This window comes from Vombatus ursinus, unplaced genomic scaffold (assembly GCF_900497805.2).
Source record: "Vombatus ursinus unplaced genomic scaffold, bare-nosed wombat genome assembly UNPS02014813.1, whole genome shotgun sequence".
Lineage (NCBI taxonomy): Eukaryota > Metazoa > Chordata > Mammalia > Diprotodontia > Vombatidae > Vombatus > Vombatus ursinus.
Window position 1 is genome coordinate 13,621,425 of NW_020954591.1, and position 206,535 is coordinate 13,827,959.

Sequence of the window (206,535 nt, forward strand, 5' to 3'; positions counted from 1 at the left end):
TTTTTTAAAAACTTGACTTACCTGGCAAGTATAAAAGATATGACAGCTGAGGGTAACACTAGCTTTTATCATAAGCTTGTTTGCAAAATCTTATGGAGGATGATGGAAAATTATGAGCAGTATTGCCTCATAAAATGCAGAGAAACAGTTGAGGGTAAAAACAAGTTTAAAGAAAGCTTGATAAGAAATCCAACTAAGCAAAGACCTCCCAAGGGCATTTAAAGATAAAAATGGAAATTAGAAAACAAATGGAAGAATGAAAAAGATCTGCAAAGATTTTTGCAATAGCCACTTTGACAATCAAAGAAAATACGGCCACCTTGCTTGGACTCACAGACATCATAGATCTGGATGTGGTTGTAGGGATGTTAGAAATGCCACTAAAAAAGAGCAGAGATGGTAAAAGCTGCTAGATTAGACCATAAATAAATAGAATGGAGCTATGCTGGAAGTAACACAATTGTCAGAGTTTTGAGGGATAGAATCACGAGATAGCCAAGGAAAGGAAGATAGCAAAGGTGTGGAAGCCAAGAGGAGAGAACAGGATGAACTGCTTATGAGAAATTGCAGGCTCCTGCAAAAAACCTCAAACTACCCCCTGAAATGAAGGCCCATCTTTTCAATACTAACATCTAGCAGAGTCATTGTTGGATAATGAGTCATGGAACACTATAGTCTCTAAAGAATTAAAATTGAGTGTTGCCCAGCAGACAATGGAAAGGTTCATGGTGGGTGTTAGCAGGCAGCAACATATAATAAATAAAAAATTATGATGAACCATAATAAAGAATATTATCAAATAAATGCATGATTGAAAAAGATGTCTCCAATCAGGTCACTTTTTCAAGTCCATCTTTTTCAATCATGCATTTCTTTGATAATATTCTTTATTATGGTTCATCATAATTTTTTGAAAAGATTTGATCAAGTCTCACAGCCATAGAAGTGACTGTCCTAAGACACAGGTCTGATCATGTCACCCCTCTACTCAATAAACTCTAGTGGCTTCCTATTGCCTTCAGGAATAAAAACAATGTGTTTTGTTTGGCATTCTTAGCCCCTTCCTTACTTTCCAGTCTTCCTATGCCTTACTTCCAAACACATACTCTTCGATCCCGTGACATTGTCCTCCTAGCTGTTCCATAAACAAGACACTCTATCTCTTGGCTCTGGGCATTTTTTCTGGCTATCTCCCATGCCCGGAATGCTCTTCCTACTCTGCTCTCACTACTGACCTCCCTGGCTTCCTTTAATGTCTCAACTAAAATTCCACCTTCTACAAGAAGCCTTCCCTAACCCGTCTTAATTCCAGTATTTTCTCTCTTTTAATTATTTCCTATTTCCTATCCTGTGTATAACTTGCTTTGTATATATTTTTATGTGCATGTTTTCTCCTCCATTAGACTGTAAGCTCCTTGAGGGCAGGGGTAGTCTTTTGCCTTTTTTTTTTTTTTGGTAACCCTAGTGCTTAGCACAGTCCTGACACATCATAGGTGCTTAATAAATGTTTCTTATTGAGATACGGATGGGTTATAAGCTTTATCATTGGAAGGAACATCTGCACTGATGAGGTATTTGGACAATAGTAGAAGTGTTGTGAAAAGAATCTCAGATAGTTGACAGAATAATAACCTGAGAATTTTCTTCTTATGTTTGATCCCTATAGATTCCAAGTTCTCTCTACTGGGGCCAATTAACTACCATTTGAAGTTTAGCTCTACCCAGGTTCTGGAACCAATATAAGTTCTAAACAACGGAAATTAAAGAACCAGTGGATCCACAACTCAAGATAAATAACTCTGTGTGTCTGTCTTTTTATTTCAAGTGTGCCTCTAGTAAACAACACATTGTTGGATTCTGGTTTCTAATCCATTTTGCTACCTGCTTCCATTTTTTGGGTGAGCTCTTCCCAATCACATTCACAGTTATGATTACTGTGTATTTCCCTCCATCCTATTTTTTTCTGTTTATCCTTCTCTCTCTCTTTTTACCCTGTCCCTCCTCAAAAGTCTGTTTTGGTTCTGACCACTGCCTCCCTTAATCTGTCCTCTCATTCATTACACCCCTCTCCCATATCTTTTAGCCCCTTTCCCCTCCTATTTCCCTATTGGGTAAGATAGATTCCTATACCCATCTGTGTATATATATTCTTTCTGTTTTGAACCAAGTCCAATGACAGTGGGGCTATAGCATTGCCTGCCACCTCCCCCCTCATTTTCCCCTCCACCATGAAAGCTCTTCTTTGCATGCCTCTTTTATGTGAGGAAATTTTCCCATCCTACTTCTCCCTTCCCCCTCCTGCCAGCATATCCCTCTTCCTCACTCTTTCATCTTTTTATTTTTTTAGATCATCCCAACATAATCAACTCATACTCATGCCCTCTATCTATGTAGGTTCTTTCTAACTGTCCTAATAGGAGTTACATGTATCACCTTCCCATATAGAAAAGTAAACAGTTTAGCCTTATTGAGTCCCTTGTGATTTTGTTTTCTTGTTTACCATTTTGTTTCTCTTGAGTCTTGTGTTTGAATGTCCAATTTTTCTATTCAGCTCTGGTCTTTTCATCAGGAATACATGAAAGTCCTCTGTTTCATTGAATGTCCATTCCTCTTCTCCCCCCCCCACCCCCCGAGGATTATATTTAGTTTTGCTGGGTAGATTATTCTTATCCCAGCGCCTTTGCTTTCTGGAATATCATATTCCAAGCCTTCTGATCCTTTAACATAGAAGCTGCTAAATCTTGTGTGATTCTTACTATGGTTCCACAATATTTGAATGGTTCCTTTCTGGCTGCTTGCATTATTTTTTCTTGACCTGGGAGCTCTGGAATTTGGCTACAATACTCCTGGGAGTTTTCATTTTGGGATTTCTTTCAGGACATTATTGGTGGATTCTTTCAATGTCTATTTTACTCTCTGGATCTAAAATAGTAAGGCAGTTTTCCTTGATAATTTCTTAAAAGATGATGTCTAGGCTTTTTTTTTTTAATCATGGCTTTCAGGTAATCCAATAATTCTTAAATTATCTCTCCTGGATCTATTTTTCAGATGAGCTGTTTTTCCCATGAGATAGCTCACATTTTCTTCTACATTTTCATTCTTTTTACTTTGTTTTATTGTTTCTTGATGTCTCACGGAGTCATTAACTTCCATTTGCCCAATTCTAATTTTTAAGGCATTATTTTCTTCAGTGAACTTTTGTACCTCTTTTTCCATTTGGCTAATTTTCCTTTTAAGGAGTTCTTTTCTTCAGAGAATTTTTGTGCCTCTTTTACCAGTAGGCCAATTCTGTTTTTTAAGCTTTTTATTTATTTCAGTATTTTGTTGTGCTTCTTTTACCAAACTGTTAATTCTTTTTTCTTAATTTTTTTTTTTTAGGCAATTGGGGTTAAGTGACTTGCCCAGGGTCACGCAGCTAGTAAGTGTCAAGTGTTTGGTCTAAGGCTGGATTTGAATTCAGGTACTCCTGACTTCAGGGCCTGTGCTCTATCTACTGCACCACCTAGCTGACCCTTTTTTCTTAATTTTCTCGCATCACTCTCATTTCTTTTTGCCAATTTCTCCTCTACCACTCTTAGTGCTTTGTTTAACTCTTCCAGGAATTCTTATTGGGCTCAGGTCCAATTAGCACTTTTCTTTGAGGCTTTGCTAGTAATTGGTTTCACATTGCTATTATTTTCTGCATTTATGTCTTGGTCTTCCCTGCCACTGCAGTTGTTTTTTATGGCCAAGTTCTGTTGTTGTGGTTGTTTGCTTGTTTTCCAGCCAATTTCTTGACTTTGAATTTTATGTTAAAGTTGGGCTCTGCTCACCTTGCGGTGGGGATGCACTTCCAAAGCTTCAGAATTTTTCATGCTGCTGTTTTCAGCAGGGTCTACAAGGTGCTTCCAAGGTGGTGTGATCCAGGAAGAGGTGTGGTCACTGCTCTCTTGGTCTGCCCTCTGGTCCTTGGCCAGCCTTGCTCCCCTCTTTTCACAAATGCTAGTACTCCTCTGTATCTTGGAACTGTGACCAGGGCCTCTGCTCCCTTGTGACCAACCAAAAGCACTCCTCTCTGCCCTCAGGCTGTGACCCAGAACTGTGTATGGCCAATAAAGTTGCTAATCAGCACCAGCTACACCCAGTGCTAGTATAAGGTCCCCGGTAATTTCTGATCAGCTGTTTGACCCTCTTACCCTTTCTGGGCTGAGAGTTCCTGAAGCTATTGCTGCTGCTGTTGCAGTTGCCTCCAAGGTCCACCACTAGTAATGCTGCTGTTGCTGCTGCCCTGCTTTGGGCTGGCCCTCACCCTGGTATCACACACATACTCTTGCTGACCTTCTAAGTAGTCTTAGGCTGGAGGCTGGGGAAATGTTTTATTCTGACCTTTTATTGGTTCTGCCACTCCAAAATTTGTTTTGAGAAATACTTTTAAAGTTGTTTGGAGGGGAATGTTGGGAGAATTTGGCTGGGTTGCTGCCTCTAACCCTCCATGTTGGCTCTACAACCCTAATATATGCTTTTTTGTCATAATAATGAAAGATATCTCTAAAAGATTTTAAAAGATAAATAATACACATAGAAAGCATTTAGTAAATGACACTCTGTGCAAGATCCAGTGCTAAGCACTGGGAATAAAAATTCTAGCAAAAAGAAATACAGTCCCTACCTTCATGGAGCTCCCTACTCTAATTGTGGAAGACAACACATAGAATGGAGGTGAAAAGTTTAGAGAGGACATTGGGGAAGGAGGGTGAAGGTACCCATGTGGGGACAGGTGGAAGTGAAGTCAGGAGAGAAATCAGCCAGGACTGGCTCAAGGACTGCTTAAAATGGAGGTCCAAGGCAGGAACTTTTCCATGAGAGGAGGAGGACAAACACAGGGGTGCAGGCATCTGCAAGGTGAAAAGGCACTGAGGAAAGAGGTGAAAAATTCCCAAGAGTCAGGAGAGAACCTGGGAGAAAAGTAAAGTGTGGCTAGTCTGGGCACTTCCTCCTCAATGGATAAATAAACGTTATATTACACCAAATGTTTTCATTGCATATAGTGACATCAAAGTCTAATTTTATTTTGTTGAAATGTTTTATTATATTATTTTCATAATATTAAATTTCCCTTGCATTTTAGTTATCAATATTACTTGTGATGAATCTTATTTTTACTGCTGCTGTATTCTACTTGTATTTCATTTCCTTTTTATATCAACATTCATTAATCATATTGCCCATAGTTTTCTTTCTCAGTTTTAGCAGATACAGCACCGGACTTGAAGTCAGGAAAACCTGGGTTCAAGTACAGCTTCAGACAGTAGCTGAGACCTAGGACAAGGCACTTAACCTTTTTGTCCCTTGGTTTCTTCATCTGTAAAATACGATAGTTGGAAAGTCCATCCTTGCTCCAAATCTATAATCCAATGACTATATTTGCCTCACAGGAGTAACTAAGTAGCATACCATCTTATACTATATAGGAGTTATTTGTTCTTTAAAAGGTTGGTAGAACTTGCTTCTGAATCCATCTGGATATTCCTGGTCTCCTTCTACAAAGCAACTCTCTAAATATGTTGACAGATTTCTCCTTTTTGAGATTGGTCTAAAGTTTAAGTTATTTACTTCTTGTTTTGTTAATTCTTTGTATTTTATACTCCTATAATTAGCAACATACTTTAGATTTAAAATTTCTATAACTGTTCAATCCCTGATAATTTTTTTGATCTATTTTTGCCTTCTTTGCTCTTTTCTTTCTCTTTTCTAAGTTTCATGGCTTGGTTTTTCTCATATTTTAAAAATTTGCTGATGAAGGACTATTTCTTAAACAACACCAAGATAGTGCATCCACAGACAGAGGGCAAACCCACCTTGGTTTTGCCTAGATCAGTGGTCCTCAACTTTTTTTTGGACATGCACACCGTAAGTAAAAATGTTTGAGTGGAGGTTGTTTGGAGGGGAATTTTAGGGGAGTTTGGCTGGGTTGCTGCCTCTAATCTACCATCTTGGCTCCACTCCAACCCCAACATATACTTTTTGTCCTATTAATGAAAGATACTTCTAATTTTATTTTTTAAATGTTTTAAAAGATAAATAAATGTATATGAAGAATAAATGTATATTTATTCTTTATAATACATATTATTAAGAATGTACATTCTTCAAATACATTCATATATTCTTCAGAATGTATATTCTTCATATATAGTTATATTCCCACATGTGTATTTATTTATAAGTCAAACACATGTATGGTATTACTAATTACTAATATTATATACAATAAAAGCATACACAAATATATATATAGAAAGATGAAATAAACTATTTTTGAAATAACTCATTTTATCTTATGTATTAATGGTATAAAAACCCTTTTTGCCTAGGTTAGGGGATTTATGAGGTATATCCAACTATATAGCAAAGTCTGTAGTGTTCTGGGGCTTGATTACAGAACAATGTCATCTACTAACAGGAACATCTGAAAGACCTTCCAAGCTATGGGGAATCCCTCTTTCACTGATCAGCCTCTGCAAGAGTAGCAAACACATTTGGCAAGCATGTGTCTGTCTATTTTATGCCTCACTTGGTATTGATAATCATAAAATTGTTGAACAAAGTTATCTCTGTTGCTACATCTACCAAGGAACTGTATGTATGTGATCTTAATGTACAGGGTGTGTTTCCCACACCATTAGCGCCTAATATCTCTCACAGAGGCATAAAGACATTTACTCCCTGGGTTGGCTTGCTTATGCCAACCTTCCCTCACACTAGCGGGTTCAGGTTTTCAGAGAAGGACCACCACCACCGGGTTACACACAAATTATCTTAGTGTCCTAGTGGGTGACATTATTGAGGAGAAAAACTCTTCCCCTACTGACTACTTCAGTTCCTAAGCTCTCTCCAGTGCTCTTCCTTTCATATAAATCCAGTCAATTACAATAATGATACACATCTTAAACATAACTATTTACTTATCAATAAAGCAGAATAAATAATAATGATGCCATAGGTATTCATATATCAAAGAAAACGCAGAAACAATACATCTATCATAATCCACACGCAAACCTGGATCACACTTGCCCACTAATTCAATCAATTGTGTGAGTGTGCACACAATTAGAGAACCCTGCCAAAGTAATACATGAGTAAAGAAAGTCCATGTGCTCAAGGTAATAACTCTGGAACCATAACTTTCAGCGTCCTCTTTCTATCGTGAGAAATAACAAATCCTTGATGAATGTACCTTCTGTGTTGAACAGAAACTTCTACTGCTGAGCTAAATTGAGCCACATAATGCTTGTCTAACACCTCACTAAACACAACATCTCACTGAAACTAGTTGATCCACTGAGTGACTTCTGTTTTTCTGTTTCTATTCTGTTCTTCTGCTCAGACAGATTGACTCCTCAGCAACAACTGTAGACTCCCCCACTTCCAGTTTCAAACTTACTGATACAAGTCTAAAATCTGTACTTTCACCTCTCTTATCTTTCTGGGTTCAGACTCTTGATCCTTTCTGTCAATACTTCACTTTAGTTTATGATTAGTAATCAAACTCTCATTTTCTGTCCATAAACCAATAAATTGCATTTGTCCTATAGAACAATTCTGGGGTCAATATGTCATCAGTACACTACATAGTCTGCCACGTTAAAAAGTGAGCAACTGCACGTTTCTGAGACCTTCGAGTCAAACTCAACCTTCTGCAACTGTTTCTCAGAGTAATTGTTTTTCTTAGAACTCTGAGATTTAACTCAGCAACAACATTAAAGGAATAGGACGTTACATCAACGTGAATGAGTGAGAGACACATTGTTGGTGGAGAGCCTTTACAGTTGAATTTAATTCAATAAGCACTTATTACATGTTTATTATGATTATTATTATTATTCTGCTAAATACTGGAGATACAAAGATAAAAAGCAAAACATTCCCTGCCCTTAAGGAACTTTTTCAGAAGATAAAACACATATATAGATAATTATAAAATAAGGGTATGAGGTAGTGAGTGAAAGTGGGGAATGGAGAGATCATACAAAGTGATCTAGGAAGATTTAAGGGGGAGTGAGCACACATACCATAGGGGGATTAGGGAAGGCTCCACAAAGGTTGAACCTTAAAAGAAGACAGAATTCTGAAAGGCTGAGTGATTTAAAAGGGAATATAATTTAGGAATGGAAGATAGTTTGTGTGAATTGTTATTTGTCAGATACACAGGGAGGGAAGGAGGGACATGTTGAAATTGTTGAATAAATTTGGCTGTAATGGAGTCCTCTTTCACTGTAATGGAGTCCTCTTTGACTATTCTGTCTACCTCACCCCCTCCATCTACTAGGTTGGTAGGTCTAATTGATTCTATCCAGTTTGGCTATAACAGAGTTCTCTTTGACTCTTCTGTCTACTCTCTCCATCCAATCAGCTGGTAGGTCTAATTGATTCTATCTACACTATAGCTTACATCTCTCCCTCTTGTCTCACTCTTATTACTAGAATTTTCATTAACTTTCACCTGGGCAATTTTGATATCCTTATAATTGGTTTCCTTGACTCTAATCTCTACCCTTTCCAAATACTGGACACTGTTAGCAAAATAATATTCCTAGTGAACAAGTTTGATTATGTTATTCCCTCCTTACAAAACTTTTAGTGAGTCTTTTTTTCTTACAGGATAAAATACAAATTCCTTAGCTTCAAGGCTCTCCATAATCTGCCTTCAATCAATTTTTTTCTTTTTCTCTAAAATTTTAGAAGTTGGTATCTTTTATTTTTCTGTCACCTTCATTTCCCCATATCCTTTTCTCCTTGGCCAATCAAGTCAATAAACATTCACAAAGTGCCTACTATGTCCCAGGCCCTGTGCTAAGCAACGCGTTTACAAAGAAAGGTAAAAAATAGTCCCTGCTCTCTAGGAGCTCACAGTCTAATGGTGGAAACAACTATACAAGATAAAATAAAAAACACATAAATCAAACTTGACATTATATGCAGTTATGTTCTATGTTCATACCCACTCTAAAAAACGAGAAGGTGCATTCTCATCTCTTCTTTGGGGTCAAGTTCAACCATTATAATTTCACAGCATTGATTTTCAATTGTTTTGGTGCTGTTCTTTTGATCAGTCAGTCAACAAACATTTATTAAGCATCTACCATGTGCCAATGCTGTGATAATTGCTGGGGATACAAAGAGAGGTAAAAAAACACCAACAAATAATCCCTGCTCTCTACGAGCTCATAATCTAGCAGGAAACAGCATAAAATTGAACAGGTACAAATAAGATATACACAAGACTAATTGGGGATAGTCTGGGGTGGGAGGAAAGACATTAAGGATAATGAGGATTGGGAAAAATTTATTGCAGGAGGTGAGACTTTACATAGCAGCTAAGTGGCACTACAGTGCACAGAGCCCTGGGTCTGGAGTCAGGAAGACCTGAATTCAAATTTGTCCTCAGACACTTATTAATTGTGTGACCCTGGACAAATCACAACTTTTGGGTGTCTCAGTTTCTTTAACTGTAAAATGGGGTAATGATAGCACCAAATTCACATATGGCATTTAGCACAGAGCTTGGCACATAGTAGGAGCTATATGGAATATATAGGAATATGGAATATATATATAATATATGAATATATATATTCCCCTTCCTAGCTGAGACTTAAAGGAAGTCAGTCAAGTTAGAAGGTCGAGACAAGGAGGGAAAGCATTCCAGGAATGGGGAATAGCCAGGAAAATCAGGTCACCAGTTTTCTAATGTGACTGTAAAATTAATGGGCTGCCAGGGGCAATCAAAGAAGTCTTCGTGGAAGAACTGGCATTTGAGATGGGCCCCAAAATATTCACTACTGTGATAGAGTAGATTCGGTGTAGAGTTCAGTGTTGAAACAGGATTCATTCCTTATAGATGATGAAATCCTTCAGAAGCTCTTATTTGTGGATGTCATGCTGATTACTTCAAGCCATGACCTATTTCAGAGCCTCCCAAGGGGAATTCCCCAAAGTTGGGGATAGGGATATGATGGAGGTCCACAACATATAGGCTTGAAAAAAATCGGGATCTGCATGTCTTCTCTAGTGAAACTAGAAGTTGTTTTCCTGGTTCAGCTTTTCTCACGTTGCATCGATTCGTATAAGACACCCCCCCTCCCCAATGCTTCTCTGCGTGCAGCATATTCAGTGTTTCTTACCGCACGGTCATGTTCTACTATATTCATGTATCGCAATTTATTTAGCCCTTTCCAGTTGTTTGTTACTACCAAAAGTGATGCCATAAATATTTTGACATATATGGGATCTTTATTTTTTTGTCATTGACCTCCTATGGGTATATACCTACTAGTAGAATCTCTGGTTCAGAGGGTATAGATACTTTAATCACTTTCTTCACATAATTTCAAATTGTTTTCCAGAATGCCCACACTAATCTTCTAACCTTATGTGACAATACTATCTCATCATTCACTGAAGTTCCAACCACAATGTATTTCCCAAACTTAGTCCTGCCTTTCCTTTACTCCTGTATTTGTTTACTTCCACTTGGTCTGAAATAAGCTCTTACATATTCCATTCTATTGAAAGCCTTCCTTTCCTTAAGAGTCTAGCTAAGGTGCTACCTGTTTTATGAAAACATCCCCAATTTTCCTAGCTAGAAGTGATTTTTAGCAAAGTCCAATGACCACACGACTGGATTTGGAGTCTAAGGGATAATGATGACAATGAAGAGGAGGAGGATGTATTTATAAAGCAATTTAAGGTTTGCAAAACACTTCACACCTGCTATCTCATTTGGTCCCCACAACCACCTTGTGAGGTAAGTGCTATTATATTATTCCCATTTTATAGATGAGGAAACTGAGGCTGAGAGGGGTCAAGTGACTTGCCTAGGGTTACACAGCTAAGCAACCTTATGGAGCAGAACTTGAATCCAAGTCTTCCAAGACTCCAAGTCCAGCATTCACCCACTGTGCGACTTAGCTGCCTCTCCTGTCTAAGTTCAAATCCTGATTCTACTTCTTATTGTCTGCAACTTTGCATAAAAGTGACTCAATCTCTCTGGGCTTTAGCTTCCTCTAAAATGACTTCTGACATCCATTCCAGCTCTAAGCCTATGATCTTGTTTCTCTCCCTTCAATCTCTGATATCACCCTAACCTTCCCTGCATACTCTCCCTATTTCTAACTCTTATTATAATTATTTCTGTATATATTTTATCCTTCTAATAGATTACAAGCCTTTTGAGAGTGTGCACCATATCGGTTTTCATCTTTGTACTCTCAGTCAAGCACAGGGCCTTGCAACTTGATGATGAATTTAAGTGGGCCTGAAACTGACTGCCAACAACAGGGACACAGACTTCTGTTGTCAAAGAGAGGGCTCCAGGACAGTAAGGATGGACTCAGGCTAAGGATTTCTACTATAGTGTTGGGGGCTTAGTGAGGATGGCTACTACAAGAGCTTCCCTGTGGGGGATCAAGTAAAGTGTCAGCTTCGTGGCAGGTGGCTGTAGACTAGGAAGCCAATTAGAAATGACCTTAATCTCATTAAACACTGACACTGGTAGATCAGAACTAAGTCAGACTTACATGTAAAGTTAGGCCAGGTTATACTCTGTGGCTCCTAGTTATAAAATTCTTTCTGTTTCGAGTTTGCACATTGAATTTCTCATACTGTAATAAAGAGAATTTTGTAGTCTAAATGACTAGACTGACATGAAATTTCTGATGATATACCTTGGACAGGAATAAAACATGATAAAGAAACTAGGAGGAGCTCCTAAGGTCAAGGTCAACTGACCATTGATCACTCACGTAGTTATAGCAGAAATGACTAGCATTCTGGGAGGATTCTTCAGAGGACTTCCTTTCTGATTTTGTCACAGAATCAACATTGGTAAGCAGGGTTTGGACATTTCATAATTTATTTTTTGGTTGTTGCTATCTCTTCTAGAGCAAGAAGACTTTGACAAGCTTTATGTAGCTCCAATTCCTTGACTTGGGCTTGGAAAGAGGCCAATACATTTAAAAATTGTGGAAGCCTCAGGGGGAAAAAATTAAGGAATTAACTTGAATGTGGAGTTGGAAGTATTAAGATAGTTTGGGACTGGTGAAAACCTGTAGCTTCAATGCTTAAGTTATTACTTCTATAATAAGACTAATAGGTAAGCCAATGGATCATATTGCCAGAAGTCAAGGAGTTATAGGATTTTGGACTTGGAAGGGACTTGACACCAACTTATTCATTATCATTTAACTCTTGAGAAAAGTGGAAACATAAGGAGAATGAGTGACTTGTTCAAGGTCAAGCATGCTACCAGCCTAACTTGAACCTGAATCTATGCCATCTTAGTCTCAGTTCGGTACTTTTCAGATACTTTGCTCTTATTTACTACCAACATTTTCTTCTTAATTATTTTACGTATATCGCAACATTATTGATAACATTTTTTTGGGAAGGTAATCAGAATTAAGTGACTTGCCCAGGGTCACACAGCTAATAAAATCTGAGGCCAGATTTGAACTCAGATCTTCTTGACTGTAGGGCTGGTGCTCTATCCACTGTGCCACCAAGTTGCTCCCTCCACTCCCCCATCCATTTTTGTTTTAATTATTTTGAATATATCACAACATTATTGATAACATTTAGGGATAATTTGCGGTTGCTTAAAAAAGGAAAAAAAAAGAATCTCTACTAGGTGCATACCTAGTAGAGGTATGTTTCTTTCTTTGTTTCTTTTTCTTTTCTTTTCTTTTCTTTTTTTTGGGGGGGCTTAGCACAGTTGGATTTCTTTGTTTCATGGGTAGCAATGGGAAGATGTGTGCTGAGTGTAACTGTACCACATAGCCAACAAACGTCTAGTAGGAAGAACAGCAGTAAAGGAAACCCTCAAGGAATTGTAAGGCAGAAGGAGAAAGGGATGAGAGGTAGAGAACCAGCGTGTTCCATTGGTCCCCTTCTGACATCAGAAGGAAGTAAAGACCTCCATGAGGACATGAATGAGAATCACACAGAACGGGCAGGCAGGGATAAATTGTGATATTCATAATTAGAGGAAATATCCACATTGATGAAGTCATAGGTTCATTTGGTTATTTCAGTCAACAAATTCAGTATGGTTAAATGTAAAGTCTTATACTTGGGTATGAAAAATAAATTCCATAAAGACAGGATGGGGGAGCATGGCTAAATAAAAATTGATGTGAACAAGACCTAGCAGTGTTAGTAGGCTTCAATTTTTGAGTCAGTATTGGGACATGATAGCCAAAGAAAAAACTAATACCAGTAAGGGAGGAGGTAACAGTCCTGTAGCAGTCAGGAAACTACTGTGATATTTCAGTTCTGGGTACCATATTGTAGGAAGGATATAAGTTAGGTGGAGCAAGGAGAACAGTGAACAGGATGGCAAAGTAATATGTGACCAAGTGTTTGAGAATTAGTTGAAAGAACTGAGGATACTGATAACTGCTGTCATCTAATCCATATTCATCCATCTTTTCCACAAAGTTACCAAGAAATAATGATTAACGGTTTGCTAAAATCCGGGTAAAACACTTTCCTAATTTATTAATGTGGGAACCTTATACATATCTATCTATCCATTTAGATTATTTTAGAGATCAGAAGACTTGGTCGTATATGTATGAGTGTGTGGGGGTGGGGCTTGATTGTGTACCACATGTATTTGAAAAGTAGTTCTATTGTAGAAGAGTTAGCCTTAGTCTGCTTATCTGTCTATATTACCCTATCCATATCCTAGTTGAAGTCATCTATTGGCAACCAGGTTATCCCCTTCCTTCCTTCCTTCCTTCCTTCTTTTCTTTTTTTTTTTTTTGGTGAGGAAATCGGGGTTAAGTGACTTACCGAAGATCACACAGCTAGTAAGTGACAAGTGTCTGAGGCCAGATTTGAATTCAGGTCCTCCTCCTGACTCCAAGGCTGGAGCTTTACCCACTGTGCCACCTACCTGCACCTATCCCCCTCCTTTCTCAAGGAGTTCAGTACTTAGTTCAAAGTCTCCCTCCCCATCTTAACTCCTATTTGCCCTTACACTTGGGAACTTCAATGTATATAATGATACCTCCTCAAACATCTTACCCTCCAAGTGTATTTATTACTACTATGACCTACCTCTTTATTCCTTCTAAGCCACACATAAAGATGGTCATACATTTGACCTCACCACTTTTGTAGGTAGCCTTCTTTAGCCATCTTGCTCTTGTCTACTTAATTATCTCATGGGTAAAAATCACCCTGATGTATGGAGCATGAAAATAATCCCTGATTAATTTGTTCTATATGGTTAAAAATATTTAAGTCTAGGGAAAGGTTGAGGCCTGTCTTAAAGGTCACAAAGATAGACCCTGAAATAACAAAGAAAAGGCTTCAGAGTTAATATTTTTCTTCTAGTTTCCGGTTATTAGACTTACTTTCCAAATAATCTGCCTCCCATCCTTTTGCATTCCAGATCCACTGGCCTTACCTACTATGATCATCTTCTTTCTTAAAAGCAGCAGTGAAAAATCACATGAAGGGGTTTTTCTTTTTTCTCTTTCATATTAAGTTTTTTTGTGGTTTAAGACAGTAATTAGAGGGAGTGGATGTCAACAGTCTGCCCCTCTATGATAATCATCTGAGAAGTGGTTATTATATGTCCTTTTATCCCTCTAAAATAATTACTTGAGGGAGAGGTCATTTCTTTGAAAGTCTAAAGGTCACTTCTCAATAAAAACCAAGCAAAGATATTTGTTAAAACATCCTGCAATATCTCAACTTTTATGAATCAGTACATTCCTCTATGGGCAGTATGGTTATATATAAATGTCTATAAATACACAAACATACATACTTATACATATACACACAATATATCTCATTTGATCCTCATAACAACCCTGTGAAGTAGGTTTTAATATATAAAATATACGTTTGTAGAATTTATAGAAATATATATGTATATGTGTGTCTGCATGTGTGTATGTATGTATGTATATGTATACATACACACACACATATTATATATATATAATATATATATATATATGGAGAGAGAGAGAGACAGAGAGAGAGAGAGTTTTCTTTTGTGTGTTGTCTTCTCCCATTAGATTTGAGGGCAAGAACTGTCATTCTTTTAAGTGCTTAATAAATGTTTTTGAATTGAATTAAATATACGCGCATGTGTGTGTGTGTGTGTGTGTGTGTCCCATAAAATTTGCCTCACTGGAATGACAGAGTTGTTGTGAGGATCAAATGAGATAATGTATCTAAAGCACTTTGCAAACCTTAAAATGCTAAATAAATTCTAGCTATTATTATGTTAATTTTACTTTGGTGAAGAGTTATTTTCTTTCTTTTTTTCAATCCTGCTGAGGATGCAAGAGCAATCTCATGTTTCTTCCCCTCCCATCCCTGGAAAGAAGCTTTAAATCCCTGTGTTTGCTCATTTTGTTTTGTTGTTAGCAATATTTCTTTGTTTTTATGTTAAACCAGTCTAATCCAAAGCAGGAGGAAAGCAAATATTTAAGATTCTCTTGCTTATAGCTGTAATTAACTAGCACTTACTAAAAGTAGATAAAGATTCTCTGTTAAGTAGTATATCAATTAATTTCTTGTATGCCCCTTATATACATATATACTTTATTATCTGTATGATTTTGATTAGGACAAAAAACATTTGTACTAGAATAAGAGAACACACATATACATCTACATGTATATGTTTCTTTGTACTCTGATTTTGTAAAAAAAAAACCACTTCAGTGATTATTGTTCATCATTGATCTTAAATTAATACAGATGATTCAGTCTCCACTTACTCCCGTTTTTGACAAAAATTAAGAGCTCACAGATAAAGCACACTTCTGAAAAAATTTCCTATCCTAACCTGGGTCTAAAGGAAGATAAGAATATTTCTTCATGGAACCAGGCTCCAGGATTGATAGAAAGTTACATTTTTAGTTTGCACTCCATAAGTCTCATATGACATAGATTTGGAAACAAGGTAGGACAGATAGTAACTTCATAACCCCCAAGTACATAAGGAAAGACTGAAGTCCCACCCTTAGGTCACTGCTTTTTTTTTTTTTTAAGCCCCATGCCAGCAGTTAGGTTCAGCAGTGGGTAAGAACCACAGATACACCGGGTTTGTGGAATATAACCCCAAATGGAAGTGTCCCAGACCTAAATAAGCAACTGAATTCCTCCTACTTCTAACTCTCCTACTTTTCTACTGAAAAAATAGATGACATGCTTCAGAACTTTTCCCCATCTTTCCCCATTCTATCCTCTTTTATTCCAGTCTCTGATGAAAAAGTGGTTCTACTTTTAGCCAAGTGTGACCCCTTCACTTGGGCCCTTCATCCTTTCCCCTACGATTCTCCAGAAACTTGCCGGTGATTGATTTTCAATTAAAAGCAAGCAGGGATTTTTGTTGACATATTGCAACATCTCAACTTTTACATATCACTACATTCCTCTATGGGCAATATGGGCAAACCCTCCCCTCTCCTCCCCATTCAAACTTTTAGAGGGCAAGGACTGGGTCTTGTTACATTGCCCCATCCCCATAACCCAGGATTCTCTGAAGTGGTTGGAAGATTAGGCTCTTCTCTGCCTTGGCTAGAGCTCCCATCAATTGTGTCCCCCAGTTTTAGGGGCAAATGCCTTGCACCCAGTTCCACTGAGCCACTTAGTTTAGCTTTTACAAAGGAATATTTACTTCAAAGGTATAATATGAGAAAACATACAAACTTTTCCCTCAGCACCTGAGAGCCTAATCCCTCCTACACCATCTCAGTCTCTAGGAAGTATCAGCTCTTACCTAGCATTAACCCCAACAAATGCAAGTCTATCCTGAGTCGTTGCTGGGCTTGCTTTAACATATGGCCTGGAGTGCTTTCCTCCAAAGTCCCTGTGGCTCACTTTTCTGGGTCTGGAACCTAGAACTGAAAAAGACAGATGAAACAGACCAAAACACCAAGCCCATTTCTTGGGGCCTCGTGGAGGAGGCCGATGGAGGAAAGGGAGGTATACCTGAGGAGTGCCTCCATTCTCCTACCCCCCCACCTTACTTCATAGTGTCATTTGCTGTGAGTGAATGAATCCACCCCTGGAGCCAAATGCTGGAAAAAGAGAACAACCGTATTTAGTGAGGTCGATTTAAAGATACAGATAATTCTGACTATACAGCCAATATAAAAGGCTGCTCCCAACCATATGGTAGGCCAATTCAGAATGTTTAGGCATGCTGTAGTTCTCCTGTCTTTCAGAAGCAAGTCCCAAGCATTTCCTACCTACATGACACAGTTTTCATTGGTTTGGGCATGTGCCAAACCTCCATTACACTTGTCTTCCCAGCACTTATCATACTACCTGCACACAGTAAGCACAACTTAATAAATGCTTTTTCCTTGATTGATTTGGTGACACCCCTCTATCCTGATTCTTCTTCTATCTACTTGACTGCACGTTTCCACTCTCTCCTCCTGGATCATCATTCATGTCCTATAACCTAACTGTGGTTCATTTAGATGTGATCATCTGGGCCTTCTTCTCTATCTACATTCCTTCCCTTGGTGACATTTTGGGTACAGTTCCAAATTGCTTGTGAATGGTTGGATCATTTCATAGCCCTACCAACACAGTCTGCTTGTCTTTCCATATCTCCTCCAAGATGGCCATTTCCCATTTTTTGTCATCTTTGCTAATCTGACGGTAGAACCTCAGAGTTATTTTAATGTGTATTTCTTCTTTTGAAAACTGTCTATTCATAGCCTTTGATCATTTATCTATTGGGGAATGGTTCTTGTTCCTGTATGTTTGTATCAATTTCCTACATATTTTAGATGTCAGACCTTCAGCAGAGAAATTTGCTTCAAGGATTATTTTGCAGTTAACTGTTTACCTTCTAATTTTAATTGCACTAATTTTGTTTGTGCAAAACCTTTTAAATTTTATGCCCTATTTTTCCAGGTCTTTTCCCCATTAAAATGTTATTAATATCTTTTGATTTTATATCATCTGCATTTTCCAATAAATTCTTCCACCTCCTCTTTGGAGAGAATTATCCATTATAACAAAGAATAAAAAAGAGAAAAAAAACAGTCCAGAAAAACAAATCAGTATATTAACCAAGTCTGATACCATATTCAGGGTTTTACCCATAATTTTCCACTTTTGCAATGAAGGAAGGGAGGCCTAGGCTTATTTCTTCATTCCCTTTCATTCACTCTATGTTACACCAGTACCTGACATTCACTGCACTGGCATTCCATCTTCTGCCCTGCTGCTGTAAAATATATTTCCTCACTTCTACCTCTTACATTTCCTAGATATCTCCAGACTCAACTCATGAGCCACTATAGAAAGCCTTTCCTGTCTTGATTGTTGCTGATTTCTCCTTCCTCAAATATTCTTGTAAATGTGTGATGGGAGTAGGAAATATGAAGTGTGAGTTAAGGTTGGAAAAGGAGGTTGGAGCTAGATAGTGGAGGGCTTTGAAGGTTAAGGCCAAAGAGCTTTTATTTTATTCAATAAGCATTGAAGGAATCACTGAATAGGAGAATAATAGATCCAGGCTGTACCTGGTAATGGTGTATAGATGGTTTAAGGGAAAACATTAGAGAAAAGAAGACAGATTAGGTTAAAAATCAAATCAACAACTATTTATGGATTTCCTACTATGAACAAAGTATTTTGCTGGATGCTATTTGATTGCAGAGGACAATTTTTTTTTTCCTAATGGAATTCATCTACTATGTTATAATGGAAGTCAGTATGGAAACTGACTTCTTAGCAAACTTTAAATATCTTTGGCCCATTATTTTAGGGATAGTTGTTCAGTTAAGTACAATCTCTATATACCAGACACTGAGAACCAGGCAGAACCTTGCTTTGCCCCCTACCCTTACTTACTTTTGTAAGCTAGTATTTAAAAATAAAGCAGACCTTTTTTTTTTAACAGGAATTTACTGGATAATTTTAAGTAATTAAACTAATTTCCTGGAACAAGAAAAATTAAAGCTGGCCTGCCTGAAATGAAGGATAGGCTTTCAAATGATGCACTTTAAAAATAGAAAGAAGGAAACAGTACCACTAGTTTACACGTCGATGTACTTCTCACAGAACTTGTCTATTTTTTTCTCCCACTTCCCAGTCTTATCAACTTCCTTTTGTCTCTTTGTGTAATATTATCCTTGTTGGGTCTCATCTTATTCTTCCCTTTGCAGTTCTTGATGTCTGGAAAAATATATTTAGAGAGTATATTTATAAGCATCATCAAAATTCATACCCAACAGGCAGGCTGTCTTTTTGCAGATTACTTACCCTTCCTCTTACATCACCAAGCTAAATATACACGTATATGTTGAATCTTCACTTTTCTCTCTTTCTTTGGTAAGGTACTTGGGGTAAATCATTTGCCCTTTCTTGGCCTCAGTTTCCCCATCTGTAAAATAAGGGGATTGGGCTTTGAGATCTTGGAAGATTTCATCTAACTTTAATATTGTGTTCCCATGAAGCCTTTGACACAAGTACGCCGTTTTGAAAGAAAGATTAGACTTTACAAAAGACTCGAGCTCCCGGGGAGGGGGGGGGGGTCTTGGCAGCGGAGGCGGGCTTTTTCCCTTCCCAGCCCAGGACGGAATGACAAGGGATGCGGTGGGAGCAGAGTCGCATCATTCCACCTCGGGGTCTGAATTGCCCGAATACATCAGTCAAAGACCCAACTTCCTAGGCCCCTCTTCCGTACCGTCCGGGCCACCTCGGCTGCTCTGGTTTCCCGGCTCAGATCATCCATTTCCCCAGAAGGGAAGGGAGGGAGGAAGCAGGGATGGAGGGCGCTAGGACCCGTAGGGAAGTGCCGGCGGCACCTCCCCGCCCCCTCAGGCCCTACCCCGCTACATGTTGGGGGCGGGGTTCTCACGGCCCGGGGGAAGGAGGGGGAGGAGGAGAGGGCGGCGCCTCGTGCGCGTGCGGCCGCTCGGGCTCGGCGGGCTGGCGGCTGGGGGAGGAGCTTGCTGGCCTCTAGCGGCGGGGTGGAGGCGGAGGAGGAGGCGGAGGGGGTGCCGACCGCTCGGGCTGTCGGTCCCCGGGGTGCGGCGAGTGGGTGGTGCCGGAGTTGCCTGGACAGGCCGGGCATTAGGGCCCCGGCGGAGCTCGCTCCCCAGGCCGCGCTGGGCGGGGTGCGAGGCGGACTGGAGCGGGCCCCGGAGGCAGCGGCTGCGCCCTGAGCCGGGGAGGAGCCGGAGCCGGGGGCGGGGGCCTTGGCCGGGGTGCCGGAGCGCCGGGGTCGGACGGTTGCTGGGGTCGGTCTGTGGGTCTCTCGGCCGGTCCTTCAGTCAGCCGGCCGGGCTGGGGCTGTTGGGCAGCCGGTAGTGAGGGCGGCGGCCCCGCTGCCCTGCTCCTCCTCCCCCGCGCCCGGTGCTCGGAGCCCGGCGCCGCCGCTGCCACTGTGATTGGGTGGAAGATGGCGCTGGGCGGATGGAAATCCTAATGACAGTCTCCAAATTTGCTTCCATCTGTACCATGGTAGGTGGGAGCTGCGTCGGGAGCGGGCGTCCTGGGGGAGCCCCTGACCTTCTCCTGCCCGCGGCCGCCCCGGACACCGCGGGGCCTAGGGCGGCCCCCGGGCTGGAGGAGACGGGCGGCGAGAGGAGGAGGAGGAGGAGGAGGAGGAAGAGGGCGAGGGCGGGGTACGGGCTTCGCGGAGGAGCCGAGGCGAAAGCGGAGGCTGCCGTTAGGGAAGGCACCGGCGGGCGGGGAGAGCTTGGACACTGGGGCGGCGGGAGCCATTAGAGGCCTCCCGGACCGGCCGGTGTGTGCGTGCGTGCGTGGGGGGGGCGCGCGCGTGTAAAAGATAGTGGAGGCTCCCCTCTGCGCGCGTGTGTGTGCGTGTAAGGGATTGGGGGCTTTCCCCTTACCGTGTGGGTTTGAGAAAGATTGGAGGTTTGCCCCCAACCCCTTCTCCCCCAACCGTGTGTGTGTATGTGTGTGTGTGTTTATGTGTCTAAGTTATCGGAGGCCTTCCCTTTTAGCGTGTGTGTGAGTTTGGAGACGTGTGTGTTTGTAAGCTGTTGGAGGCTTTCCCTTCAGCGTGTGTATGTGAGAGAGCGATTGCACTTTGATTCCCTCCGCTAGTGTGAATGAGCGATTGAGGAGGTTCCACTCATCTGCGCGTGTGTAAGTTAATTGGAGGTCTTCATGCGAGTGTGAGAGTTTGAAGGGGCGTGTGTAAGTTATCGGAGGTCTCAGCTTGCGTGTGTGAACGTGTGTGAGTTATTGGAGGTCTGTTCAGCGTGCGTGTATGAGTTTGGAGGCGTGTGTGTTCGTAGGCTTTTGGAGGCATTCCCTTCAGCGTGTGTGAGAGAGAGATTGGACTCTTATATTCCCTCAGCGAGTGTGTGAGAGCAAGTGAGGAGACTCCTCCATCTGTGTGTGTGTGTGTGTATGTGTGATTGTGCGTGCGCGCAGGATATTGGAACCTTTTTCCTTCGCCTATGTGTGCATGTGAGATTGGACGCTCCCCTCCCAGTGTGTGTTATTTAAGGCTTATGCGTATGAGGGTTGAGATAGTGGTGGCTTCCCCTTTTGCTTGTGTGAGTTCCTGGAGGGTCTTCTCTCTAAGTAAGGAGAGACTAGAAGTGTCCCCTTCAGTGGTGTGTGTGTGTGTGTATGTATGTAGGTATTAAAAGTCTACTCAAGGTGAGGGATGGAATTAAGAGGTCTTCTTGGATCTTGAGGGTGATTGGGAAATTGTGGATCATGAGTAATTACTTCTGCGGTGAAACTTTATAATTCGTTCCCCGGAGAAGCTCGAGTTTGATGGGATTAGGCTTCTTTTGGAAGACGAGGAAACATTTGTGAGGTTTGAGAGTTGAGGAGACTGAAGTAGGGGAAATGGGTATGGATAGAGTTAAAGGCAGACAAATTAGAAATTTCCAATTCTGCCTGATTGTGGAGAAGACAGTCTTCTTAAGTAGATTTTGTCACTATGGAAGGGTCTACTAATTGTGTTGATAGGAAATCTCTTGCTCCGTATGGAGATGGATAAGATTGGGTAGACTTTTTTTTTGCTTCATTCCTCTTGAAGGACCCTCCAAACTATTGCTGTTGTGGGTTGAAAAGATATACTGGTTTGTTTTACATATAAAAATCTGGAAATGCATGTTGCTGAAGAATTTTTCCTTATTTTCTATTTTTAATTTGCTGAGGAGTTCTTGTAATGAATTGCCTGCCCCCTTTTCCAAACAAAAGGAGACAATGACTATGTTTAGGTGGTAGCTTGGTCTCAGAATGTAAGTTACTTTTAAAAACTTCACTGATACTCTTTTAACTTATTTACTGGACTATACCAAATCTGTCAGTATTTATTTAGTTTTAAAGTATCTTTCTCAGATTGATGGGGATGGGGTACTTGTGTGATAACCTTAAAAAAATTTGTTCTTAACAACAGAAATGTACCCATGTCTGTTCAAAATCTTGATTTAAACACGTTACACTGAATCAACATTTATTAAATGCCTCCTGTGTGCCAGGACTAGGACAAGGATACAAAGGCAAAAATAAACAAAGTAACCTATGTCCCCAGGGAGCTTATGTTCTATGGGGGAATTAACATCTACACGTATGAGTAAATAGAACTTATTTAAAGAATAATTTGGAGATGGGTGGTTTGGGGCTGAGGGAATCATGAAAGGCCTTACATAGGAAGGAAGCACTTAAGCTGTGCTTTGAAGGACACTTAGGAATTTTAAGCATATGTAAAGGGGTGTGGAGACTTGGAGATGGGATGCTTTTTATGGAGAATTACAAGTAGACCATTTTGGTGAGTACATAAAGGAAACGAATGTATAGTAGATCTGGAAAGGTGGGTTGGAACTCGGTTGTGAAGAACTTCAAAAACTTGAGGAATTCCTGTTTGTTTCTAAATGCAACTACAGCTTCTTAGGCAGGGGGAATGATGGTCAGACCAATGCTTAAGGAATATCAATTTGGTAGTTGCTTGGAGGATAGATAGAAGAGGGGAGGGAATGGATGCAGAGAAACTAATTATGAGGATATTAGTCCTGGGGAAAGGTGATAAAGGCCCGAGCCTGGTGGTGGCCCCACGAGTAGAGAGAAAAAAATTGTTCCACAATACCTTGTGGAGGTAGACAAGATTTTTCAACTGATTGGACATGAGTGGTACTGAAGAATTGTTGAAGGTGACAGATTACAAGCCTGAGTGATTAGAAGAATAGTCGTCTTTTCAACAGAATTTGGAAATTGGAAAGAGGAGTAGGTGGTAGAGAAAGATGAGTTCTGTTTTGGATATATTGATTTTGTGATATCTATGGAAATATAGAGTAGCTGACATATTAGGGCTGGATATATAGATTTGGAAATAATCTGCTTGAGCTTTAAAGACTTTTTTTTTGTGCATACCTAAAAGGATAACAATAGGCAGCATCGTAATGGGAACAGTTATGATTCCAGATTATATTCATAGGAAAAAGTTACTCTTTGAAAAATAGATGCACCCAATTTAGGGTCATAGGTTTTGAAATTTTTATTCCTTTCCCCTCATCAACCCCTTAAAAGATCACAAGTGAGATCCTAAAGGAAGGACTTCTAATTGTCAGAAGAGAAGTTGTGGTGGTTTGTTTTTATTTGTATTGTATCTTTAAGGAATGAAAGATCAGAGCATGAAAAGCAGTTGAATCAAATGGCACTCCAATACTACGCTAAGGAATAACCTTTGAGGAAGAGAATCAGAAGAACTGAAAGAGATCATCAGATGACTGTTTAAAAAAGTACAGGTACTGCTAGGTATCGCAGTGGATAGAACACTGGCCCTGCAGTCAGGAGGACCTGAGTTCAAATTTGGTCCCAGGCTCGGGCCTTTATCACCTTTCCCCAGGACTAATATCCTCGTAATTAGTTTCTCTGCATCCATTTAGCAATATTTTAGCTGTGTGACCCTGAACAAGTCACTTAACCCTGAGTATCTTTTGGGGTGGGGGAGTGGGGGGGGGGCCCAGGAAAAAGTATATATGGGATTAAGGAAAATGTGTAATTCATCCAGTGATTATTGTTTCAAATGTTGCTGTTTTCAGTAGGATTTAGGGAAACCTATGGAGTTGTTTCTCTTTATAGAGAGCCAAATGTGATTTGAACCTAAGTAGACAAGGGTTCTGATCCTACTTCTGGCACTTACTAGCTATCTGACCACAAGTAGGTCACCTACCCTCTGAGTCTCAGTTTCTTCATCTGTAAAATGGGGATAATATCTGTAGTAATTACCTCAGAGTTATTGTGAGGCTCAATTATTATATAAAACATCTTACAAATTTTAAAGTGCTATAGTATTATTATTATTATTATTAATAAATGTTATTCATATTTGCTTTCTATGTCTTCTTTAGTCATTTGTAGATATAGTAGGCTTTTTTAATCAGCTCCATTTCAGGATGAACACATAATTTATAGGTTTTTTTTTTTTAAGTAAGGATTTTGTTAGATTTGCCAACCAGGAAGTTCAAATAGAAGATGATATCAAACAGACTGAGGTTGCAAGAAACATCATGGTATAACACAGGTAACTTTACAGGGCAAGGAATGGGAATATGTGAACTATTTAGCTTTGCCTTTTAAATAGTAGACAACTTCTGAATGAATGAATTAAAAAATTTCAATTTCAAAAGTGTCCCTTGTTTGCTGTCTTGAAAGTGTCTGCAAAACTATGGGCTAGTGAACTTGACTTTGATTTACAGGAAAATTCTAGAATGGATCATTAAAGAGGTAGTTATTGAACATCCAGAAAAGGAAGTAGTGATTAGCTAGCATGGCATCAAGAACAAGTCATGCCAGACTAACTTCATTTCCTTTTCTGACATGGTTCCTAATTGATATATGAGAGAAATGCTGTAGAGATAGTTTACTAATATTTTAGCAAATGTTTTAATAATGTATCTTTTGTAATTCTTGTGGAGATGACAGGCTAGATAATAATACATTTAGATGGATTCAGACTTGTTCCTGGCCAAATTCATTGTCAGCGTGGTGGGAAGTTTCCCATGGAGTGCCTCCGGTATCTGTGCTTGACTCTGTTTTGGGTTTTGTTTTTTTTTTTGTTGTTTTGTTTTGTTTTTAAACATGAACTTGGGTAAAGGCATAGGTGGTATGCCCATCACATCTGCAGATGACAACAAATTAGGAGTGATAGCTACCACACTGGATGAAAGAATCAAGATCTAAAATGATCTTGACAAGTCTGGAATATTGGACTGAATTTAGTAAGATTAAATTCATTAGGCATAAATGTGATCTCATATTTGGATTAAAAAAACTAACTTGAGAAGTATAGGATGGGGGAAGCGTGATGAGACAATAGTTATTTTGAAATGGACAGGGAGGTGATATTAGGGAATTACATGTTCAGTAAGAGGCAGCCAGTGTGATGTGGCAGCCAAAAAAGTTAGTATGATCTTGGGATGTATTAAAAGAGGCAAAACTTCAAGGAATAAGGAGATGATAGTCTCATCACACCCTGCTCTGGTCAGACCTTACTTAAAGTATTGTGCTCAGTTCTGGGCACCACAATTTCAAAAGATATTGATAAACTGGAGGGGGAAGCAAAGCTGCTTAAGGATCTTGAATTCACGTCACACGAAGATCTCTTTGAAACAACTTGGATATGTTTAGCTTGGGGAAAAGAGAGATGAAACAAGATAGCTGCCTTTAAATACTTGAAGGGCTGTCATTTCAAAGAGGGGTTGTACTTGTTTTGTTGGGTCCTAGAGGGTGTTGAACTGTATATGGAAGTTGCAAAAAGGTAAATTTGGTCTTAATATCAAGAAACTTGCTAACAGTTGGAGCTGTTCATAGAAGAATGGGATGCTTTGAGAAGTGCTTTTTTTCTTTCTTTAAGGGATGTGGTCTTCAAGCAGAAGCAGAAGCAGGATGGCTACTTGTCAGGCATGTTATAATGGAGGTTTATTTTGAATAGATTGGAATGGATGGCCGCAGAAGTCCCTTTCAACTTTCAGATTCTGTGATTTTCTGAATAAACGTTTAATTCTGGCCACCCACTTTCAAATTTGTGCTCTTTGTCGCAAGGAGTGCTACACAAGTATTTGTGTAGTATTTGCTCTTTTCCCTGATGGTGATGACCTAGTGCATCATCACCATCAGGGAAAGAGCGCCACCACAATCCATGTCTTGCTAATAGCGGAATAATATTTTCACTTGCATGTAAAAGGCCATTATGTTAAATCAAAGTCTTTAGCCAAGATTTTTGGGTTTTTCTGCAGTCTTGCTGATAACATGCTTTTTCAAATTTATCTTATTCCATTCCCCTAAATGATCCAAATTGGTCTTCTCACTATTACTCAAACTTTTTCTTACCACATATGTTTGCTTATACCTGGAATGCACACCCTTTAATGTCCCCAAATTTTTAACTGCTGAAATTTTAACCATCTTTCAAGGCACACTTCAAGTGCCATTTTCTACATTGAGCCTTCTTTGAGATAGAAGTAGAAAGAGAGTTGAACTTAGAGTTTCAGAGCCTGAGTTCAAATCCCAGCTCTACTTCTTACTACTATTGTCATTATGGGAAAGTCTCTTAACCTCTCCCCAAGTTTTCATTATCCTCATTTCTAAAATGAGGGGACTGAACTAGAATAAGGTCTCTTCCAGCTCTTAAGTCTATGATCACGTAATGCCCATGGACTCTTACTAGAGTACCTTGGTTGGTTATAGTTCTGCTAAACTTGTATGATAGTTATTTGTATACATGTTCAGTGTTCTGTACTAGATTATGAGCTCTTTGATTGTAGGGATGCTTTTTGAATTACAGTAGCCAATTAAGAGTTTATTACACGTCTTCTATATGTCTGTTCTAGGCTTTACAAATGCAGAAGTGCTAGGATACAAATATAAAAATGAGACCTTTGAATTATAGCTCAAGAGCTTATGTTGTGTTAGGGAGATGCAACTTGTTCACACATGAGTGATTACTTCAGAGTTTATACAAAATAATACAGTGATTTCTTGGGGGGGAGGTACCAAAAACTGGAGGAATCAGGGAAGGCCTCTTAAAGGAGGTAGCACTTGAGTGGTAGCACTTGAGTTAGGTTTGAAAGAAGCTAAGGACTCAAGAGTCAGATGTGAGGAGCGAGATCATTTCAGATGTGGACAACCTGTGTAAAGTTTGTGAAGGAATGCCATGTATGGTGAACAGCACGAAATTGTTTGTCTGCAATGTGGAGTAATTGATGGGGAATAATGTATAATCAACTTGGAAAGAGAGTTTCTGAAAGTTTCTGAAAGGCTTTAAATGCTAAATAGAATTTGTATTTTATTCTAAGTGGGAGAGGGGCACACCACTAAAATTTTTTATGCAGAAGAGTGTCAGATCTGATCTGCACTTGAGGAATATCAATTTGGTAATTGTGTGGTGTTTGGATTGAAGAGGGGAGTAAAGGATATAGGGAGACCTATGAGGCTGTGTCATAGGCCTGAGTTGTAGAGTGCTTGGATTAGGGTTGATGTGTGTGAGTAAAAAGAAGTGAAAGATTGTGGGCAGAGGGCTGACCTTGGAGACTTGATAGCTAAAACATTTGGGTACATTAATCATTCCATAGTATCTAGTTTGGGGTTTTCTCACTCTCCTTTGGAAATGTTTCAGCTTGTTAATACGTATCTAAAATGTGATACTCAGAATTGGACACAATAGTCCAGAGTGATTAAAGTAAAGGTCAAAGTACTGTGATACTATCACTTCCTTTGTTTTGGATACTGTACTTCCATTAATGAACTATTACAATAGCCTCTTAATTGCTCTCCTTTCCTGAAGTCTCTTTCCCTCTTCAATGTGCCACATATCTTCCATAGTGATTTTCCTAAAGCATGTATGTCATTCTCGTACTTGAACAATTCTAGTGGCTTCCTATTGCTTTTAGTATCAAATTCAAATTCTTCTGTTTTGACATTTAAAGTTCTTAATAACATGGCTCCTACGTTTCCAACCTCATTGTACATTACTCTTCTTTCTTCATGTTTGCGTTCAGCTAAACTAGCTGTAGTTTTTAATTGGTGCTCCATTTCCCACCTGTGTGCCTTTGTACTGGCTTGTATGTACTTGTACGTACTACTTCTTCACCTTTGTCTCGTAGAACCCCCCTGTATACATATACAAAACCCAGCTCGAGTGCCATACATATATGAAACCTTTCCTGATCTCCACTTGTATTTATTTTGTATGTACATAATGTGTATGCATACACACACACATACATATACATATGTATATGTGTCATTTTCCCTAGTAAAATGTTGGGTACTCAGGATAAAATGCAATTTTACTTTTGTTTTTGTATATCTGGCTTCTAGCACAGTGCGAATTAGTAATTGCTTGTTGATTGATTATGTCATTCTAAAATTACACTAGGTTTTTTTTGGGGGGGGCTTATATTATTGACATTGCACTTGCAGTTTACCAAAATCCCTAGGTCTTTTTCACATGAACTGATTGCTTTTTAATCATATTGTTTTCATTACATACTTGTGTAGTTGGATTTTTGCATCTAAGTGTGGGACTTAAGTTAATCTTGAAGTTTATCCTTTTTGATAGCTTCTGTACACTCATCTGTTCTGTTAAAGTCTTTTTTGCATCCTGATTTTGTTTTCTAGTCTAATAGTTATTCCTTCTAGTTCTTGAATATTGTAAATGTGACAAGCATATAATTATTTGTGTTTTCAAACCATTGATCAAAACGTTGAACAGAACTCAGATAATGACAATGTGTGTGGCATAAAGATCTCCATCTAGGTTTTCAGTGATCATAGCTACTTATTGGGTTAGGTTGGTCAGTTCTGAACTCATTTGGTATGATCATCCAGTTAATATTTTTCGTCTTGTCCTAAGGTTGTCATTAGAAATTGTCAAATACTTTGCAGAAATCCACATATAATTATTTGTAGTATTATTCTGGTTTCCTAGTCTGGTGATCTTGTAAAAAAGAAAAAAAAAGTATGATATTTTTATGATGTTCCAGACAGTGCTAGGCATTGGGGATAAAATGACAAAAATGAAACAGTCCTTATCTGTAAGGAGCTCATAATCTATTATCCTATTTTTAAAGTGTGGCCTTATCCACAGATATGTGCATTTTATTTGTTTTCACGTTTTAGAAGCAATGTGGCATGGTGGATAAAATGCTGAACTTGAAGCCACCAAGACCTGGATTTGAGTAATTCCTCAGAATAGCTATGTGATTCTGGGCAAGTCACTTAACATCTAACTTTTATTTTCTCATTTGTAAAATGGGGATATGATAGTACCTACCCAGTTGTATCAAATGAGATAACTTAGGTAAAGTGCTTTGCACATCTTAAAGCACTATATAAATGTTAGCTATTATTAACTACAACTGTTATTTTTGAAAACAGTAGAACATTTCAGGATAAAAGGGAATTGCACCACAAAAGAAAACAATCCCATATTCCCAGTGATTATAGAGTCATATTCCCCTTCTCCACAGAGTAGTAGAATTCTGAAAGAGAAGGTAATGGCAAAGTTTTTCCGCTGCTGAAGAGAGGGGTGGAAGTCTTCATGAATGCTGTGCCTACATCTTTGCTTGGAGTTTAGCTCATTTCCACAGTTTTGAAGTGCTTCAATATCTCTTTGCACTCTGTAGCTAGCAAGAAAGCTAAAGTACGTCACCTGTTGCTGCATGCAGGCCAAATACAGGTATTGCTGTCTTCTTCCCCCTTGGCTTTTTATCCTGATTTCTAGTCAGACGTTATACCTGGTCAGGATAACCACCTGGAAAGACAATTATTATCTTCCTCTTTTCTAGTCACAAGGCTTCCTTGGGACAAATGTAGCTTTTAAAAATTTTACAAATTTTTTATTGATGACTTTTGAACATCATAGTCATTTGTATATAACTTTTCCTTTTCCAACCCAAACCTTCTCTTGTAAACAAGGGAAGGGGACAAACATTTATTAAGCACCTTACTTCTATGCTGGGCATTGCTAAAGTACTTTACAAATATTATTTCATTTGATGCTAACAACAACTCTAGGAGGTAAGTGTTATTGTTGTCTTCATTTTACAGTTGAGTAAACTGAAGCAGACTGAAGTGAAGTGACTTGCTCAGGGTCACAAAACTAATAAGTGTCTGAGGCCAGATTTGAGCTCATATCTTCCTGATCCCAGGGCCAGGACTGTCTCCACTATACCACTTAGCTGCTTTGTAACGAAAACAATTAAGCAAAACCAACTGACATAGGGCATGTATCTTATAGGGCATGCAACATTCTGTGTGCATAGCCCCTTACCTTTCTAAAGATAGGAGGGGATGTGAATTTTCTCTTCTCTGGGATCAAGGTGTTTTTTTTTGGTGGTAGTTGTTTGTTGTGTATATTGTTTTCTTGTTACTGCTCACTTCATTCTATACTAGTTCATATAAGCTTTACTATATTTCTTCAAAATCTTATTTGTCATTTCTTATAGTGTAGTAACACTTCATAATATTCCTTCCTGTAGTGTATTTTGTTCAACTTTTCTCCAATTGATGGTCATCCACTCTGGTTTGGTTTTTTTTTTTTGTTTTGTTTTGTTTTATTTTTGGTATCACAAAAAGTACTGCTATGAATATTTTGGTGTAGATGGAACCTTTTAGTGTGGCTTTGACTTCCTTTGGGTGTACTATATTTAGTACTGGGAACTGTTTGTCAAAGGGTATGAGCAGTTTTTTTTCATGGTTCCACATTGTTTTCTGAAATGATTTGATTAATTCACAGGTCTACTAACATATTAGTGTGCCTGACCTTTCATGTCTCTTGCAACATTATTTCCATATTTTTTCATTTTTGCCAATTTGCTGTTGTTCAGTTCATTTTTAAAAAAAATTATATATTTATTTATTTTTTTTTTGTGAGGCAGTTGGGGTTAAGTGACTTGCCCCGAGTCACCCAGCTGGTGAGTGTTATGTATTTGAAGCCGGATTTGAATTTAGGTCCTCCTGACTTCAGGGCTGGTACTTTATCCACTGCAGCACCTACCAGCCCCTGGTTGTTCAGTTTGAAGTAGACCTTTAAAGCTGTTTTAATTTGGACTTTTCTTATTAGTGATTTGGAGCAGTTTTTCATATGCCTTTTGACAGTTTGCAGTTTTTCTCTTGAATACTACCCTTTCTTCATGATGTACTTCATATCTCTGTAGAGTTCCCAACCAGTAGCAAATCTTTTTCTGTTCTTCTCCTCCCTACCTCTGGTTTGTTAGTGCTCCTTTTAATCGTATTCTCCCAACAGAAAATTACTTTATATTTTATTTTGAGTAGAATGTAAGCTTTTTGAGGGCAGGGACTGTTTAGTTTTTGTTTTGTAATCTAGTGTTTAACATAGTGTTTGGAATATAGTTGGTACTTAGCAAATAGTTATGGGGTTGGATTCATGGTCTTTGACTATTTATTTATTGGGGAATGGCTTTTAGTCTTCAGTATTTGTGTTAGTTGCTTTTCTTGGCCATCATACGTTATCAGAAGGCTCTTTGTCTTTTAATCAGTTCACTCTGGCTTGTAGTGATGAACATTTTTCCTGTCTAAATGTTCGAGAATCATTGCTTTAATCATTTTATAATTTTACTAGAACATTTATGTCAGGCTTATTGGCTTACAGTTTGAATTGCCTATTTCATTCTCCTTTTTGAAATTCAGGCCATCTTTTGCCTTGCCTATTTGCTGCCGTTCCAGTGGGATTACAATAGTAATGAATGACCTTTTATGACTGATGACTTAGTAATGACCTACTTAGGTGTTTGAGTAAGTTGATTCTAGGCTGATGATAATTTTTTCTTTTATTTAAATTTATTTTGTTTGCAACATTCACTTTTATAAGATTTTTAGTTCCAAATTTTTTGCCCCTCCTCAAGAGAGCATGCAATCTGATATAGGTTATACATGTACAATCATTTTTAACATATTTCCACATTAGTCATGTTGTGAAAGAAAAATCAGAACAAAAGGGAAAGAACTCAACAAAAAGAAAACAAACAAAAAAAGGAGAGAAAATAGTATGCTTCGATCTGCATTCAGATTCCATAGTTCTTTCTCTGAATGTGGATAGCATTTTCCATCATGAGTCTTTTGGAATTGTCTTAGATCATTGCATTGTTGAGAAGAGCTAAGTCTACCAAAGTTGATCCTTGAACAATGTCGCAGTTACCATGTACAATGTTCTCCTGGTTCTACTTACTTCACTCCATGTTGGTTCATGTAAATTTTTCTAGGTTTTTCTGAAATTGGCCTGCTCATCATTTCTTATAGAACAGTACTATTCTATTATATTCATATACCACTTGTTCAGCCATTCCCTAGTTGATGGGCATCCCCTCAATTTCCAATTCTTTGCTACCACAAAAAGAGCTTCTATAAATATTTTTGTATATGTGGGTCCTTTTCCCTTTTTTATGATCTCTTTGAGATACAGACCTAGTAGTGCTATTGTTGGATCAAATGGTATGCATGGTTTTATAGCCTTGGGGTATAGTTTGAAATTGCTCTCCAGAATAGTTGAATCATTTTGCAACTCCACCAACAATGCATTAGTGTTCCAATTTTCCCACACCTTCTCCAACATTTATCATTTTCCTTTTTTTTTTTTGTGATATTAGGCAATCTGATAGGTGTGAGGTGGTACCTCAGAGTTGTTTTGATTTACATTTCTCTAATCAATAGTGATTTAGAGCATTTTTTCACATGACTATAGATAGCTTTAATTTCTTCATCTGAAAACTGTCCGTTTATAGCCTTTGGTCATTTATCAATTGAGAAATGACTTGCATTCTTATAAATATGACTCAGTTTTCTACATATTTTAGAAACGAGCCCTTTATCACAGGCACTGACTGTAAAAATTGTTTCCCAGCTTTCTGCTTTCCTTCTAATCTTGGTTGCATTGGCTTTGTTTGTTATGCTGATGCTTCTTAAATATCTCTCTCCTGCCCCAGTCTCTCTGCTGACCTCTAACCTAGCATCTCCTTTTAGACATTTTGAACTAGATGGCCAGTAAACATCTTAAGCTCAATATGGCCAAAACAGAACTTGTTATCTTTTTCCCTAAACCTTCTCTCCCTCCTACCTTCCCTATTACTGTAGAAGGTAACACCACCCTCCCAGTCCCTCAGGCTTACAATCTAGGAGTTATCTTGGATTCCTTACAATCTCTCACCACCTCCATATCCAATTTGTAGTCAAGGACTGCTAATTTCACCTTTGCAACATCTTTTGAATATGATGCCCCCTTTTCTCCTTTGATATTGCCACCACTGTAGTGCAGGCTGTCATCACTTTATGTCTTGATTACTGCAGTAGCTTGCTGGTGGGTCTGCCTGCCTCAAGTCTCTCCCCACTCCAGTTCATTCTCCATTTAGCTACTAAAGAGATTTTCCTAAAACAAAGGTCTGATCATCTCACACACACTCCATACCCCCCTCCCCAGTAAACTCCAGTGTCTTCCTGTTGCCTTCAGGAACAAGTGCAAAATGTTCAGTTAGACATTCAAAGTCCTTTAATAACTTAGCTGCTAGGTTATTGCCCTAGCCCCTTCCTATCTTTCTAGTCTTTTTACACCTTACTCCCCAACACATATACTCTCTATCTAGTGACCCTGGCAACAAGACACTTCATCTCTTGGTTCTGAGCATTTTCTTTGACTATCCTCCATGCCTGGAATGTTTTCCCATTTTTTCCACTGACCCTTCCTGGCTTCCTTTCTGAACTAAAATCTCACATAGCTTTCCCTTACCCTTCTTAATTCCAGTGTTAAAACTCTTTTAATTAGTTCCTGTTTATCCTCTATATATCTTGCTTTGTATATGTTTGTTTGAATGTTGTCTCCTTCATTAGATTGTAAGCTCTTTGAGAGCAGGGACAGTCTTTTGTCACTTTTTGTATCCCCAGCATTTAGCACATTGTCTGGCTTGTGGTAGGAGCTTAATAAATGTTTATTGATTGATTGCATTAGAAAGCAAACTCTTCTGATATAAAAGACAATTCAGCAAATGTTATAGAAGGTATATCATATAGAATTGCAGAGTTTTAAGTTGAAAGAGATCTTAGTGGCCATGTAACTTATAACCCAAAAGAATGGTATTACAGTACCTCTGACAAGTGGCTATCTATCCACTTGGTGGATTGCTCTAATTTTTAGGAAGCTTTTCCTCACCTCAAGCTGAATTGACCTCTTTGCATCTTCTACCTATTTCTTCTAGGGTCCAGCAGACTAGTTTAATCCCTTTTCCACAAGACAGCCTATCAGATGACTTGAAGGCAGCTATCATGCCTCTTCCTCCTTCCCTTTCTCTCCCAACCACGTCCCCAGTCTTTTCTTTTCCAGGCTAATTACCCCTACTTCCGTCATCTATTTCTCATATTGACTAAAAGCTCTTCCCCATTCTCTTTTCTTCTCTAACTTTTCAATGTAATTTCTAAAATATAGTATCTATAACTGAACATATTTCAGTTTTAATCTGACTAGGGCAATGTATGTCAAGACCATTGTGTTCTTATTCTTGGAAAGGATTCTTCTCTCTTAATGCAGCCTAAGATCATATCAAATCTTTTAGCTGCCATATCACACTACTGACTCATGGAGGTTGTAGTCCAGTAAAACTCCCAGATCTTTCTGAAGACACATTGATGTCTCGCCATGTCTCCATCTTATACTTTTGAATCATACTGATTTCTTGAACACAGTTATAAAGCTTTGCTTTTCTCCCTGCTGAATTTTGTCTTAATGAGATTCTGCCCAGTGTTCATACCTATCAAAATCTTTTAAAGTTCTGACTGTCATTCAGTGTATTGGCAGTAGTAGAGATCAGATAATAATTTATATCTTTATCCAGTAAATATGTTTAACAGAGGAACAAATATATAGATCCTTGGAGCACTCCATTGGAGTCCTTCTTCCAAACTCACATGAAACTGTTAATACCTACTCTTGAATCTGTCTTTCACAATCCATGTAGCCTATCTTGGTCGTCCTGTGCAACTCTTGTCCATGTATCCTCATAAATTTGCCACTAGAAGTCCACCTAGCTTGCTGGGGATCTTCTTTGAGTTTTCCTGACATTGAAAGGATACTATTGCAGTACTTGACTTTTCCATTGGCAGTTCTTGCCCTGTTTAGTAGATCTTTTCCAATCAAACATTGATAACATCTTTTTCACCACTTTTTCTTCATGATTCCTTGTTTGTAATGTGTTACAGCCCACTCAGATCTACCATGCAAATCCTCAGCTTCTGTAACTGTGATTCAGGTCTTTGGAGACTTTTATTCCATGACTCACAGCCATCCAACATTACGCTACAAAAATATTGGTATTGAAAAGATAGAACTATGTTTCAGGGAGATAATTTGGGTCCTTAGGATAACCTTGCAATTTCTCAAAGATAATTTGGTCTGCTCTATTCTTTCTTTTCAATTCTGGGCCTGACTGTCCATTTGCATTATCTGTCCAAGATATATACTGATATATAAGGTCTATGGGTTGTCCATCCAACTGAGCATTTTATTCTCTCAGTAAGTATTCTTCATTTGCTTGTTTTTGTTTTTGGTTTTTTTTTTTCCTTTTGTGGATAGTTAACTCAAACTCTTGAGTGATTATGGATCTCATTTAGGAGGTGCAACATTGTTCCTGGATTTGATTCACAGTGTCCTCTGCAAGGAGGAGTTTCTGGGGGGCCTCACCATCCTGAGAGAAGCCGGAGGGCTTCTCTTTGACTTGGATGCTGCACTGAATCTCCATAATGGCAGTGTTAAATACCTTTGATTTGGGGGGGGACATCTTGTATTATAAAAAATTATAAATTTATAATAAATCATAAAATTAGAGCAAAGCATTTGATTCAGTATAGCCAGCTTAAAGGCTTTCTTCCACTAGTGCATGTCGAAAAGTGCATGACAAAAAATTATATAAACTACCCCAAAACATGCAACAGGGATAGGCTTGTTTGATCCCTTATTAATATCAAGTTAGGGCATAAATCAGGAAGAATTGTTTTATTTTGTTCAGTTTATATAAAATGTTATTATTATTTCCAATCTGGAAATAGAAATGATGGTCTAATGTTTAGTACTTAGAATCATTAGAAAAATATCTTGGCAGTTTGAGTCCAAGAAAACTACTACTGGAAGAAAAATTTCAACTCAGAAATATTATTTTGCAATCCATGCATAATTTTTTTTATCCTTGAGAATTAGGTATGAAAACCAGAATTATCCTTGTTTCTTTCCAATGATAGCCTGAGGGTTTACTCCATAGCATTCAGACTTTTTTAAGAATCCTTTGAGGGTAATATGTTAAATTTACATTCACTGTAAAACACTCAGAACCTTATTAAACTTATCCTTTATCAATTACTGTAATAACACTTTTGTGGGCATGTGACACAGTTATGTAATCTGTCTTTAGATAGTCCGTGTAAATTTTACCACCTTTCTCTCAGACATTGAGAGAAGATGAGTTAGATATCGGTATTGCATTGTAATGAAAATGCTAGAAATGTGTATATTGAAGACTTATTGCAGCAACCCATAATTGATGTATTTATATATAAGAATTAGATTTAAAACATCTGTGATAAGTATCTTAAGAGGTCATATATAGTCTGATTTTCTTTCGAAAGAGAATTATTGAATCTATGAATTCTTTTACTAAAAAGTGACTAAAGTAGGACTTAGTTTTGCATAGTGTTAAATGCTGACAAATGTTTGTGTGAAGTGTAAGATGTGCAAAATAGAGCATCATATGAATTGATATATCAGTGCTTCTCACTTCTATGATTATCCTTTATTTTTAGTCTATGTAATGTCTGAAGTAATGATGTCTGTTCTTTAATGTGTTTAAAAACACTATCTGTAATATTCCAAGTTTGAGGTTAAACATCAGTAAGAATTTGTAATCCATCATAAATATGAAAATCTACCTGTATGATACATAATCATTAACAAGTGTTTGATATATAATGGTTTAAGTTTTATATTTCGGTAGAATAGGTTTTTATCTTTGAAAGTTGATGAATCTTGCTTTTTATTTTGGCTTTTTTTTTTTTTTTAGTTTTTAGGCAATTGGGGTTAAGTGACTTGCCCAGGGTCACACAGCTAGTAAGTATCAAGTGTTTGATCTGAGGCTGGATTTGAACTCAGGTCCTCCTGACTTCAGGGCTGGTGCTCTATCCACTGCGCCACCTAGCTGCCCCTATTTTGGCATTTCAAAGTAAGTTTATATGTGGGACTGATTGAGAGTGTTAATTTTACATAGCAAAAGTTTTAATTAACTTGAGAGAACCAAAGATTATTTGTACAAAGAATTCTTTGCCAAAAATTTGAGCTTAAATTTTTTTTTCTTCTGTGAAATAACCCATAGGGAGGAAAATATTAGTTTGAAACCTCTCAAACAAAATGTGATTGGTGTGGTACACTTTGCTTTCCATGAAATTTACCTGTTTTAAAAAATATGATAATTTCCTCTGCTTCCTCAAAGTAGAGTAGAAAAAACAAAATAAAAGTTTATTTTTCATTCAGGAAATATTTGTCGAACACTTACCCACATACTGTTTATTGTTAGTGCTATGGGAAGCTGACAGATATATATGAAAATATAACAAACAGGGCAGTATTTTACCATATAACAGAAAGGTACTATAGGAATCCATAGGACGAGTTAGTCACTCAGGGAAGGGAAAACTTCATGGAGGAGTTGAAACTAGTTGGGCCTTGAAAGATTGGAATGATTTGGATAAGGTTAGATGGGGGAGCAGATTTACAGGTGGAAAATACTGATTCTACTGGTGAAATTTCTGTGCCATTGGTTAACTTAGTAACTTTTAAGGAACTTCATCTGTGTGAATGATCATTATTGTTTATTTGTTTATTTACATAGTATTTCAGAGGTGAGTTCTTACAAAAATAAAAACTTAAAAGAAATGGAGAATTATCTACAAAACTATAGAATGCTCAGTAAGAGAAATATGCAACAATATAAAAACATAATCCAATCTTTGAAAGTGAAATTGAGCTAGATGTAAAGCAACTAATAAGGAGGGAGAATACTATTCCAGATGAATTACATCAAATATTTAATAATACCTATAGTCCACAAATTATTTTCAAATTTTGTGAATGAAAACATACTATTAACCCTATTTTTATGAGACAAATCTAGTCTTAATACAGGTATTCTTTCTTAACCTTTTTTGTGTCATGGACCCGTACAGCAGTCTCTAGGGAAGTCTTTGAACCTCTTCTTAAAATAATGTTTAATGTTTTTAAATGCACACAACACACAGGATTACAAAGAAAACCAACTATTTTGAAACAGGTTCATGAAAAAAAAACAAACCAAAAAACACAACTGAAACAAGTTCATGGACCTTAGGTTAAAAACCCTTGTCCTAATGCTTAAGCCAAGCAAGGATAAAGAAAAGAAAGAATTATAGACTAATGTCACCAGTGACTATAGATTCAAAAAATTTAATTACAGTCCTAGCAAAAACATATCCTTAAAATTATAAACTGTGACTAAATTCAATTTTATTAAAAAATATAAGGATAGTTCAACATTAGGAAAACAATTAACATAATCATATTATAAACAAAAATGCAATATGATTCTATAAATAGGGGAGAAAAAACCTTCAAAGACTCATTTACCCCAAAAGTCCCATAAAGTATAAACATTTCAACATTATCTATGATAAAATGTATCTAATGTATCTCAAACCAAAAGGTAGCATTGTTTTCAATTAAAAAAAGGGAAGCTTTATCAATAAACGCAGAAAAAAAAAAAGGATGTCTCCTTTCTCCACTGTTATTTGACAATTTTAGAAATGATAGAATTCCTAGAAATTTCCATTTCTAGAGCTTTGTGATAGCAGTAAGGCATGAAAAAGAAATCAAAGGCATAAACATGGACCTTTGCAAAGGCAAAGAGGAGTTGAAGCTAATCTCATTTGCTAATGTTTCCTTAAAAAACTCCAGAAAATCGTCAAGGACACCATTTGATACTATAGTGAATTAGTCGGATACAAAATAAACTCACAAAAATCAACCCCATTTCCACATAGCAATAATAAAACCAGAAGGAAATATAAAAAGAGAAATCTCATTCAAAATAACAGAAACGAATACAGTATCTGAGAGGCAATCCATCAAGGGACACTAAAGGCATATAAATACAATTACAAAACACCCTAAAGGAATAAAAAACACTTTAAACAACTGGAGTGATATTCATTTCTCATGATTGGGCCACTAAAATAAAATAAAGATGATGATATCTATTTTAATTTACAGATTTAGTGCTATACCAGACTATCAGTGAGATTCTTGATAGAGCTAGACAAAATAAGAGCACAACTCCTTTGGAAAAACAACTCTGGAAACTCAAGGGAAATAATGAAACAAACTGGAATGAAGAAAAAAATAGCACTTCCATACCCCAAGTTATACTTTAAAGCAGTAATTTTCAAAAGCATTTGATACTAGTTTAAAAAATAGAAAAGCAAATCAGTGAACAACATTATGAAAAGGATTTGAAACAATTTAACTCAGTCCAGAATTTGCTAAACCTGAGAACATCAATTACTTGGGTAAGAATTCCCTGCTTAATAAGAACTGTTGGTAAACTGGAAGTCTGTCAGAAATAAGGCTTAAACCATATGCCACAATTAACTAAAAATAGATACTGTGACCTGACTAATAAAGGGAAGAATTAGATTAGGTATCTTTTGCAGGTATGGGTAGGGTAGAAAATTCATAACTAAACAAGGGCCAAGGGTTGCCACAAAATATTTTTTTTAAAATAATATTTTATTTTTTCCAAATTACATGTAAAAACAACTTTTAACATTCACTTTTAAAAATTTTGAGTTCCAAATTTTCTCCCTCCCTCCCTCACCTCCCCCTTTCCTGAGACAGTAAGCAATTTGATATAGGTTACACACGTGCAATCATGTAAAACATTTTTCCATGTTAGATATGTGAAAGACAACACAGATCAAAATAAAATGAAATAAAAACTGTGAAAGAAATAAAAGTGAAAAATATTATGCTTTGATCTACATTCAGACTCCATCAGTTCTCTCTCTGGAAGTCACATTTTTCATCATAAGTTCTTTGGAATTGTCTTGGAGCATTGTATTGCTGAGAATGGCTAGGTCATTCATAGTTGATTGTCATATAGTATTGCTTCTACTGTGTACAATATTCTCCTGGTTCTGCACATTTCACTTTACATCAATTTGTCTAAGTCCAGGTTTTTCTGAGATTGTTCTGCTCATCATTTCTTAGGGCGCAATAGTTCAGCCATTCCCCAATTGATGAAATCCCCTTAATTTCCAATTCTTGGCCATCGTAAAAAGAGCTGCTATAAATATTTTTTGTACAAATAGGTTCCCCCCCCTTTTTAAAAAATTTCTTTGGGTTACAGACCTAGTGGTGGTTACTGGGTCATAGCCCTTTTGGCTATAGTTCCAAATTGCTCTCCAGAATGGTTGAATCAGTTCACAACTGTACCAACAGTACATTAGTGTCCCAATTTTCCCATATTCCCTCCAACATTTGTCATTTTCCTTAGCCAATCTGATAGGTGTGAGGTGGTACCTCAGAGTTGTTTTAATTTGCATTTCTCTAATCAGTAGTGATTTAGAGCATTTTTTTCACGTGACTGGCTGTAGTGCAAAAGATTAAAGAGATAATTTTGATTATGTAAAATTGAGAAGCTTTTGCAGGAACAAAATTGTGTCTAGGATAAGAAGGGAGGTGGTTGATTGGGGAAAATCATTGCCTTAAATATTTCTGTTAAGGATCTGATAACATACAAATATGGATACAGAACTAGCATATTATATGTAAGAACCGTTCCCCAGCTGGTCAAGGGATTGGAACACAGAATTCTCAAAAGAAGTACAGACAGCTAACAACTATATTAAATACTGCTCCAACTCACTAGTGATATGATAAAATCAAATTGGAACTACACTGAGATTTCTCCTTAGGTTCAGCAAATTGGAGAAGAGGACAAAAATATGGAAAAAAGTCAAGTAGAAAGGGTTTCAGAAAGACAGGTATACAAACACACTGTTGGAACTGAGAATTGGTCCAACCATTCTGGAATGCCACTTAGAATCTCCTAAAACGTGCTTAACATGTTCAAACCTTTTGACCCAGAGATTCCCATTTATAGGCATAAATCACAGGGAGGTTAAAGATACAGGGATCCCATATAGACTGGAAAAGTCATAGAACACTTTTTGTGGTAATAAAGAATTGAAGACAAAATAGGTGCCTAGTAATGGGGAAAGTCTCAAGAAAATGTATGTGAATGTTATGGAATATATCTATGCTGTAAAAAATTATGAATAATTTAGAGAAACATGGGCAGACAATATGAATGAATGCAGAGTAAACAGAACTAGGTAAACAACATGCATAGCAACTATAGCAGTTTAAATGGAAAGAGCAACCACAAATGGAATGCTGTTTAAACATGATTGAATGGGGATGAAGAGGATATGAAAAATTGCCCCCTCTCCCTTCTTTGCAGATGTTGGGGACGATGGGAGTGGCACATTATATATACTATCCAAATTGGTTGATGTTTTGCTTAGTTTGTTGAATTGCTGTTTGAGGCAGCTAGGTGGCACAGTGGATAGAGCAGTAGGCCTGAAATGTGTTCAAATCCAACTGCAGACACTAGCTATGTGAATCCAGGCAAGTCACTTAACCTCTGTCTGCTTCAGTTTCTTCTACTTTAAAATGGGAATAATAATAGCACCTATTTCCCAGGGTCGTTGTGAGGATGAAGTGAGATAATATTTGTAAAGTGCTTAGCACAGTGCCTGGTACATAGTAGATACTTAACAAATGCTTTTTCTCCCTTCTCCCTCCTTCTTCCCCATCCTATTTATTTATTTTTACCTTTTGGTGAGGCAGTCGCGGTTAAGTGACTTGCCCAGGGTCACACAGCTAGTACGTGTCAAGTGTGTGAGGTCAGATTTGAACCCAGGTCCTCCTGACTCCAAGGCTGGAGCTCTATACACTGCGCCATGTAGCTGCCTCCATCCCCATCTTATTTAATAACTGGTTTGATGTTTAGAGGAGGAGTGAAGGTATGTTTGGAAATGAAGTTAATATAAAAACAAAAGAGAGAAAAAACAATTGAAAATTAAAATGCCAGAATGAAATATGAGAATTAAGGTTGTTACAGAATTTAAGAGTTGGAAGGGACCTCAGTGGCCATGTGGTACAACTCATAAATGAAAGGAATCCTGCTATAGCATACTTGACAAATGTTCATCCCACCTTTGATTAAAGAGTGAGGGAAGTTCGCCATCTCTTTCAGTATTCCCTTCCTCTTTGGAATTGCTTTAGTTATTAGAATGTTTTTCTTGACATCAAGCCTGAAGTTCCCTCTTTGCAACTTCCACCCATTGCTCTTCATTCTCCTTTCTTGACATTACACATGTCTCCATTCCTCTCCTCCTTCTTCAGGTTAAACATCCACTTGTTTGAACTTCACATGACAAAACTCATGATTCTTTCCCATCCAGCTTATCAGTGTGTTTAACTGTGGTGCCCAGAACTTGCAGATGATCAGAGTGCAGCAGGACCATTATTACTTCCCTTTCCTGAAGCTGTGCCTCTGTTAAGAGGCTCAAGAATCACATTAGCTTTTTTGGCTGCTGCATCGTACTGACTCATATTGAACAATAACTCTACTAACACTCCTCTCCCTGACCCCACTCCCTCTGAGCTATTTTGAAATAACTATTATCTCATGCCTACCTTGTCCTGTACTTCCCAAGTTAAGTTTTTGAATCCAAATATGGCTTCACATTCATCCCAAATTTAATTTTAATTGGATTTATCCTAATGTTCTAGGCTTGTTGAGTTCTTTTTTGGATGCTGATTCTGTCACCAGTGTCCTAGCAATCCCTCCCAGATGTCATTGGCATGGTTGAGCATGTCATCTGTGCCCTTATCCAAGTCACTGACAAAATTTTTAAACAGCACAGGACTAAGTGCAGATTCCTGAGGCATTCTACTGGAGAATTCCTACACAGAGTCCAGCCAGCCAAAAATAGTTCTGAATCCATCTAAGTGTATAATAGTCTAGACCACAGTTCTCTATCTTTTTCATAAGAATTGTATGTGATACTTCCTCAAAAGCTGCACTAAAAATATAGGTTGCTAATAACTGTAACATTCTCCTTCTCAATATTACTTTAGTAATCCTGCCCAAAAAGGAAATGAGGTTTGGCTGGAATGACCTGTTCTAGATAAAGCCATTCTTACTCTTGTAACCTGTTTCCCCTTGTAGATCATCACTAACCATTTCTTTAATGATCCATTCCAGATTTTTCTCAGGAACTGTAATGTAGGTCAGCAGGTAGAGATTTAAGAGATGATTTTTGAAATGATAAGAGAGAAGGAAGAAGAATGATGAGGGTGCAGAGGGAGGAGGACCAGAAAAAAAAGGTTTAATGGTATACAAAGTATTACAAAGTTTCATGGAATAGGTAGTTAAGATTCCCAGGAGTAGGAGCAAAGTAAGAGGTTATTAGTATTGTTTAAAGAACAGTATACCATTACTCATATATTGTCTTAATTGTCTTAGCTTTTTCCCATTCTTAGTTTTCTTTTAGTAGTTTTGTTGTGCAAAGAGCAGTATCTTTCCTAACTATTGGTCAGTCAAGTAAACATTTATTAATGAATTACTATGTGCCAGACACTGGAGTAAGCACTGGGGATACAGATAAGAAAAAGAAAGAGTTTCTATCCTCAAGGACCTTACAGTCTAATGCAGAAGACACACAAAAGAAAACTGAAAGGGGAGAAGGGGGAAGATACCTAGCAAAGAAGCGTGATGTAGAAGTCAAAGGAATGTGACTGGCTGGGAAGTAAGAGATGACTGACTTGGACCAGCTCCTTAAATGGAGGTTTGGTTGTGCTTCACTTCGCCTCCCAATCAGAGGAACGGAAGGTACTGAGGTGTGAGTACCAAGACTGAGTCAATCTTGCAGAAGATGGTGTTTCCGAGTGATGAGGTTCTTAGGGGCATGATGGACAAGTTAAAGGAGGGCAGCTGGGTAAAACATGACACATTTTTTCTTCTTGGATTTAATGTTTTCTTTTCTTTACCTCTGTGGTTTATTCTTTAATAATTTTAGTGTATCACAATGGTATTTTCCCTCTCATCTGCTTTGTTGATCTCTCTTGTTTTTCTTCTCTGCTAATAGAACAGCTACAGCAAGTGTCCTGCCAAAGATTTTATTTTTGGAATTAGGTCACCACCTATGAAAGTTGGTAGGGACGCAGAACAAATCTTAAAAGTTGAAAAGATACTAAATAGAGTGATTTAGTATAATTTTTTTTTTCCTCTGGAGGCCCTTATGTTTATCCAGTAAAACTGAGAAGTCTTTCTTTTGTTCTTTTGTACTTCTCCCATCTTCTTGAGTCTTGAGGATGTCTGGTGTTGGGGAACAAAGATATTTTTTCTAGAAAAATTGGAAATGTGTGGGCATTTCTAACTCTCCAAAGGAGAGTAATTGAAAAGGAAAAGATATAACACATAAAAAAGCTACTCATATTTTGTTGGGTAGCTGTTAATCTTTAAAAAGAAAGAAGAGTTTTTAGAAGTTGATAAGAAAACTTGTAAAATTTGCTAAAACACAGTAGAAATATCCTTCAGGAGTTTATTAAGGATATTTTTAAAGAAGCAATAATAGTTGAAGATCTTAAAGTACCAGCATTCAGTGAGTAATATAGTTGATGAAAATATCTTCTGAATTCAGCAATAAACCTTGAAGATTCTAAAGCTACTTTATTGAGCAATTCACTGTATCTGAAGCAGATAATGATCCTTTGTCAAAATTTGCCTTAACGAGTGGCTCAAAATGAGAAACTAAGTGTATTTCTAGTTAGTACAAAAAGAAAAAAAAACAATATGGAAGTTATTAAAAATGGAAAGAATGTTTTGGTTAGGAGTCTTTTTTTTTTTTTTAACTCTTGACTTGATTCAAAGGTAGAAATAAATATACAATATAGTACCACAGTGACTGCATTTGACTGGAGTACAAAACAAATTGCATATTTAGTACTTGATGTTATTCCATCAAATCTGTTGAATATGGGCCACAATGGAAGAGTAAAGGCAGAGACTTGCCTAGCTCTCCCAAATTCCCCTCCATACAACGTTAAAATAATGACTCAAAAGGAATTCTGAAGCGGCAGAACCAACAAGTGGATGAGGTGAAACAGTTTTCTAGCCCAAGACAACTTAGAAAGTTAGCAAAAAAGGTCTGTCTCACAGGGGTCAGAGTGGTGTGCAGTCCAGCACAGGCTGCATCAGCACAGGTGGGCCCTGGGAAGCTAGCAGCAGGCCTTAAGGGTGACTAAATCAGCAGGGGCAGTTTCCTGAACTCTCAGCCCACCAACAGGAAGTCAGACAGCTGGCCAGAAGGTTAGTACGGGGGACCCTTGGCTGGCACTGGGAGCAGAACTCTGTTGTATTGCCTGTGCATAGCTCTGGGTCAGAGTTCCAATGTGAGGAGAAGTACTAGCAGGACTAGGGATCCTGGAGACAGTTCCAGGTTGCTCCTAGACCAGAGCACATGACAGCATAACAGTGACCACACTTTTCTTTAGATCATACCACCTAGGAAGAATCAAAAACTTAAAGATACTACCTTCCTCCCCACCCCCACCCCAAACTAGCTGTGAAAGTAGGAGCACAAGAAACCTGAAGCTTGAGACAGTGCCTCCTTCACCTTGGGAGCAGAGCCCACCTTTAACATGAAGTTAAAAGTCAAGAAATAAGGTGGAAAAATGAGCAAATGAAAAAAAGAACCTAACCATATAAAGTTACTGTGGTGATAAGGAAAATCTCAGAAGAAAAGTGTCAAAACAGTTCCTTAAAGAAAAATGTGAGTTGGACTTGGGCCCAAACAAAGAATTCCTGGAAGAGCTCAAAAAGGATAAAAAAAAATCAAATAAGAGGGGTAAAGGAAAAAATGGGAAAAGAAATGAGAGTGATACAAGAAAATCATGAAAAAAGTTAACAGCTTGGTAAAGGAGGCACAAAAAGTACTGAAGAAAATAGCACCTTAAAAAACAGAATTGGCCAAATGGAAACAGAAGTATAAAAATTCACCAAAGAAAAGAACTCCTTAAAAAGTAGAATTGGCCAAATGAAAAGGAGGTACAAAAGCTCGCTGAAGAAAAATAATTCCTTAAAAATTGGAATTGGGCAAGTGGAAGCTAATGACTCCATGAGACATCAAGAAACAATAAAACAGTCAAAAGAATGAAAATGTAGAAGAAAATGTGAAATATCTTGATGGAAAAATAGCTGACCTGGAAAATAGATCAAGGAAAGATAATTTAAGAATTTTTGTACTACCTGAAAGCCACGATACCAAAAAAAAAAAAAAAAAGCCTAGACATCATATTTCAAGAAATTGTCAAGGAAGACCACCCTGATATCCTGGAGCCAGTGTAAAATAAAGTTGAGAGAACCATTGATCACCTTCAGAAAGAAATCCAAAAATGCAAAGTCCCAAAAATATTATAGCCAGATTCCTACGTGCCCAGGTTAAGGAGAACTTACTGCAAAAAGCCAGAAGGAAACAGTCCAGATATTGGCGAGTCACAGTCAGAATAACATAAGATTTAGCAGCTTCTACATTAAAGGACTGGAGGGCTTGGGGTGTGTTATTCTGGAGAGCAAGGGAGCTAGCATTACCACCAAAATCACCTGCCCAGCAAATCTGAGTATGTTACTTCAGGGGAAAAATGAATATTAAATGAAATTTAGGACTTTCAGGCATTCCTGATGAAAAGACTAGAACTGAATAGAAAATTTGACTTCCGCATACAAGACTCAAGAGAAACATAAAAAGGTAAACAAGAGATTCAATGAGGTTAAACTGTTTACATTCTTACATGAGAAGATGATGCTTTTAACTCCTAAGCACTTTCTCATTATTGAGGCAGAAGGAATATACTAGACAGAGAGCATGGGTATGAGTTGACTATGATAGAATGATAGCCAAAAAAATAAAATTAAAGGGTGAGAAAGAGGGATGCACTGGGAGAAAAGGGAATGGAGAGGTAGGATGGGGTAAATTATCTCACATAAAAGAGGTGTGGAAGAGCTTTTCCAAGAGAGAGGAAAATGAGTGGGGTCGCAGGGTGCACTTGAGCCTTATTCTCTTTGGGATTGGCTCAAAGAGGGAATAACACACACACTTAGTTGGGTATAGAAATCTATCTTACTCTACAGGGAAGTAGGAAGGGATGGGGATAAGAAAAGGGGAAGGGAGCTGATAGAAGGGAGGGCAGATTAGAGGAGAAGTCAAACACTTTTGAGGAGGTACAGGTAAAAGGAGAGAGAGAATGATAAATAGGAGAAAAAAGTAGGATGGGGGAAATACACAGCTAACAATCAACAGCAAATGTGAATGGGATGAAATCTTCCCACAATATGATTTGGATGGGGAACCTGTGTGACCTCAAGGCTGCAGGTTCCCCACCCCTGATTTAGTCATAAAGGATGATACTATCATAAGCAAATTAAGTGGGCATGAAATAATTTACCTGTTGGATGTATGGAAAGATTCTGTGGTCTGACTTTTTTTGACCAGTTTGCACATGTTCCCAACCAATTACTTGAGTTTTTAACTCTTTGTTAAGGTAGGGGTCTGCTTCCAGTGTGGAGAATGTACTGTCCCAAGCTTTGGGGTGTTTTGTTGCAGCTATTTTCAGAGATACTTCTGGGGACCTGTAAATTTTCAGTTCTTCCAAGGTGGTACAATCAAGGGCGAGGTATTTACTCCTTTCCTGACCTGTGCTCTGGTCTACGAGTGACCACAAGCACTCTTTTCTGCCTTGGAACTGTGAGGAGTATTCCCTCTCCATCACCACTACAAGCTCCACCACACCAGCACTCCTCCTCACCCCATGACCGCCACCCAGAACTGTGACTCAGATCCAAGCATGCGCAAAGCAAGAGATTCCTGCGTCAGTACCAGCAAAGAGATGCTTGCAATCCCCCTCTGATCAGCCACTAGATTCCCCCTCAGTCTGTGGGCCAAGAGCTCCAGAAGTAGCCACTGCCCTGAGGCTGCACTGGGACTGAACTTCTCTCTCACCAAGGGCAAAGACCTTTCCTACTGACCTTCTAAGTTGTCTTTGGCATTTGTGGGATGAAAAGTCTGAAAACTGCCACAGCTGCCCGTGATTCAGTCCTTTGGGGCCTGCTCCAGCTTCACTGAGACCTGTCTTTGCCTGTGTGGCCCATGCTGAATTGTTCTCCTCTCCCAGCCTGGCACAATAGACCTTTCCAATCAACCATCCAGGTTGTCTTGGGCTGGAAATTTGTTTCACTGTGTCTTTTTGTGTGTTCTGCTGCTCTAGAATTTGTTTAGAGCCATTTTTTTTTTACAGGTATTTGGGGGAGAGTTCAAGCAAGTCACTGCTTTTACTCTGCCATCTTGACACTGCTCCTCCTCAGCAGCCATTATTCTTGATCCTTCCTTCTATCCTTCCTTCCTTCCTTCCTTTCAACATTTACTTTTATAAGATTTTGAGTTTTAAATTTTTTTCCCCCTCCTTCCCCTTGCCCAGGACAGCATGCAATCTGATGTGGGCCATACATATACGATCATATTAAACACATTTCCACATTAGTCATGTTGATACTTTTTTACTTGATAGGGCAGTCAGGGAATGATTAAAAAAAAAAGAACGATTTAAAAAAAAAAGGAATAATAACATTCTACTTTACAGGCCATCTGTTATTCACACTAAAGTGGCACACTATAGGGTCTTATTTTTCACATAAGGGTAAGAAATTGGGGACAAATTTATAGCATATTCAGAAAGAATTTATTAAATTCGTAATCGTCTTAACTAATGGCAGCCAAAAAACCTCCTAATTTCTAATAAGCTTATAGATTTCAGTTTTAGTTTCTAGTGGATAGAACACTGGACTGGGAGTTAAGAAATATTGATAGGTTCTACTGTTTTTTACAACTCCAGCAGTAATCATTGGGTATCCACTGTATTTGAGATTTCATTTGAATATCTTTAAAGTTGGGTTAATACTGCTTGCTTATTCCTTCCAAATAAGTTACCGAAGATGAATGATAGGTGAAAGTACTTTGAGCTCCCTGAAAGAAATAGCATGCTATAAATTCAAAGTATTATAAAACCTCAAAATTCATTCACAGAGATGATTGAATTTAAAATTATTTTAAGTTCTATGAAACTACAACAACTTTATTATTCAGGCAGTAAGCAAATATATACTTATCACTGTAAAGCACATTAAAAAGTATAATTCTTCATAGTTGGTTTCTTAAATTTTGCCTTAGTCATTTTTACTGCTAACAGTATACAGCCAGGTATTCAATTACAAAATGTGTCTAAAAGTTTGTTTGAAGTTCTTACAGTGTACTGCAAGATTATTCTCCAAAAAGTATCAATTTGTGTTTCTACCAGAAATGTACTGCTTCTTCAGATTCTTGTGAGTTTTGTCATTTTTGTCACAGTGGATATGAAGTGGTACCTAAGAGTTTTAATTTCTATTTCTTTGATTATTGAGGATATTGAACATTTTTAAATGACTTTTTAAAATGAATGCATCTTTGTAAATTCTGTTCTTGTCTTTTAATCCATAGTGGATAATCTTCAGTTTATGTTTCAGCTTAATGATTTTCAGATAAAGAAGTTGCTAATTTAATGTTATCTTTTTATTGATAATGATTAGAGTTATTTACCAATGTGAGAAAAAAATGTGGAAAAAGCTAAAATCTTTTTTTTTTTTTTTTTTTTTTTGGGCAATTGGGGTTAAGTGACTTGCCCAGCTAGTAAGTGTCAAGTGTTTGGTCTGAGGCCGTATTTGAACTCAGGTCCTCCTGACTTCAGGACCGGTGCTCTATCCACTGTACCGCCTAGCTGCCCCCAAAAAACTAAAATCTTAAAGGCTTAAAGCCAACTATTGATAAAACAATTCCCATGTTACTATTGCCATTGAATAATCTGTAAGGTTGTAATCCATCCACAGCAGATCATTTGGGGAAGCCAGAATATGTGGGGTATATCTCTAACCTTTTGAGGTTGATGTTTGCAGTCCCTCAAAATGTTGTTTTAGTTCTACCATCAGAAAATACTGAAATGGGTGGATACTGTGTTGAACACATGGGACAGCTGTGTTCTTATGTTCATTTATTATATATTCTTTGTTTAAAGGTTCTTCTTAAATACTCAAAAGAATCTTTAGTCCCTTTGACTTGGACATTTTCTCTAGAGATGAAGCTGTCCAGCTCATTCATAACTGCTTTTTCTATGTGCTATCTTTGTTCATATCTTTCCACATTTCATTATAGGGCAGGAGGGTTCTTAACCTTTTTTGAGTCATGGACCTCATTAACAGTTTGGTGAAGTCTTTGGTTCTTGTTCAGTTGTTTTGGTCATGTCTAACTCATTGTGGTCCCATTTAGGGTTTTCTTGGCAAAGGCACTGCAGTGGTTTGCCATTTCCTTCTTCAGCTTCTTTTACAGATGAGGAAACTGAGGCAAACAGGGTTAAGTGACTTGCCCAGGGTCACACAGCTGGTAAGGTTCTGAGGCCAGATTTGAACTTGGTAAGATTGAGTCTTCTAACTTCAGGCCTAGCGCTCTTATTTCCTCTATCTAGCTGCCCTGAAGCCTTTGTACTCCTTCTCAAAAATGTCTAAATCCATAAAATCCATAGAATTACAGAGGAAACCAATTGTATTGAAATATTTTTACCAAAATATTAAAAACCCCACACACTTATGATGTAGTTCGCAGACCCCTCCTGAAATCTATCCATGGATCCTAGGTTGACATTTCTTACAATAAGGAATTCATTCAACATACTGGAGGCCTTCTTTTTCTCTTGCTGTCAAAAGGGTATCAGTGGCACACTATGGCTTTCTACTTGCCATCTCTTCCCTTTACCATTTGACTGGCCCATTTTTTCTTCCGTTCGTTTCCTCGATGAAATGTTTATTCTTGTTCTTTGACATTCCTCATTTTTTTTATATGTTGTAGCCTGTTCATATCATACACCTCTCCATTTCTTTTAATGTGATATTTTTAATTCTTTAGGGATGTTATTGTCCATGTTTCACTGCCATATGGCAATACTTGTAGAAAATTGGTATTAAAAAGGACTTTTTTTTTTAAAATAAAAGGAGCTTTGAAACTTCCTGAAGGCAATCCAATTTTCTTCCTATTCTACTCTGTGTCCAACTCATTGTCTATCTAGTGTCTTTTCTAAAGGTACATATGGATGGTGTCTCGTGTGTGTGTGTGTGTGTGTGTGTGTGTGTGTGTACATATATATACATATATCAGTGTAGGTTGTCTGTGGCATAATTAGGTTGGTAGTTAATTTTCATCCTCTTTTCTGAATGGATGATCAGGGCAGGCTCTTTTGAGTAGTTACAAATCTCTTCCAGGAGGTTCTATCATGTTCCAGGATTGATGCTGCCAGCACAATGTCATTTCCAAACAAGAGCATATGGAGGACTTTACTATCCACAGAGAATCTCCTTTCAACTTATATGCTGTGTTGCATATCTTTCGTCACAGTGCCAGACAGACACCTTTGGTGAGCATACATCTCTTTGTTTATGTTTTGCCTGATATTTAGAATCAGAGGGCCTTTGAACCTTTTTAAAAAAAAGTTGTTATGCCTGTCATGGAATCCTGAATAATTTTTATGTGTGAATTTGAGACATCTTGTTGGAAAAAAGCAATTTGAGTGGCATTTTGTTAGATTAAATCAAATGCTTTTTCATTATCACTGAACAACAGTGTGGGACCTTATATTCTTAGTCTTTTAGCCAACTGGGAGATGGTAAAGATGTGGTACGTTGATGATATTGCGTGAAGCCTACTTGCTCCCTATTAAAGGCCTCAATGAATATAGATTTGCTGCATTTGTAGATAACTTGAATAAAGTTTTATATAAGTAGGAGAATAGGCATATTGTTTTCTTGATTGCCCTTTTTTTTTGGTATTTAGAACAGAGTTTGGCTTATTTTATTTATTTATTTTTTTAAGGAGGGAGTTGTTTTTCTACGTCTTTGGTATCTTTAACTCCTTCAGTAACTGTTCTTCAGCTCTCTTACAGATGTCCCCTGTGCATAGATCTCCTCTATTTATACTTGTTTCAGTCTGTTGGTTTTTTACCTTTGTTCTGTTTAGTGCCACTTCTACTTCTATAAGTACATTTGAAGCTTTGACATTATGGTCTGATTGTGGTGAGTCCACTGTACTTGATGTTGATAACACTTTGTTTTATTAATCTCTGTATATCTTAGCCATTTTTCTATTATCTGTTTTCTTCCTTCCATTTTCATTCTCAAAAGTCTTGAGATGACTTTGCTTGTTTGGATCTCTTTACCTTTATTTCTTTCCGTTTTATAAAATGACACTGTTTATAGTCATCCATCATCCTTCTTGTATAATATTTTACAAATGAGTTTGTTTTAAATCAATGTTCCTTTTGGCTACTGTTTCTTTCCATTTAGTATAACTCAAATTTTGCTGAATTGAAGGCATTTCCTGGGCTATTTTGCCTTTCTGTTGTGGCAGTAGATTTGCGGTGTTTAACCTTCTGTATAAAGTGATTGCAACCAGTGTTGACATAATTTCTAGTCTTTTTCATTTCTAACTTCTGATTACATGTTTAAATATCTTAGGATTGAATTTCAATTATGTGCCATATCTTTTTCCTTATTTTTTTATTTTTTTATTTTGTACAAATTCTCATCTTTGCTCTGATAAATTGGTATACGCATATCTGATAACAAGTCTTTACGTGTTATGTCTTTTAAAATATAATCTATTTTTTCCTTGTCTCCTTCCTTCCTTTCTTTCTTTTTCTTTCTTTCTTTCCCTTTCTTCCTTCCTTTCTTTCTTTTTCTCTTTCTTTCTCTTCCTTCCTTCCTTCCTTCCTTCCTTCCTTCCTTCCTTTCTTTCAATACTTCCCACAGTTTAGTGACTTTGGGGATAGATCCAAGTTGATTCTCAGAATGGCTGGGCCATTCTTTCTTTCTTTCTTTCTTTCTTTCTTTCTCTTTCTTTCTTTCTTTCTTTCTTTCTTTCTTTCTTTCTTTCTTTCTTTCTTTCTTTCTTTCTTTCTTTCTTTCTCTTTCTTTCTTTCCTTCCTTCCTTCCTTCCTCCCTCCCTCCTTCCCTTCCTCTTTCCCTTCCTTCCTCCTTTTTCTGTACTCTGTCTTTGGTTTCTTGCATTTCTTCTTCCTGAATCATACTTTCACATGTATTTATCATATTTTATCTCTTCTCACCTTTTGACTCTGCTGAGTATCAGAGTATGTTGATTTAATTTGGAGGATCATCTCCAGTTCTTCATAGATTCTCTACTTCTTCATCCTCTGTGAACAGTGTTGGCATATAAACAACATTTGTTTTCAGGGTGATTTTTGTGAAATATGTATTAGTACTGTAATATGAAATAATCAGATATTCTAGGAAATAATGTTTATTATTGTCCTTATTGTCCTTGGACCTACAGTCACACCAACTCTAATTACTCCATCCTTTGCCTTTCCAAAGAGAATTTGTGATCTGTCCTTCTATTTAGGTATAAGTTCTTTGTTCTGGTTTTATTTATAACAAAAATGTCTACAATGATGTGATTCAGCTTCTTTAGCAGTATGTTCATTTGTTATTGGACAGGGATCTCACAGTTGAATATCAGTAGTAAAATTCAGATTTGTGGATGGTCTAGAAACTGTGTGATTGTTAGCATGTTTTGCTTCCTTGTCACTCTTCTTCTATGACAGAAAATATAGAAACTGGCTCTTCAAGCCTGAGGGCAATTTAAAATTTTCTTTTTGTTTAGTTGCCATGGCTAAAATATTTATCTTCAAGTGGCCAGGCTATTGGTGATGATGAGCCTGCCTGATCTTGGACTGATCTTGGAAAACAGACTTGGTCTGTTACTTTGAAGCATAGCATGGTAGAACCTTTCGGACATTAAGCTCAGGAGACACAGAAACTTGAGTTACTTTCATGCTTACAGATTGATAGATGGAGAATGGGCCTGGAGCAAGGAAGAGCTGAGATCATATCCAACCTCAGATACTTACTACCTATGTAACCTTGGGCAAGTTTCTTAACTTGTCTGTCTCAGTTTCCTCAATTGAAAATACAGTTAATAATAGCATTTACCTTGAAAGGTTGTTGTGAGGATCATAGATAATATTTGTAAAGTGCTTAGCACAATGCCTAGCACATAATAGATCCTTAATAAATACTTAGACCTTCCCTCCCTCCCTGATTCCATGATACATTGGAGTAAGAATTGTGGAGGAAAATTGCACCTATAATTTTATAGTAACATTTTCTGTTTTTGGGAAATGGGCATTAATAGAAATCCCCTTGTGTTTCACAGTTTATTAATTCAGTGAGATTTCACTGAACTGTCAAAACATAGGGGACTAGAAAAAAGTGAACTTCAAGTTAACCAGGTTTGGGTTATCTGACATTCCTATTAATTAGTATGATATCTACCTTAGAACTAGTAGTTGTTTTTTATTTGGCACTATTTTAAATAAACCATTATCAGATGAACAGGATTTAAAAATATACACATTTGCAGTTTTTTCCTCCGAGAACAGAAGCATAGCAAGAACCCATCATCAGCAAATGTTTACCATACCAGTCACCTACTGTACCTAAGGTATTGTGCTAAGTACTAGGATTTAAAATCAAGGACATGCATAAAAGATATATACTATGACGTTGTATATGTTAAATGTAAATATGTGAATTCTACAGAAATTTAGTAGTCACTGAGGCCTGGGACATTAAGGGAAGGCTTCACTGAGAAGTTGGGGTTTGGCATGAAGTAAGGGAGAAGGCTTTCACTTAGTTAAAAAGGAGGAAGGGCATTCTAGCCAGGGGATCATTGTGGATGAATGTTCAGTGATTGTCAGTCACTCCTAGTCATTGACTAGTCAGTATTTATCAAGTGTGTTCTGTGTGCCAGTCACTGTGATTGGAATGAGCAAGGGAACAACTGATATAAACCTTGGTGGTTACTATTTGCATACCTCTTTTCTAGAACCTTTAAAGACTAAGGTATCTTATTACAAGATTGTTTTCTTTCCTTTTCTTCTCCTTGGTATGTTGGGGGAGGGAAAGAGAGAGGAAGAAAAGAATACTTGATTATTGAAAAGCAATTTAATTTCAAATTAAAAAAAAAAGATTAATCATATCTTGTATTTTTTTTTTCAAGGGGGATGAAGTCTCATCATAAAGAAGCCTAAGGGACAATCCAAATTATTTTGTCTCAATGGATTATCCCATTCTCAGTGACATTTCTGGAAATTTTATTTCCATACTCCAGGATTTGGGGGTGAAACAGACCATTCTTCTCTAATGAATTGAGGAATGAACATAAGCTCCTTTTGAACCTAATAAGATAATAGAAGGAGTTATACAGATGATTATTTTTGGTAGATAGCTTGGGAATTTAGAAGTGATCCTGTTTTAGAGAATAGAGGAGGGATGGTTAAGGAAGGGTAATTTATGCTTGGTGGAAGGACAAAAGAATTGTAAAAGATTTAGCCACAACTAAGCTTTCCTCTCTCTTTCTTTATAGGCTACCATAGAAACAGAACCTAAGTATTTTCATAGTACATATGAAGTCAGCCTGTTCATCATTTCTTATACCATAATAGTATTCCATTACATTCATATACCACAACTTGTTCAGCCATTCCCCAATTGATGGGCATCCTCTCAATTTCCAATTCTTTGCCACCACAAAAAGAGCTGCTATAAATATTTTTGTCCATGTGGGTCCTTTTCCCATTTGTATGATCTCTTTGGGATATAGCCCTAGAAGTGCTATTGCTGGGTCAAAGGGGTGGCATTCTTATAGTGAAGATGTGAACATGTCAAACTCCTTGTTACTCTGGGACCTTTTATTTGTACTTTTTAAAGCCCCTTACAATTAATATTACTCAGCAGAGGATAGAGTGCTGGGTCTGGAGTCAGGAAGGAAGACTTGAATTCAAATGCGGCCTCAGATACTTAATAGCTGTGTCATCCTAAGTAAGCCACTTAGACCTGGATTGGCCTCAGTTTACTCATATGTGGGCAGCTAGGTGGTACAGTGGTGAGCACCAGGCCTGGAGTCAGGAAGATTCATTTTCCTGAATTCAAGTCTGGCCTCAGACACTTACTAGCTGTTTGACCCTGGGCAAGTCACTTAACCCTGTTTGCCTCCATTTTCTCATCTGTATAATGAGCTGTAGAAGGAAACGGCAAACCACTCCAGGATCTTTGGCACGAAAACTCCAGATGGAGTCACAGAGAGTTGGGCATGACTGAAAATGATTGAACATTAATCGTATGTAAAAATGGGGATAATAATTGCACCAACATCGCAAGTAGAAAGAAATGAGTTATGTGTATCAAGTGCTTTGTACAACCTTAAGGCGCTAGATAATTGTTAGCTGTTATTATTGGTTCTTATTATTTCATGCACTACATTCTTGCCAAGCTAGTCTTACAGTTCTTCACACATGATACTTTATCACTAATCTCCATTCCTTTTCCGCTATCTCTTATGCTTGGAGTGCCTTCTCTTCAAGAACTTCTAGTTTCCTTCAGGTTTTAGCTAAAGTGCCATGTTCTACATGAATTGTTTTCTGAGTCTTCCAACTACTAGTGCCTTTTCCCTAAAATCACAGTCTAGTTTGTTTCTGTTTTCTACATACCACTGCAAAAACAGGTGTATTGGATTGTAAACTTCTCATGGTCAGGGACTGTTTCATTTTTGTCTTCCTGTTCCCAGTTTCGGCAACAGTGCCTGTAATTACTCAGGGGATAGAATTTATTTTAACCAGACCAGTGAACATTGTTTTTAAAGACCATTAGCTGGAAAGGAGAATAACTTAATTATACAAGAAAACCTTTTGACAGTGATATTTTGCACTGGTATTTTATAGGGATTTAAAGTGCATACACACAGATTTTCATACTTACATATGTGTATATAAGTGTGTGTATACATATATATTTTAATATCCCTTTGAGATCTTGTATTTTATCATTATATTATAACATTATAGATTTAAAAATGTACTAGATCAGGGCTTCTTAAATTTTTTCCACTTGTGACATCCACCCCTACCCCCCTTTTTTCCATTTAAGCAGCATTAGTTGATATGGCTTGGCCTGAGGGCATACACATGGAAAAGTGCACATGCTTTGTATTCAGAACCAAGGCTGCAGTGAAATTGCTAGGTGGGTTCACACCCAGGATTTGTCATGTGTTTGATTTTTAATTTTGCCCATTCAGAAACCTTTTACTGTTGCCAGTGGGATCTCAAATCACAGTTTGAGAAGAGCTTGTGTAGATAACCAGTGACATCCTCTAGTCCAAACCACTCATTTTATAGTTAAGGAAACTGAATCCTACAGAATTGAAGTGACTTGCCCAAGATCGTACAGGTGATTAGGAAGAACCAGGATTTGTCATTTTTTCCAATATGCCATGTGGTCTGTATTAGTATCTTTGTTTCATAGATGACAGAAAAATCGTGATTGCTTTAGAAATTCAGAGTAGGTGGCAAGTTTGGAAGACTCAGATCTTTTGATACTGGGAAGAAAAGAAGGGAGAATTTCTGAAGTGCTGTTTATATGCCTGGTACTGGGCTAAATGTTTTACAGATATCTCATTTGATCCCTACAACAGTCCTGGTAGGTAGGTGCTATTGTTAGCCCCATTTTACAGTTGAGGAAACTGAGGCAGACAGGTTAAATGACTTGTGAGAGACCTCAGAGGATTTGAACTCAGGTCTTCCAGACTCCAGGCCCAGCCGTCTATCTACTATGCTACCTAGCTGGCCTGGATTAGTGCTTCCCTCACATACTCCCCTCCTCTCTTGGTGTGCACCCCTTCCCTCCCCCCCACCCCAACTATGCTGTTACCAATTTCAGAAAAAGACTACAGATTCTAAAGCAGTACCAGATATATCTATATAAAAATTGGAAGAAAATATGCATTCTTTAAACTTATTTTTAAAGTTGTGTGTGTGTGTGTGTGTAGAGTATTTTTTCATTTTAGTTATCCCAAAGCAGCTGATTCATTTTAGGTCAAACGTGGCAATTGGAAAGCTGAACTTAAAAAAACAAAAACAAAACAAAACCCAAAACACTAATTTATCAAATTACAAGTTAATGAAGACTTAGGGTAGGTTGTCTTATGAAGGTTGTAGCATCCAAACTATAATTATAAGACATATAGTGACTGCTGTACATGACACTTGACAAATTACAATTTCTTCTTAAACTTTTACTTCTAATATGTTATTCTAGGCAATTAATGTGCTTTTTTTCTCTTAATAAAAAAACTTTTCAGTTCTTAAACATTTGATTTAGAGCTTTCTGGATAAATAAGCAAGATTAAGTCATTTTAAACTTCATTTTCAAGGTTTAAATAGCATTTTGGTAATTACACTGACTTGTGAAATTTTCTACTTGCATTTCCTTTTAAATTGTATAAATTTGTTTTTTGTACTATTTAATGTCAGTTAAATAAGAATAGTATATTAGATAAGGGGAGAGCATTCTAGGCATGTGGACAGATTGTATAAATTATACCTATGAGAACTGATGAGGTCACTAATCAAAAAGCACTTATTAATTAAGCTACTGCTATGTGTCAGGTACTATGCTGTGTACTAAGGATACTCAGATTTATCTATGTTCTTAATCAGTTTTGGAGTTCTCTCCATGGAAATAGATTGCAACCTATCCATGCCAGCCCACTCTGTAATTCTCATCCATGTTCTCTCAAAACTTCTCTGTAGGGAGTCAGTCCAATGTGGAAAAGGTCTTCCTTTCTTCCAACATTGTGAGGAGCAATACCAGTGGAGCAATTGGGCTGTTCACGCATCATCTCTTTTGCCAGGTTACCATCCCATCTTCTCTTTCTGTCATAAATTCCTTGACATCCTTTACTCTTGTTCATCAGAGTTCATCTTTAGTTTTATGTTGTAGCCTACTCACACTCACCATGTGCCAATTTACTGTTGTCTTCTGTGTGATGTTCATCTTTAGTTGTTTGGAGGTAACAATGTTCTAAATCTCACTGTTATATAGCAATACCAGTAAAATGCTTACATTGAAAAGATAGATCTTTGCTTTCATGGAGAATCTTGGGGTCAATAAGAGTGCTTTGCCATTTCCCCAAAAGTGTTCTAGCCTCTCTTCCTTTTCAACTCTGGGCCCAGCTCATTGTCTATCTTTGCTGTCTGTCTCAGATATACATATTGTTGGTCAAACTCTATAGAATGTCCTTCCAGATGCAGTTTAAAATCTGGGCTTCATCATTTGGTCTTTTCCATATGAATGGACAGGCCAAACACCTTTGAGTGATTACAGATCTCTTCCAGGAGTCTCTTCAGTGATTTGAGACTTGATGCAATCAACACAATGTCATCTACAAAAAGGAGCATTTGGAGGACCTCATCATCCACAGGGAAGTCCCTCTTCAACCTGGATTCCGGGCTGGATCTCTTTCATCACAATGATGAATACTTTTGGTGAGCATACATCTCCCTGTTTTATGCCTTACCTGATGTTTATTATCAGAGAGTCACTGAACAGGATTATTTCTCTTGTTAAATCTTCCAAGGAACTTAGAATGGTCTTGATAATATGGATGAGAGATATTTTCTTATTAAAGAGCCTGCAAGGTGGTGCTTTCTTATACTGAGTCAAATGCTTTTTTGTAATCAACAGATAAAAAGTACATGGAATCTTATATTCTCTACATCTTCCAGTCACTTTTGAGATGGCAAAAGTGTGGTTCATTTTTGAATATCATTTGTGAAAGTTGTCTTGTTCAGTTGTTTCAGTTGTGTCTGACTCTTCATGATCTCATTTGGGTTTTTCTTGGCAAAGATACTGGAATGGTTTGCCATTTCCTTTTCTAGCTCATCTTACAGATGAGGAAACTCATCTGTTCCTTCTCTAGCTTATTTTACAGATGAGGCAAACAGGGTTAAGTGACTTGACTTGCCCAGGATAACACAGTTACTAAGTGTCTGAGGCCAGATTTGAACTTCCCAACTCCAGGTCTGGTACTTTACCACTGGACCACCAAGTCAGTTTTCTAATAGTACCTTCATTAAGGATGCCCTCAATTGTGTGTATGTCTGTATATATATGTGTGTATGTCTGTCTACACACACATGTAGAGAGATACAAGTATATGTATATAAAGCCCTCATAAAGGTGTTCTCTTTACTTTTATTCAGTATTAACAAGGTCTGAGATTTTTTTCCATGCTTTTGGTATCTTCTCTTTTAGATACCTTGCAAGCCAGTCTTTCGTTGCCCTCATCATTTTATCTCCTAGAATATTATCAGTCTTCTCAATGTATACTTGATTAATGCAGCTGCTTTTACTATCTTTGTTCTCTTTAGTGCTATCTGTACTTCTTTTAAAGTACCTGAAGTTGGTGTTTTAGGATCCAAATGTAGTGATGCCATTATTTGATGGAGGAAACATTTTGTTACAGCCATTTTTACATATATTTTCCATTTCTTCTGTTTGTAGTCATGTTTTCATTCGCATCCTTGAATGCCCATGGGGATGACTTTGCTTAGATGGACATATATTGCCAATCTTTCTTTAGTTGGTTTTATTCTCTGCTGCTTCTTTTTGCTTTATGAAATGTTATTGCTCATAATTGTCTCTCATCCTTCTTTGTAAGAATTTACAAATGAGTTTACGTTTTCATCTGGTAATGCCTTTGGCAATCATTGTTCTCTCTTTTTTTTCTGGTGAGGCAATTGGGGTTAAGTGACTTGCTCAGAGTCACACAGCTAGTGAGTATTTATTATATGTCTGAGGCCAGATTTGAACTCAGGCCCTCCTGACTCCAGGTTCTGTGCTCTATCCACTGTGCCACCTAGCGCAAGTAAGTGAGCTATTTGCTGACTGGTGCTTTCTGGGTTCTTACGGTCTCATTGTAGAATTTAACTTAGTGGTTTAGCTTTTGGGTAAAATTATTGTCAATATTGATGTGATTTCTGTTGTTCATTTCCCATTTTAAATTTTCAGTAGCTCATTTAAATAATTCAAGGTTAAATCTTCTTAATTGTAGATCACATCTTTTTCTCTTTACTATTCTTCATTTATTATAAATTCTGATCTTGGCTTTGAAAAATTGATGGTTTGATTTAGTTTGATTCGGGGATAATTTTCATGTTCATAATAAATATTTTCCTATCTGTTGAAATGTAGCTAATTTCATCCTTTTGTGACGTTCTGTGCTCACCATGTCCAGAGGTAACTAATGCTTTTTTTTATGAAAGTGTTCATGATATGGAGGCATGAGGTACATGATGTTCACTTCTTTGGTCTCTGCATTTGTTTCTGTTGAATCACACTTTCTCTACCTTCTCACCTTTTTTTCACCTTTTCATTGAAATCTCCAAGAATCAATTATTGGAGCATATGTTGATTTGATTTGGAGGGTCTTATCAAGTTCTTAAGAATTTATCTACCATTTCATACTAAGGAACTTAGGCTGGTGCATATGCCTTGATTATTTTAAGTGTTAGTACAAGATTGTCTAAGTTAAAGGATACTTGTCTCCTTCCTGTTAACAATTGATAAATCATTTTGAGCAATCAGTTTTGCAAGTGAGGTTGTTTGGGAGGGTATTGGAAAATACTGTGTCAAAACAAATTATCTTTTAAAAAAAAATCTACCCTCAAATTAAACTTTTTCAGCAGAGGAAGTAAGATTGAAGGAATCTTCAATCCTAGATCCTCTGAAAAAGCTAATAAACTGAAGAAGCACATCTTAATAGCTATATATAAATCTTCCAATTATAACCTGTTTATATTCCAGAAATTCACTTTTAAGTTTACTATTTGGAAAACATTTTCTAATAGCAACAATATTATAACTGTTGATAAGATTTCTAGTCTGGATCACAAAGAACTACTTAACTCATAGTATAGAACCTAGCTGTTAGTTCTCATGCTACTATTGTTCAATTACATGTTAAGTTCAATAGAATCTTATGGTCTACATTAGAAGGGACTTCTGAGACCTTTTAATCTAACTCATAACTGACTGAGAATCCTTGATAAAATAGCTGCAACAAATGATCACTTTTTGCTTGAAGACCTCTAATGAGGGGAAACCCACTTTATGAGGCAACCTCCTACATTTTTGGATAATTCTAATTGTTAATAAGTTTTTCTTTATATCAAACTAAAGTCTGCCTTTTTGCAATTTCCCCAGTTATCCCCATTTCTTCCCTCTAGTCCCAAGCAGAATAAATCTAATCCTTCTTTCACATGACTACCCTTCAACCTCTACTGCAGAGAGTGCATCTCCAATGGGTTGGCCATATTGTCCAAATGCCAAACATACGCTTGCCAAAAAGACTTTTATGAAGAACTCATACAGGTCAAGAGCTTTTATGGTGGTTAGAAAAAGCAATACAAGGACACTCTCAAAGTCTCTCTTAAGAACTTTGGAATTAATTGTGTGACATGGAAGACACTGGCACAGGACCACTCAGAATGGTGTACCCTCATCAGTGAAGGTGCTGTCCACTGTGAGCAAAGCAGAATTGAAGTAGCTCAAAAGAAATGCAAGGTGTGCAGATTTAGAGAATCCACCCCAAATCTTCACATGGACTATTTGTGTTCAACCGTGGTAGAGCGTTCCGAGCTCGTATTGGTCTGATCAGCCAGAATTGGACACACTGTAACTTGTCTCTAACATAGTGATGTCATTTTGGTCCTCTTCAAGAAAGAAGAACAACAAGCAGGCAACCCTTCAAAAAGTCAAACACAGCTATTGTGCCTCCCCCCCAATCTTTTCTGTTCAAGGCTAAACATCTCCATTTCTTTTAATTGGTTCTCATATGACATGATCTCAAGCCCTTTAAGCATGCTTATCATGTTCCTCTGGGCATTCTCCAGTTTATCAGTGGTATGACCTAAAATGTCATGTCTAGTAATGAACACAGTATTTTATATGTGGACTGACCAGAGTACAGTAGAACTACCACCTACTTTATATTGAGCACTATGCTGACCTCCATGTAAATTAAGATTGAATTAGCTTTTTTGGCTACTGTGTCTAGCTTTTTATTTATTGCATTTGAATTCCACTTGTGATTGAAATTAAGGTAAACTGAGGCACAAAGTTCCAAGCATGTTTAATTCATTGATAAGGCTAGTAGTTACCAATAAAGGGGCTTCAGCTCTTCATCATGCCAAAAGACCCCAAATGAGGGCAGAAGATCATTTTTACAGAGCATCCAAAACTAGAAGGCAGCATCATAGATGGGGACAACAATATAATTGGTTATAAAGTCAGAAGCATCATCGATATGGGGGACAATATGATTGTTTGGACATTTGGAATGCAGGGCTAGCAGCAAGCCCTCCTTCCATCTTGTCCCTATGGAACATTCATTGGTGGTAGCTACCTGCATGGCTAGTTAGTGTCACAGCAATAGCAGACCAGACTTTCTTAAAGAACAGCCAGTGTTGCAGAGATACCCGGCCAGACTTGTATCCTTCCAGGATACACTGGCATCCACTTGTTTCCTTCAAGGATAACAGATTTCCTGGACATAAGAACAGAACAGTGATTATCAGGAAAACTGAACTTCTAAAACTTAGTTAACTTGGAGAAGAAAACTGAATTTAATTCATCACAAAGAAACATGACTCAGGCAGAATACAAAATGTCGGCTGTGATACAAGTTAGAATCAGTTACAGAAATGGAGACAATTTCAGTTTGATTTTCTCACGCTAAAACTTAAAGATACTCTCAGATAAACTGCTATGTAGTTGTTTTTCCCTATAGGTTCTTTGAACTTAGTTGTAGAACTTTGTATTTTTTCTTGTTAAATTTCAAAATTTCATCTAATTAGATTTGATAGTGTTATGGCTTGTTGATCGTTATGGATCCTTTGTTGTCCCTCCCACTTCTGTGTCACCCGTCATTCTTTTAAGTATACTAGTTATTGCCTTTATTCAAGTCATTGACAAAATATGTGGTTTAACATAGGGACTGGGATAGCTGTCTGGGATACTCCAATAGAGATCTCCCTTTAAGTTGACATTGACTTTGATGGTTATTCTATGGTTCTAGTGAGCAAATCAATTCTGAATCCACTAAACTATTCTTAGGTACCTCAAAACTATCTCATGCCTACAAGGATAGGATGAAAGACTTTGTCAGATGTGGTACCAAGATAGAGACTTTTGGAGGCTAACCCCCAAACCCATCCCTACTTTATTTTGACTTGTCTAGCCAGTTTTTTTGGGGGGGGGGCGTATTTTAAGGCAGCTGGGGTTAAGTGACTTGCCCAGGGTCACACAGCTAGTAAGTGTTAAGTGTTTGGTCTGAGGCCAGATTTGAACTCAGGTCCTCCTGACTTCAGGCCCAGTGCTCTAACCATTGTGCCACCTAGCTGCCCCCCCCCCCCGTTTTTTTTTTTTTTATTACAAATGAGAATTACCAATAAGAAATGGCAGTTGCAGTGTAAAGGGGGAAGTTGGAGAAGGGAGAGAGTAGGAAAACAGTAGGTGTAGTTACGTCCATGATATTCCACGATCAGCATCTAGAAAGTGTGAACAGGTAGCAGTTTCCCCAAGAGAATGAATGGCTTTTATAAACTATAACAACAGCCCCTAATTTTTTTATAACTGTAAGCTTTGCAAAGCTTCCTATCCAGTGAACATGATATAGATAGTACAAGTCTTATCTTCATTTTGGAGACCAGGAAACTGAAACTCCAGAAGTAAAAGGACTTGTGTTATAAAATGACTCACAGATATGAGGTGGAATTTGAACCCTGCTTTCCTATCTCCAAGTTCTTTGCGATTTCTTTTACAACCTACTGCATGTACCAGACCAGCATGCCTCAATTAAATCATTAATTTAGTTTCTAATGAAAGAAAGTTACCTTTTTTGTTAAAAGTTGTAAAAGTATTTTATAAAAGGCTTGAACTCCATAGAACAAATTGGTATTTAATCTTTGGGTTTAACAGATTACTGAATTGCTTGCGTATCTATCCCAAAGTGTAGCTATATATTTGGCTAGATAATTATCATTAATTGAAATGGAAGTTTTGTAAAATGTACTGATTTACTAAAATGTCCCTGTGAGAACAATATTGATTCATATCTAAGGAAATGTTTCTTGACAGATGAAAATCCTGGCTCATTTAATGAGCTTTGGTTTCTTGTCATCTTTAGATTTGTGATAAAGTTACAGCTCTATTTTTATTCAATTGTTTTGTACTTTATTCATTTTATATAGTTTCAATTAAAGAAATTCCTGCTTGTATCACATTTCCATTTTGTTTAGTAATTAAAGACAAAATTAGTATTCCAGTGTAGAATTATGATGTGGCTGAGGGAGATGTGAGGGAGATGGAGATCATATGGGTAGGGTAAACATGGATTCTAGAATGTTTTAGCAAATTGGTTTTAGGTAAATTAACGGATGATTTATAATAAATTTTAAAAACTACTATAAACTTAATTGCCAACAATAGAAACTCATATTGAAGCAAAGAAAATAAAGTGTGTGATCTTACATAAAACTGTAGCATTTAATGCAGTAGAAATAAATTAATAAACAAAAAAAAGCAAAAATATGTTTTTGTTCTATAATCCTTCAAAGTATTTCTGGAGCTCCAATATGTCTTACTTTGTTTTTTTCTTTCTCTGATTGTAGAGTGTATCCTTTTTTTGGGTTCTGCTCACCTTGCTTTGCATCATTTTGCCAAGATCTTTCTGTATTTTTTTATATGAATGAATGAATGAATCGATAGGCTTTTTAAATGCCTGCAGTGTGCCAGGTACATGCTAGGGATACAGATTAGTACTGCCTTCAAGGAGTTTATTTTCTGATCTAAGCATATTATACAGCACTCCCTATACTCAGAAGTCCAACCAACACGCTAGTTTTCTTGCTACCTACAACACTTACTTTCTTGCTTTCTTACAACACTTCACCTCCCATCTCCCTGCCTGAAATACATTCATTCCTTCATTATTTCTGCTTCTATGAATATCTAGTTTGCTTCAAATGTCATCTTCAGCACCACTTTTACTAATATCCCTAAGCTGCTAGAACTTGCCCCACCCCCTATTTAAAAATGTAAGAATTCATGTCAGAGGTATTAAATATAGGTAATATGCTTTGGAACCAGAAGGGACCTTAGAGATCAAATAATCCAGTTCCCCCATTTTAAAGTGAAGAATCTGAGAACCCAGAGAGGTTTAGTTGGCTAAGGTCATACAGGCAGTAAAAAGTAAAGCCAAGATTTAAATCCAAGTCTTTTGATTCCAAATCTAGTGGATAGCTCAACCATGCTGTCTCTTACGTATAGTATAAACTTATCCTGACTGATTGCTTTCACTAAGTCTCAATCTATGCTTCACATCTCACCCAGTAATCCGTCATGAAAGAGAATAGTGACGTCTTGCTCCCTGACTTGTTAATGCATTCTTCTTCCTACTTGGTACAGCAAACTTCTAGTCCTGACCTCTAGAGACCATATCACCCTCCCTCCTGGGAGAGTTAATATACTTAGCTTTGGAATTGAACCCTGGTCCTGAATTGTGTTGATTGTTGGTGAGTGTAAACTTTTTTAGTCCCTCCTTTAGATAGTAGTCCCTAGAAATTCCTCCAGACATCCACCAGCAAACTAAATACTAATTTAGGTTTCCTTTGTCTCTTCTGGGTATCTTGTCAAATGCCTTGTTTTTGTGGCTCATTTCCCTTTCCCCTTTTCACCTGTTGATGTCTTAAGTAGTAACAAGTCAATACTACCATTACTGCTGGAAAATTCATGGCATTCGATAGCCCTATACCTCTGACTTTTCTGGCCTCTATTCCTCTGTATGTGTTGTATCCCCTGTATTAGAATATAAGCTCCTAGAGAGTGAGAACATTCTCACTTTTGTATATGAATCAACACCTTGTACAGTGCCTGATAGCACAGATGTTTAGTAAAAAATTATTTTATTCACTTATTCATCTTGGCATTGCCTGAGTACTTTCTGGTTTTCTTGGAACTTCTTGTTGAATAGGAGAAATATTTTCCCAAGTATCTTATATTCTTGATTTGATCACAAACCAAGGTTATTGAGACTATTTGCTTATTATGTTTAACTAGTAGGTTAAATTAATTTACTTTTCTGTTGTTTTTTTTTAAACTCACCAACTAGTCTTTCTGATTACTGATTTTACAGTCTAGTTTGACATAGAGAAGTACTATTCTTCTTTAGCTCTAATTCCCCCCCCCCCCATTATTTCCATTAAGGTTCTAGACTATTTGCTCCTTCAAATGAATTTTATCATTTTATTTTGCTCTGGTTAGAGGTTATACTTGAATTTGTGATTTGACTCACATAGGGAGTTCCCAGGTAAGGAAACTCGCTCCATCAATACAGGTCTTCACTTTCTCTAAAACTTAGGACTCAGAGAGTGGCCTAGGGCACTGAGAAGTTAAGTGACTTACTCAGGGTCATGCATATAGCTAGTAGGTCAGAGATGGTGTAGCAGTCTGCAAGGTAATTTGGGTATTGTTATTTTTATTATTGATTAAGTTGAACCACAAACAGTAAATATTCCTCTAATTGTATTTCAGTAGTTTTATAATTTTGTTTATATTAAGTCGAATGTCTTGGTAGATTGACTACCATACATTTCAAGCATTTTGTGGTTATTTTGAATGGGATTCCTATTATTTCCTCTTGGTTTTTGTTGCTGTTATGTGGGAAAGCTTACAACTTTTGCCAATTTATATTGTATTCTGATGCTTTACTGAAGCAATATCAATTAGTTTCTTGTCTGATTCTCTGGAATTTTCAAAATAAGCCATCCCACCATCTTGTAGATAGTTTTTGTTTCTCCTTTGCTGATTATGCCTTTGATTGCTTTCTCTTACTGCCATTATTGACTTTCTTGAATGATGCCAAATAACAGTTGGGAGTGGGGGTTATCCTTGTGTACTTTTTTTTTTTTCCCTTACGAGGAAACGTCTAGTTTCTCTTGCAAATAATGCTAAGTTTTGGCTTTAGGTTCCTTGTGAAGCATTTTTCTATTTAGCTGCAACTTAGGTCATCAGTTTTCATTTGTGGTGAAAATGTCAATGCTGACATGGTTCAGTTCCTCCACTATGTTAGCTTGTTGGTTGTTGAATTAAGATTTATAGAAAGTTTAAAAACTGTATGATTTTTAGCACCCTCTGACCCTCTTTTTTGCAACAATTGTGTGTGTGTGTGTATGTGTGTGTGTGTTTAGTGATAGTATGTAGTTACAGTCACTACAGAAGTATCAAGAGGGCTACACAGGACTGAGGACTGTTTTGTATTTTTCCATTTCCTTGTTTTTCTTTGACCATGGCCAAAGAATAAGAGAGATGAGCTTATATATGTTTAGGCTGGTTTTCTGACATCTGATTTGTCTCTTGTCAGGATCCTATTTTTAAAATCTAATGATGATAATTGTTAGGAGGTGGGTTATACTTAAGGAGGCTATTTTTAGCACAGCTCTTTTTACTCAATACTGTTTTCAGTGTTTTTCTGTCAGTTGTAGCACTCTTATAAATCTTACTTTTTTTTTCCTTAAAAACTTTCAAAGGAAAATGCAGTTTTCTGTATAATTTGAAAGTGATCAAATCAGATGGTTCATTAGGAATAGTTGTCGGTTTTCAATTTTTTTTTCAAAAGGACAACAGAAACATTCAAATCAGAAAGGTGCCTCTAGTGGATTAGTTTAGAGAGTGTGTGTGTGTTTGTGTGTGTGTGTGTGTATGTATAGGCTCACTTTATTCTAAAATTTTATGTGATTATATCATTGTAAGTTCAAATGTCTTGATTTCTAGACTTGATGATTACATTATCTTGGTAACATATCTCATCATCTGAAGGTTTAAAATTGTTTTTTTCTCCATTACCAAAACAATTTCCTTCTGATAAGCATTAAACTTTGTCTCTCTGACAAATTCTGACATCCATTTTCATACATATTTGATACTATCTGTTACAGAGCTAGAGGGTCTATGTCCTTCTTTCCTTCCCTTCTAAAACCTCAGGGGTACCTCATGGTCCTCCAGAGGTTCATTTTTCTTTGGGAAATCTAAATGAGCCCTCATTTTAAGTCTTAGGGATCTGCTTGGGAGAGTTATGTGATTGTTCATAAAACAAAACTCAGATTGACAGATTCACAAAATTTGAGAGATATAAGGGACTTCAGCCGCCATCTAGTCTGCATGTATTTAGGAATCTCTATTTTAACAACTGATCATCCAACCTCTGCTTAAAGATTTCCAAGGAGGAGAATCCGCCACCTCTTGAGGCTAGCCACCCCGCAGCTAATTGATAGGACATTTTCCCAAATATTAAGTGTGGCCTCAGTAGTTAGTATCCAAAAAGTCTGACCCTTCAATTCTGTAGAGACTTGAAAACAGCTACCGTGTTCCTGCAGAGTCTAATTTTTTCCATGCTGAATATACTCTGTTCCTTCAACCAGTCCTTATAATGCCATTAATTCAAGTCTTTCACCATTCTTATTGTCTTCTTCTGGACAGTTCAGCTTGTCAATGTCTTTCTTAAACTGTAAAACCCAGAAGTGAACTTGCTACTCCAGTTGATATATGACAAGAGCAGAATATAGTGGGATTATTATCTTCCTGTTCCTGGAATTTGCGCCCCTCCTAACGGAGCCCAAAATTGCATTAGTTTTCTTTCTTCTTTTTTTTTGTTTTTGTTAAAGCAACCTTATCACACTGTTTACTACTTATTGAGATTGTAGTTCATTAACAAGACCTACATCCTTTTGAGAACAATTGTTGATTATGCTTCCCACATTTTTAATTTGTAAAGCTGATTTTTTTGTATCCACAAGACTTTACATTTATGCTTGTTGAATTTCATTTTATTAGATTCAGTCCATGTTCTATCCTGCCAAGACCCTTTGGGATCTTGTCATCTATTATTAGCTATCCCACCCTGCTTTATATCCTCTGCGGATTTGAACCATATCATCTATGCCTTTATGAAAGTCAGTAATAAAAATGTTAGCTCAAAGTCACCTACAGATTTTTGAGGTCTGCTACAGTGACACTGAACCATTAACACTTTTTTGAGTTTGGCTATCTGGTTTTGTATCCATATGTATTGTATAATCAGTATCTTTCCATCTTTTTCTTAAGAATAGTATGAGGAACTTTACCATAATCTTTGCTAAAAATCAAGGTAAATTATGCTTTAGTTTAATTATCCTTTCCAAAAAAAAAGGAAATGAAGTTATTCTGACTTGACTTGTTCTTGATGAAGTCATGTTGGCTCTTTTTAATTACTACTTCCCTTTCAAGATATTTGCTAGCCTTTTCTTTAAAGATCCTTTCAAGAATTGTCATAGAAATGGAATTGGAGCCTACTTGCTTATAGTTTACAGATTCCATTCTGTTCCCTTGTTTGAAAATCAGGGCAACATTTGATTTATAGCCCCCAGGAAGGTGTTAACCTCCAAGGCTAGAATTGTAGTTTGTGGAATAGAAAACCTTAGAAGGTGTCCCCACATGCACACTCTGATTTTCAAGTGTCCTTAGAAAATGGCAATGAGCTAATTTGTAAAAGGAGAATCAAGCTTACCAAATACCACCAGCAATGATAAGAAAGGTTTTTTCCTACTTCCTCTTACACAAGAGGAGAGAGGGGACAAGAAAGAAGATGCTCTTTACCTCTATCCGTTGCAGCAGAGGGAACTGAATTCACTGTCATTCAGATCCTTCCTCCAATTGGCTCCTGGTCTGCTTGGTATGGAAGATGATACTGGCTATTCCAGGGGAAGTCTGGTTGTTTTTCCCTTCCATTAAACAGTCTCTTTTCCATTTCCTGGTCTCTGCTGCTGGCCCATACTGCCTCTCCTTGGTGCTTTTCTTCTCTTCCAGTGCTCCAAACTTCCTGCTCCAGCTAAATCTCATTCTGCCTCTCATGCTACCCCTAACATTTTCGATTAAATGATCACTTTCTCCAGAGAGCTTTTAATTCCTTCCTGCAAGTTATGGATAGGACTATATTTAAATATGATAATGACCAGTTCTTTGTTAGGTTGAACAAACTCAGGTCCTAAAATCTTTTCTAAATTTCTGGTGAGTTGTTTTGAGTTTTTGCAGATAATTCTTTACCTCCATCTTCAGATTCTTTGTATTTTTAATCAAGATATTGGGGATTTATCTGCAAGGTAGGTAAAGACTAATCTGGCAGCATCAGAAACCCAATCCTTTTGGGCAGTATTCTTGTTGGGGAGTTGACTTTTTGTAGAAGACTGTAGCAGATGCAGGAGTTGGAAAGTTCTCTAAATCTAGCCCTGCAATGAAACTTGAAAATGATAGAGTAGAAGAGTGCTAGATACAGTCAAGAAACTTGTACTTGTATACTCTATTTTTGCTGCTCTACAATTTCTGTGACTTTGAGCAAGTCACTTAGCTCTTCTGGATCTTAGTTTCCTGTTCTATAAAATGGAATCAAATCAGAAGATTTCCAAGATCCCTTCTAACTTTGAATTCCAAATCTTTTTATTCTTCTTCAAATTTCCATGGCTACTCCTCTCCCTACCTCTTTCATCTGAGAAACTTGACTCATATTTTACTATAAAAATCGAGGTCATTTGCTGAGAGCTGCCTCTTTTCCCTTGCTTCTCAACTAATATCGCTCAGATGCCTTCTGCCACTATCTTTTCCTTCACTCATTTCACATAATGAGGTGGCCCTTCTTCTTGCCAACGTAAACCCCTCTCCTGCAGATTCCCTCCTCTATCATCCCCTCCCCCCCATTTATCTTATCTATTTATGTCTACTGGCTGTTGGCATACCCTGAGCACAGCATTAGATTTTCTTTGCCTTTATATTGTATTCATTGTGTATATTGTGTAAATCTTGCTATGCTTCCTGTATTCACCATAATCAGTTTATAATTTCCTAATAATGATTGTTACTTTTATGTTTATTCAGGTATTCCCTAATTGATGGACCTCTGTTTTCTGTATAGGGCTTTTCTATCACAGAAGAGGATGGTGTGAATATGTTGTATGTATATGTATATATACAGAGAGAGAGAGAGAGAGAGAGAGAGAGAGAGAAAACCTTTATTTTTGTTTTAATGTCCCTAGGGTAAATATCTACCAGTGGAATCTCCAAGTCAAAGGGTTATAAGTATTTTAATTAGTTTCTTTTTTCTTAAAGTAGAAAGCCAAATTGCTTTCCAGAATATTTGGACTTTGTATTTGGGTGTCTGTCTTTCTGAAGTCTCTCCAGTACTGACCCTATTCATCAAGGCCTTTTGTTTTCATATCATTCATTTCTGAATGTATCTAGTAACAACAACAACAAAAAATATTAGGGAAAGGAGAAAAAAAGCAGTTAATCCAAACCAATCAACACACATGGCAATCTTTTGCAATATTCCATACCTATAGTTCTCCGCCTTTGCAGCTAAGGTTAAGAGATTAATTTTCTCAACTCTTCCCAAGCTTCAGGCTTGGTTATTATAATTACATGGCACCCAATCGCATTATATTGTTCTTTACATTTATATTGTAGTTGTTGAATAGTTTCATGGTTCTGCATACTTCACTTTGTATAATCTCATATGTTTTCACATGCTCTGAATTTATCATATTCATTGTTTATAGCACAGTGATATTCCACTACATTCATAAACCCCAAATCAGTGGACACATAGTTTGTTTCCAGTTTGTTGCTACCACGAAAGTATGCTGTGACTATTTTGGTATATACGACTCTTGTGATATTTTGAAAAAGAATGCAATTTTTTGATGCGTTGGGTTAATGTAAAATTGTGCTTTCATGTGAAGTCTTTGGCAAATTAATCCACATATGCAATTTTAATTATTAGAACTCTGGATAAATAACTTGTATAGAGTTATATCAAGCATTGGTACTATACTGAAGTACTGTACAAATACTGAGCTTAAATATGAAATAAAATTTGTAAAGGTCATTCTCATATTATATAAATTGGTTTGTTATAAATGTTACCTTTTTTTCTCTTGTTTTTTCCCTTTTTTTATTTTAACTTTTTTAAATTTAAAATTCAGTTTTATGTTATGTTCAGTTCTATATTTTCTCCTTCCTTACAATTCCAAAAATAAAAAAAGGATATCATGGGAGGCAGTAGGTTCACAATCTTCAAACAAAAGGGGAATGACCACCAGAACAGTGTGATCGGTAGAAAAAAATAATGTATTTGAAATCAGAGAGCCTAGATTCGAAGCATGGCTTTTCTGTTGTTTAGTTGTTTTCGGTGGTGTCCAACTCTTGGTGACTCCATGTGGGGTTTTCTTGGCAGAAATACTGGAATCAGATTTCCCCATTGAAGAATTTTTGAGCAGTTTTTAAGTTAATAAGACCTATGCATAAGAAAGCTAAAATCTACCAATATGAAGGATGTATAGGGAAGAATTAGGAAGTTTTCACAAAAAAAAGTTTGGAAGGGCTATTGTGGTGGTTCATGCTTGCTGAGGCTCATCTTGGATATATCTTGTGTGGATATCTTGTGTTCAGGAGTCTAGATTTTGCAAGCCCCAGGGAATGGGAGACTGCCAGGTTGCCTAAGAAGGGGGAAACTGGCTCAGATTGGAAATAGAGAAGATCAAAACTTCCATCCTGATGAAAGTGGGCCTGGGTCCATGATTAGCCCCTTTACTTCCAGCCTGAGAGAGATAGGGATTTCCAGTTGTTGTACCCCGCCCCCCCCCACTTAATAATGTTTTATTTTTTTCCAATTACATGTAAAGATAGTTTTCAACATTCACTTTTGTAAGATTTTGAGTTCCAAGTTTTCTTCTCCCTCCGCCCTCCCCAAGATGGCAAGCAATGTGATATTGGCTATACATATACCATCACATTAAATATTTTTCCATGTTAGTCATTTTGTGAAAGAAGAATCAGAACAAAAGGGAAAAACCATTTGAAAGAAAAAGAGGAAATAGTATGCTTCGATTTTCATTCAGACTCCATAGTTCTTTCTCTGGATGTTGATAGCATTTTCCATCATGAGTGTTTTGGGATTGTCTTAGGAGAGCTAGTTTTTTGTTTTTTTTTTTAAGTTTGGAATTCATTGTACATTTCAAAGACATTAAGTGCCTAGAATGTGTGAAATGCTGGGGAAGCAGAGAAAAATGAAACAGCTCAGTACTCTGGGAGTTCTTTTGTAGCATGGTTTGATCTGTACGGTTTTGTTCTGCTGCTCATTTGTGGTACTGTCTAGTCTGCAGAATCTTGACTTACCATGATGTGTCTCTGTGAATTGAAGACTACTAGCTGGCTTGTATTTTTGAGGCTGCAAATGAATATGGGCGGGTAGGTGACACTGTGGATGGAGTGCCAGGCCTAGGGTTGGGAAGACCTGAGTTCACATCTAGCCTAAGACATATTAGCTATGTGGCCTTGAACAAGTCACTTAACCCTGTTTGCCTCAGGTTCCTCCTCTGTAAAATGAGCTGGAGAATGAAATGGCAAACCATTTTAGTATCTTTGCCAAGAAAACCCTGAATGGGGTCATGAAGAGTCAGACATGACTGAAACAACTGAACAACAAATATTAATATGACTTGTTTTGCCTTACCTGTTTTGCCTTATTTTTTATGGCTGATTCTGTTCTTCATTGACTGTGTGTGCTTCTAATCATTGTTTAAAAACATCACCACTGATTTTTGCTGTATACTTTCTTTGTTTTTTCTCTATTCTCCCCTCACCCTCCCATCACCTTTTTCCTATCACTCTCAGGATTCTCAACTTCTGCCAACTGGTTTGAACTTTTACTTGGTACCCTCTCTACCATCTCTCTTTTTGCTCCTTTTTTTCACTCTTTCCCTCCTGTAGAGTGAAATGTATTTCTGCACTCCACTGTGTGTATTCTCCCTTCCTTTGACCAGTTCTGATGAAAATTAGGTCGTTTCTCCTGCTGCCCCCACCACTTTCTCTCTTTTTTTTTTTTATCATTTACTTTTAAACTGGAATAATGTGAGATTATTTCCCATACTGTTTCTCTTTTCTTCCACCTTAGTGTGTTCTTTTCTCCTCTTTAAGATAATAAAAACATAAGCAAAACCACTACCAGGGCATCTGTGTCTGTGACCCCTGATGATAATACCTCTTTCTTATTTTTCTAATTTTTTTCTTCTAACACTTCTCATTTTGTTTAAGAAAATGTTTTAGATAATTTTTTTTTAAACTCTTGCTTCATCTTATGTGGGAATTCTAGCTGAACTTGTACCTATGCTGTGTTTTTCTTTGAGTTTTTGCTTCTAAATGTTTTGAAGTCATTTTCTTCTTTCAGGTTTGTGTCTTGAGCATCCCTGTCATGATAATATTACCATAACAGCTCTTTATGATAGAATTCCTTTTTTGTTTGCTCATTCTTCCAGCCTTACTTTCTGACATCACACTTTTTATCAAGGCCAGGCTCTGTGGACTTCTGGAAAGATTATCTGGGCTAATCTTGATCCTATTTTATGTTCTCTTAGGTTCTGCTGCTGTATAAAATCATGAGACTTTACAGCTTTAAACTCAGTAACAGGATTTAAGTGAAAGTAAGCTAGTAAAGTCTTTCCTTGCAACAAATAAGTCTAGTCAAACAAAAATAAAGAAACATATTATTTCTAAAAATGTGCCTTTCATTTCATATTCTTAGTCTATTGCAACTCTGTGAAGAGCTGGGGAGGCATACTTCATCAGAAGTCATGATCGGTCACTGCATTGATCAGAGTTAGGAATTCTTTTAAAGTTGTTTCCCTTTATATTAGTGGGTCTGTGACATAAATTATTTTTTTGGTTCTCTTCACTTTATTATACATTAGTTCTTACACAAATCTTCTTAGGCTTCTCTTAATCAGTTATATTCTTCATTTCTTATGGTATAAAAATATTCCATTACATTCATATGCCAAAATTTCTTTGGTCATTCCCTAATTAATAGGTACCTACTTTGTAGTACTTTACTAAAATAAAAATGTTGCTATAAATATTTTTGTACATAGGATGCTTTTCCTCTGTCTCTGAACTCTTTGGAGTATATGCCTAGTGGTAGTACTGAGTCAAAGGATGTGCACATTTTGGTGACTTTTTGAGTATAATTCCAAATTGTTTTCTGGAATGATTGCATCAATTTGTAGCCTCAACAACAATTCACTAGTGTGCCTGTCCTCAAACAATTGATCTTTTCCTCTTTTGTCATTTTTGCCAATCAATGTGAGATGGATTGCTTGTATCTTGAAGTAAGTTTCTAGGAATTGGTAGAGAAATTGAAAGGGTATCTTGCTATTAGAAATTAATTACCTACAACTGTATATATATGTATATATATATATTAAAGACTTTGATAATTCTCTGTAGAATAAATATTTATTGAATTAAATTGAATAAACACAAGGTTTGGAATATAACTATGGTTTGGCTGTTAGGAATTTTGAAAAAATCCAGTTATTATAAATGCTTTTAATTAAATATTATATCTGTCCAAATGTAACTTGTACTTTTTTCATAATCTGGCTAGTATAAAATTTAAATATAGCCTTATAATCAATATTTTTGTTCAGTGCATGATTATATTTTTGTTATTTAAAAAATATGGGGGGGTAACCTGAATTCATAACTATTATTTAGACTAGTGTGCCTTTTTTTTTTTTGGGCAACCCTTTATTTCCTTGAAATAAATGATGGTGTTTTTTATTTACCTGTAAGAGATATAGTTGATTTACTTTGCTGGCATGTTACTGGCTAAAGGTTTTGTGAAAACAATTGTAAATACTAAGATTTTTATTTTTCATTTTGTAGGGCGCCAATGCCTCGGCTTTAGAGAAAGAGATTGGTCCAGAACAGTTTCCAGTCAATGAACACTATTTTGGATTAGTCAATGTAAGTTTCCTATGATAACTTTATAAATACTCTGATTGCATATGTGGTTTGAGACAACAACAACATGGTGAATGACAACATATAATTGCAAGCGGTTGTTCATTTGCACTCTTTAGAATTTAATTACACAAGAGATTTGATTTAGAATTATCTTTATTTAAAGAAAAGAGGAATGGCAGAATCTGATAAGGATAGGCATTAAAAATTAGAATAACTTTTGATTTTCAGTGTTCTAAGTGTTGAAAATGCAAAGAAAGGAAAACTATTCCCTGTCCTTAAAGAGCTAATCTTCTTTCCTCCCTTTTTTTGTGTAATTTTCATTCATTCATTCATTTTATTTTTTTAAGTTAATCAAATTGTATTTTATTTTTTCCTCTTTAATTACATGTAAAATTTTTTAACATTAGCTTTCAAAAAATTTCAGTTCCAAATTCTCTCCCTCTCCCTACCTTAAGAAGCCTAGCAACTTGATATAGATCATACATGTGCAGTCAAGCAAAATATATTTCCATATTAGCCATGTTGCAAAAGAAAACACAGATCAAAAAAAAAAAAAGAAAAAGAAAGTAAAAAAATATTCATCAATCTGCATTCAGCTTCCATTAGATCTTTTTCTGGAGGTAGATAGCATTTTTCATCTTAAGTCATTCAGAATTGTCTTGGATCGTATTACTGAGAGTAGTGAAGTCATTCAATTGATTGCTGTACAATATTCTCCTGGTACTGTTGACTTCACTCTTTATCAGTTCATGTAAGTCCAGGTTTTTCTGAAAGCATCCTACTTAATATTTCTCACAGAACAGTAGTATTCCATCACAGGCATATACCACAACTTGTTCAGCCATTCCCTCAATTGATGGGCATTGTTGATGGGCATTCCCTCAATTTCCAGTTCTTTGCCACCACAAACAGAGGCACTATAAATATTTTTGTACATGAGATCCTTTTCATTATTCTTTGATCTCTTATAGACCTATAAGTGGTATTGCTGGGTCAAAATGGTATGCACAGTTTTATAGCCCTTTGGGTATAGTTCCAAATTGCTCTCCAGAATGATCAGTTCATGACTCTACCAGCAGTGCATTAGTGTTGCAATTTTTCCAGATCCCCTCCACCACTTGTAATTTCTGTCATATTAGCCAATCTGATAGATATGAGGTGATACCTCAGAGTTTTAATTTGCATTTATCTAATATCTAATCAGTAGTGATTTAGAGAATTTTTTTCATGACTACTTTGGTAGTAGTATCTTTATCAGAAAAACTTGCTGTAAAAAAATTTTTCCCCAGTTTCCTGCTTTCCTTCTATTCTTGGCTGTGTTGGTTTTTGTTTGTGTAAAAAATTTTTAATTTAATGTAAGCAGAATTATCCATTTTATATGCTGTGATACTCTCTATCTCTTGTTTGGTCATAAATTCTTCACTTATCCATAGCTCTGACAGATAAAATTTTCCATGTTTCTCAAATTTGCTTATGTGTCACCCTTTATATCTAAATCACGTACCCATTTTGATTTGGTATATGGTGTGAAATGTTGGTCTATTCCCAGTTCCTGCCAAACCGCTCTCCAGTTTTCCCAGAAATTTTTGTCAAAAAAGTTCTTGTCTCAGAAGCTTGGATCTTTGGGTTTATCAACACTATATTACTATGGTCATTTACTACTATATATTGTGTACCTAATCTCTTCTACCTATCCACCACACTGTTTCTCAGCCAGTACCAGATTGTTTTAATGATTACCTCTTTTAATACTGTTTGAATTCTGGTACTGCTAGGTTAGTTGACTTAACATTTTTTTACATCGATTCCCTTGACATTCTTGACCTTTGTTCTTCCAGATGAATTTTATGATTTTTTATAGCTCCATAAAATACTTTTTTTGGTAACTTGATTCGTATGGCACTGAATAAGTAAATATAGGTAGAATTGTCATTTGTATCATAGTGGCTTGGTCTGCTCATGAGTGATTATTATTTCTGCAGCTGTTTAGATATGACATTATCTGTGTCAAAAGTGTTTTGTAATTATGTTCATATAGTTGTTGGGTTTGTCTTTGCAGGTACACTCCTAAATATATTTTTTTATTTTTTTAGGCAGTTGGGGTTAAGTGACTTGCCCAGGGTCACACAGCTAGTAAGTGTCAAGTATTTGGTCTGAGGCCAGATTTGAACTCAGGTCCTCCTGACTTCAGGGCCGGTGCTCTATCCACTGCGCCATCTAGCTGCCCCCTAAATATTTTATATTGTCTGCAGTTATTTTAAATGGAATTTCTCTTCCTATCTCTTCCTGTAGGACTTTGTTGGTAATATATAGAAAAATTGATGATTTATGTGGGTTTATTTTATATCCTGCAACTTTGCTGAAGCTGTTAATTATTCAGATTTTTTAGTTGATTTCTAGGATTCTCCAAGTGTACCATCATATTATCTGCAGAGAGTGATCGTCTTGTTACCTCATTGCCTATTCTAAGTTCTTCAATTTATTTTTCTTGTCTTATTGCTATAACTAGCATTTCTACAACAATATTGAATAATAGTGATGATAATGAGCATCCTTGCTTCATGAGCCCTGATCTTATTGGGAAGGCATCTAGCTTATGCCCATTACACATAATGCTCGTTCCTGGTTTTAGATAGATGTTACTTACCAGCTTAAGGAAATGATATACTCTCTAGTATTTTTAATAGGAATGAATGTTGCGTATTTTGTCAAAAAAGCTTTTTCTTTGTCTGTTGAGATAATATAATTTCTTTTGGTTTTGTTATTGGTATGTTCAGTTGTGCTGATAGTTTCCCTGATATTGAACCAGCTTTACAATCCCAACTGGTCATAGTGTATGATTTCTGTGACATATTGTTATAATCCTTTTGCTAGTGTTTTATTTAAAATTTTTGTATTAACGTTCATTAGGGAAATGGGTTTATAGCTTTCTTTCCCTCTTTTTGCTCTTCCTGGTTTAGGTATCAGCACCATATTTGTATCACAAAAGGAATTTGGCAGCATTCCTTCTTTGCCTATTTTCCCAAATAATTTATGTAGTATTGGAATTAATTGTTCTCTAAATATTTGGTAGAATTCACTTGTAAATGCAACTGGTCTTAAGGATTTTTTTTCATTTTTCTTTTTCTTTTTTTTTTTTTTTGGCGAGGCAGTTGGGGTTAAGTGACTTGCCCAAAGTCACACTGCTAGTAAGTGTTATATATCTGAGGCTGGATTTGAACTCAGGCCCTCCTGACTCCAGGGCCGGTGCTTTCTTTACTGTGGCACTGAGCTTCAGGGCTTGTTCTTAGGAAGCTCATTTGTGGTCTGTTCCATTTCTTTTTCTAAGATAAGGTTATTTATTCTATTTCTTCTGTTAATTTGAACAGTTTATATTTTTGTAAACATTTATTTCACTTTGTTAGATTTATTGTCATATAATTGGGCAAAGTAGTTCCTAATAATTGCTTTAATTTTATCTTCATTGATGGTGAATTCACTTTTCATTTTTGATACTGATAATTTGGTTTTATTTCTTAAATCAAATTAACCAGTGGTTTATTAATTTCATTTTTTCCATAAAACTAGCTCCTTGTTTTATTTATTGTTTCTATTGTTTGTATATATTGTTTCTTTGACCCACTTATTCTTTAGGATTGTTTAGTTTCCAATTAATTTTTAATCTATAATTCAATAGCCTTTTATTGAATTTAATTTTTATTAGTATTATGATCTGAAAAGGGTGCATTTAATTTTTCTGCTTTTCTGCATTTGTGAGGTTTATGCCTTAATGCATGGTCAGTTGTTGTGAAGGTGCTATGTACAACTGAAAAAACGGTATACTCCTTTCTATTCCCATTCAATTTTTTTCCAGAGGTCTCTCATATCTATAACTTTTCCAAAATTCTGTTCATTTTCTTATCTTCTTATGGCTAGATTAATTTAGTTCTGAGAGGGGAAAGTTGAGGTCCTCTAACTAGTATAGTTTTACTGTCTATTTCTTTCTGTAACTTATTTAACTTTTCATTTAAGAGCTTGGATGCTATACCATTTAGTGCATATATGTTTAATATTGATATTATTTCATTGTTTTTGATACCTTTTAACATAATGTAGTTTCCCTGCTTATCTCTTTTAATTAAATTTATTTTTGCTTTTGCTTTTTCTGAAATCATGATTGTTACCCCTTCAGCTAAAGCATAATAAATTCTGCTCTAATCCTTTATTTTTACTCTCTGTATACCTCTGTTTCAGGTGATGTTTCTTGTACACAACATATTGTTTGATTCTGGTTTTTAATCCATTCTGTTATTTGCTTCTCTTTTATGTGTGAGTTCATCTCATTCACATGCAGTTATGATTATTAACTCTGTATTTCCCTCTATCCTGTTTCTCTCTCTCTTTTTGTCTCTCTGTCTCTGTGTTTCTCTCCCCCTCCCTGCCGCCCCACCTCTTTCTTTCACTGTCTCTCCCTCTTTCCCTCCCCTTTTTCCCCCTTCAGAAAAACTGTTTTGCTCTGACCACTGCCTCCTTTAATCTGCACCCTCTTCTATCACCCCTTCCCCCCAATCCTCTTCTCCTACTACTCCCCTGTAGGGTAAAATAGATTTCTTTACCCAATTGAGTATGTATTTGGCTCTTTGAGCCAGTTCCAATGACAATGTGTTTAAGTGTTGCCTATCATCCCCCATCTTTCCCACAATTGTAAAAACTCTTCCTTTTGTGCCTTTTATATGTGAGATAATTTCGCCCATTCTGCCTCTTCCTTCCCTTTTCTCCCAGTGCATTCCTCTTTCTTACCCTTTAATCTTATTTTTTTAGATATCATTCCATCATAGTCAACTCATACCTGTTCCCTTTGTATTCTCTTTAATGTTTTTTTTTTATGCTTCTCTTAAGTCTTCTATTTGAATATCACATTTCTATTCAGCTCTGGTTTTTTCTTTTTCTTTTCTTTTTTAGGCAATTGGGGTTAAGTGACTTGCCCAGGGTCACACAGCTAGTAGGTGTCAAGTGTTTGGTCTGAGGCTGGATTTGAACTCAGGTCCTCCTGACTTCAGGGCCAGTGCTCTATCCACTGTGCCACCTAGCTGCCCCAAAATGTTATTCTTTTTTTTGTTTGTTTTTGTTTTGTTTTGTTTTGTTTTTGAGGCAGTTGGGGTTAAGTGACTTGCCCAGGGTCACACAGCTAGTAAGTGTCAAGTGTTTGGTCTGAGGCCGGATTTGAACTCAGGTCCTCCTGACTTCAGAGCTGGTGCTCTATCCACTGTACCACCTAGCTGCCCCCAGCTCTGGTTTTTTCATCAGGAATGCTTGAAAGTCTTCTGTTTCATTTAATTTCCATCTTTCCCCCTGAAATATTATACTCAGCTTTGCTGGGTAGGTGATTCTTGTTTGCAATCCTAGCTTCTTTGCCTTCTGGAATATCATATTCCAAGCCCTCCAGTCTTTCAGTGTGGAAGCTGCTAAGTCTTTTGTGATTCTGATTGTGGCTCCACAATATTTGAATTGTTTCTTTCTGTCTCCTTGCAGTACTTTCTCTTTGAGCTGGGAACTTTGAAATTTGGTTGTGATATTTTGGGAGTTTTTATTTTTGGATCTTTTTCTTGGAGGTGATTGGTAGATTATCTCAACTTTTATTTTACCCTCTAGTTCTAGGATATTAGGGCTGTTTTTCTTAATAATTTCTTGAAATATGATGTCCAGGCTCTTTTTTTTTTTTTGGTCATAGCTTTCAGGTAGTCCAATAATTCTTAATTTACCACTCCCCTGTTTTCTACATCAAGTGTTTTTCTGATGAGATATTTCCCATTTTCTTCTATTTTCTCATTTAAAACATTTTTTTTGTTTTGTTGTTTTTCTTGATGTCTCATGGAGTCATTTTTGTAATGATACAATAACTTTTTATCATCAGGCTCTCTTATTTCACTCATTTTTCCAGCCTAATTTTTGACTTTTAACTTTACGTTGAAGTTGGGCTGTGTTCCTGGGGGTGGAGGGGGCACTGTCTCAAGCTTCAGATTTTTAGTGCAGCTACTTTTTTCAGAGCTAGTTCCTGGAGTCTGTATGTTTTTGGTTCTTCCAAAGTGGTGTGATCTTCTCTCCTGTCCTGTACTCTGGTCTTTGCTTGGGAAGAGACCTTGTTCCCCTTTAGCTGCAAGTGCCAGTGCTCCTCTTGGCCCTGGAACTGTGACCAGGTTACCTCCTCTCTTGCAGCCTCAAGCATTAGTATTCCTTTCTGCATTGGGATGAAGACCTTCATCCTCAATTCCTTGTGAGCAACCACAGCCTCTCTTCTCCGTGCTGGAACTTGGAAACATGCCCCTGCTTTCCTTTGGCTGCAACAGCTAGTTCTCTTTTCTGCCCTGTAACTGAGAGCAGGGCCCCTACTCTCTTGAGTGACCATAAGCACTCTTCTCTGCCCTGGAAGTATGATGAGGGCCTCTGCTTCCTTGTGGCTACAAGCGCTAGTGCACTTCTTTGCCCTTGAACTGTCACCTAGAACTGTAGTGCAGCAGGGTCCTGAACCCATTACTAGTAAAGGGTCCCCTACAATCTCTTTCTGACCAGTTGTCTGACTCCTTTACCATCTGTGGGCTAAGAGCTTCTGAAGCTGCTGCTGCTGCAGCCACCTTCCAGGCCTGCTGCTGGCATTGCCATTATCCTGGTCTTTCTTTCCAACCTCCTAAGTTGTCTTTGGCTGAAAATTGTTTTACTCCCACCTTTTGTTGATGCTGTTGCTGCTTTGATTTGTGATGTTTATTTTAAAGTTATTTGGAAGGGAATTTGTCAAAGTTCAGCTGAGTTCCTGCCTCTACTCTGCCATCTTAACTCCCCATTCATTTCTTTTTAACATTAATTTTTTAAAATTTTGAGTTACAGGTTCACTTCCTCCCTCCAGTCCCTCTTCACCCATTGAGAAGGCAAGCAATATGATATCAATTATACATGTGAAATGATGCAAAACTTTTCCATATTAACCATGTTGGAAATCTTCTTCTCCCCCCAACATCTACCAAAAAGCAAGAAAAATAAAGAAAATGACAACAGTATCCTTCATTCTATACTCAAGAGTTCATCAATTCTCTCTCTGGAGGTAGATAACATTTTAGAATAAGTCTTTCACAGTTGATCATCATTACAGTATTACTGTTATTGTATATAGTTTTATTCTAGCTCTGCTCACTTAATTCTGCATTAGTTCATATATCTCTTCCCTGGTTTTTCTGGAACCATCCTACTCATCATGTCATATAGCCCAATAGTATTCCATCACAATCATATACCACAACTTGTTTGGTCATTGCTCATTTGATGGGCATCCCCTCAATGTCCAATTCCTTGTCACCACAAAAAGAGCTGTCATAAATATTTTTGTACATAGGCCTTTTCCCTCCTTTTTTTTTTTTTAATCTCCTTGGTTATGGCGTTAGTGGTAGTGTGTTGCTGGGTCAAAGGACATAGATGGTTTTATAGCCCTTTGGGCATGGTTCCAGATTGTTAGGAGCTGTTATTCCATTGGGAGATGTGGTATATAGCAAGGTACATACAAAATTGATGGAAGGTAACCCCAGAACATAAGGTACTGGCTTTTGGGGAGTACCAGGAAAGGCATCTAGCTGAAAGTGGGATTTGAGATGAGTTTGGAAGGAAGTCAGAGAAATTAAGAGGCTGAGATGAGGAGAGAGAACATTTTAAGAATTAGGGACAGCCAGTACAAAAGCAAAGGAACAGGAGATGGTAGAGTGTCAAGTTAAAAAAAAAAAAAGTAGACCAGTATATCTAGATCATAACATAAAATCTAAGAAGACTAGAATGGCAGCAAAGGGTGAGGTTGTAGAGAGCTTAAAATGCCAAACAGAAAGCTTTCTATTTGATGCCACATGTCATAGAGAGCTTGCTGGAGGTTGGTGGGTAAAGAGGAGTGATACAGTCAGAAAATCATGTTGTTAGCTGAAAGAAGAATGGATTAGTGTGGAGTGGGGAGATATTTAAGGCAGGAAGACCCGTTCAGAAAACTGACAGTAGTCCAAGGGAGAGGTGATAAGGACTTGAACTAGGGTTTTGTGTGAGCAGAGAGAAGAGGATGTGTACAAGAGATGTTGTGAATGTAAAGCAACAAAATTTGGCTGCAGTTGGGATATGTGGGGTGAATAAGAGTGATGAGTTGAGGGTGATAGTAATATTGTAAGCTTGGGTGACTGGGAGGATAGTGTTGCCCTCCTCAGTAATAGGAAAGTTGGGACATTTACCATGTGACCCTGGGCATGTTAATCATCATCTTTGTGCCTCAGTTTTCTTATTGGCAAAATGTGGGGGTAGGACTCAATGGCTTCTAAGGCCCCTTCTTGTCTTAAAACTATAATCCTGTGATCATAGAGTTTTTTTCCCCCAAGATAGGGGAGAATTGAGAGTGTTTGTAAGCAGTAGGAAGGAGCTGGTAGATAGGAAGAGATTGAAGGATAAGATAGTGGGAGTCAGTGTCAAAGTAGATTCACAGGTGAATTCTATCAACCATTTCCAAGAGCAGTTAACAGTATTATGCAAATTGTTTGTCAAAAATAAGAAAAGTAAGGATCTTATCAAATTCCTTTTATGGACACAGAAACCAGGGAGAGCTCAAACAGAATGAAAACTATAGGCCGTTGAATATAGTACAAAAATTTTAACTAAAATACTTAACAAGAGGTTAAAGTAATATCACAAAGATTGTGTACTCTAAACAGGTTGGATTTATTACTAGGAATGCAGAATTAATTTAGTGTTAGGAGCAGTTAACCATATTAATAATAAAATTAACAAAAAGCATATTATGTCAATAGATGCAGAAAAAGCTTTTGACAAAATACAACATCCATTTCAGTATACAAATCTTAGAAAATATAGAAAAAATGGATGTTTCCTTAAAATAATAAATAGTGTATGTCTCAAACCAAGGAGCAGCTAGGTGGCACATGGGATAGATTCCTGAGCCTGAAGTCAGGAAGGCTTATTTTCCTAAGCTCAAATCTTACCTCAGATACTTCGTAGCGGTGTGAAATGGTCAAGTCACTCACCCCTATTTGCCTCACTTCCTCATCTGTAAAATGAGTTGGATAAGGAAGTGGCAAACCACTGCTGTATCTTTACCAAGAAGACTCCAGATGGGGTCCCAAAGAGTCGGACATGACTAAAATGACTGAACAACAACAAAAATCTAAAACCAAGCACTGCTGGAATTTTATGTAATGGAGATGAACTAGAATCCTTTCCAGTACATTCAGGGGTGAAATAAGGATGTCCATTGTAACCACTTCTGTTTGACATAGTATTAGAAATGCTGATAGCAATAAGGTAAGAAAAAAGAAATTGAGGGAATAAGCATAGGTAAAGAAGAAACAAAATTATGACTTTTTGCAGATGATACGATAGTATACTTGAAGAATAGTATCGGAGCAGCTAGGTGGCGCAGTGGATAGCTAGGTGGCTCGGTGGATAGAGCACCAGCCCTGGATTCATCAGGACCTGAGTTCAAATCTGGCCTCAGACACATAACATTTACTAGCTGTGTGACCCAGGGCAAGTCACTTAACCCCATTGCCTAGCCAAAAAAAACCAAAAAACAAGAATAGCATAGTATACTTTAAAAAAATCAACAAAAAATTAATTTAAACAATTGTTAACTTCAGCAGACTTGCAGAATATAAAATAAATTCCCACAAATTGTTAGCATTTCTATATAAAACCCAGCTAGAAGAGCTAGAGAAATGCCCTTTAAAATTATTACAGATACATAAAATCCTTTGGAGTCCACACAGTAGCTCTCTCTCTCTCTCTATTAAACTACAAAACAATTGCTTATGAAAAATACTGGTGTGAATAATTGGAAAAATATTAATTGTTCGTGGACAGGATGAATTAATGTAATAAAAATGACAATACTACTTGATTTGTTTATTCAATGTCATACCAATCAAACTACCAAAGAAATGCTTTTTAGAAATAGAAAAATAATGACAAAACTCATTGCAGGAATAAAAGGTCAAGAATTTCAAGACAAATAAGGAGAAGAAATGGGAATGAAAGTAACCTAGCAGTGCCAGATTTCAAACTATACCCCAAGGCAGTTATGAAAACAGTTTCATACTGGTTATAAAATAGAGATTGATCAGTGGAACAGATTAGGTATGAAACATTCAAAAGCAAATGTATTTGAGAAGCATAAAACCCCAATTACTGGGATAAGTGTTCACTATTTTATCAGAAGATAATTCTGGGAAAATTAAACAGCAAAATAGAAGAAATCAGATTTAGACCAACACCTCACACTTTATAAGATAAATTAAGTGATAAGTGACCTGAATATAAAAGGTCATACAATAAAATAAATTACAGAAAATTTTAAATAATTAAGATATATAGATGAAATAGAAGTTCTTGACCAATTAAGGGATAGAGAAGATCACAGAAGAGAAAATGAATCATTTTGATTATGTAAAATACAATATCGTTTTGTACAAACAGTAAAGCTAAGATTAAAGGGAAACAATTAACTGGGATACCTTTGTAGCAAGTTTCTCTGATAAAGTACTCATTTCCAAGAAATATAAGGAACTGATTCAAATTTGTAAGAGCAAGAGCCATTACTAACTGATAGTTTGTTATGAATAGACATTTCTCAAAGGAAGAAACCCAGACTATAGCCATATGAAAAAATGTTCTAAATTACTATTGATTAAAGAAATGCAAATTAAAGCAATTCCAGGATTCTACCTCACACCTCTCAGATGGGCAAAGATAACAATAAAAAAAAAGAAAATGATAAATGTTGGAAGACTTGTGGGAAAACAGCCACATTGATGCTTTGTTGGTACACTTGTAAATGAATGAGTACAACCATTCTGGAAAGCAATTTGGAATTTTACACAAAAAGTTACCAAATAGCCCATACTCTTTGACCCAGCTATCTCACTGTGAGGTCTGTACCCATCAAAATCAGATATCCAGATGAGATCCAAGAAAGAAGAAAAGGCCTCACTTGCACAAAAATATTTATACCAGTTCTATTTGTAGTGACAAAAACTGGAAATCAAGGTGATGCTCACAGATTGAGGATTGACTGAATAAATTATGGTGTATGAATTGTGATGAGAGTACTTTTGTGCTATAAGAAATGGGGGAAAAGATTTCAAACACACCGAAAGACTTAAATGAACTGATGTAAAGTAAACAGCACTAAGAGAACAATTTATATAGTAAGACTCTAAAAAACAAACAGCCTTGAAAACTGTAAGAATTATGATCAATTCTATGACCATTCATGATTCCAGAGGATGAAGCATGTTATCCATGACAGAGGTGATAGATTTAGGGTACAGAATGATTTGTATACAGCCATTGAGGGAATCTATTCTGCTTGATTATATACATTTGTTACAAAATTTTTGTTTTTCTTTTTTTTTCCAGTGGGGTAGGGAGTGGAAGTGAGAAAAAATAGATTTCTGTTAATTTTTAAAGAGAGGTGGGGAGAAGTACAAATGTGGAATGTTACGTGCACTTTCAGATGATATTACTGGATTACTAGTTTTGCTTAGTAGTTTTCATTTGTTATAAGACACTTTGCGTAAAGTGGGAATATTCTATATATGTTTTCAATTTAAAAACAAAACACATTAATAAAACTTAGAAGGTAAGAAATGGCATCAAGGGTTCACATAGGGGATTGACCTTAACAAGAAGATGGCCCACTTCTTCATCTGAGACATGAGTGAAGGAGGAAATAGTTCGGAAAATATCTGAGTGCTGTGCAAGAGGGTAGAAGAGGGAATGACATAATTTATTTTCCAGTAAAGTTTGAAGCAAGGTCTTCATTAGAGAAAGTATGGGGATGGTGGGGTTCCATAGAGGATTGAGAAGAGAGGAAAGGTTTGAAAGACCCCCTTTGGCAAGTGCGATAGGGAATAGTAGAAGGATTAGGGAATAGTAGAATAATTGCCTTGCAGAAGGGAAGATCTAGTTGAGATTAAATAACCCAGCTAGCATGGTTTCCTTTCTTCCAGCTCTCTTCAGCAGCTTGTGACTAGGAGTGAAGTAGATAGATATTTGGAGCAGTCCAGTGTTGAGTTTTGATAAAGTATGATTGACTGTAAGACAAAGGGGGCAAAGAATTTGAGAGTAAATTACAGCAGAGGTGTCAAACACTCCCAGATCCAGATTAAAGTATAATTGGGAAACATTTAACAAAATAAATAAGAAAATATATAAAATATAGATATTGTTAGTATGTAGGTTTCTAAGTCAGTATGTGGCCCACAGGGATCCTTATGTATGATTTAGTGGATCTTATTTGTATTTGAATTTGACATCACTGGATTACAACATAGAATTGAATTGGTCTGTTTATGATAACATAAAGGAATTTCAAAGTTCACAAATATGAAAATGGAATATTTATGGGTAACAGCAAAATCAAAGGTATTAATATTACTCTATGTAGGTAGGTTATGGAAATTGAGCTGACTAATTGGAAAGTTAGGATATTTGAGTAAACATCACTGAGTTTATTAAAGCCCTTTAGTATGAGGACAGAAATTGAGGTGGAAAGTCGAGGAACCTGGCTAGATGTTGAACTCACTGTGGAAAAAAAGAATGTTCTGGCATTGGATAGATATGAGCCACCAGAATCAGAATTGAGTAATAAATTTGGATAGTGTATAAACCTCAAAGGAAGAGAGGTTGCTTTGTGACAAGTGCCAATCAAATAAACATTAACTAAGTTCCTACTGTGTGTCAGGTACTTTGCTAACATGGATTACAAATGAGAAAAAAGACAGTCACTGCACAAAAGGAACTTGCAATCTAATGGGGGAAGACCAAACATAAAAGGAAAATGAAAAGTAGGGTAGAGGGCCATGTGGGACCATAGTGGAGAAGTTTTTTGAGAAATCCCAAAGTAGTACAGCCAGGTGAGAAATGATGTGTTTGAACTGAACTGATCTCCATTCTTAAATGGAGGTTTGGAGTTTATGGCCTCACCCTTTAATTAGAGAGGCAGAGGATAGTGATGAAGTGATAGAAAGATGGTAGACGTAGAGTCTGGAAATGGTAATGAGAAATAAGGAACTTTGTGACTTTTCTGCAATTTAGTGTCTTAGGGGAGTAGCATGTGGTATTGAAAGTTAAAATGACTTGCCTCGAAGTCACACAGCCACACAATCACACAGTATTGTGTCAGAGTCAGAACTTGAAGTCAGGTCTTCCATCTCTGTACATATTAAACCATGGTCCCTCCATATTTTTACTCAGAACAAAAATTGCCTGACTTTCCACCTTATATTACAAATGTGAGAAGAGAGGGATCTTTATTGTTATTTGATTGACTACTGAGAACCCTTGTTTTTTTATTGCTGTCTTTTTGTTTTTATATTACCTTCCTTTCCCAGTATATCCCTTCCTCTCTCCCAAAGAGCCATCCCTTATAACAAAGAATAAAAAATAAAGGGAAAAAAAACCAGGTTAACCGACAAACAGAAAAAGTCTCACATTATTTGCAATATTCCACACACATTGTTTCCTCTTCCTGCAAAAAAGGGCTACATTTGAAAATATATGTCTCATTTTGTAGCTTTAGTTTATTATTTCTCTACCCAGTGGTCAGCAGCATGTTTTATCGTTGTCTTCTGAAGTCATGGTTGTTCTTGATTAGAGTTCTCAAGTCTTTCAAAGTTGTTTTCCTTTAAATTATTGTCATTGCATCAATTGTTTTCCTGGATATACCTACTTTATTCTGAATTAGTTAATGTAAATTCTCCCCAGTTTCCTCTGGTCCATCATTTTTATAATTTCTTAACAAAACAGTAGTATTTCATTCTATCCATGGAATACAATTTGTTCATCTATTTCCTCATTGGGTAGGTATCCACTGCACAATAAGTGCTGTTTATAAATATTTTTGTACGTATGAGTCCTTCCTCTGTGTCTTTGACCTCTTTGGATTGGCCTAGTAGTGTTATCAGTGGGTCAAAGGATTTACACAATTTAGTGATTTGAGAAGCGTAGTTTCAGATTGCTTTCTGGAATGGTCAGACCAATTCTTATGTCTTTCAACTGGTAGAACACCCCTCTAACAATTGTCATTTATTTTTCTCTTTGCCACTCTGATTGGTGTGAAGAAAAACATAGGTGTTATTATGATATGTTTTTCTCCTATTATTAGTGATTTTGGGGTTTTCTTTCATGTGGTGTTAATAAGTTGCAATTCTTTTGTAACTCTTTGTATCTTAAGATCATTTATCTGTTGGGGAATGCTTTTGTTCCAGTATGTTTGTGTTAGCCACCTATACGGCTTGTATATCAGAGTATTGAACTAAATATGCAGTTAAGAATTTAAGAAAGCATATAAACTTAAATACAAAAGGAGGAAATGTCAAAATTGTTTGTTTTAGAGGAAAACAAACATACACAACTGATAAACTGGTCGATAAATCTTTAGCTAACCTGTTAAAAAAAAAGAGGGGAAACAAAGTAAAAAATGAACAAAGTAAAAGTCATAAAATAGAAAAAATAAATTATCAGAATGTACCATATACAATTATATGCCAATAAAATCGAGAACCTAAAAAAAAAGATTAGCTTCAAAAATGTAAAATATCCAAATTGAAAGAACACTAAATACATGTCTTAATCCAGTGTCAGAAAAGGAAATTGAAATAGCTATAAAAGAACTATCAGATTTTTTAAAAAATTCCCTGGTCCAGGTGGGCTAATCGGAAAATTCTATCAAATTTAAAGAGAAATTTTAAAAGACCAATTAATGCCTATCCTACACAAAAAAATTTGTCTCAAAATTTATGAAAGATAGTAGTCTATTGAACTCCTTTTAAGACACAAATATAGTCCTGATGCCTATTTTGGTGAAAGATAAAACAAACTTAGCAAACTCTAGACCAATGTTATTATTTAATAGTAATTCAATAAATTTAAATAAAACCTGCCAAAAACCTATAATGCTTTATATAAAAAAAAAATACTCACTGTGTTTAAGTTAGATTTATATCAGAAATACAAAGATGACTTACATTAGGAAATTGGTTAATATTATAGTATTAAACACACCAGAAGCACATGATTATATGAATATATAGAAAAGACCTTTGACAAAGTACAATACTCTTTTATACTAAAAACAAGCATAGATATTGAAGGAGTTTTTTAATAGGGTAAAAATTATAAAAAGCTAAAAGGTGACATTATATGTAATGACGAGACACTAGAAGGTTTCCCAGTTATTAGAGGAATAAAGTAAGAATGGCTCCTTTACTCACTGTTGTTTGACATAGTTCTAGAAATAATGATAGCAATAAGAAAAGAGAAATAAATTAAAGGCATACAGACAGGCAAAGAGGAGACAAAACTATCCTGTTTGCTGATTGCATGATGGTTTGCTTAGAAAATACTGGGGAAGAAGCAAAGCCAATGAAATAATAGAAGTAAAGTAGCAGGATACAAAATAAAACCACAAAAATCATGTTCATTTTTATATGTACCAGTAACAAAACCCATGAAGAAACAATTGAGAAATCCCACTCAAAGTCACTATTAAAAATGTATCAAGTATCTAGGAGACAATTTATGAAGGCACACTCAAGATTTATGTAAATATAATTACAAAATGCTCCTTAAAGAAAATAACTGGAAGAGTACTCAGGGCTTATGTCCAGACCTTACCCATATAACAAAACTGACAGTACCACCTAAATTACTTTATAAATTTAGAATATACCACTCAAACTCCTGAAGAGTTTATGGAGCTAGATAAAATAACAAAATTCATTTCAAAGAACAGCAGATAGGAAATCCCAAGGGAAACATTGGGGGAAAAAGTAGTTATGAAAGGTGAATGGCACAAATCAGTCAGCATCACTTTTTCTTTTAATGGAAACATATCAATGAAATAGGCAAGCATGGAAGAAATCAAAACCAGTTAGATTCAATAACCCAGTGCTTAATAAAGACAAGAAAATTAACTACATGGGTGAAAGTTCCCTGTTTGAAAAGAATTGTTAGGAAAACTGGAAAGCAGTCTTGGTATTTTGTTTATACCAAGTGTCTTATATATCACAATAAACTTTAAGTGGATTTGTGACCTAAGCATTACAGTTCATACTCAGACCAAAAACTATACACTGTGTTTCAGCTCCAGAACTTACACCTTGAAACTTCCAAGGTTCCAGTTGTAGAGGGATGCCTTGAGTGTGGCCCACTGTTGGCTGCTCCAGTAGTCTTTCACTTTACTCTGTGGCCATCTTCTCACCAGCTGCTTTGCTGCCACTCTATTCTTCCATTTCAATTCTAGAACCAGAATGAAATCAATTCTGTCATTGCTACTGGAAAGAGTGTGCTGTTACTCAGTGGTTCCACTCATCATCCCTGTAGCTTTCCAAACCCAGATGCTCTTTCCTGGCCACCTGCCCTATTTATTTGTCTTGTCTCTTCCTATTGCAATGTAAGTTTCCTGAGGGCAGAAATAGTGTTTGACAGGGAGTAAGGATGCTTTTTTATTCATTCATACCATGAAATATTTAGAAGAAAGTCAGCCTTTCATAGGTAAGGCTGTGGAGTGACTTTCTATCCAAACACAGGATAGATTAAAAAAAACGAAATAGACAAGTTACATGAAATTAACAAGTTTTTGCAAAACAAGAGCAATAGTTTGGGAAAAATTCTTTATCAAATATCTTTAATAAGTATCTGATATCTAAGACATTCAGGCAACTAATCACTCAACAAGCATTTATTAAGTGTTTTGTTGTTGTTCAGTCACATCAGATTCTTTGCTGACCCCATTTCAGGTTTTCTTGACAAAGATACTGAAGAGGTTTGCCATTTCTGTCTCCAGCTCATTTTACAAATGAGGAACTGGAACAAACAGGGTTAAATTACTTGCTCAGGGTCACACAGCTAGTAAGTGTCTGAGGCTGCATTTGAACTCAGGTCTTTTTGATTCCAGGGCCAGCGCTCTTTCTATTGTACCACCTAGCTGCCCCACTTATTAAGTGCTTAATATATGCTAAACATGGTGCAGTTGGGAGCCAGGGATACAAATAAAAAGTGAAACAATCCCAACTTTTAAGGAACTTGCATTTTAATGGAGATAAATACTTACAGAATAAATATAGGAAGAACACATACAAATGAATACAATGCAGTTAAATATAGTTTAGTTTGGGGGGGAGGGTGCTAGCAGTTGGGGGAACCAAGTAAGGATTCATGTAGAATGTGCTACTTCAGAGGTGTGTGGAAGGAAGAGCAGAGATTCTGTGAGGTTGGAGTGCATTCCAAACACTGGGGACAGATGGCCAGTGCAAAGTTGGAAGTTGGCGTGTCGTATATGAGGAATAGTGAGAGAAGGCCAGTTTGGCTGGATCACAGAGTGTGAAACAGGGAATAATGTCCATTGAGGCTGGAAAGATTGGGATCAGGTTGAGAAAGGCTTTTATAGCTAAATAGAGAAGTTAATATTTGAACCTAGAGGCAATAAGGAGCCACTGGTGTTGATAGAATAGGAAAATCACATGATCAGATCTATACTTAAGGAAAATCACTTTGGCAGCAGGGTATAAACTGGACTGGAGTGGGGAGAAACTTAAGACGGAGACCAGTTAGGCCTTTGCAATAATCTTTGTAAGAGGTGATGAGGGCTTGTTCTAAGGTAATACTTGTGTGAGTAGAGAAAAGGGATCAGCAACCAGGGATGTTGTGAAGATAAAAATGTCTCTATCCTCCCAGTCCCCTAAGCTTGCAACCTTGGTGTCATTCTTGACTCCTCTCATTATTTCATCCCTCATATCCAATCTATTGCCGAGGCCTGTTGATTTTACCTTTGTCACATCTCTCACATATGCTCCATTCTCTCCTCTGACGGTGCTACCACCCAGGTTCGATCCTCATCTCCAAATGCCCTGTACTATTACAATAGCCTGCTGGTTGGTCTGTCTGGCAGTTTCTCCCCACTCCAGTCCATTCTCCACATAGCTGTCAAAATGATCTTCCTAAAGCACAGGTCTGACCATGTCATCCTCTTCTCTCACATCCTGTCCTCCCCAAGTAGCTCCCCATTACCTCCAGGATCAAATATAAAATCTTCCTTTTGGCTTCAAGAGACCTTTATAATCTGCCTGTTCACCCTTCCCTCAGCTTTCTAGTCTTCCTACACCATACATCCTATCACAAACTCTGCAACAGCTTCCTTTCTGTTCTTTAACAAGCCACTTCATTTTCACTGGCTGTCCTCCATTCCTGGAATGTTCTCACTCCTTGTCTGAGATGCCTGGCTTCCCTAGCTTCCTTCAAGTCCCAGCTGAAACCCTACTTTCAACAGGAAATCTTCCAATTCCTCTTAATTCTAGTTCCTTCTTTCTGTTGGTTACTTCAAATTAATCCTGTATATAGCTTGTTTATACATAGTTATTTGCTTGTTGCTTCCTCCATTAGCTTGTGAGCTACTGAGGGCAGGGATTGTCTTATCTTTATTTGTATTCCCAGTTCTTAGTGTGGCTCCTGGCATGTAGTAGGCATTTAATAAATGTTTATTGACTGACTGATGATTTGGTAATTGGATTATATGTGGTAAGAGATAATGAGTAATCTAGGATAACACAGGTTACATATCTAGGAGACTGAAAGGATGGTGATGTTTTTAGCAGAAATAGAGAAGTTAGAAGACAATATAAACAAAAAAAATAGCAAGACTTCGTTATTTTTTAAAAATGAACAGAATATAGAAAAACAAGTCATTCTTCATTAGATGTCAAAAGATAGGAACAAATTTATCAAAAGAACTATTAACAATATCATGCAGAATAGTTCTAAGTCACTAATAATAAGAAAAATGAAAAGTCAAAACAACTCTAAGGTTTCTTTTCACGCTCAGCAAATTGGCAAGTTCCTTTTAGATCCCCATATTCTCACCTTTCTTAAGCATCCTGGTCACCCCTAACAGGGTCTTGGATTAGGAAAGTATGTGGAGACAGTGTATCCTTCAAACTTTCCTCCTTGTCCTATTGTGTTTAAAACAATGCTTTTCACTTGTTTAATTCACTACTTCAAGAGAGGCTGAACAACAACTTTATTTCTTTATTCCTTCAGGGTAGAATATTATTAGCAATATGTAACTTTTAACAAGTTCACTATGCCAAAATAATAAGTTTTCTCTTATAATGTGGATGTCTTAGGGTAACCGTTTAATTAAGATTTTACTTCTAGCCTTTTTGTTTTAAGAACTCATTTAAATCCAAGATGACTTCTTTGATTTCATCTTTGTGAGGGGGCTATACTCATTCTTTTTAGTCTTAAGGAAATTTATTCTCTGTGCTAGAATATTTCTTTCCCTCCTGTACTACATTTCTTTCTACTTTCTCCCTCTTATCATGTTTGACAGATAGAACTTCCAAAACCTAATCATTAATTTTTACTTTGGTATGAGGCAGCATGAGCATTGTAGACTTTTACAGGTGGAAGGGATTTTTAAATAACCATATTTTATAAATGAGTAACTCAAAACATTAGCATCCTCCCCCATTTAAAATCACAAGACTTAGAGGAAATAGGAAATTTCTCTTCAGGAAGAGATGGGCAATGCCTGGTTTAGAACTTTAGAAGGGTAACAAGTACTGACACATTTCATAGAGGAGAAAAAGAGAGTAGCTGAAGTTTAAAGTAATTACACGTTGAGTAATGGGTAAAACCTAGTTGAATGAGGTAAATTCAAATATTTTGCAAAATAGAAATGATGACAGTCTTGGGTGGGGTAGGAGAAGGGAAAGAAAGAAGCCTGTTCACACAGAGGAAAACCAGGATGTTATTAATATATTGAGGCACAGGAAAGACTTTGGTTTCCCCTTAATGCTTGCTCTAAAGTGTAAGAAATCAAAATGTTATATTTCATGTCAGTGAAAAAGTAAACATTCTTTAATCATTTGGGAAGTTTTCTTTACAGATTAAGTATAGCCAAATAGAAAAACATTTTAAAAAACTCTCTCTACCTTTTTTTAAACAGTCACCAAGCCCTGCTATTTGTCTTTCAAATTCACACTCATTTTTCCAGAGTCATATATTCAATAAATATTTAATACCTTTTGTTTTGACCTGAATTATCAAGTTATAACTTGGTTTTTTTTAATACTCTATGGTTTTTCTGCTATTCTTTCAGTTCAATCTGGTATCATTGTCTTGTTTCCCAGTTATCTTCTCACTACCTTCAAGGTTGACTTTAACTAACTTGATCTCTGAAATTATTCCCTTAGCACTTCTGTGCTATCTTTAATTGTACAACCATTTACTTCTTAAAGAGGTAGTATGGTATGATTACTAGAGTGTTAGACTTGTAATCAGGAAAACCCAAGTTCAGATCCCACTTCAGAAAGTTACTAAGCTGCTTGATTCTAGGCAAACAATTAACCTCACCTATTAAATGGAGATAATAACAATAAAACTTACCTCTCAGAGTTACTTTGATGATCAAATGGAACAAGCTTAGTAAAACTCTATGTAGAAAGAAGTTAAAACAATATGGAAATGTGAATAGTTATTACTTCTTAAATACTTTGTAGAAATATTTTGTTATACAGGGGGTTAGTTTTTTTTTTTTTTTTCTGTTAGCATTTGTTGCGTTAATATTTGACCTGTACTTGGTTCATTGTGTTGTTTGCTTGTTTTTTGTTTTGCATTCTCATTTACTAGTGGATTTATGAGAGTACATGTGTTCATATTAAGCTTTTTTTTTTAAATGAATTCTCCATTGTTTCAGAGAGCATTAAAGTGAAGAGGAAATTGAGAATGGAAAGAAAGAGGAATGGGTGGTCTGTGAAACTACAATTTTTTTTTTTTACTATCTAGATCATTAAGGAAAAAGATAATAGAAGAGAAATTTGGATTAAAAAGATGGACTTTGACTATCCTTTCAACATGTTATCCTTTCTCATTTTGATCTTAAGTATAATATTACCTCATTTACCTTCCCATCTATCTAAAATTGGCAAAAGAATATTTTCCTGTCAGGTAATATCAGTCAACAAGCATTTATTTATTAAATGCTTACCATATGTGAGGAACTGTGCCAGCTGCTCTGGATTGAAAAAGAAAAAAAAGAAAAAAACATGGCCCCTGCTGTCAAGGAACTCTCATTCTAATGAGGGAAACGTTTAAATAAACAACTTTATAAATGCAAGGTTAATTATCTAGAGCAGTGCTTCTTAAACTATGGTCTCAGTCTCATATGAGGTCATCAAAAATTTGGCAACTGTAAAAGGTCTGAATGCGCAATGACCAAAATTAATTAAAAATAAAATGCGTAATGAATGGATCCAGGGTGTTTCTGGTGTTGCATTGTGCAACTTCACTGCTGTCTTGGTTCTGAACCCAAAACATGTGCACTTTGTACTGCGTATGCCCTCAGGCTATTCAACAGAAACAGGAAAAGGTGAGTGGAAAAAGTTTTAGAAGCTCTGATCTATAATAATAGATGGAAGGTAATCTCAAAGGGATTAGGTTCTAAAGAGTGAAGTGGTAGAAAAGGCCTCCTTTAGAAGATAGTTTGATTTGAGTCTTCCAGGAAGCTAAGAGGTAGAGATGAGGAGGGAAAGAATTCCAAACATGGATGACAGTTAGTAAAAAGGCATGGAGATGAAATATGCTACGGCCAGCAAGATGGCTTTTGTTACTAAATGATAGCATATTTTGTATTTGATCCTGTGTGTAATTGGAGACACTGGAATTTATTGAGTCTAGAGAGTGACATGATCAGACTTTGACTTTGGGAAAATAGCTGAGGAAGAGGATTGGTTATATTAGGGAGAGGCTTGAGGCAAATGTGAGGTGATGAGAACCTGCACTGGGTTGCTAGCTAATGTGAGTGGAAAGAAGGAGGTATATATAGGAGATACTGTGAAGGTAGGCAAAACTTGACAGTAGATTGGATTTATGTAATGAGTGTAAGAGAAGAGTCCAGGGTAACCAGGAGGCTGTAAGCTGAGGGGTTTGTGGGAGGATGGTGTTGCCCTTGACAGTATTGGGGAAGTTGGGAAGGAGGGAGGATTTGGGGGGAAAAGATAATGAGCTCTATTTTGGACAAGTCGAGTTTGAGATGCCTGTGAGTGATCCAGTTTGAGATGTTCAGAAGGCAGTTGGTGATGTAAGATTAGAGTTCAGGAGAGAGTTTAAGGCTGAATGTATAGATGAGAATCATTTGCATAAAGATGACAATTGAACCTTTGGGAGCTGATGAGACAACTAAGTGAGATAGTATAGAGCAGAGCTCTTAACTTGGTGTCTGTGGACCTCTAAGAGGTCTTTGGATAAATTTCATGGAGTTTGTGAACTTTGATGAAAAAATTTCTAATGTATTTCAATATAATTAATTTCTCTTGTAATGTTATATATAATATACATTTTAAAATTCTGATAAGGGGTCCATAGACTTCACAACTCTTGCAAAGGTGTTTGTGACTCAAATATGTCTAAGAACCCCTGGTATAAAGGGAGTGAAAAGAGGGCCCAGGTCAGAATGTTGAGGAGACACTCATGATTAGTGGGTGTGATCTGGAGGAAGATCCAACTAAGTTGAACAGGCAAGAGGAGAAGCACAAAGAGAACCATGGTGTTTCAGAAAGCTAGAGAGGAGAGAATATTAAGGAAAAGAAAGTAATTGACACAGTCCAGGGCAGCAGGTCAAGAAGGATGAGGATTAACAAAAAAGAAGAATGCTGAGGATTGAGAAAAGGCCATTCAATTTGGTAATTAAAAGATCATTGGTGATTTTAGAGAAAGCAGTTTCAATTGTATGATGGAATTGGAAGTTCATTGCAGAGTTGTAAGTGAAAGAAAGTGGAGACAGTAAGTATACATGACTGTCTCAAGGAATTTAGCCTTAGGAATAGTGCTTTCTATATTCTTTGCCTCTTGTTTTCTCACCTTTCTCTCACTTCTTAATCCTTTGTAAAGTGGCTTTTATTATCACTGATCTGTTAATTACCAAATCCTATGACTTTTGGTAAATTCTCATAATTCTTGACCTCACTATATTAACATCATTGATGACTACTCTCCTTCCTCCTAGATATTCTATCCTCTTTAGGTTTTTGTGCCACTATTCCTCCTTTATCTCCTTTCTTTCTGGTCATTCCTTAGTCTCTTGTGCTGGATCATCATTCATGTCCTATCTTGCATGTGAGGGTGTACCCAAAGGGTTCTATCCTTGGCCTTCTCTTTTCATTCTTTCCCTCTCCCTCAAGAAGTTTGAGGTGCAGTTTCCCTTCTTAACATGAGAGATCCCCAAATTTCCAGGTAAATTCACATTAATAAAAAATAATTTTACTTCTCCCATATTATTAGAAAGCAAAGCATCTCTCAAGAATTCCACTCCTTGTTTTTCCAAGCCCTTTCTAGGAAGGAAAATGATTGTCTAGACTATTTTGGCGGAAAGGAGATGTGCCAAATATGGGCCAAATGAAATTTTTCCTTGGATGTTTAGAACTTCCAGAGAAGGAAAAAACCTCAAAGCCATGGTGCTTGCATGCAGGAGATAGAATAAAGAAGGGCTAGATGAATTTGACAGAGATTATTTTAAAATAGTTCTTCCCTAGAAGATAAGTCTTCCTGGTTGGATCAAGAAACCATTGGACTTTCAGGTGCCAAAATGGTGGAGTAAGGAAGGAACTCCTTGGAGTCCTCCCAAATTCATCTCCAAATAACATGAAAACGGCCTCAGAACTGATCTAGGAGCAGGGAGGCAGCGCAGGGGTGAAAGGGGAGCCTGGTCCAAGAGCAGTAGTAGCCGTCCTTACAGCAGGGGGTCTGCAGCAAGGTTCAAAGCCTAGACCAGTAAACCAGTGAGGGCAAGCCTGCTTTAGGCAATCCAGCAATGTCCAAGGCAAGCCAGCAGCCTGTGCAGCTGTGGGCTCCACTTCCAGCCCAGGCCACCAAGTAGGCCTAGCCCCATTGCTGAACAGAAGTGAGCAAACTGAAGCAAAGCTGGGGCCAGCCAACAGCAAGACCCCACCCCGGGCCCTGCCAACAGAGAGGCTCTGTTCCCTCAGCAACCCAGCTGCAACGCCCCACCCTGGGGCAGATCAGCAACAAGATCCCTCTCTCAGGGCCAGCCTGTTTCCACAGCAACCCAGTAGCCAGGCCCCACTCCCGAGACAGGCCAGCAGGGAAACCCCACACCCAAAAGAGGCCAGCGGGGAAGTCCCACCCCCCACTACAAATCAGAAGGGATGCCTACCTCCAGTGTAAGCAAGCAGGCCCTGAAACCCAGTGAAAGCCAGCAACAAGCCCCTGAGCCCCAGAACAAAACACTTGGAACAGTGTAGGACCAGAGCCCAACTCACATAAAAACAGCAAGTCACAAAATAGGCAGAAAAAAAGAACTTGGCTACCGAAAGTTACTGTGGTGACAGGGACAATCAAGGCACAAACTGAGAAGAGGATAACAGAAAAGGAAAATGTTGGATGTTGGAGGGGATGTGGGGAAACTGGGATTCTAATACATTGTTGGTGGAGTTGTGAATTGACCCAACCATTCTGAGAGCAATTTGAAACTATGCCCAAAGAGCAGTCAATCTTTGATCCAGCAATACCACTACTAAGTCTATATCCCAAAGACGTTTTAAAAAAACAGGAAAAGGATCTATATGTACAGCAATATTTATAGCAGCTCTTTTTGTGGTGGCAAAGAATTGGAAACTGAGGGCATGCTGATCATTTGGGGAATGGCTGAATAAAGTGTGATGTATGAATGTAATGGAATACTTCATTGTGCTATAAAAAATGATAATTGAGAAGAACCAGGTGAATGTTGTGCACAGTAACAGCAATAGTGTATGATGAACAGCTGTGAATGACTTAGCAATTCTCAGTGATATAGACAATCCCAAAGGACTGATGGTGAAGCATACTATCTGCTTCCAGAGAAAGAACTGGTATTGTCATGGATACAGTTTCTAGGAGATGGACCGGACTTTTTAGGCTTCTTGTTCTCCTAACCAAATGAATCTCAAGGACAGCTTCATTGCCTCCTTGGCTCCATTTAGCTAGATTCACAACCTCTTGAGTCATCCTTGACTCTTTTCTCTCCCTCATCATTCAGGGCAATTCAGTTGCCAAATCTCATTAATTCTACCTCAGTCTTTGTCATACTGTCTTCATTCACATGATCACCCCCATAGTTTAGCCCTTCCTTCTAACCCCCATCACCTTTCTTCCCTGGCCTATTTTAATAGCTTCCTAATTTTTCTCTTTGTGTCTCTTCTCTGCCCTCCCTCCTCTTCTCCCACCTCATTATATATATCAAACAATTTGATATAGGTTATACATGTGCTGTCATATAAAACATTTCCATATTAGTCATGTTGTGAAGGAAAACCCAGATACCCCAATAAAATCAGCAAGAAAAAGAGAGTAAAAATAAAAAAAGTATTATTTTGATCTGCACTTAGATTCCTTGAATCAGTTCTTTCTCTGGAGGTGGATAGCATTTTTCGTCATGAGACCTTTGGATTTGTCTTAGATCATTGTATTGCTGAGAATAGCTAAGTCATTCACAGTTGTTACTGTGTATAATGTTCTGATTCTGTTTACATCACTTTGCATCAGTTCATGTAAGTCTCTCCAGGTTTTTTTGAAAGCATCCTGCTTGTCACTTCTTATAGCATAGTAGTATTCCATCACAGTCATATATCACACTTTGTTCAGCCATTCCTTAATTGATGGGTACGCCCTCAGTTTCCAATTCTTTGCCACCACAAAAAGAGCTGCTATAAATATTTTTGTATAAATAGGTCCTTTCCCTTCCTTCCCCCCTTTAATAATGTCTTTGCATGCTTCACTATTATGCTCTATTATTCTAAAAGAAATATGTGTTCATAGGAAGATCATCATGTGGTTAAGTAGTTAGTTACTCATAATGTCTGTAACCTTGTTTTGGTGGTAAAAAGGTCCAAAATTTTTTCTGAGCTATTTGTAACTTCTTCTTTTTCAGGTACTTTGAGAATTGATCTCTTAATGCACTAAAAATTGTCACTTGCAGTATGAACTTGCACAGTGTATGCTTGATCTTGTCTATAGCTGTCCCTTCCACATTGTGACTTTCCCCATTGTAGTTTTGATATATTACAGGTTGGCATAACAAATTAAATGACAATTTTGGGGGAGTTTTGTGGAAGCTGCAGATGACATATGAAGGCCAGCAGACAAAACAAAGTTTTGAAACTCAGAAATACATAAAATATATGTATAGAATTATTTCACTGATTCATTCCCTCTAAGAGGTATTAGTACATAAACTGCAGCTATTTTCATGGTGTTTTGTTTGCCAGATTTTGTTTTTGCAGATGTTTTCCCTGAGCATTGTCCCATGAAATTATGTTTCTTATTGCCTTTTAGAGCAAAATAAAACCAATTCTGCTAATTCCTCTGTTTGCCTATCCAGATAGAGCCTGTGACCCCTTCTTCCATTTAGCTGCTATTTATTTCATCTTCAGGTTTCATTTATAGGAGGAATGTCAAGAATAATATGGTTTAGTTCCTCCATTCTTATATGTACTTGGTCATCATTGGACAAAAACATTTAGAATACAGATTGTCATTTTTAGCAACCTCCACTCCCTTTTTCACTACTGTAATATTTTTACTAAAGAGGTTGAAGGGGATCAGACAGAACTGAGGGCTGTTTTTCTTTATGTGTTGCCATGATCAAAGAATTCATCATCAAATGGCCAGTTTCCTGGTGATAAGCCTCTCTATACCTAACTAGGCAGTTCTGAGTAAAGTTGTCATTGTCTTATTTGCTGGAGCAATACTCAAAGCCTTTGTTCCATGGTAGATTCTTCCATAATTGTCACTGTTGACATAGTCTTCAATAACCCAGGGTCACCTCCATACAAAATAAAACATTGTAGGATTTTGTGAAGGAATTTCTTAAATTCTCGAACAATCAGCCTTTTGAATCATTTTTTAAAAGAATATATAGGCTGGATCAATTATAAGAATTATGATTGTAGTTAGTTAAGTATTGCTATTTAAACTTCTTCCTTAGAGCCTGTGTTTCATGATATTCGGGAGAGCTTGCTTTATTAAAATTTCCTTATTCCCTTAGAAAAGAGGAAAGTTGTTTTGTCCTTGAAAACATGTAACTACTGAAGGATGCTTTTCACATTTTTTAGATGATTACTTCTTGAGGGATATTGTTGAGAAAATTTTTATTCGAATAATAGGTTAGACTAGAAGAATTCTGATCTCCCTTCTAACTCTGATTCTGTAATTTTACAGTTCTTATATATAGCAACTTCTAAGATATTTGAAGACAGTGCTCATGTCCTCTATTTTTCCTTCACTGTGCTCCAGACACTTCTTTTATTTAGGCTTAACGTGTCCAGTTGTCTCAAAGGATTTTCATATGGCATGGTTCCTGAAACTGTACATCATCTTGATCACTTTCTTTTGTTTGTTCTGTAATTTGTGACATTAGATCTAAAATATAGATTTTACATCAGTTGGGTATTAACAAAATTTTGCTAAGTACAAACTTGTTATGGAAGAGCTTTATTCCAGTATTATAGAGATTTAGTAGAGTCCTAAAGATAACTGCTGCTTGGTTATAGTCTAAAATTGTTCAAACTATATGCTTAATGTGTAAAAAACTTAAGTTAAAAAAAATGAGGTAGAAGTCTAGTTTTAGAAAAGAGAGATGGACAAACCTTACCATATTTGGATTTTGCAGTTTCATTGCATTTTTGAAGGAATCATAATTAAAGGGCAGTGATTCACAATAACATTTTCATTAAAAAAGAATGTAAGTATGAATCTTTGTAGGTAGGTGGATTTTGGTTACAAAAACCTGGAGAGCCCAGTATGCAGAAAAAGAAAGCAATTGACAGTGTCGAGGGTAACAGTTCGAGAGGATGAGATCTGAGAAAAGGCCATAGATTAGATTCGACAATACATTGGTAACTTTGGAGAGAGAACTTTCCATTAAATAAGGATGTTGGAAATCATTAATTATAGTTATTTAAACTTCTTTTTACTTCATGGGTTATTTAGTCTGCTTGGTTGGTGAAGCAGCAAGCACTTATTAAGTACTTACTGTATGTTAAATACTACTTAGTGCTGAGGAAAAAAACTTAAAAAAAAAATCCCAAAATAACCAAAAAAAAAAAAAAAAACGACACAGTCCCTGCCCTCAAGGAACTCACATTCTAATGAGGGGGAGGAGGAGACAACATGTAATTATTACATTGGTACAAGATATATACAGAGTAGATGAAAAGTGAAGTTTGGAAGGAAAGATGTTAATAGCCAATGGAACCCTAAAGTCCTGCAGAAGGCAGGCCTGAGCTGAATCTTAAAGCAAGCCAGGGAAACCAAGAAGTATAATTGAGGGGCAGAGCATTCCTGGCAGCTAGTGTAAGAGCACAGAGACTGGAAATGGAGTGTTCTGTTATAGGACCTTCAAATAGATGAGTGCATGGAGAGGAATAAAATGAGACGATTACAAGGATGGAAAAGGATCGGTTTGTGAATGATTTTAAATGCCAAACAGAGGACTTTATATTTGGTACTAGAGAAAACCAAGAACCCCTAGAATTCATTGAGAAAGGGGTTTTATGGTGAGAACTGTGCTTTAGAAAAATAGGTAGCCTAATGGAAGATAATTGGAATGGATCTGAGTCAGTGGAAAGAAAGGAACCAGTTCAAGATACACGAATGTTACAGGGACAAAATTTGGCAGTAGATTGTATGTGTGGGTGAGCGAGAATGACGAGTCAAGGATGATGCTGACGTTGTGAGTCTGGGTTTCTGGGAGGATGATGGTACCCTGGATAGTTACAGGAAAGTTCCAGGAGGGTTAAGGTTTGGAGAGTGATGAGGTGGGAGTGGGAAGAGAGGTAAGAAAGATAGGGGGAAATACGTTCTATTTTAAACATTTTGGTCAGTCTACACTTGTTAAATGGGATATTTTTAAAAATCCATACTTTATGTATATAACAAAAATGTTTTTATTATCACTACCTAGGTTCCTTTTAAAATATTGTTTCTAAGGATCAGTATTCTCTGCTTTCTTAAATCAATCCCATTATTCACTGTGTTACTTGTACTTTTTCTGAAATTAGTTGAATTCTAGTGCCCTTCTTGAGTAAGTTCATATTTATTGTCATTTCTGAGGTAAAAGGTAATGTCTGGGTATAGGGAATAAGTAAATATAATAAGTAGTCATTGGATGAGGATGTCAGCTTTAAGGTATACTTTAACACAACCCCTTTTTTGCTTTATCATTATTTGCTGATCAAGGAGGTGAATGAAGTAGATTCAAAAAAAAAAAGCCACTTGGAGAGTTTGCTAAAAGTTTTTAGGAAATAGTTCTGAATCTTATTGTAGGTAACTTACTATAAAGCATTTTTCAGTTTGGAGTGTGACTGGTTTCTTTTTTATTTCTTCTGAATTTTCAACTACTATGTTATGAACCCCAAATTAAGAAGAATCATCAAAACCAGTATGTCAAAATAGACAAGATCCTTTAATGCTGAAATTCACATTTTAGCAACTTTTCTTTTTTTCCCCTTCTAAAACCAGACCTAAGACACTGACTTTTGGAGAACTACTTTGATCAGTGACGCTAACAAGAGACTTTTTCCTTTATGTTCTAGTTTGGAAACACCTGCTACTGCAATTCAGTTCTACAAGCACTTTATTTTTGCCGTCCATTTCGGGAAAAAGTTCTAGCTTACAAGAGTCAACCTAGGAAAAAAGAGAATCTTCTTACGTGCTTAGCAGATCTCTTTCACAGTATAGCCACTCAGAAGAAAAAGGTTGGAGTAATACCTCCTAAGAAGTTCATAACAAGGTTACGAAAAGAAAATGGTAATTCTTTTACTTCCAATATACTTATATCTATTATAAACTAGTCCTACAAAATTTACATGCTTGAATAAGAATTGCTTTATGTTTTCAGGATATTCTAATTCAGATTTCATTTTGACTTAGTTACCAGAATTTTGCATATCCTTTAGTGAGAACAAGAATTTTGTGTGTTCTTACAAGATTCATATTGATATGAGTTATGTGTAAATGTTTCTATAATAAAATGATATATTGTTTTTTAAAAATATAATTTCAGGAAAAGTCACTTGATGGTATTTGTTGATAGGATCATAGGATTTAGAGATAAATTTAAAGATCAGCTAGTCTAAAAGTCCCTATTTCATAGATGATTAAACAGACCCAAAAACATGAATTGATATTTCATATTCATCCAGGTAGTAAATAGCAGACTCAGTATTTGAACCCAGATCTATTGAATAATTACAGTGTACTTTCCACTACACTGTGTTCCCTAATTCAGTTCTTTGCATTTAAACTCAAGCAACATTGAAGGTTGAATATTTTTAATTTTGGCTAAGTTAAGTATAAGGACATAGGTTTCTTCCTAGACAAGAACTATAAATAAATGCTACCCCTTTTTTTCTTTTTTCTTCCTTTGCTGCTTGAACTATATACTATATATCAGAACTATATGTATATTGAACAATATATCAGAGTGTCTTGAAAGTAATGAATTAAAATCTTCTCCTGCCTTAATCCACATCAGTTTTTAACTCCCTTTGGTAATGGTAAACAGCTTGCATTGGAACAGAAAACTATAGTCAGGGATAATTTGCTTTATTCTCATTTGATAATGAGCACAAAAGTTCTATTTTAGTTATCTAAGTAATAGAGTTAAACAAATGATACCTAGTTCCTCAAGTGAATTATTGGTTCAGAGGATACAGACCTTACTTTCTATTAATTCATTCATCAAATATTTATCAGGTACCCACTCTGTGTGGAGATGGCACTTTTCTTCTTGGTACAGAATTGGTGTAAGATTCTGAAAGCAATGTTGGGGTTTTTTTTCTTTTCTTTTTTTTTTTTTAAAGATAAGTTTCCTCGCCATTCCATTATCTAAACTTCTACATTGATTTTCATTAGCAGCCAGGAGATATAGACGATAATAATAGCCAACATTTATATATCAGTTTAAAGTTTGCAGAGAGCTTCACAAATATCTCATTTTAGCATTACAGCAACGCTGGGAGTTGTAGATGCTATTATTATCCCCGTTTAACAGATGAGGAAAATGAGGCAAAGGCCAGAGTGCTTGACTTGAGTTTAAAAGCAGTTGAGTTTGAATCTTGCTTCAGATATGTGCTATCTGTGTGATCCTAGGCAAGTCATTTAATCTCTCTGAGCCTTAATTTCCTTGTCCATAAAATGAGATAACAAAAATAATTATAGCATCTACCTTACGGGGATGTTGTAGGGATCAAGTGAGATTAATATATGAAAAGCATTTTTACAAACCTTAAAGTGTTATATAAATGATAACTACTGTCATAATTATTAGCTTTAATTTCAAAAGTTGTTTTTTTTTAAAAAATTCATTCTATCCTTGAATTCTGTAGATATGCCATTTGATTTTTTTTATAAGCCCCGTAACTACAGATAACATAATGATATTTGTAACTGTTTTGCGATTATGTATTTGGCATTTTGTTTTCTGAGTATAGGAAAATTGTTTAGTTAGAATCTAAGGATCTTAAATTTTCATCTAGTCCATCCTATTTCTTTTATCAGAAAGAATTTTAAAAATTCTAGGCAGTTACTTTGTCATGATATGCCTTTATCTCCAGTAAATTCTTCTTTTTATGTATGTGTCAATCCCTCATACATACGTACATGATGATTTTTGTATAGTCAAGTTCAATTCTCATCAGATTATGTCATATATCCAGTATACTTTAGTTTCTAATTAGTATGACCTCTTTTGAAAAAGCTAATTGTAGTTAATGCCCGATGATGAATTTTGAGTTCTGAATTTTTAATTTATAATAAAGGAAGAATGTTTTATTTGCATGGGATTATAGATGATGCTAGTCCAGGGGTGGTAAACCTGTGGCCTTGAGGCCACATGTGGCCCTCTAGGTCCTCAAGTGCAGCCCTTTGACTGAATCCAGACTTCACAGAACAGATCCCCTTAATAAAAGGATTTATTTTATAAAACTTGGACTCAGGGGCAGCTAGAGGGTTCAGTGGATAGAGCTCTGGCCTTGGAGTCAGGAGGACCTGAGTGTTCAAATCTGTACTCAGATGCTTGACACTTACGTCACTTAACCCCCGATTGCCTCACCAAAAAAGCAAAAAACAAAACAAAACAAAAAAAACCAACTTGGACTCAGTCAAAATGCTGCACCCGAGGACGTAGGAGCCCACATGTGGCCTCAAAGCTGCAGGTTCCCCACCCCTGTTGCTAGTCTAAAGCTCTGGCCTCGGCAGATATATACTGTATTTGAAATAGATTCTGAAATAACATTATTAAGTCATATGAAACAGGTACTGTATGTTCAGTTCAAGCACCTACTGTGTGTAAGACCCTATGGCCATGTTGTTTTTTTCTTTTAACCTTAATTTTTCTTTTATTTTTTCTCAATTACATGTGAAAACAAACATTTTAACTTTTTTTTTTTTTTTCAATTTTGGATTACACATTCTCTCCCTTCTTTACTCTCTTTATCCCTCCTTGAGAAGGCAAGCAATTTGATGTAGATTGTACATGTGCAGTCATGCAAAATATTCACATGTCAGCCATGTTACAAAATAAAGTGCATATTAGGTGGTGAATTTTCTCAGTACCCTGGTAAGTAATAGTAGTTTGGCAAATGACAGCAATTTGACCCAGGCACTGGTGAGTACTAATAGGATGCTGCGACGGTTTTGATTTTTTTTCTCCCTCCTATGTGGCTAAGGCTCCTTCCTGGGCTGGGTTAGGTGCTATATAAATGCTTATTCTCTCTCCCACTTCCCTTTCTGCATTCTTACTATTTCTTGCAGAAGAAATCAGCATTTAGCATAGTACCTGGCACGCAGTAGGCACTTAATAAATGTTTATTAATTGAAATCACACATATACAAATTCCAAGTTGGCATTATGCTCAAAATGTTCCCATATGTGTTAATAGTTTTAGAACATATTCTCATTTTTGAAACAAATGTTATAATGGAAAAACTGCATTTTGGAATCTAAAAAGAGGTATTAGTACTCTATGCTTTCTCACCATCGTTAACCCTTCTGTTGTCGTGAACAAATCGGTACAACTCAGCCATTTTTACTTAGTGGACACATAAGTCCATGTGATTGTTGCCCATGGAAGCTGGAGGGCCTTTTGGTTCTATTCTTGGAGCTTAGCTTCTTCATAGGCTCCACCTCAATATGATTTCAGTTATGTTTTTCAAATCCCATGGTTTGTACTTGCTGTCACTCTTTAATATTGTGCAGTGAAGTGATAATCGGCTTATTCCAAAAGTAATCCTGTAGTTTTTTTTTAACTTTTTGTCATGGAATATGTCTACATACCAACTGTTAAATGTTATATAGATATATTTTGTTAGAACCCACACATTTAGCATGTGACAGTAGAAGTAAAGAAACTCAGGGCATTGTGCCATACTCACCATATCTCCCATCATCACAGTTGACTAAGGTGTCATGTCAGACTACCTGAGAAATAGCAGGCTAAAGCTAGCTTTGTGCATAAATGTATTAATTTCAGAAGGTCATAGATGGCCTAGTTTGTACTATGTGTAATTCTTAGAAAAGCTTAACAAGGAGTATGACAAAATCTACACAATTCATGAACAAAAATCAGTAAATATTTGTGCAGTTACTATGTGCACGGCACTATTGGGTGCTGTAGGGGATACAAAGAAGAATGAGAATTGTTTTAACTTCTGGGAACACTAAATCCAATTTGGAAGGACAGAGTATAATGATGTGAAAAGTTAAATTGTTCTGTGAGTGGTTAGGAGGAGCTTTATAGAGAGTGGTGAGTTTTAAAGAATGTGTAGGATTTGAATAGGTGGCATTCTAGGTGAGCAAGACGATGATAAAATACAGATAGGAAAAGGAAATGGGATTTAGAGATAGCAAGTTAAATGGTCCATAGGATTCACCAGATTGCGAAAGGGGTCAATTATACAAACAGGTTATGAATCCCTCATCTAGTAGTCCATTGCCTTCTTTTTATAGATGAGGAAAATGTGGCCCAAAGAGCTGAAGTGATTTGTCCCAAATCTCACAGCTAGTTAGTACCAGAGAGTCTAGTTTAGTTTAGTTCTAGGGATTAGACCCACATTTTCTGACTCCTATTTCAATGTTACTTCTACTACATCAAGCTTGCTTTAATAAGCAAAGCAGTGTTTGATCAGATATAGCTGTCTGTTCATTGACCTCACTCTTGTGACTTTTAATCAGTTTATCTCTTTCTACCTCAATTTCCCATCTAGAAGAATTTGGATAATGATTCTTGTTCCTATCAATTTCTTTGATTGTCTTTATGATAAAGTGATTACCTTATTTAATCATTTGTAAATAACCAAGTGAGATAGCTGTGAATTGTAAAGTGTATTGTCTGGATAATAGATTAATTTCCATAATAAAAACAAGGGATTTTTTTGTGTGTGTGAAAATTTCAGGGTAGCCAAAACAAATTTAGGAAGAAATGTTTTAAGCATTTTTTTTAAAGGCTCAAGCAGACTATCTCAATTATTCAAGAATATATTCAGTTTCACTTTATATTTTTGGATAGACATGCTTCCTCTCCCTAACTCAAGAATTATTTTAATATCAAAACAAATAGCTATCTTTGATGTGTTACCAGCTAAACTGTTCTAATCGATTCTCTAAATTTTGTTTCATTTAATATTGCACATTTATGTGAAGCTATTATCCTTTTGTTAATAACTTAATATTAATTTGTCTTCATGTTGTAGAACTTTTTGACAACTACATGCAGCAAGATGCACATGAGTTTTTGAATTACCTACTAAACACAATTGCTGATATTTTACAAGAAGAGAGAAAGCAGGAAAAGCAAAATGGCCGTCTACCTAATGGCAATATTGACAGTGAAAATAACAACAGCACACCAGACCCAACTTGGGTTCATGAGATCTTTCAGGGAACATTAACTAATGAAACCAGATGTCTTACTTGTGAAACTGTAAGTTTTATGTTCAATTTTTTGCTTAGAAAATTATTATCATTTTCATATTTTATTGATAGGGAGGGAATATGAGAGATGAACTTGAAAATTGTAACTTACTTAAAAGATAAATACTAGTATAAGATCAGGTATTTCATATTCTTTTTCTAATTGCAATATATTTTATACTTAAAATGCTATTGAACTTGTAACAGATCAGTTATTGATTTTAATAGCTTATGAGTTTGTTTCACACCACTGATATTCATTGCAAAAGAATACAATTATGAAAATGGATGAAAATACAATAATCCCTGTTGTGGCCCACCAGTTTTTAAAAAAATCATCTGTACTTTTTAAAGCATAAAACAGTAAGCTAATAATTTCCAAGGTTTTATGTAGTAATACCTCTCCTTTACACAAAAATTAGCACATTGCTACTTTTCTTTAAACAGTTAACAGTTTTTAGCTCATGTTAATAAAATTTTTTTAAAAATTACTCCAATTTTATAAATACCCAAATTGTAAACGTATAGTAAAAATAACATTTATTGATAAAATCCTTTAAAATGTTAAAATGTTAAAATATTTATAACTTACAAAGTAACTAAAAATATTAAAGTTCTGTGTGGGCTTGTTTTTCAGTACAAAGTTTCTCACTGCGGTGTCACTGATGATATTGCTACTGTTAGGTCTTTTTCGTCACTATTTGATTTGAGCTGATTTGTATTTGATTTTTAGTGTTTTACTTTGTTTTTATATTTCTGCCACTTAAACTCTTTCATCTTTGCTTAAACTAGTTCTTCACTCTCAGTGGGTTTTCTTTTCAAATCGGTTATTTATCCATCAGAAAGGTAGTATTATTTAACTTTTAAAAATGGATATACTTGGGACAGCTAGATGGTACAGTGGATAGAGCACCAACCCTGGAATCAGGAGGACCTGAGTTCAAATCTGGCCTCGGACACTTGACATTAGCTGTGTGACCCTGGACAAGTCACTTAACCCCATTGCCTAGCCAAAAAAGAAAAACCCCCAAAAAACAAAAAAAATTGGATACTTACATTTAATTAGTGATAATTTTGAATCGTTACCTATGACTATTCTAGAGTTATTAATTTCTTTTAATTGAAGTTTTGGGGGAAAACAGCTTATCTTGTACTTTCCAAAGAGAATGAGGTAATTGGTTCAATGACGCTTTTAGCTTCCACACAAATATTTAATTTCACATGGACATGCTTCATGTTCAGGAGTAGCAAGCAACATAATGACACAGTTCATCTTTGTCATGAGATTATCCTGACATTGACAGTGGGGATCATGCTAATATTGAGGTACTGTAAGTGTTCAAATTTGGCCTCATGCATATACCAGATTAAAGTAATCACCGGGCTTTACTTCAGTTTAAGTAAATTTATGTTAATCTCACTTATCTTGTTAACTTTGATTTGAACTTTGTTTTCCTTGGAAAAAGTTGGATGTATTTATATGGGAATTTTAGTAGGGAAATGTCCAATAATTTTGACCGTTGTTTAGGTCCTTTTCAGAGTTTCTCAAGTTTGCCATGTGTCTTAATCCACATACAGTATTTGGAGCTCGCACAAGATAGTAAAGCAAGCTAGTTTTATTGAGGGGAACTACTCAAAAAATGAAGAGCAGTCAGGTAGATTGATGGAATTAGAACAAATCTGTTGGGCCCCCAGCTGGAATTGAGCTCCTTAATGAGGCCCCAGAGAAAATGGGGCACTCTTTCCCAAAACTAGTAAAGAAAGTCTGTTGGGTTTTGTAATTTTCTTATTGTGTTCTGACACTCCAGGCCTGGGGAAAAGGAGCAAGAACCTGAGAACTGGTGCTGATTTAAGCTAATAGGGGCTGGGAAGACTCCTTGAGAAATGTAAGATAGTTGATATTAAAAATCCCTGCCCACAGCAAAGGGGCTTCTGGCCTTTACTGCTGATCTTACTCTGTTGGGATGACTCGGGTTTTTTGAGATTTCCTGGGACTTCTTTCTTTAGTTGGCTTTTGTATTCCTTATTCATGGAGGCGTTAGACTGTCTGCCTAGGACTTCCTGGGACCAGCAAAACTCCTTGTGTACACAACCAGATGAAAATGTATTTGGAAAATGTTTAACAAAATAAATAAAAATACAACATAAACAATACTAATTTGTAGCTTAAGTTCATTGTTTAAAAGCAGTTTTTTCCTTTTCTAGATTTGTATTTATTGTTACCGAAATAAAAACCAAAACAATAATAATAGTAATATGTATATATTTATTCATAATAAGGCTAAAAAAGGTCACTTCTGCTTCATAGTTGATAACTTATGAGAAAGAAAAACTTGACTATGTAAAGTACAGTCCAATGAATCAACACAGTAACAATAGATATTATATGTGACCTCTGTCTTGTAGCTGAAACTGCTAAGGCATTCAAGTTGTAAAGAAATTAGATTGTAGTTCAGTTTAAATAAAAACTTAGGTTATTGTAAATTAAGCTTTGAGAAAATAGGCAACCTCTTGGCAAAGTGGATAGAGGGCTGGCCCTGAAATCTGGAAGCACTGAGTTGAAATCCACAACTATCCTGGTCAGGCTAAACCTGTGCTTATCTGAGCCATAGCCAATTATATGCAAATTTCAAGATAGCCAATTACTTGGAGGAGGGAGCTAAAAATGTTAGTAAAACAGATGTGAAAACTCCATTGAATTTTAGAGCTAAACAGTTGTGAGGATACTAAGTCAACTAAGAAGTTTGCTTGCCTAAGCTGGGACTAGAACCCAAGTCTTTTGCCTGTAATTACTGTTCCTTTCCACTGTACCCAGCTTCCTTCCTTGTAATTAAAAAGGAACACAAGAGACCTGTTGTTCAGTCATTTTCCGTCATGTCTGATTCTTCATGACCCCATTTGGGGCATTCTGTCCACTAGCTGCCTCATGAGGATTAAATTATAGATGGTCACTGAAGTTCCTGATAATTCCAAAATTCTGTGATTCTTTGAGAGAAGTTATGTGAATGTTAGAGACATCATTTTTGCTTCTGCAGAAAGAGGATGGAGTTATATATGTCTTTTAACATTATTCTAAATTGTTTAAATATAATGTTCTTTAATATTTTTCTTAATTATTTGAATATAGAGTTTAAAAATATAATCAGGTAGAAAGGTATACCATAGTCTTCAACTTAGTTAACACCACAGCTTTGGGCAGCCTGGTTGTTTGGACCATGAGGCATCATCCTGGTACCACTTTCAGTTTGGTGACAGCATATCAGTTTATTTGGTGGCAGTATCTATAACAAAATGAAGCAAACATAGAGAAAAATAACAAATATGATATCAATAATATACATGACAAGATGTATGTCAAGGCTCTTTTTAATTTATATATTTATAATAGTATTTCATTTACCTTGTTTGATTGGGGGATGGCATTTTCTAATTAGCTGAGTTTTCTAGTTAAGAACAAATTTTTCATACCCATTAGCTGGTAAAAATTATACAAGATCCCTTGCAAAGAAATTTTTTTTGGGGGGCTAGGCAATGGGGTTAAGTGACTTGCCCAGGGTCACACAGCTAACAAGTGTTACGTGTCTGAGGCCGGATTTGAACTCAGGTCCTCCTGAATCCAGGGCCAGTGCTCTATCCATTGCACCACGTAGCTGCCCCTCAAAAATTTTCTATTAAGTTATGAAGAGAATGTCACCCTATGAAAGTTCTGGAATATGTTCTTTCTTTAGGTGAAACTAAGAAAATAATAGGATTTTACAAATGCCTCTTTCTTTAACTTTTTTATATTCTTTTTTAGCTTTTTTTATTGATAAATTCTGACTGTTTATCCATTTAAAATACTAGTCATTGTATTTTTTTAAAATACCCAGCAGTGAAAAGACTTAGTCTACTTCCTAAAAGACATGGTTCATATAATTTTGGATCTTGGCTGGCTATAATTAACACTTGTAAAATCTTTCAGAGTGACTTCTGAAACTTCTTTCTTTTCAGGTTAAGATCTCCTGCCTTTGACTTAACATCCTTGAAAACATTCTGGTTACCAGAGTGCTGATTAAAGGATATTTGTTTTATATATAACATTGAAAAATCCATAAAAATCTCAATGCTTTTAATAAGTCCTTTGTTCCTGCCCTTTTTAATTCTAAAACAAATATGGAATATCTGTTCCCATCATATTTTCCATTTTAATTCAATAAACTTTTATTAAGCACCTATAAGTACAAGGCCTTAGGGATACAAAGTTTAAAAAAAAATGACAATTCCTACTGTCAAGTACCATTACCCTATTCATTTGGTGTCAGTTTAATAGAATTGTTTGGAGGTATACCTATAAGGAAACAAGACTCAAACTTAGATAATTATAGCAAATATCACACCAGTGACATAAGCTGTATGTTAAGGCAATTTTTAATTTGTGTAGTCAGAATAACACCTCAGGTACCCTGTATGATTGGGGAATAAAATTTTCTAGTTAGCTGAATTTTATAATTTACTGAATTAAATAAAGTTCTTGGGTTGGTGGATATAGTATGTCCACAGAAAAACAATAGGATGTTGTGGTTAAATGAATTTCTAGTTAATCAGATTACTTTTTTTTTTAACCTTTGTTGAAAATCTGTCTAAAATATTTCAGCATGTAGTTCATCGCCTTGCAAGATAGGCTCTTGTCAAACTATACACTCCTTCTCAACCTGTGTAAACTTGTACCAATCTTCCATAGGGGAGCCACCCAAACTACAAGAAGCCTTCCTGCTGATCAGATGACCTGGGTTCAAATCCCAATTCTGTTACTACCCATGCAACCTTGGAAAATTAATTCAGTATCCCTGACTTCAGTTCCAGCATATGTAAATTGAGGGCATTGGAGTAAATTATCTCTAGTTCCAAATATGTAATTAATGAAAGAGGGCTAGAAAAATAAGTTGAAAATAGATTGCAAAGATTTTAATACTAGTCTAGGAAATTTGTTTTATCCTTCGTGGTAGAATAAATGATGAATTCTCCTGAAGGTTTTTGAAGAGGGGAGAAGCACAATCAGACCTGTACCTTAGGAAGATGATTTTGACAACTTGATCAATTGGAGATGAGAGATTTGAGTCAGGAGACTTAGGTTACAACATTCTAGGAATGAACGTCTAAACTGGAGTCTGAGGATTGAGTGGAAAGAAGGAAGAGATACAAGAAATGAGGGAGAAATAGAATAGACGAGGGTTGGGAATTGATTGGCAGTGAAGGAAAGGGAAAACTGATGTACTCATCAGAGACAGTAATTGAAACAAACCATTGGAATGGGTATCGCAAAAAGAGAAAAGAAAGAAGAGCAGAGAACAAAGCCTTGAATGACTCATACTCCAGAGGAGTCAATAGACGACTCATCAAGTATTTATTAGGCACCTGCAGTGTGTCAGGTACTGTGCCAAGCACTGGGTATACAAAAAAGGCAAAAGAGCAGTACCTGATCTCAAGGAGCTCCCAATCTAATGAAGGAGACTGCATATAAAAAAAAAAACTATATACACAGGATCTTTACTGAATAAATTATAATTTCAGGAGGAAGGCACTAGGGTTAAGGAGGACTGGGTAAAGCTTCTTTTTTTTTTCCTCTTTTTTTTTCTTTTTTTTATTAATTTATTTTGATTTATCAACAATCACTTCCATAAGCTTTTGAGTTTTAAATTTTTCTCTCCCTACCTCCCTCCCCAAGACAGCGCACAATCTAATATAGACTATACATATACATCCGTATTAAACATATTTTCACATTAGTGATGTAAGTAAGAATTAATAGGAGGAACCACCAGAAAGAGGAAACAAAACACAACAGAAGAAAAAAAAATAGCACATAGTATGCTTTGATCTGCATTCAAACTCCATAGTTCTTTCTTTGGATGTGGATAGAATTTTCCATTATGAGGCTTTTGGAGATGTCTTAGATCCTTGTATTGCTGAGAAGGGTTAAGTCTATCAAAGTCAGTCATCACTTACTGTGGCTATTACTGTGCACAGCGTTCTCCTGGTTCTGCTCACTTCACTCAGCATCAAATCATACAGGTCTTTCCAGGTTTATCTGAAGTCTGCCTGTTCATAATTTCTTATAGCACAATAGTATTCCACTACATTCATATATCACATTCACAATTATGATAACTGTGTCTTTCTCTTCATCCTTTTCCCCCTGTTTATGCTTTTCTTCCTCCTTTCTCCTTTTCCCTCCTCACTAGTGTTTTGTTTTTGACCACCCCTCCCTCAGTCCCACCTCCCTTCTGTTAGCCCCTCCCTTTTCTTTCCCCTTTTTCCTCCTACTGCCTATAGGGCATGGTAAATATATCTATACCTAACTGATTATGCTATTCCCTTCTTAAGCCAAATCTGATGAGAGTAAGGTTCAAACAATGCTCATCTGCCTCGCATCTTTCCCTCTGCTGTAATAGATTTTTGTGCCTTTTCCTGTGATGTAATTTACCCTTGTCTGACTCCTCCTTTCCTTTTCTCTCCATTTCTTTCCATTTTCTTAGATCAGATTAATTCACTTACTTGGATCCATTTAACATACTTGATTAGATTTTTTTCATCATTACATCAAAGTCAATTTATACCACACCCTTTATGTATATCCCTTTTACATGATGTAATAACAATAGAGTTCTCAAGAGTTACAAGTGTCATCTTCCCTTGTAGGGTTGTAAAGAGTTTGTCCTTATTAATAACATGTTGTCACTTTCTGTCCCATTTACCTTTTTATGTCTCTCTTGAGTCTTGTATTTGAAGATCAAATGTTCTGTTGAGCTCTGGTCTTTTTATCAGGAAGGTATGGAAGTCCCCTATTTTGTTGAATATCCATCTCCTCCCCTGAAAGTTCATGCTCATTTTCGATGGGTAGTTGATCTTTGGTTGTAATCCAAGCTCCTTTGCCTTATGGAATATCATATCCACACCCTACAGTCTTTTAATATGGAAGCTGCAAGGTCCTGTGTAATCCTGACTGTGGTTCCATTATATTTAAATTGTTTCTTTCTGGCTGCTTGCAATATTTTCTCTTTGACCTGGTAATTTTGGAATTTGGCTACTGTATTCCTTGGCATTTTCAATTTGGGATCTCTTTCAGGAGGTGATCAGTGGATTCTTTCTATGGCTATTTTACCCTCTGGTTCTAGGACCTCAGGGCAGTTTTCCTTTATGATTTCCAGAAAGATACTGTCCAGACTCTTTTTTTCATCGTGATTTTCAGGTAGACCGATAATTTTTAAATTGTGTCTCCTGGATCCATTTTCTAGGTAAGTTGTTTTATCAGTGGGATATTTTACATTTTCATCTATTTTTTCATTCTTTTGTTTTTGTTTGACTGATTCTTGCTCTCTCATAGAGTCATTAGCTTCCATTTGCTCAATTCTAATTTTTAACAAATTGTTTTCTTCTATTAGATTTTGTACCTCCTTCCCCATTTGGCCAATTGTATTTTTTAAGGACTTGTTTTCTACAGTTAATTTTTGTCCGTCCTTTTCCAAGCTATTGACTCTCTCTTGCATACCTCTCATTTCTTTTCCCATTTTTTCTTCTACCTCTCTCATTTGACTTTTAAAATCCTTCTTGAGCTCCTCTAAGAAGGCTTTTTGGGCTTCAGACCAGTTCATATTCCCTTTTGAGGTTCCAGATGTGGGTTTGTTGACAGTGTTGTCCTCTTCATAATTTCTGCCTTGATCTTCTCTCTTCTCATAATAAGAATCTATTGTATGTTTCTTTTTGCTCATGGTGTTTGCTTATTTCCCGGCCTTTAAAGAGCTTGGGCTCTCCTGCTGGGGAGCAGAGGGCACTGACCCAAGCTTCTTGTGTCGGGAGCCTAGGGCCTGGTCGATAGCTTTGTGTGCTGGGGCCTCCAATGTTGGCAGTTGGAGGCTATAGGATTCTGGCAGCTTACCTGGCGTTGGGCTGGAAATAGCAATACAGGAACTCTAGGGGTGGGATTGGGTAGTGTGACTCCTGGAGATTTCCTGCTCACCAAGGCCTTTCCTTCCTTTTGCTTTCTTCAGATGGATGTTGTAGGGTGTTTATCTGCCTGGGGCCCCTTGGAGCATTGCTTCCCTTAGTTTTGCTGAGGCACTGGGGGAGCCGGTTGCTGTAGAATGCCGAGGCCCCTGGTGGTTTTCTGAGCTGGTTTCCACCAGTTCCCCTGCCCTCAATGAGGCACTCGGGGTCCAGGTGTTGGTGTTTGCCTGCTCCACCACTTGGGCTTCAGGATCTCCTCCTGGTATGCTGAGGTGGGGCTTTCCACTAGCTTGCCGGGATGCCTCCTGTTTTGTGCTGCTTCCCTTCCCCCAGGGTAAGAGGGGCCTTTCCAGTTAATCCCTCAAGCTACCTGGGCTACTGGACTGCTGCACCCTATCTTTCTTCTGGTTCAGCTGTTCCAGGGTTTTTCCTGGGATGATATTTTCTGGGCTTTCAGGGATTAATAAGGAAGAATAAGAGAGACTCACCATCTTGGCTCCCTGAAGCGGAAGTCCTGGGTAAAGCTTCTTGAAAAGGTGAGAATTTAATTGAGACTTGAAGGAAACCAGGGAATCCAGAAGATGAGAGAGAGTTCCAGACATGGAGGCAGTCAGTGAAAATGCCCAGAGGCAGGATTGTTCAAGTAACATCAAGGAAGCCATAGAGGGAATGGTTAATGAAGGAGGTAGAATGAAGGGTATAAATCAAGGGCATAAAGTGAGGGTTTAGTTTTGACTAGGAGAATAGGCAACTTCATCCTTTGAGTTTAGAGCAAGAGGTGACAAGGGTAGAATGGTTTTAAGATACGGAGGGAAGATGATCAGCTCAGAAGGAGGCATGGTCACGTGCTGAGAAAAGGGAGTTGGGGTTGGAGTAGAGGGCTTGAGAAGAGCGTTTGGAACAGCTGCTTTCTGGATTGTGTGGTGACTAGAATTAATAGTTAGCAGGGCAAGAACAGGGAAAGGTCAAATGATTCAAGGGTGAAGAGGAAAATACCTTATTGAACTGGTTAACTATAGGGTTAAGAAGGGTTAAGCAAAGCAAGTGAAGTCAGGAAAGGAGCAGAGGACCTAAGAGCAAGGTATGAAAGGAATGTGTTAGATGGAATGAGGCAGTGGAGGGGAGCAACTGAGGTAGACTATGCCTTTGGTGTAGGAGGACATAGGCTCAAAGATCCAAAGCCAGACTGGTTATTAAAGGTCATCTAATGCAAACTCCTCATTTACAGAGGGGGAATGGGGCACAGAAGACTTAGCATAAGTGACAAGGCTAGAATTGGGACCCAGGCTCAAGTCCTGTGACTCCAGGTTCACTGCTCTTTCCACCATGCCATGCTTCTTTGCCCTTGCTATTGAGAGAAATAATCAGGTGATTAGGAAAGGAATACTATGTGTTCATGTGGGGTTATATGTCGGGAGTAGCAAGGAAGAATTAGGGGTTGGTGCTGAAAAGTTGTGTGGTCATCACTGCCAAACATCTTTTTGGAACTGTGTAACACTAGGCCTTGTAACAACACATTTGAAAAGATCATAGAGAGCTGGAAGGTACCACAGAAGTTAATGAGTCCAGTTTCCTTATTTTACAGATGAAAAAACTGAGACACACAGAGGCAAAGTGACTTGCCCAGGATCTCAGAGCTACTAAGTATCTGAGGCAGGATTTGAACTAAAGGCTTTCTCACTGTAGACCCAGCACTCTCTCTACTGTACCACCTTTTTTTTTTTTTTTGTTTCAGTTGTGCCAAACTCTTTGTGACCCCATTTGAGGTTTTTTTGGCAAAGAACCTTGGTTTGCCAATTCCTTCTGCAGCTCAATTTACAGATGAGGAACATGAGGCAAACAAAATTAAATGACTTGCCCAGGATCACACAGCTAGAAAGTGTCTGGGGCCAGATTTGAACTCAGGAAGATGAGTCTTCCTGACTCCAGATGCAGTGTTCTGTTCACTGGGTCACCTAGCTGTCATTAAAGTTTGCAAAGAGCTTTACGTATATAATCTCAGTTAGTATTTCTAACATCCAAATAAAGTGAGTGCTATTAATTTCCTCATTTTATAACTTGCTCACAGTCATATAATGAGCACCTGAAGCAGGATTCAAAGTCAGATCTTTCTGAATCCAGTTTGGTACACTATCTACTAGCCAGCTGGATATAGGCATGGAAGTTAGTATGGCTGTGGGGTTCTGATGAGATGAATTGTGTAAAGATACAGGAATATGGACAGAAATAATTTTCCTTTTCCTTTTTCTACAATGTGTTTGATACTGATATGGGGTGTCCCAAAACTCTTAGCTCATTTTTAAGGTACTAAAGCTTATATATATTCATACATATATCATATATGTACAGTAGTATAATTCAAGCTATCTTAAGATTTTTCATAAAACATGAAAAAAAATGTCCTGACTTTTAAAAAACCCAACTATTTTCCCTCTTTGTTATTCTGTAATCTCTGAGAAATAGAAAGTCACACTAAAAGAATTTATAATACTGTAGTTTCTCCAGAGAATTCATCAAACATTTCACTTACTCGTTTTGCTGATTTATGTATACAATGAAGGTACAAAATAGGATGTCGTATAGTTGACCTATAAAGTATAACTCCATTTGATTATTATTTACTTCTTTTCATATCCCCACTGCTTAGTACAGTGCCTCAGAATATAGTAGTGCTTAGTATAGTGCTTCGCACATAATAGGTGCTCAATAAATGCTTTTTTGACTCATTCATAGCCTAAAGTATCTCAAATGAGAGAATTTTTGATGGTTGGCAATAAATTATGCTTTGGTAGCCCGGGAATATATTTCTAAATTAGAAGGAGTATCAGCCCGATTAGCCAGTTTTTTTTTTTTTTTGTGGGGGGAATAGAGAATTAGGCTCCTCTTTCATCCATACTTCTTATAGGACTGTTCTTAATGTTGAAGAAATATTTTTATATACATATACCTCCAATTCTATCTAAATGTGAATTCTACTTTTGATATCTGTTTTACTATAGTAGAAAGCCAACCTGGAAGCCAGAAAGACCTGGGTTCAAGTCCTGCCTCTGCCATGTTCTGGCAGTGTGACCCTACAGAAGTCACTTTAGCATACTCTCAGTGCTCTAGGCAATACTTTGAGTTGCAAAGAAAGTGCCAAGCATTGGTAGAAGGAGTTTCCTCACACATGGGTGTCCTGTACTAATGAAATAACTGATTCAATCCCACACCAGTGCCTGGCTCTACTTGCTGTAATAAAAATCTCGATATAATTAAGATTTCCAAGCTTCAAACAATGACATATTTGACCATATCAATCAATTAATAAACATTTCTAGTGAACAGTAAGAAATAAACACTATTCAGTGCCTTCCCTGAAGCATCGAAGTCCTTACTTTTTTTTATGATTGTCTTTCTGTCATGATCTGCCTACCACTGTCCAAATCTCTTTTCTTTGTTACTTCCTTTTCCTTCCCAGCAGATCACCTCATTTCTGGTTTTACTGAGAAAATTGAAGCTATTCTCCCTGAGGTTTGTCGTCTCTGTAGCATAGTTGGACTTGGAATTAGAAGACTTGGAGAATTTTTTCCTTTTGATTACTAAGTGAACTGTCCACCTAATGGAAGTTTCTGTTCGTAACTAAAAGAGCTAATCATAATATATATTTTTAAACAGATGACTAGCCAACTAGAATTTTTAAATTAGAATTACTATGTGAAAACAAATTGTGAATGCAGGACTGCTCAAAAAATTTCAAGGAATCTTTGTTGCTTACTGAAATAATAACTTCTTAGCCTGATTCTCACAACTGTCCACAATCTTGTTCCAAACCAGCTTTCTATACTCAGATTATTCTTTTCCTTTTTGTAATCTTAAATCCAGTCAACCAAGACTACTCATTCAAAAAATATGTCCTATGTCATTGTTCATATTATTTTCTGTACCTGAAATGCTTTTCCATTCTTTGGTCTCCTCCACAAGAAAATTTTTATTTTCTAGAAATCTTACCCATCTTTCAAGACTGAGTTCAAATACCTTGTTAATGACATTTTCTCTGAACTACCGAGAGCCTGAGTAGGCCTAATGAATCTGGACAACCATCTAGTCTAACCCTTACCTAACCAAGAATCTCTTCTGCAACACAGCCAAGAAATGGACATCTAGTTCCCATTTGTAAGCGTCCCATGAAAGTGCAGTTACTAACTTTAGAGCCCATGTCACTTAGGTATAACTGTAATTATTAGGAAAGTTGGTTGTTGCTTTCCCCCTCGTTGTATTAAGCCACAATCTGCCTCTCTACAACTTTTACCCATGGTTCTTTATTCCATCTTCTGGAACAGAAGTAGTTCTGGAGTAGGACAAATCTCATCCCTGTTACACTTAACAGATTTTCAAATACTTCAAAATAGCAATGATACTCCACCTGATTCTTTTCTTCTCCAGCCTCATCATGCCTTTTTTCTTTCATTTGGGCCACTTTTGGCATTGTTTCTAGTCCTTAAACCATCCTAGTCACTCTTCTGGGTACATTCCAACTTGTCAGTTCCCTTCTTAAAATGTTGTACCTGAAATTCAAAGTCATTTACAGAATCTTATTGACCAGCTAACTGAGGTGAAAGGATTAAAATCTCCAAGGCATTGTCTCTGGTCTCAGTGGCAAGGTAGTTGATGAGAAACGCCAGGAGAATAGACAAAGCACCAGATTTGGAATTAGGACCGGTTTTGAATCCTGATTCTGCTGCTGACAGTTATATGAGCAAGTCATGTAACCTCTGCTTTATCATCTCTGAAGTATGAGAGGATTGGACTTAGATGCTCCCTATGGTAATTTGCAGCTCAAACTCCCATGATACTATTCTTTTTTTTGTGTGTTATAGCTGTCTAGGACATATCTTCTCTCCCTTACTAACCTATAAACTCTTCAAGAGGATTTGTCTTTATAACTTCTTTTTCATCCAGTATAGGATTTTAATTGTATTTATACTGCATATCCCAAATAAATAATGTTCAATGGCTCAATTGGAATTGGATTTCTCCTGAATTTTCAGTATAAAGTTCTAAAAGTATATCATTTATTTATTTTTGTCAAGCAAAGGGACCTCACCTATCGCCAACAGATAAAGAATATGGGATGCAGTTTAGATTTGGTGCTTTAAAATTGTATTTTAAGGATTGTGATTTTAAAATTGTATATTGAAGAAAATAAACATTTTGAATTGCTAGAACTATGAACATTAATCATAAAAACCCACACTAGCTTTTCTTTCATTAAGAGTAACACTTAGAATCTTAGTACCTGCAAATACAGAATGGCAGGTATTCTATAATCCAAATCTCATAGTTTACTTACAAAACCTTTTGAAACAATTTGTATGTATTTACTTCTCTTAATGCAATGTGTTGGGCTTAATACCGTCATTTAGAGGCAGGGACATAATAGTTACTTGAGAAAATTAATATTCATCTCTTGTTTCTACAGATAAGTAGCAAAGATGAAGATTTTTTAGACCTTTCTGTTGATGTGGAACAAAACACATCAATTACTCACTGTTTAAGGTAGAGTTGCATAACTTTTAATCGATTTTAAAATTCAATGTAAACATTTTTTTGACTTGGGATCTTTTCAAATGTATACATAATTTTCTTTTAAAATATTTTATTGATCTCTTTTGTTTTTATATCACATTGCTTTTCAAATATATCACTCCCTTTCCCCCTACTTAGTGAACCATGTTGTCTTTTATCAGTTTTGCCATTTTGCTCAGTGTGATGTAAAACTTCAGAGCTGATTTACATTTCTCTTTATTAGTGATTCTAACCAGTCTTTCATATGGTTTTTAATAATTTGTAATTTATCTTTGAAGTACCACTTATCTATTTCCTTTGACCACTTGTCTGTCCATTGAGGAATACCTCTGGGTTATATATATTTGTGTTAGTTCCTTATATATCTAAGATGTCAGACCCCTGATCAGAAATTTGTGTTGCAAAATTTTGAAAGTATGTTTTTATCTTTGGTGTTTTCATCTGGACCTGTTTTCAGTTAATTTATAATTAGCTATAGATTAGATTTTATAGATCAGCTAATATTGCCTTAGCTATATCTCTAAGAGGTACTTGATCTCATTTTTGTCTTCATGTGTGTTTGTGTGTCTCCTTTAATAATAAGGTTGTATGTTTGCTTTTAGCTTATTATGGCATGTAATGTAAGATATTGACCTAAAACTAATTTGCCAAACTATGTTGCAGTTTTTCATGCAGTTCTCATCAGTTAGGAAGTTCTTCCCTAAGTACTTTAATGTATTCACCATTATTTTCTAATATCCATGACATGATTTTTCATTTGAATTTTTGCATAGGGGTTTTAGCAACACGGAAACTCTATGCAGTGAATATAAATATTACTGCGAAGAATGTCGCAGCAAACAGGAAGCACACAAAAGGTAAAATTCATGTTTTCTGAATGTTGGTGATTATTAAATGTATACAAAGGATTTTCAGCTCTTACAGAAGTCATACATTTTTGATTTTTCTGGTACCAGTTGAAGCTCAAGAAAATGTACCTATAATGTACAAAAAAATAATGTACTCATAATGAGACTTTAGAGGCAAAAGGAATGTCTCAGATTTTTGGTTCAGAAGATCTAGTCCCTAAATGACACCTCATAGTCATGTAAAAAAAAATATCTTTGTCATCACCACTAGTTAAAACTCATTGAGCAGTTTACTGGCTATGCACTTAGTACACCCTCTATGAAAACAACACCTTTGGAGATTTTCTAAATTTAATAATGGTTTAACAATCTCAAAACCAGACATAATGTTGAGCTTAGAAGCTATCCTATTTGAGATAAGCATTTTTTATGCTTTTTGGGAATAAAACATTGATTTCCTGTTTAAGATTTTATACTACCTTTAGAACATTACTAGTATGATTTTTAAAAAATTTAAATGTCAACAAATACATGGGATTTTGTTTTCCTGCCAGTAACCATATAATCTGGATTTTCGGAGACATTCCTCATTTCAAGAGAAGAAAATGCACTTTTATTAAGATTTTGCAAAAGGGAGTAGTCTTAGGTCAGATCATAGGTCCCAATTTTGGTTCTAGTCAATAAAGGTTTTAATTAACAAGGTTTTCCTTAGAAATTAATGTATTTATTATTAGGAAGGTATTTTAATGGTTATTTATCTTTGTTAATGAAGAAAAGCAGTAATGCAGTTGATTAAAACAATATCCTCTATGTGTGATTGGAACTTTGCTACTATCTGTAAAGTTATTAATTAGTGTATATTTGAAGATAGAACGTCTTTGCGTTTACTTCCAGCAATAGACCATATCTGCATTCTGAGGGCTAAGCTTTGCTGTGTATGCAACGTCAGTAGGCTGACCACTTGCTGATAAATTCATTGGCTGTGGGATCCTATGAAACAAAGAAACTTAGAAAATGCCCTTCACTCCTGTGTGGCCTTCTGCAGTGACAGTAACAGAAGAAAAAAAAGTGAAGTGTGATAAGAATCACACTTGTTTTAGACCTTCTATAAATATTAACTTGATATCCTAAAAATGAGGTCTTTTTTCAGTGACCAACAAAAGGGCATACTGCTTGAAAAAATGAATCAGAACAATCTTTGCATTCTCACCCTAAATGATATCAGAAAAAAAGAAAGTTGTAGTTAAGTGAATGGATAGGCTTGAGTAGAAATGGGCTTTTTGAAAAGTGAAATTCCATTCAAGTGTGAAATAGTTTGACTTCCCTGACTTTATGGTCCAATCTGACTGAATGATTGATTAAATTGAGTTGTTTGTAAATTCAAGCAAATTATGTATAGATATACATACTTAGTGTTGTAGATAGGACATTAGCTTGAAAGGCTACCATACTTGGGTTCAAATTCTGCCTTTGGCATCAGCTATGTGACCTTAAACAAGTTATTTAACCTCTTCAGGTAATTGATTTACCTGATTTATTTGTCATAGTCTAGATTGCTTAGGAATCATTACAACTAGCAAAAACTTAATATAATTGGTGAATTTCAATATTACAATTGAATAAAAATTGAATTTAATATAATTTTAATTGGATTTATTCTGTCATTTGGGAATGAATGTAGTTAATAATATTAGTTGGGGATAAATATATGGTATTGTTGATTTTTATTGTGAATAGTAATTGATGGATGCTAGTGATCTATTTTTGCAGCTGTGAAATTGATAACTATACTCTGAAGATTTTTTAGTATAGATAACGTGAAATGTCAAAATGGGGAGATATGTTTATGGAGCATTTTATCCATGTAGATATTTTGGATTTACATTCAAATGAGCTAATGTTATTGAGTTGGTAATAAGACATTTTTATTTTCTGTTTATATACTTGGATCTCATCAGCTTTCATTGTTGCATTTATCTTCTCTATGCAGGTAACTCCAAAAATCTATGTGCTTTCAACTATCCTTTTACATAGAGACAGTGGATCCTCACAAAAAAGCCAGCAAGGATCTAACACTGAGGGGTGAGGGATCATAGGTAGGAAGGAGGATGAACAGGAAGATCCTTACAGCTTGGGCTAAGGAACTAGCAAAATAGTCAATTAAGATAGATTAAGTAATTACTGTGTGCCGGACACTGTGCTAAGTGCTGGATATACAAATGGGAAAAAAATACAATCCCTACCCTCAAGGAGCTTAAAGTATAATGAGAAAGACAGCACACAAAAAGAAACTAAAAAGCACAGAGAGGTAGGTATGTGATAATGGAAGGTACCTGATGGCAGGTATGGTGGAGAAGTCATAGATGTCCCAGAATAGAGCAGCCAGGTGAGAAATGAGATGTCTCAGCTGAGTTCCCTCCTTAAATGGAGGTTTTGGAGTTAATGGCATCACCCTCCAAACAGAGGGGCAGAGAGTGGTGATGAGGTGGAGTACCAAAGCTGATGGAATCATTCAGGGTGATGAGGTTTTCCCAATAGTGAGCATAGTGGAGAAGTTAGAGATGTCTCAGAATAGTGAAGCCCCGTGAGAAATGAGATATTCAAAATGCCTCCTGCAAGAGGACAACCATTTCTTACAATACCAAAAAAACCACACAAAGTCTACTCCAGGAAGTCACCTGTGTACCACAAAATGGCTTGTTGTGTCCCACAGGCTCCTTGACTCTCTTATGGAATCTGGAGAAAATCTGGAAATAGACATGGTTTGATGGGTTACCCTATGCATTAAGTGGGTTCTGTGCTCTCCTGGATACCTCAGGGGAGTGGAGCAGGAAAAGATTATCCCTAGACTTGATGACCAACACCTGCATTTGTGCATAAATTATATAAAGTAAAAGAGTGAGCGCAGTAACGTGCTGGAAGCTGGGACTCAGTTGCTGTTGCACCTCTCTTCCCCACCTCCCTGCTTGCAACCCCGAAAGGCAGCACTTGACTATCTGATATTATAATGTTCATGATAAACATTACGAAAAGATATCCCTGAAGATAATGGTAGCCTATTTGCGAGCATCTCTTTCAGAGAATGAGAGAGAAATTCGACAAAGAACTTGATAAAACCCTTCAAATTAAATCAACATTTTTTTTCCATTTTAGTGACTTATGTGCAAAGGTAAGCATAGAGAAGGATAAAATGCTTATAATGAACAGGGATTGAATTATTTATGAATCAGCTGTCTGTACAGACTATGTACTTACTAAAAAGTAGAAACTATGTTCAGTGTCAAATTCAAAGAAATTAAAAAATTCAAAGAAATTATAAAAATGAAAAACTATGGAATGTATTGAAGGCAATTTGTGACTTACTTAAACAAACTACTGACAGAAATATGAGAAATGGATAAAGGAGTAGACATTGACACCAATTGTCATCATTTCCTGAGGAATTTTAAACAATGTAAAGAGGTTACCGCACAAGAGGATACCAGAAGAGCCTTGAAAATCCTTAGCAAGGAAACTTATGATTTCTTTAGTAACTGGAAAGGGATGCCACATTAAATTAGAGTAAACTTGTTAAATGACATGTAAGAGACATCCAGTTGATAAATTATCCAAAAAAAATGTGAACAGGAAATTCTCAAAAGAAGAAATCCAAGCCATCTATGGTCCTATGAAAAAAAAAAGATGCTCTGAATATGTGATGATTAGAGAAATAAAAATTGAAGCAGCTCTGCAGTTCCACCTCATATTCATTACATTAATGGACTGTTGGAGAAACTGTGTATTATTTGTCCAGTTATTCTAGAAAGCAGTTTGAAACCATGACACAAAAGTCACTAAAGTGTACATACCCTTTGATCCAGCAATACTATTAGGCATGTACTTGGAAAAAGCCAAAGAAAGAGAGAGGTCCTATCTGTACCAAAAAAAAAAATTAATATGACAGTTCTTTATGCAATGGCAAACAACTAATCTCAGGAAATGCTCACTAACTAGGAAATAGATATGGTGTGTGACTGTAATGGGATATTATTGTGCTATATAAAATTAGAAAAGATATAGTTTCAGAGAAACCTGTTACGGCTTATGAACTGATACAAAATGAAGTGAGCCGAACCAGGAGAACAATCTCTACTATAACAAAAACACTGTAAAAATGAACCATTTTGAAAGACTTAAGAACTTTGATCAGTGCAGTGATCAACCATGATTCCAGGAAACGAAAAATGTTACCCACCTCTTGACAGAGAGAAGATGGTCTAATTATTCAGGAGACACTGTACAAAGCTTTTGTGTTATAAAGGCAAAAAGTGGTACCTGCCTTCAAGGAACTCACAATCTAATGGATGGGACAGCAAGCAACAAATGTACAAATAAGCTTATATACATAGTAAATAAGAAATAATTAAGAGAGGGAAGGCACAGAAATAAGAGAGATTGGAGAAGGTCTTTATAGAAGGTGATATTTTAATTGAGGCTTGAAGGAAGCCGGGGAGGTCAGTAGTCAGAGCAGAGGAGGGAGAATGTTCCAGGTATGGAAGACAGCCAGAGAAATTCTCCAGAGCTGAGAGATGGAGTGGCTTGTTCATGGAACAACCAGTATTGCTGGATTTCAGAGGTTGAGAGAGGGGTGTATTTAGGTGTTAGAAGACTGGAAAAGTAAGGAGCACTAGATTATGAAGCACTTTAAATTCCAAGCAGAATTTTGTATTTGCTTCTAGAGTAGATTGAGAGCCACTGAAGTATAATGGGTAGGAGGAGAATGTAGTCAGATCTACACTTCAGAAAAATCATGTTGGGGACTGAATGGAGGATGGAAAGGAGTGGCAAGAGATTTTGGGGCTGGCCGACCAACCAGCAGGCTTTTGTCATGAGGTGACAAAGGCCTGTATTGAGGTAGTGGCAGTATTAGAGAAGAGGAAGCATATTTGAGAGATGTTGTAAAAGTGAATCGACAGGCCATGGCATGAAATTGGATGAAGTAGATGAAGGTTGTCTGTTGCCTGCAATGAACTGCCATCGATCCTAGTCTGTTTGTCCATGTATCTTAATCAGGTACTGTGTGTGACACGTGTTTGATATCCTCTAAAGAAGAAAAAACAAACGTATATTAGAATGTTGTATGGTTTTAGAAAAGCAGATAGCTTTTATGGTCTTGGGTGATAAGGTTGTTGTGAATAAATGACTTTATGAACTATAAAGCGCTATATAATGCATACTATTGTTGTAAATCTATTAACCTTTTTTTTGGGAAGCCTCTACATGGTACCATAGTGCACAGAGCACTAGGCCTGGAGTCAGGAAGACCAGAGTTCAAATATGACCTCAGACACTTACTGGCAGTGTAAGTCACTTACCTCTGGGCAAGTCACTTAACCTCTGTTTGTCTTGGTTTCCTCAATTCTAAAATGGGGATTATAACAGCACCTACCTCTCAGGGTTGTTTGGAGGATCAAATGAGATAATATTTATAAAGTGCTTAACGCAGTGCCTGGCACATAGTAGATGTTATATAAATGCTTATTCCCTCCCTCCCTTTTCTCAGTTCTTGTCCTTGACTTCTCTGTAGCATCTCACACTGTTTATCAACCTCTCCTGAATATTCTTTTTTCTCTCTTGGTTCTGCTACCCATTTGACCATTCCTTTCCAGTCTTGCTGGGTTATCACTGTATCTTACCTCCTAACTATGAGTTTACTCCAAGGTTCTGCACTGGACCCTCTCTTCTCTCTACTCTTGGTGACCTCATTGGCTTCTGGGAGTTCAGTTATCTCTAAACAGATGACTCCAGATCTATGTATCTGGTCTCTGTCTTTGCTGAGCTCTAATCCCACATCACCAAACTGCCTACTGAACATTTCAAATTGATGTCCCATAGACATCTCAAACTTTAAAATGCTCAAAATAGAACTCATATTTTCCCTCCAAACTCACTCCATATCCTAACATATTTTTTTATCAAAAGCACTACCATTCCTCTAACCATGCAAGTTTGTATCCTTAGCATTCTTCCCGATTCCTCATTCTCTCTCATCCTATATCCGCTGTCAATTTTTCCACTTCTCCAACAGCCTCTTTCATCTACTCCCTTATATACACTCACATGGCCAACAGCCTAACTCAGGCTTTCATCATCACCTGGATTATTGCATTGGTCTCCTAATTGGATTCTTTGTGTCAGATCTTTCACTAATACATTTAAATAGCTGTCAGAGTGGTATTTCTAAGGTCCAATTTTGACCAATTACTCCTTGCTCAATAAATTCCAGTAATTACCTAATATGTCTAGGATGAAGTATGAAATTCTCTGGCATTTAAAGCTCTTCAAAATCTGGTTCTACCCTACCTTTTCAGGCTTATTATACATTGCTGCCTTTTATTTCCAACCTCGCCTTCTTACTGTTCTCACACATGACATTCTATCTCCTCTTGTCTTTGTATCTTTGTATAGGATGGCTCCCTTGCCTGAATTGAACTCTCTTCTCAGTTCTGTTTCTTAGGATCCCTGGTTTCCTTCAATGCTCAGTTCAAATACTTTCTGCATGAGTCATTTCTTTAATTCCTTCCACTACAAACCTCACCCCCTGCAATTACTAGTGCCTTTCCCTCAAAATGACCAGGAATTTTTATTTTGTATATATACTTATGAGTACAGGTTGTCTCATGCAATAGAACGTAAATTTATTAAGGGAAAGCTAGTTTCGTTTTTGTCTTTCCATCCCCAGCTCCTAGTACAGTGCCTAACATGTAAATGCCTATTGATTGATTACTGTTTTCTCTGAATAGAAATTCTCTCCCACTTTTGATGATACTCTTACTGACCTGAATGCTTCATTTAAAAAAGTAATTACTTGTTGTCACATTATAAGACTTAAAAATCTACAAAATAAAAGTAAAATAAACTTTTGATTTAGGAATTTAAAACAGACACAGTGTGATTCTTAGCTGATTACCTTAGGTTTTTGAAGGCTCTGTAAAGAGCAAACTCTAGCAGGTCTTACCAAGCTAGAAAGGCTTTGAATATGAGGTCAGCAATCAGCTCTTGTCTTCTAAAGGAGCTAAAGGCCAGAGAAACTAAATGACTTATCCAAGGTCACATAGGAAGTAAGCCTCAGTGGCATTATTTGAACCCAGGTCCTCTGACTCCAGAGACACTTTTTTCACTGTACCATGTAGCTTAATAGAGTATTATCTAGCTTTGATAATTTTATTTTTAAAAAGCCTTTAAAAATGCAGTGTTCTTCAAAGTTGACAGATTTGCTTTTATTCTTAGTGTTCCTGTATATTATTGAATAAAGTTTCCTCTCCCTAGCACTTCTCAGATTTTACTGTATTTCAACCATACCACTAAAATTTGTAATTTTTTCTGATTCATTTCAAAGTTGTGGCAGTTATTCTTTTCTGAAAAAATTAGTTTTAGAGGGACTGAGTAGACACTAGTCTTTGCAAAAGAAACTGACTAAATATGGAGAACAAGTATCAGCAAACATTATTTGACCCCACAAGAAGAATATAGAAGCATTTTCTATTAATTATCATGCCTCTGTTATATTCTCTCCTGGATTGTGAGCGCCTTTGAGACAAAGTAGTCTTTTTTTCAGGTCACTATTCCCTGATCCTTGTACAATGCCTTATGTGTAGTCTGAACTGAGTAAATGTTTTGGGATTTGCCTGTTGAAGCTTTATATCCAAAAACCAATTACTTCTTGATTTTAGTTGAAAACTTATTCAAGCATGTTAATTAAATTAGACCAAGTATTTAGTTGTTCATTTTCCTTTTGCACCTAGTAACTCAGTTGGGACTCTTGGTTTTAAAATATTAGTGAAAGTTATTACATTTTCATATAAGTTTTGTCAAATTAGAGTTAGGAATGATTGTAAAGCTTGTTAGTCAGATATTAAAAAAAAGCAAGCTGGGTAGTAAGCATTTTAGGAATAGTAAGCTATAATCATATTCTAACTTTGTAGTCTACAAACTTTTTTATGATCTCAATCTTTTTTTTTTTTCTTAACTTATTTCATGAACCTGTATTTTAACAGTTTTGTTTTTCTGGTGATGGCCCCTTTAACTGGAATTATAGAAAATCGTGGGCCTAATCATTGACTAAATACTATTTAGGGATTTGATGAAGATTGATTCCAAAATGTAGACCTGTCATATGCTTAATCATATGTAAACTTAAAATATTTTCAGTTTATTTTATATACTTTCCAATATCTCCAATAGAGTCTCTTCTTTCCTCCATCCCACTCACCTCTCTAGTACAACCATGTCAGACTCTCTAGGTGGAATGGCTGGAACCAAATTAAAATGTAATTGGGAAGTGTTCAACATAAATACAACATACATAATGCTATTTTATGTTTTTCTAAGTCAATATGTAGCCAGCCATCTAGGATTCCTTTCTATTTGAGTCTGACACCACTACTCTAGTTGAACATTAATGTTTATATTTTATTATGTCTGCCATTTTGTTTGAATTCAATGTAAGTAGACATTTCTACTCTCCTGCTATATTCTGTTGTTCAGTTGTGTCTGACTCTTCATGACTCCATTTGAGGTTTTCTTGACAAAGATACTGGAGTGGTTTGCCATTTCCTTCTCCAGCTTCTTTTAGAGTTGAGGAAACTGAGGCAAACAGGGTAAAATGACTTGCCCAAGATCACACAGCCAGTAAGTGTACAAATTTGAACTCAGAAAGATGAGTCTTCCTGAGTCCAGGCCCAGGACTCTATCTGCTGTGCCACCTAGCTGTCCCAGCTGTATCCTACTTTACTATTAAATACGGAAATTTCTAGAGGCCAATGTAAAGGGGTTTTTCAAGGCATCATATGAATCTTTTTTAAAAGTAGAGAATAGGTGAAATAAGTATCATAAATCCTCTTTCCCTATAACATTAGTTAGCAAGCCATAAATATCAGTTCTTATCCTTACTGCTATTGTGATGTTGGGCAGCTCAGTAAATTTCCCTGGTCCTTCATTTTCTCATCTGTAAAATGAAAGGTTTGCGTTAGATAATTTCTGAGTTTACTTCTAACTCCAAAACTATGATTTTTGTGAATATGGAATTAAAATATTACTGTTAGTTTCAAATTGCCCAACCAAAAGTAATATTAGAAAAGGATGAATGATGTTTCCTTTGTTAATATATGTTTGTTCTTTATAGTTAAGACAGAAAAAGACCTGTTTTAATTGAAAAAGATTTATTCTTCTAGCAATTGCTTTTTTGTGCGTATATTTTCTCTCTTAAATTTTGGTCAACTGTTGTAGAATGCAAAAAAAAAGCTGTGATATTGAATGACAACATAAAGTGCATGTTGATTGAATTCTATTCCATTGAGATGACTTGTACTTTTGTTTCTTTTGGTGGTACTTTGGACATATTTTTTGACTTTTAAAAAAATTCCTTAACAGAATGAAAGTAAAAAAACTGCCCATGATTTTGGCGCTGCACTTGAAGAGATTCAAATATATGGATCAGCTTCACCGATACACAAAACTTTCTTATCGGGTAGTTTTTCCTTTAGAACTTCGACTATTTAACACTTCAGGAGATGCCACCAATCCTGACAGAATGTACGACCTTGTGGCTGTTGTGGTTCACTGTGGAAGGTAATAGTAACTTATCTTTCCTGTATGTGTTTATCAGAGACATTTGTAAACTAGCAAAGCAATCCATAACAATATTAATTTTAAGATTTTATTTTATAATTTTTTTAAAAAATTCTTTACCTTTACAAATGATATATCTTCTAAGAAAGACAGTGCAGATAGAGAGGAAGCTGTGGATGCCAGAAAGCCTCGAGTCTAGCTTCTTCTCTGACAATTGCTGGCTCTGTCTACCTGAGCAGGTCACTGACCCTCTCAGGGCCCGGGCTGCTCTCTAAGGCTCTAAGTTGTGTAACAGTTGCTGTTTTGCATTGGCAGGATTTCCTTATTCCAATGAAAACCCAAACTTTCCTCATCTCAATCCCTCCCAAAAATTATTCCTGGGAAGAATTTATTGTATTTTATAGCCTACTGTGTACAAGGTATTATGCCTATGTATATGATATTTATTGCAAAGTCCAGCCAAATAATTAGAAAAAGTATACTTGTAGTACAATTATGAAAGCCAAACAAATTCTTAAAATTCCAAGTAAGACAGTTTGCACTGCCTATTTAGAATTTTCCCTGCCACTTTTATTCTAGATTGTCATCCTTCTTCCTTGTCTTTAGACAATCTTCCAGTAGTATGTTCCATCAGATAAAAATTCCACATTTTTCCCATCCCTCTGTTTTTCCCACCTCTGTTTTGTCAGGAGTCAGGAACCTGCGTCCTCAAGGCCACACGTGGCCCTCTCGGTTTGTTCTGTGAAGTTTGGATTCAGTCAAAGGGCCGCACCCGAGGACCGAGAGGGCCACATGTAGCCTTGAAGCGTCAGGTTTCCCACCCCTGGGAGACAGGAATGAATCATGGGAGGCAGAATGAAAGGCATTATGCTTGGTGTCACCTGAATCTGTGCCTGTTAAACTAAGAGCAAGTGATGGAATATCGACAGTTCTCTTTGCTCCCAGCATTGCTAATGGCCTTTAAAAATGATTGTTGTTTCATGGCAGATGCTGTATGTACTGCATATGCACAATGCATTACACATCATAAGTATCCAAAAAAGTATTGCTGAAATAGCCCAAAACACAGTATTTATTAATGTTTGAAAAGGAAAATAGTATCCCAAAAAGCCTGATGAAAACTTTAGGTTGATAAAATGTTTTATCAGTTAGTTCCATTTTGAAAACTATTTCTAAAGTTGCTCCAAAATATATTTTGTAACCATATATATGATAACTGCCGACTAGCCTTTCCCAGTAAATGAAAAAGAGGTGGGAAAAATCCCTATGGGCTCTTTTCTGGGCTTTATTGTCTTTAGTACTTATATGGCTTCTTCTGTGTTGTGAAGTAAGAAGTGCTGCCCTTATTACAAAAAAAACTGTCTTTACAATTTTTACTCTTTTATCAGTCACTTCTTTTGTCCCAGACTTAAAATACATTGTTACCAAAGTCAGAGCGGCAACAAGAATAGACAGCAAAATTCTGAAGTATAGTAAAAATATTCATTTGCCTAAATTTACCAGTAGATGCTTGGTGGGAAGAACAGAACAGATGAAGTTAAAATCCTGTTTCTGAAAGAGAAGGAAACCACCTTGTTATAGAATAATTGGGATTGATTCCCAAGCTATGCCAGCAATAGTGTTAGCTGAGAAGGGTGGGAATACCTTAACCTTCCTGATTTCTCTACAGTTCACTGGAATATTCTTAGAGCAAAAATGTTAATATTTCATTTTTATTAATCTCACAATAACCATGTGACACATGGGTAATGCAATGTTATTCCCAGAACAGGAGACTTAGGTTAAGAGCAAGAAGTGATTTACTTTCTTTCATATAATTAGTAAATAACAAAGCTAAGATTTTAACTCAGGGCTTTTGACTCCAAGGTTAGTGTCGTTTCCATTACTCCACACTGAGTGATACCTAGTGTTGACTTCTGGCAAGCCACTTAACCTTTCTAGGCCTCATTTTCCTCATCTGTAAAACTGAAAGGTTAAATTAGAAAATCTGGTTCTATCTAGCTGTAAATCTTATGATCATGTAGACGGGGTTATAGACTATTATATAGAAGTGAAGAACATAAGGGAAGCCTTTAGCCTTTAGCATACCTTTAATATCCAGAATTGTATCTTCCAATGTCTAAAAGGTGACTTGACGTTCCTAAATGATATAAGGAATTCATTTTTTAAAAAATTTACTTTTTCACTATAAACTTATCAAACATAAACATTTCAGTATGCAAAAAGAAAAAACTAAAAAGAAGAAATGTTATATGAAAGTATGAATCTATATGCAACTTTTCAAAAAATTACATATTAAAATTAACATGATAGCACTATTGCTCACTTTTCTTTGTCCTTTTCTGAACTTTCTGCTCTATTCTGTGTATTTATTTAAAGTTTAGTTGATGCTGGGTTTTTTTGCGTCACTATTGTAACTCCATTATCCTTCAAAATAAAAGCCCTTACTTTAAAAAATAAGTATAGTCAAACAAAACAAATTGACATATTGTCTGTATCTGAAAACAAATGGCTCATTCTCTGTCCCTAGTTCATCTATCCTCTGTTGAGAGATGGAAAGCATGTACTTCATCTTCAGTCTTCCAGAGTTGTGATTAGTCATTCCATTGACCCAGAGGTCTTAAAGCTATCAAAGTTGTTTTCTTTACATTATTGTAGTAATTATATGAATTCTTCTGGTTCTGCTTACTACACTATGCATCAGTTCATAAAGTCTTCCTAGGTTTCTTAGAATCTTTCCCTTTCATTTCTTGTAGTGTAATAGTACTCCATTATATTTATTTTTCATAATTTTTCTAGCCATTTCCTAATTGGTAAATACTCATTTCTTTTCTAGTTCTTTACCGCAGTAAAATTGGTTGTTGTAAATATTTTTGATACAATGGATCCATTCCATTTCTTTGATCTCTTTGGAATATGTACCTACTAGTAGAATGTCTGGGACAAAAGGTATTCACATTTAGTCACTTCGGAGGTATAGTTTCAGAGTGCTTTCTAGAATGGCAGGACCAATTCACAGCCCTACCAACTTTGGCCCTCAAATTTCTATAATTATATAATGTTTAACACTTGCATAAAACTTTTCAAAGTTTTTCCACATGTAATTTTTTGCTCTTATACATTATCCATTCATATGGATACATAAATTATTGGTTTATTATAAAGGCGTTTGCATAAAATAATGTACTGTATCCATTTTTCAGAAATTTGATACTTTGATACAGAGTCAAAATAACAAGGAATGAAATTTAATAAAAAATATAAAAGGAACTTTTCTAAATGATGCCTTGAGTTCAAAAAAATTTAATCAGTTTCACTTTTTTGTTTAATTAAAGATTGAGCAGGACACATTGAAAATTGTATGGGATTATTTTAAAGTAATTGTCTGGGTATTGATTTTATGATAATGGTCATTAAGGCAGATTTTACTTATTAATTTAATTAAAAACTTTTTTAAAAGTATAGATAAGAAGTTAAAAGTATATTTTGTAAGATTAAGTAATTCTGTCCAGGCCTTTAGATTCACTTCATTTGTGGATGAAATTAAGCCAGGCAAACAGATGAGATGCTGAATACCTTCTCAAAGGTTTTTGATATTTGAAGTACACCATAACAAAGCTGTGCACTCCACTATTTTAAAGTCACACCCTCTAATTAAATACTCCACCCCCCCCAGTGTTACTTAAAAATTACAAACATTTTTCTGTGAACACTTTAAACGTTGTTGAGCTTTTTACTTTTATGAAAACAACACATGTAGCATTTTCAGTAGTTATCATGTCAGTAGGTTTATGCAAATCGACATAGTACAATCAAAATAAGGAGCAGTTCATGGAATGTCACACTGTGTTTAGACCTCAGTATTGTACCATAATACCTTCCTCACATGTAAGAACCAGGGAAACATTTATCTGTGATACAGTTTGGTCTTTGGAAATTAACTCTGAATCCATAAAAGGAGTCTCAGGGAACATCTATTTAAATGAGGAGAGTGATTCCCGTATAAATAACTTCCTTTGTCATAGACTTAGGAGCTTCAGCCCTTCATTTCATATTAGTTTCTAAAACTAGCTTTTGGACAACATTCTTTAAATCAGATGTATTCCTATAAAAAAGCTGTCTAATTGCTAACCTTTGACTTTTTGTACCTTCCTAGCCCCTTCCCACCACCTCTTCCTTCTCAGCCTTCTGTTCCTTATTCTTTCTATTTGCTCATTTTGTCCTTTTCATTTTGTAGCTTTTACTTTTAATTCCTCTATTTAAAATGTTTGAAGATTTTTAACCTGTATCTGTACCTGGAATGTTAGAGAATTTAACAATTGAAACCTCTAGAAGTAGAGAAAATGGACCTATCAAAAACCTGATTTTTTTTCTTTTAATAGATACTTTTCTTTGTAATGAAAATTTTAAAAGGTAATACTACTACTACTTATACAATAAGGTTCTGCTATAGGCTATTCTCTTACCTAACACTATTCTCTCAACAGACATGTCCAGGGTATATAGTCATATAGGAGAAATATGCATGTTTTACATACATACACGTGTAGTAATACTTTTGGCAAACGTGGAAAGTTTGTAACTTGAAGGAATTCCACAGGACCTACCTGCCAGTTTAGAATTTAGGTTAATCCAGGCTTCTAAATTTACTTAAAGGAATATACACATATATCTTAATGATAGTAAGAATGTATACTTAAGTGCCACTAATAGTATAGTATAATTGTTTATTCGGAAGTCTGATAATTTGGAATTTAGATTTCAATCCTTGGATGCAGCATCTTTTATTTTCTTTTGTATCATACTTGGTCTTTGCCTAGAAAGAAAAAAATAGCAAGGACCTGAATCAGGGGCCCATGTAAAAATCCAGTTAATTTTCATTCAGATCCACTTACTATTTTGTTCTACCACTCCTCTTTATTTGGGTCTAGTGCAGGGGTGGGGAACCTGTGGCCTTGAGGGCCTTCTAGGTCCTTGGATATGTCCTTTTGACTGAGTCCAAGTTTTACAGAACAAATCCTTTTATTAAGGGAATTTGTTCTGTGAAGTTTAGAGTTAGTCAAAAGGTTGCGCTTGAGGACCTAAGATGGCCATATGTGGCCTCAAGGCTGCAGGTTCCCCACCCCTGGTCTAGTGTAATTCTTCATTTATCTTTTAGTTAAGTGAAAACCAATGGGCTAGTGATTTAATATTTGTATCATTTTCCCCTTGTATGTCACCTGAAAGCAAAAGTAAAATATGTACATTTGAAATGTTTTCTAGAATTCTGTTCTAGCTCAAATAAACCAAATCTATTTCATTTTCCCCCTGATTTCAAGAAAATAGATTCTATATCTTCCATTTGCTCATTCCTTTCTGGAAGATTTTATCTTTAGTAAGTGATATAAGAGAATTTTGCTATGAAAAGTTTTTGAAATTAGCCTATTAAAACAAAAAGCAATTAAATAATAGGTATAACAGCACAATTATATATAAAGTAACTGTTCTAGGAGGTACTTCTTTAAAGCACTTCTTAAAGAAATCATTTAATTTTGTAACTGAATAGCCTAGGAATTAAATCAGCTTGACAATGTGTTATCAGAAGAAATAGGTAAGGGTTATGTGATGTGCTTTCATATCCCCTATTCTATAGCCTGAAATTTAGAGACCAAAAACTTGAAATTAAGTGTCACAGCACAATATAAATGCCCTCTATTTCTCTCTTTTATAGTGGTCCTAATCGAGGCCATTACATTGCAATAGTTAAGAGTCACGATTTTTGGTTATTGTTTGATGATGACATTGTAGAGGTAAGTAGTTTTTTCCTTTCATTTTTCTATTTTCTTTTAAATTCCATAATGTGTAGTCTTTCTTTTGTGAATGCCATACCTCTTTTCCCTTACTTGATATTCTGTAACCTATGTGTGACATGTTAAATCCTATATAAGTGTCTGATTTCATCTCAGAACTCTCATATTGTCATCTTTTCAATATTTTGTATTGAGTAGTTTCATTAGCTGTTTCTTTAGTACTTTAAGTGGAATAATAGAGGATATAGGATTTTATTTTTTAAAGGAGAGAACTAAATTGTTCCATTTAAAATTGAAGAAATTATGTTGTATTTGTGAAAAAGAAAAACATCATTTATATGTTTCTTACCATTTTTGCATTGTGTCGTGCAGAAAATAGATGCACAAGCTATTGAAGAATTCTACGGGTTGACATCAGACATCTCAAAGAACTCCGAGTCTGGTTACATCCTCTTCTATCAGTCTCGGGACTGAATGGGAACTGTGGTGAAGAAATACTTTCTGCCTCATTTCTTTGGTTATTTTGGAAAGGATCAAGCACTGATTTTTCAAGAAAAGTGAAATGCAGGGAGCTCAGGGGGCAGTAGTGCAATTTGCACACAACACGCAAAGACTATGGATTAACAAGCCCTTCATATCATGGTAGTTGATTTATTTGCTCAGGTATCATGCTGTCTGTACAGTTCCATGCGAGAATAATTTGAAATCAGAGATACCAGCTTCTCTTGTCAGAGTAGCCTTCCAGTAATTGATGTGCATATTTTCTTTGTTGTTTGCACCCATAAATTTGAAAGCCTTTGGGGTGCATTAGAAAGAATAGGAACCTGTGCTAGATTGTATTGATTATTTAAGAAGAAGACACTGAATACACTGCATAAATTGGCTTATGTTCAGTTTGGAGAGCATATTTTGTGGTTTTTCGTGAGTAAACCTGAAATATTCTTGGGCCCAACACTTGTAGTTGCCTTCCTGACATGCTAGACTAACATGATGAACTCCAGTGTCAGGGAGGCAAGTATGTTTTGCTTCTCTGAAGAAGCTTCTAATAATATACAGTATATGTATATGTAGGGAACAATTGGTCAAGGATGGCTTTTTGCTTCCCCAAGGGGAAAGACTGGCTCTGTAATTATAGTTTATTCTTATTTATTTGACTTATTGTATCTGCTAGAGTCTAAGTATTGTATGAATTGTCAATGATTCTATCAACAAGTTTTAAGGATGCTTCTGTTAGCTTTAGTCAGTTATACCCTTTTAAGTGTTTAATTTTCTATTTTGAAGGATAAATTTAAATTCTATTTAAAATCAGTTAGGATATCTTAAGAAAAATTCTATGAGAGGAGGTAATTTTTCTTTTCCAGGAGTAACTGGTATCTCTGTCTAAATAGTTTTTTCTGTCATTTTAATTTCTAAATCATGTATTGTATTCAACTTGGATGAAATAAAAAAGCTCTGAAATTTTTCTTACACCTGTTGGAATGGTAAAAGAAATGTGTACCATAAAGAGATGCTGGTGCAGTGGTGATATGTTATTCTTTATAGTCCTTAAATATACTAACTGTTCACATTGAGGATTTGCTTGGAAAACCTGACATTACTTATTACGATAATTTCAGAATGTCACATTTCTTTCCTTATGAAATGATCCACTCACTCTTTAGCAGCCTGGATGATTAGCTGAGTGTACACCCTTTCAATATTAAATTTTCTTGAATAGTCTAGGAATCCAAAAAGACAAAGCCAGCATTTTTGCAGTTTTGCAAATAATACTGGAAAAAATTTTCAGAAATTAAATTTTTTGTTTGTATAAGATTTTCTGTTTTGGATTTTAAAAAATAACTTTAGACACTATTTGAATCATGGCAGCACCAGGTAATGTGTAGTGTAAAATATATGTAAACTATTGCCATTGACACTTTTCTTTGCATCATTATGTTGTCTGACAGTGGCTGAATGTAACTTAACAGAAAAATAATTGAATATATATTCCAAATAATAGCAATCAGGCTTTGAATGTTCTTTGTCACCCCTATTCAGAGAGTAATTTGTTTTTGCTTTACTGTAATTTTCTAAAGTTATTTTATTAATACTGTTAAAATATGGGAAAAAAAAGAATGTTTTCTTCGCTGCTATTATTAGCATTTACTTTTAGCTCAGGAAAAGACTTCACCTATTCGTTCAGCTGAACAGATCTTTAACAGGGTCACTTAACTAATTGGGCTGTTTAAACCAATGTGCAGGAAGAAAGTAGAGCTGTATTTTAACAAATTGCTTTTGAAGATGCAAAGTTTCTAAAGCCTTACCTTGGCTAGAATTTTTTTGTACAAATTGTACATAGCCTGCCTAACCTACCAGCATTGCAGAGAGAATAAAAAAAGAAAAGAAAGAAAAACCAAGCACGTGAAAGAAAGTCATGAAAATGGAAGTAAATGAGATTTTTATTATAAGGGCTTATACCAAATTATCTTGGAATTTAGAGCTGTGTTTCTACAGCTCTCTCTGTACAGGGGAAAGGAAGAAAGTGAAGGCTGAATCATCTTATTTCATGGGTCAAGCCACAGTATGTGTCAGAAAGAAAGAAGTCCTTTGCATAATATCATGTTACTTGCAAACTAATAAATGTTTGTTTTTACATTTTACATTTAAAGTGTATTAAAAGCCAAGGTTATATTTCATACTTTAGCAAGTTACAGCATTTTTTTTTTATTTCAGTGATAGTCACACAATTTTTTCTCCGTTTCTTCACAACATCTACGCTATATTTCATAAAATGATTTGTGGGGGTAGGGATTGGGGGAGTGATAGTTCTAAATTTACTTTTTACTTCTAATGCAACTGAAGCTAAGTGAAAAGTCAAAGTTGATGTCAGAAACTATAGTTTATTTTTTAAACTGTTGGGGTGGGGAAGAAAGGAATATAATATAGTAAGCAAGAAAAATGACCAATATAGAAAGCATTATAAAGTTGTCTGGTTGATTGTGATTAAGATAAGAATGGGAAAGATTGTCTTAAGTTGTAAATGGTGGCTGATTGCTGTATAACTATGTAAATGTTCAGTGGGATAGCAGTCCCATATTTTGTATATTGGAGCAAAATTTCTATGAAGTATCTTCTTTAAAGGGTGAGTATCCTATATGAAGTCCTACTCTTGAGTCACATGGCCTCTGTCTTATAAATCTTGTGTTTAGAAGATGACTAGAGACAGTAGCTGTGAGCTTGGGAGAAAGGGACATGGGAGCTATATGTATATGGGCCTCATTGCCTCTGGCCATCAGTTTGTTTTTTATGACCTTGATGGCAGCAGTACAAAGACCTCACTTTCATAATGTACTACTCCTGATACTTTGTTTAATGACACTTTTTGTGAAAGACTTCATGAGGCAATTCAAATAGAATATTGGGCTGGGAGCTGGGAAATAGATTCTGAATCATCCTGCTCTTCAGTAAATTAATTGTGTGACCTTGGGCAAGTCACTTAACCTCTCTGTGCTTCACTCTCCCTGTCTGTAAAATGGGAGCAATACCTACCCCCCATTTACCTACCTCACAGGGTTGTTGTGGGGATTAATTAGATATAATGTCTGTAAAACATTTGAGCTCCTCGGGGAACGGCTCAATATAAATACAAAATAATCTATTAAAGTTGGTTTATTTGTGCTGGGGGGGTTTTTAAGTGTTTTTTTGTCTTTTACTTCAGTAATTTTATGAGAATTTGGAATAGACACTAAGGAGAATAAAAATATTTTTCTGTAAAGCCAGGTCAATGGTAAAGCAGTGGTATTCAACAAACACATTAAGTGTCTTCTTGGCTCTCTAGGACAAATACAAGTAGGTACTTTCATAAGACATTACAATAATGTCCAGTAGAATTTTTCCAGGAATTATTAGCCCATGTGTAAAATAGTAAACAAATGAATATATCCATGTGAGATACATATCTAAGCTAGCCACATGTTAGGTAAAACTAATCTTTCTATCCCTTAGTGGACTCATCTATAAGGCATGGATGATTATATTTAATCTGCCTATCTCTGTGGTAGGACTTCTTATCTTGGGATTCACATATATAGATGGTTTTCTGGAGGGGTCTGTGAACTTGGGTGTGAAAAAAATTACATCTTTATCTGTACTAATCTTTAACTGAAGTTTAGGATTTCCTTCAATTATGAATGTATCACCAAACATTATTCTGAGAAGTGGTCTATAGTTTTTACTGAACTGCCAAAGGGGTTTGTCCATGACCCAAAATAGATTAGAAATTTTCTCACTCTGTATGATTATCTACTCATCATGCTAGCTTAGGTTACCCTAACACTCTTTAAGTCAATGACAGTTGATCAGCATTCATTTCCCTGTTGCCCCACTTGAAGGGATCAGCAATTATTCAGATTCTATGTTTTGTAAATGACACATTGTACTAATTTTGGGGGGAAGGGGGAATCAAAAATTTATTAATGGAGAGAAAAGACTATTGTGTTTGCTTTGTATAAATGTTTTAGTCACAGAAACGGAAAAACAAATGGAAACAATATCTTCGAAGTATAAATTTAGAATACATTGGTAAGAAACATTTTTCTATAGGAAAAATTAAAAGCTTTGAATCTTCAGATCTTCGGAATCTAAGTTTCTGACACCAAAATTATTGCTTACGTCATATAAAGTTGTTTACAAAATTGCTAAGGCTCATTCAATACTAGATATGTTGGTTCTACCAACAGTAAAACAGTGCTTGGTGAATTTACAAAGCAGCTTAAATGGTTTCACTTATTGATAGTAATATAAGAAGTAGAATTTCTGTCCATATATCTGAAGACCTATGTGATCAGTTAATTAAGAAACTAAAATCTATTCAAGCAGATGAAGAACAGATATAATTAAGGATGCTCATAGGATTGCATATGTAAGATAATGTGTTAAAGTTGATGGTAGGAAAAAGTTGGTACCTGGGGGGCCGCTAGGTGGCGCGGTGGATAGAGCACTGGACCTGGAGTCAGGAGGACCCGAGTTCAAATCCAGCCTCAGACACCTAACACTTACTAGCTGTGTGACCCTGGGCAAGTCACTTAACCTCAATTGCCTTGCCAAAAAAAAAAAAAAAGTTGGTACCTTGCAAAGGATTTACAGAAATGCCACATGAAGAGAAATTTTCTTTTTTCTTTTTAATTTTTATATTCTAAACTTAAGCCCTCAAAAAGAGCATTTCTATAACAACATAAAATATATTTGTCATAAAAATATGAAAACATGAATCTCCATTAAAAGTATATAATAAATTTTATGTTACTTTGAAAACTATATTGCATTTCTGTACTTTATGAATTTCTTTTTGTTCTGCACATTTTGATCAGAATTCTCAAGTCTTTGAAAGTTGTTTTTCTTTATATCACTGCTATCATATAAATTTTTCTCCCATTTCTACTCATTTTAAACTCTGTCAATTTATACTACCCAGAATTCTCTTAATTCATTTTGTCATTTCTTTTGACAATAATATTCCATTACCTTTATATACCACAATTTGTTCAGCCATTCACCAGTTTTCTGAGAGGCATTCTAAGGCACTTCCTTAGAATCTAGTTCTCCCCATACCCCTCCCCTATATTCCTCTTCAGTACCAGCAAGGTTCTTTTACTTGTAGCTGTAACCTCTCAAATATTATCTTTCCTCTTTAACCCTTCCCTCTCCCTCTCCTTGCTTTTTTTTCCCCTGTAGAGTTTAATGTTTTTCTACATCACTGTGATTTATGTTTGTTTAACCTTCCTTTGTCCATTTCAGATAAAATAAAGATTCATCTAATGTTCACTCCTTCCATGTTAATATAGTCTTCTCATGCACATCATGTATGAGAAATAACTCTGTTCCTTTCTTCTTTCTATACTACTGTATTCTTTTTATCCTCTCTTCCCCTTCTCTTCAAACCGTAATAATAGAACAAGTCCACCCCTAGTACCTCTTTTTTCTTATTTAATTCTCTTAATACCCCTTGAAGACCTTAAATTTCTGCAAGGACACTTGTTTCTTCTCTTCCTATTAGAATGCTTAGCACTGCATCATCATATAGCTAGTCCTAACTGTTGAAATTAAATTTACTTCTCTAGATTTCTCTGAACTCTTGTACTTAAGAGTTCCAACACAGCTCTGGTCTTTTCATCAGAAATTTTTGAAAGTTCTCTTCCATTAAATGCCCATTTCCTCCTCCCCCTCCCCCATAGAAATATTCTCAACTTTGCAGGGTAAGTCATTGATTGTAAGCCTATGTATTTTTCCTTTTGGGCTATTGTAATCTAAGATCTCTGGTCTATAGTAGAAGTTACCAGTTCTTGTGTGATCCTTTCTAATATCTCTTGGTATTTGCACTACTTCTTTCTGGATTGTTGCAGTATTTTTCTTTGATAAAAGAGCTCTGGATTTTGGCTCTGTCGTTCCTGGAGGTTTTCCTTTTGAAGATTCATTTTTGGAGATGATTTGTGGATTCTTTTAATCTTCATTTGCCCTCTACTTCTAATGGATTTAGGCAATTTTTATTTAGAATTTCTTGTCCAGACTTTTTTTTGAATAATGGTTTTCATGGAGTTTAGTGATTTTAAACCATCTCTCCTTCACCTGTTTTCTAGATTAGTTATTAATATTAGATATCTTACATTTCTATTTTTTAATCTTTTTTTTTGTGTGTTCTTGCTGTGTCATGAAGTCATATATTTCTTTTTTAGCCATCTCATTTTCAGTCCAAACTATTTATTCTCTTTCCATTTCTTTTCTAAGTATTCATGTGGTTTTTAAAGCACGACCCCTGCCCCCTTCTTAAGTTTCAGTTTGTCTTAGTTACAGAGTTACTCTGTCCTTTTGGGGGGATCTTTAAATTTGCAGCAACTTTTTTATACTGGTTATTGGTTTGTTTATTATCTCTCTAGTTTTAGTTCCTAAATTGGGGCTTCATGCCAGGGCTAGGATCTATCCCCCTGCTGCATTTTTGGGTGAGGTAGTTGGCTCTTCATGGTCTCAACTTGGGTCACTCCCAGGGTTAAGACTCCAGAGATATTTGAGGTTCAGAGAACTGTATCTTCAGGGCTCTCCCTAGCATCTCAGTATAGAGTGCTGGACCTGGTCTCTGCCCTAGGGATTTCCAAGAAAACTTTCTGCTCTTAATGCCTCAAAATCCACAGCTTTTCAGGCTACAGTTGTTCCTGGTGGTGCTGGGAGGCTACCCTGCTCTGCTTCTCTCCCCGCCTCCCCCCCAGCCCCATTGCTTATGGGCATTTGGCTGACTTTTTGTAGGATAAAAAGAAGTCACTATAGTTTCTCATTGGATTTCTTGTTCATTATTCAGACTGGTGTGAACTTCTTAGCTGGACTTTTTTCTCCTATTAGATAAAATGTTGACATTACATCATCTTAAGTATAGTATGTTACAAGTAATAATTGTAAATAACACTGCTGGGGTAGAGAGGCAATCGTAACAAAGTTAGACTAGCATATATTTAGTGTATAAATTACTAGGTCTCTTAAATCACTTCTTTTAAACAGTTTCTCCTTATTACATGTTTCTCTTGTGGCTGTCTTGACAAGTTTGTCTTAATGGCATAGCTTTATCAGCCCTACCTTGTAGTTATAGTGCCTGTTTTATGATCCAGTGCTATAGAATCTAAAGATGTTAAAGTTGGTTAATTTTTTAAAAAATAAAATTATTTGGAAGGAGTGAAGTGGACCATTTTATTTTATTAGAAGCTAAGCACTTAACTGTCACATATTTCCCTTAGCTAGTAAGTCCCAAACCAAAACCTGAGTCTTGTTTCTTGGACTGTTGATGCTGGTTTTGGCTGATGAACATGAAAGTTTTATCTCTGGTGTGTCTGAGTTCACTCCTTAAGATTATATGTCTTAAAAGCTAAAAAATTTAATTATTTACTTGCAGAAGATTCTCACCCATTGCTAATTCTGTATAACTTCCTGTTATCTAGGGGTAACTGTGTGCATGTTTTGTGTATTATGTTGTGAAACACACTAGTCTTAAGAGTGTAATGGAGAAGTGTATGGTGGACATGAATAGCCTTATATATAAAGGTAATATAAGATGGTAATACATTAGTGGCAGGAGATTTCAGTGTCTCTGCCTGAGTTTTGAATAAGTCTAACAAAGATACACAAGGGGAAATAAGAAATTGAATAAATTGATGGGGAAACTAGAGCAGAAAGACTACTAATAAAAGCATATGCATTTTTCAGCACCATAACATTCTGGAGACAAAGGGGAATAGCGCTTCTAGATCTCAACTGTTTTATCAAGCAGCAGTCATCAAAACCATCTGATACAAGTTAAAAAAGAGCACTGGAAAAATAATAGATAAAGGAAAGTCAGAAACAATGAAACTCGACCTAGTGTTCGATAAACTAGAAAACATACATAACTTAGCTTCCTATTTGACGAAAACTTCCGGGAAAATTGGACAGCAATCTGGCAGATATTAGACCATTAGACCATTAGTACCATTACATGATACTTCACAATATAAATGGTAACTAGACCTTAATAAAGATCTTACTATAAAAAAAATTAGCAGATCATATGTCTCAGCTATAGGTAGAAGATGTATTAATCAAAAAGTGATTGAGGCAATTATAGAAGATCAAATGGACAAATTACAGTAAACTGAAAGGCTGTACAAACAAAATTAATAAACCTAGGATAAGGGAAGTAGTTTAATGGGGAAAAATGTTATCAATTTTCTCTGGTAAGGGTTTGTTATTTGAGATATGTAAACAACAGATGTAAGACCAAAAGCTATTCAACTAATAAATGTTATCAAAAGATATAGACAGTTCTCAGAAGAGAATTGCAAACTCACCTGCATGAAAAAATGCTCTGAATCCCTAATAATAAAGAGGAATGAATACCAAAAGACCCCTGAAGTTTCAAATCACACCTTGCAAATTGGCAAAAATGACAAGTCATTTTGGAGGGGTTGTGAGAAGTAAGGGGCACTAATTAATGGATGGTGCTATACATCTGTACCACCTTTATTAGAAAGCAATTTTGAATTGTGCACAGTGACAAAAATGTACACACTTTTAGTCCCAGAGATGCCATTACTATGCTTATACTCCAGAGGCCATGGTTAAGAGATTCCTCGTCTACCCCCAAAGTATTTATAACAGCATTTTTTTTTTTGGTGATAGCAAGAACTGGAAACAAAGTAGATGTCCATCGATTGGGAAGTGGCCAAACAAATTGTGGTATATGAATGTAATAGAATATTACTGTGCTTAAATAAATGACAAATATGATGAATACAGACAAGCATGGAAAAAACCGATGTAGATCAAGGTAAGCAGAGTCAAGAAAACAATAAATACATTGAATGCAACAGTGGAAATGGAAAGAACAGCCCTACAGAAAAGCAAACTGCAAAATTATAAAGAACAAGTATGGCTAGAAAGAACTATTAGAAGACACCTCCATCACACCCCTTTGCAAAGATGGGAGTGTACAATGCACATTTTTTTTTGACATTGATCCATTATGCTGATTTTTTCCTCTTTCATTATTTTCACCTTTAAAAGTTACCATTTGTTATATAGGATGGTAGCTAATTTGGCACAGTGGATAGAGCACTGGATGGAGCATTGAGGTCAAATATGGCCTCAGACACTTGTGTTTGTCCTTTGTTCTCAAAGAGGACCATGACATCAGGGAGATGATGACATGACTTGCAATTGACTTTGATTTGAGTGAGAGAGGGCTGTGCAAAGTCAGCAGCCTCACTTTCTCCTCCAGAGCCATCTGGGTCCAGTGGCCAGATATTCATTAGGATGACTGGAGATGGCCCAGGATGCAATAGGAGACCCTGTCCCTTTTTAGCTAAGTAAGGTCTTTTCAGGTTCTCACTTTGAGTGAGGTAACACCCATTCAGTGAATAGGCCTCTTTAAGAAGTGAGTCAAGAGATGTCCCCTTTAAAAAAAAATCTAACTGGGAGGGGAAGAGCCTCAGGGTTGCTGGCCAAAAGAGAAACAGTTAACTATTTGTATTTGTCCTTTGTTCTCGAAGAGGACCATGACTATCGGGGATATGATGACATGACTTGCAATTGACTTTGACTCCAGAGCCATCTGGTCCTGTGGCCAGATATTCATCATGAAGACTGGAGATGGCCCGGGATGCAATGGGAGACCCTGGCCCTTTTAAGCTAAGGTCTTTTTTAAGGTCTCAGACCCGTACTAGTTGTGTGACCCTGGGCAAGTCACTTAATGTCTGACTGCCTCAGTTCCCTCATCTGTAAAATGGGGATAATAATAGCACCTATCTCACAGGATTATTGTGAAGTAAATGAGAATGTAAAGTACTTAGCACAGTGCCTGTCACGTAATAAGCACTATATAAATATTAGCTATTATAATTATAGGATGGTCTCTGGAAGAGGGAGGAAGAGTGATACTGGGGGAAATTATGGTGATATAAAAAGGAAATATCAATAACACTTTAAATTTTTTTTAGAAATATAGATAATGGCTAGATATGGGTATTTACATGTATTTCAATCTCTGAGGTGGAGATTTTTAAAACAAAATCAGTGAATTAAATCATTGGATACAGGGGTAAAAGTAGTGAAAGAGATCATTGTATACAAGAGTAGAAATAACTTCGGAGAACATAGGCACAAGTAAACAACTCACCTAGTGTGACTTAACAATATTTGAATATATTCAAGATGCTCTTTAAGTGATGAAATACTGCCCTTTTGTATTAAAATTTTCTTTTATGAAAACTGAAGCATAGGCACTATATTTGGATTTCTTTTTTAAATTATGCTTAACAAGAATCTGAGAAGAATATGACTTGAGAAGTAAACGCCATTTTTTTTATCAGAACATAGCTATAAAATGGGAAAGCCTTGTTCAGTTAGAACAGCAAACCAGACCTCTATTAGCTAGAAATTTTGCTGCAATCATCTTTTATCAGAACCAAATGGCAAAATTAAGAAGCTCATTATCAGAGTTTGTTTCAGAAACTTAAAACATATGTCCTGGCGTTGATTGACTTAGATCAATCCCCTATGCCTTCTAAATGTGCAACGGTAATCCACAATGAGAACCGACGTTCAGAGTTATGGCCCTAAGGTACTGCAAGATTCAGAAAGATTGAATTACTGTATTCTGATTGTAATGTTCTTTAAAATGCCAGAAAGTGGAGTAATATATTTTGGAAAGGTATTTAATGATAAGGGTTGTGGTTAAAAAAATAAATTCTGCTTATGTCTGCAAAGAGGCATCATGGTACAGAATAAAGAAAGAACCTTGCATTGAAATCCAGGCCTGAGTTTGAATCCCAACTCCACTACTACTTAACTTTGCATCTTGGCCAAATCTCTTTACCTTCCTCACGAGGACTGTTTTCTAACATAGATCACTAAAAAGGAGTAGGAGGAGATAACTGGTCAATGTGGCCTCTATGGCCTCTTCCAATTCTAAAATCAGTGATGCTAAGTATACAATTTAATACCCTTTGACACAGCTTTATCACTGCTGTAGCTATACCCAAAAGAAATCAGAGAAAGTACAAAAGGTCCCATACATACAAAGATATTTATATATTTATATTCTTGTGTTGGCAGAAAACAGGAAACAGAGGGGATGTCCATCAGCTGGGGAATGGCCGAATAAATTAGGGTATATAAATATGATAGAATACTATTTTACTATGAGAAATGAGGAAATGGATGATTTCAGAGGGAATGGAAAGATATGAACTTATAGAGTGAAGTGAATAGAACCAGAATAATTATAACATCAATGTAACTGAATAATTTTGAAGACTTTTATTAACTGATGAAGAAAAAAATCATCAGAACCGAGAGAAGAAATCCTAGTAAAACACTGTAAAGCCAAACAACTTTGAAAACTGTAAGAACTATGATCAACACAGTTACCACCTGTGATTTCAGAGGACTGATAATGAAGCATACTATTTACCTCCTGACAGAGAAGTGATCATTTTTTGAGAGCAACATGAGACTCATTTTGAATCCCACCAGTGGGAAAATTTGTTTTGTTTAACTCTGTTTATTTATTACAAGGAATTTCTTTTTTCCCCCCCAGTGAGGTGGGCGATGGGAGGGAAAGAAAATAGATTTCTGTTCATCAAAAAATAAAACTTTAATTTTAAAGAAGAGAAAAAATGACTAAAGTATCACGTGATGATGTTATTAGAAAAGTTTATATTTGAGGTAGCTGTTGATAGACTCAAGTCTATCTTGAGTTTCAACCCAAGAGCCATAGTCAAACGTGTAAATTTGTTGAACTAAGCCCAACATTCCTTCACTCTATCCCTGTTTCTTGTTCCTTTTTTTAACCTATTTTTTGTCTTCATCATGGCTTTTGGTTTCTTTATTTTTCTCCCTTTTCCCAGCCCATCACCCTTCTCTACTTGGTCTTGACCTTGTGATCAGCTGCTTCAATACTAGCCCCTCCTCCTTGAATTGATTACCATCTGACCTATTCCTGCCCTATGCCCCATGAACCCCTTGTAATACTTGAATATTTTTGGAGGAAATAATGAAATTCAATTCAACAAACATCAAATCATGCTGATTAGATTTAATATTCCATCTAATGTCAACTGGGCCTGCTCTGCTGCTTCACAATCCTTTTTTTCATTTCTTACTATTGCATTCCCCCATGTGACTTCCAAATGTCTTAAGTATCCAATTCCATCCTCTCTCCCCTTCACTCCCAGTAAATGACCATATACTTGATTAAGATTTTTTTTTTCCTTATGAACTCCCTCAGCTCACCTGGTCCACTTAACTTGATGTCCTCATTCTCTCCTCACGTACAGCCTCCAAGCGTGGAAGGATCCTGCCATTGACAAAGCTAGCCCCTTTTCCTGTACCCTCAGCCTTTATCCTCATTCTCAGGCATTTTAAATTTCTTCCTCTCTGTAATTGCCTTCTTTTCAGCCTATAACTATGCTCAGCTCTCATTTTTAAGAAAAACAAAAACAAAAAACAAGTAACATTTTATACGAAAAGTGAAAAAGTGAAAAGTGAAGTAAGCAGAACCAGGAAAACAATGTAAATGGAATAACAACAATGACAACTCATGTAAATAGAATCACAAAACAAGTGAAACTGAATGTTGTGAAATTATGACCAAGCTTGACTCCATAAAAAGATGTGGACACTACACCTTCCTCTCTTGTGCAGATGTGGGTGTGGCACACTACATATGTTGAATTTGGTTGATAGCTTGGTTAGTTGAACCGCAGTCTATGTATCTTTTTCATTTGTTATAAGAGTTAGCTTGGGGAGAGGAGAAGAATATAGTGGAAAATGTAAGTAATATAAAAACAAGATAATCAGTTTCGAAAAACTTTTTTGTCACCCCATTTTCTTATTTTATCTCTCCTTTTGACCAGATTTCTAGAAAGAGTAGTCAGCCCTCCCTACCTCCAGTTCCTTCCCTATTTGCATCCATTCAGTCCCTTGTACTCAAACTCTTTGCAGTCTGACTCCTCTCTGAACCACTCTACTAAAAATTCTCAGCAGTCATTAACTTATTACTTCTATACACAGTGCTTCACACTTCTCCTTGCCCTTCCCCCACCCCGACTTTGACTTTGCTTTGGCATTTGACACTACGGATTACTTCCACTGGTTCCTTGGCTTTTGTGTCATTTCAGTTGATAAGCATTTATTAAGCTCTTACTATGTGCCAGGCACTATTTCAAACACTAGAGATACCCACCTCATATACAATAAAGGAGATGAACCCTACCCTTTTTAGTCCACAGTCTCCTTAGGGTATACATGTTCACTCTATGGGTACTCTATGTTCACTGTAACATAATTTAAATTCTAGAAAGTGAACTAATATATTTTGGAAAGATCTTCAGTAATCAGAGTTGTAGTAAAAAGTTTTTTGCTTGCTCCTGAGAGAGGCATCATTCTTTGAAGTTGAGACCTGAGTTTGAATCCTAACCTTGCTACTTATTAACTGAGTGGTCTAGTCCCTTAACCTTTCTCACTGGGTTTGTTTGTATATACGTAAAATAATAGGGCTGAATTTCAAGATCTCTTCCAACTTTAAATCTATGACCCTATGCTTGAGAGCAGAGTCTGACTTCTCTGTCTTACATAGCCCTTGCCCCCGTGCCAAGTAGGTGCTTACTGTAAATGTTTGTCAAATTGAATTGTTGCTCTTTTGTTAAAGTTCATCCTTAATGGCATGTAGGCATTTAATAGGAAAGTATATATATATGCATGATACAAGGAAAACAACACTGGATTTACTAGAACACCTGGATTCAAATACTGCCTGTTTCTACCTCTGTGACCTTAAACAAGTCACTTAACCTCTTGGACTTTTTTAAATGAAGGGGCTTGACTCAATATCTTTTAAGGGTGTTTTCCAGCTTGAAGTCTGATTTTATGATGTTATTCATTTCTGGTAAGTGACTTGTATTAATTTTCCAGGGCAACCAAGACACTAAAACTTCTCTAGTTAGCATTTGGAGGTGGTTAGGAAAAGGTAGGATTTCTGTCTTTATTGGAAAGGTTGAGTTCACTGTATTTTCTCACTTAGAATCTGTTTATCCTGTGTAAGCCAAAATTACCATGTTATAAGTCCTTACCAAAAAACCTAAATGTGATGTTTAACATACTTAGAATTAAGTAGTCACACAATTGACTTAACTATAGAGAAAGCAAGATCAGAGTCTATTATGAAACATTTGTTTCATTAAAGCAAAATAGCCTTAAAAGTTTTCTTTCAGTCAGCCATTAAGTACCTATTAAGTATCTATCCTTGCCAGATGCTCTGCTAAGTGCTAGAATCCAAAGAAGCAAAAACAAAAACAACATTCTTCTCTCAAGAAACTTGAACCCCCAAAATAAACTATGCACAAGCAAGATGCATACAGGATAAATTGAAAAGTAATTTCAGAGGGAAGGCCTAAGAACATGGACTGAGAAAGATTTCTTGCAGAAGGTGGGATTTTAGCTAAGACTTGAAAAAAGCCAGGGAAGCTAGGAGACAGAGATGAAGAGGGGGAGACTTCCAGACATGAGGACAACCAGTGAAAATATTCAGAGTTGGCGGATGGAGAATCTAGCACAAAGAACAGCTAGGGTGCCAGGGTCACTGGATTCTAGAAGGGAGTAAGTTACAAAAAGGCTGGAAAGATAGGAAGAGCCAAGGCTAAGGAGAGCATTGAAAGTCAGAGAATTTTATATTGGTCCATGCAAATTGTTTGAATAGAGTGATAATATGGTCTGAACTGTGTTTTAGAAAGCTCAATTGGACAGCTAAGTGGAGAATGAATTGGAGTGGGGAGAGACTTGAGGCACATGGGCCAATCAGCTGGTTATTGCAGTAGATGTGAGATGATGAGGGTGGTGGCAGTGTGCGAGAGGAGAGAAAAGGAGATAATCTAAAGATATTACAAAGGTAGAAATGACAAGACTTGACCACTGATTGGATAAGAGGCAGGGGGTGATGACAGGTTGTGAATGTCACCTAAGTTAGTGAACCTCAGTAACTGGGAAGATGATAGTGCTTTTGACAGTAATAAAGAAGTTTAGGAAGAAAACAGGGTTTGGGGGTAAAGATACTAAGTTATTTTGGGCATGTCGAGTTTACAATGTCTACAGGACATCTTAAATGGAGGCACCTGTTGAAGATGTCTTTCTGAAGGAGTGTAGCCACAAAAGGCAGGACAGATAATGATAGCAGGGATGGGTAGATCAATTATGAAGTGTTTTTTGAAAATGGGGGAGATGTGGGCATGTCTCTAGGTAGAAATGAGGCAGCAGACAGGAAAAGAGGAAGATACGTGAGAAGATAGGGATGAAAGAGAGACTGAGCCACTGGAGAAGAAAGGGTGTATTTGGATCATTTGTTCATGTAGAAAGGTTTGCCTTGGAAAAAAAAAAAAAAAAGGCCACCTTTGTGAAGGAGCTAATAGTGGGTAAAGGCATCTGAATTATTTGAAATGAGGTGAAGAGGAGATAAGGGAAGAGAAGAGTCAAGTGCCTTCCATCATGCCTTATGCATCTCCTACTTGATCTCAACCCTCCAGTGGTAATGAGAAGAGAAGAGATGAGCTCCTTCCATTGTTCCCCATCTATCTCCTGCCTGATCTTCAGGTGTCTCCTGACTGGTTTCTAAGAGTTTCCTTCTTGGTCTCCACCCTCCTGTGGGAAGAAAAAAAGTATCATTTCATCATACAAATCTTGTTTCCCACTCATTCCGTCTTCTGGTTTTCAAGGAGACCTTCCTCCTTCCTGATGATACAGCCTTTCTGGCCATCTCTTTTTGCACTGATTGCACTTCCCTTCCCCTCAACTCACTAGTCAAGATGGGGAAGTTGGAATACTTCTTCCTTTCCATTGCCATTTCTCAGTTATCTTCCTACTACTTTGATTCAGTAACCTCTCCTTTGAGGTTCATCCAATCCATATCTACCATCTAGTGAAAATCCTGGTAGTTGTTTTCTACAGACCTCCAGGACACTCACCTTCCATCCTCAATGATTTCAGTATCTGACTTGTAATCTTTCTCTCCTCACCAATTGATATCCTCGTATTAGGATATTTCTACATACATATTGACATGTTCCAAAACACCCCAACTTTCCAGTTCCTCAACTTATTCATTTCCCATTACCTACTCTTCCACCACACTTCAGCTGCACACAAAGATGGTCAAACCCTTGATCTCACCATCCCTCAAATGTATCGCCTCCATATTCATGAATTCTGAAATTCACTTTTCAAATCACAATCTGTTGAATTCTCACCTCTCCTGTCTTCCCTTACCAAACCCTACTCTTCATCTATACCATGACTCTAATCCTTTGGTTCCTCCCAAGCCATCACTCATGCACTAGCCACTCTCTCTTCCTTTCCCCTTCCAATTCAATTCTACATTGTCATCTTCTCTTGAGTCCCTTTCCTCCTTATATTGCCAATTGTGCCCTGCCAAGCCTCAGCCTTGTGTTGTTCCCACCATCTGCTGCCTTCACTTCTGTACATGTGCTACTGAACAAAGGTGGAGCAAATCATGCAACTGTTCTCACTGACCCCACTACAAATTTATGTTACATTACTCAACTAGACCCTTACTGCTGCTAGGCAATCCTTTTATACCTCCCTAATAAATTCTCTATCCTACTCAACACAACAGCTCTTTCAAACTTTGTTATCCTTTCTCAAATATTCCATGGCTGCCCTCCCCAGTCCTCTCAGCTGAGAACCTTGCTGGAAAATTTTACTGGAAAAAATTGAGACTATACCCAACAGCTCCCTCTTCTCCTCTACTTCTGTCATTCAGATGCCTTCTGGTACCATCTCCTCCTTCATCCCTGTCTCTCACATGAAGAGATAACCCTTCTTGTCAAGGCAAAACTATCTACCTACACAAGTGATCCTATTCCATTCTGTTTACTTCAGCAGATTGCTGCCTCTATCATCCTTCCCTACTCTTCCTTTCACTTACATTCAATTTCCCCCTGTCTCCTGGCTACTTACCTATTGCCTACAAACATACATATCTCTCCTGAAGAAGGTGGGATTTTAGTTGGGACTAAAAGGACGCCAGGGAGATCAGTATTTGGAGTGGAGAATGGACATCATTCCAGGCCTGGAAGACAGCCTGAGAAAATGAACAGAGCTGGAGGATGGAGTATCTTGTTCATGCAACAGTCAGGACTGACTAGAAGGAGAATGTGAAAGTCCATCTGTTTAACACCAGCATTCTTGATTTTATAGGACTTCAAATCATAGAATCCAAAACATCCACCATCTTAATTTATGTGTTATCTTAGCTTAGGACTGAATCACTTCTTGCCTGTATACTGTTACAGTCTTTTGAATGGTCTGTCTGCTTCCACACACTCTCACTTTGAACATTCATCCTCTACAAAGCTGCCAAAATAATCTTCCTAAAACATAGGTCTATTTATGTCAGTACTCTGCTGAGAAGCATTGAATAATTTTCTATTACAGTTAGGATAAAAACCAGAACCTGGGCAAGCATGTTGTCATGACATTGACATACAATACTGATGAACTTCTCAGGGAAACCAAATTTTGACATAATTCTCCACAAGCCCTTATGAGTGACAGTATCAAAGGCATTGGTCAGGTCAACAAATGCTGTGTACAGACCTCTGTTCGGCTCCTGGGATTTCTCCTGGAGTTGTCACACAGCAAACAATGTGTGGACTATTCCTCACCTCTTTCTGAAGTCACACTGGCTCTAAGGTAGATGACCATCTTCCAAGTGAAGCATCAACCAACTAAGGAATCTGGCAAGAATCTTGCTAGCAATGACTAAGAGAGAGAGAGAGAGAGAGATCTGCTGCGATTGTCACAGCAATCTAGGAAATCTATTTCCTTTACCTTTATAGAGATAGACAATGGAGACATCCTTGAACTCTAGAAGTATAGCACTTAGTCACATGGGAGGAGCTTAATGGCATTTAGAATCTCTTTTTCAGTTGCAAATATGTCTAGAAAGGGATTGACTTCAGCCTGAGGTGTACAGTCGATGGCTTCAGCATGGATTGATGGTTTGTTGAGAATACTATGGAAGCATTCAGGCCATCTCTGCGATCATGTCCTTATCACTAATCAATGTGGCTCCATCAGCACTGAGTAGTTGAGATGCACCATAGCCTCCAGTACATCATAAAAGCACTTTAGATTGTTACTATCAGTATAAATCTGAATTTCATCTGCCTTCATACTGAGCCAAGAATTCTTCATCTCTCTAAGCTTTGCTTGCACTTTACTTTTGTTGGAATTAAACACTGCCTTCTTAGAGATGGACGAACTATTCTACTGGCAAACCCTGTGGAGTTCTCATTTTTTGCTTTTCAATGAAAAACAAAAACAAATTCTCTAAGCATATGACAATTAATGTCTTCTATAATCTGGCTCCAACTTACTTTTCTAGCCTCATGTCGCATCACTCTTCTTCAAAAACATGCAACAGTCCATTTATTCCTTGTTCCAAACCCCTAAAGAAGAAAAAGCATGTCAGGGTTGCAATACAGCAAGTTCCTGGTGCCTATCCAGTCTCTTTCACTTCTCTTGTTAGAGAAGCAGGTGATGGGGGTGGGGTTTAGGGTAAGTGATCACAGCCACTCTGCCAGTAGCTTCTCTGGGATCAGAATTGCCATCCATCCCCAGGATCTTGCTCATATGGCTATTGATTATCTCTCACAAGGGGTATTATTACTCAAGTACTCAAGAATTATTAATCAAGCGTATTACTCAAGAATATGAGTTTAATGCCTACTAGGTGCCACTTGACTATAACATAGCATCAGGGGTGCGCAAACCCTAACAGCCCTTGCTTTGTCTCTGTTCTGTTTCCGTAACTCCATGTGCCATCTTGCATTACATTCGCATTACCAGTTCATACCTCAAATTTTATCCTGAGGGAACTCTAGAAGCCCAACTTCTTGCTATTAGTCTGTCTCTGACTTCAGTAGGGCACACACGTCTACATTGGAATATCAGCCTTGGCAACAGAGAGCTACTCTACGTAAGCATGTGCCCTTCATTTGAAAATCAAGGTTCATGGTAGCTTTAAGAAGTCAGACCACATATGAAGTGTATTAATAAACAGAATAAGATGGGATAGGAAATATCTTTTATCCCCTTCAACTTATACATCCCCCTCCCGTCCCCACACACAGCCTTTTATTATATTCCAAAAGCAGGGCACGTGTACATGGCTGCACACACTTATACATACCTGAGCACACACATGACCACATCACTTCTGAGTTTGGGGTCTTCTAACAAGTTCCATTTCCCCTTTAGTTAGGACTCTCTCTCCCACCTGGGTCACGACAAGAGAGGAACATATTTTCACCATAGTTGACTCTCAGTTTTGACTGATTTTTGTGTCTTATATGAATTTACTGACTGATACAGATTTGAGGCAGTTTTGCCTGAAGGTTGATAGTGCATGGTGAACTGTTTTGAGGAGGCTGTTAGCTTCAGACAAGAGTTTGTTCTCAAAGCAACAGCTGGCTTTTTTTTTTTTTTGTGATGAAGCAATAGATATGATTAGTCTACATATCACTTACTGAAACTACTAATCAGTTCCTGGCCAACCAGATCTAAAAGCAGTCTACCTGTGAGTAGTGTCTAACCCATGGGATAAAGAAGTTAAGGTTGGGGCAAGTAGATAAATTAGATAAAAGTGTTTAAAAATAAAATGAGAGCTTGGAAGTAAGCTTATTAGAGAGGCTTCTGTGGAGATCAAAAGAAGAGAGATATGCCAATCTCTTTCCCCACCCTTCCTAAAATAATTTTCTTTTGCCCCAGAGCAATTCAAATAGGATGTCACAAAGGCCTAGTTCATTCTGACCCAGGGCTGGGTATATCAGGAAAGTTAGGGAATAATGCATAAAAGGAAATTGGGAAAAGAAACATAGACTAGAGAGGAGGAAAAGATGTAGACACATTTGATAGTTTTCCCCCTCAAATTTAAAATTGCTTTGAAACCTATTTAAACAATTTGAAACAACTTAAAAAGAGTAAGAAATAGAGTAAGTATGAAGTTTAAGAATTACAAATATAAGAGATTACCCTGAAAATGGTAGGTACTCCATAAAAATCCATTGAGCCTAACAACCATGCGGAAATCCTCACCTCCAGGTTTTTCCAATTCAGCCTGTAAATAACCAACATCATTATCAGAGGCCTGTAGGTGATGTTGTATATGAAGCTCTGGACTTGGAGTCTAGAAGTCCTGAATTTGAATTCTACCTCAGACACTTTGCTAGCTGTGTGACTCTGTGCAGATCATCTAACCATAAATTAAAAACTAGAAGGGCCCTTAGTGGATATTGAGTCCCACTCTTTCATATTACAGATGAGGAAATTGAGTCACAGAGAAGTCATACAGTTAGTAAAGGTCTGAAGTAGGATTTGAAATCAGATATTTCTGACTTCAGGTACAGTGCCCTATTTACGATGCTTCTCAGTCTCAGCTGAACCTATCTCATGGGATTGTTGTGGAGATCAACGGAGGTGAAATGGAAAACTTTTTGCAAATCTTAAAGTGATATAAAAATATTAACTACGATTGGCAGTAGTATCTTACTACATATGAGGGGGTGACCAAAATTTGGATAAGATTAACAAGATTAAAAATATTAGATCTCTGTTCTGCTTTGAAGATAGTTCCTTATAGATGGCATAAACATCTGAATTGACACCCCATGGTAGACTTTGTTCTGTCACTGATAATGTCTCCTTGATGGAGTAGGAAAGACTATCCTTGCCCTGACTTCTCATTGACAGACCAACCAATAGATCACATTGAAGATGACTGGTTGAATCTCAAAAAGGAGAATAGACCTCAAGTTAGGGAAACAAAGAGAACCAAAGCTGAGATGGATGGGGAGAAGCTGTTCCAAGACACACAGATCATTATTTTCTAGAGAGAAGCCTGTGGGATCCTTCCAGGGAAGCTTGTGGCTTCTGGGAACTCAGTGTCCCCAGAGAATGCAAAAGTCAGAGACAAGAGCGTAGTGACAAGAATTCTTACACCAGACTTCTGCAGAGAAGTGGGGGATGGTTCTAGGAATAAGCAGGAACTGATGCTGAAAAGGAGAAGGAAAGAGATGTATGATAGGGAAGAGCAAATCTACACCAACTTATCATTTGCAAGGCTGCAGTTCATAGGGTTAGAGCAGTGAGGAGACACAGTGGATAGAGTGTAGGCCTTGGAGTCAGGAGAACCTGAGTTCAAATCTGACCTCAGACAGTAGCTGTGTAACCCTGGGCAAGTCGCTTAATCCTGTTTGCCTCAGTTTCCTCATCTGTATAATGAGCTGGAGGAAGAAATGGCAAACCACTCTCTCATCTTTGCCAAGAAAACCCCAAATGAGGTCACAAACTGACTAATTGACTAAACAATAAAAAGTTCATAGGATCACAGATCCTGGGAGGGATTTTAGGCATCCGACAAGCAAGATCTTCTTCTCCTTTAATGTTGGTCCTTTTGAAATAATGAGCTCAGTGTCATCATAGGATTTAGAACTAGAAGAGATCTAAAAGACCCATTAAGTCCAATGCTCTCATTATACAGATGAGGAAATTGAGGTCCAATGATGTTATATAACAGGAGTATTAAGTGGCCGGGCTGGAATGTGAACCAGATGTTCTGACTTCAAATCTAGCACACTTTCCATTGCACCACAGCCCCTCCTTAATATTATGGAAGAAAGTTCTATTGGAAAGGGGAAAAAATAGAGAATTCCTGAATGAGAAGCCTTTGGTCCCAAAGATATTTGTAAATTCTCAAAGTTGTAGTTTTGGATTGAAGGGCTCCTCTTTCAGAGGGGAGAGACAGACAGAAAGACAGACAGACAGAGACAGAGAGAGACAGACAGAGAGAGAGAGAGACTCTCCCCAACTCTGTTTTTATTTATTCAGTGATTACTATGTAGCAGGCATGGTGCTAAGTTCTGGGGCTACAAATTCCAGCAAAAGGAGAGATAGCCTCTGTCCTCAAGGAGCTTACATTCTAATGGAGGAAGACAATGTATAAAAGAAAAGCTGAAAATGGGAGTGGTGGGGAGGAGGTGCTGCCAGTTGGGCATGGTGGTAAAGCCCAGAGAAGGAAGGATCACTGGCTGGGTTTGGACTTTTCCCCAAAATGCAAGTTCTAGAAACACATCCATTGGGAAAAGTGGGCTATGTTGGTGGAGGGTTGGGGTGGGGATGGGGAGAGAAAGAAAGAAATAGCTGAGGCAAGGTGGCAAGGTCATCATCTCCACTGGAATTTTATTGTGGCAAGGCAATTTTACATTACCCTGATAAAATCCAGTGTCCATTTCATTAGGCAGCAAGGTGGCACAGTGGATAGAGCATTGGACCTGGAGTAAAGAAGACTTAACTTCACAAGTTCAAATCTGGCCTCAGACACTTACTAGCTGTGTGACCCTGGATAAGTCACTTAACACTGCTTGCTTCAGTTTCTTCATCTGTAAAATGACCTGGAGAAGGAAATGGCAAACCATTGTAGTATCTTTGCCAAGAAAATCCCAAATGGGGTCATGAAGAACAACAATCCTACTCATCCAAGTGGCTTTTCCAAACCTTTTCATCTTTCCTCAAACCTCCTATGTCTCCCTCTCCTCCCAACCTTTCATCTGAGAACCTTGCATCATGTTTCCCTGAAAAAAACTGAGGCTATTCATTAAGAGCTCCTTCTTCTCCCCTCCTTCTCATTCAACATAATTCAGATGCCTTTACCCATAATTCCTCCTTCACTCCTATCTCACAGGAAAAGTTGGCTCTTCTTGTTGAGGCAAGCCTCTCTAGGTGCACAAGTGATGCCCTTACATCCCTTCTTCTCCAGCAGATTGCCCTATCTGTCATCCCCCCTCTCACTAACTTTCAATCTCTTCCTCTCTATTTGCTGCATCCCAACTATCTATATGTCCAAGTCTCTCCCATCCTCAAGAAAACACCAACTGATCTTTCCATACCCACTGGCTACTGTCCTCTCTGTTTCCTCCCTCTCATAGCTAAACCCCTTGACTAGGTTGTTTACAATAATGTCTCTACTTCCTTTCCTTTCATTCTCTTCTAAACTCTGCAAGAATGGTTTCCAGTTTCATTATTCAACTGGAACTGCTCTCTCCAAAGATACTGATGATCTCTTAATTGCTAAATCTAGTGGCCTTTCCTAATCGCTCTTGACTTCTGCTGTCTTTGACACACTGTCAATCTCTTCTCCATGCTCATTTCTCTCTAGGATTTTGTGGCACTATTCTTTCCTGGATCTTCCCCTACCTATTGTACCATTCCTTTTGAGTCTCCTTTGCTGGAACTTCATCCAGTTCATGCCTACTATCTGTGGGCATTCCCTGAGGCTCTGTCCTGTATCCTTTTCTCTTCTCCCTTTATACTATTTCATTCGGTGATCTCATCAGCTCCCATGGATTCAATTATCAGCTCTATATGGATGATCCTCATATTTATTTGCCCTAGCCCAAGAGTGGATAACCTGTGGCCTCAAGGTCCTCCAGTTTGGCCCTTTGACTGAATTCAGACTTCACAGAACAAATCCCCTTAATAAAAAGATTTGTTGAGGCAGCTAGGTGGCGCAGTGGATAGAGTACCAGCCCTGGAGTCAGGAGGATCTGAGTTGAAATTCAGACTCAGATACATAACACTCACTAGCTATGTGACTCTGGGCAAGTTACTTAACCCCAACTGCCTCACCAAAAAAAAAAATTGTTCTGCAAAACTCAGGCTACAGGTTCCCCACCCCTGTCCTAGCCCTAAACTCTCTCCTGACTTCCAATTTTGCATCCCCAACTGCCTTTTAGACATCTGGAACTAGATGTTCCATAGACATGTTAAAATCATTATGTCCAAAACCAAAATCATTATCTTTATCTCCAAACCCTATCCTCTTCCAAACAAATTTCTCTTTTATTGCCAACGTTACCATCCTCCTCCTTCCTAGTTATGCAGACTAGAGACCTAGGTGTCATCCTGAACTTCTCACCCTCTCATCTTACCTCCTCTCTTGTCCAATCAGTGATCAAACTTTGTCCTTTCTGGTTTTGTAACATCTCTATGCATCCTTCTCTCCTCTAACATTGCCACCCCTCTAATGCAGGCCTTTTCACCTTATGCCTATCACAATAGCCTAATGATTGGTCTGCCTGCCCCAAGTCTCTCTCCACTCCAATCCATCCTCCTCTCAGATGTCCAACTGATCTTCCTAAAGTGCAGCTAGGTGATACAGTGGATAGTGTGCTGGGCTTATAGTCAGGAAGAACTGAGTTCAAATTCAGCCTCAGATACTTACTAGCTCTGTGACCCTGGGTAAGCCACTTAACTCTGCTTGCCTCAGTTTCCTCATTTGTAAAATGACCTAGAGAAGGAAATGGCAAATCACTCCAGTATCTTTGCCAAGAAAGCCCCCAAAGGGGTCATAGAGAGTCAGTCATGACTGAAAAGAACTAAATAATAATAACAAAAATACAGGTCTGACCATGTCACCCTTCTGTGTTCAATAAATTGCAGTGGTTCTCTATTACCTCCAAGATCAAGTATAAAATCCTCTAATTGGCTTTCAGAGCCCTTTACAAGCTGCCTCCTGATCAGTCTTTTTACATTTTATACCTCTCCATGGACCGTATAATCCAGTGACACTGACCGGCACTCTCTTTTCCTACTCTGAGCATCTGCACTGATTATCCCCCATTCCTGAAACTCTCTCTCTCTCTCTCTCTCTCTCTCTCTCTCTCTCTCTCTCTCTCTCTCTCTCTCTCTCTTCATCTCCACCTCTGAGATTCCCTGACTTCTTTAAGTTTCAGCTAAAATTCCACCTTCTGCCACAATCCTTTCCTAGTCCTCTTTAAACTTAGTGCCTTCCTTCTGATGCCCCGATTAATCCTGTGTATATCTTGTTTGTGCAGGTTTTTTGCATGTTGTCTACCCCATTAGACTGTGAGCTCCTTGAGAACAGAGACTGTTTTTTTTTTTTCCTTTCTGTGTATCCCTAGCACTTAGCATAGCATTTGGCACGTAGTAGGTGCTTTGACTGACTGACTGACTGACTGAATGAATGATAGATAGAAACCTCTCAAAATGGAGGTACTGAGAAGAACTCAGCAATGGGAAAAGGTACCCACAGGGATGGAGGGACACTTAGAAATGCCTCCTTGTCTTTTTTTTTAGTACTTTTGAGGTGGTTTGGGGTAGGTAACCAATAAGTCTATTAAAGATATGTCACAGGAAGTCTTCTGCTGGGTCATGGTCAAGTTTGTAAAACAAAACAAAACAAAAATAAAACTATACTGCCTTTATATTGTTCCTTGTTATATAAAAATCACTACCAGCGTGGGGCTGGACAGGGGCGAAGTATATAGAATGAGGATTCTAATATAGAAGAAAGAACATGGGAAACTGAGTTCTTCATATCGTCTCTACCATTAATTGTGGGATGTTGATTAAGGGGTTCCCTTAGCTATATGTAAAGGTGAGGCTCTGTTGCTTTTCCCACAGTCACTTAAAATTAATTGCCGTTGTAATATAAGAACACCTCTTGACTGAATCAGTCAAACAAAGCTCAATGTGAGCAGCCTATACGCCTCCTTGAATTAATCAAAGCCATTGTGTGAGAGACTTGGTCATGCTCAGAGGAACAAAGAGCTATGTCAGAACCAGGTAGAGATTGTAAGGATCTGGAAATGGAGAGGAAGGAGTGGTGTTATATACAGCTGAGCTGGAAAGAACCAGAAGCTCAGGAGCAACCTGTAAATGGACAAATAGGAGGTAGAGCTAAGCTGTGGCAGGGAAGGTCCCTGCTGAGGAGGAGAATTGACTACACAGGCATCTCAGAGCAAAAGACATCGGCTGATGCCACCAGTTGTACCCAGCTATTCAAGATCGGACGGAAGTTTCAAGAAAAAGGTCTGCTTTTTGTTCATGTTCCTCTCTCTACCTATCCTCATGACTATCCTCAAATACTATAGTATAACTGTTTCATTACCCAAACTGTTTCATTACCCAAATGTTTGCAGCAGTCTGAATCTTGCCTCAGCCACAAAAATGTGGAGTTAACTAGAGAGAGATATAAATATAAATTAAGACAGAGAGCCAAACTTTTGCTTTGATACTAAGAATTTTCTTGAATGGAAGCTTGGAGCAATTCTACTTGTTTTCCTAAGTTTTCTCTAAAATAAATTCCCTGAAGTTGTTGAAGGTGGAACCACATGGACTGTGGGGGCTATTGTATGACTCCTCAGTTTAAAATGTGCTAATTATTGTAATAGAGTATTATAAGTAAAAATCAAATAGCTGACCTAAATGATCTTTAAGATTCCTTTCCTGACATTTTAAGTGGAAAGTGCCAACCTAATATATTTCAGGAAGGCTTGAAACTACTCTACAATTTTAATGAGCATCCCATTCCCTAATATTCTAGGTATAGGGTACATTCCTAATAATTTTCAGGAAGGCCTGAAACCATTCTACAATTCTTTTAATTGGCTTGTGAAATGGCTTAATTATATTACAGAACCCACTGAGATTGCCTAACTATCTGGTGCTTTTACCTTCCACCATCACATTTTTTCTCTAATGACCTCTCACCTAACAATCTTCTTCTTACAGTGTTACCTACACTCTTGTGCTGTTGAGACCTGTGTGTCTGCCATGCAAGATTTTGTTTGGATGTTGAATTATGTTGAACAGATGGCTTTTTATTTACTTCCACCAAAGTGGTACTTTTGTTTTATTTTATCTTAGAAGTTGTTATTTCCCTGGCTTGGGAGCTGTTGCTTTCTTTTTTTCTTTTGCTTTACAGGTCACTTATATAGTACATATATACACATAACATACCTATGTACTTAACACTGGAAAACCAAGCTTAGAGAATTTTTAAAAAGTATTTTGAAGCACATTTTCCTTTTTCACAAGGAAATGCTTGGTTAGAGAGGAAGCTGGGGCATTAGAATTAGAGTCAGAGCCTGCAAAACATCATAGCATCACACTTAGTGCCTGGCTGGGACCTTCTCTTGCCCTTTTTTGGCCATATTGTAAGAATGCTACACAGCCACGCTTCAGTCCTAGGAGAAATAAGCCTGAGGCTTACATTGCTCAGCTGTTTGGCATAATGTGCTATGATTTAAAAGCCTGTGAGAAGAGTCTCCCTATGTGGCCTACTCCCATGGAATGTCATCAGAATAAAGGACTTTTTTTTTTTTTTGGTTCTCTGGGGAAGGAATAGTTGCATGCATTCTAAAGTTTGGGCAAGCATCCATAAAGTTAGTTATTCCACCTTTGCTTCCATGACCAGATCTGGAAATAGCTCATCCTTAGATCACTGTTGGCAACCAGCGATTTCCAGATGGTAGTAAGAGGGAATGTGGGATGGGTATTCTAGCCCAGAATCATAATCAAAGAGCCTCATAGGTTAAGAAACCTCAGAGCCCAACCAGTCCAATGCGTATCAGAACGGGAATATGCTCTAGGAGACCTGGATCAATGGGAATATAATCATTCCATGAAGTTATCTGTTATGCTTTCAGCATAACTATTCAGACGTTTTGAGTTAAGATCTCCCTCTCTGCCACTTCTTTCTGTTCTTCCTCATTCTAGCCTTTGGGGCCAGGATGAACAAGTCTCATCCCGTGTTGCGTGGTAGTCCTTCAAATATTGGAAGAGATCTGGTTATGGTGGCTCACACCTGTAATCCCTGCTGCTGGGGAAAGGTTGAAGCCAGCACATTGCTAGCAGTAGAGATGAAGCTGATCACTTCTCAGGAGTAGAGGGTCGCTAGGCTGCCTGAGGAGTGATAAACTGGCCCAGGTCAGAAAAATGTTAACGCCTCCATATTGATCAGTATTGGGTTCAGCCCCATAAGTGGCCACTGTACTTCAAACCTGAGTGAGAGAGGGAAACAACGTACTCAAAAAGCCCAAACAAACAAATAAAAAACAAATATGGGAAGAGGGGTATCATATCTCTCCTAAGTCTTGTTTCTGGTTTGAGCATCTCTAGTCTTTCCATCTATCCCTCGTATGGCATGGTCTTTAAGCCCCTTGATCTTCTGGTTGTTCTTCTCCGGACTTGTTTGCCCGTGTCTTTCTTAAAATGTGACTTGGGTCCTCATCTATAAAAATGAGGGGATCAGAATGCATGGCCTCGAAGGTGTCCTCCAGCCCTCAATCTATGATCCTAAGTCATGCCCAGAACAGAACATAGTTCTCCAGGTGTAGAGTACAGTGAGATGCCACCTCCCTCCTTCTAGATATTACTAATGTAGCCTAAGATAGCATTAATTTTTGTAGCAGTCATCCTTCTTTCACATGCCACTCCCACCCCCAGGTTGTTTTTAATAAACAGCGTTGTCTAACTATTCCTTTCCTAACCTCTACTTGTGAAACTGATATTTTAAAACCAAGTGTGTTGTTGTTGTTCTGTTATTTTCAGTTGTGTCTGACTCTTCCTAACCTCATTTGGGGTTTTCTTGGCAGAGATACTGGAGTGGTTTGCCATTTCCTTCTCTAGTTCATTTTACAGGTAAGGAAACTGAGGCCAACAGGATTAAGTGACTTGCCCAGAGTCACACAGTTACTAAGTGTCTGAGGTCAGATTTAAAATCAGGAAGATGAGTTTTCCTGACTCCAGGCCTGGCATCTATCTGCCGCCCACCTAGCTACCCCAAATCCACACGTGGAATTTTACATTTCTCCCTGTCAAGCTTCATCTTAGCATTGAGTACTTAGCACAGTGCCTGACACGTATTAGGTACTTAATAAATGATTATTGATTGATTGTGTCTTATTAGATTTGGCACACTGGCCGACTGAAATCCTATGCTTTAGAAGCATAGAATCCATAACCCAGAAGCATTGGGGGATAGAAGGCAGGAAGGATAGCTGTCCTCTTCACTCTGGGAGAGATTTTGATCACATTTTCTAGCTTTTGATTTACCCTGATTAGACTAAATGAAGTCTAGAATGTCCTCAACAGGGATAGGCAAACTAGGGTAGCAGGCAATAAGGAGTGGTACCAGAAACATTGTTAGTAATATTTTAACCACTCCCTGTCCATCATTGTTTTCTCTTTTTTCCTTTTTCTCACTCTTTCCCTCATTCCTTTCTAGCCAATGGCACTGATAAAAATAACTTACTCCTAGTGGTATCACTAGAGGCAGCTTGATGGCTCAGTGGATAGAATACTGGGCCTGAAGACCCGAGTTCAAATCTGGCCTCAGACACCCACTAGCTGTGTGACCCTGGGCAAGTCACTTAACCTCTGTTTGCCTTAATCCCCTGGAGGAAATGACAAACCACTCCAATATCTTTGCCAAGAAAACCCTGAATGGGGTCATGAAGAGTCAGACATGTCATTAGGAGTTTGAAGATCTCTGTACCAAAGGGAAGGCCCAGAATTTCAAAAAGGAGGCTTCAGAGACTGATACAAGATAGTAGATGGAAGCACAGCCCTCATTTAGCCCATAAAAACAATAAATAGCAAAGAACAACAACAACAAAAAGCAATAAAAAACCCCACCCAAATACCTCATAACAAAATAAAACCAAACTAAGGTTTTAAATAAGCAAAACAGCAATTTAAAACTACCACAGAGAAACTGACTCAGCTAAAGTACCAGAAGCAACCGGCAATGGGAAAAAATAACAAAAAAAATCTTAAAAAGTATCCTCAAGTGAATAAATGACATGTTCAAAAAAGTTAAGCAAGAATTAAAAATGCTAAGAAAATCAGAAGACCAAATAAAAGATCTTTGAGTTAAAAATCAGAATAAGAAATCAAATAAGAATTCAATGCTTTTTTAAAATGAACTAAAGGAAATGATAAAGAAAACTAATCAGTAAAGAGAATACACTAGAAAACAAAAACCAAACAAAAATATAGAAGTGACCAACAGCAGGCTTGTCTGTGTAGAAATTAGAACTGTACATGATACAGAAAGAGAAGAACACAAAGGCTCAAGAATCATTGAATTCTCTAAACCATTTGAAAACATATAGATCCAAGTGACACACTTAGAATTTTGTTGTTGAGTCATTTCAGTTGTGTTCAATTCTTTGTTATTCCATTTGGAGTTTTCTTGGCAAGGATATGGAGTGGTTTGTCATTTCCTTCTCCAACTGATTTTACAGATAAGGAAACTGAGGCAAACAGATGACTTGCCCAGAGTAAGTATCTGAGGGCACATTTGAACTCATGAAGATGAGTCTTCATGACTCTAGGCCCAGAATTCTATCCGCTGAGCCACCTAGCTGGCTACACCCGGAATAGACAAATCACAATTCAGGATTACTTTGGATTATTGATATGGCAGAGAATTTCAATAAACAAAGTACTAAACACTATATTTCAGCTTACTGTGTTTTATTGGCTCCGTAATTTCTATATTCATGGACCACACTTGTTTGTAAATGATGCATTCATTTATAGTCTACAATCCACCCTTGCCTTCTTTGAAAAGATCATTGTGATCTTAATGATGGTTCCTTAGAAAATTATTTCTGTACTTCTGGCAGCTTATAAGATTTCTTCCTTATCAATGTGGTGTTAGAGTTATAAAGTGTCTAAGTATGTTAAAGGAGGCAGCTAGGTGGCTCAGTGGATAGAGCCCTGGACCTGGAGTCAGGAAGACCGGAGTTCAAATCTGGTCTCAGACACCTCACTAGCTTTGTGACCCTGGCAAGCCACTTAACCTCTGTTTGCCTTAATCTACTGGAGAAAGAAATGGCAAACCACTCCAGTATTCTTGCCAAGAAAACCCCATAGACGGTATTGGTGCACTATGGTCCATAAGGTCACAATGAGTGGGATATGACTGAACAGCAACAACAAAGTATGTTAAACACTTGGTTCTTCCTTGTCATCATCCTGTGGATTCTTTCTATCTTTACCTCACTTTATTTTGCCACTTCTGGGAAATTTCTTTGATTTTCTGAATTACAATGTTCAGGTATATCTCTTTTTCTTTCTTTTCTTCCTTCCTTCCTTTCTTTCTTTTTTTTTTTTTTGATGAGGCAATTGAGGTTAAGTCACTTACCCAATTAAGTCACTTGCCAATAGCTAGTGAGTGTTATGTGTCTGAGGCTGGATTTGAACTCAGGTCCTCCTGACTCCAGGGCCAGTGCTCTATCCACTGTGCCACCTAGCTGCCCTATGTCTCTTTTTCTAAATAAATATTATTGCAAAATACTGAATAAAGCACTTAAACATAAAATTCAGTATATTCAAAACCCCCTCAAAAGAAACCCCAAATTCTCTACTGTGTTCAAATGGTGTTTATAAATGAAATGTGAAAATGATTTAAAGCCACAATAATGATAAATATAATAAGTCATATCAGCAAGAAAAAGTAAAGATTATATTCTTTTATAATTAGATGTAGAGAAGCCTTTGATATAATATCCATTTAAATGAAAAAAAAAAGCCAAATATAGGCATAGAAAAATCTTTCTAAAATATGATTAAAAAGTATATGTTTGGGACCACAAGCAAATATTATTTACAATGTAGAAATAATAAAAGTATTTCCAACAAAGAGGTTTCAGACAAAGACATCCACTCTAACCACATCTACTTTTTGTAGTTTAAGAAAAGTTAGTACTATTTTTTTTTTTTGGCAGTGGGAAGGAAATGTCTGGACCTGTGATTTTACTGGTTTAAGGAACTTCTGGTGTGGAAACTCCATACCTACAGATTGGAGATTTCTCTATAAAGAGATCACTGGGAGAAACTGATAAGGAAGTAATCTTTTTAATAATGCAAAGAGCCTTAGTAGCACACTCAGGTCACCTAACATAGAGGTACTCTGCGGAGGGTTTTCCTGGGCAATCCTGGATTGCCTAATAGAAGGTAGCCTTCCTTGATTGGTTGTAGAGATGTTAGATGCCCTAAAACCTTAGGGGTACTGGAGAACCCAGTGGAGTGGTGAAATTTTACCTGCTATCCTTCAGGCAATGAAAGTCAGGGGAAAGTCAGTGTTACAATAACAATTAAATTTAACCAAAGTTCAAGAATTAGCTGGCTAAGACTTTTAAGAGAACCATAAAATAATCAATCAATAAACATTTATTAAATGCCTATTATGTGCTAGGTACTGTGCTAAGCTCTGAGGATACAAAAAGAGGCAAAAGATAGTCCCTGCCCTCAAGAAGCTTACACTCTAATGCGGTAAACAACCTGCAAACAAATTGTTGTTCTTTATCCTTCCTTCTCAAAGAGGAGCAAAGACATCAGGAGGGTGACTTGCAAGTGAATTGGATTCAGAGCTATGCAAAATCACCAGCCTCACTCTCTCTTCCAGGGTCATCTGAGTCCAATAGCAAGTTATAGATCAGGAGAGCTGGAGATGACCCCAGATGCAGTGGAGACCTTGGACTTTTTAAGGTAAGTCTTTCCCAGGTCTCAGTTTGTCTGAGGCAATACCCATTCAATGATTTAAGGTTAGGTAAAAATGAGGCAAAAGATGGCCTAGTTGGCCTACTCAAAAAAAACAAAACAAAACAAAACAAAAACAAAAACAAAAAACAAAAAACAATCAAACTGAGAGGGTTAGACCCTCAGGGTTTCTGGCCATAACAGAAGTCACCCAAACAATGACCAAGTGAGGCTTGGACTGGGCCCTATTATTGGCCAATCAGCATGAGCCAGAGTGATTTGGGTTTAAGGCATGGTCAAGTAACTCACTAAGCTCATTGCTTAGTGTCACATTGCAATATCAGGGATGGGATTCTCTTGATTTTAAGTCCAGTAGTCCTTTATTCAAAGATTTCTTGCTCCAGCTTGGAGGGAAATCCAACTACCTTAGAGAACAATTGGATATTGGGAGAAGGGAATAACTATGGGATAGAACACACTTTTCCAGAGTGGAAAGAAACATCAGTGACTTGTGTCACTGGGATACTTTGACTAGTCCTTGCTGTCATGGTGGACCTATGTTCCTAACTTTGTAGAGATCACTCGATCCTTGCTTTTATGGTTCCCTTCAGGATAGCCAGGTCTTCCTATATTTGGAATACTCCTTTCCCCCTCCACTATTATTGTAGATTCTTACCTCTAGTCCTGACACTAACACCTCCCCCTTGACCAACAGGCTTGACCTTGGTTTTTTGCCCTTTGCTCAAAGCAAGCTATGTGGAGGATAAATAGGAAATAACAGAGAGAAGGCACCAGAATTGAGAGGGGTTGGGTAAATCTTCCTGAAGAAGGTAGCATTTTAGTTGAGACTTAGAGGACGCTAAAGAGGTCAGTAGTCAGAATAGAAGAGGGAGAACAATCCAGGCATGGGGAATAGCCAGAGAAAATGCCCAGAACAGAGAGAAAAAGTGTCTTGTTCTTGGAATAACCAGGAGGTCAGTGTCACTGGGTCAAAGAGTATGTGTTGGGGAGTAAGAAGGCTGGAAAGATAGGAGGGGGCTAGTTTATGAAGTGCTTTGAAAGCCAAACAGAGGATTTTGTACTTGATTCTGGAGGCAATTGGGAGACATTGGAGTTTATTGAACTTCAGGAAAATCATATTAGTGGCTGAATGGAGGACAGATTGGAGTGGGGAAAGGCTTGAGGCAGGCAGACCTGCCAGCAGGCTATTGCAATAATCAAGATGTGACGTCATATGGGCCTGCACTAGAGTGGTGACTGTCAGAGGAGAGATGTTGCAAAGGTGAAATCAACAGGCCTTAGCAACAGATTGAACATGAGGGCATGAGAGATAATGAGTAATCTAGGATAACTCCTTAAGTTGTGAGCCTGAGAAACTGTGAGGAAGGTGTTGCCTTCTATAGTAATGGGGAAGATAGGAGTAGGGGGAGAGTAGGGGGAAAGATAATGAGTTCCATTTTGGACATATTGAGTTTAAGATGTCTACCAGACATCCAGTTCAATATGTCTGAAAGGCCATTGGAAATTCAAAATTGGAAGTCAGCAGAGAGTTTGGCCCAGGATAGGTAGATTTGAGAATCATCAGCATAGAGATGGTGATTAAAACCAATGGGAGCTGTTGAGATTACTAAGGGAAGTAGTGTAGAGAGAGAAGAGATGAGGGCCCAGGACTGAGGGACACCTTTGTTAGAGGGTGTGATCTGGAAGGAGATCCAGCAAAAGATATAGAGAAGGAACTGTCAGATAGAAGGAGAATCAGGAAAAAGTGGTATCCTGAAAACCTAAAGGGAGGAGAGAGTGATAAACAGTGTCAATGCTGCAGAGAGGTCAAGGAGGCTGAGGATTGAGAAAAGATCAATGGATTTGCCAATTAAGAGATCATTAGTCACTTTGGAGAGAGCAGTTTTGGTGTAATAAGTTCAGAAGCCATATTTTAAAAGACTAAGAAGAGAATGAGAGGAGAGAAAGTAGAAGCATGTGTTTTAAATGACCTTCTCCAGGAGTTTGGCCTCAGTGGGCAGAAGAAACATAGGATGATAGTTAATGGGAATGGAAGAATCAAGTGAGGGATTTTTTCAGGACAGGGCATGCTTATCGGCAGTAGGGAATGAATCAGAAGACCACGAATGATCGTCAAGAAAAATCAAGAAAGAACAGAGTAAACAGAGGAATTGCTCTTAGCACATGGTTAAGCTGAAGAAATATAGTTTTTTTAAAAGGTCAATATTTCCCAAACTGACTTATAGATTCAATATAATGCCAAAGTGCCCACAAGATAGTTCATAGAAATAGATATTTATAGTAAAATGTTAGATAGAAAAAAAGATGGACAAGAATAGCAATAAGAATTATGAAAAAGAAAAAACCACCAGAGGAAGACAAACACAACCTGATTTCACAATTTACTCTGAAGCAGTAATTATAACAAAAAGTATTAGAAAGAGGACAAAACTTTAAACAAACAAACAAATAAATAGAACTCTAAAATAGTAGCTGTAAAAACTGCATTAGAAAAAGAATAGATAAATGAGTCGGTGGAACAGAACAGAGAATACAGAGAAAGAACCTCAGTATATGTAAAAGATCTATGTTTCATAAATCTAAGCTTTAAATGTCTAGGGAAGGACTCTATTTGATAAATATTTCCAGAGAAAACTGAATGATAAAAAAATGGATCTGAAGTCATTCCTCATATAATTCTGCACAATATACTTTATGAGGGTCATTCATATAAATATAAGAAGAAAAAGGAATATGTTCTTGTCAGCTTCAGAAAGGAGGGACAATATTATTAATTAAAAATACCAGTTATTGGAGACAAAGATGATGGGTGTGATTATGAAGGAAAAAGGATTTTTCACATAACAAAAGCAATACTAGGAAACTTATAGAAGAATATTTTTTCTCCAAGTCAAGTCTGGGATAATCCTATCAAGTTCCAAGTCCTGGCACCTTGGTTTCAAAGCGATTCCCTGCAGATCATCATGGCTTTCGCTTCTGGTTCTGGGAACTCTACCACATGAACCTAGAACTAAAAAAGACAAGTGGAACAGACCAAGACCCATAGCCCAGTTCTCAGGGTGAAGAGATGGTAACAGTCTTTCCCCCAACCCAGTTTAGTTATTTGTGCTTGTTTTGTGGTTGAACAGGATCTTCAACCCTAGATGCACAGCTGGAAAGCCTGGTGTTTTAAAATGTCTGGTAGTTTTTAAAATGCAGCCTGATCCAGCTGTGCAGCCAATGGTAAGAAGCTGCTCCGGTATGTATGCTATGCATGACTACTTAAGTAGTAAGTGTGAGATTTTGACCCATAGCCTACAACTTCAAATCCAGTCTTTAAAAAAAAAAAAAAAGGACCAATCTCTGAACCAAATGATTTCTAAGTACTTCAAGTACTTAGAAAACCCAGGAAATCCCCTCTCCCCTACCCATTATGTACTCTGGAGGTGCAGGGAAAGTCCAACCAAATCCCTTTTTCTCCTGATTCTGTTGTCATTTAAAGACTGTGATGAGGACCCACTGCCAATTGTCCTACACATTTGAAGGCCTGATGCTTTACTCAGTTCAGGATTTACACTGAACTAGTGAAAAGAAGTTCCTCAGGGAGAGTGAATATCTAAAAACAGGATAGGAATTAGTGAATTTCCTTTCTTTCACTCTAAACTAATGACAAGAGAATTTCCTGATTCAGGTTTGAGCAGCCTTCGTCTGTCTTATAGTCAGAAGCCTGAGCTGAGCAAGATACCGTTCTAAAATGCTGTTTTTATCTTGGCAGCAACCCCATTTCATGAAGACATAAATTCATCCTCCACTCTGCTGCCAAAGTGATTTTTTTTTTCCAAATCATAGGTTTGATCATGTCATCCTCCCTACTCAATTAACTCCAGTAGCTCCACATTAGGTCCAGGATCAAATGTAAATTCTTCATTTGGTATTTAAAACTCTTTATAATCTTTCCCTCTCCTACTTTTCCAGTCTTACACTGTACTCCCCCTCATACTCTCCATGATCCAGTTACATGGGCTTACTATTTTTCTTAAATAATATTTTATTTTCCCCCAATTACATGTAAAAATAATTTTTAACATTTTTTAAAAAAAGTTTTGAGTCCCAAATTCTATCTTTCCCTCCCTTCCTTCCTTTCTCCCCTCCCTCTAGCAGTAAGCAATCTGCTATAGGTCATACATGTACAGTCACATAAAACATATTTTCCATATTTGTCATTTTATGGAAGAAAACTTGGACCAAAAAAAATGAAAGAAGGAAAGAAAGTGTAAAATAGCATTCGTAGGCCCGTCTTCAGATGCCATCAGTTTTTTCTCTAGAGATGGATAGCATTTTTCAGCATGAGTCCTTTGGGACCGTCTTGGGTCCTTTGGGATTATCTTAGATCATTGTATTGCTGAGAATAGCTAGGTCATTCACAGTTGATCATTGTATAATATTGCTATAATTGTATACAATATTCTTCTGGTTCTGCTAACTTCACTCTGCATCAGTTTGTGTTAAGTCTTTCCAGGTTTTTCTGAGATCATTCTGCTTGTCATTTCTTATAGCACAATTATATTCCATTAATATTATATACCATAACTTGATTAGCCATTCCCCAGTCGATGGACATCCCCTTAATTTCCGATTCTTGGCCACCACAAAAAGAACTGCTATAAATATTTTTACATAAATAGGTCTTTTTCCCTTTTTAAAAAAAATCTCTTTGGGATACAGACCTAGTAGTGGTATTTGAGCCTACCTTTGCACTGGGCTGTACCCCATGCCCGGAAGGTTTTCCTTCCTCATCTCTACTTTTTAACTTTCCTAACTTTCTTCATAACTCAGATCAAATTTCACCTTCTGCAAGAGGCTTCTCCCAATCTTCCCAGGGGCTAGTACCTTCCCCTCTGAGAAATGAGGGTTCTAATGCCCCAGATAGGAGCAGTAAGAAATCTGGGATATTGAGGATTCTTTGGAGCAGTGGAGGCATGAGAGAGGAATAATGAGCCAGTGACTCAGGAGAGTTGGACCTCTGGTCCACATTGACATTTTTTCCTCCAAAGGCCAAGAATTTGTTTTGGTTTCATATTCAATTTACTGAAACATATTCAGGGAAAATTTTAAGCTCTCTGATTAGGTTTCTAAGTTTACTGTCTCTTAATCCCATGCCATGGTGCTGTTATTTAAAATATTTTTAGTAGTGGGTATTTGGAGATGAGAAGTCACTTGTGACGATAGCAGCGTTTAGTCATTATCTGGCAATGAGCCTTGGTTCTGGGTGACTTGGTGATTGAGCATGCAGTTCACAAACTGTGCTTTAAAAATAATAAGGTGCAAATTCTCCAGACTTGGAAAAAAGACTGATTTCAGCAGCCTTCTTTGAAATTCACATGAGCAAAGAGAGGTGGCTAGCAGCCTCAAGGTACCCAGAACCCTAAGACATTTCAAATAAGAAGCTATTTCTTCTGAGATGATAGGAGTGGAGATTAAGAACTCAGTCAAATTGCTAAATTGCTTCTCTCTGGAGGGTAGCCTGCAAGCAAATGAAAGGGCCTTTAGAGACTGGCCCAACACCCCCTTCCAGTTAGCTCAAAGCTAAAGGTAAGTGTGTCAACAGGACTTTCATCGAGAATTTGCTACTCAGGTCTTCCCTGACTCCATCCTCCTTAAAGCCGTAACCCACACCAGCTTGGCATGTACAGTTGTTGTTGAGTTGTTTAAGTCGTGTCTAACTCTTTGTGACCCCATTTGGGGGTTTTCTTGGCAAAGATACTAGAGTAGTTTGCCATCTCCTTCTCCAACTCATTGTGCAGATGAGAAAACTGAGGCAAACAGGGTCAAGTGAGTTGCCCAGGGTCACACAGATAGTAAGTATCTGAGGCCAGATTTGAACTCATGAAAAATGAGTCTTCCTGATTCCAAGCCCAGTGCTCTATCCTCTGCATCACACCATGTACAATAGCGTAAGTCATGATAACAAAAAATAGCTTTTTGTTCTTTAACTTTTCATGTAAAACCAATTACTATCTCATAACCTATCTTTGTTCCTCTGAGCTGAAAAGAACTGCATGGCCAAATAGGATTGAGTGTAATACTGATAAGAAGTTTCTTAAAGCTCAACACTTGAAAAGCAAACTAGGAAGCAATGAGAAATAGGTGTAGTTTTTCAGCAGTTAGCTGCAGCACCTGATCTCTTCCATAATCTGGGAATATAGATACATAGTAATTTGAAGTTGTAAAAAGAGTCTTGTGGATTCCTGCCTCTACCAAGCTCACACATATAGATACATAGAAATAAAAACATCTTTTCATTTCAACAGTTTTCCTTCCCTAAAATAATCTCATTTAAAGGCAGGCTAGGTCTATGAGGTAGCTAGGTGGCATAGTGGATAGAGCCCTGGGTGTGCGATCAAGAAGCCCTGAGTTCAAATCTAGTCTCAGATGCTATCTGTGAGACCCTGGGCAAGATGTTTAAGCTCTGTTTACCTCAGTTTCCTCAACTGTAAAATGAGGGTAATAATAGAGCCTACCTTGTGATCAGTTAATATTTTGTAAAGGATATGCTTAGCGGTGGGCAGCTAGGTGGTACAATAGATATAGTGCTGGGCTCATAGTCAGGAAGACTCATCTTCCTGAGTTCAAATCTGGCCTCAGACACTTATTAACTGTGTGACCCTTGGGCAAGTCACTTCAACCCTGTTTACCTTAGTTTCCTCATCTGCAAAGTGATCCAGAGAAGGAAATGGCAAACCACTTCAGTATCTTTGCCAAGAAAACCCCAAATGGGGTCACAAAGAGTCAGAAATACTGAACAACAAAACTTAGAATAGTACCGGGCACATAGCCTGTATAACCTTGGAAAAATTACTTAAGCCTTCCCAACCTCAGTTTCCTTATATCCTTTATCCTTAATAAGGATAAAATGCTACCTCAAATGAGATGTAGGTAAAGCTTTAAAACTTTAAACCCCCTATGAGGGCAGACATTGGAGTGAATTGAGTTCCTGGGTACTAGCTCTACCTCTGACATGGTGGATGTGCCATGGACTGTGGACAAAGCTTGTAACCTCTCAGTGTTCCCAGGCACCTTCTCTGATCATATATTTCAGAGCAGGTGATGATCTGCATTGTCTGAGGAAATTTTCTCACCAGTAATTCCCTATACTTAAAGGCAAGGTGGGGAGAAGACTCTTTATAAATGTCAGTTGTCATCACAGAAAGCAAAGGATTAATTCTCTGCTTGGGATCTTCCAATAAAAGGCAAGCTGCTTAGGACCAAGGATTACATTCTTACCTCTAGCATAATGCCTTGTACACAGAAGGTGTTTAATAAGCATTGAATTGAATTGAAATAATCCGAAGCCACTCACATGGGGAGGCCATAGGTGGCTTCCATTCAATTCCACATTCATCAATCCTTCATATATTGGCAAAGGTATAATATGATTATCTGATACCATGACAAATGCTCTGATTATTCATATAGAAATGGTGAATTATAAGTTTTCTGTAGATGTAAACCATAAAACATTATGTAAATATGGGTTCTCCCATTAATCATTTCTCCCCAAATCTCAAAGGAAAGTAAGGACACCCTTCTCCTACATCCCCCCCCCCCACCATGAAAATAAGATTAAAAAGTAAATCTGTCTGACAACTTTGGCCAAGCATGCTTAAGAGGACCATCCCTTCCTGGTTAGGGGCTTCAGTGATAATTTGCCACAGCCAGGTAAAGAACTCCCTAGTTCCAAACAAGGGTTTTAATTAAAGTTCTGGATAAACATCATGGTGTTTAATACTCACTTCAGCTCCAGGTTATAACTGAGCTTAGGAAAACAAAACCTTAGGGTTGGGAGAATTTCAAAAAAAGAAAAACAAATGGTGGGAGACAGACAGTCTGGTTGAAAGTGATTGCAGGGCGCTGTGAGCTTTGGCATTGTCAACCATGCCCTGGTTTTCATAAGGTAATTTGTATCAAAGTTGTTGAAGTTGGTTGACTCTACCAGGAATTCCAGTTTTTCATAATACATTAGCCAGTGAACTGAAAGTGGTGTTCTTATTGACTTCCGAAGTTTCCACTTGACTTTGCCCATGAGCCGACCTCAGGAATAGAAGATGGCACCAAAGTGGAGTGTTAACCATGGTAATGGAGGTTAGGTCAGGATGACTTTTGTATTACTGGTTGAAAGATTATTAGGCTCATAGAACTAGAACCGAAAAGTACCTCAGAGGCCATCAAACCTAATCCTTTTATTTTACAGATGAGGAAACTGAGGCCCAGGGAGATTATATGCCTTGCTCAAGGTCACAGAGCTAGTAATCCTGCTAGAGGTAAGATTTTGAACTCTAGTCTTTTTGACTCCATCTCCAGCACTCAGTCCCCTGTGCTGTCTGCTTCTCCCCACCCTCCCCTTCCTCTTTCCACTGACAGCCGAATGAAGGAGAAACACAGTAATTCCTCCCTATCTTCTACCTCCAAAGCAAAAAAAAAAAGTTCAGCCCTTTTTCATAGTTACTAGTTATTTATCTTATGTATTTCAGAAATACATTTGTGGATGTACATACTCCTTTTTGTGTATCCATAGTCTTTAAGTCTCCAAGTCTTCAAGACTTGAAGTTCCAGAGGAATAGCCCATCTAGTAGATGAAATATCCATGCAAAGAAGTTCCTACTGATAAAGAAATTGCAGTTCCACCATCCCCGTCTTTCTCCTCCACAGTGCCAGGGTGCTATGCTCCATGCTTGGGATACAAATACAAAAATATGATGTCTAGTGTTTGCCCTCAAAGAGCTTACATTTTGCTGAGGCAAAGATAAGTACCCTAAAAGAAAATATAACCCTTTTGGCTAAGGGTATCATTGGCAATAAGATCTGAGTTACTTTTTGAAGGACTTGAAAGAGTGATAGTTCCAGCCACCACTTTAAAAAGCAAGCTCATTTACCCTACCAGCAACTGCAAACACCTAACAGGAAATTACAAGATGGAAATTCAAGCAAAGGCTATGGTAGCACTTTCCCAAACAGAGAATTCTTTCATTCATTCTCTTCTTTTTCAGTTTTCCATTTAATAATACTTTATTTTTTCCAATTACATATAAAGATAGTTTTCAACATTCACTTTTATAAAATTTTGAGTTCCAAATATTTGTCCCTCTCTCCTTCCCTGTCTACCCTCCCCTCTTCCCAAGACAGTAAGCAATCTGATATAGGTTATACATTACAATCATGTCAAACATATTTCCACATTAGTTATGTTGTGAAAGAAGAATCAGAGCAAAAGGGAAAAACTATGAGAAAGAAAAAAATTAAAAAGTAAAAATAGTATGCTTCAATCTGCATTCAAACTCTTTCAGCTCTTTATCTGCATGTGGATAGCATTTTCCATCATGAGTCTTTTGGAATTGTCCTGGATCATTGTGTTGCTGAGAAAAGCTAAGTCTATCAAAATTGATCATTGTACAACGTTGCTGTTATTGTGTACAATGTTCTCCTGGTTCTGCTCACTTCACTCAGCATAAGTTCATGTAAGTCTTTCCAGGTTTTTCTGAAATCTGCCTGCTCATCACTTCTTACAGGACAATAGTATTCCATTATATTCATATGCCACAACTTGATCAGCCATTCCCCAATTGATGGGCATCTCCTCAATTTCCAATTCTTTGCCACAGCAGATGGAGCTGCTATAAATATTTTTGTACATGTGGGTTCTTTTCCCTTTTTTATGAGTTCTTTGGGATACAGACCTAGAAGTGGTTTTGTTGGATCAAAAGTTATGCACAATTTTATAGCCCTTTGGGCACGGTTCCAAATTGCTCTCCAGAATGGTTAGATCATTTCACAACTCCACCAACTATGCATTATTGTTCCAATTTTCACACATCTCCAACATTTATCATTTTCCTGTTTTGTTATGTAACCAGTGTGATAGGTACAATATGGTACCTCAGAGTTGTTTTGATTTGCATTTCTCCAATCAATAGTGATTTAGAACATTTTTTCATATGACTATAGATAGCTTTAATTTCTTCATCTGAGAACTACCTGTTCATATCCTTTACCACTTATCAATTGGGGAATGACTTGTATTCTTTCAAATTTGACTCAGTTCTCTTCAAATGGCATTTAAGTAACTAATGTGAATTTTCCAAAAGTCATTCACAGTAGGCAGTCTAGTCCATTCTGGAACCTGTCTCCATCCTCCATCATAGTCCTATGAGCTCATCCAGAATAATTTTTCTGAATTGCTGCCTATGGAAAGATATCTCACCTACAGTCTCTGATCTACCACCCTAGCTTTCATGGGCATGATTATTTAAAGTCTTAAGATATCTTTTTTGTCCAATAGTTATTTTTTAAAATAAATTTTATTGATATCTTTTTTATATTGCCTACATTTCTCCCTGTATTCCTTTACTTTCTCCCATATAGCTATCCCCTTATAGCAAAAAAAAATCATCCTAATAATAAAAAATAAAATTGAAGAGGAAGAGAAAATAAATTAGTAAAACTATTTAACATATCGAAAATATCTGATTTTAAATGCAATGTTTCATAGCTGTGGACCCCAATCACTTTGAATGAGGTGAGAAGGGGAAGTAGGTGTCTTCTCACATCTCTTCTTAGGGGTCAAGTTTGGTCTTTGTGAGTTTGCAAGATCCATTTTTGATTGCTTTTGTGGTTGCTGTTTTTTCCAAATAAATTGTTGTAGTTATTTTCTATATTGCTTTCCTGGTTTTGATTCCTTTATTTGCATCAATTCATCTGTCTTTGCCTTTCCATGCTTCTCTCTACTCATCATAATCATCATTTCTTACAACACAGTGCTATTCCATTACATTTATGTACTAGAATTTGTTTAGTCATTTCCCAATCAATGGGCATCTGCTTTGTTCCAATTTGCTTTGCTATAATAACAGTATTGCTATAAATATTTTGGCGTATGGGGAGCTTTTCTTTTTGTCAATGTATTCCTTAAGGTGCCTTCCTAGCAGTGGAATCCCTGGGTTAAAAAATACATATCTTTTAGTCCTTTTATTGCAAATTGCTTTCCAGAACAGTTGTACTAATTTACAACTCTACCTACAGAGTATTAATATGCTTCTTTTTCTAGTTTTTATTTCTTTTAATTTTTTATTTTTAACATTCGTGTTTTTTTAAATTTTGAGTTCTAAATTCTCTACCTTCTTCCAGCCTCTCCCCCACCCATTGAGAAAACAAGCAATTTGATATCAATTATACACATCAAGTTATACAAAACATATTTCCATTTTAGCCATGTTGCAAAACAAATTAAAAAAACAATACAAAGCAATAGATATAAAGAAAGTGAAAAAAGTTTAGTTTAATCTGTACTCAGAGTTCATCAGATCCCTCTTTGGAGGTGGATAGCATTTTTCATTGAGTCCTTTGGAATTGTCTTGGATCACTGTGTTGATCAGAGTAGCTATGTGCAATGTTACTGTGTATATTGTTCTCCTGGTTCTGCTTACGCCACTTTGCATCAGCTCATATAAGTCTTCTCAGGTTTTTCTGAAACCATCCCCCTCATCAACTATTCTTGTTTTTCCACAACCCCTCTAACACCGACCATTCCCATCCCTTGTTATTTTTGTTAGTTTTCTGGGTGTGAGTTGGAACCTCAGGGTTGTTTTAATTTGCATTTATCTTGTTATGAGTTATTTAGAAAATTCTTTCATATGATTGTACAGCTCTTATAAGCTCTGGGTGTCCTTATTCCCAACTTCCACTTTCACTGTTGAATTGATACCAAATTATACTTCTATTTATTTCTTTAATTTTTGCTATTAGAGTTCATCCAGATAGTAGGGCCCAGTTGAGTCAAGTACCTTTGGGTACCAGGAAGGGTGAGGCTAAAAGAAGCAATTTTGGCTCAAAGTCACCATCAGTTTGGGTTGTCTGTGTCCAACTCTACCTTTTCTTGGCCTTTCCCTTGCTTCGTCACTCTGCGCTCATCGATAATTTGCTTATCTGGACCATCCTTCATAGTCTTTTAGTCTGTGGATGCTGGATTCCTCTGGCTCCCAAATATACTCAGCAAATGGACTCCACCCAATCCCTGACTGATAGCCAGACTGATGACTCACCGAGGAGAATCACTCAGGGAGATGGTGTGTTACTTACAAAGGGCACTGCTTCTGGAACCAGATGACCTGGGTTCAAATCTTGCCTCTGATGCTTGCTACCCCAGCCATGTTGGGCAGAGCAACCTCTCTTTAGACCTCAGTTTACTCATTTGAAAAATGAGGGGCCTGGCCTGGATTGCCTCTGAAATTTTTTCTACCTCTAGATCTACTATCCTCGTTCTAAACATCCCACTTGCTGGATGCACATGGATTAGTATTTGAATCGTGGGGGCTTTTCATGGTAATAACTTACTAAGCTTGGCTCATTTGTTGCCAACCCATTAAAAAAATAACAATAACAAGCAATTGGGAACTTCTTCTGTTCATTAACTCAGGTTTAGCTATTCAGTTGCTCACCATGCTAACAGACTTAGGCAAGGAACATCACTAAAACAGTGAATGTTTAATAGGGAGAAAATTCAATTCAACAGACATTGAGGAAGTCTGGTGTAGTAGATAGAGAGCCAGCTTTAAGTTAGAAAGATTTGGGTTCAAGTCTTGTGAATCTGGGCAAATCCATTAAGCTACTATTTCTCCTAGGGACATAAGATTAAAAATTGTAAAATAAGGTCCTATTTACACCCTGATCAAAAGTTCTGTATGCCAGTGAAATCATAGGTCTGGTTTGTTTTTTAACAGTGCAAAATACTAGGGATAAAGAGACAAAATGAAAAACAGTTCCTGGCCTGAAGGAGTCTATGTTCTACTAGGGGAGGGAGGCAGTCACGTGTATAGAGACAATATAATATGAGAGAGAAGTCACTAATAACTATGGATCAGGAAAGGTTTTCTATAGATGGTTGCCACCTCAACTGAGCCTTGAAGGAAGCCAAAGTGGAGGTGAGGAAGGAGTACACGCTCGCCACGAAATGCAACTCTTGCAAAGTCATAGGAGTGGAAGAGTCCAGTGTTCTTATAGTCCTTCCTGCCCTTGAAGTCACTTGGGAAACAATTTCCTTCAAAAAGAAGACTGGACAAAGAATGGCTCAGGCACAGATGCTCTCTTGAGCAGGTTCTGGGGGTGGAAATTTCCAGAAATGGTTGAGTCTCTTTCTAGGATCATTTGCTTTTCCCTCTGTCTCTCTTTATTTGGCTCCGGGGGCACTCTCTCCATGTGGGTCCCAGCATTGGCTTGCCTCAGAAACTATTTTCCAGTCACTGCTCATCTGCTTCTCCACAGTCAGGATGTTTAATCACCTTGCTATGCCCCTTGCTCGGCTCTATGACCCAAAAGAAACATTCTCTACTCATCCATCCACTTAGTGGGAAAAAAATACATCACTCTCTGTTATTTCCCTGAGTGAGAGGGCTCTGCTCAGCCACAGACCTAAGGGGCAGAATGGGTGTTCCTTAGCTCATTTCCTAGGCGGAGGGGGGCAGGGAGGAGGGGCATCTCCTTCACACATGCTCAAGGGAGCCTCTCTCTGTCTCCCAAGGGGAAGGAAAGGGTAAAGGAGTTCCCAGGAGGTGAGAGGATTTGCTTATTTTAGTAAAAGACCCTCCACTCTTGGCTGTCTGCTTACCTCACCTAGGCCCCAACAAGCTGGGGGAATCTCCTACCCTACTCTACCAGCTCTCATCAACTGTAGCATACTGGGTAACAGAGGGGATGGTCTGGCTCCTGAGAGGGAGGGGGATCCCATTGCCAAGAGTTAGACTGCTGTCAGTGGAATCTGATGAAGGAAGTAGGATTTCCTGCCAAGCCAGGGACTTTCCCACTTTGTTCCTCTGGTTGAGAATTTGACCTAAGAGCAAAACACTGGTAGAACTTCTCTATTTTAGCTAGTGAGCAACAGAACTGGACAATAATAATAATAACTAGCATTTATCTAGTGCTTTAAGGTCTTCCAACTGCCTTATATATTAGCTGAGGCAGCTAGAGCACTGGACCTAGAGTCAGGAAGACCTGAATTCAAATCCCACCTCAAACATTTACTAGCTGTGTGACCCTGGGCAAGTCATGTATCTTTTCTCTCTCACTTTGATTTTTCCCATCAGTAAAATGGAGACACTAATGGCACCTGTTTCCCAGGGTTCTTATGAGGAGTGATTTAGATAACTTACATAAAGTACTTTGTAAACCTTAACGTTCTCTGTAAATGCTAGCTATTATTCAATCCTCACGACATCCCTATGAGATAGGTACTATTAACCCCATTTTACAGATTTGACAATTGAGGAAACTGGGTCTAAAAGAGTGATTTGCCTAGGGTCACACAACCAGTAAGTGACTGAGGCATGATCTGAGGTCAGGCCTTCCTGACTTCATGTCCAGAGAGCTATCCATTAAGCCACCTAGATGTCCCCCCTCCCCCATCACTAGGGAACTGATCAAGCAGGCTTTAAATGGAGAGCTTTGAGATCAACAATTGTTGAAATTAAAGCAACAAACCAAAGACACCAAAGAAAATCTTAGTTTTTACAAAATTTTAGTAACTCATTCCATAAGGAAGACACCAAACTTTGCTGAGACTATTTCCTTTCACTCAAAACAATTTTTGCAAATATAAAAAGTTGCTTGCTTCCTTAGCTTCACTTATTGCTAAATTGACTGAAGCGCGGGGCAGGTAGGTGGTGCAGTAGATAGAGCTCCTGCCTTGGAGTCAGGAGGACCTGAGTTCAAATCTGGCCTCAGATACTTGACTAGCTGTGTGACCCTAGGCAAGTCACTTAACCCTGATTGCCTCACTCCCCCCCCAAAAAAAATAAATTGCCTGAAGTGATAAGACTATATACTCTTCAAAAAAAATCTCAGGCTGCAGGACCTGCTCAAGAGTCCCTTCTCACTACAATGAGTATCTGTTCCCACACCTTTCCTTGCCTAGGCTTCTCCTAGGAGTTGGTTTTCCAAGTGACTGCTGAGGCTGGAAGGACCCTGCACTCATTCACTTCCATGACTTTGCAAGGGCTGTCCTGCACAGCCAGTACACATTCCTACCTCATCTCAACCTTTCAGAAGTCTTGGCTTCCCATAAGGCTCATGGTATGTACCACCTTCTACAAGAATCTTTTCCTGATCCCTATAGTTGTTAGTACACTATTTCATCTTATATTGTATTATCTGCATAAATATAACTCTACTCCCCCCATGTTCCTCAGTAGAATATAAACATCCTGAGGGCAAGAAATGTTTCAATTTTGTCTTTGTATCCATGGCAACTTGAATATACTTACAATACTTACATATGGTGTCTGTTTCTTGCCCACGTAGGTCACATAAGTGTCCATGTGGGTCTGTCTAGATGTGGCTCAAGGGAGCCTTGGTATGTAGGGAGCGGGAGACTTGGGCCAAGAGGCCCAAATGCTGCTTTCCTCAGAGAGAAGTTAGAATTATATCAATTATGTACCAATTATATCCCTCTAAATATTGCTAGGCTAGGGATAATAATTTTTAGATTCAAGATATGCTCCTGGTCACTATCCCTTTAATTGGGGAGGAGTATTCCAAGTTATATAGCTAAAGGTTTGATTCCCTTCCCATCAAATGCCAGTTACACAAAGACTGTTACATACAGTAAATAGCAAATGGACTCATTTATCCAAGCCAACAGCAAACAGAAATCAGAGAAGTTAAGCAGATTAAAATATATCAAACAATACACATAATGAATGAGTTCTCCTACTGGGAGTAAGCAATATCTCAGTTCAACCAAGAGACAGTCCCTGAAACCACTCAAGGGGGAATTCTCCAGGGACCTGAGGAGAGATTAGAGCCTAGACTACCATCTCTTTCACAGCTGGGAGCCAGAAGAACTAGAATCTCTCCTCTCGCAATCTCTTATCAACTTCACCATTCTTACAGCCCAGGAGCATTGAGGAATCATTCGCCACTACTGAAGAAAGTCTTTTGTAAATGGACTTGAAGCCTAGGTTGCACTTATTCCTTGTCTCCTGTGATGATAAAGGTATAAAGTAACCTTATCTTTTCACTTTTTGTCTCGTATGTCAATTTACTTCAAATCATTTAAATAAACATTCATTAAGTAACTACTACATGCAAAGTACTATGCTAGTTGTGAGGACACATAACCCTTGTCCCAAAGCCCATTGGTAGGGCACTCACTTACTCAATGATGGAGATAAATGTGGGGCAGGGCAGAGTGGGTGAGAATGAGCAAATTCCAGACTTCTTGAGTTCCCTTTGGGACTCATTAAACTTTAAGACTCCTTGGGAACCCTTCAAATGTTGAGCTTCTTTGGGTGCTCCTGGCTTCAATCCTTGAGAGGGAAGATGGAAAAGACAACCCCACTTCAGATTGCTAAAAGAAGAAACTCTGAAAGACACGAGAGGGGCTGCAAGTCTTTGTCACGTCCCTGTCGCCAGTTTGCTACAGTAGAGACTTCAGGGAATTTGTTTTTCAGTGAGATATAGGATCCTCTCTCTTGGTTGAGTTGAATTACTTTGCTCCCAATGGGAGAGTTCCTCCAGTCTGTATTGTCTGGCATATAATCTCCTATGTGTACCATCTCTGATCCCTGTTTTGCTATAATTTGGATAAATGGGTTTCTTCTCTTTCATTATGTATGTTCATTGTGGAACTGGTATTTGGTGACAAAGGGGTCAAGCCTTGGAAATAGAGCTTGGGGGTCTTCCTTCTCCTTAATAATAATGAAACACAGTAATCACAAGTCACATTAAACTTGATCATGTCCCTTAGACCAACAATATTTAAGCAAGCAAGTAGATATAATTCTAGCTTGGTACTCACTTCTCTCTGAGGAGAGCAGAGTGGCCTCTGGCACCAGCTTCCTATTTCTCCTGGCAGGAGTTAAAGTCTCCCCAGAGAAAGATGGAAGGAGAAGAAGCTAGAAATGTCCATTCTGCCACACAAAGATAGCCCCCTGCTACAGGAGATGGGGACAGTCCTTCACCTCATGTGGGGCTTCACTGATACATGTGAGGCCTTTCCATTGCAATACAGAAACAAGAACAAATCAGTCTGTACCCTTAAGGAACTTGTATTTATGTGTCAGTGACATTTATTTTAGTAACTATAGAACAACAGCAATAATAACAAAACCTAAGGATGCAGTAGCTGAAAACATTAGGAAAGTCTTCATATTGAAAGTAGTGTGGGAGCTAAGCCTAGAAGGATGACAAGGTTTCTGAAAGGCAGAGATGAGACAGGAGTTCAAATACAGAGACTCTCCCCAAGTAATTTATGCTTTAGGAGTGTTTGAACACTGGGCTGCTGTTTTCAATTGCTTCTGTTTCTTATGTGTTTCACAGAACGACTTTTCTATTTTTTTAACCAGGACCAAATGGTTTCAATGATTTCTACTTTGTAACAAAATTTGAGGTCTGGTAATGCCATTCCTCCTTCACTCCTACTTTTTCAATTATTTCTCTTGATATTCTGGACCTCTTGTTCCTCCAAATGAATTTTATTATCATTTGTAAGGTTACTTTTTAAACATTCTGTCAATTATAGGGTTCTCTAGAATGTGTTTTCTATCAGGGCCAGAAAAGCAGTTTAAAAAAAATTATGATTTTCTAAGACTTTAAAATAAAGTTTCATCACTGTGTGGTCCATTAGAAAAGATACTGAACTGGCTGTTAGAAACCTGGGTTCAAATCTGAATTGTTCTGTTTTCCTCTTATTTGACCCTATTCAAACCATTTCCCCCTCTAGACTTCTGAAAGATGAGGAGGGTGGATTGGATGACCTCTAATGACCCAGTAGCTCCAAATCCAATGATGCATTCAGAATCCCTCAGAAAAGGAGAAGGAAACATTTAGCCACTTCTCTTGTCTGCACACACTGTTTCCAGAGCATAGCACCATCTAAGTATCTGTATTTGCTTTTGCAGTATCGTTTCCCAGCTATCTGCAAACCATCCTTCCTATTCTCACACAGGCCATCATCCCTACCAGAAACATGGACTGTGTTCCTGGAACCAGTCAGAGATCTGATAGCTGAGCTTTTGCCTTATCTTGCCTGGAGGTGAGACCCCACTTCATTTTCTGGGGACATCTCCAAACCATGGATACACTTCTCCCCTTCTAGGTCCCTTTTATGTGCTGTCTTCCCCATCTGAATAAGCTCCTTGAGGGGAGAATCTGTCTTTCTTGCTTGTATTTGTTTTTCTAATGCCTGGCTCATAGTAAGTACTTCATAAATGCTATCTATCTATCTATTTATCTATCTATCTATCTATCTATCTATCTATCTATCTATCATCTATCAATCTATCTTTTCCTTTTTCTACCACTAACCTTTCCTTCCATTCTATGAACATGGTGGCAGATTGGAGGTGGTGCTAGAAGACTTGGACTAAAAAATCCCACCTTTCCAGGTATCCATTTTTTAAATGCTAGGTCTCTATCTAGACTTCATGGCTTGCAGCTGCTCTGAAAAAACCCGCTTTGTGGTCTTCCAGTGGACTGTGGGCATGTTACAGAAGCAGGAGACAGGTCTCTGAGCTTTAGAAACTGGCATAATCCAGTGCTGGTGGGCATGTCTCGTCATGAATGCTGCTGGCGGCCATGATGGGAAAAGTTTTGATAGAAGCTTTTAAAATACTGAAAAGCAGGAAGTCTTGTTGTGAGAATTTCTAAGGCTTTTAAATGAATCTCATCTTATCACTGAAATGTGGTTTTTCCCAGAGCTTTAGAATTAGTTTCTCCCTAAACAGTCAGATACTTAGCAAAATAGTAGCTTTTGTGGTCCCTGTTGGGGATTCAGTAAATGGAGAAGTCATTATAATAGCTCATTTATATAACACTTCTCAGGGTTACCAAGAGCTTTCTTCACAACAATAATGTAAAGTAGGTAGAAGAGGTATTATCCATCACCATTGGGCAAATGAGAAACTGAGGCCCAGAAAGATTAGGTTATTTTCTGAGCTAGTAATTGGAGTTGTGATTGGGACCCAGGTCTTCTCATACTACCAGTGCTCTTTCTATTATACCTCCATGTAGAAGCACCCATAGTAGCCAGAGATCTAGCTTTGATAAACACTTCTTTTTTTAAAATGAAAGGCTGAGTGCAACATGTAGCAGGTACTTACTTTAGTAGAACCACGATCCTATCAATGAGAGTAAATCCTCCAATGGTGCAGAACATAACCCATCCATGCCTTCTTATCCTGTGTGACTCTTGTCAATTATATCCCGTACCTCCACAGAAGGTCCACCTAACACCCAGGGCACTTTCCTCATGATCTCTTGACATTACAGCCCACTCACATAGCATCCAGAAATCCATTGTTATCTCTCGATATTGCTGCATGATCCACTGGCTCACCTTCTTTTCTAGTCCTCCATCTCTTTGATGATAACATTCATGTTATTTTGCGCACTCAATTCATCGTTTATAATAATGCTGCACCCTATTACACCCACCAGGTGTCTCTCTATTGTTCTTTGGGTAACTTGAAATTTTGGTTTCTCAAAGATTTTGTATTCCATGATTTGTAGCCTCATAGCAGCCCTAAAAGAAGAACAATAAAAACATGGGGAAGCTTGGAATCATTTAAGGCACTGTGTAATTTCCCAAATGAAAACCAATCTACTTTCTTTTTTCTATTCAATTCTGACATTAAATAAGAACAAAGATGAGAAAAATAGCTTGATTGAATCACCAATAAATAAGGAATAAATTCTGTTGGAGGTAATATAATTGTCAGATCATTGAGGAACCAATTTGAAAGGCATCTAAAAGAGGGGAAGATACCAAAGGTGTGGAAAAAGTCTTGCACATTTTTGATTCTAAAAAATGTGACCAAGAATACCTGAGTAACTATTGAAATACTCCATTAGAAAAGATACTGAACTGGCTGTTAGAAACCTGGGTTCAAATCCCAATTGTTCTACTTTCCTCCTATTTGACCCTATTCAAACCATTTCCCCCTCTAGACTTCTGAAAGATGAGGAGGGTGGATTGGATGACCTCTAATGACCCTGTAGCTCCAAATCCAATGATGTATTCAGAATCCCTCAGAAAAGGAGAAGGAAACATTTAGCCACTTCTCTTGTCTGCACACACAGTTTCCAGAGCATAGCACCATCTAGGTATCTGTATTTGCTTTTGCAGTATCATTTCCCAGCTATCTGCAAACCATCCTTCCTATTCTCACACAGGCCATCATCCCTACCAGAAACATGGATTGTGTTCCTGGAACCAGTCAGAGATCTGATAGCTGAGCTTTTGCCTTATCTTGCCTGGAGGTGAGACCCCACTTCATTTTCTGGGGACATCTCCAAACCATGGATACACTTCCATGTATTGTCTACTCTCCCAGTTATACAAAATCTTTATGAGGGCCATCTGTATGTGAATTGAGGGCATACTTTGTAAGAGCTTTAGTAGGGAACTAATAGGCTTTTTCAAACAATACTCAATAGTGGAACAGATCTTTACCATCTCATAATTGATGTAGAGAATGTAAAAAATCATTGTGCTTATTGTTTGTTGATTAGGAAAAAAATACTTGACTCAGTAGAACAAAATGTAACCTTACAGTATCTTGTAGAGCAAAGTGTCTCCCATCCATATAGCAATCTCATTTAAGATTCCTTGGAAGATGTAACAACATAAATAACCCTGTTCAATGACCCTCTGATAATAATCATCAAGTGTGGCATAAAACAGGGAAGTGTAGGCTCACCAAAAGTATTTCCTACTGTGATGGAGGAGAGTCCAGATCTAAGACTGAGTCTCTGTAGATGTGAAGTCCTCCAGATGCTCTCTTTTGCAGATGACATTGGGTTGAGCACATCAAGTCCCAAGACAAGGCAGAGCCTTCTGGAAGAGATCCAGAATCACTCAAAGGAATTTGGCCAGTGCATCCACACAGGAAAAACCAAATGAATGAAGAATGTCTAGTGACCATATTTCAATATACATCTGGATCAACACCCTTTGAAGCTTGTTCAATAGTAGTATATTTGGGACAGATGGTATAGATGGACAAGGAGCTGAGTATAGAGATGAAAAAAAGAAGAGCAGAACATGCTATATTTCTCTCAGGAAATTGCAAAGGATTTTTACTAATTCCAAGTTTCTCCTAACAACAAAAGCTCTTCTTTTCAATATGAACATTTTTACTGGTTTTACTGTATGTGAGTGGGACCTAGAATACCACAACCTCTGAAGAGCTAAATGTGAGCATAGTATTGAGAGTGATGAAAAGGCACATGGTGGGTGTGATCAGGTTATAACATAGAACCAATGAAGAACAGAAAAAAAAGGATGACATCAAAGAAGAACTGTGTGACAGAAGAAGGTGAACTGGTCACATGGTAAGAGAGATGGATAACAGGTGGACAGCCAGACTGCACCATTGGTACCCTGTTGGTGATGTGAGTTAAGCATGTAATGCTGCCAGTATGGTGGCTGGACTTCCCATCCGACTATTGGTAGAACATGGGTGTGAGCCACCTGGGATGGGTTAGCCATGGATGGTTTGCAACCTGCATTGCTGGAGGGAGCTCTCAAGTCAATGAGATCGCAGACGTGTTTGAGGATCTAAATACATAAACTGCTAATGAGAGCTTAGTACTTTTTGGGTGTTAACCTCTCCTGGGCAGATTTGAGACTAGTAAATTTTAAATTAAAAGGAGAGGTTTGATGCGCATTTATGTGGAGAAAAAAAAAAGAAGCCTATGTTTTTCATGACCTCTAGGGCTTGCTCCATTTCTCTTCTCTTTGATTTTTTTTCTTAGTCTTTCCCTTTTCCTGAATCTCTGCTTCCAAATGCATAGAAAAGACTATTCAGAAACCCCAGGCGTCAAGTGAAACTCTTTAGCTAAAACGTTTAATTCAGAGGAGCCGTTTTCCTTGGTACATCTGTTCAGAGTCTGCAGGTGCTATTGTGTTTACTTTTAAAATCTCTGTTCACATTATCATCCATTTTATTCTCCATTTGCTTCCTCCCTGTTCTCTCTCTGTGAATGTTTAGCTCTCACTCTTTCCCCCTAGTTTTTCTTCTTTTCTCAGTTTCTCCTTCTCCTCTCAAGTTCTACCAATGCTTTCTCCACAGGAATTTTTATTTTACTTTTGACCTCTCTACCAGGAACAGAATTTATTTTTATTATAGATAATTCTTCCTTCCTCTAACTAAAAGGTATCAGCACTGGTTAGAACAACATTCAGTTAGTTCTTTGTTCGTCTGCCAATTATTAGCTGACATTTTATCTCAACCACTGTTCAGGGTGTGACACAGTTAAGATCTGAACAAAGCTGGGTCACAAAAGGGACCAAGACCCAGTAATCCAGAAGAACAATTAGCTCATTTATCAATTACAGTGGTATAATTTGTAGTTCTATTGTGTGGGATACTAATTTGTTAGCTTAAGCAAGATCCTGTACCTTCATCTATTCAAGTAACTGTTGTCCTTTGAGCTGGGCTAATTGGAGAACAGAAGCCTGGCCTTATATAGCAAAGAAAAACCACATGTCCTTCCCTGAGTATAATCAACACCTACAATTGAACAATTTCTCAGTGGCCATGTCCAGAGTCATGGGATTGTAGCATTAAGTGGTGGAAGAGACCATAGAAATACTCTGGTCCACTTACCTCATTTTACAGGTGAGGAAAATGAGGGGCGGAAAGTTAAATGAGTTGCCTAAAGTCACACAGGTGGCAAGTGGCAGAGATGGATATGATCCCAGGTTTTTTGACTCAAAAATTCAACGCTCTTTCCACTACATAGAGATGCCTCCCCACAAAGGGTCATCATTGGGCTCAACAGTATTGTAATTGTGTTGTTTGTAATGCTGATATTTTTCAAAGACACTGATGCTTTTCAGGGGCTCCAGAAGCTTCCTTCTTGTGCTGAAAGCAACTTAGCTTTTTTTTTTTTCCTGTCTTTGTTTTATTTCTCTCTCCCTCATGGCTGTTACTATTTCTTTATTACATTGTTTAATTATTATTTATATCCTATATTATCATTATATAAACATTAATATATTACACTATTACAATGCATTATTACATTATGCTATTTCTCACCATTGCCTTTGGGTCTCCTTCTTGTCACCCCCATCCCCATTTAAAACCACAACCACCTCTCCTGTTTAATGGAAGGTGTTCTTATCTCAGCCACAGTCTTCCAATTGATGAGGATTGGAGCTAAATGCCAAAAAGGAAAAATCCCATCAACTGGCCTTTCATTGTGGCTACACTCAATCTCCCAATTCTGTTACCCTTAACCTAGCCTAGCCCTCCCTATGGCCCCTGGCCATTTCCCACACTTAATCCTAGCTAGGCTCCATTGTTCAGGTCCCAGGAGTTCTGTTCACCCCAGTTTACTGGCCACTCCCATCCGAATATCCTTAGAACCCTCCTCCAGTCACCGCAAACTAACTGGCCACTCCTAGATCCCTCCCACAGTCTTTCTGTATATAAGGTCCATCTTGTCTCTATTAAGATGCTCAGATTACTAAAATCTAGTCACTGCCCTGATTCTTAGAATCTAGCCAATACCTCACAGACTTTTAGATTCCTCAAGAGTCTGGCTAATATGGCACATCTTTAATAAACCTTATCTTTGGCTGAAAGAAGGTTTGGGTCTAATTCTTTTGGGCAGGACCCATGTGTCATGATCTCGAGATCCCAGCATCCCTAAACCTCTAGACCTCATGATAACCACTTTTTTTACTCCTTTATCATCTTTATTTCCTCCTTTCCCCCAAATTTCCTATGGGAGGTGGTTTTATAAGCATTGTCACTCAACAGAGATATATTCCTTTCTTCTGGCTGCTGGACTGACCAATTATTTCAAAAGTTCTGAACCTTAGAATTTTAGCTATTATCATTGCTGTTCCCCTCCATGGAAGATATTAAATAACAATGATGGTAATGATGGTTGATGTTTACACATAGCTTTCAGCTTCCAAAGAATTTTGCATACATTTATTCTATTTGATTTTTACAGCAATTCTGTGAAGTAGGTAGTGAAAATATCTCTGTTTTACAGATGAGGCCCAGAAAGGTTAAGCCGGTTGGCAAACACAGGTAGTAAGTAAGTGGCAGAGCTGGGATTTGAATAAAATTTTTTTCCTACTACCCCAAATATCTTATCTAGTGTAGTGCCTGGCACATAATAAGCACTTTAAAATGCTTATCGAGATATCCATCTACTATAACAAGTAGCATTTGTGACTTACTGACCGCTAAGTGATGTAGTGGATAAGAGTACTGGGCCTGCAATCAAGAAGACTTGTCTTACTGAGTTCAAACCTGGTTTCAGACACTTACTGGCTTTGTGGCCCCGGGCAAGTCACTTAACCCCTTCTGCCTCAGTTCCTCATCTGTACAATGAGATGGAGAAGGAAATGGCAAACTGCTCTAGAATCTTTACCAAGAAAACTCGAAATAGGGTCCCGAAGAGTTGGATACTAATGAAAAACAACTGAACAACAACAGAAGTGCTAGGCACTGTGCTGAGTGATTTACAAATATAATCTCATTTGATCCTCAAAATGACCCCGTGAGAAAGGTGATATTACTCTCATTATTCATTGAGGAAACTGTTAAGTGACTTGCCCAAAGTCACAGAGCTAATAAGTATCTGAGGCTGTTTGAACTCAGGTCTTCCTGACCCTAGGTCCAGTGCTCTTTCCACTGGGCCACCCAGCTGCCAGTCTACCTACCCATCTAGGCACCTACCTACCCACCCGACTCCCTATTTACCTACCTATCTATCCCATGCTCCTTGACATAAGAGGTTATTTTGCTGATCTCAGTTGTCATGGCAAGAGGAACTACTTTGTGTTTGTACCCCAGTGTTTTCCAAATAGAAAGAGCCACGGATGCATGGGTTCCAACTGCTGAGAACAATAATTGCACATGGAAACCCAGAAGGGTTCCTCCTGCCTATTAAGTGTAGCTGTGATGTTATAGGAGGGGAAATTGAGAGGACAGGTGAAGAATGCAGCCTCAGAAAACCACAGTCAAGGGAGGTAGCATAATGGAGAGGGCACTGGACTTGAAGTGGGAAAGACCCGGCTTCCAATCCTGCTTCACATAGTTCCTTGATATGTAACCTTGGGTTAGTCACTTAAACTTTTTGTGGCTTGGTTTTCTCATCTGTAAAATGGGGGCATCAACTTTATTACTTCTATCTCTATTCCAGCTCTAAATTTATGATCTTCCCCCAATTTTCGATCTTGCCTGGTTTCATTGAATAGACAGGCCCCTCCCTATCTCCCTCCTCAGGAGAATGCTGATCGCAAGACCATCCAGAGACTTTGATTATGGGGAACAAAGTGGAAGGACTTATTTCTAGTGGTGGGAATCCTGAAGGAAGGAAAAGTAATGAGTGTTTTCTTATCTTCTTATATCTTTGAGTGTGAGGTCTTTCATAATAATAATGGTAGCTGCCATTTTCATAACATTTCACATACATTTGTTTCTTGAAAGAGCCCTGTGAAATACTACTAGAATTATCCCCATTTTATAAATGATTAAGCCAAATTGAAGCAGCTAAGTGGCACAGTGGATAGAACACCAGGCCTGGAGGCAGGAAGATTCCTCTTCCTGAGTTCAAACCTGGCCTCAGACACTTATTAGCTGTGTGACCCTGGATAAGTCACTTAACACTGTTTGCCTCCGTTTCCTCATCTGTAAAATGAGCTGGAGAAGAAAATGGCAAACCATTCCAGTATCTCTGCCAAGAAAACCCCAAATGGGTCATGAAGAGTCAGACATGACTGAAAAACAACTGAACAACAAAAATCAAATATCGACTCAGAGCGGTATAAGTGACTTGTCCATGGTGATTTTCCTTGACTTCAGATTTAACCACCCCCGACTCAGTAAACTCCAATGGCTCCCTATTATAACTCCTCTGTTTGGGTTTTAAATCTATTCACAACCTGTCCCCAACCTCTCTTTCCAGCCTCGTTAACATTATTCCCCTTCCAGGATGGTTTCAGAAAAATCTTGGGAAGATTTGTATAAACTGATACAGAGTGAACAGAACCAGGAGGACAATTTATAAAATGACAACAATCTGATAAAGACAAATAATTTTGACAGAATCAGGAACTCTGATCAGCATAATGACTAACCATAATCTCAGAGGACTACTGATGAAATGTGCATGTTACCTCTCCACAGAGAAGTGAAAGACTCAGAGTGTAGAATGAAACATTTTTTTGGACATGACCAATGTGGAAATTTGTTTCACTTGGCTATACATGTTTGTAATGCAAGTTTTGTTTTTAGTTTATTATCACTTGGGGGTGGGGAGGGAGGGGGGAAAAGAAGGTAAATTTTTGCTGGCTGAAAAAAAATAAAATTAAATTAAAAAAATTATTCCCCTTCCTATATAGTCCAAGTCAAACTGGCCTTCTCTGTGTTCCTCAGATGCTGCATTCCATTTTCTATTTGTATGCCTTTCTATTAGCCATCTCCCATACCTGGAATATTCTTCTACCTCAAAGAATGCTATCTTCATACTATCTTCAAGATGAAACTCAAGCATCACCGTTTATAGTGACATACGAACTTTTCTTGATTCACCCAACCCTCCTTTCCTAATTGTTTAGTTTTTAACTGTCATGTATTAATTTTGTATTTATTTTGAACGTAATTATTATCTCCCTCAATAAAATATAAGATCCTGGGTAGCAGGGATTTTCTTTTTGTTTTTGTATCCTAAGCACCTACCACAATGCCCAGATCATAGTAGGTACTTAATACAGATTTGTTGGTTGATTGAGCAACTGACTGATTTTCACACAACCAGTCAAGTATGAAAGGCAGAATTCAAACCCATAGGTCTCTTACCTTCAAGTCCACCACTGTTTTTTCTATGCCTTACTGTCTCTGTAATGCAGGTGGCCTATGAGAAAGTGACTTATCAACAAACTCAGCTCATTCTTTCCCTTCTACACTTTTTCTACCTCTTCTCCTTTCCAGGACAGCCCTGCATGGGAATCACTGTAACTTCACATCTTCTCCTGTCCTCATCTCCAGTCCTATCTTGATCTCCTCTTCTCAGTGTCAGGTAGAAATTGTGCCTGTTACCACACACAACCTACACAGATTTCCCCCATCTCACACACACATACACATACATGCACACAGAATGATACCACCTAAATACATAGTCTGGGACCCTCTGATGCTTCGTGTTTCAGGTTGAACATCACTGTCCTTCATCTCTGCCACCCTCAAAGTTGAGTCTCAATTGAGTTAGGTTAATCAGAGTTGAAATTGGGAGCAGCTGAAGAGTGGGACCCATTAAACAAAGTGAATCCCCAGGAGGAAGGTTTTTACTGGGAGCTGGTGCCTTCCTCCTGGGAGTAGATCCTGTTCATAGCTGATGATGCTGTCCTACTAAAGGAGCATGCAGCCTGGTGAACTCTTTACCACTTCTGTGTGTTCATGAAACCCTGAAGGCTGGGCAGAGTGGGTGGCGGATGAAGTTAAGTATGACAAGTTTTGGTGGCATTCTAAGCACCCATATGTGCTTCCAGGACTAGTGAGTTAAAATGCTCGACATTTTTCTTTATCCTTTCTTAGGGGTGGGAGTTTTTTTTTTTCCTCCCTGAGCTGTTTTTATTTAATCTTGACTTCCTGGCATTGTTGATTTTGAAGTTTAAAATGAATATCATTTTAGAGGAATTCAGTTTCTGGCATAAAAGAATGTAGCATAGACATACACACATGCTGGCTTCCTAATTTCTTTTATCTGCATTGTACCAACATTAAAGAACATTTCCTGAGAGCCCACGGGGTTCCTGGCACTGGAAGCTTCAGGAAAGATGTATAGATGGGAATCAGAAAAGAATGTGGCTCCTGCCCATTAGGAACTACAAAGAAGTACTGTATAGGTATTTGGATATATATTTTAAAAAAGACAGCTAGAGATAAACAAGCATAACAATTGCATTTTCTTAAATTCTAGGGTGAAGATAAACATTTAAAACAAAATCTTCTTCTCCCATTTTCCCCTTCAGGTTTTCAATCAATTAACAACATTGATTAAGTACCTGCTATGTGCCAGGCACCGCGCAGGGTGTGTGGTGGGGTATATTAAAAAATGAATAAGGCATGGTCTCTACCCTCAAAGACAAGCACAGGAAATCTCACATAATAAGGTCATGTCCATCCAATTATATCTTGCCTAATGCCCAAGTCTAGGGAGCAATTATTTATTAGAAGAAGCTCCCACAACTTCAATGATTCACAGAATTTAGAGTTCAAGGTACCTCAATAGCTGAAGTAATCCCACCATTGCCTGACAAGTGATCATCTGGAATGTACTTGAAGATCTCTAAATAGGGGAAATCACCATCTTTCCATGCAGCCCACCCCACATATGGACAACTTCAGCCAAGGGGAAATTATTCCTATCAAGTCTAAATTTCTCTCTTTGCCACTCCCATTCACTACTCTTGGTTTTGCCCTTTGGGGCCAAACAAAACAATTCTTCTTCCAAAAAACAATCTTTCAAATACTTAGAGATAGCTATCATACTTCTCTCTCCCCTGTCTTTTCTTCTTCATGTTAAATGTCTCCCATTCCTTGAACCAATCCTAAGATGATACGGCTGAGCCCTTTTCAAGGCTGCTCATCCACCTCTGGTGTCCACCTGTCATACACCTCTCACCCGTGGCTCCAAGAAGTTGTAGTATGTGCAGTAGCCATACCCTAGTAAAATCATCTCAGCAGCTGGGCTACACCAGGCTAAGGGTAACTGAGAGGCCTCAAACCCATTGGTGAGTTAAGGAAGCATGTGAAGACTTCTCTTGGCAGAATGGGAGGATGAGAACAATTTGTTCCGATGGCAACAAAGGTGACTGAAGCAGGCCCTGTGGAGCACTTAGGGCTTGGTCAAACATCTAAGACATCAAGGTCATCTGCTGCATCCTGGGCCATCTCCAGTTGTTTTAACTTTTGTCCTGCCACTGGACTTTGATGACTCTGGAAGACAAAGTGAGGATGATGACCTTTTACAACTCTGCCTCACTTGAATCCAATTCATATACAAGTTAAGACATCACCCATTATCCACGATTTTACTCCAACATTCTGATGTCCTTGGTCCTCTTGGAAAATGAAGGATGGACAACAACAACATGGCATGGAATCAAGGACTTTCCCCATCCTGTTTGCATCACCATCTTGGTTGAATTTTACCCCTCTTCTCACCACCCTTATCCCCCGCCTCCAATCTTTGGATATACTCCAGTTTATCAATATATTTAAACTGTGGTACTCAGAACTGAACCAAGTACTCCAGATGAAGATGAGGGTAGATGACAGTAAGACAATCCTTGTTTCTGGAAACTAGGACTTTCTTAAATGCAGCCCAAAATTTCATCTTTTTTCCCCTAAGGAATGTGTGCCAGGATGCGTATGGATTGTGTTAGCAGCCATGGACTCTGTGGAGCAAGAGACTTCTGGGAAGAAGGACAAGTTGGGGTTAGTGTTAACAGGAAAATCTAGCAGAGGATGAGGGCAGGAGAGAGCAGTAGTCACACACAAAGCCTGCTTGTTAGTTGTTGAGAATAAACTGAGGCAACCACTTGCTATGACTGGGTCAATTGACTGCTAGCAGACCAGCAATAAATGAGATAGCATAGTTGAATATTCTTTATTCCATCTGCACCTGTAAGAGATGTTTTTCTGACCATGGAGCCCATCTCTAGGGTTTCCCTATTTTCTAGGGGAGGAGACCCAAATCCCTTGAGGGTGGATGTGAAAAACATTCTTTTGTTAATTATTTTAATCATAATTAAATGTCTTACTTTAAAAAAAAATAGGATCATAGATATGGAACTGGAAGGGGCATAATTCCCTTCCCAATTCCCATCCACCTTCCCCACTTAACAGATGAAGAAACTTAGGCCTAGAGAGGTTGGTGACTTGCTTAAGGTCACAGATAATCAGCATCACAGTTGGGATTTAAACCCAGGCCCTTCTAGCTACAGCCCTTTCCATTCTGATCCATTGCTCTTGACATGTTCTGCTAGCTTGGTACAAACAGTTCATATGATTTTAGAGAGATCCAGTCAATCTGAGGTGAGGGCTAGAACCTCCAGGTAAATTTGTTTCTAAAATACCCTGTGTGGAACCCAGTCATCCATGGGAATAGCAAAATAGAATGAAAAATGGAAATAATAGGAGGGAATGGAAAGGAACAAACATTTACAAAGAGCCTACTGTGTGCTAGACACTATACTCTGCTAAGCACTTTACAGATATTATCTCATTTGATCCTCACAACAACCCTGCGAAGTAGGTACTATTATCATATTCATTTTACAGTTGATGAATCTGAAGCTGACAGAGGTTAAGTGATTTACCCAGGGTTACATAGCTAGTAAATGTGATAAAATTCTAGGTAGAATTCAAACTTGGACCTTCCTTTTAGTTTTCAAGTTCCTTGAGGGCAGGAGTTGTTTTTTGCCTCTTTTTGGATCCCCAGAGCTTGGTGCACTGCCTGGCATATAGTATGCACTTAATTAGTGTTTATTGATTGATTCACAACACCATCTCCCCTATTGTATTCACTGGGACATATGGCAACAGGAAACTAAAGGATAATTGTGTTACAGACTATAAATGCTGGAGGACTTTGGAGAAGGGAAAGATTATGTCAGGGAAGACTTCGTGGAGGAGATGGGGTTTGATCTGAGTCTCAAACGATCAGTAGTATTTGGATAGATAGATGGAAAGGAGATGGCTGGACAATCCAGGTTTGGGGAACAACATTAATGAAGGTAGGAAGAATCTTTTTAAGATCAGATCTATATATGGCCAGTATAGTGGATTCTGGGTCCTTCCCTGCCAAGTAAGAGTTCATTTACTCCTTCTTGTTTGGGCCAACAGTATGCACAGGAAAAAAAGATGAATGAGCTATTATAACCAGTATTGCTGTTTTGCTTTTATAGCTAGGGAGAGTGCATTAGTATTTGTGAGTATTAAACCAGTAACATCACAGTTCCTGTTAAACCAAATCTAGAATTAATACTTGAACTAAAACCAGTCTTATTTCTTCCCAAGTTTTGTGGGGCAGAAAGGGCAGTAATGATTGTGAGGTGGGAAGGAGAAAGGACCTATCTTGCATTCATTTTGCAAGAATGTCCTTCGCCTCTCAGTCAATCAATTAAAAAGTATTTATTAAGTCTCTACTATCCTCCAGGCCCTGTGTTAGGTGTTAGAGATATCAAGATAAAAATAATAGTCCCTGCCCTCTAGTGCCCTGCACTAGAATGTAAGGAGCCTACATTCTATTGGGGGAGAAATCATGCACATAAACAAATACATGCAAGTTACATACAAAATAATTATAAGGTACAATCCTCTCCTGGAGCTATTCGATTAAAAGGCTATGGTTGTTCCACCCTTACTTACAACCCATTTTCTCTGTCTCTTTAAAGCTTATATATAAGCTGCTTATCCAGGCTAGCTTTGCTTTTCTGTGAAATTTGATTTCTTCATCGATGGTTTTAACTTATTAGCTTCTTATTAGCCATGTGGCCTTGATGTGGGTGCCATCTTTACAAAAGGAGAATTAGCTTGGTGGCAAGTCTCTCAGTTAGCCAGAGGCACATTCTTCATCTCTTAGAGGTTATCTTGACCTTGGAGTCATCTTTAATTCTTCTTCTTCTTCTTCTTCTTCTTCTTCTTCTTCTTCTTCTTCTT

General features: G+C 37.3%; 1 protein-coding gene and 1 long non-coding RNA gene across 2 annotated transcripts; one reads left to right on the forward strand and one right to left on the reverse strand.

Annotated features, from left to right (window-relative positions):
- Positions 1–19,066: 19,066 nt before the first annotated feature.
- LOC114022825 lies at positions 19,067–19,837 on the reverse strand. The gene is made up of 3 exons (XR_003566705.1): positions 19,721–19,837; positions 19,297–19,417; positions 19,067–19,209 (listed from the first exon to the last, which is right to left on the reverse strand). It is a non-coding gene; the product is annotated as an uncharacterized LOC114022825 (long non-coding RNA).
- Positions 19,838–20,376: 539 nt separating this feature from the next.
- USP12 (ubiquitin specific peptidase 12) lies at positions 20,377–145,635 on the forward strand. The gene is made up of 9 exons (XM_027835122.1): positions 20,377–20,499; positions 76,968–77,048; positions 106,706–106,919; positions 111,864–112,093; positions 125,525–125,601; positions 126,405–126,488; positions 135,891–136,088; positions 141,799–141,877; positions 142,250–145,635. The coding sequence occupies exons 1-9, from the start codon at positions 20,452–20,454 to the stop codon at positions 142,349–142,351; spliced, it is 1,113 nt and encodes a 370-aa protein (XP_027690923.1). The 5' UTR covers positions 20,377–20,451; the 3' UTR covers positions 142,352–145,635.
- The last annotated feature ends 60,900 nt before the right edge of the window (positions 145,636–206,535 follow it).

Excerpts from the sequence above, each read along its gene's own strand:
- USP12 (XM_027835122.1), top strand. The coding sequence starts at position 20,452 with ATGGAAATCCTAATGACAGTCTCCAAATTTGCTTCCATCTGTACCATG. Across the intron at positions 106,920-111,863 it reads AAGGTTACGAAAAGAAAATG|AACTTTTTGACAACTACATG; the intron begins GTAATTCTTTTA and ends TTCATGTTGTAG. Across the intron at positions 112,094-125,524 it reads GATGTCTTACTTGTGAAACT|ATAAGTAGCAAAGATGAAGA; the intron begins GTAAGTTTTATG and ends TTGTTTCTACAG.